General features: G+C 47.6%; 17 protein-coding genes, 2 long non-coding RNA genes and 1 other non-coding gene across 41 annotated transcripts in view; 11 read left to right on the top strand and 9 right to left on the bottom strand.

Moving 5' to 3' along the window:
- The window catches only part of LOC105697953 (ryanodine receptor), a 34172-nt gene extending 27578 nt beyond the window's left edge, over positions 1-6594 (top strand). The window contains exons 42-56 of the mRNA XM_023434759.1: positions 87-180; positions 251-496; positions 1008-1419; positions 1509-1913; positions 1986-2202; positions 2284-3142; positions 3222-3433; positions 3516-3762; positions 3854-4144; positions 4220-4506; positions 4585-4645; positions 4723-5001; positions 5087-5243; positions 5328-5493; positions 5600-6594. Coding sequence (XP_023290527.1) covers positions 87-180; positions 251-496; positions 1008-1419; positions 1509-1913; positions 1986-2202; positions 2284-3142; positions 3222-3433; positions 3516-3762; positions 3854-4144; positions 4220-4506; positions 4585-4645; positions 4723-5001; positions 5087-5243; positions 5328-5493; positions 5600-5762 — 4096 coding nt within the window. The 3' untranslated portion in view covers positions 5763-6594. The remainder of the gene's footprint in view (positions 1-86; positions 181-250; positions 497-1007; positions 1420-1508; positions 1914-1985; positions 2203-2283; positions 3143-3221; positions 3434-3515; positions 3763-3853; positions 4145-4219; positions 4507-4584; positions 4646-4722; positions 5002-5086; positions 5244-5327; positions 5494-5599) is intronic.
- Positions 6595-6689: 95 nt separating this feature from the next.
- LOC105697957 (solute carrier family 35 member F2) lies at positions 6690-10216 on the top strand. Its single transcript, XM_023434760.1, has 9 exons — positions 6690-7321; positions 7631-7740; positions 7867-8060; positions 8154-8316; positions 8387-8543; positions 8628-8838; positions 8926-9053; positions 9115-9325; positions 9501-10216. Exons 1-9 carry the CDS (start codon positions 7203-7205, stop codon positions 9531-9533), a joined length of 1326 nt encoding a protein of 441 aa, XP_023290528.1. The 5' UTR covers positions 6690-7202; the 3' UTR covers positions 9534-10216.
- LOC105697959 lies at positions 8257-9050 on the bottom strand. The gene is made up of 3 exons (XR_002762431.1): positions 8912-9050; positions 8554-8831; positions 8257-8331 (listed from the first exon to the last, which is right to left on the bottom strand). It is a non-coding gene; the product is annotated as an uncharacterized LOC105697959 (long non-coding RNA).
- Positions 9813-11275, bottom strand: LOC105697958. The gene is made up of 2 exons (XR_001103894.1): positions 11183-11275; positions 9813-11054 (listed from the first exon to the last, which is right to left on the bottom strand). It is a non-coding gene; the product is annotated as an uncharacterized LOC105697958 (long non-coding RNA).
- Positions 11276-11292: 17 nt separating this feature from the next.
- On the top strand, positions 11293-15041 carry LOC105697954 (uncharacterized protein B0303.7). Of its 2 annotated transcripts, none has more exons than XM_012421711.2 (6): positions 11293-11387; positions 11842-11920; positions 12037-12166; positions 12277-13047; positions 13137-13400; positions 13529-15041. In XM_012421711.2, exons 1-6 carry the CDS (start codon positions 11366-11368, stop codon positions 13658-13660), a joined length of 1398 nt encoding a protein of 465 aa, XP_012277134.1. In that variant the 5' UTR covers positions 11293-11365; the 3' UTR covers positions 13661-15041. The 2 variants fall into 2 exon arrangements, with proteins under 2 accessions (XP_012277134.1, XP_012277135.1); XM_012421712.2 differs by lacking the exon at positions 11293-11387 and adding an exon at positions 11416-11605.
- On the bottom strand, positions 14977-17739 carry LOC105697955. 4 transcript variants are annotated; one of them, XM_012421715.2, is made up of 8 exons: positions 17603-17739; positions 17070-17477; positions 16767-16945; positions 16506-16678; positions 16182-16398; positions 15910-16092; positions 15628-15811; positions 14977-15558 (listed from the first exon to the last, which is right to left on the bottom strand). In XM_012421715.2, the coding sequence occupies exons 2-8, from the start codon at positions 17168-17170 to the stop codon at positions 15234-15236; spliced, it is 1362 nt and encodes a 453-aa protein (XP_012277138.1). In that variant the 5' UTR covers positions 17171-17477; positions 17603-17739; the 3' UTR covers positions 14977-15233. The 4 variants fall into 4 exon arrangements, with proteins under 4 accessions (XP_012277138.1, XP_012277141.1, XP_012277139.1 ...); XM_012421718.2 differs by having other exon boundaries at positions 16792-16945; positions 17070-17739; XM_012421716.2 differs by having other exon boundaries at positions 15640-15811; positions 17070-17739.
- Positions 17740-17850: 111 nt separating this feature from the next.
- LOC105697956 (cysteine-rich hydrophobic domain-containing protein 2) lies at positions 17851-22081 on the bottom strand. The gene is made up of 4 exons (XM_012421719.2): positions 21651-22081; positions 21085-21295; positions 20741-20857; positions 17851-20653 (listed from the first exon to the last, which is right to left on the bottom strand). Exons 1-4 carry the CDS (start codon positions 21767-21769, stop codon positions 20603-20605), a joined length of 498 nt encoding a protein of 165 aa, XP_012277142.1. The 5' UTR covers positions 21770-22081; the 3' UTR covers positions 17851-20602.
- A 432-nt stretch (positions 22082-22513) lies between these two features.
- On the top strand, positions 22514-27052 carry LOC105698203 (protein C12orf4 homolog). 3 transcript variants are annotated; one of them, XM_012422246.2, is made up of 11 exons: positions 22516-22641; positions 22707-22808; positions 23017-24426; positions 25241-25462; positions 25541-25744; positions 25834-25949; positions 26020-26156; positions 26208-26355; positions 26436-26554; positions 26620-26745; positions 26803-26941. In XM_012422246.2, exons 3-11 carry the CDS (start codon positions 23927-23929, stop codon positions 26914-26916), a joined length of 1686 nt encoding a protein of 561 aa, XP_012277669.1. In that variant the 5' UTR covers positions 22516-22641; positions 22707-22808; positions 23017-23926; the 3' UTR covers positions 26917-26941. The 3 variants fall into 3 exon arrangements, with proteins under 3 accessions (XP_012277670.1, XP_012277671.1, XP_012277669.1); XM_012422247.2 differs by having other exon boundaries at positions 22514-22808; positions 26803-27052; XM_012422248.2 differs by having other exon boundaries at positions 22515-22808; positions 26235-26355.
- Positions 27053-27539: 487 nt separating this feature from the next.
- LOC105698175 (leucine-rich repeat-containing protein 4) lies at positions 27540-31011 on the top strand. Its single transcript, XM_012422196.1, has 4 exons — positions 27540-27981; positions 28316-28672; positions 28798-29399; positions 29880-31011. Exons 1-4 carry the CDS (start codon positions 27922-27924, stop codon positions 30172-30174), a joined length of 1314 nt encoding a protein of 437 aa, XP_012277619.1. The 5' UTR covers positions 27540-27921; the 3' UTR covers positions 30175-31011.
- A 12779-nt stretch (positions 31012-43790) lies between these two features.
- On the top strand, positions 43791-81411 carry LOC105698219 (homeobox protein SIX6). Of its 2 annotated transcripts, none has more exons than XM_012422272.1 (3): positions 43791-44754; positions 78725-79120; positions 79904-81411. In XM_012422272.1, the coding sequence occupies exons 1-3, from the start codon at positions 44108-44110 to the stop codon at positions 80301-80303; spliced, it is 1443 nt and encodes a 480-aa protein (XP_012277695.1). In that variant the 5' UTR covers positions 43791-44107; the 3' UTR covers positions 80304-81411. The 2 variants fall into 2 exon arrangements, with proteins under 2 accessions (XP_012277695.1, XP_012277696.1); XM_012422273.1 differs by having other exon boundaries at positions 79946-81411.
- A 43058-nt stretch (positions 81412-124469) lies between these two features.
- Positions 124470-124551, top strand: Trnal-aag. Its single transcript has one exon. It is a non-coding gene; the product is annotated as a tRNA-Leu (tRNA).
- A 2376-nt stretch (positions 124552-126927) lies between these two features.
- On the top strand, positions 126928-130940 carry LOC105697998 (epoxide hydrolase 4-like). Its single transcript, XM_012421813.2, has 6 exons — positions 126928-128014; positions 128913-129037; positions 129112-129387; positions 129498-129655; positions 129737-129994; positions 130069-130940. The coding sequence occupies exons 1-6, from the start codon at positions 127805-127807 to the stop codon at positions 130245-130247; spliced, it is 1206 nt and encodes a 401-aa protein (XP_012277236.1). The 5' UTR covers positions 126928-127804; the 3' UTR covers positions 130248-130940.
- Positions 130941-130986: 46 nt separating this feature from the next.
- LOC105697997 (organic cation transporter protein) lies at positions 130987-136786 on the bottom strand. 2 transcript variants are annotated; one of them, XM_012421812.2, is made up of 9 exons: positions 136307-136785; positions 133949-134229; positions 133755-133858; positions 133504-133658; positions 133239-133407; positions 132267-132592; positions 131875-132179; positions 131628-131764; positions 130987-131538 (listed from the first exon to the last, which is right to left on the bottom strand). In XM_012421812.2, exons 1-9 carry the CDS (start codon positions 136317-136319, stop codon positions 131505-131507), a joined length of 1524 nt encoding a protein of 507 aa, XP_012277235.1. In that variant the 5' UTR covers positions 136320-136785; the 3' UTR covers positions 130987-131504. The 2 variants fall into 2 exon arrangements, with proteins under 2 accessions (XP_012277235.1, XP_023290498.1); XM_023434730.1 differs by lacking the exon at positions 130987-131538 and having other exon boundaries at positions 131624-131764; positions 136307-136786.
- Positions 136787-137903: 1117 nt separating this feature from the next.
- LOC105697995 (E3 ubiquitin-protein ligase HUWE1) lies at positions 137904-157884 on the top strand. Of its 6 annotated transcripts, none has more exons than XM_012421806.2 (48): positions 137904-138893; positions 139871-139949; positions 140063-140281; positions 140354-140593; positions 140694-140756; positions 140837-141058; positions 141145-141416; positions 141491-141767; positions 141850-142491; positions 142577-142846; positions 142929-143438; positions 143539-143982; positions 144071-144184; positions 144256-144402; positions 144492-144778; positions 144868-145105; positions 145189-145311; positions 145394-145642; positions 145724-148395; positions 148496-148631; positions 148718-148823; positions 148907-149185; positions 149264-149417; positions 149497-149638; positions 149714-149840; positions 149919-150068; positions 150149-150298; positions 150412-150600; positions 150688-150844; positions 150932-151210; positions 151330-151558; positions 151636-151816; positions 151926-152313; positions 152399-152575; positions 152659-153271; positions 153351-153526; positions 153613-153794; positions 153888-153950; positions 154037-154132; positions 154219-154346; positions 154417-154651; positions 154730-155005; positions 155115-155303; positions 155389-155576; positions 155661-155794; positions 155881-156046; positions 156157-156347; positions 156531-156633. In XM_012421806.2, the coding sequence occupies exons 2-48, from the start codon at positions 139902-139904 to the stop codon at positions 156631-156633; spliced, it is 12621 nt and encodes a 4206-aa protein (XP_012277229.1). In that variant the 5' UTR covers positions 137904-138893; positions 139871-139901. The 6 variants fall into 6 exon arrangements, with proteins under 6 accessions (XP_012277229.1, XP_012277231.1, XP_012277228.1 ...); XM_012421808.2 differs by having other exon boundaries at positions 148511-148637; XM_012421805.2 differs by having other exon boundaries at positions 137905-138893; positions 148496-148637; positions 156531-157884.
- Positions 157885-158765: 881 nt separating this feature from the next.
- LOC105697999 lies at positions 158766-160461 on the top strand. The gene is made up of 4 exons (XM_012421814.1): positions 158766-159188; positions 159425-159626; positions 159842-160035; positions 160119-160461. The coding sequence occupies exons 1-3, from the start codon at positions 158853-158855 to the stop codon at positions 160033-160035; spliced, it is 732 nt and encodes a 243-aa protein (XP_012277237.1). The 5' UTR covers positions 158766-158852; the 3' UTR covers positions 160119-160461.
- LOC105697996 (mucosa-associated lymphoid tissue lymphoma translocation protein 1) lies at positions 160055-164416 on the bottom strand. Of its 2 annotated transcripts, XM_012421809.2 has the most exons (12): positions 163818-164416; positions 163457-163665; positions 163162-163334; positions 162898-163084; positions 162483-162747; positions 162250-162342; positions 161947-162172; positions 161678-161861; positions 161391-161605; positions 161228-161326; positions 160852-161120; positions 160055-160711 (listed from the first exon to the last, which is right to left on the bottom strand). In XM_012421809.2, exons 2-12 carry the CDS (start codon positions 163591-163593, stop codon positions 160610-160612), a joined length of 1950 nt encoding a protein of 649 aa, XP_012277232.1. In that variant the 5' UTR covers positions 163594-163665; positions 163818-164416; the 3' UTR covers positions 160055-160609. The 2 variants fall into 2 exon arrangements, with proteins under 2 accessions (XP_012277232.1, XP_012277233.1); XM_012421810.2 differs by lacking the exon at positions 163818-164416 and having other exon boundaries at positions 163162-163318; positions 163457-163578.
- A 216-nt stretch (positions 164417-164632) lies between these two features.
- On the top strand, positions 164633-212131 carry LOC105698033 (CREB-regulated transcription coactivator 1). 8 transcript variants are annotated; one of them, XM_012421878.2, is made up of 11 exons: positions 164634-165166; positions 195488-195749; positions 197281-197386; positions 198120-198264; positions 201283-201330; positions 202273-202425; positions 202553-202729; positions 202962-203123; positions 205000-205074; positions 205153-205306; positions 205376-212131. In XM_012421878.2, the coding sequence occupies exons 1-11, from the start codon at positions 165053-165055 to the stop codon at positions 205594-205596; spliced, it is 1617 nt and encodes a 538-aa protein (XP_012277301.1). In that variant the 5' UTR covers positions 164634-165052; the 3' UTR covers positions 205597-212131. The 8 variants fall into 8 exon arrangements, with proteins under 8 accessions (XP_012277305.1, XP_012277306.1, XP_012277301.1 ...); XM_012421879.2 differs by having other exon boundaries at positions 202276-202425; XM_012421881.2 differs by having other exon boundaries at positions 195488-195743.
- LOC105698034 (pheromone-binding protein-related protein 6) lies at positions 173161-175421 on the bottom strand. The gene is made up of 6 exons (XM_012421886.2): positions 175328-175421; positions 175053-175137; positions 174784-174872; positions 174545-174647; positions 174034-174098; positions 173161-173510 (listed from the first exon to the last, which is right to left on the bottom strand). The coding sequence occupies exons 1-6, from the start codon at positions 175391-175393 to the stop codon at positions 173493-173495; spliced, it is 426 nt and encodes a 141-aa protein (XP_012277309.1). The 5' UTR covers positions 175394-175421; the 3' UTR covers positions 173161-173492.
- Positions 212132-212446: 315 nt separating the features above from the next.
- On the bottom strand, positions 212447-215394 carry LOC105697878 (myosin heavy chain, skeletal muscle-like). Its single transcript, XM_012421608.1, has 3 exons — positions 215291-215394; positions 212999-215225; positions 212447-212659 (listed from the first exon to the last, which is right to left on the bottom strand). The coding sequence occupies exons 1-3, from the start codon at positions 215392-215394 to the stop codon at positions 212447-212449; spliced, it is 2544 nt and encodes an 847-aa protein (XP_012277031.1).
- Positions 215395-216565: 1171 nt separating this feature from the next.
- On the bottom strand, positions 216566-243406 carry LOC105698005 (titin homolog). The gene is made up of 7 exons (XM_023434733.1): positions 238795-243406; positions 234783-235072; positions 234115-234414; positions 226196-226629; positions 225910-226112; positions 225013-225796; positions 216566-224933 (listed from the first exon to the last, which is right to left on the bottom strand). The coding sequence occupies exons 1-7, from the start codon at positions 242971-242973 to the stop codon at positions 217789-217791; spliced, it is 13335 nt and encodes a 4444-aa protein (XP_023290501.1). The 5' UTR covers positions 242974-243406; the 3' UTR covers positions 216566-217788.
- Between the last annotated feature and the right edge of the window lie 6070 nt (positions 243407-249476).

The following is a 249476-nucleotide window of genomic DNA, read 5'->3' on the forward strand; positions in this document are numbered from 1 at the left end:
TTTTGTGCCAGAGAATTGGGGTGTTTGAAGAAAGAAACATTCCAGTTTTCCTAGTTCTACAACAAAGCGATGTTAAATTATTTCAGACACCGGGCGATAAATATCTTCGCAAGAACTTACTACGAGCTCTGGCTGCAAGACGAAAATGTGGGCCAAGAAGTTATGATTGAAGACCTTACGGTAAGTCGCTGGATAAATTGATTCCCATTGTTTATCAGGGATTAAATGTGACCATTTTCGTTTTTTCCAGCAATCTTTTGAGGACGCAGAGCTGAAGAAGATGGACAAAGATGAGGAAGAGGGCAAGCCAGATCCACTGACGCAACTGGTGACGACCTTTTGTCGAGGTGCGATGACGGAACGCTCCGGTGCTCTTCAAGAAGACCCTCTGTACATGAGTTACGCACAAATTATTTCAAAGTCCTGTGGCGAAGAGGAAGAAGAAGGTGAAGACGAAGGCGGAGGGGGCGAAGAGGAGGGCGGTGCCTCGATTCATGTGAGCATGAAGCAATTTCTTAAAGAAAAAAATAACAAAGGAGGGGGAGGAAAATGCGTCTATGACGAAATGACAGATTTTCCGAAATTCTGTCCATGATACAAATTTGAAACTTATTAATGCATGTCCCGTTCTCTTTTTAACTAACGATAGACGTCACCGCGTAAGATACCTATGGTAAGGAACCAGTAGTTAGTGCGAATTTCTCACATTTGATACATCGCCCTCAGTAGACAGATTTCATCTCGGTGGTCAGAAATACCTTCTTTAATTAATAATTACTAAGCCACCTTCGATGTTGCTCTTTACTATTATCCTCTCATCGGAGTCATTGGTCCTGGCGTCCCGCGTTTTAACCAACTAATCTTCCATCCCTGTTCTCGCTTGCCCCATACCCGAAGAGGACGATGAACAAGCTGATGGTAAGAGGTCTTATCCCTCTTCTGAGATTGGTGCAAGAAATTTCCTACGTATGTACGCATGTCTAATATTTCCTGGCACATTTCTTCAGGAGCAAGAAATGGAGAAGCAGAAATTACTGTTCCACCAAGCCCGCCTCGCAAATCGAGGAGTTGCCGAGATGGTACTACTTCACATATCGGCCTGCAAAGGCGTTCCCAGCGAGATGGTGATGAAGACCTTGGAGCTGGGCATCTCGATCCTGCGAGGCGGTAACATCGAGATCCAGAGAGGCATGCTGAACCATCTGAAGGAAAAGAAGGACGTCGGCTTCTTCACCTCCATCGCTGGGCTGATGAACTCCTGCAGTGTCCTGGACTTGGATGCCTTCGAGAGGAACACCAAAGCGGAAGGTCTTGGTGTCGGATCCGAAGGTGCGGCCGGGGAGAAGAACATGCACGATGCCGAATTCACCTGTGCTTTGTTCCGATTCATCCAGCTGACCTGCGAGGGTCACAATCTAGGTCGGTGATAGAACGAAATAAATCAGTGTCATGTTCATTTTCAAGTAATTCTTCGATAAGACCATTAAATAATTAAATGATTATACTAGATTGGCAGAATTATCTGAGGACACAGGCGGGAAACACGACGACGGTGAACGTGGTCATCTGCACAGTCGATTACCTCCTGCGTCTGCAGGAATCCATCATGGATTTCTACTGGCACTATTCTAGCAAAGAATTGATCGACCCTGCCGGAAAAGCGAATTTCTTCAAGGCAATAGGTGTGGCCAGTCAGGTCTTCAACACCCTCACCGAGGTGATCCAGGGACCCTGCGCCCAGAACCAGCAGGCCCTCGCCCATTCCAGGCTCTGGGACGCCGTGGGTGGATTCCTCTTCCTGTTCTCCCACATGCAGGACAAGCTCTCGAAACACTCCAGCCAGGTGGACCTCCTGAAGGAGCTGCTGAACCTGCAAAAGGACATGATCACAATGATGCTCTCTATGCTCGAAGGTGCGCACATAACGAAGTGCTCCTCTTATAGACATTTTAATTACTACTCTTAATAAATAATTAATTTACCAGGAAACGTCGTCAATGGAACCATTGGAAAGCAGATGGTGGATACCCTGGTCGAGTCTGCCAGTAATGTGGAGCTGATTTTAAAGTACTTCGACATGTTCCTGAAGCTGAAGGATCTGGTGTCGTCGCCGAGTTTCCTGGAGGTCGATTTGAACAACGATGGCTGGGTCTATCCGAAGGACTTCAAGGAGAAGATGGAGCAGCAGAAAAGTTACACCAAGTGGGCATTATAATCGTGGATTCGTTTAAAATCCTATCAGATCTGTAGGCTTCCTATAATCCTAACCATTTTTAATTTTAGCGAGGAAATAGAATTCCTCCTGGCCTGCTGCGAGACGAATCACGATGGGAAGATCGACTACGTCGCCTTCATGGACCGCTTCCACGAGCCAGCCAAGGAGATCGGCTTCAATCTCGCTGTCCTGCTGACCAACCTGTCGGAACACATGCCAAATGAACCTAGACTCGCAAGATTCCTTGAGACTGCAGGATCGGTACTGAATTATTTCGAGCCCTTCCTGGGAAGGATCGAGATTCTGGGCGGTAGCAAGAAGATCGAGCGGGTCTACTTCGAGATCAAGGAGTCCAACATCGAGCAATGGGAGAAACCGCAGATCAAGGAGTCGAAGCGCGCGTTCTTTTACAACACCGTGACGGAAGGCGGAGACAAGGAGAAACTGGAGACGTTTATCAATTTCTGCGAGGACGCGATTTTCGAGATGCAGCACGCGAGTGCCCTGATGGCCGTCGAGGACAGCAGCGGCATCGGCAAAGCCAGAGAATCCTCCTACACCTACATGACTGACGACGACGACGAGAAGAACAAGGATCCTATTCGGCGGGCCATCCAGGCTCTCAAGGATGGCTTCTTCTTTTTCTTCTCCATGTTCTCGCCGACGAACATCAAGAACAAATTCGCTGAGATGCAGCAGATGACGGTGCCGGAGCTCTTCCTCGGATTCTTCAAGATCGTGTTCTACGCGTTCTATTATTCCGGGTTTAGCTGCGGAGTTGTCCTGAGGTACTTCATGAAGTTGTTGCTGACCCTGATGAGAGGACCGCACGTGGAGGAGCCCGTTGTCGAAGTGAAGGAGGAGGAGGAGAGGCCTTTGAGGCATCTACCAGCTTTGCCGCCAACGCCGGACGAATCGAATCTACAAGTTGGTATTCGTGTTAATTGGTATACAGAATTTATTCATATTTCTCTTACCTGTAATTATTTATATGGTTGTCTTGTAGGTACAAGCTTTTGGGATGGATATAACGAAGGAAGAGGGGGGTCAAATAAAGCTGGCTGCCCATGAATCTGCCGCGTCGAGTCCGCAATCGAGCATGGAGGAAACCGGCGAGAGTACCCCTGAAGAAGGTATAGGTGAAGAAGGCGCTCGCCCTGCAGGGGAAAGTGCAACTGCCGAGGGCGAAACTCCGGTCACGTTGGCTGATCTACTTGGGTCGGTTTACTCTCCTTGCGCATATTTACACTTTGTTTATGAAATATTCCCGTTCATCTGTATTTTCTTCTTGTGCCTACAGAGGTGAGCAAGCAAGAGCTCAAGCCGCAGCTGCAGCAGAGGCGGCAGCAGCCCAGCAGGCCGCCATGGCTGCCGTTGAAGCCGAAGCCAAACAGGAGATCACTGCCGAACCATCCTCTGGTTCCTCCCTAGATTTGTCGGAATACACTCATCGCGTGGTTTCATTCCTAGCCAGGAACTTCTACAACCTGAAATACGTGGCACTGGTTCTTGCCTTCTGCATCAACTTCATGTTGCTGTTTTACAAGGTGCGACTCCCTCCTCTAGTTACTCAATTCTGAATGATGGTACAAATCAATCAGGCGATGGAAAATAGGTCTTGAATTTAAATCTCTTCAGGTCACCTCATTGGGAGATGATGGAGATGACGGCAGTAGTGGAGACTCGATTGCCGATATTCTGACAGATATATCTGGCGAGGGCGGTTCCGGCGGAAGTGGCAGTGGCAGCGGAAGTGGTGCGGAATTAGGCAGCGGAGGAGAAGGCGAAGGATCCGAAGAAGAAGAAGACTCCTTGGAGTTCGTGGAGGTGTCGGAAGACTTCTATTACATGGCGCACGTAATGAGGCTGATGGCTGCCCTCCACTCCATCGTGTCTCTCGCGATGCTGGTGGCTTATTATCACCTCAAGGTATCGCATCGGCCTCTCTTTATCCCTGGAAATATAAAAGCCGTTAAAAAATCCGTATTACATTTTTTTTATCAGGTCCCGCTGGCGATATTCAAACGGGAGAAGGAAATAGCACGACGCGTGGAATTCGATGGCCTCTACATAGCAGAGACTCCCGAAGAAGATGATATCAAGGCGCACTGGGACAAGATGGTTATATCTGCGAAATCCTTCCCCGTCAACTACTGGGACAAGTTCGTGAAGAAGAAGGTGCGACAGAAATACAGCGAGACGTACGACTTCGACTACATCAGCAACCTCCTCGGCATGGAGAAAACGTCCTTCAGTCAGCAGGAGGAAGAGGGCTCGGGGCTCGTGCACTTGTGAGCGAGATATTTACTCTTCTCTTACCGATAATTATAGTTGAACCTTTGCTTTACTCAATTAACATATCTTTTCAGTATCGTGAACATTGACTGGAGGTACCAGGTGTGGAAGGCCGGGGTCACTATTACCGACAATGTAAGTGGCGACGCTTTCTTCAAGGTCCCACCATGACCTGGAACATTTAGGAAGCATTAAAATTCCGCTTTTTTCAGGCTTTCCTCTACAGCTTGTGGTACTTCACGTTCTCGATACTTGGGAATTATAATAACTTCTTCTTCGCCGCTCATCTGCTGGACGTCGCGGTTGGGTTTAAGACTCTTCGCACCATATTGCAGTCGGTAACGCACAATGGGAAACAATTGGTGTTGACGGTGATGCTTCTCACCATCATCGTCTACATCTACACCGTGATCGCCTTCAACTTCTTTCGGAAGTTCTACATCCAAGAAGAGGACGACGAGGTCGATAAAAAGTGCCACGACATGTTGACGGTGAGCAAAGTATTAATATCTTGACTTTCGAATATTCATTCCGTTTCAAATGTGTCTGGTGGCTTTAATTATTTTTCTTTTCTAGTGCTTCGTATTTCATCTGTACAAAGGTGTGCGCGCCGGTGGAGGTATCGGCGACGAGATCGGGGAGCCCGATGGCGACGATTACGAGGTTTATCGCATCATGTTCGACATCACCTTCTTCTTCTTCGTTATTGTCATTCTACTTGCCATTATTCAGGGTAACTTCATTTGACGGCACTTTGATACTCTAGTCTCTAGTCTATCGGATATAACATCATTTTGCATCGATTGACGTTCCCCAGGTCTCATCATCGACGCCTTCGGCGAACTTCGAGATCAGCTCGAAAGCGTTAAGGAGAATATGGAGAGCAATTGTTTCATATGTGGTCTAGGGAAAGACTATTTCGACACGGTGCCCCACGGGTTTGACACCCACGTCCAGCAGGAGCACAATCTAGCGAATTACATGTGAGTGTTTCGATTCTCGGACTTTTCACGGGATAACACTCCCGATGATCTCCCCAGTCCTGAAAATAATATACAAAATTATTGTAAGAGTTTTTCGAATCGACAGGTTCTTCCTTATGCATCTAATTAATAAGCCGGACACCGAGTACACGGGTCAGGAGACCTACGTGTGGAACATGTACCAACAGCGGTGCTGGGACTTCTTCCCTGTCGGCGACTGCTTCCGGAAGCAGAACGAGGCGGTCGAGGAAGAGGCCAAGAAGAAATAATCCGAGATTTTGTATGATACCGAGTTACACGGAACACGAGGAGACGAGGAAGCCTCGTCCAGTGCGGACAGAGACTCTTCGCTGCTGCGCTCTCGAGCTCGCTGAGCGTCGATCCCCGAAATCGAGTCTAACGACACTTGCCGGCGGAATTCGCATTGAGGCTAAATTTTGGGAACTACGTTTTCTATCACGCAACATGTAATCGACATACGACTGAGGGAATCACTTAAATTTTCGAAACTTTTCTCCCCCGTTCGCGTGTATCGGCACCTCGCCAAGCGAGGCTTTCGTCGTAGGAACGTAGCGGAGAACCCGAAGGTCGAGTACACACATTAATGACCAATCTCTAGATTTTTTAATCGAATGAAGCTTCCGAATAGGGATCCAATTTGATCGTGCTTAGATGGGAGATCAGTAGTGGGACTACGTTTTACGTATTTTTGCAACTTTGTAATGGACGACCGGCCGCTGGAGAACAATCGGACGCGCGTTGTCGCGACTCAGAAGCGTAAGGTGTAGACAATTAACTTCTCTCTCGGTCCCTAGGACGTCACGGACTTGTACATTGACTGCACAAAGTAACTCGTAACGATTTCGTCTGGCTTCCCCTTTGCAGATTGGACGTCGGTCCCGTAGCTCTGAGGCGGCGAGGTGAAAAGGGTTGTGAAACTATAAGTCATAAGTTAAACGTACTTAAGATACTACAATGTGTATACTTTCGATGCCGTGGAAGAGTTTTCGATCGTCATTGATGACTGACAATGAGTTCGTATAACGCATCGCAGAATGTCAATATATTGTAAATAAACCTCCCCGGTGGGGCTGACCGGCACCGAGCTTTCATTGGTAGATTCTCCCCTGCGCGCAATTCCCCGCTTAATCCTGGCTTAATCTGGACTCTCAATGATTCCACGTAATTCCAGTCAGGGAATTCTTATCAATATATAAAAACTTCTTTTTATCTTTAATACATCCATCTAAGTGATTAAACGACCTTTCAATTGATCCACCCAAATTATGCAACCCGAGGAAGCCACTAGCTATCACCTATGTCTATAATAAGAACCCTCTAAAAATGATTATCATTAATAACGTTGATAAAATATTCGGATAAAATTACGTCAGATCAGTCGCACGGGTTCGAGTCCTTCGGCTTGGGAGCAAGTTGCGCAATTAACCGAGGAAAAAATGAAAATAAAGTGGGCGAACCGTGGCAAGGATTAATAGGTGTGAACGATAGCCCCGGTAATCGATAAATGCGTGCAAAAGCGAGACGCCGTACAGCCTCCCGGGGGTGCCGCGCGGATCTCGTCTCGTCTTATCCGCGGATAACGAAAGGCCCCGAGCTCTAGAGCATAATCCTACGTCCTATATCCATACCCGGGAGAAAGGAAAGGGTTGCGCAAGCGCCGAGGCCTCCCTGCGAGCTCCAGGGTGAAAATGCACCATGGCATGGGAGTGTCAACGGCAGGTCGGCTCGGCGATCAAAATCCGAATATGCAGCCGCGGGACGGCATCTGCGACAGAATCGAGAATTACATATCCGAGCTAGGACAATGGTACGTCACTTGCAATAATTAAAGGCTCCAAGAATTATCGGGGCTTTCGCGCGGTTTACCGCGATACCCGGGAGCTTTTCGCGGGTGCCCTCGGCATGTTTACGAGTTTATGCCGCGAGATCGGATCGCTCGAATTTTCCTGACGATCTTTGCCGAGTGGAGGTCCTCCCCTTTAAATCCGATCATCGCCTGTCCGGTCATTGTTAATACGGGGGAATTATTTTAAAAATATCTCACGAGCAGACACGACAATCCCTGCGATCCGAGACGTTGATGTAAAGCAGCACGTTGTGATTCTTCTGTCTTCAGGGCGGTATGGAGGGCGATAATAATGGGACAGTTCTTGTCCATAGTCCTTTGCTTCTTAACGCTGTTCAACCATCACATCAACACGATATATCATCTTGCCGTTCCAACAGGTAAATACATACGAGTTCAGTTTTCTTATAAGGATATTACGTATTTAACTACTGCATTAACTGCATTTTCATTTCTGGTTCTTATCGAGAAGAAATAATCGGTGTCTTACTTTCTTTCCCTCGCAGGACAGAACCTACCCCACTATGCGATGATGTGCCTGGTATATACGACATGGCTTTCGTGCAGGGGCGCCGGAAATGGTCTAATCTCTGTAATAAGGTCCCGGGGATGGAGATATTTACTCTTGGCATTGATCGACGTCGAGGCAAATACTCTGGTAACGTCATCTCACCAGTTTACGAGTCTCGCTAGTATTCAGGTAAGTCATTGTCCATTTTTTTTTTTTTTTCTAAGCTTACCCCTGCAATTCAGACATTCTTTTATGTACCGAGAAACTTATCATTCTTTTCAGTTATTAGACTGCGTGGCGATACCAGTTTCTTTGGCACTATCGTGCTTAGTTCTTGGCGTGAGATATAGAATGGTCCACATCGTTGGAGTGTCCGTCTGCCTGATGGGAGTTGGATGCTTAGTGTGGGCAGGGATCGACGAGAATAAGGATCCTGCATCCACCGGTAAATCAATCGAGCCTAGAAAAATGAACAAACGTTATCCGTGGAGTGAAAAAGAAATATTTTCCCTCAGGTAAAAATCAATTGGTCGGCGACATGCTGTGTCTCGGAGGGGCTATTTTATTCTCTATAATCACAGTTCTTCAGGAACTGGCCGTCAAGACTGTTGATATCATCGAGTATTTGGGAATGATTGGATTTTTCGGCACTATTTTAAGTTGTCTGCAAATGCAAGTTTACCTTCCTTCACGGTTTAACACGTTTTGAAACGATTTATGCTTCGTCTCAATTGCCTCTTTAATTTGATTTTCCAGTACGATTTTAGAGAGGATACAGATTGAAACTTTCCACTGGGACAACGCTCCTGTTATCACTTTTTTGGTTGTCTACTGCATCACACAATTCGTCTTCTTCTCCCTGGTACCTGTGATCCTCTTCGAATCTGGCGCTACGGCCTTGCAGTTGGCTCTTCTAACCGCAGATTTCTTCAACATCTTATTCGGAATGCTGGTACATCGCTATAAGGTATGGTAATTTACGTTAATATAATTTAAGTAAAAAAAATTATGCACTTAAAAACGATGCCTGCGACTCTTACATTTGAATTTCCAGTTCCACACTCTGTACTTCCTTTCGTACACCCTTACGATGACTGGAATTTACATTTATGCGATTAAAAAGACACCCATGTCGTCGAGCTCTCGAAGGCAACAAATAGAGCCACCGGCTCCTGACTATAGGTGAACTTCGGTATTTTTTGAAACCTCGTTCTCCAAAATGTATGATCATTGAAATGAAAAATTGCCTCCCTTTAAGACACATGTCTCATCCCGATGTCGGGGAAGTGGAAATGGCCATGAGCTCCGGGATGTCTGGAGTCAGTGGAACTTTGGATTTACGAGCTTCTACCCTCGGCAGTGAACGGGAAACCGTGGACGCCACAAGTTTGCCACTGAGTGTCAGTTCCGACACCGCTTTTACGTCCTTTTACGGTAGTCAAGCTAACTTGAAGGTAACTACAGCGCCCTAAGCATTAATTAACATTAATTTGAAGAACAGCGCAGGACACTTAAAGCCAGAACTTCCCTGTTTCGGAACGCACGAAACGGAAGTTGCCTGGAACGTGTCATGGATTATTAATTAATCATTCCTCGCAGGGAGAATATTTGCATCTAACTCTTTTTCAGGCTGCTAACGGAAACACCGGTTCCGCCTGTTAATGGGAATCGAGTGACTGTCTATAGATAAATATCACGAATCACTCTATGGAGTCTCATGCGCGCCATTTAACGGAATCCCTTTGAGAACGTTGAGAAAATATTTACATCAACAATAACTGACATTACGTATACAAGGTACTTTTTCTAGGTACTTAAGAAAAGTCGTATATTAGCAGGCTCAGAGCCCCCTTAGGTAGATACGACAGTTTAGAGGGAACCCCCGAAACATGGTTAATACTTCTTATATCGGTAAGGCAAGAAGTTTACAATAAGTATAAATAATGTGCCAAATTCCAAGCTCTTTTACCGTCGTTACGTACATGAGACGGGTGTACAGAAAATATGATATATGCCTACGATGTAATTGAAATTCGTTCGATACTTGTCTAATTCATTGACATTTAACAAACCATAAGACGTAAGGTTTTTCCAGAATTAGTTATCTGCCATAATGACGACTAAACATCACTCTCGCTACAGACTGAATATTTGTACTTCGTTCCCTACACGAGACGTATTTTTCATTGTTTGTACATTGATACAAAATCGCGGATTGTGTGCATGTGCCGACATGCCCGAGGAATCCTGTTGCTCAAAGTTATTCGTGACTTATATTGTGCGTACACATTGGCACAACTTTATTGTAGCTATTATGTATTACTTTTTAATAAAGTACCTAATAGCACTTTCCGTTGTTTACCCTTAACCTCGTAGCTGCGAACTTCTTTCTACATTGTACCAATGAAATATAAATAAACGTGCTCTCCTTGGAGACTTTAATAATTAACGAGGTACACATTCCATCCTAATAAATAAAATATGTAATAAAATTCCGGTCTTTGCCGCGCAGTGCGCGCCATCTGAGGAGAAGTGACGAAACTTGTACAGTGTGAAATTTTCGGCAGGTAATTCAGAGTAGTTACTTTCTCGATGCGTCTTTGTAGCAGAGATGCTCTATAGCGCCAGAGAGATGAGTACGGCACGCTACGCCACGTTACACGTTACGACCGGCTTGAATCAGAGATGGCGCTTTAACCTTCGTCCTATTATTGAAACGGTGCCGCGGGTACTACAGGCATCCGCAGGAATAACGGCGCTCGTGTCGCAAATATTTGATAGCTGTGTCCCCTTCGGCCTGGGTACTCTCATCTTCTCTCTGGTAGCGCTTACAAAGTCCGATTTCTTAAAAAAAAAAATATATGAAAAAGAACACATTGAAATACCTGAAATACAAGTAATTCAATATGCAGGAAAAATGCTAATACGATAAACGTCCCGTGCCCGAAAGCACGGCCCGTGACGTGAGCAGCGGCAAACAATGCCATTTAAGCACGTAATTGAGAGTTTTATCACGTTTCCGCAATACTTTGTAAATTTCGCCGTCCAGCGGTTTAAATCTGAAGTCATGCCGGCGTGACGTTGAAACAGGTTCTCATAAATAGGATCACATCGCAGTCTTCTTTTCCAGCTTTTCAACTTTTTCCCCTCTTTCAAGTATCTCGGATACCATTACTCCGTAACCTGCGAAAAAAAAGCTGCGTAAACCCACCACTCGAGACGTGAAATCCTAGATTAACGTTTTTACCCATAATTCGGAAGTTTCGCGTGGATTAAATTACCGTCGGTTTTTGCTTTCCAAATTGTTTTACCTCTGTCCAGCCCAGGCACCGTGTCTGATGAGAAAGCCGATCGTGGTGAGATTTGCGACATAACGCGAGGCAAGTATATACGTCGCAATTACGTATACGGACGCAGTGGTGTGCGGGGATTCTTTCAAACGCGTCGCCTCCCGTCGCGCCGCACCGCGGAGCGCCGATGGCACCAAATGAAAAATGGCCGCCAATGTGAGAACAGGTGAGTCTTTCGCGAGGATTTAAATACCGCGAAGTCGTTGCGGGAGAATTACGGAAGGATCGAGATTTCGCGTCGTTATCGCGTCTTCGGACGCGGCATTTCGGCGGGCGTTTCGTCTATCGCGTCGTCGCGAACGATCTGTCGCTTCGATCTCGGCTCCCGTCAAGTGACGTGCCTATTGCGATCTATTTGATCCCGCTTCCCTACGGACCTAGAGCGTAGGTGTTTATCGTAGAAATTGGCAGTCATTAGCAGTGTCGTAGTGGGCGTTTCGTCCTTCCGCGTTCTTTCCGTAACGTTCGCTATCCGATGGCACGGACTGCGCCGCACACGATTTCGGAATTATCTCGTTAATGCATGCACATTGAGAGAGAGGTCCAGTGTCAGGGGCGGTGCAAGCTGTGTCAGAGCGATTTCCTCACTCCGTAATTACTCCCCATTCGTTGCTTCTCAGAGATGCGAATGCCTACCAGAGCTGCTCCGAGGCCACCTAACAATCCTGTGGCGCAGAGGAACGCTGTCTGGAGCAAGAAGTAAGTTTTCGTTTACTTAAAAGCATGTGTTTGTAACGTTGACCATTGGCTTCGGCAATATTAGGTTCATTGATTTGTGTAAAAATGCTGGATCACGTAACTCTGATTCTGTTTAGCTCTGATCCGTTTGGTCCAACCTTATTTGCTCAGCCCGTGCAGAAGAAAAAGCCACCGCCTCGCCCACCGCCACCAAAGTTTCGCTCTAATCGAGTGCAGTATCGACAAGAAGAGAAACCAGGGAGACCTGTATGTATATTTCTTATCTATTTGCGGGAAATTGTTTTATTCTTATTGGATTATTTTAGAAAGTATTTTTATATAGAACTGGATATGACGTACCTTTCTATTTGTTTCAGACCAGACCAACGGATCTTTTAACGAATCTCTTTGGGCGTAGTAAACCTACAAAGCAACAATCTATTGTGGCATACTCAAGTAATGTATGTCATCCACCTGGTGCGGTGGATGCTTCGGTCTCTCTGATAGATTTGAGCCCTCCTGGTTCTCCAACGTTCACGACTCGGTCAAACAGCGATGGAGTTAGCGTCGACAGCTTTGGGAGCGATGGGAACTCCAATCCTTCCAATTTTACAAGTAGCGGGAATACCTCTCAGAATGAGAGCGCGTTTGAAGATGATTTTGATTTCTTTGGAGAACTGTCTAAATCCAAGCCTTTTGTGAATGATCCATGGAAGATAACAGCAAACCAAGATCCTTTTGGGCCATTGGAAAGCAATAACTTCCACAATGATAATGTGAAACGTGTTGGAGATACATGCTTCTTTTCATTCAACAGTGAGAGCTCGACTAAAACACAAGTGCCTTTTAATCAGTCAACTAAGACTGTTGTCCAGTCGCGACCAACCATAATACGCGCCAAGCCTCCGAAACCAACTGCCAAACCTGTTCTGAAAACTTCTTCCATATCGTCATATGGTGCAATCAATTTTAGTACAGAAAATTTAACCCTTACGAAGAATACGGTGCCTTTAAATAAACCTGTACTAGTAGATGTAGATAAGATATGGACGAATGATTCTAAGGATGAACCATCACCTCCAATGCCGTCTATTCCACCTCCAGCACCACCTTCGGAATATTTAACAGAGTTAGATGATGGAATTACGGTACGTTAATCCAACGATTTCTTTTCTTAATGATCTTGTTTTAATTATGTAAGAGGACATTAAGATGATAATGAACACTTTCCTTGTAGATGACTTATGAGAAACCGTATGGTATTGCATTGTATGATTTCTCAGCAATGCAACCAGGTGATTTACCTTTAAAAGAAGGAGATTTAGTCCAATTGATAAAAGTCGTTAGTGACGATTGGATGGAAGGATGTGTAGGAGATAATCAAGGAATTTTTCCTATTAATTACGTCGATATCAAAGTACCATTGCCTGGAGTATCAAGGAACGTAGTTAATGCTCTTTACACTTTCAATGGTGAAACTTCTACGGATTTATCCTTCGAGGTAATTTATAAATTATCTGACTAAATCACATGTGATAAGTTAATGCAATGAAATGAATACTTGATATTTAAGCGTGGAAATATTTTCAACAATACAATTTTATATCAGTAAAGGCCTTTTCCATACAGGAGGGTGCAAAGATCACAGTGTTGAGCAGGATATCGTCCGACTGGCTTTATGGTCAATGTGAGGGTAGAGAAGGACAATTTCCTGCGAACTATGTTGACAGAGTACCTAGTAACCTGCAAAATTATTCGTAAAGAAATAGTCACTTTATTGTATGGTCAAAAAAAATTGTCTCCCTTTAGATCATTTCATTAAGGTCCTAGAAAATAATTGTAATAGTTGTTGAATACTTTAACTTCAAACACTTGTCCACCAAATAATATAAGTAATGTCAACTGAGGATCTTTACGCTATAAATTCAAAGAACTTTTAATCTTCTTTACAAAATGTTGTAATGGGTCTTTTTTTTTAATAATTCTTTAAAAAAAAAGTGACCAATGAAGTTCAACTATACCACATTATGTATAGTTCTATGGCGTAGGAAAGTCATTCAGACATAATTTCATATTTTTGACAACATCATGGCCAGATGTACGTATATTTATGAGCCGTAACATTGAATGAAATTTGTCTGCAATGCATGAATATATCAATTACATGAAAGCGTGATAATTTATCAATTGGAGACTGATGTCTGTAATTAGTTTTAATACATTTTCAGTATCAACACGTTTAATGAAAATGTATAAGAAAATTGTACCTTTTCGTACATGAAGCATAAGTTGTTCCAAGTTGAACACGGATAAATACTGTAGATGTTTTAAAATTTTAACTATTTGAGGAAAGTGATTTAAATGTTACCTTCTTTTTTGTACAATTTTATAAATTATAGAAATAAATTCTCATGTAATCACTTCGATACGATCACTCCAAATAGTAATTGTTTATAAACATGGATCGATATTTGTATTTGATGTGGATTAACGCGGCCGATGTGCAGTAGAGTATATACTGTCCATGCTTTTCAATTACAATTTAATATAAGTATCGATACAAAACAGCGAATATTGATAAATCATATGCACTTTTGATGTGGTTTTTAAAGAAGATGTATAATTTCTATTTTTAAGAGTCCTATTTATATGAAAAATCAGTCCAACGCGTAGGGTACAGTAATTATGGTTTTTGTAAATATTGTATAATTAATAGTATTCGACTAGATGTAGGTTTAATCGAGTATTGTGCTTTTTCTCGAACGTTTGATAATTGAATTTGTTATGAATAGGAAATGGGTCATGTATCTTTCATTCGAAAGATCCGTGATGGGTGGAATTGTGACCTGAAAATGGAAAGTGAAGGAATATCGAAAAAGTCAATAATTTTAATCATCCGAAAATATACTCTCTACTTCCAGTATTAGTATTCAATGTCGCAACTAACCTTGGGAATGACAGCGGGACCAAATTTTCAATTTTTGAAATATATTGAGTCTAAATTGTTCAGTGAAAAATCAACATTGTATAAATTACGCACGAAGTTGATACTGGATTTCAAGTGTCTCCTAGGAATGTACAATGTGATATTTTGCTGCTTTAATATGTACAATTTACAAAACAAATAAACTCTTACCAATAATTAGGGCAACCGCAATATTTATTATTCTACGTGCACATGGAGTATACTCTATTTTATATCGTATCATATGAAATTCAACGTCACCTTTCAATTTCATAAACCTAAGGAAAAACAAAGCAGAGTTCATAATTAATAGAATGTAGCCTATCAATGAAAAGGAATTATTCATCTTGAACATTTGCGGAGATCAGTTCATTTAATATCATTGCTGGCTGTACTTTGTGCAACACCGACGTTGCTACTAACAGCTTGTTCCCTGAATGAAATAACTCTCAATAACATTATATTTAAAGGTTTTACCGCTGGCAGTATGGTCGAGCACTTAGGCCACGCAAGACTCCACTTTGGAACGAGCCTCAGAACGGAAAGCTTCATATAATTCTTTAACGCCGCAATTACGCTATTTCTAAACTTCCTTCCGGTGAGGTAGTACAAGAAAAAGTTAATTGCAAAATTCCAGTGGTACAGATGAAAGCATAAACCGCGGCACCACTTAAGCAGCATCTTCTGCTTCAGCCTAGAATAGCATTAACTTTTTTACTCGTTCTCCTTGGAATCTTGGAAAAAGAAAAAGAAATTTAAATACCAGTTCACGTACTGCTCGTGTCCTTCCGGATTCACTTTTGGCTGCTTCACTAAAACTACGTCCCAGTACAATTCCAAAGTCTCCACCATGCCGAGTGGCAGGAGGAGGACTAAGTGAACAATAGAAACTGCTAGCAACATTCTGCTCGTTCGACTGGCTGTATTTGCAATGCCGCCTGACCTTCCTAAAAAGGAAACCCTCCATTGACAATTGTCCAAATCGTGATTAATTTTATACATCAAACCACATTTTTTAATTTTTTTTTTTGCGCCGATACTCAACGGGTTAATTGAGTCCTGATTCTGTCCGATCGTTTCGTGTGGATAATCAGCAATAAATTCCCGACGAATGTAAAAAGCAGCGGCAGCCACGTCGACAGGGCGATGTAAAAATACAGAGCCATTCCCCACGGGGTAACCTTTTCCTGGCAAGGGATGAACTCGAAAACGCTGTCGGACTCGTACCCTGGAATTTCATTTAATTCATATTCTTGCATCTCATCGATAAAGCACCCTAGCGTCTAATTACTTGGCCACGTTTGTACGTCTAATTACCTCCTGAATACAATTTTGTCAAAGACACTATGAAACTCACTAACGTAAGGACAGTGATTGCAATTATTGCAGAATACTCGTGGTGGGAGCTGCGACTTTTCAAGGGGAAAATGACCACGGCCACTCGAGCCCACGTCAACGAGACGACCAACCACGTGGATGTAAATTGGAAAAGCTCCATCGTGACCGAGTTTAAGCAGCACAACAGCGTGCTTTTCTGGGAAGAGGGAAGATTAATAATAATGAATGGAAAGTCATGCCGCGTCGGCGCTTCCGATTACCGCGTATCTCGCGGATCCTTTAGTTTTTCATCTGCCTGCTTACCATAAAAATGTCGTTAAAGGATGCGAAATGACGCTTGGCGATTCCGACCGCATAGTTGAATATTAATGCTCCGTTGTCGGAAATGGCCAGTGCTCGTAGGTAGAGGGACAAATTCGAGTCGCTCGACACGGAGGTACTCAGGACGCTGAACGAGACGACGTTTAGCGTGACACCTGTTGATTGAATTAACCCGTTATAAAACCGGCGGTCTTTCGGAAAACCTGCTGCTGCAATCTAGCCTAGTGATACTGCCTCTCGTACCTATAACGATAATGAGTAACGTAACATATAAAAGTAGAAATCTCACGACGCTGACGAAAGGCTGCAATTTCAACCAGTAGAAACGGACCTCGCAGGGCCAGACCATTTCCAAATCCGGTTGCGTGAAATTTCGAATGAAATCCAGATCGGTCAGGTGTACGGAGCATTTCTCTGGTTCCCTGAGGATAGAACAAAGATTAATCTTGTGAGCCGCCGAAAAAAAAAAGAAAAAAGAAAAAAAATAACATTAGCCTTCATCCATCTCTTAACGCGAATCCTTATGTGAAAGTATGATTTACATACCGAGAAACGTTGACCCTAGCGTACATTCCTTGCACTTGTAAATACAATATCAACAATGCGACCGTCACTTTGCAGTGGCAAATCTCGTCTCGCTTGACCATCTCTCCGAATTAAAAACGCCGCAGCCGTTTTTCGCGCGTTTCATTAAAACTGACTAGAAGAGGAGAAACGACAAATCGTTTGGAAACGTCTCCTTATTTCCGTGGCACTAGGCCGCACTTTCCCGGAAATCCGGACCTCCTCTCCGGAGATTTCGGTACCGAATCTCGGGGGCCGTCACATTTCACCGTGGCAGGGAAACTCACTTTGCTTTTACCCTTTTCCGGAAGTGAAATTATATCGGCTGCAGTTAACGCCGCGTACTTTGACATTTGCATTACCAGCGACGATTCCCCTTCTCGACAGAAGCTGCAAGCACACCTGTCTTCGATTATCGCGGCACAATACTGTTATTGATAATTAATGTTTCAGCGCGGGTAATACATCGGTTAGCTTAGATATACATATATACATATATATAACTGCATTCTTACCAGACGTGCATTCCGAATGCAACAAAGAGACCCCCCTCGGGATAAAGTGAACGCCGAATAGATACGTCGTTTCGTGATAATCTTACAGCCTGGAGCGAAATTACTGAACTCGAGATCGAAGATTTCTCATGGCCGGTTCCATTTAAATTTCGGCTCGAAAATCGCCGCTTTGGAATTCCCTCTTAGAATTATTTAAAACATATCACGAAAAGCCGAGTGAGAATTCGTAATTACGAGAAGCCAAGACGTTAGAGCTTACCAATTCATTTATTCGTGTTACTTTGCTTCGCGAAACGGTGGTGTCAGTTTTTATAATTCGCACACAAGCTTAGACCAGCCAACGACATGCTATACGTTCTATTGTGTAGTGACTACTCGTATCGCGCGACGGCCTTGTTATACAAGAGCGATAGCTTTACATGCGTATATTTACAGGTTTTCTTGTTATATAGGAACCACTCTGTACATGTGTCTTACAAATTCACGGGAAAAAGGCACATGTCGAAACAATGATTGCCTAGCGTTCTCCGAGTCGGTAAAGTCAGAAAAAGATGATGCTCGAGCTTCACATATTTTCTTTTTTTTTCTCGGTTAATTTTTTCATCTCTACTAGCAAGCATCTGGACTTGAAGTTTTACATTTCTCGTTTTCCTTTTTCTTTATGTACACATATATGTACAGTAAACACAGTGTAATATCACGTTTGCATCGCAATTGAGTATTCTTCATCTCGACATTGCTATAGAGGTGTTCGTGAGTGCGTATCACTTTCGTATTACACAATCTGCCCCGTAATGAGTTCGCGGATTCGTGATTCTTCTTTTTACGGTATAGTCTGTGCTCGGTGCCGTTCGTTTTTTTCTTTACAATCGTTTAAATTACAGTAAATCACAGATTCACGACAGGACAGAAGACTAGAGAGATAGGAGAGCTTAACTGTACAGTTTACGGTACATATATTGGGATTTAGTGACATTTTCCTCGTCCGATTGTTACGTACGATGGCGTTGCTTAACGCGCGACCCTTACATTAGATTATCAAAAATATGTTAATCTTAATTTCTGACTTTACGTGTCACAATGATCTCCTTTAACAAACGTGGTACGCTCGTGTTTTATTATTCATAGACGGGCGCAGTTCTAACGCTATAAATCCGTATCCTATTCTCGTTAAACAATCGGGTACAACTGTTTGCGGAATATTCACAGAAATTTAGAACGCTAGCATACATTGGTACTCGTGCACAGTCCTCATAAAAGTGAAAAAAAAAAGAAGAATAAATAAAAATTGTCATTGCCGATTCGCACGATCACTTAAAAATGATAAGAACGCAACAATTACGCAAAGCGTACCTAAGCGTTTTGGAGTTACTCCAGTAATATCATATTGCACCATGGTGGACGAATATTCTAAATTTATGTACACGTTATTATCGACATTAATCGATGTTTCACTTTTGACAGGAATTAAAAGAAATGTACTGTGTAATTTTTTTTCCTGAGCTTAACGTTAACTCAATCAGTGTTCTAGGCAACTGTGGAACATAGCCACCAATGTTAATCCGATACATACAATAGTTTCCTCGCAAAAAAAGTGATACTTCTCAAGAATATTAATAATTATACGATGTAGGCAGCTATTAAGTTACATTGAATTATTAGAACATATTATTTTTTACCCATTTTTGTATTTTGATTTCTTGTAATGTATCTCAAATGATAGAAATAGCTCGATGCTCTTACAGTAAAATAGGCTGAGCAGAAATATTCTGCTATGAAACCAAAAGTTTAACGAACACAGAGAATTGCACAGAAAATTGTGTTACGTAAGTTATGCGTCGCTCTTGTCGTTTATGCCGTTATAAAAATGTTGACTAACTTTTCATCCATTAAGACCTGGTTCTTCAAACCGCATTTATTTTACATGGTGTGAAAAATCGTTAACATCGAACCCTTTCTAATATTATAACTTTTTGTGAAGCCTCAATTCCTTAGGATTCATTCGATTTTATTCCTTTTTTATTTAAGGAATAATGTATATACGTAGTAAAACATTAACTGGTTACTGAAATTCATAAGGACGGTAGTATCCTTCTCAGCTAATGATTGAATTATTCAGCAGAATTATTTAATATTACTTAAGATTTGTGATATTCGTTGTACTGAAAGAACTTCTCATTCGAGCCGTATGCTGTTAACTATTAATTCTAGAATCGATGGAAATCGAATCGATCTTAGATCGTGGCAAAAAACTGAAGGTTGCAAAATGTAAAAGTTAACGCTACTCAAAATAATGCAAAGAATATTTCTTAGAACAATGCGGAGATTTTGTCTCTCATTTGAGTGTATTGCCTATTGTAGAGTAATGGAAAATCACATATTATGCAGTCTTTTCTAAGAACAAAGTTACAGTAAATACTAAAAATGGGGTTCTATGATGCACTATGAGATTTATCGTGGGTGGTACGGTTTCATTTATATGTACCAGTTACGTTTTCAAAACTATATATCAGGTAAACACTGTTATTTCCGTGATAGTAGTTTCATTTAAAAATGATATACATATGAATACGAAACTGTTCATATGACGCAAATCACTGTCCCTGTACAGACATTCAGCTTTGCCATTTCGTCCTAAATAGATCCACAAATGTTCTTTAAAAAAAATTATAAAAAACTTTTTACTTACTAATTTGAAATAATCTTTACATGCTAAGAAATTTAATGCAGACACAACTGAATGCAACGGTAAGATTGATGATAGTATCCCTTAAAACAAAATGAAAAACGTTAATTCTATTTCTACAAGATTATTGTACTGTGCTTTCCTACATATTTACAAAAATATGCATTTCACAAGTGTCCTTGTCACTAAGCATCCACTGACATTTCATATTCATTCCTTTCCCGCAAAAATGAGGTGAGTGATCTTAGGTGACTATTTCTGTATAATATGGACCTCGTTCCTATTGTGAATGACCCAAAATATCAGATTTTACCTTAGTCAGGTCTATATATTGGTATTTTTGGAACAAATTCAATCAAGAGAACCTGAAATGTAAAAAGATACAAAGTGTTAAAATGATACTTTTACAGTCTAACTCTCTTAATAATTATTATCAAGTCAATTATACGTACATATTCCATCATGGAAGAGCTGTCGCATCTTTGCTTCGTAAGCCGCCAATGTAATCCTAGCTTGTGGTATAGTCTACTGTTTTCCCATTCCAGTAATTTGTTTAAAGAATGTTGGGTCTATGGAATATAAAATTGACATCACATTATTTTTTTCTCGTGTAGCGACTAAAAATAGTTATTACTTGTTTTAAATATTACATAAAATATGGAACATAGAATCAAATATAAAATATTGCATTACCATGTAATAGCTATTAACGAAAGTTCAAGATATAGGCAAAGTGTCATTTTAGTAGGCAAGAGTATTGAATTGGAGCGAGCAGAAAGGAAAAGAAATTACTCACTCTTTTACTAAGGCATATCACGGGCCACAACGAGCAACCTAAGGTACAGCAACAGCATACACAGCCGCAAAACAACCACTTAACATTAACAGGAAGAGTTTTTTTCAAGACACTATTTACTCGCATAACTGTTGCTTTGAATTCTTCCGGAGCAACGCGGGATACCAAGCCATTTGGAAACTCAGATTCAAATCGGTTGCTGAGACCAAATCTGAAATCCAGAAACAAAGTTCCATTATATTATCTATTTAAAATAACGTTTACATCGTTATCACTCAACATAAAGTTTGCAATTAAATGACGCCATACATATCCGTTACAATAAAGTTCATTCGGAAAACTTTTAAAATGCAATGTTGGAAATTCAAAAATTTGACATACTACGAGACGGATCATAAACAGAAGTAGGGCACCATAAAAAAAGGAGAAATCCTCAGAAAAACCATCAGGATGGTGAGTAATCGTGTCCAGTCCTTCCTTTGTTCATTGTAGGTCTTCCATGTGAGTCAGTCCAGGGTCTGTGATTTTTTTCCAAGGCAAAAACTAAGAAAGAGAAATCGACTTACACTGTCATATTACCAGCTCCGCGAATAATTATGGGGTCGGGCACCATGGTAACGTGGTGCTCCTCTAAATTTTGCTCATTTTCCTCTTCTTCCTCGTAAATCGCATCGAAATCTGCCATCGCAATATTTATGAATCTACTTCCCTCTGTATACAATACGAAAGTAGAATCGGCAACTACTTATTCGTCTGGGAATACGAATCCTCGGGTTCCTCGGTCACGTTGAACACATCGGAACGCGTTTCGGCGTCTAGCTATGTTTTCCTCTCGGTCATCATTTCGGGTCTACAAACGGCCGTTTTCCCAGAAAATAGAAGACCACCCGCGACGAATCACAACACAGAACATGAAACACGCACTGCAGGTATGTGCTCGCAGTGCATACATTTTTCATTCCATTTCATTCGATGGGACTCTATTCGATTTCGAAGTAGTGAGAGTTGGTAGATCGCTCACGATTCGGTTTGCTTGATCGCGCGTTGGTTTGTGCCGCCCCCGCCTGAAATTTCCTAGCAGCTTACATATTTCCGTAGCGTCGCCTATCGGGAGAATTGGCAACTAAAATAGCGGTCTTCAGTCCTCTTTTCTTTTAAAATGCATGATTTGCAAACTCTGGCGGAAATGCCTAGAGATTTAAATCTATAGTTTATTCTTATCACTAACCTATCGCGTAACAAATTTCGATTTAGTGGCGAGGATCGATGCGTGCGTAAAAAAGTATTTCAAATCAAGACGAGGTGGTTCGTTGATATTTTAAAGAAAACGATCCCAATTCCAACAGTCGTTTCTTTATGTTCGCCATGTTGCTTCAATGTTGCCAGTTGTTTATCGTTGATAGTTTAACGCGTTTAAGTTGGCAACCCTGAAAGGTCGCATTGGAATCAAAATGTCACAGGGGGCGTCAAAGTTTTCGCTATCGTCCTTAGTAGTCGCGCGTTTTTGTGTAGTACACGATAATTGTGTTAACGTGCAACGAACAAAGAAAAGTCATTGTACGATTAAAAAGTGCTCCGACTTTCCGCTATAGAAGGAACGATATCTTTATTTATGGTTCTAGGTTATGCGGTGCAAGTCCAGTGTGTCGATTAACCTCTTTATTTAAGGGTCATGAAAGGTTTGATGATAATGTAGTCGGCGGGGGTTGCAAAATCCGTGCAAAGTAAGTACTTATGCTGTTAATGTTTCTAAGAAGTAATGGGTTCATGTTCTTACGTAAAAAACAAATTTACTTTAAGAATAATAGACTGTTGTCAATGATGTAGGGATCTGGAATTCGTACAAGAAAATTTGCCTTTTCTTAACCTCTAATTGCATTAATATAGTAGATTGTAATTTAAAGATTTTCTGTAATCTATTCATAATTTTAGGTCATGAGGATACTTCTGTTTACATTGTGAGATTACGGAACATGGACTAGCAACTTTATTTCAGAATAATGAAAAATGCCAATGATAACAAAAGTTAGGCATTGCGAGGATGTGCATTTTGAGAATGTAACAGAAATGAAATTCCAGAATTACAGGATTCAGTCGTGTGTGGAACCAATTGTCATTAACAGGGTGAAATTTCACACTTGTTCCTGGTCATCGTTAATTATATGACAGTAGCGCTACCATTAATCAATCACCGAACTTCAATTATCAGCTATAGAATTGGTGAATTAGGAAAGCGCTTCAACTGATTAAGCATATTATTTATATTGGAAGAACATTTTTTTGATAACAATTTAAATATTTACATTGATCGTCAACGATAGTTGTGACCACAATTTTCAGTAACAACTTGTGATCGTTATAAACTTGTAATGTGAAAAATGATGAATGTATGCACCAAAATAATGCAGCATCGATGTAAATTATCTTTGCTCCTTTAACCTATACGTTGTGAAAGTTAACCTTGAAAAAAAAAGACTAGCCAATGTGTAAACAGGCTGTAGATTTTTTGTGGGTAATGTAAGTATATGAGGATATAGATAAGAGTGTGGTTCTCGGAATCGATACGTGCTATCTGTCAACGATTGTGCCCCATTCACATGATGCGCTTTGCCTGCTTAGTTCCAAATTCTGTTGTACATACTTATAAGGAAGTGTACAATATGTGCAATGAAGAATCAAAAAGTGGTACTGAAATAACTTTTGTAACACGCTATATTATGTACCAAAGGGGAATACAGTGGACTCGTTTCGAGTTAGCCACTTAATTATAATAAATAGGTACAACGAAATTATCTATTGATAAAATCAATTGTTTATAGTATTAATATAAAAAGTCGAAAGTATGAGCGACGAAGAGACCATAGTGAAGATGTTTTCATTCCAATTTCCAACATGTACAACTAATCAGCAGTATACCTTGGAAATTCCATTAAAGATTCCATATCATGGATCCATTAGAGAGTTGACACATCGTATCATGACAGCATTCAAACTTCCATGCTACATTGAAACTGACTTGCTAGATTCTCTTCAACATACGGTTAAAAAATTAACTGAACAGTTTCACGATGATAAGGCAGAATTGCTAATAGATGCAGCCAAAAGCGGAAATCTTGACATCGAAGAATTAATTAAAAGTTGGGAAAAAACATATAAACTAAAAACTGTGGAATATGCTGAACCGCGAGGTACAACGGATGAAGAACTCTTTGCAGCGGCATATCATAAATTGGTCCATTCACCATCTTTGGAACCGATTTTACAAGCAGAACATACGTATGGAAAAGCTGTGACTGAAGTGATTCAAATGAGAGATACTGATTACGATCAACTAACACAAAAGTTAATATTCCATATTATTGTCACTCTATATGTAAATGTTTAATCATGATATATGATTATAGAAATTTTACATCGTCTTTTTACTAAATGCTTTTGTTCTTATTTTAAACATGAATGGAACAAAACATCAGATTTAGACACTCATCTTTGAACCACCCTATCAGTTATACATACTGTTGAATTTTTTCTGACGTTCAATGTGGGTTATCAGGCAGACGAACGCTGTGCAGATAATTGCATATGATCAGAATTGCTCTCGTAACTTATTCTAACGATTTGTAAGCCATTTTGTACTAATTAGTGATTTGTCTATCACTTAATGAAGTGAAACAGAACTACATTGTCATTAGTTGATATTTTGAAATTAATCAGATAGCTATATTATACCATTGATCCTGGTTATATTAGTTTGAAAAACAAATTATATGCTCATTAATTAATTAATTCTTTTCATAAATACATGAACGTCTTCCATGTGAACCTTTATGCGCTGTGCACTACATATCTTTAAATTTAGATCAGAAATCTTAAACTTTTAATAACGATGATAATTAAGTTGTGATAAAGAACTTTCCACTTGATTTATATATTCTTTTTGCACGGTGGTTGACCCACATCTTGCTAGTGAGAGTGAGATTAACTCAAAGAAAAGTCAGTGTAAACGATGTAGTATGTTGCATTTATGACCTTGGATGTCTATTACTTTACATTTCAATGATCATTCCAATATCGCAATTGCCTCTTGATTATTTAACTAATGGCTATTTTAAGACTGGATATGAGACAAGAATTTGCAATAAGAATTCTTCTTTAGGCAAACCGAAGAGATGCGTGTAGCAGTAGAGACCCTTGAAACTGGATCAACCGAGAGATCTATAAATGAAATGGCAGGTAGACACTTCGAGGAACAGAGTCTTTTACAGGGTCACTGGGGCTCCAGAGTGGATGCGTTAAAATTAGAACAAAGAAGACAATATCGTAACTGGATTATGAAGTTATTAGAGGAACAACAAACCAGCATGTTACCAACACCTGTGTATGTCTTTACTTGACAGTTTTCATTCTCATATGTAGTTCATTAAACGCAAATATATATTCTATTTTTTTTTTCTAGAGGATCTCCCATGTCATCGATGCCTCCTATTCATCCAGAAATAGATCGTTTTGTAGGTAACGATGACAAGAACACAACGGTTTATCCTCAGCTCGAAGAAAGTTTTACAATACATCTGGGATCTCAGATGAAACAGATGCATAATATACGTATCTTGACCGGAGATGTCCTCGACTTTTGCAGAATAAGACATAATGATTCTGGGTATATTTGCGCATAGCATCAAATAGTAATAATTTCTACGTACTTCGTAGAATTTTGTTGTCATCGTCAAATGATGAATCTAATTTCAGAATGGATCCTACGCCACAAAGACTGCAAACTGCCCTAGGATTATATTCGAACGACTTATGTGGTTTGGTGATTCTGAGTGACAATCACTTAGGCAGTTACTCTGGAATAACGAAGGGTATGATCTGATTCGAGGTATTATCTACGGACTGATTTTTAAATTCTTAATTACGACCACTTTATTTCAGAACTTTGTTCGATATGCCAGTTAACAACGGAATTTCACTTTCCACCGATCGACGAACAGCTGGAAAAGATTCGTGAAGATGTTAAGGAAGCCGTGGCCTGGAGGCAAGCTCACAGTCGCGAGGGAAACGATCCCCAGGTGATTAAACAATTGTTTTAAATCTAATTTAACTAGCTTATGATTGCGAAGGCATTTTGTGCGACTGTCCGTTCTCAGGTGAGAAAGTCGACGTCCAGTAAGAGCTTGCAAACCGGAGACGTGTTTATCACGAGGCACTCAAATTTGGCGCAAATTCATGTAGTGTTCCATATGGTGGTACACGATTCTTTGAGATCAGGCAAGTTCATTCTATAAATTAATAATCTACTACAAGTTCCTTAATTCAATAAGAAACTCTAAACGTGGACCGAACTTCAGGTGACATTAACTCCCGCCACCCAGCAATATTGGGACTGAGAAATATTTTAAAAACTGCATGCACTAACGATGTAACTACCCTTACGATACCGGTACTTCTCGTACATGAGATGTCAGAGGTGAGTGGAGTTTGTTCCGCGAGAATTTAGAAGGAATATTGGCTTATCTTAATTATGCATTCTAGGATATGACGGTAGCGTGGTGCACCAAAAGAGCAGAGTTGGTTTTTAAATGCGTTAAGGGGTTCATGATCGAGATGGCTTCTTGGGGAGGCGCCGAACTGAAGAATTTGCAATTTTTAGTGCCCACGGTAAGTCAACGAAACGCTGGAAAATTCACTCGATGATTAATTCAACACCTTTCCTAGGGGATGTCCGAGGAGGTCTTTGGGACACTAGCCACGATGTTGCCGAGCATATTTCGCGTTTCGAATCCACTGGTCTTCAAAGCCACCAGCACCCCTCAGACTCCTAAAAAGTAAAGCAACCGGACTCGTACGCCACCTCTACTTTGTATAAACGAATACTTGCTCCATTTGGGGAGCATGCCTCCTCGAGCTGTACTCTGTACATTGAGATGCGATATCAATTCGCCAGTAAACAAGAAATTTTAATGAGCTCCGCGTTTATAATATTAATCGAGATGCCCGATTATCCAATGAAAGATTCCGGATGCCATCGCACGCATACCACGCATCGCATCCGCAACATCCGTTACCCATAATTACGTTCCGTCACTAGTTTAACAATTCAGTCCGAGGAAAGCTTTTAACAAGAAAGAAACGTGAAAATCGTGTTTCCATGCTCACTCGAATCACTTCGGCATACGGCTTATCTTCCGAAACGGAAGGTTGCAACGGAACGTAAGTACGGAATGCGAGCGGATAAATAATGCGGTTTGTTAAGGTTTATTCGACGTCGCGTCCGAGGATTGCTTCGAGCCAAGCAGCGTGAAAACGTATCGTCGGGCGGGCGGTACGGCCGATAGTTAAGCTATCGCGGGAGGATAATTTTTTCGCAAACGTCCGCAGATACGTCGGGTTTTCGGACGTCAGTTCCAAGGAGGATCTCGGAGCCGGCCTCCGGCAAAGTCGCACGGAAACCGCGCTCCTCTCCTCGCTAATTATAGTGAACGGTTTCGCAAACCGCGGGCCGATACGAGCCGGCGAATAAATCCTCTTCGACCGGCCTTCGGGCGTAAATTAATTGAAAAAGGAAAAAAGATAAATACGCCCAATCGTGTGCGCCCGATTAACTTTACAAAACAATTCAATTTGCTGGTGGAACGGTGCACGGCCAAGAGCATAATCTGCATTTATCTAAAAGTCGTGCGTTAGCCCCGCGGCTCTGAACTTATGACCCGTCCGAGGCTGACGGATCCGCGACCGCTCGCCGGGTGCTTGTGTGGGGCGCTTAGTTCGAACTAGGCTGACTCGGTGACACGTAAACGCGTAGTTAGCACCGAATTACACGGATAATTAGCGAGGATGTGGCCGGGTGCACTCGCGTTTTTGGCAATCGGCCTCGCCCTTGCGACCTCCAAGACGGTGAGTGACGATAATCCATCTTTTCGGGAAAGTTCAACCCGCGGACCCGCCACCGAATTTCGCACGTAGGTTCCGTTCCGCGTTAACGAAGGAACCCTTACTTCGTTTACATTTTTGAATACATCGGTTAGTGATCGAGGTCCTAGCAGAACGTGAGTATGCGCTTTGCGAAGTTGACTATGTACGGGATTACTCCAAAAGTGGCCTCGCGAGAATTAGCATATGGTACAACGGGTCGCTTCTTTTCTTCGGGAGTGTTCGATCGCCTGATTGACTTTTTCCGAGATATGCGTAATTCTATTATTAGGAATTTTAGATTTCAATCGATCTGCAGGTAGATTTGTCTTGGCGGCGTCTGAAGAAAGAAGAGTTCTTCCTCACGCTGCAGAACAGCTTCAATTTACATGAAGTCACGGAACTGATTCTACGGGGCAACGAGTTCGACAGTTTTCTTGACTGCTCGACTAATCTGGACAATCTGAAGATCCTGGACCTTTCGCAGAACCATCTTCAGAGGTTCTTCTTCCTCTGCAAGGAAGAGTACAATCTGCAAGTCCTGAACGTCAGTCATAACCGACTTGAGTATATCGACGACAATGCGTTAAACGATAGGATCACCAAGCTTCAAGTTTTAGACCTTTCCTGGAACTCCCTCTCCGCGGTGAACAGAACTATGCTGGAACATATGAAGGTATTCATATCTTACGAATAATTTTCTATTATTTCTTATCTTAAGGAAAAAGAATATTCAATCGGATTTGAACACTACTTAGCGATTTTTAAAGTTCCCCGTAACCGGTATTCCCTAATTTCCAGGTATTAGATTTCCTGTCGCTGGCGAACAATCCGATAGTATATGGAATTCACGATGACGCCTTTTTAAACCTGGGCGCGTTAAAGCACCTGGACTTAGCAAATGTCTCGGCCATAGAATTTTCTTCCGAGCTGTTCAAGCCTCTGCGCAACTTGGCGACGTTGAACATTTCCTCAAACCCCATCGAAACGATTCCAACGTTACCGACCGGCCTGAAGTATCTCGACCTCTCGTCCACGAACATTGTCCGTCCGTCCAACTTGTACCTGCCGAAATTACAAGTCCTCCTGATGAATGCTATGCCGAACCTGACGTCGCTGTTGCTAAATGAATTCGAAAATCTTACCAGCCTGGTGAGCTTATCGATGGCCGATTGCACGAGGTTCGCGCAGTTCCGAATATGGCCGCCGAGGGGTGACCTGTTGCCGCGACTACAGCGCCTCGTGGTGAGGAATTGCTCGATCGAAACGTTAAGTGGAGACCTGTGGCCGATAATGCAGAAAACGACGTACCTAGATCTACAGTACAACCCCTGGAATTGCGACTGCCGCATGGAGTGGATTGTTACTCTGAACTTGTCAAGAGACCTCACCCGTGAGATTAGGTGAGAGCATATCGTATTTACGAGAGAGCGCTGATAACTTGATAATCAAATTTTAATGCCACCGCGAGGTGAAGAGGTGAAGATAGAGGTTAGTTCCCAAAGTCCACTAGGGCGTCCGCAGATGGCGCCGGTAGACCAATCTGAAAAATCAATTTTTCACCGTCAATAGTTATAACAGATCTTTCGGGAAGTCCCACCTAAATACTCGACTGGAAAAACTCGTTTTTTTTTGGACAGGATTTTCTGAATAATCTGATTACGCCTTAGTTTACATCGACTTGGTAAGAGTGCTCAAGGTGTACTTTGTGTAAAATTCTTAGTGTAAACGATGATTTGATACAAATTAAGTATTTCTTGTATATCCAGTACGTGTAAGAGGTCTAGTTGCATCAAATCATTGTTTACAGGATAATTGATGATTCGACACGAGGTGTTAATTCATTTTAGAGGAGGTAATTAATAGTAATTTATGTAACGCAGGTGCAGGACACCCGAGCAGCATTGCAACAAACGGCTCATCGATATTCCTCGGTACGAATTACAGTGCGAATACCTGAGCAACACCTTCCACCTGGCACTTTGGATCTGCATTTTAGTATTAATCCTTTCCGGCGCCCTGGCCAGCGTGTTTTTCCTCACCAGAGGAACCATCTGCCAACTGATCGCCCGGAGCAAGAGTCGCGACACAGTCGCATACAAGAACGTCGTGGAGTCCTCGAACGACCTGGTCAGAATACTCTCCGTGGGCGAGAATCCAGAAGCCGCAGAGGAGTGACTAGATCGGGTGCTCGATCCAGAGAGCTACAGAAAAAGAAGGGGACTCGAATGATCGAATCCTAGCTCGCGAATTAGCAGGACGTCGAGACGACATCGCCACGTTCGGAACGCGAGATCGACCGCGTCTCGTCTCCAGCCACCCATCGATCCTCCTCGAGTCTCTGAAAACTAGTTCCAGCGAATTAATTAACGTTTACCCTAATCAGTATCCATGCCTATAAATAACGTCAAGCGGGGGCGCATTTAATCCGGCAGACCTAACAATGTTCAGACGATAGTTTCGATCGCCCGCAAACCCGCTCGCAGGAGACATTGTCAAGTCAAGCCTAATTAAAAGAATTAGCTCGCACTCGGATGTACACTTGGGCCGCGCAAGCTCCGCAAATCAACTTACCCGCAAGACTCTATTCGATTACACTCTGCGTTTCCACCGTACACGATAATGGGCTCGGCTCGCACGAGGAAACATCCGAGATGTTCGCCAAAGCCGGTTAATAACTGGAAATCGGGGAGCACAATTCGGGGACTTCTTTCTCATAATTCTAAAAGCGCACATCGGTCGAGCGATTACTTTGACCGGGACATCCCGTGCATAAAGGCGGCGCCTCTCTCTCTGTACAAGGCAGAGAAATCGGAACGATGCGTCGCGAGTGCAGCAAACCACTCGTAATCTCGGCCGCATGCAAAGTGCCGTTCGCTCGAGCTGCGTCCTTTTCCTCGTGGTCAATTTTTCATTTTCAACAGCTCCGCGAGCCAAGTAGAATTTCGCTCCTTGTCGATGTTCCTCTCGTCCGATGGGCAGACCGTGCCATGAATAAAGGCCATTACAAGCGTCTTCGTCGTGCCCCGATTACATTTAATGCGACCTGTCCTAACGACGCGACAATTCTAAGGCCAGCGCAATATCAGCGTTCCTTCTCGGCGAATGAAGTTTCCCTCGATATAGTTAACTAATAGATCCTAAAATCCCAACTCAGTCGAGCGATGGCTTTGATGAATGCCGCTTTCAGGGCCGATACCACCCGATGGGGTGCAGGGTGCACGATGGACCCTTGTCGTCCATGTGCGTCACGATGCGTCGCGAATACGAGTGCGGCGAACCACCCGAAGGTACCATTCACCGGCGTCCGCGTGTATTTCCATTTCTCTCCGTTGCTGTCTCGGCTCGGAGAGGGAGAGAGAAAAAGAGAGGGAACGGCCGCTAGCATTTTCGGTTTTCCGTCCGCCAAGCGAACCCTTTGGCTCCGCCGCCCGCGGAGATGGAAAAGAGGAGAAACAACAAAAAGGGCGGCCGCGGCACAAAGGGCGCGTCGGCCGATTGCTCCCGAATGCGTCGCCAGGAATGTTTCCCTCCTTCCTCGGCGCATCTTTTTTACCCGGGGAAAATGGCGCCCCGGGCACCGAGAGGGATATACAATGGGAGAGCATCTCGACTCGCGCGGAGATAATGCAACGCGAAACACACGAGCGGATACCCTGGAGAGCATCGGAGCTCCTCGAGGAACGTCGGGCCTAATCGATGCGTGATTCCCGCTTGTTAGCCACGAATTCAATGCTCAAACAGTGGGTTAATGTATGGGCTTTATGATTGTATAATCACAAATCGGTGATCGAGTCAATGGAGCGAGGACGCGGAGCCCACCCTCTTCAGGGTGGGTCCTCGATGGAGGTTCCTCGACTAGCGGAGGGAATTCAAATGTTTCACGTCGGCTCTCGACTCCCCTTTCGTAAGAGGAGGTCCGCGGAGAAAGGTTTTCATGATTGATTGATTATAAGGAAATCTCAGTGCACCGTATATAGTTATAATACAGAGAATTCTAGATCACGCTCGGGGGTGTAAGAACAGGTCGCCAAAGTAGGTTTAGCTTATGACCTAATAGTACTATGAAGATTATTGCTCAAACAGTGTATCAATATATAGCATCTATAATATGATCATGAATCGGTAATCGAATTAGTGAAGAATTTCGAGCCCTCCCGAAAAGGGTGGGTCCTCGATGGAGGTCCCTTCACCGGTAGCGACAGGGAATTTAAACGTTTCACGGCGGTGCTCGACTCTCTCGGATAACTCGCAGTGGAGGATTTTGATGGCTTATTGATTGACAAAAAAAAATTTCAGCAGACCGTGGAATAATTCAATGATACCCATCGACCGAGATAACCCTCGTAGGCGTAAGAACGGGCGGCCAAACTTGCGTTTGGCTTACGACCAAATGGTGCTATGAAGATCGTCAGTTTCTATGACGTGCGCCGTGATCGCGTGCGATGTAGCGATCAGCCTTTGTACCGAAGTATGATCTTCCTACGGGAAGCCTATTGGGTTACGGGGTGTCCGAAGACCGCGCGAGAACCCCCATGTGAGGGATTTTGTGGCGGACTATATACCGATATAGTAAACCGTACGGTGAAATACGCCTTAGCGAACCGTATAGGGAGGCTCTAACTATACGGCGAACTATACGGCGGGCCGGACCGAGTCGCGCCGGTTGGGGGCCCTCGATTATAGCGATCTCGCTCAATGGAATATATTATAGACTCCTTTGGGCATCCGAGTGCGGGCCGCGGTGTCGTGTTCCAGTAATTCGAGATTCCGTGCCGAGCCAATTTCGCCGAGGAGCGATGCGCCGGAAAAATAATACTCGCCTACCGCGAAGCGAGCCCGGCCGGTGCGATCCTGCCGGAGGCTGCCGTTCGTCCGGCAGGGAAAAAAAAAACGATCCATGGATCGCCGAAATACGAGGGCGTCTGCTTTCCCTGAAAAAGGTCCTGCGAGAATCAACCCAAGCACGGTTTGTTGCAAAAAGCGGGACGATAACGATGAATAGAAACAAATCTCCCTCTCTCGTTCCCGGATTTTTCACCCTGGGAAATATTTTGTCATTTCCAGGTTTCTCTCTTTTCTCTTTTTTTTAAATCGCCGGGTTCTTTCCACGCGTTAAAAAAAAAAACTAAAAACGGACTCGCCAGATCATTGCCTCCTTGTATAACCCTGCCGTTACGAGTGCTGGCTATGATCCACACACATGCGACGACCTCTGTGTACGAGCGCCGACTTTAGTCGGTAACAAATTCTGCCATATCTGCAGAGTAATCTTTTGATTGTATTCACCCGTATTGGATTAATTACACTGAAAGTACATTTTGAACACACGTAACACAGTTTGGCCATCGAGACGAGACCAGAAGACGAGCTATTGGGATTAGTTTTAATTTCTTAAAAGTTTAAGGTTAGACTTTCATTTGAATATTTAATAATGGACTAATACGACAAGACAGTTGTTATTTAACACATAGCAATGTGCGTAAAGTTTGTCAAAGTATGAAAAATGTAGGGAATTCTTGTATTTATAAATCATTTTCGGGTTGCAGAAAGAGGCTCTTTTCCCGCTTTGAAATTCTTCAAATCGAGAAAAATTGAGGAGAATCCTGGTTTCATCTTTTTTTTTTTTTTAATAAATGCCAGGCCCACTTTTGTTTAATTTTTCAACGAGCCTGGTCCAATCACGCTTGCGTTTGCGCTAATACTCGGCCGCGCGCGGAAATCGCACGCGGGACGGGCCCGCCGCTCGGCAGATTTTCCTCGGTGGATTTTATCCGATTAAACCGACATGGAAACACGGGGTTATGCGTGTAAGCCTGCGACCGTCCATGGGGAACGGCGAACAAATGAATAATGAAAATAAAACCCGTGATGCTATCGGTAAGCACCACGGGATTACATGCGCATCAGCGCGCCTGCGATGAACTTATAGAGCCCCGAATAAAATATGGGCTCGAGGGAGGGAGCGAGAAAGAGATAAGCGGAGAAACAGAGAGGGAGAGCACTCGTGTAAAATACGGACTTACGTGGCCGCGCGTAATCGCGAGGAAAAGATATTTCTTCGTCGCTCGAGTTGCGCATTGCTGTGACTCTTGTGCATGCTCACCAAACACGATTCCGTAATAATATAACCGTTACAATTTTCATGGGAATATTTACCGTAACATCGTGCTAAGTATCGTAAAACATATTACTATTCCCGGGGCATAACACCTATATGAAATGAATAATGTAACATAAACATAACATTGGTAGCATATTACATGTTATGTTAATAATGTATAACTGCACGCCGAGAGATTTACAAGTGTTACGGAATGATTATAAATCAATATTACGTGGTATCAATGTGTTTTTTTTGTTAATAACTTTATGTACCACTTCATTGTTATTTAACTGTAATATAGTTAGCTCGGTGGGTGAAATTCGGGCGTTGTCGGAAATTTCATCGTGCAGTGCCGCGTGGAGGTTAGGACGTCTTTTGGGTACGCTAACTTCTACACTGGTTGAACTCCTCGGACCTGAAGGTACGTAAATGGTGTAAAGAGAGGTATGAACACGTGCAGGTCGCTCTAGTACGCGCAACGAGAGTAGATAACGCATTGTTAAACCAATATGGCGCATTCTCCGGAGCATTGTTCGTCCTCGAGTGGTGCCCACCTCATTACGTGTCGCGCGGCTACTTATGCACGTGGCCCTGCGCTCCCCGTGAGTGGGAGAGAGACGCCGATACGCGGCGGTCATTAGTGCGAGAGAGACGGAGCTACCACTGGGCACAACGGCCGAACGTGTCGTTCGGTGGACGCGGCGATGGAAGGCGAGGTGCGAGAAACCACGGGGCGTAAATACCGCAGGGCGCACAAAGGTGAGCAAGCCGCTTACGATCAATGCCGATCCGCGATCTTTCGTCCCAGTTGTCGAAAAGTGTACGGATTATGCGACAGCGGCCCCAAGAAGCGCCCCTTAAATATTAGGTTGTTCGACTTGCAGACAAATTTCAGAAGATTCAAAGGTTTATTTTCCAGCGGTATGACCACTCCTCGCCAGCTCCTTGGCAATTTTATTTAACCGTGTAAGTTTATTTGCAAAGGAAGCAGTATTTAAATATCTTTTCTAACAATAATTTGCATCTTGGTTTCAGATGCGACCGTGGGCGGTCCGCAGGTACGACGCCCTGAAGAAGGACCTCGGCGAGTCGCAGAAGAGGAGATCGTATCTTTTCTCCTGCTCGTTGACCTCTCCTGCGGGTCTCTCGCAACCGAGTCCGAAAAGCATACCGCTAATCCCGGTTTCCGAGCGGCCCTCACGTTCACCCCGGGTGAGTGCCTTAACCTTAAAGGTCCGCACCTGAGCCGAAAACCATCGGCACCTCGTGCCGATACCCCACGCCCGCACCAATCCGCACCGGCCTTAATTACTTCCAGATGTGGCGTCGGTTCCGCATTTGCATGGAGTTTATTGTGTCCGCCGGCGCCCAGGACCTGTCGCCGAGGGCTTGCGATTACTCCTCAACCTGCGGGCGCATTTTCCTGCATTTTCCGGCCCGTGTCATTTACGCGGAAGAGTGCCGTTTACACGGGCCCGAGTCCAGCAGGGATCCCACCTCGAATCGATGGCCCCCCTTCGAGCGAGGCCATAAACTCGAAATCCATCCAGGGTCATACCGGAACACGAGTGGCGGCCATTTTGAGAAATAACCGAAACTGCCAGGCGTCGCCGACATCGTCATCCTGGCCGGGAGCGAAATCGATTTATAACTGCAAGTTCTACTATTCAATATAAATCAGTGCCTTCTCCCCCTTATAACGCCCACTGCAATGCAGGAGAAACGTCGGCAATACAATAAATTTACACATGGCTCCCAATTGGTTTACACGGAAGAGTCTCGAGGAAGCCAATTCGTATGGAGCCTTAACGCCTTACTTAAAATCAACTTCGGCGGTTTACATCTTTAACTATATAAGTATACATATATGCATATCTAAGCGTCTAGGAAAGTATTTTGTGGATATTAACGAGTTGCCGTTCTCGTCGCCTCCCTTTTGCGGGAGACGTTCCAGATGGCGTGTCCTCCGAGTGACAAGGGGACGCGCTTTTAAAAGGCCACCCGTTCGAGGAGAGGCGCAACAACAAACATCTTCGAAAGCTCGCCGGACGCGATATATCGAGTTCCCGGCACTTCCTGCGTCTTTCCACCGACTCGGGCCGCCATCTCCCGGTGGCGCCAAGAACCGCCATCCGCGGGTCGTCACGTCGCTTGCCGCGCTTGACGAGCGCCAGCGGGAACGGTCACACCGGCAGTGCATTTGGCCCCGGGATGCGTGCACTTTTTGTGCCGGCGCACCCTTATGTCACCAAGAACCATGCCAAGAAAAAAGAACCCCGGAGTCGGTAAAAGCCCGTTATAATCTGGCGGGGCACCTTCGCTCGAGACGCGAGACAAATTGGACCGTGTCGACGCGGACCATCCGGAGCTGTTTGGAGGTCGCGATGCACTTTGAAGACGACGCGGAACCTAGTCGACTTTCCGTCGCTCTTAGGCTCATTTATGCGTTTCTAAGCCGAGTACACATCTAAACACGAGCGCGTACATTGAATTGAGGAAAAGCGAGGACGTATAACGTTCAAGTGAGGACGTACACTGATAGAAGAAGCATTGTAATTTTATAACACTTTCGTTGGAAGTTTTATTCTGACACGATGAATTAATTTAATAACATATTTTCATTATATCTTACAAATTTAGTACATATGTGTATTATTTACCAGGCGCAATTTCAAAGAAATTATAACGATACGTTGTGAAGTTATAAGTTTATTTAGAATTTTATTATAAATGTATACTAATTCACTATTAAGACGTAGTTTTACCACAACCTTATGTACTAAATGTGTATGGGTTCGAGGCAATCGTTTTTTCTTGTCTCATCTCGTATGTATTCGTGCTTAGATGTGGATTTGGCTTGATATTTATATTTCGCACGATACGGGGAATACAGATCGTCGAACCATGGCCACACGAGCGCACGTCGTAACGTAATTACCCAACCTCGTCCAATGGTTATCGCACCGCATTTAACCGAACGTATATTTCAGTAATACTGCAGCCCACGGCCGTGAATTGGAAAACCACTTTGCCAGCCGCGATTATTTCTGCCGGATACCAACCCCTTTGATGGAGCCAATATCACGGAGCCTCGAAATTTCGGGGCTGCTGAATTTTCCCAGGAAGCGATGAAAAAAAAATATATATATGTCAACGAAAATCAATCTCCAAGCAGCGTTTCGATGACGACAACCGACTTCCAAGCAATATTCATTCGCCACTGTGGTAAAGAAATTCCGTATGTTCGTCTGGTATTTTTTCTTTTTCTTTTTCTATACTACTTCTGGAATTATCCGTATTTTCTCTCCTTCTCGGCCTCACTTTTATCCGCGACGCTCCTTCTCTCTCGCCGGTCGAAATCTCGTATCCGTCCGGAGCGAAATGGCCGCGCGGCCGCGAAATTATGGGGCCGCGGCGCGGATTAAAAGCGCGATAAATTCGGCGCGGCCAACACGGCGTATGATTGCAATAATGCCGGCACAATGCCGCGCGTGGAACGCAGCGGCCGAATTGGATTTCGTTGTCGCGCGGTGATAACAAAAGGCGCCGGGCGCTGTTATCGCGCGAGGGCCGATATTGCCGGCGCGGCTCTGGATCGCACTGATTGGACGGAGCTCGATTTTCGGGGGGAACGATGGTTCAAAAATGAAATTTCCCTCCGGCAGGAAAAACGCGAGAGCCGCTGGGTGACCGTTATCGGCTGCCATTAGTGGTCACGTCGTATCGTCGACATCTAGCCATCCTGCGAAGCGAACCAAAAATGGAGGAAAATTACACAACGTTGGAACACACCTTTGCCTGCATTAAACGCATGGTAGACAATTTATTAATTTTAAGTTGGAGATCGTTAAATTTGTTCGATTTCAGGACTACAACGATCAAGGTCTTTCCGGTGGCTATTAATGATTACATCGTGCCGTCGACATTTAGTCGCCCTGCGAAGCGAACCAAAAATGCAGGAAAATTACACAACGTTGGAACACACCTTTGCCTGCATTAGACGCATGGTAGACAATTTATTAATTTTAAATCGAAAATCGTTGAATTTTTCCCTTTTCAGGACTGCAACGACAGGGTCCTTCCGGCGATAAGGCGAGTCGGACACGGCGCCATCGCGAACGTGCCTCATCATCTAAGTTATATCCCGCTTCCTTCGGTAGCCCCAAGGTAGTTTCTGATTCGAGCTGCCTCGAATTACGCCCCTGTCACTCTCAATTGACCCTAGTTCCTCGAATTCTGGGCTCCCAAGGTGAGACTACCTCTCGGTACGTGGAAAGGTAAGGTAAGTTTTTTGTCACATGTCTCTAGCCAAATATATGGAATGTCTAAAGTCGGGCGTTTAAAAAAATGAATTTAAGTCAGATAACAGAGTCGCTTCGGATAAAGATGCAGGAAACACCTCTGACGTGGCTCTTGATTTTTATAAAAAATATAAACAATGTAAATATCACAGGCACAGCCAGTGCATGGGTGCCTCGAATAGATTGTTCTGTGTATTTGCTCCGTCCTGTGTGAAGCCGTAGGCATAATTGGCAGTGGTTAATTTTTAATTGTTTACTTTTTGTAGGAAGAGCGACCCGGAATTTCTTGGCGAGACCGAATTAGACGCACCCTCGTTACGGGCCTCATTAACCCCGGCTGGGGAGCGACCGGGAGCCGCAAAACGGTGGTTAGAGAGCGGCCCCCTCGAATGTAAAACAAACGGGATATCGACGTGGCGCCATCGCAGATGCGTCTCGTCATTCTCCCGGTGATCCCGGTCCAGAAGTCGGGTGCTCCCGGGTCTACCTCAAATTACACCCTGGTCGAGTTCCGAGCCCCAAAACTCCTGTGTAAACATCTCGAGAGGGATGTTCGAGGCGCCACTCCGATACCCGCGACTGTTCTACGGTCACTCCAAGAAACGAACCTTTCGGGTTTAAGGTGAAGTGAAACACGTCGGGAAATTTTTTCGACGTTGGTAAAAAAGATTCTACTAAATTCCAACGTTCGCATTTATATCGGCAGCCGTGTCGAATTATATTGGGTATCGTACTGAATGGCGTACTCCATATGTCGTTTCCGTACAATAATTATAAAGAAATTTAAGGCGATAAAACTCCAGAAATCTCCTAGACTCGTGATTTTTTATGCCCTAGTTGACTGCGGAGTGCCATTCTGCGCCATCTGTGATTTTACCGTCGACTAAATTTTCTCTTCGAGACCTCGTATTACCTTCGTTTTAGCTTAGAAGCGCGTAAGACACTGTTTTGCCTTTATCCTGTTCAAATGCGAGTTTCTCGATTACTAGAGTGTTCTAAATTGTTGTACAATTGTCCTGACACCTTCGTTTCTCATATCAGAGTCTTCAATACTTGTATATCGATCCACTTCACCTTAATCCCGCAGGCAGGTTGACTTTCCTCCCTCCATAAGGGCTGAAAAATGTCTCACAATCGAATGGACCAATTTTTTGCCGCAGTAGATTCCAGATTCCTCACGGTGGAATCGTTAAGATGATTAATCGGTAAAATTTTCGTTCCATGATTCGCTCGAGGAGCAAAGTAACGAGAAGAACGGTGAACGCAAAGGGGTGAGGATCCGAAGATTTCCGATTCAGGTTATCGTCCCAAAGCATGCCGGCTGAATAACAATTGCCACTGGTGGAGTCTCCCTCCGTGCAACGGTCCCGGGGCACGGAAACACCCCATTAGAAGGCCGTTAAATAATAAAGCCGCCATATTAGGCGCAGACACCCCAGAGTTCGCACAACCAGAAGAGGATTATCCCACAACGATACGACTCGGCCTCCCCTAACGTCGAATATCTCCCGTGTACTCCTATAACCGAGAGATCATTCGATACACGTTGCGCCCCTCTCCCTACCCCGATGAACAATTCGCAAACGACAAGGTTTCCCTCTCTTCCCTTCCAACACCCTCGGCCCCCTTCCAGGAATCTCCATAATCTGGTTGGAGAACAAATTCGTTAGAAAAATTGTAAGAAATTAGTTGATCTTCCCTGTTGGTTACTAGTTGCTCAAAGAAATATTTACTGCAAGAATAAAATCCTGCGATCAAATCCCTCCGAAACGAATGTCGGGTCGAGTACGGAATATAATTGTTTCTTGCAATTATATACGATTCAGGCAACTATACGTGAACGATGTATATATATTTATTCCGGCCTAGTGATATTTTTTCTCAGGGTAGTTTTTAACTAATGGAAGTCTTACGCAAAAATTGCCGGCATTATCGGCAACGGGAAATTTCCCGCGTGTTCTTAATCCTTGTACGGCATTAAACGGGGTAAATTAGCGTTTCTGGGTGACGTAACGTCGGTGTAGGTTAATTATTTCCCGGAGTACCGATAACGCCTCTTCGGACCGGTCTCTCGACAAACGAGCCGTTTGCCTCGTGCAGTTAACCACCTCCGCGGAGTTATCCTCTGTAATGTTGCGAAATGCCCCACGTCAGTTCGCAAAAAGAGAAGTGTCCCTACGTGTCTGTAATCGACGCAGGGGAGAGAGTAATTGATAAAGTACGGTTTCGGCGCGAGGGAAAGCGACGTGGGGGGAAGGAGGGACGCGGAAAGGGGGAAAAGGAAAAAGGAAAATGGCTGACGTGCGAGCCGGTCATTTGTCTCGGGCGGCAAACAAACGACACACGCGATGGATCGATCCGCGTAATCGAGGGCGGATGATGGAACGGTGTGTATTCTCTATGCCTACCTGCCGTTATCGCGGCATTTATCTGCGAGATACCTCGTCCTCGATATATTCTATTATATCCCCCGCCGTAATCCATTATGGAGAGAGCACGATTCGCGACTTCGCGGGCTCTTCGAATGCCGCATCGAATCGACGCAATTATCGGAATATCGGCGAGTAAACGACTCCAAGGACGTTACGTGGGATCAATTGTATCGATTTAAGGAGAATGGATCGGCTACGAGGGATAATGGGTTCATATTCCTCCCCTTCTACTTTTTTACTCTTACTTTGTTGCACGACAAGAGTTCCGACTGATCTAGTCCGGGCCAATAAGTTAACCCAATTTCGACGCGAGATTGACTTGAATTTTCCCTCGCGATTAACGAATTAAACGCATCCCAGATTGTGAGAATTCATTTCATTATGATATTCTTGGACCGAAAATTTCGAGAGGGGGTAAAAGAGAGATCGCAAGTGTTAGTCAACGGTATTTTATATACGGGAGGAAGAGAGATGCACATAGGAAGGCGAGTATTGGGTGTAAGATAAAGAAATGATGCAATCCGGTATTTATCGCCGTAAGATTAATTTTTTCGAAAAATGGACTTACGCCACTTTCAAAATAAACGGCTTATATGTACTAAATTTTCTAATATATGTTATACGATTTAATGTGAAAATATGTTATAAAATTATCATATTCATTTTAACAGTGTAGTTGTTAGGTGTTACGGAGGTCGCCTGGCGAGTCAAAGTCGGAGGATGAGAGACGAGGGAAGAAAAATAATAAGAGGTGGATCTCAAGATGCTAAGAATAGAACCACCGACTGTCGTTGTCGGGCAATTAGCCACCAATAACTATTTACCACCTCTCGGTGTCGGTCCCTGGTCATTGGGCTCTGCAGGGGTTTACTGGTAGTCCATTGTAGCCCTACCTAGAGATCCCTCGAGGATAGGGCCAGGGAATCCCGGAGCTCACTTTTCCGAGCTTTCCCCGGGATTTTCGCCAGTAAGACCGGACATGTGTTTCGGATTGGCCCGGGGTCAGCTCGAGAAGAAGGAGCCACCTGACGTCCCCTGGCCATTTCGGCCATCTCTCGACCGTTTCGACAGTTTCTACCGACAGCCGACTCTCTGTCACAAAAACGAGTATATGGCCCCCTGGACACGAACAAGGCCGTATCGATAGACGAGATTCCTCGAGAATCCATTATTGACGCGGCCATTCGACCCCTGTGTAAATCATTCCCGACAGCATAGAAAATGGAAATGGAAAATCCCTGCCCTCTCCGTCGCCACGTTATCACCGCATTCGGAGATTAATCCATTTCTCCTACTATTTAAAATCCATAACGTAGCATTTAAGACAATTCTTTAATAATCTAACGGACGCCTTGAAGCGCTCGCAGGAGTCGTATGGTCAACGGCGTCCTCCCCGGGGAAATTCCTCGATATTTTCCAGGAACTCCTAATCCCGCCTGTCTTTCCCAGTCCATTGTCCTCAGCAGGGCCGAAAATAGTTCGAAATCACCGAATGCACCTGTATGGCGGGTACCGCGACCCGTCAAGAGTGCTCGCTAATTTCATTTATGTCCTTGAAAGGTTAATTGATACTTACGTGTAGGATTAGGGATCTCTCTTTTCGCATAATACCTCGAGGTTTCCCCGTTTGGGGGTTAAAATTCTCGGGTGGTCCCAGCCCGGACGTATTCTCGAAGTTTCTCACGTTTTCCGCGGGGCGGCGCGGATAGGTAACCTAACCTCCCTCGACGACACCTTCCTCCGAGTAGGTGTACTCGTCTACGTCCCCACGCATCCACATACGGCCGCGATTCCCCGGAAAGCGCCGCGTCTGCGGGAAATCGCGAATCAGAATATCCGGCGAGACTAAAGCCGACGTCGTCGTCGGGGCGCTCGATAACGCGGCCGCGTCGCGACGCCGTGCCATTTCAGCGCCGTCGCGCATCCTCCTCGTCACGTCGAAGGTACCTCTCGCGTGCGAAGTCTCCTGGCGGACGACGAGAACAAAAAAAAAAGAGAGAGAGAGAATTCCCTGTAGTTAAAGTGACCGTTCTCCAGGTTTTCTTCACGATAAAAGATAAAATAATAGAAAATAGAAATTAGACCAGCATGGATTTTCAGGTGGAACGTGAGTTTCGGAAGGAAGGTGTACAGAAAGGTATATGGGAATACGGTCACGTCCGATTACCATTTGCCGATCGATTCGCGTCCCGTGACATAACCTAAAAAATGCGACGTCGCCATGGCGGCGCTCGGAGTCTCGCGATTTCCCGGATCGCTCTCCTTGCGGCGAAGATCGCAGGTAAGCCGCGGCATAAATAACATCGAGTGGCCCATCTAGGGAAAGAATCGATCCGGGCGGAAGGCTGTCAATCTTGGTTGCGCTATTGGTAAAAGAGGCGAGTCCGGCGAAGACGCAACGGAAGAGGAGGTGGCGAGAGCGAGGGAAAAGGAGGACGCCCTTATGCGGGCGAAGGGAGGGGAAGGGAGAGAGAGCGCCTCCGCGGCAGTCGGGAGAGATCGCGCTCGATTCCCCCACTCCTCGGTCGCCGCCCCTCCCGCGGCTCGTCTCTCGGTCTCCGTTGGACTCGCGGCGCGGCGCGTCCTCGCTCTCTCGCGCCGATGGGCGGATGCGGCGCAGGGAGGGGGCGGCCGGGCGGCGCGCGGTGGGGATGCGGGTCACGTGACCGGCGGAGGGGATAATTAAACCCACACAAGGGTGGCGGGCCCGGAGGTGGGGGGGCAAAGAAAGGTCGCCATGGCGACGGGCCGGAGATCCGGCCAATCGGCGCGCGGCGAGGGGGCGTGGCTTGGCGATTGGCTGCCGCGAGCCGGCGAGGTAGGTAGCGGCCCGACTCCCGGTGCAGCGGGCCAGGACAAACGTATCATGCAGGGGAGGGCTGGGGCCGAGATGCCGGGTTGTAAGCGAAACCAGTTTGCTATCCGATACGATCGAGGCAACAGTCCCGCATTCTGTCGCGCGATACCCGCCGTCGCAGCCTCTCACCTTCGCCGAGGACGGGGCCCCGCGCGCTGCGGCGACGGGCCCGGGAAGAGGAGCGCGCGGGCTCTGCCCGTCACTCCGTAGTGGCCGCGCGACCCGCACAGTGCTCCGCGCCGGCCGCCGCAGACCGGAACTCCCAGGAGCCCCGGACCCCGTCGGTAGGGCCCGGAGGGAGCGGGCCGATATGCGAAGCGCCCGGGTGAGTTCGACGCCCGGCCGCGCGGCCTGAGGGGCCGGTACCCGCCAGCCGCCCCAGGAGACGGACCCCCGCGAGCGCAGAGGAGGAGCCATGTCGGCCGTCGCCCCGGCGGGCACCGGGACCACCGGCCCCGGCGCCAACAACGGACCCGTCGTCCCGGCCCCGGTCTTCGCGCTGCCCACCCTGTCCTTCACCGTCGGCCAGGTGGCCACGGTCTGCGAGACCCTCGAGGAGAGCGGCGACATCGAGCGGCTGGCCAGGTTCCTCTGGAGTCTGCCCGTCGCCCACCCCAACATCCAGGAACTGAACCAGAGCGAGGCCGTGCTGCGCGCCAGGGCCATCGTCGCCTTCCACTCGGGACACTACCGCGAGCTCTACGCCATCCTCGAGAGGCACAAGTTCACCAAGGATTCACACGGCAAGCTCCAGGCCATGTGGCTCGAGGCCCACTACCAGGAGGCCGAGAAACTCCGCGGTCGACCCCTCGGGCCCGTCGACAAGTACCGCGTCCGCAAGAAGTTCCCTCTGCCCAGGACCATCTGGGACGGCGAGCAGAAGACCCATTGCTTCAAGGAGCGCACCAGGTCGCTGCTCAGGGAGTGGTACCTCCAGGACCCCTATCCCAACCCTGGCAAGAAGAGGGAACTCGCCGCCGCGACCGGACTCACTCCCACCCAGGTCGGGAACTGGTTCAAAAACCGCAGGCAGAGGGACCGCGCCGCCGCAGCCAAGAACAGGTACGTCGAAATAGAGACCGACCTCCACCGGGGAGGCTCGATGACGATTTCACGCTACGTCGGTCCAACTAGATAATCCCCGGGTATGGAAATTGGCTCGCCGTTTGATGCAAACACTTGGACTCGTACCTCGTTTTTAACGTCAATGGACGTTTCTTATCTGGATAAGGACGTCTTTTAACGTTGACAGGGTACGAGGATGAATTTTGGGTGCTGCGTCGCGACAGAAATTCTGGAGACGTTAAAACGGTGCGTCAACCATGTTCCAATGTCTACGTAAAATACGGTAGAAAGTGCTACGCGTTGGTTGCCATTGACTTAAATCTAACCCGTAAGAATACCTTGTGTGACCTTGTCCGACGGAGATTGGTAACGATGTTAAGTCACCTCGTGCCTTTCAATGGATCCTGTCGATAGCTGTATTCGCAAGTCCCGGAGGATTTCAAGGTCCATTCTTTTCTTTTCTTTTTTTTTTTTTTGTTAATGGAGCACTCCCGTATTCAAGGGACGGGCACAAATCTTGAGACGATGGATCTAGAAGATACCGAACGTTGCCGTTGGGCGTCGCTACGGTTACACCGTACACATCCGTAAATTCTAGGTCACTTTCTGATATCGATTCCCGGAATATTCTGCACTTTAGACGTCCCAATCCAGATAGAATGTACAGGGAACGCGACGCTGATATTCCTAAATTTGAGGTTATGGGATACATAACGGACGAGTCGCTCGATAAATATCAGCGTCACCTTCCGACGCGCGTGTTTCTGCTCGAGCGACGTGAATTCAGCTGTTTATCTTGCGAGGCACTCGAAAACAAAAAAAAAAGGTTTCGATCTACATTCCTTTACCTTTAGACCGACAGTCGCGTCGCGTTCTCGCGTCTTCAAGTCCGGCTTGGGAGTCTCGTTTATTAAGTAGCGTTTAATGGGAGGTAAATCGCGAAACGATTAGCGGTTTTGGGACCCTTTCGACGGGATTGCGCCGTGTTGTTCTCCGGCAAACGAGCCTTTGTGCCGCTCCGACGTCCCGGCGAGGGTCGCGTAATTTCATTTCGACGTCCGACGGAGGGTCGCTGCCTGTCGGGGCCGACGATTTTCAAATTACGACTTCGAAATCGCATTCCGCGAAATTTGTCCCCCTTTCTCCCCCCATGTCGTGAGTTCCGCGATTTTCCAAAATCGAGGCATGATTTTCACGGTACCTCGTATCGCGTGAGAGGGAAATAGAGAGATTGGTCGAATGCCGCCAAAGGATACGCGACTAGGGAGACCGACGACTACGAGGTTTCTTAACCTCGAAATTTATTTATAGTATTTTTTAACGACGAGTAGGAGACGTAAGACAGCGATCCCGAGAGACTTAGTGTTAACGATATCCGCGTTAACAGTATGTACTCGTATCTCACATTTAAGGTCAAGAGATGCCTTTTAGAGATTGAAAAACCGCGGATAAATGGTGTCGTTTTAACGCCGAAGGTGAAGTACGAGGGCGGATCGAAGTGTGTAGACGAACCGACGTTCGACTTTGTGTGAGTAGTTTGTACGACTTTGATAACGAGAGCGTTTCAATGTACACTTGTAAGTAGAAGTTTATCACTTCTTAATTGATACTGACGGAGCGCTTTGAATGTATTTTCTTTTTTTAATGTCATTTGTTATGTCTTCCAAACATCGACGTCTTGCTTCTTTCTGATTTTTGTTTTAATTTGGCAAAGGGTTTTTTCCTTTTTTCTTTATTTTCTTTAAATTCGCACTTTTCTCGGCCGATTTTCGATTCGTTAAGGGGGGGATCCTCGAGCGCGCGATAATTTGTCGCCGGCGCTCCAGTCGGTATTCCGTCCGGCCGTCGCAACATTAATTCTCATTGTCCGGGCGTCATTAAAGGGCACTCTACACACCGTGGCAACCGTGGTAACTGCAGGTCCCACCTGTCGGCCTACCGTTTCGTTTCTTTTGACAGCAGGTAAAATGACTGGTGGTTGCACTGTTCGGCTGCCGGAGGGCGAGGAGGCCCCTCCGGGGCCCTAGACACCGGGCCCGTGCTTGCAGGCGATGGGTTTTCCCGGCCGCCTAGGGATTTTCTCGCGACGGTCCCCCAGGATTTACGATCTCCAGGTTTATGCGGGATTGGGAAACCCAATCCAATTTGTTAGGGCCCGTACGCCGGGTTTCCCCGGGGCTGCGATGACGTCGAGTCCGACCCTGACTTAACAAGTTTCCGGAATTTCCCGAATTATCCAGGAAACTCGCGTCCCTCGTATTCTCTCACTCGCGAGGTTTCCTCCTCCCTTTCGTAATCCCGCCAGAGTCGCGATTCCGAGAAGTTACGAGACGTCAAAGATTCGAGGTGGGCGAACTCGCCTCCTCGGCCGCCATACTTGACGCGAAGGTTGAGCGAGGGTAAAGGACTGCGCGGGCCTTGAGATCTCGTTCTCGTTAACGCCTTATTTCGAATTAAACGTCCGAGTTTGTGATTATTGTAGCTTTCGCGATCGAGAATTTCACCGTAATTCATCTTTCCCGACTCTTCGTCGACTGCCATAACCGAATTCTCCAGGTCGATGGAAATTCTTTTAACCTTCTCCCCCGTCCGCAATCCACATGAAAGCCTCCGGTGGCGCGTCCCCTCCCTACCCCTCTTGTCGAGTCCCTTACCGACAATGGGTGCCGCGCAGTGCACATAACCCCAACATAACCTCTCACGTAACGACATCCCGTTCCTGGAGGCGCGCCACGTCTTCCCCTAATCCGGGAATCTCCGGGGCGATTCCCTCCCTTTCTCCCCTCCCTCTTCCCCTGACTCCGTCGTTCGAGACTCCTCGGCTTTCTCGCTCTCCTCCTTTCCAACTCTTCATTTTCTCTCTCCGTCCCTCTCCATCGACTCATCCTCGCGTGCGCGTTTCTCTTTTCACGGTCGCCCTGCCTCGGGAAGTAACGAGACGGCGAGACGGGTCGCTCCGTCTCTCTTTCTCGCGCACCTTCTACTGTATCTCTGTCTCTTTCGCACGATAGGCACGCAGAGACGGAGAAAGGTTTCCGTTGCTCACTTCCGGGTGGTATCTGCGTATAGGAGGGAAGGAGACGCACCTACCCCTCCATCCTTCGTCCTCCTGCTTACCCTACTGTCCTTTCTTCACCTCCTTCGATCTCTCCGTCCCTCTCGCTCGGGCCTCGCCGGAGAAACGGAGATACCTGGACCCCTTTCTTCGCCTCTCTCTCCCTCTTCCATCCCCTCGGATGCCTCCGTCTCTCTCGCTCTCGTTGGCTAACCCTATTGCGACGCGCCGTCCTCGTCGCACGGACCCGCCCCAAGGACTCCGGGAGGTCCTTTCAGGAACCTCGAACCCGACGTTTGGGATGCTGGTGCAGCCTCGCGGTATATTTTCGCGGTCCAGCGAGCGAGTTATTCAATATGCTCAACCCCAAGAGCCCCGGAGCGGTCCGCGTCGCTCGTGTGTGCGCGCAAGGGCGAGGAGGCGCGCCGGCTCGCCGAGGGAAGGCTGACGGAGAGAGACGCGAGATCGGCGGGAGCCCGCGACCGAGAGAGACGGAGGTAGGCGGAGCGAGACGGGTCAGGTTCGCCGCGGAGACTCCGGGGGAAATCATCCCTCTCGTATTCTGCGGGCTCCGCGAGCACGGGAACGACCTCCCTGCTCTCTCCCCCGACCGAAATCTGAAATCTTTTCGGATCTTTTCCGTTACCAGACCTTAAATTACGATTTTGCGCCGAACCAAATGCACCCTACCCCGATATAACTTTTGAGGTTAGGCACGGTCCTCGTGAAGTTTGCAACTCGCGAGGAAACTTGGGGTTACCTGTTTTACGACACTATCTTCTGTTCTTCAACATCGATGCAGGTAAATCCCGGCTTGTGGCTTCGAGTTAATGGGCTGGGGAGAAAAACGTTTGCATAATAACGAAATATTGACGACCATGTCGAGTTGTATCCAGGGGGGAGAGGGGGTTCTCGTTGGTTTTGGTAAATCGGCGCTCGGGCGACGTGCAGTATTTATTTTCGCGAATTATTCCGCCCGGCCGAAGAGCTCGAAGGCAAACAAAATTCGGTTAACGCGGTGAAATAACTAATTCGAGCCGGGAATTATTTGTCCGGCGGAGCTGTTGCGGTCCCGGGGGTCTCTTTAATCGTAGAAATAACGGGGGGCCCAAAAAATACACCATAAATTGACTAAACCCGAGGGATAATAAACATTCACGGCGTAGAAATTAAATTTACGCCCGATTGGGCCAACTTCCGGGACCCGAGATCGAAGTTGGGGTCGCCGTTATGAAGCAAGGATTGGTCCGTTTCCTGAGGTCCTTTCCCACGAAATATTGTCCCCGCCGTCTCGGGATCCTCGAGTGTCGGTCAAATATGGCCTCGCATTATCTCGATGGCCTTAAACGAGGGAGATACTGGGAGATAAGGTCTTCGCTTGGCGTTGCCATCGCGCGGCACCCAGCGGAACCCCGAGGAGGCCGTCGCCATTTACGTCGCCGGTGTTGACACCGTCGTTCCCGAGGCTCGACTATTCCGGCGCACACGTATGACAGCTGTCAAACGAGCCGGGGATTTTCGTTGACAGGTGCTGCCGACCCGTGACGTAGCGCCTCGAATCGTTGGCTGAGGATCGATGTCTCAGAAACCGATACAAGGGGATTAAGGATCCCAGATGTAGCGCCTAGATATTCTCAAGAATCGAACCCTTTTATAAAAGGAAAACCGCCGCGAAAATCGCCGATTACGATAAATCCATAAAAGTTCGATATTTGAAATCTCATTTCATAATGTCACTCGAGGATCTTCATACCCCGGAGATAGTACACGACTCCTATCGCCGATCGCATAAACCGAGATTAACGTGATATTTCACAAGTCCGATTAGTTAATCTCGGATTAGTAAAATCCATGATGCACCGGCAAAGTTAGACCAACCGCTCGATACCAGGCGATTAACTGGAATCGTAACGTTAGGTCGCGTTAAGTGAGCCCAAATTAAGGTGACGTGAAAGTGAAGTCAGAGGTCTCGTTTAGGAAACTTTTCGCAACAGGGTGTTCCAAATCGTTTGAAAACTTTACCCCGTGAGCGGAGAGGCTATAAGGAAGGTCTCCACACTCACAAGATATCCCTGTTAAAACAATTTATTTCTAGTCGTTTTCGACATATATATATGTTTTTTAAATAAGTGAAATTTCACGCCCATTTTCACGTAGTGAAGTTGGAAACGATTCAGAACGTTCAATTTTGGGGTTTCATGACCGATTGACCCCTCGGATGGCACTTTCACGCCCCCTTAAGGATCTTTTGTCGAATCTTCCCGCAATTGCGTGGTAGCAATTTTTCTCCGGTCTTCCTTTTGAACCCGCGAGCGATCTCGATTAATTAAACCGTGCCGCAAGGAGGCGAGCCGATCCCCGTAACGAGGACCGGAATGGACGGGGTTTCGCGAGCGATCCGAAAACAATCGCGAGGGGGACCTCCCGGTAATCGGGGGGCCGGAGGGGCGCAAGGCCCGCGAAGACAAAGGCAATGATTAATTCCACGTTTGATGCCCGGAATCATTAGCGGGGCACGCCATGACACCTGCCCTCGCACGAGCCGGCCGGTGATGGATTGCCGGCTATGGTGCCGGGCTAACGCGATGCACCACCGCCGCCGGTTTCTAATGATTCCGAAATTTGACGCCCGTACCGCGACACCTCGCCAATAAGAGAACCGGCCACTTTGGAACGAGACGCGGACCTCGTGATAGATTACGGGATATCACGGATCGGTCGGCCCTTCCGATGGCAATTTCGCGATTCGACGCGCCGAGTTTTTCCCGCTTTGCGTGGGAAACCTCGCGATCACTTTTCACCTCGGATATATTCCCTCCTTTATTTATCTCGACGAAAACTTATATTCAATTATCGTATTAAAGGAATTTTTTTGGTCCATATTTGATCAACCTAAAAAACCGCATAAATAAAGTTAGAACACAACTTAAATATGTTATAAGTATAGGAAAAAAGGGCTTTGAAATGGTATATAATACATGAGTAAAAAAAAATTGTTGGATGATTAAAATTTAGTTTACCGAAAAAAAACGCACAAACTTATACACCGAGCCTATATTTCCTTCGATACGTTTGTAGGGCAGAATGGAGGCTAATGCTGGCCTAGCAAGGCGTTTCCGTGGATTCTGGAAATGGAAAGGGGGCTTTTAATTATTCGGGGTCTTTGAAAAATCGACCAAAAATGAGGGTCGGGATGCGGTTTTAGGGGGCCGGAATGAATTTTTCCACGTTTCGATGGCCTGCGGTCTGTCAGGAAATTCGGGGTCTCGGATGGGAAGAGGGGCGCGAGGATTCTCACCTCGGGTGGCCCTGGAATCGCGTAGCAGCTTTTTGTCAAAGCTCCGTGATCGATGAAGGCTCAGGGGTCGTCGCGTGACAGAGTCCGCCATTTTCGAGTTACCGGCCCCAAAATAGCGTCTCCTCGGTAGTCAATCAAGCAAAACGGCCCACACTGGCGAGAACATCGAAAAAGCGGGTCGAAAAGTGAAAAAGTAAATGTGTATCTCAAGATTATCGATCATAAGGTCGAGCAGAGAGACAATGCTGGCGCAGTATTCACGGCCGCCATTTTTAAATCGCCCAGACGCGACTTAATTCAATACCGAATCCCTTGTTTCTGCCAGTACCAGTAATGCCAGCCGTCAGTCATTAATCGAGAAACAAAGAAAAAAAAAAGAGAAGAAATTCAATCGATCAATCGATAACTTTCGAATCGATAGAGCGGGGCATCGACTATATTTCAGCGGGCATAATCTACAGACACGCGTATAACTGAGGTCGACGAATCGGAGTACGAGGACCGGAAGTTGGAACATCGAGTCTCCTTTTATTTCCTCACTTCGAGGTAATCGAACCGATCGATCGGCATTCGAGGGGCGGTTTCCTCGGTCCTCGCGATCCCGAAACAAATGGACTATCGCTCGCCCTGTATAAACAAAAGAGAGGAGTCCTTGGAGGACGGTTCCTCGGTGTGTCCATCAGGTCCTGCCCCATCGAGGACGACTCGTTGAAAGGGATGCGCCTCCGGAAGAGCGCCCCTCCTCCCTTTCCTCCTCGCAAATCCGATAATCGGTCATATTTCTGGGGGCGCGACACAAAAGAGAACCGGGAAAAACAAACGTCGCTCGTTTTTAACCCATCGGGGGAGCGAGCGGAAGTGGTGTCTATTTTCGGAGCGAATCGAGATATCGGGAAGCGCGATCGACTCTCGACGGGGAAATTATTTTTCCTACGGAAGGGCGCCGAGGGGAGGGGAAGAAGTTGGCAGCTGTCACTTGTTTCCGCGACATTCAACTTTTTCTTTCCCCCTGGGCCCCCGGAGCGATGGGTGCCTGTTTTCACGCCGCCCCTGCGGGGGGTCCCCTCTTTAGCGCCGCTGGGGCGAAATATTAGGGCGAGATATTGGACCGCAAGCTACTAATTCGTCTGGTAATATCGATTCGAGGCAATCGGCGTGGACACGAGGCATTTCCGCCCTCCCCCGTTCTAACCTACGAGAAAATCGGGTGATTTTCTCAAGGGCGATTTTCGCTTCCCTTGCCGCACGTCAAGAAACCGGGTAGAGCCTCACCCCAAGTACATTTCCCATCTATTATCGGTGATAGAAAATGTGATCATTTCGTGGAATTAATTTAATAATTAATCCTAACTGTTTAGTGACCAGACAGATTTATGATACATTTCATATGTTTACGCTTACCAAATGAAGTTTAAAAATTCATTTTCGACATCCAAGACCAAGTACATTTCCCATCCACTATCAGTGATAGAAAATGTGATCATTTCGTGGAATTCATTTAATAATTAATCCGAACTATTTAGTGACCAGACAGATTTATGGTAAATTTCATATGTTTATCGCTTATCAAATGAAGTATACAAATTTATTTTTGAAATTCCTCGCAAACTCGACATCACTATATGATTATATACTCCGCAAAGTGGGTGTGAAAATAATTTTGCCGGTGTTTCGGGGGAATTTTGAGTCGGAGTTGATTTTCCGCTGACGCGACGTTGGATTGCGCGAATCGCGGCCTCGGGTAATTCAATGGGGTATCGCCTAAATGAATACCTGTTGGTAAATTTATCCCAGCTCGTTATCGTGGACGGAGGGAAGGCCGCGAACGCGGATTCCCCCCTGTCCACGGATTTTTCTTCCCGGAAAATCGTAGAAATCGATGCGCAGGAGAGGGAACGCCTCCCGGTTCTCGGTCACTCCATCAACTTTGTCCGGCACCGAGCGCGACCGCACTCCGATGGTTACACAAGAGTTATTACCGTGATTTCCGCTCGTCCGCTCGCGTGATAAGTGCCAATCATCATAGGATTGGGTTTATACACGGAAAAAAAAGCAAAAAGAAAAAATATGTTTAAAGAGGAGCGCTTCCTCCATCGTCGTTTCATAACACCCGCGCTATCCGTTGGACGACTTTGAACGGCGCGAAACGTTCAAAAGAGTCTAACGAATTAAAAAAATCAATTCGACATAGAGTCGTAATTTTCCTACACGCAATTCGACGGTCGTAACTCGTCACCACAAGACAAGGGATTAAAAAAATTTAACCCGATGTGACGTAGTACCTATTACGCCGCAGGTATTACGTCAACGGTTGCGCACGTGTTAAGGGTGTACCGAGAGATTTCGAGGGAGTAAGTATTTAGTCCCTGACTCGCATCATGAGGAATTCTCTCACCCCTATACGCGCATTTTGACGATAACGTATTTTATACGATAGTAGAGGACGGAGCTCGCCATCATAAGGGGTTAAAAAGAATTTAACGCGAGTCCAAGGAGCTAAAAAGTCAGCCAGGGGTGATTAATGGGGTGACGGGCCTCAAAAATCACGCTCGCATGTCTTGAGGGTGTAACGGGAGATTTCGAGGGGGTGAGTATTTAAATGGGGGGTCGACGGAGTCCCATGGGCCTCTCGATGCCGGTCCTCCTCTTTTGTCCACGGGAACAAACGAGAGGCAGGTTCGCCGAGGGCGTGCTCGAGGAAAGATCATTGATTGTTACTCGAGGAAGACACAGTAATTGCCGCTCATTAGGGGGGCTAAAGAGCGTATTATGCCCGATGAAAGAACAGCCCGCGGAGCGGAAGGAGACCGTGGAAAAAAGAGTCGGAGGCGCAGGGGCGGGCTGAAGGGGTCGAATGGGAAGGCGTTGAAAAGAGGGCTCGAGAGCCGTACGCCGTATACGCGAAGGGGGTCATAAGGTAACCGATACCTTTGCCGAGGCTTTGTTCCGCCGGTTGGAATGAAATATGACGATAGGATGCGGAAAGGGTGTCGAGAGCTGCCGAGACTGCCGCGGCCAGATTCCGACGCCGGTACTTTAGCCTTTATGGATTCCTCGGTTCCAGTCACGATTACCAGCAAGAGTCGCCTCTAAACACCTCGAACATTATGCCAACGTCCAAAAATCCACGGAGTTGATCTTCGTTCACTAACGGCCCATTAAAGCCGGCCATACTGGATTTCGGCGTCCGAAAGACGTTGGATTCCCAACGGATGTTCCGCTACATATATCACGTTTTCGTCGAACTGTAAATATCGTGGTAATCAATGGACGTGTACAATGTGTCAGTTTGCTTGACATTTACATTATCATCGTCTGCTACTGCCGCGGGAAATTAACTTCAATCACTTTTCTTGCTTCTGCCGGAAAAATCCAATATGGCCGCCCGAGTCTTGAAACGACTTCTCGGGGCACCGGAGACATCGACGCCGGAAATCGCCACAGGCGAGCTCCACCTTCTGCAAATCAAGCGGAGTGGCTCGGAAGCGCTCGAAGAGCTACTTCAGGAGTTCCTCTCGAGGGGAAGACACGCTGTCTTCGCCTCGCTTATCCGGAACAAAGAGCCTCCCGGAGGAGAGTCCTGGACCGTGGACCGGTTCCCTGCGCGCCTCGGCGGAGGGACCTAACCTCCGAGAGAGAGACGCGACGCCACTCGTTATCCGCGATACGGTTAGTCGATACTTAATCGAGCCTCGAACCCGACACTGCGCATTACCCGCGGGATAGATGGGCACCGGCTGAGCTAATCGCCGATGTCGAGGTGTCGGACTCGGAGCCTCCATCGAACACTTCGCAGGTGTGGGTCAGATGAGATCGCGAATCGAGAGCGCGCGAGCAAGCGAAGTATATGGACAAGCAGAAAGAATTAAAAGCGACCTGATCCTGGATAATTGCAAGGATATCTAGTAAAAGGATTCATCGAACACTTAGCAGGTGTGGATCAGAAATGAAGAGCACGCTCGCAAAAAATGAGTACGGACGAACAGAAAGGATCAGAAAGGACGGAATCCTGGATAATTGGACGGATAACTAGCCAAAGGATGCACGATGAGCCCTTGGAAATCCCGAATCGGTCTCGGGTAGGTCCTGGATCGGTGATGACCACTTATCGCCGAGGGAGTCGTGGGTGCTCCAAATGTCCAGGGCCCTGGAAGGATCCACCTGAGCGGAAGGTGGATATCCACGTGACCCGGCGAAAACCGATCCTGGAAAATCATAGGGGAGAGTGAATAATGAGAGGAGCGTCGGTGGCACCGGCACCGGGTCGATATAGAGTTCCAGCGGGTCCGGATCGCGGTGTCCGGTTTCGAGCCAGGTACTACGGTGTTTTCCAAGGACTACCTTACGAAGGGTCCCTTAACCGTGAGGGTGTATCGAATGTCCCATGCGGTTTCGTCTACGGTGTCCAGCTACCCTCGCTTGTTTCACGGTTAATTAGGCAACTGACAATCTGACCACGAGACGGTTAGCGGCCAGGAGGCCTCCCGATCCTTGGCAACGAGTAAACAGAGGAGGAATCCTCTCGAGCATGAATGAAGTGCGCGGAGAAGAGAGCGCACCGCCGATGGATCGGGAGATATCCGCTGGATCGGCCTCGGCGGGATCTTATCTGGCCGATCTCTCTCCTCCATGGCGATCTTTAACGGTCTCTCGAATATTCTAGCGCTCGATAGGTATCCGGATCGGTCGCGCGGTCGCTCTTAATTCCGAGAGTCGGGACACGCGAGACCGGCTCCTCCCGATCTGTCCTCGAGGACTTTCGTCCTCGGCTGAGCTCTCGAAGACCATAGCCGGTGCGAACGGGTCCAGATGTCTGGAAGCCAAGAGTAGACCCCAAAGACCCCGGATCCTCGTCCTGGTACTGGACTCTTTATTGAGATCATCGCTGATCGGACCCACCAAAAGGTCGCTCGACCTTCTCTCTTGGACCCGTAGACGCGGATGGCAAAGGAATTGTTACGTGTCCTGGATGGGACTCCTTTTCCTTCCAGGATCCCTCAGGGACCTTTTCGAGCCTCGACGCCTGCTGGCCCTTTCTGGGGACGAAGAGGGCGAAGAAGGCTGGAGCTCGCTGCACCGGGACCTGTGTAACAAACGAGCCCAACATGATTTGGCACATACTTGCGGGGCACCGCGCGGCCCTCCTTTATTTCCCCGTGGCGCGTGATTGTTTTATAATTAAGCCGTTACCTGGTAACTCGTGGAAGGCGGTGATTAATCGTTCTCAAATTGAGAACCTATCACGAGGCCGTCTTCCTTTCATCGGGGGGCCATTCCGGTCCCTGCCCGGTCCTTCCTCGTTGCCTCGCCTTCCTCTCGACCTGTCCGTTGGTGAACCGCCGAAGACGTTAACATTTACTTCAAAATACCCTAAAACGTAGTTACTTTCTCTTACAATACCGAATGCAATGGGCCCTCCCTCTCCAGTTCTCCATTGACCTCTTCCACTTCCTCAAAGATATCGTGGCTTCTCCACCCAAACTCGAGTTTTCTTTCTTCTTTCATACTTCTTCTCCTCGTTTTCAATTACCTGAATAATAATTATGTAGATATAAATAGACTTAGAGTGGTAATGTTACCTTCACATATCTATTACCATGAGTCCACTTGAACCGGTGGCGGTAAATGATGTGAAAATTTCAATTTAACTTTTCTCTGAAGCGTTTTCAAGGAGACTCGGGCACACTTCCTGGATGGATACGTACGTAGATTCCGCGGAGTCCCCGAGACGCGGAAAATCTGTGCTCAGGGGGAAAAGGGAAACGTTTGGGGGCGCGAGATCGCGCCTCTTTGTCCCCGGGCGGTCCCTCCGCGTGCGGAATTGGGCGCTCCTCGGGAGCGGCGCGCACCGGGTCCGCGTTTAGCGGAGCAAACAGACTTCCCGGGCCAAAGGGTGCCGACTGAAAGGCAAACAGTTTAGCTGGAAACAATTGACTGCAGATTGGAGAGGGGCAGGGGGACGTGTAACGGCGATCGATGTACGCGAGCGCGAAGTTACATCTGGTCGAGTTGAGACGAGCTAGAAAAAAAAACTCAATGTTAACGTTTACCTCGATTTTCCTCTCTCGACTCTACTTTGCCATCGCTTGAGTTTGAATCTCCACCCTTTCTATACAACCATATTTTTCATCAATATGCTTCCGCAGTATGGATACTCAGATTACGAATACAGTGTTACTAGTAACGACTACAAGTTACGACAATTTCACCGGGCTGAAAAAATCTGAAAGTAAAAAAAGTAAGGTTAGAGGATTTTTACCAAGGTTACGAGTCAATGCAAGGTTTCAACGAGGGAGTAATGTCACCCGCAGGGGGCGGCGACCGTGAGATGAGGGGTGAATATAGTCACCACTGGGATACAGTGACGGTGAGATGAGAGGTGACTTTTCTCACTCGTAGTATCGATAGGGTTAAAATTCACGTTTTAGGTTATGTATTTACTTTAAACGCGAGACTTGGCTAGGGTTCTTTGAATCCTAGAATCGGGTAGCGTCTTAGAACGAATGGACGTCGAAGGGTCGACCACCGACACCGGTATCGACCAAGGGACGTCGACTTAGCGAGATACGAGAGAAAGCGGCCGCGACGGGATTTGGGGATTTTGCGGGAAAATTGGATCTCGGCGGAGGGGCCGCGAGCGCCAATATACGCGGTGGCGCCTCCTGCGGGATTCCCAAGAACTTCGGCGCACTCCAATCGCCGCGACTGCGAAATCCGGCACAGAAGTGCCAGACAGCGAGTTCCTAACCTTCCGAAGTTCTCCCCCGAACTGGCGCGAAGTTGCGCGCGGATCGTCCATTTCCATAACGCGATGAGGTTATGTCGAGCCCTTCCCTCCGTCTTTTCGCGGTTTTCCGTCGTTTCTTCTCGCCCTAGACAGCGCAACTACGATGTTTGAATTTTTTTTCTCGAAACGAGACTCGAATAAATCATGACCCATCGCGTTATATATATGATTCGCATATATTGACACTACTTTATATGAATTCTATGACTACAACGCGCGCTCTTGTACGATAGTTTAAATTTGAGACGCATTTATGTGTCTCCTCGAGATATAAAAATCCCTTAGACTTATTAGAAACTGCGATATGAAGTCAAAATGAGGTAAATCTGTCCATCAGGGGACGGTCTTGCGGTTACGCGATGACTCGCGTAGTCCTCCCTCGGTCGCCGGAAGCGAGGCGACGCCGCGCCGCAAAATGGCGGAACTTCCGGTCGACCGAGGCTTCTGTGCATTTATCGGAGCCGACGACCCAGTTTTAGAATAAAAACGGTCATTTTCGCGTATATTATAGTCCCGGTGATTTTTCGTGCTGCTATCATTGGGTCCATTTCGGTATCATTGGCGTCGTTATGCGACGTGACCCGAAATCACCGCGAGTATCGTTATCGTCATTGCGATACCTTTATTTTCTTAAACTGGAGTGTCAATTAGACATGCTACATGTACGCTCGCAGTCAAACTCGGGGAGATATTTCTTTTTTTTTGTGAAGCCTTTTTTACGCTGCGCACACGTAAACTCGGGTATCGTTTCGAATCGTTAAGCCGGGGACCGATCTTATCTCTTCGGCCTTCGTGACTTTTCTCGGCCTACGGATCCCGGCGAAAGCCCGTAAATCTCGAGACCTCTCCTTACCGGTCCTCTCGGTTTTCGTCTCCGAGCGACGCGCCCGAATTGGCTCGATGATTGGCGAGTCGCATAAATTACTTAAGGCCGAACGCGGTTTCCCGATCGGACGCTCGTAAAGGAGGTCGTGAAGTCGCCCCGGACGCAACTTCTGACTCCTTTCACCGGATCAATTTGTCAGGGGTCCCTCGAAACGAATCCGGGGATTTCGCCGAGGCCCGGGAACGAGACGAGACTCAATTTAAGAATCGCTTTTAAAAAATTCCCAATGTCGCAGGACATGGAGAAAATGCTCCAAAGAAAATTTATTTTACATGCTCAATTAACGAATTAACGAATCGACCTGAATTAAAACACGGGAAACTGAAAGACACAGTCCAGAATATCCAAAATGGCGTAAGGAATTCAAGAAAAATGAACATAATTTACAGGTCACAGAATTTACGGCGGAATACCGTCGAAGCTAGTTTGAGGGAAGTTTTATCGCAGCCCTTATATTACTCGGAAAAGCGATTTTCTAATCCAAACTGTTCCACTATCAGCCCCGAAGTGCGCTTTTCGAGCGGACGGAGGTCCTTCGCTCCTTCCTGCCCGGCGGAGTTCTTAAAGGGCAGTAAATCTTGAGGCTTTGTTGCTCCTTTTATCGGCCACTGAGCCGCGTCCCCACTGATTGTGCCATACATAAAATTACGATAAATTCAGCGGGTTTCTCGTGCTGTCATAACCCGCGGCAGTCGATTGTTTCGACAGAGAGGTGGAGAGAGACAGAGAGAGGGAGAGAGAACAAGGGGACCGGTGCTCCTCGAGCTTCGCAGTGGGTGGCGCCACTGATTGTCAACCGGCCGGTTCCCCGAGACCCCCCTTGATATGTTGTCTTACTCCACTTCGATTACCGTTACAATTTTAACGATATATATATTCGTTGGTCTCGATCCGTGGCGAGATGCGAGAAGCGAGAAGCCCTCGACGATCGAGAGCGGACGCGCGAGTGAGCTCCTCCACGAATGGAGGTCTCTATTTTGCGACCTTTTCGACGAGGGTGGGTGCGAGATGAGCATCGTTAGCGCGGCACAATGCTGTTTTGACGGAGCAACAAAAGACGGGCCGCCGGGCCGGGACAAATGACCGCGGACCCGAGAACAAATGACAGTGGCTGTCCAACATGGCGCGGCCCTTTTGTGAACACACCTCATTACGGCCCGGTGAAATTTTTCACATCCGCGCGTCTAGGATGCACGCTCGGAGTTAAAGGAAAATTGATCGCAAAGCCCTCCTCAGGCTTCCCTTTTCGCCGAAATGCGTTCTGGAAATGTATTTAGATAGTGGGAGAAATCGCCGAGATTAAGCTCACCTGTCAACTGATTTACGGTTTTCGACGGTATTCCGGTCGGTGCTGGGATATTCCGAGGAGAAGCGTCGTAGCATGTGATATGTTACGATGAGACAGTTTGTATTGATATGGAAGCGATTCTTAGTTGAAGTTCTGCGTAAATTAATTACAATTTCTTGGGCATTTGTTCCTTCCCATTGATCCAAGATGGCGGCGCCGCGTTTCTTTTTGAGCCCGCGCGCGATTTTATTGAAACGATTCTCAGTTGAAATTCTTCATGGATTAGTTAGAATCTCTTGCGCACTTGTTCCTTCGCGTCGATCCAAGATCGCTCGATTTTATTGAAACGATTCTCAGTTGAAATTCTTCATGGATTAGTTAGAATCTCTTGCGCACTTGTTCCTTCGCGTCGATCCAAGATGGCGGCGCCGCGTTCCCTTTTGAGCCCGCGCGCGATTCCATCGCCGCGAGTGGAAGGAACTCCCGCCGCGCGGCCGAGCGGGCGTGCAAATAAGAGTCAAATGAAGCGAGTCCGGAGATCAAACAAGCAAGCAAACACGAAACAAGTGACAGGCGCGTCGACGCGCGGTCCCCGCTGTAAAAACAGCACCAGTATGTGGCGCCGCGCGTCGCGCCTCGCCTACGGGATTACCATTTGGACTAATCCCCCGTGTACGGGCCCGGACGTTTAAAGAGTACAAACATAACCTAAAATCTAGCCCCGCCGGGCCGCGGGGGGGTGTAAGAGGATCTCTTTAAAAGCTTTAAGTACCGCCGGGGGAATCGTCACGTGCGCCCCGTACTTTCGGAAGTGCCGTCACGCCGGAACTTCCGCAGATGGCCGTGCGGAAAGCGGATGTTCCGCAACGCTTAAAAATCTCAGCCTCTGGAACAATCGACGCGGTGTAAGCCGCGGTTGCGCCTCTCTCTGGAGATCGCCATTCCTCCCAAAATCACCGGTCACTCGGATAAACGACCTCGAATGCAATCTTAACATCATTTGACGGAATTTTCCCAAACTTTGAGCCGCGGCCCTCGAGGTGTCTCCATCGAAGCTCGCCGGAGGTATAATTAATGTTAATCTTATGCCATCGGCGCTGATGATCGCGGCCCTTGGCGGCCAGGCGGCGCTGCTGCCGAGTCATCGAGCAAACATGGCCGCCGGTGCCATATTTGAGAAACAAAGAGGTTAGGTCGCGTGGGGGCATTAACATAAATATGTGCACTTTCTGTGGATTCATCGGGCTCCCATGTCCGTCGATTCCTCGGGGATCGGTCGAGTTCATCCCGCTCCTCCACTGATTGACTCGTCAAAAACGGCCGAGTAACGTTTCGACCTATTCGTTAGCCCGTCCTCGTCAGTGCCGCGTTTCGGCTCCTCGGCGTCCATTGCGATCCCTAGGGTATTTTTTTCCAAACCGCCGTTTCTAGAAGTACAGATCGGAACGTCAACCTAGGAAGAGGTCGGCGGGCTTTCAATTTCTCTCCCGACCTTTTCCTCTTTTTTAGCCACCGGTTGGCGAAGGCCGTTTGGCCGATGGCCGGAGCTCTTCCGCGAAAAAGGAAGAAGCTTGGGAGGAGGAAAGAAGAGGATGGCGTCCGGAAGAGCAAGAAGGGACGCTCCTTAATTGGCCACGGCCTCGTTGCGGGAATCGCGCAAGAAGTCTCGGGAGTCAGGGGGCAAGAAGGAGCACCTCGCGGGGCAGGAAGGAGAAAAAGAGGAGGGGAGAATAAAAAAAAGAAACAATCGGGACGCGCCGCGGCGGACACTTGACAAACGAGACACGACAGTGGCGAGGATCATTCCCGGCCGTTCCTCGTTCCTGTCGCTGGGACGATAAACAATAAACCCTCTGCGCCGCGCCGCGGAATGATAATTTAAACGATGACTCTCCGGTTCTCCGCATTCAATTACTATATAATTGGCAAGGGCGAGGGTGGGACTCGGCCAAAGAAAGGGCAGAGGGAGCCGAGGACATTACTCCCCGGTCCAGGACTTACGCCGGCGGCGGGAAAGGACTCCTGGACCAGCCACAGGGATCCTCGCGATTTCTCCCGGTCGTTTCGCCTCCACTGACGAGCGTGACTTATCTTCCGGGGATTATAATCCAATTTGCGATTATCGTCCGCCGAGCCGGATGCACCTTTCGGGCTGTTAGGGCAAGATGGACGCCCCCACCTTGGGCTAGTTAGCGACCGGCAATTAGAGGACGCACCTGCTGACGATAGAAGGGTCCTCGAGGAACGAATTAAAGAGGGCATGTTCAAAAACGCGAAAAATAAGAACTTCATACTTCCATCGATCTCATTAACGAAGAAGGTTCCTCTTTGGAAACCAACTCTGGTTTCAGGATATCCCCAGTAGAGCGTGGTACCCTATGGACGGGGTTATTAGTCGACATGGTGGAGTCCTAACCGATGACAAAGATTCCATTCACATACGATTCTTCGGGAGGAGAAAATCTTCCAGTCGCAGTGGCAAATCCGCTAAATAGTTAATATTGAAATTTTACTAATTGGAGATCAACTAATGATGGTTTAGAAATTTCGCGGTTGATGCGGCTGGATACGACTTAGACTTCGTCGCCGAGTGTCGATCGAGTCCCACCCCGTGAAACCGCAACGGCGCCGGGTTTCTTTCCGCAACTCGGGATGAAGTCGTCAGGTGAAACAGCGGAATGGTCGTTGACACGTCGGATTTCACGGCGACATTCCTCCGGAGTCCCGTGGGGCGTCCTTTCTAGGGCCGGCGATGTTGCTCGCAAGAAGTAGCGCGCGGAATCGCGGATGACGCGCGGCGTCAAAGCGGGAAGGCCCATAACCAGCTGGGCCAGCAGGTGCTGGAACGTTTCCTGTTCTGGGAGCCCCAGGTCCCCGAGAGAGAGGTCGCGGCTCCTTTCGCACGATCGTCGCCGGGGGGTGACGAAAGAAATCGATGGATGCGCGTTGGGGTCTTGATGGGCATGAATCAACGCCGCCGACACCGGGGATCCGTCATCGCGACCGCTGATGACGCCTCGCGTCGAATCGGGCGATTCCGCGCGCGGAAAAGTTCACGGCGAAGGCCGCAGGAATGCCTTTCGAAGACCGCGGGTCCCGTTCCGCAAGGACAACGGCCATCCTTGGGCATGACATTAGCAACGGTCGTTAGACCCAACGAACCATATTCTGCGAGTCCCGCGTTTCCCCGGCTTAGCGGAATTTTTTTTTCCCTCCGATAAAGCGTAAGCCTTTTCGCGGGAATGTCGCCAGAAGGCGACGGAACAAATCGATGGCTCCCTTGCCGCGGATGACTCTAGAGATATCGGGACGCGTCGCTCTAACATCCATGAATCATCGCCATCTTCGTCCTGGACGAATACCGCGACCGCCGATGACGCCTCGAATCGAGCGATTCCGCACGCGGAACGCTTAATACGAAGACGACCCTTTCGGAATCGCATGTCCTGTTGCGCAAGGATATCGCCATCTTTGAACGCATGACGGCTCGATTCTTACGTTCCTCTTCAATTGTAAGGAAAAAGAAATCGCGCATCTGCGTTTCTCCTGTCGACAGGACGTTCGAGTCCTTTTCCTGGAATCTGGCCAGAAGGTGACGAAGCGACATCGACGGTTTCCTGAATCGGTTGAAAGGTGGAAAATCATCTGGTCGCTCCAGTGCTCATGAATCATCGTCATCTTCGTCGCAGGGGATTCGTCGTTATAGCTGTTGACGACAACTCGTGTCGAATCACTCGGTTCCGCGTCTAGCGATTTTAAGGTTATGCCGGATCTCGCTTCCGATGAGCCGCGACTACTTTCTCGCTCCACGCTCGCGAAATAAAATATCAAAAGCGGAGATTTAACTTTCCAAGTAGTGACTTCGTACCTTTTTACCTTGGAATATTCTCGAATAATTTCTGGATGCGTCGCGATGTCCGGCTCGTCCGGGATAACGACGAGTATTAAGCCTGTCGAGGCAAAAACGACTCGCTCTTCGAGGTGGTGGAACGCCTTACGTCACATCCGGCCTCGGCCAAGGGCCAGGCTCTAATTTACGGCGAAAAACTCGGTTTTTCGTCCAGGCGATCGTCCCGCGGGATAAGCGAGACTCGTGTATAAATTATGATCGCCCTCGATACCATGGCGCATGTATACCGCGTACGTAAGTCCTCGCGTGAAATGCGTAATTTAGCGCGTCACATGACCCAGAGCGGCGCGCGCAGCGCCGCGACGGGGACGATATTAATTACCGCGGAAATGGAAAAATGACGGGTGTCGGCTGAGAAAATCGATCGCCCCGCGTCCAATGGCGGTGCGTTTTCCTATCTGCCGGCTACGTCGCGTTTCCAATCCCACGGTGTCGAGTAAAGCCCCTCTAGGAGGCGACACGTGACCGCGCCGCCATCTTGGTTTTCCAGCGGCGTCCCTAGCCACTGTCGCGACTTTTCATCTTCCTCCTCCTCCGCTTCGCATCCGATATCTTCATTCCAAGTTACTATATTTTTCTCGGATCCACGCGACCAGGCGCGTGCACTTCCGCGTGGAAACGCATTTGAATACGAGATCGGACGTTAAAACGTGAAATTAATCGCGCCGATGGGAGATAGCGAGGTAATTACCACGAGGCGGCTTCTCGGAGCGACTTTTTATCCTCTTTCCTTTTTCTTCCTGTGTAAACGCGTCAACGGCGATAGGATCTGTGTGTACCACGTGACACGCACATTGTTCCAGGAATTTCCCCGAATTGCGAACACGAAGGACGAGAAGGAAAAGGGTCCTTTTTCTTCGGGGGAAAGAAACTACCTCCGTTATTCGGCTGCCTTGAAAGTTGCGGCAATGTGAAGCGCCTTCGTAAAGAAACTCGGACGCCATTTGTCACGGAAATAATAATTCGCCGAGCGGACGCTCGAGACGCACCGCCGAAAGTGGGCTCAATATTAATACCGGAATATAATAACGAGGAGCAGGTGGCGCTAAAGAGAAACGTCCACCATTTCGACCTCTTTTTGCCATTTTGAGCTGAGTTTTTTACACCGAAAACCCATTTGACTCGAGTGCTGCGTTTCTCATAATTTTTTCTCACCTTTCCGCGCATCTATAACGCGATCGGCGTATTGTATCCACGATCCCGGGGTATTATTTTTTTTTTTCGGAGAATTCGATTCATGGAGTATTTTCACGACGAACGTATCCGCGACTCCGAAATGGAATCAAAGAATCCCTGACCGTCTCTGCATTTCTCATAATTTTTTTCTGACTTTCCCGCGCACCTATAATGCGATCGCCGTTGTTGATCCCGACGATCTCGGGGGATCTTCTTCTGAGAATTCGATTCGTCGAGTATTTTCACGGCGAATGTATCCGCGGCTCCGGAGTGAAATTAACGAATCCCTGGCCTCCCTTGGGAGTCGCACACCGACCTCGACAGGATAGCTAGGGGAGCCCCGAGTTGATATAGTCGGTCCCTTTTCAATGTTCCGAGTTCTTGAAGTGTCAAATTTAATAAAGCCACGCTGTTTTCGTAATAAGTCTGCAGGAGGACCCTCGATCCCGCGGGGTGCTTTCCGGGGATGGCGATCCCGTCTTCGGAGTCGATATCGACGCGCTATCGCCTCGTAATTCCCTGTAAAAATAATTTCCTCCCCGTAGTATAAAATAAAGGACGATTCCTCTAGTAAGCTGATCTCATTCGCTATGGTGTAATTATATGGAGTCGCAGTTTCGCTCGGAGCTAAGTCCTTCGGGGCACGCGCTCCGAACTCATTACGCGACCCTCAAAGGATTCGACTTTACGTTCCCTGAAAATCCACTTACGAGGGCCGAACTGCTCCTCGATAGACTTCGAAAGCCGAAGAGGATCTCTAGGACTCCCTCTCGCCAATTCTGCCTTAAATACCGTTTTATTCTACCTTATATCGAATTATCGTGATTAGATCAATCGTGAACCATGAACGACTTACATACATAGATATTAATTCTTATAAATGTACCATATCCAAACAAGTGTGTTTGTATTTGGCGCGAAACTCTGCCGAGTTTTACGATCAGAAGACGCGGCAGCGACTTGGACAAGTTTATGGGATTTTTCATATACATTGAAGGGGTTTTTTTTATTGAACACTTCTTTCCTAAATGTCGAAGGACCTTCTTTCGACTTTTCTTCATCAAAATGCAAGATTTTTGAGAATTTTTTCACGGTATTGACGGAGGGTGCGCCGATTGTCCAGGAATCAGTTAGCCGGGAACGGTGTCACGATTCCTGGAAATCCTGGCCACTCCTGGCGAGAATTCGAACCGATTCCCGGCAAGAATCGCCGGTCGGGGTCTCCTAGAGTGGTATTATCCGGGGCAGCTAGGATTGGAACGGTCCTCCGGAGGTCAATTCATTGTTGAAGAGGCTATTCTTGACGCGAAATTGCCTGAAATTGGTTTACACGGGCCGCGGGACGTCAGAAATTGATTCGGCCTTCCCTCGGGATGGAGAATCGTTTAATTTTTCCACCCTGGCCACCGTTCTCGGCTTCCAGGTTTCCGAAGTGAGACCCCATCCTTCGAAAGTCGACGAGGTGTCCCCTCGAGGTCCTTTTTCGATACTCCCCACGGTGTCCAAACGCCACCCCATCCTGTGACGAAAACGCATTTTATTCCTAAACTATTTAGACTTTCAGGAATTTTCCCCGATGGAGAAAGTGAGCCCGCTTTTTTAAAAGGTTCTTCGCGTAGGGAGGAGTTTCAGGACGAAGGACAGTGGAGCGACTGTTTAATTTCCCCGGGCCGACAAAAACGAGGGTGGCTCCTTCGAGACGCTGGCGATCGGATTATCTCGCGGGGAATGGGGAAAAATTAATAAAATGAATCAACAACCGGCGCCGCGGGGGGCAGTCGCCGTCGATATAAAATTAGCTAAACGAATTCTTTCGCGTCTACTCGATTTCCGCCGCCCCTTTCTGCGTTTTCCTTTCGATTCGATTCCGCGGAGCCGTCTTGCCCACCCTTAATTAACACTACAATCGACTACCCCCGTTCTCGCAATTATCTCCTTAATCAAAATCTCCGATCGAAAATTCGAATTCAGCTCCGCCCATAGAATAAATCTCATTCACGGGCAACGTAAGCTCTATAAGTTCTCGTATCTAAGATTTCCAAGATGGCGTCTGGCCGGCGGAAGGAGTAGAGACAGGGGTGTACTTCAAAGTATGTCGTATTATCATGTTATTTCTTTACCTGTGTCGATTGAAATTCACGATCTCAGCTTGTCACATCTATACCGATATTTACGTATTTTCATTTGTTTTGGCCCTTTCACGAAAATACTTGCGCCAAAAATCGAGAGCGCCGAAAGTCGAGCGCGCTCGGCGTGTGGCCGCGTTATTAGCCGTGGAATTAACCCGTTACCTCGTTCCCCGGCAATCGTTAGGCTAACAACCTGGAATTCGGTCTTGCCGAAGACTAGCGACAATTAACGGGGTATACCATGACGAGGTTTCCGAGGTGGATCGAGCCCGCGAGAGCGAGCGAGACCGCTCCTCTGGGGAGAGAGAGACGACCCGACAGGCTTCATGTCCGGCCCGGCCTCGGAGGACGTATAACGAGAAACCGAGCGGCTTCTGGACCGGCGCAAAAACGCCGCAAAGACCGCGGCGCGGTTTAATTGCTTAATCAGACGTAGTAAATCTTACGGCCGAGGCGTTTACGCGCGATACGCGCCCTCGGGGAACCCGACTCTCCTTTCGGGGGTGTCGATTGCGTGCCCCCGATTATTTATCGTCGCCCGAAAAATTAATATCGATACCAATCCCTTCCTCTACTTCGGCCCCATTTCTCCACGACTCCGAAATGAAAGTTCTAGACACGTAAAAAAATACAGCAGGCAATTTCCTTCGAACTTAAGAAACTCCCTCAAGCCTGTGAAAATCTAATCCGGGATTTTTTAACTTGATGATGGAATTTAACATGAAAATTCCACACTACTTATTGTCAGATGTGGGACATTCTTTTGAGTCTACGATGTTCTTTTAATTTACGATTTCCTTGCACTGGTCGAATTTAAGCATTTTTTCAACGTGTGAAGGGCAGGGCGTGGTTTGGCTTGGTAGTTGATAGTGATACGTAATTATTCATATTTTCGATATAAATTCATAACGGGACCGACTCGTCTTCCTTGGCTCTAAGACACCCCGTAGGTCGACGCATAACCGTAGCTCGTGGTGTAACGCAACACTGCGGTCCCGATCCTGATCCTTGAATGAGATGGTATCTTCATGATCCTGCACGTACGTTTATCCGGTACATACCGGGTATTACCCGGGCACCATGTACTCCTTTAACGGGGTGTCGAATGACTCCGTGCAAAACTCATTCTCGTTAAGCCGCGCTACAACCTGCGCGCGTCGAAGGGCGATTAATGGGATTTCGCTATACTCTCGAAATTTCACCGAGGCTTTTTTACCACGCAATTCCGGAAAATCTTCCCCTTTTTCGAACCGGCCCAATCCCCCTCGTTTCCTCCGCGGTGAGCAGTATCGTAAATGCTGTTAATTGCAAGTTACGATGCCAACGCGACCGCTCTCGCGATAATCACATGGTTAATGAAAGAGCTGTAAATTACGGCGCGGCTCCGATGTATAGTTCATATCTGATTATTTGGCCGAGGAAAAAGAGCCAGTGCGGACTTTGCCGCGGTTTCTGGTTATTATTTATACCCCTGTGACGTAAATGCGGTTACACGACAGTAAAGTAGATAACTACGCTTCGTGGATCGAGAGACGCGGCTGCGTCTCGCACAAGTTCACGGCGCCCTAGCTGGTTGTGAGCGCTGCGGTCTCTTTACTCCAACCATCCCCCCACCGGGCGTTTAATTTCCTTTCAGCGACCAATGCTATGCTTTTAATCGCAATTTCCATGCAGGTATGAAACCCGTGACTCGGCGCGATGCCGACGTTTAGAGGGAAGCTATTGACTCGAGTCTCGAGAAATTTGTCGCCTCGCAAAAAGGGCGCATGATAATTGGGTCGCGCCTTTTCGTGGCCGGCGAGTCGGAAAGCGAGGCCTAGAATTTCTCGTTTAGGCCTCGGAGCGTGCAGATTCGGGGCATGAAACGCTACCCTATCGGGCAATGATATCCCCCAGTAGAATCGCTGGTGCATGACACAGTTAAGCATCGACAATGTAAGCCAATCAAGGGGCGGGTGGGTAAGGGTTGTATCGCGAGGCAGGGGGTACGATAATCGGCCGGAATTGCGTTAAATTTAAATTTTTCGCCCCCGCCTCCTCGGAGCTTGCATCTTGGCCTTTTGATGCCGGCTGCCTCGTAAAGAGGATGTGTTTGTATTCGCTCGTACCGTAAATCCGCGGACAAATTTGTACAGGTTCAGTGATTTCTTTTCCTGGAATTAGGTAATAATTATTAATTAACAATGGGTTCTTCGGTACTGTTAATTGCTTCTCACCACTTTCCTGACAATTTTAGATAAACAAGCAAGTACCCGCAAGGAGAATTCACTGTAAATTCAATTTTACACGAACTTGTAGACTCGGTGTATCAAGTGTACTTGGTTCGAAACTCTTCCGAATTATTTGATTTTGGGCGCGTTTGATGACACTTCTCGACGTCAGCTTTCTATAAGTAGAGAATCGGTATCGGGCGTATTAGCATTTTAAAGAACGGGGCAAGAACGTCTTCAATTTTTGATATCTACCGAAGGGGGAGCTGGAGTAGCCTCGGAGGGTCCAGAGAACAGTTTTGCGGAAATTCAGGGCCAAGTTTGCGCCGCGGCCCGCCATGTTGGCCGGCCGCATTAGCGACGGAAGCTCGTCGGAGTAGCAGCCCCGAAGGTTCCCTTTGGATCGTGCCCGTAAAGCCCTATAGGGGTTTAGAATATTACCGAGCAACAAAATAATAACGGGGCACACCCCGCGAACACAGACGCGGCCTCTAAAAGGCTTAAGGGGTAATTTGCGACGGCTTAAGGCCAGCCAATCTCGTCTCTCGTGTATGAAATCTTACACCGTTCCGTCCTTTTCGCGGAGAACGACCGAAAAAAGGAGGAATCCCTCTGCCCCCGGGAGAGAGGGGGAAAGAAGGAAACGGGACTCTTTGAAAAACGATACAGCGTTCCCTCAATGGCCGGCCTACGGTTTTTCTCCTTTTTCTTCCCCCCCACGTAGTATTTTTCCTTCTTTCTCCTTTTGCCTATCTCGCTGCTCCTCTTCCCTCCTCTCTCGCCTTCACTGTCCTCCGATGTATCCTTCTCCCTTTTTTTCCCATACGCGTATATAAACGCACACGTACGCATTTTGCGTCATTTTTTTAATACACACTCGTATGTGTACATAGGTGGCCCCCGAGGTGAACACGAGCCGCGGACTTCACGGGCTGTCGCGCAGAATTTGGCCGGCGGATTTTTTCCCTGAAAATGGTTAATTGACCGAACCGAGTGTGAACGAAGCATTCCGCCATTCTTCCCCTCAGCGACTTCGCCCGCTGCGACGACGGAGGAGGCCCCTGTGTTTCTACTGGTCGGTTTTCGGACCCAAAAGAGGCATCGCCAGGTGTAGCCTCTTCCGCTACGCGTCGCAAAATTAACCTCTTAATCAACGGTGTGCGAAAAAGAGTTTTATATTATTTTTGGCCACCTTTGTGGTCGCCGGACGTAGGATAAAATTTCCTCAACAAGGGCTAGGTTAGGTCGCGTTTCTGGAGTGAAATTTAATTTGGCCGAAAGTGCGGCACGAGTACCGAATCGATTCGAGTACTCTCGAAGTCGACGAGGCCGCTAAACGACGGCGCGTGTCTCGATCCGAGGACCCATTGAGTCTCCCCATCAACGACTAGGCCGACGCCAAGATCGTAGGGGACGTGGACTGCATTGGCTTCGAATATTTCGTCGCTGTGACCCTTAACCCCTTAAAAAGACCGCAAAAGTCAAAATGGCCTCCATCGGTTACTCTTAATCAACCACTAGCTCATTCATTCGCGCTCATTCAAGGTCCCCACCAGGTCGCCGCGAAAACGCGGTCGAATCGATACGATTCGAAAAGGAGAGAGAGGAAACCCTTCTCATCTCGTCTCAAATCGGATTATGAGAAAGCGAGACGTTGCGTTCACGCTTAGTCGACCATTATGCTGCCGGTCGTGGTTTTCGGCCATTTTGACCGGACTGTCTTGGTACGCTAATTGTTGAAACCTATGCTCGTTAATTTCTCCTCGGGTTTCCTTAAAAGCAGGAAATTCGTTGGAAGTGAGAATTGCAAGGGAGTCAATTCGTCCTCGGTGGCACTTTTTCCGAAACACTTCCCCTCGTAATCTTGGCCAAACGTCCCGCCCTAACATCCCCGGTGGGGTGCCTCCCTCGATATCTCCATGGTTCACCCCATCTAAAGTCTCACGTCGCTTACAAAAGTGAGCCCACGCACCGACGCGGGATCTGCCGAGGAGTGCCTTGACAGTGTTTGCTGACAAACACCCTTGGTCCTTGCGCAGCTTTGGTAGCGCCCCAGGGTCCTCGAGCCGGGCCTCTCGGCTCCCAAACGGAGTCTGATTACACATTAATTATTTACAAACTGATTTCTGAATTCCATTCCGGTCCCTGGCTGGTGCTCTGTTGATGGCAGAGAATGGGCCTACGCAGGAACGCTTTCATCCGATCAGCTGATCCCCTGAAACACCACGTCAGTGGTATCAAACGGTCCTGTCGCTCTTATCGAGGGTCCTTAAATCGCACCTCAACTGATCGCATCCCTGATGAAGTCTCATCTTCTTCATCTTCTTCTTATAGTGGGTTATAGTGGCTTATAGAAGATTGTAATGGTAGAAATCCAAGTCGGCGATCATGATGCACTTTAAAACCTCCTGCACGAAATAAGGACCTTGCACTTTTGTGGCTTGGAATTAAATGTCCATGCTCAGAGGAGGATTAGACGATTCGATTTTACTTCGTCCAGTGGTTGGAGGAAGCTTCTCGCGCCATTAAGCCATCAGCTGATGACGATCCTCCGAAAGGACGTGGAGGGAAGAATTTTTCCTTCTCGTTGCCGAGGGGTCCTCGAACACGCACCTAAAACCGAAATCTAATTATCCCCGTTTATCCCGGTCCGGTGCATAACCGGTGCATAACCGGGCCGACCGAGAGTTTCTGCAAGGATTCCGCGTCCCGCTGGACAAGGAGGAAGGATCTCCAGAAGTGGGACAAGGATGCTGCGAGGCCAATTTTACGGTCGGTGCGACGATTCCGGAGGCAGACAGAGCCTGAGACAACGGGATTAGTCTCCTAGAGGAGATCCTCGAGGTGGTCCTCCCGGTTCCTGGCAAGGATTTAATCTTCCGGAGTTTTCCCACGGCGGGGCCGAGGGCCAAGGTACGCCGCCATCTTAAGGTCGCCCGAGCAAACACTCGAGATGTCTAGCGCTTGTAGAAAAACGTTTGTCTGCCCTCTTCGGCCATGCCACGAGGTCCAGGTCTGATGCCGATGAAGAATCCCGGAGTCTTCAAGGGGCCTTAACAAGGAACCCTGGAAATACCTTGAGCACTAAGAGAAAAGAAAAACGATGCATTAGTCGTTAATAGAAATGCTTAACACCATGGGGAAAGTGGAATATTCCATAGAAACGGAAGAGACACTTATTCTCTTTATTTCTTCTTCTTCTTCTTCTTCCAATCATTCCTCGTCATCGATACTTCTCGATAAATAGTAGATCAAGTGTCTCGTAAGAGTTGCAGGATCAGGTAATACTTATCTCCGTTAATTCTGCGTCATTTACGAGTAGTCATTGTTTAGGCGAGCCAGAAGCGATGATTGGTAGATCCAGCACCGATCGACTCGCTTCCACGCGGAGTTACAGCTTTTTATCAAGGGCGTCGTACCGGGTCTAATGAGAGATGTTAACACACGAGACAAAGGTAGCCATTGTCCCGACTAATCGATCATCGGGGAGACATTAATCCGGCCAAAGTATCCGATCGGTCGAGGTGGCTGATATTGGTCACCACGCCTGGATACTTCAGCCTCCACTCGGCCGACTTTTGCGGTCTTAATTCGAGGCCACTTCTGAAACCAAGACTTTAATCGGTCTTTCCTTCGTTTTTTCCTCGACGAGAACCAGTTCAAGTGCCTGGGGACCGACACTTAGGCTAGTAACTTTTTGCCGAATCGAAAGATCGGTGTCGCGCGGGTGCGATTAAAAGCGTACCCGATTTTTGGTAACGCGATCGTCAAAGCGATAAGACTCTTATATGAACCGCAAACACCGATCAACCATGTAGGTTAGATCCTCCAAGATTTCGAGGTTACTCCAATTAGTTATACCACGATCCAATCCAAACACCGACTTTGAAATCTCATATCCTTAAATCGCCATTCTTTCATACGTCCTTTTCCCGGCAAATCTTAATTATAGCATCTCATTTTCCTACCACTCCTTCGTATCCAAGGAATTTGTCGGTAAACTGTAAGTCTATGAACATTTGAATTTACTAAAGTTTAGAAAAATTCTAAATTTATTACGGGAACGTAGAAAGGTTAATATTTGCGCATTAAGGGTATATTTGTTTTTTGGCTTTAAAAAATATTGAGTTACAGGGGGTTAACCGGGATCGAATCCTAACCTCTCTGGCGACCTTTTATCCGACCTGGCGATCCAGGTCACCGGAATTTCCCGGTGTTCGGATTTCTATCGAAAACCCTCACAGGCCTCCCCTTTAGAATCTCCATTCCGACGTTTCCCGATCTCAAAGTGCACGGCAGCGGCGGTATCGTTTTCCGAGGCCGAGGCACTTAAAATCCTCAAACATATCGAAATTCACGGAGATCCGAGCGGAGACGGCCGATAATGGCGGCTCTCCTTTTTCGCGGTCCCTGGCAAACATTTGCCCGGCGAGGCCGCCGACGCCATATTGCACGCCTTCGAAAACGGCTTCCACCGCGGCGGGGTCGGATAAGATCTTGCAAATCATGGACTACCTGTCGCTCGCGGAGTTCCTTCTCGGCGGACGTTGCCGATTCCTTTAATGCACCAGCGTCCGAGCGGAGAGAGCCCAGGCCTTTGTTTTAAGCCTTATCCCCACGACGCATCGGCACCGATATCCTCTTCCCTTGGAACCGCTAAGACGATCTCTGGATTTTTTCCTACACCGTTAAAAAAACCATTACATAATTTTATAACATATTTTCAAACAAAATATCCAACATATATTATAAATTTAGTGCATACGTGTAATAAATCTATAATATATGTTATCAATTTGGGTTGATGAGTACACATAATAACAACACGGTGTTATAAAATTGTAAATTTACTTCGAATTTTATATTAAATGTATACCAATTCACTATTAAGGCATCAAATTAATAATTTTAAAGCCACCTTGTGTACTAAAAGTGTATGAATTTCATGAATTCTTTTAACGTTGTACAAAGGCATCCTCGTATCTGTAACAAGGGAAATTAGCAGTTTAAATTTACACATCGAAGAGGCACACGGTAAGCACGCAGCAAATGCTTCGAGAAGCACTTTACGCATCTATATATTCGTGTATACCTAGGTACAGGGGAAGTATTTGTTGCATTAAGTGCTTTATGTGGCGGAATAAGTACTTCGGCATGGGTGTTTACTGCGTGCCTTGCCTAGGGAATGCGATTTTCAGGTTAGGTCGCTTGCGAAGCGAGCAAAGAGAGCGCCCTATACGTTTGGGATTTCTAGGTTAGGTTGTTCGCATAACATAACGAGCGCAAGAGTAATTTTTATCGATCGAGCCGAGAGTATCGATGCCAAAAGTGCTTGGTATCGAAATGAAAGTATCGAACATTACTCGTATACACTTTCGTCGATTGATCCCTGTTGGCGTCGGTTTAAGGGAGCCCTCTACGCGCGTGCGATTTCTAGGTTAGGTCGTCGCCTCGTGGAGGCGAACCGAGCATCGGGCAAGTCGCGAGAGGGGCCGTATCGCTTTAACGTCTCTATTAGCGGCTATTAAGAGGAACTGGAAAAAAGGTCGGAATAAGGGCGGCGCGGGGAGAGAGATCCATGAGAGAGAGAAGGCCCGTTTCGAATCGCGCGCCCTGTTCACATGCTGCTCCGGTCGAGTATCGAGTTTCCTTTTGTGGGCCCTGCAAGGGCTCAGATTTTCGGACGATATATACCCCATTGTGCATCGGGTATTTAGCATGGTACGGGGAAGGACCGCGGCCGGGGGCCGGTGGCGCGCCTTACGAAATCTATGGGGGACGAGTACGAGTCTATGGTGTCCCGTGACACGGGGCAGATTCTGTTAAAATGATATCCTTCCACGCCGATCGGGATCTGACGTGGATCGACCGCTGGATCTCGGCAAAGAAAGCAGGGGAAGGATCGAGGGCGAAAGGGATGCCGTGGACCCCCTCGCATTATTTCCTAATTAAACTTCCGAATTATCCCTCGCTTATAAATCCTAGAATCGCAGGATCGAATATCGATCGATCTTCGGTGAACGCGATAGATGATATTCATCCCTGGATCGCCGTATTTGGGGAATTAATTATTTTTTATATTTATTCATTACGAGGGATATCTACGAGTCCGCGCATTCGGCGGCGCTGGTACTGGAATGGTTTTCATTCTTCACGAAAATACGCTCGACGAGGTGGAATATGGCGCCGTGGACGACGAATAAGGCGACGTTACGAAACGATACCACCGGACACGGTGGAAGCCGTGACACGCGCGCCGCGCTCCGCCGAGCGTTTCTTCGCCGCGGGAATCCGAAAGCGATTCGTCATCGCGCGTAAATACACGCCGCTCGTCCTCCCGGGTCCTCCTTTGCACCTGATACTTTCCCGCCACTGATGAATTTTTTTTTAATTACCAGCCCGCCACCTGTGGCCGCTCGTGCAGACTTTCGAGTCCCGAGTTTGCCGTGCGCGGAAAGGATTAAAGTCCTGCCTTTTCCCCCAGGACCCAACGTCTAACATACCCCGAGGAGAAATTGAACCAAAGAAATATTTTGCCAATTCAAAGAGCGCTTTATTAGACTAAAATAAACTCAAATGATTTGGATACAACATTCATTCGGAATTATGACAATTTGTTCGAGTGAAACAATTATTCTTGGAATTAACGAAAGATTTCCTCGGTACTGTTCTAAGAAATATTTTTCTTTGGCTCAATGAATGTTTCTTTTCTCAGTGCAGTAAATTCGTCATCTGGCGTGTTATTTGTCACCGCGTTCCCATGTGGTCGTCCACTGCAATACCAAACGCATGTAACGGTTCTTAATTTCGGTAATCGAGTAAGAACCGTGTTTTGAACGTGGGTCGGTCGTCCGCCATCTTGGTTTACGGTAGCCGTCGCGTCAGAGCGGAGGTTAGGTTGCTCGGGTCCCCGTCTGGTGGAACCGAACCTCAGTGAAGTCGTCGTCCACCGTTCTCTGCACATAATGAGACATTCGGGAGGCCAACGAGCCCGCCACTCGCGTCGCCATCTGCAGGCGAGAAAGGACCAAACAAAGGCAGGACGCGCATAATTAAAACGCGTCGGCCGTCCGGAGGCTGGAGGCGGCTTCGATTACGGCGTCGCCGCTCTCGGTACGGGCGAGCACCGAAAGCCACCGGCCTCGTTATGCTCAGCCTTCTTCTGGCCCGTATTTTCGTTTATCTCGACGTCTTTTTCATTTACCCACATCCATGCGAGCTCTTCCACGCACCTACACTCTAATACACTTCCTCCAAAGACAACTCGGAATTAATATCCCGCGGTTTAGTCCTCTCCAAGATGGCGGACCAGGGGCCGCCATCTTGCTCGCCGCGCGTCGACCTTCGCGCGGCACTTTCGTTTCATCCTTCGCGAGGCTCGCCTTATTTCCTTCGAAACGGAGACAGACGGGTATACACGCGCACGCGCGCGAGTGCACTCGAGGGACCTGTTCGCAGGACTCCGCAAACGCGGTAAGTTATCCCGGTAATGGAGCACTTCGTACACACGTTCCGGCCTACCGGCGCCCGCGAGTCTCCTGCGCCGCCGAAAGGTAAATCGACGGATAAATTCCTTAGGGTGACTACACACTTAACGACGACTCGCAACGATTTACACCGGGTTGTTTAACACAAACCCGTGGGTTTTTGCATGTCTAACAATAAAATCCACAGTTTTGCAATAAACGACCTAATAATATGGAGAATTAAGGCGAGATCTCTCATACCGTTTACACGTTACAGTTAAACCTGTGACAATGTCTAAAATGATTATTCATTGAATTAATAAGAAAAATATTTACAACGAGATGCGACGTAAAGAGACTCGCACCGTGTAAACGATATCCGCCATTTGCGATTCCGGAGAACTCGATCTCGCTTCACGGAGCATGTTCCGAAATAGATCCAGAGTTCCGGGAACCGTCGGCGAGGGGTTGCCCCGGTAACGTGGAGGCGACTCAATTAGCAAGGACAACATATCTCGGCGACGTCTCCGTCTACGTCGCGACGCTCATCGATCCGGGAGAGCTTTTAAGGCCTCCGAGGCGCGGACGGGCGCTCGCGATTTATATCGCTTCCGGTCTGTGTAAACGCTCCGGGCTGCCGGGCTAAACAATGGAAACGGAACCGGCAAATGGGTCCTCGGGCGCGGAACGGTCGTTTCCACGGAAAAGGCGCCGACGGCCCTCTCGACGAGGCGGCTTAGGGGCTCGGACTTTAAGTACGGGGCTTTTAGGGAAGGTGGGGCCCCGCCGGGCTTTTAGCTCGCGTCGAGGTGTAATGACGAATCTTCGGATGTGCCTCCTCTAATCCGCGCCGATCTCGAGGACCTCTTTCCTGGAAAAAGTCCCCTTCCCGCCTCGCGTCTCCTCCTCATCGTATCCCGGACAAGCTCCGTCTCTCTGGACCAAACCCTAAGAAAAGTATTAAACGAGGAAAAATTAAACGGGAATAATTACGGAGATATACATACGAGTGGCTCGTCAGGAACGCGAATACGCGTAATCTCGTGGGAGGATTTACTCCATTTTGTGCGCCGAATGGGAGGCGACTCGACGACGCGCGTCGCGTCCGCTTACTCGCGGTTCTGCGGCCCAACTTGAGAAAACAAGGTGTGTACAGGCCCCGAGTGCGTCTCTTAATGACAGGAAATGACACGATGTCGCGAGCACGCCACTCGTTGCGCAAATGGGAACGGACGCGGAGTCGTGCCCGGGAAGGAGTCCTTAAGGAGGGTCTGCAGGGCCTGAGTCCTTCGGGATGTGGTCCCCTCTTCAGGGTCGACTCGATTAGCCGGGAATTTTCTCTACTTGACTCTTCGCTTCCAGGGCGGAATTAGATTACGGCCGCCACAGTGCGTTGCCTTAATGCCGCCCCGCGATGATACCTGTAATTACTGTACCGACAGCGGTAATGCGCGCCCTGGCGATGGCTGGATGATAAATCGTGGACGCGCTTAAGGTGACGCGAAAGTCGCCCCCTAGGCGTCGAATGGCTTGTACATCTTTTCTCCGAAATGGTTGCACCAAGTGGTTTGAAACTTTGCCACGTGGTTGGGGAAATCCCAAGGAAGGTCCCGACCCTGATGAAATTGCATTAAAAATAACCTTAATATTTATAAGCGCCTATAAGCTGCAATTAATGCACATGGTCGAGTCGGCGGAATTTAGTCATACATTTAACACTTCTTCGTAGCTCGCATAAATAACTAGGTGTTTCGTTTTTCAGAATGCAGCAGCAATCTGGTCCCGGAAACGGAAACACCCGCCGCAATCTGAGTCCTGGACCAGGAGGCAGCGATTCCGAGGACTCGGACATCTCCTTGGGGGGAACGTCCCCCCCATCGCCGAGTTCCTCGCCACCCGCCACCCACCAGCCGTCGCCGGTGCCGTTGGGTCCCCTGGGACCCATTCCTCCACCCACCCTGAACTTCCGATTCGACCCGACCCAGTCGCAGTTCCGGTTCGGGCACGCGACGGCCTTCAAGTTCCCACCGGCTGGGTTTCGGTTCGGGCCTCACAGTCCTCAGCACAACCACCCCAACGTCGCGGGGGGTGGGATCTTCAGGCTGACGGAGACCAGTCCGTTCCAGGCCGTAGGGCCCAGGGGTGATCTGGGATCAAGGTACGTAAGGGCCCTGGAACCCTTTCCAGAGTCGCAAATCCAGGACAAGGGGGTGAAAAGAAAAACGAAATTCATACATAAAATTCTGATAAAATTATATATTCTTAAGGTAATATGAAAGGGCCATTACATATACATGAAACGTCAAAATATTTATAAAACTTTTCTCCAAACAGGGTGCACCGAAGCACATTTGAAATTTTAACACATGATTATGGATAGGCCCTACGAGAGAACGCGCAACTCGTGAAATTTCATTTTTAAGAAAAGAATTTTTTTAATTAACCTAAACTAGAACCAAAATCACATTTTCTTTTTTTTCGTGTAAAATGAAATTTCACGAGCATTGCGTTTCTCATAGGGCCCTCATAATCACATGCCGAGGTTTCAAACGATTCGAGAAAAGTTTTATTTATATTTCGACGTTTTGATATATTGAATGACACTTTCGTATCACCTTAAAAGAGCAATGTTTCACGTGCGTTCCAAATTCCTGAATAGATTTATCACAATTATACAAATTTCATACACTGGAATATTCAAAATCTGTGAAACTGAGTAGAAAAATTGTTACTCATTTCCCCTAAATTTGTATATTTATAAAATATACAGGGTGTAACGGAATGTATGATTTATCACGATTACGTTCCCATCAGCCAGGAATTTTCCTATACCTTGTTATATCGAGCGTTAAAAAAACCAGCACGCGATGTCCGAGTAAAGACTCGAATAATATTTATTTGTCGAAGACTCATAAAGTTCGATTTTCTTTCTTCACCGTAGGAGGGTATGGAGTCCATCTCTAACCCGCGAATGTGGTTCCAGGTTGCCGGATCCGTTGGGGCTGGCCCCGCCGCGGTTGCACCCCCACGAGGGGCTGCTGCATCATCCGCACCCCCAGCACCAGCTTCCCGAGGGAATCTCCAGGATATCCGAAGGTTCGCGACTGTCGGACAGCCTGTCGGACGCGCACAGTCCTCCGCTGGTGGCGACCAACCTCTCGGTGACCGGACCCCTCAGGGTGGCGGTGCCGAGTCCGCACACGCCCTCTTCGAGGGGTAGTCCACCCTCGACCCAGCAGACCCCGCAGGGTCAAAGCCAGAGCCAAGGTCTGATCAGGGTGGCGACGCCTCCGCAGAACCCGAAGCCCCCTCAGATCCACAGGCCCTTTTCACCGGCGTGATACCGAGCCCAGGTCGAGGACCCCGAAGAGGGTCGCGACGGATTCCTCGACGGCCACAGGGCGACCACGAAGGGCCGCTTCGAGGTCTTGTGAGGTCCGATCGACCGATCGAGCCGATAGAGCCAACGGAGACCGCCAATACGTCTTCAGGGTTACCTTGGATCCGAACACCCTTAAGGGTCGTCGCGCTCTTCAGGGGGTGTCGAAGACATCCGACCTCGTTGGCTGTTCCAGTGAATGTGCTCGATTCCTTGCGTTGGCTCTCTGGAAGAATGGACTTTTCCCTCGACTGCTCCCAGCTTTCCTGGTCTTCGAGGTGTTCTTCAGGGTGGCTCGGATCTCCACGCTCTTCGGCTCGCTGGTATCAAGCCGAACCTTCGGCTCGCTGGTATCAAGTCGAACCTTCGGCTCGCTGGTATGAAGTCGAACCTTCGGATAACGCGAATCGGGAACCGTCATTAAGAGCTGTAACGAACTTTCGCCGAGACGGACGTCGGGACGTCTATTACCAGCACGTTTGGTCGCTTTTGGGTCTCCTTAAGTGGGATTGGAGAGGTGTCGGTGGCGAACTAGACGTCAAGCTCTCTGGGAGCCTGCAATATTTTCGAGCGGGGACGCAAGCGATGCATTACGAATTAATTAGGGGTAATACGAGAGGAGGGACCTCCGAAAAGAGGTTAAGTCCGCGCCTCGTCCTCCCCTCTCAAGAGGGGCTCTAAAATGTCGGCCGAGCACGTCGATCGCGCCCTTAGACTAAGTAGAGCTACCGTAGGGATCTCTTCGGAATCCGAGCCTCGAGGTCGGCCAGTCCTCGGGGACGTCGCACTCCGGAAGTGCCGAAGAGCCCGGCGCGGATGCTCGAGGACGAGGAGAGGAGGGAGCGAAGGAAATAAAAGAAACGTTAGGAAACGCCGAGGCGAGAGCTCGAGCCCTCCCTCCCTGTAGATAGACTTGCTAGAACGAGGAACTCTTGTATTTATCAATTAACCGCACCGGAAAAAAAGCTATACATACTATACATATATAAATATAAATATGAACAAATGAATATTATTATTTGCGCCTGTAAATACATTCACGCGAAAATATATTATCAGATTATTATGAAGACTGGTGTACCGGCCGGTGGTGCGTTTATTTCCCGTCCCTGAGACTCCTTCCCGAGACCTCCCGAAATGTTCCTCCGCTGTGTTCGAATGTTCTGGAAAATATGAATTCGGCAGAGAAAACACTTCGAGCTCGCGTTGACGGTGTCCGTTTTTATATCGAGTATCGCGGTATCTCTGGGTTTCCGCGGGTTCCCTTTTTATTCCTATGTTTCGTTTCTGACGGCGGAAAAAGCGGAGGGGGGAGTCGGCGCGGAGGTAGGGGAAACGACGGGAGGGGACGCAAGGAGGGGAGGGGAAGACTCGTTGCGTGATGCCGTTGCGTGGGCGGGTGTCGCTAACAGAATCGACCAATCGGGGAGCAGGCCTCCCTGTAACCGATCTCATAGGTTAACCAGGCATCGACCAAAGCTCGGAAAAGCCTCGGCCGAACCGCGCAAGCTTACGGCCCCCCTAACCTCCAAACCTATCGACTCCACCCTGCAGCCAGACCCGACGCCGCCGAGTCTCGCCGATAGCCCGAGTGCCGAGAAAAAACATATCCGCAATCACGAACTACCTTGAATTACCACCGAATATTAATTCCATCTCTTTTCCAGCTACCCAGGAAACCGGAAAAAGACGAGAAGGAATTAAAAACCCGTAGCGTCCTGCAACTTAACCAGACTCCTGCCCTCATGGACTATCAAGATGGTTCGCGGATATGAAATACCTTACAAATATATGTATAATTTATTAATCCGTGTTATACAAAGTGCATTGACCGCTCATTCGAGATCTCATGAGCCCTTGATAAGTATTCCCGGAGGAGAGAAGAGGGACTTAAATTCTAACCTAAAATTCAGAGCAAAACCGCCGTTTTGGAAAGTGTGAAGTAGTTACTGGGAATAAATTGAGCGAAAATGTGAAAAATGAGTAGCTCACGGTATTACGGAACGTTTTTGGCGGTGAAAATGCGAGACCATTCATATGAATTGGCTCGGCACAAATTTTTAAGGGAAATGGTGAAGCATAGACTCGTGTCCTCTTCTTTACTTTTAACGGCTTTTCATCTTTCCGCCTTTCCTGCTAATAACATACTACCTCTCAACAATTTTCGATTTACATCTACCTTTATTTAACAATATTACTAGACCGGAAATGCTAGTTATCTCGTTCATATAGCGAATACGTAATTCGGCGAATAAACCCACGTGAGATGGAAGTGCGAGAAGTGAGCGCTCTCGTCAGAAATACGTAATAAACCCCCTGGTGGCGATCGTATCGAGTCTCGTAACATTTAAATGTACGTGGGTAGTATTGTTTTCGGGGCAGCTGCGAGATGGACTCTAAATGGAGCCGGCCACGTCACGTTGGCAGAAAAAAGGCCCGGACCGTGGTTGAAAGTTGAAGCGACGATATCGCGATCTCTGATAGACATCGGTGTCGCGTCGTCCCCGGACATCCAACATGGCGTGAAAAGGAGTGCCGGGCGCGTCTCTCCCTCTCTCTCTCTCCCTTCCCCTCCACCCTTCCTCCGTCCTTCTCCGACCGGCCCCGCTACGGGCCTCTCGAAGGGCCCAGCTTTCCGTCTCTCTCCTTCAGCCCAGCCGTGTTTTGACAGTTGCTGCTCTAACACCTCTGCCGCGTTCATTAGAAAGCGGTTCGCATTCATGAAATGTCGGGTACGCGTTTCGGCACAAGAACAAAGCAAGATAAAGCCAAATGTACAAGCAATTACGGTCGCACAATTGAGGTTATTTTATATTAAAGTACGTATTCGAGTCGTAGGTTCCGTGATAACGGTATAACCTGTTAAATATATGTTAATCTAAAAATTACAAATTAATTGTAAAATGTTAAATCCACAAATTTTTCGTATAATTTATATCATCTACGTGTAACATATCGTTATGTATATTTTTATTACGGTAAATTCACGGTGCTCGGTGTTTGATATCTGAATGACGATCGCGTCCGCGTTAAAAATAAAAACTCGAAGTTTCGTATATTTCGAAATAAATGTTGGGAACGGGCGCCGGATGAGAACCCTCGCGATAGCCCAGCTGTCCGGATTTAGATGTTTAGGATAATGCGGTGTGGTCGGGCCTTACAACAAAATAATGTAGTCCACTCTGAATGGCGGAGGCCCGGAATGAAAGCGACCGAGCGATCGGGAGCGAGAGAGAGGGGCGGAGGGGCCGCGCCGCGCGGCAGAGAGAGAGGACCGAGCGCGGAGTAACCATTTCTCTAGTGGTTATTTGCAGACAGATTCGACACCTCGACAATGGCCGCGAATCATAATGGGTCCGTGCAGGCCCTTCTATGGGAGGCCCTAGTAAGATTACGGCGGGTGCAGGTATTTGTTGTAGATCTTAACGTCAGTGGGGAGCCTTGGTGAGAGGTGTGAAACTGACGGTAAATCTTCGGGAGATCTCCTTTAAATCGGTTTTCGCCATTGTTGGGCCTCGAGTTTTGTGGCTCGGGCCCCTGGGCCCCTCCCTTCCGGCTCTGGTGTCGGATCATGGACTCTTGGGTGCTTAAGGGCGCGCGAGCCGAATTTAAGCGAATCTCCTCGATGGGCCCGAACAATATGGCGGCTGCTCGGAGGGCCTTGCGTCCGAAAAGTCGTCGCTTTCCTCCTACGAGGGAAATACGACAATGCCGGTTGTGTCGCGCTCTGGTGTGCCCTAAATAACCGGAGATGGACGATTCGTTAATAAAATCCCTCCCGATGTAACGGGAATGCCGGCCACGTTACAAAGGACCTTCGAAGGACGCGTTCGTTATCGCGATCTGCCGAACCCTGTAATAGAGGCGCACCGTGTAATTTCGAATTTGGAAATCAGCTCTCGAGTTTCTTTTGCGAGGGGAGGTCGGGCCCCGGTTCTCACACGGGGTTAATGAGAGGTTAGGTATAACTTGGCATTCATCGGCATAACGTGACACCGGCGTCCGTTTAATTTAAGTACCTCCCGTACGTGGGATTTCAATGGAGAGGGAGTGGGGCTCTTTACCCTCGCGCGGCCAAGAGCTTTGGGGTGTTTCGGTCATGGGAAAACAAAATGTTTTAGTAGCTGCTACTTCGTCCGACCTTGGGTCCCTACGAGGATGCAAGCATTTGCAAACAGAGGCTAATTCTTGGCGAAATAAACAGGAAAGGACGAAGAAAACAGTCCTGGAGTGCATCCGTAACACCTCCAGAGAGTGCGTCCTCCGAAATTGAGGATTGCCATCCATTACTTTAACCATGAACTCGCCCCCTTATTTTTCTATTCCACATAAACCGACTGTATTATGTGAACAATAATTATCTACGATTTCGTATGTTTTTGCGATTTCTCTTAAAATCAAAATTCCTACGATCTTGGATAGCAACCGTTGGGGAAAATAATGTTTGAAGCTTCGATGGAAATTTTCGAGGGCTTCTGGAATTTCGGAATTCCGGGGAAACGAGCTGGGCTCGGAAAGTCCAAATAAGTAGGAATCATAAGGGACGAAGGGTCGACGGTGTGCGCGGATATGTCAGGCGTCACTGCCCTTGCGAGGTAGTAAGCCGCTTAGCACTATGGGGGTTTATGTTGTGCCGATGGGGTATCTCCTAACTCCGGCGAACTTACGCAGAGACCCGATATCCCGCCCTCTGTGCATTACCTTGTCCCCACCCATATGGTGTCAATACGGTTTTACCAGCCCACGGTTTACCGTGGTCTCGCCATAAGTCTCGCCCCGCAGCCCCAAAATGGCTTATGAGCGCTAATCTACTGGACGGAAAAATTCCCACGTGCTCTCATCGCATTCCATAAACAACCGGGAATTTGTCAAAGACTCCCTGGAACTTCCCGAAAGTTTCTAGTTCTTTAAAGTCTCACCCCGAGCCCAGAATTTACCACGTGGAGGGAAGTGACAGACATCTCGCGAGGAGATGAAAATCGAGAGAGAAATTAAGAACTGGAGGAAATTTGTCATAAATAAAGGTAAAAGGATTACGATGTCGATTTTAATTAATCGTTGAAAAATCCACTTCGGAGGTAAATCCGGGAGGAGGGCAGAGCCAGGTATTAGGCAGAATCGTATCGACGACTTTATTTTGATTTTGAGCCCTGGGATGGAGGGCCAGATACTTAGCTAAGCACTAACAGCGGCTGCGGATTAAGGGGTGAAATGTTATTATTGCAAGGGGTACGTCCGCACCCCGAGTACTAAGTAGCCCGGTTAAGTATGTTGTTTAAGCCAACACTGTAAGTAACCATCCACGAGAAATTGTCGGCCCCGGCCGTAGTGGTCTTGGGTAGGGGTTGGTAGAGTCTAAACTCCAAGTCTGCAGAATACTTTGGGAGGACGGGACAGCGCCAGATGGCTTTTAGGAACTTCCTCCTTGTTCTTCGGAACTACGAGGTTGGGTTATTCCGCGTTAGATTTACCTCCGGAAAACGCGCGGCATATTCGTCCGATCCCTATACCTCACATTGTCGAAAAGAGACCGGTGTCGATTGCATGTACACTGTTAAAAAAAATATTATAATTCTATAACATTTTTCTCGGAAGTTTTATTCATACATGGTATACTAATTTCATAATATATTTTCAAATAAAATGTATAACATATATTATAAATTTAGTGCATACCTGTTACACATTTATAATATACGGTATAAATTTCTGTTGATCAGTACTTGGTATTAAACGGTTTTTCTTCTGCAAGCAAACAAATTTGACTTTCGAACATCAAATTAATAATTTTTCTCCGCAATTTAACAAAATCACACCACAACGTTATAAAATTGTAAATTCACTTAGAATCTTATAATAAATGTACACTAATTCACTATTAAGACATCGAATTTATAATTTCACTGCAACCTTATGTACTAAAAGTGTATGAGTTCTATACATTTTTTTAACAGTGCACATACATCCACGTTTGGCGCGAAACTCAGTCAAGTTCGCGCGAGCTCGGTATAAAAAAACTGTAAAAATCGATGAAAAATAATCCTGCCACTCGCGGGGGTGCGTTTTTTTTTTTTTTCTTACGTAATCTAGACGAACGAAGGCAGCATCTGGCGAGTCGGACCGGAAGCTCGGGTTCTATCGATCAGAAATTAAAACGCATTACGGGTGCTATTAGCGTCAGCCTTAAGTCTCGGCGCGGCAACGGACGTATAATTTTCTGGAAGCTTTGAATCGAACGGGGCCCTCCACCACGGGAGAGTGAGACCAGGGTAACCGGCTTTGAAAGCTCCAAGGGTGAGGAAGCTCATTAACGGGAGCTTTCCGTTCCTTCGTTTCCAGCCGCGTGTCTTCTAGGCCGCCGTCTCTCCTTCGCCCCCGGTCGATGCCGCGTTTCGCAGTAACCAACCCAAATTCCTTATTTACATAAGTACGAGACCCTTAATGGCGGTGAATCGCGACGAAATTGCGGCTCGGAGCGTAAATTGCTTCTCTCTCCCGGGAAAAAGAAACGCTCCGTAGATGCGGACCACAGCAGGCCGCCGTAAAGTTCGAAGTGACCCTCGAGAATCCCTCGAAGACGAGATAGCTCCAAGAGTTACCCGGAAGAATTTTTCCTCATAGAAACCTCATCTTAAATCCTCCTACCGATACGAGAGAGCAGAAAAATAATTCACGGTCATAAGGGTATATTTTACTTGCCCCGGTAAATCTAAATGGGTACTTGAAGGAAAGACTTTAGCGGTACGGGCAATTAGAAGAGGACACAAATGTCTGATTATTACCCTGATGAGAGTGGAATATCATCCGCATCCCTCGAAGACGAGATAGCTCCAAGAGTTACCTGTAAGAATTTTTCCTCATAGAAACCTCATCTTAAATCCTCCTACCGATACTAGAGAGCAGAAAAATAATTCACGGTCATAAGGGTATATTTTACTTGCCCCGGTAAATCTAAATGGGTACTTGAAGGAAAGACTTTAGCGGTACGAGCAATTAGAAGACGACACAAATGTCTGATTATTACCCTGATGAGATAAATATCATCCGCAGTACCGTTCTTTGATAGGGGTGCAACTTGTCTTTTTTCTCGCGCATATCGCCACTCGTTTCTCTAAAAAAGTTACTCGCCGATTATTACCGTGAAGTCGTGAATTTCGGGGATACCTTCGCCCTATCCTCGACACGGCGAAGCTTGATTGATCCCTCGATGCGGAAAACCGGGAAACGAGTACAGCTACTCGGATTTGCCGGAGCGCGAGATGTATCGCTGAAACGCGGGGGCGAAATAAAGGGCGTGGTTTTAGCGCCCGGTCGAGGATTGGCTGCGAACTTGGCATACCCGGGTCGATACCAGCCACCTGTATCTATGCACCTGTACCTGATACTTATCAGGGCCGAGTGCGTCTCTCTCCAGGGATCCGACAAGCTCGAGACTCCGCGCTCCCAAAGATCCCAACGCGGTAAAAAAATTTAAAAAAAAATTAAAAAATAAATATTAAAGTCTTATCAACATAATCGATACCTATTTTCTTCATTCCGTTCCAGACCTCAGGGTAAAGATCCCTCCACCAGGTAAGGTGTATCGCTCCTCGTCCCGAGGTAGCTTCTGAGGTGGATGTCGAAGGCCCTCCTCCACAGGAATTCTTGAGCCAAGCGAGACGAGGAAGTGCTCCTTATCGAAATATCTGTAAAATAAGAAGAATCAGGATGGATTTAAAATAACCACGTGATACGTTGGATGCCAGACAGGGGCTCAAGAGAAGCCTCCTCCAAGGATCTCTCCCCAGGCCGCGATTGGCCGTTCCTCGCGAGCCACTTTGTACCGACAGGTTGGCATCGCCGGGCATCAATTATCCCCAGGCCCCGCCTCGGCCGATTTCTCACTAATATAGACCGATTTCTCCCTAATAACGACACGGGTGCAATCATCTCGTTGATCGCGAGATTGTGGGGTACGGTTGACGAAAAAGTGTGCGCCTCCCCGGGCACCCCTAAGAAGGGCCCCAAAAAAGAAATACCCCCCACCTTCGGATCCACGCTCAACTTTTTCTCTTTCGATCTTCGTTTGCACTTATATTCGGAGGCATTTAATTCGAAATCTTTCTAAGAGCCTCCCGTGAGGAACCACGTTCATCGCTCGCACCGATGACGAACCTCCTCCTCGGGACCATGCGAGAGGTCGAGACCGGTGGAAGTGGCCTCCTCTTGGCGGGGGCCGGAAAATATCCCGCGACACAATGCGCTTATCAGTGTAACAACGCGATACCCGCAATAACGCTCGCGGTGTCCTCTCATTGAGGGCAACAATGCCTCCGGTAGATGAGTTAATCGGTAAGTTCCTCCGAGGGCCGCCAAACCCCGGGGTCCAGGGTGCCCCCGGAGGCAACCGGCTCGTATAAACCCTAGGGGCCCGCCGTTCATAACCACGGTGCACCATAATACACACGGCGGAGCCCGATCCCGAGGAAGGCAGTATCGGGGAACAAAAGGATGAGTGACGTCTCCGGTGATCCCGGACAGTGGCGCGCAATCGGCGGGCCGGAGCGAGGGGCTCAGCCCGCTGCGGTCGACTCGCAGCGCCCCCGATCGGCTGAGAGCCTCTGATCGATCGCTGGACGGAGGAGAGTAATTCATCGGCGAGGAGGATGCCGAGTAACCCGATCCACTCGGCCACGTCCGCCCCTCCGGTTCTCGTCACTCGGCCTCGCGGGTCCATTCGTTCTTATTCTGATTCCTCGATGGCAGCGGGGTCAAGCCGCCTTCGTTCGTTAGCGTTCCTCCCGCTTTTGTCTCGCGACGCCGCCCGGCGGCCCCTCTTTCGTCATTAAGCCCGGTAATGAGCCGATGTCACGGATGGATCTCACCCCAACCGAGGCCCGGCAACTCCTGGAGCGCTCCTCCAGCGGACGAGGCCGCTGCGCGAATTCCTCGGCCCCCGATTAGCGCCCTTCCTCCGGGCAGGGAAAAGACTACCTACGGCTAATGTTAATTTTTACCCTCCAAAGGTGCGACCGTTTAATGGAGCACTTCGTTATGCCAATGAAAGGCGTCCTCCCGAATGCATGTACTTGCAGTGCGGTGACGTGACAGGGTGCATGATTTGCCGGGATGATGGAGTGCGGCTATGTCGGCGTGGATTACACAGGATCGATTCCATTAGTATAACGCGCAGGAATGTCCGATCGTTAGGGCATCGGTGCCGACCGGGTTTCCTTGGCTTCCTCTCGCCCCCTGTGAAGGTGGATTTCAAGTAATTAGTTATATCAGACAAGGGCTCGTTGTAAAATCCCTACTTTTTCCAAAAAATCCCCATAAATCCGTATAAATTTCTATTAATTTCTATGAATTCCTCACTTTTAGACGCGATATCTGTGTTCAATTTCGGCGGCACGCATCCCAAGGCCATGGACCACGTGACGACATGCACCCGCAACATCGGCTGCAGCTGCGACCTGGGAGCAGGGAGCTCTCGAGTTTCTGCAAGTTCGCCGAGCGCATCGCTCACCCTCGCCGACCGGGAGGACTATCGTCTCACGATCCGACCCGTCTCACCAGGGCTTCGATATTAACTCGAGACAATCAGGGGACTTGATGATTTCATTAGGGCAACCGGCCAGGATCATCATACTTTGTAACCGCCCGGGCAAAAAGGGCCCTTGTGCGCCCCGAGACGGAGCGCGACGACGCGGGATACCGCGGGACTCGCCCTGACGCGGCCCACGGCTTGACGTATGATGATAGTGGCCCCGGAATCAAGATGGCCGTAATAATATCATTATCCCCGGCGGTCCGACTCGGCCCGAGTGAGACATTTACCGTAACGACCGGCCATTCGTTACCGGGTCTCTTGCCGCGCGAGTCCTAACCTCGCCGAGGAATCCGCGGCAGCGTTTCATGTGGTCACACCTCGAGGTACACCATGGGGTCCGAACTACACTAACTGCCCTATGCCCCGGAAACGAAGTGGGTCCTTGATCGACAATTAGTCCTAAAATGTATTTCACGAGTATGACTTAATTACATTCCAGATATTAAATGGGTTTACCGTTGCCACTTCGACTCACCACTCGAGGTTACTCCCAAGATGCAGGACCTCCACCTGGCGAGACCTTCGGGAACGATAGGCGAAGAACGATTGGCATCGTTGCCGAGGATAATCATGGCGCAGCCACGGCCTCCGATTACGCCGCGATGGATGCCGCATTGCCTGCGATTACCTTAATGCGATGATCTATTCTTATACGGGCAATATGAGGTTCAGCGGTACCGGTCAACTTACGCAATTATTCTCGGCTTTCGAAGCGGGCCGAAGGTCATCGGGACTCGTCGCCACGGGGCTGCTAGGAGGAGACGAGGATTGAAGGGATCGTTTTCGACGTGTCCATACAAACGCGGGTCCTGAAATCATTCTCTTTTTCAGCCTCACTCACATTTTCGTTACACGATTCTTAGCACAAGAGCGTCGGCGTCGCGTCCTTTCGCAAGGGCTGCCGGTTCCCATCCAAGATGGCTGCCGCGCGCCACTCGCCCTCACCTCGAGACTTTGCGGAGACTTTACTCGCGTGCACTCGCGATTTTGAAGAATCCGTGGATCGAGGGATGCGGAAGAAACGAGAGCGAGGCGAATTCTACCCTCGGGGAACGCCTCGGGCTCGGAAAAACGAGCAACACCGGTCGTTTCCGCGGGGTGCGTCCGCATTCGTCTCGGTCGGGGCGATCCTCGTGCGAGTGGCCTGAACTTGCCTCTAGTCTCGGAACGAGCGCGGGGTACGGCTTCATTAAGGGGACGCCACACCGTTGGTGGCGCTAGTGATGTATATCGGCGATCTATCTCGGGGGCCGCGGGGACGCGCGCGGAAAAAACTAAAAAACTCTCGGAAAGCAAAAAAGCCCCGTAATGACGTCAGCGCCGGGGCAGCTGCCTCGGTTATTAATTAAGGGCACGGATGGACGGACGGTCTCGGCCGGTCGCCGACTGAAATTCGCCCAGGGGACTCCGGGAAATTAATCGAGCCTGATGGATTTTGAGGTTAGGTGCCCGAGGAGAATGGACCGCGGGGACACGGATACCTAGAGGCTCGTGCGCCAGAGTTAATTACCTCGAGCTTGGGCCTTCTGGGCCCTTGGGTCGAGGAAATTCGGAAAAAATTCACGCAATCGAATCCTACAATTTAAATCACTGGATTGGGTCATAAGTCCACACGGTTTTATCTTTCATTTTTAACGAAACGATCGAAGACAAGCGCACGAACATTATATAATCAATACTCCATCGAATTAACCGTATTACTTATTATAACGTCTCACGTGGGACGTGCACGTTAAAAAGGCAAGAGGAGTCCGAGCAAAATCTCGGTATTTCTTTGCCGTATTTTAATAATTCTCTCCATAATGGCGGCGCCTCTGTGTTCGGGGAATTCGTAAGCTTTCGCGCTCTCTGAAAGCACTGCATTATTCGTGCAGTTTTGAAACATCTACCAGCAAGAAAAGGGCGCCGTAGGCTTAACCAGCCTCCGGGTTTTATGCGAGCCGTTTATATCTCAGACCAGAGCAGAGGCTTAGGGTCGAAATCTGGGAAAGTTTAACGGAGGAGCGAGAAAAATTCTGGGAAACTGCGTCCCTCCATATCCACCTTATCTGGAAATCCAGAAAATTCAGACACTGGACGAGTCTCTTGGCGATCATATTTGGCCCAGAAATATCATCTTTCCCTTTTAAAATAACTCCTCAGAGGCATCCTGTACTGCCCTCAAGGTCCCATAGAAATACTCCGCACCTAGAAAATGAAGAGTCATACTTATCACGGGGAGGGAAAAGTACCAATGGCGAAATCAGGGTGTTTTTACCAGCAGCGAACGCAACCCTTGCGGCAGTTCCTCCGAGATTCGCTGTTACGTCGCGAAGGTCGATATTATTCCGCCCTCGGGTCGCCTGGAAGTTGGGCATATTCGAGCCAGGAAGAAGCGGCTGCTTCCCAAGAATTATAATAACGAATGCTTAAATCAGCTTAGCTACTCCAACTTCGCTTTTGCGAGCACCTCCCGTGTAAATATGGAAGCAGCTCTGCGCGGAGTGGAAGAGGAAGAGGGAGGGAGAAAGAGAGAGAGAGAGAGAGCCGCCTAGAAGACCGTCGGCGAAGAGCGGTTGGCTGGCTAAAGCCACGGAAGGGAACCAGAGTGGGATTCATGAATCCCAGATGCAGAGGATTAGACCGTCTCTGGCGCGTTTCTGCTTTCGGAAGGACCAAGGAAGACGCCTAGCTCTGCGGATTATCGCAAAAGTAAGTCCCACGAGTGCACGGTGCACGGGTTGCAGGCTCCAGGAAGGAACATCCTGGCCAGGATGCACCCAGGAATCGACGTCTTGGGTCGAACCCAAAAATTCGGATCGATGATTCGTTTCTGCAGATCCCACGAGCGATATCTGCACTTGGACTTAGAGGATCCAAAGTCAGGAAAGATGGTACACATAGAAGGAGACCCGTGACCAGCCAACTTTAATCGACGTCTGAAGGACCTCAAACTTCCACCCGCAATCCTGGCAGGACGTATTGCTCCAAAGTGAAACTCCGTAGCCGAAGTTCGAGTCGCCGCTCCGGACCTCGAGGTCGGGGATGGACTGCACCTAGAACGGAGGTCGGCGGATTAATTAAAACGGAGTTTAGTCCGACGTTAAGACGGCGGGTGACCCATGGGACGCAATTAGAATAATTCGCCTCGAGTGGGAGATGGGTATCGGAGGTTCAAAAACGGAGCCTGATGCGCAGCTCCGGCCATTATCCACGGCAGGTTGCCTCGGATGAAACTCAAGCGCGTTAAAGCGGGGGCATTCTTACGTGGGACAGGTTCTATGTAGTACACGTCCCTGCATTATACGAGTATACATTAGGTCGGGCCGTTCGGTATCGGACATGTGCCCCTGCAATGTCCGCTCGGGTCATGCATCCGTTATGCGGCACACGAACACAAGTACAGCTTTTCCGGCAGTCGATAACGCCGTCGTTATCGACGTTCTCACCCTCGGGTGTGCGGGGATTCCGCGTGAGCACCACTGATCCCGGTCCAAGTATAGAGAGCTCTAAACCGAATCCAATCCTGATTGACATGGAGGGAAAGAAGAGGGGAAACTATCGCGGGGATTATCTCTGGCGCCACTAACACCATCCTCGGACGCCTACGAGACCTACTCGGTCTCATATTAGGTCGAGGGGCTTCAGGGTGCAGGAGAAGACGAGCCGGGCCAAATATCCGTAGTCATCCACCGGTAAAACAAAAGGTCGACGGAGCTCAAACACCAGATCCCAAACTCGTCGGAAGAGCGTCCAGGGTTCCCAGGAAATCGTCGGAATCCAAGATACCTCTCTTACGACGTGCCCGCCCCATCCTAAAAACGCCGTTGTGGGCTCTTCGGCAACCTCTCCAGAGGCTCCTCCGTCGAAGGTCTCCTCCGTAGCTCGCGAACAAAAGAACGGAAGTCGCGATAACGTCGACGGTCGACGACGATAACGACCACGTCGACAGTGAGGGCTAACTGCGGTATATCCTCTTGGATGACGCAAAATGGAAGACGAAGAGTGCACCTCCCCAGGGATGAAGTTACCAAGTCGCGAGTCACTCCGCCGAGGACGCGAACTCGAACCTCCGCTTACCGGCGGATGCGTTATAAGTAAGTCGTCCAGGTCGGATGGAAGGTTGGCTCCGAGATATCGGATCGCTGGAATGTACTCGGGGTGGCACTCTTCGGGGCGCCTTGCCCTTGTGTGCAAGCCCCGCAGTCTTCCACGTCCGCTGGACCGATGCATCCGATGCAACTCGGGTGTTGGTGCTCGAACGAGACCTGGACAGAGACGTAGAGGGAGACGAAGGTCGCAGAGGCGAAGAGAGGAAGAGAGAGATGCGCGGAGGCCCCGCCACCGGGAGGGAGAGAGAGAGGGGCAGAGAGAACCCATGGGTCGTTCTCCGAACACGACACCTCGATCGATGCAAAGTGCATTAACTCACGATTCCTCCGAGATCGTTACGCACAGTCACGGTCATCAGGCTGGATCAGAGTGCTCTCTTCAGGCCATGGAATGGGGTTTACACGGGGCGTTAATCCGCGTCCGAAGAGCGGGATCCTTCGCAGCGCGCTAGCACGTGCAGCCGAGCGGGTGCACGAGCTCCGCTCTTTTTACGCCCTGGAAGTATCTTCTAACCTCCTCTTATGACCCGAGGAATGGGCGCTGACTTCTCTCTTCGAGCCCAGAAAAAGGAATCGGACCGTTACCTCTTTTTCATTAAAAAGTACCTGTGACTCTTCCGTCGAGTTCCGGATTGCCGGGCTCGCCTTTCATACCCTGGGAGTATCCTTTAACCTCCTCCTATGCCTCCAGGAACCTCCCTCGGTAGGTTATAAAAAAGAACCGCGATTATTCCTTTTACCTTCCAGATTGTCGGACGCCGTTTCCCGGGGGCGATTCGGCCGGCTTGCTCTGCGGGCACTTTTCGTCGGCGTCCTGCACCTCGCGGCAAGAGTTATTCTTCAGGGTGCGGAAAGGCAAACAGCCGCGTGCGAGGACCGGAGCCAGGCCAGAGGACACAGAGGACAGGGATGCACGGTTAGTTAGGGTTCGTGTTTGCCGAGCGAGTTACCCTAACCTAACTCGGCCGGTTGGCGGAATTAAACGTTCGACGGAGGCTCGTTAACGTCATGAATATGTACCCTCCTACTCTTCCTCCCCGGCGCCCCCGCCGTGTACTCCTCCACCTCCGCCACCTCCGCCACCTCCACCGCGCCCACCACCGTTGCTGTTTGCTGGTTAATATTCATCGGACGTGTGGTTACGACCGCAGGAGATCCCGGATGATTTTCCGCGAGTCTGGTTACAGCCGATTTGATCCCGAATCGGCGGCTGCGGGAAAAAGTCGCACCCCTCGCCATGGCGGCCTCCCATTTCGCGATTTCATCCAGGATTTATCCAAATCCCTGAAAACGATTTGTTTTGAAAATCCTATTTCATGTTTTCAGGTGCATAGAAAACCTCGGGAGCCACTAAGGGGCCCGAAGTCGTTCAACGTTGCCGGGGTCGACAGGAAACCGCGAAAGATTGCAATATTAGTTCCGAGCGCTAGCTTATTAATCCTGCGGTTAATTTTATTTTTTAGTTTAATTTTTTTTTCGTACGTTAGTCGTGACGTCTCGTTCTAGCTTCATGTGTATGAGAGCTAGCCGGTCCCCGGCGCTATTTTACGAGTTCTCACCGTGACAAGTTACGGTCCTACCGAGCAGGAAGGCAACTCCTTGAAAACCGTGACGAGTCAACAATGGACACCATAACCGATTCATCCGCCACGTCGTTTACACGTGGAGCCGAGCCTGTGCTTAGCCGTACGTGTAAACGTCCAAAGGAGCCTCATTTAAGGACGAGGCCTCCGTGGACAACGCACTGGTCAGGATCGAGCTCGTTTGCTCGTGACGTGGCAATGGGGAGCTCGCGGATTCGATTGAAAGGCTCGTTACTTGGATGGCGTCTTAATTGCGGGAGCTCGATTGATTCGGAAGCCGAAAGCCGCGACGATCCTCGAGGACACGTTGGAAGACTCGTAGGAAGATCCTTGAAAGCCTCGGGACATTTCTAGCCGGACTGCGAACTCCTTGCGATACCTCGAATGTTTTTAAACCTGCCAAAATTAACGCTAATCCATTTTGCGACATCACGGGACCTTCTGACGTCATCGAGCGTCTCTTACAATCTACGGATGTAGAAAAATGAGAAAAATTCATAAAATCCATACACTTTTAGTACATAAGGTTGCAGTAAAAAAAAATCCTAAGTGAATCTATAATTTTTTAATTACAACACATCGTGTTGTAATTTTGTGAAATTGCGTGGGAAAACATTACATGTACAACATATATTATAAATTTATTACACGTATGTACTGAATTTATGATATATGTTATACATTTTATTTGAAAATATTTTTTACAATTAGTACACCAGGTCTGAAAAAAACTTCCAAGAAAAGTATTATAAAATTATTATATTCTTTTTAACGGTGTGGTATATAATCTAGTATACAGAACCGTATTATGGTTCGAGGTGGGCTGTAAATATATGAATGCAAGGATGCATTTTTATTTCAACTCGCAAACTCCTTCGAATGGCAGGACCTTTTTTGCGGGTTTTCAGGAGCCTCGGAGGAAGAGTCGATGTCGCGCCAGGAGACTATTAAAGCGCGACGTCCCTCGACAAAGTTATTCGCTGGTCATTTATATAAATAAGAACCAGAAGCGATATCTCACTGGCCGGTGCCTCCTCCGTGACTTAACATTTTGCATTATTTCACGCCCCACACCCGCTCGGGAGTCACCCATGGATTATGGTGGAGGCGCGCGCCATGAACGCGAGGGCATTCCGAATGCCTTCGATGCAAGTTTTGTATCGTTAGCGCGTCTTCATTCCATGGCGAGGAAGATACATTTTTAATGGGCAGGCATGTATGGCAAGATTTTAAAACGATGCCCGAAGAAACTTCCATCGGCGATTGGAGTCTAGTCGTAAGTCTTGGAGTTGAAAATCTTCGTGATCCATTTTTGTTAATAATATGGTGATTTCGACGGCCTAGCCGTACGGGAAGATCTTGCGTAAATGGATTCTACACTGTTAAAAAGAATTCATAAAATTCATACAGTCTTAGTACATAAGGTTGCGGTAAAATTATAAATTTGATGTCTTGACAGTGAATTAATATACATTTATTATAAAATTCTAAGTAAATTTATATATAACACCGCGTTGTAATTTCATGAAATTGGGTAATACAATTATAAATTTCATATTCCAAAGTCACTTAGTACACATTGTTTGGAAATTCTTTGGATGAGTTTTAATTTTATGATCGTTTTCATAAGTTTATTCTTAAACAAATTTAACCAAAGGATGACAAGTATCGGTGGTACTGGCGGGGAAGCATCGTACCGAGACTCTTGAGTTCGAGAAATATTTAAATAATATTTTTAAAAATTCTTAAAATCAATAGATCAAAAATATTTTTCGGCGTTTAGGGCAGGGCCGTCTTTAAAATCGTCTTCAAATGTGCGTCCGGAACTTATGCCAAATTTCTCTGTTTGCAGAAAAAAACGTTTAACATCAAGTACGGATCAACCCAAATTTGAATTGATTAGAAAAGTGTTACAAAATTAGAATATTTTTTTTAACAGCGTAGGTTATTGAGTTCCGGTGACCTCCGACCTCGCAATAGTTGGGGAGGCTGAAGAAACCTCATCGAAAGGCACTTCTTCTCTCGCGAGACATGTGCGTCGCACTCGGGCCAGTAACAGGTCGTCATAACACTCGTGTCGGGCCTCAACAAAAGAGCCCCGAGCAAATAAACATTCTAACGAACCAGTTAGCTAACCCGGGATCCGGGCCATCGCGAAAAAGGAAAACACCCTAAGGTCCTTTCGAACTGGTCCACGCGACTCATTACCGGATGCTGCCGCAAGCTGCGGAAACAACCGACCACCAGATGCAAGTCCGGCCTCGAAGATGGGGCTCCAACGAGATAATTCGCGCGACAATTACCGGTCATCTCTGCCCCTGCCGGACACATCGAAGAGTTTAAACGGCGAACCGGTCGACAGGACATGCGTCGATATCCGCCGATGAAATATTCATGCTGTTATTGCAGCCTCCTTCGGGAGCGCGTCGTCAAAGGGAGGGGCAGGAGGTCACCGGGTACTTGTTGCCACTGGTGACAATGCCGTAACTCCGGGATAATGGACGATCGGGCTCGTTATTACCCCTTGCATTTGGGAACTCGTCCTGGCTGAGTTTTGGGATGGAAATCCTGCCAAGGTGCGCCAACTGTCTGGATACCTCTTCGTGTCGTGGAAGTCTTATGGTCCTGGACGGTCCTGATGGACCGTCATCTTTGTGCCTAGAATGTAAGATAAATGAAGAATGACGCAGAGTTTAATGAATAAACTAACGATACCGCGAATACCGGACACGACCAACGGCCTGGATGCCTCTTCGTGCCCGATGAAACATCATCTGTACGTCTAAAATATGAAATAAATTATGAATGCGGTAGAATCCGAAGTATAAAATTAAGATACAAGGAGGTCACCTCGAGTAAGGCGTTCTTCGAGGCAACCGTTCTGGACGGTGCCTTTTAGCCGTAGTTGGGTTCAGCGTGTCGGCAGGCTCCATTTTGCAGGAAAATGGCGTCGACCGTCCAGACTCCGCTCGAAGGCCAGTGGAAGTCCAAAGTGGATCCACTTTCGGAGGCTTCGGACGTGACCCGTGGTGGAAGGTCGACCCGAGCCTCCGCTTCTCGTTCCTCGAACCAAGGACGACGTCTTACGGCCTCTCTTCGGGATCTCTCTTCGGTGGAAGAGAGAAAGAGAGAGAGGGGGAGAAGCGAGGAGAGAGTCCTTTGAATTCAAGAGCTAGACGGCTCTCAATTAACCCATCAGCTACCGAGCGGCTCCCGCGCTTAACTCACCTTCTCTGCCTCGGAAGCGCGAAGGAGCGGGGGAAAAAAGGATAAACAAGCGACAGAAACCAAGTAAAAGGAGTCCCGGGACCCAAAGCGCTTAATTAATTCGGATTTATCCGCTGGATGACGAGTCAGATTTCAATTGAATTCGAATCCCGCTTTCTCGGAGTGCGGCTAAGATCCTACGTTGCTCTCGCCTGGCCAGGACTCGTTCTCCCAGGCTCTTCCCCGGCGTCGAGACGACGAAGGCCGCCATCTTGACGGGCTGCCTCCGTCATTGGAGAACCTCTCGGAGAACGGTTCGGCGTCTTCCTGACAAGTTCATCGCTCTTGTGGCCCCGCTGGGCCCTTGCTGACGGGGCCGAGGGAAAGGCGATTTCCTCCCGGGCTGCGTTTTACGACCTCGAAGCGGCCCTCTGCTGGCCTCTCCTGGCCATCGCGCGACGCCCCTAAGAGAAAGATTTCATTGGGCCCTGGAACTACCCGGTAGCCATTACCTGTCTCGGAGTTCGGGCCTAAGTGGACGTCCCGACGAATATATTGCATCCTTCTTGAATAAAACTTGAAATTACTGTCCTTCGACGCGAGACGAGGTCCAAGTCAGGTGGTCGGCGTTCTTGTTCCTGTTCGGCCGCTCCTTGGCGAGTCACACCTTGCCAGGAAACACTTCTGAGTTAATTGCTTCTCGCGGGCCCATCCTGCGCCTCGTGGAGAGCGAGGCTCGAGAACTGCGGAGGGTCTTCGCCGTTCCTTCGGCTTGCCCGCGAAGGGACGTATCCAAATTTGAAAAGTCTCCGAGCGTGACCTCCTCTTTTCGAGCTTGGCCAGGTTGAAATGGACGTTACCGGCGGGTACCAGTCCTGGTTCCCTCGGTTCGCCCTTACTCGTCGTCGACCCTTAGCTCCCCTACTTCGTGCCCGGAAATATTAGGCCACGTCGCGGGAATTAATCCGCGCAACGGGGAGGTCTCTTCGTGAAAAGTAAGATCTCCGCAGAGGGCGGGCCTCGCTGCAACGGAGCAGCAATCTCCTCGAGTGTTTGCCGCGTGTCCAACAAGCGTCTCTCTTTTCCTCGCCACCCTTATTCGCGGGTTTCCCTTTCTTCCAGGCCCGGATCACCCCCTCCTTCCAGCCCCCGGTGTCCGGAGATTCGGCGAATTTCCAGAAATCGCCGGGGGCGAGCTCTTCGCCGTGTTTGCCACCACGTCAGGGCTGTTGAATCACGGCCAGTCCTGTAACGAGAGCGACGAGGATCAGGAACAGGGACTGCAGAAGTGCCAGAGAGACGGCAAATGCGCGGCAAATAAAGGGTTATATTGTATTTGCACCGATGCCTCCGAGTCGGATATAGACCAGCTATTCGTCAAAGTGGAGCTCATCGACCGGATGGACATTGTGCTTCGGTGCTGCTGTAACGTTCTCGTCTTCCCGTACTTCGGGAAACACGAGCTGGGGGTTATTACCTCGGAAATCCCTCCACGGCAAATAAAATGTTGAATTAACCGAGAGTCGTCGAGGACTGCCCTGGAGATCTCCCAAAGAGGCTCCCTAAAAATATAAGGAGTCATTGTTTCCATGTATGTTCAGAAATTCTCATGGAGAATTGAAATAACTCCCGGAATATTAATTAATAATTATTACTTATTACGTTATATCGTAGCTTTTGACTTTTGGACATTAGCGCCACCTGGCAAGAAAGGGTATTGGATGGGCTGTCAATTTCCATTGTCCCTTAAATATCCTCGAATCCCTTCTTAATGGGGCCTGTCGTAAAGTACCGACTCTTGGCACATTAAGAGATCAACGTATGTCATAGGTTACGGTAATTACAATTTTTCTGGCTGGACGTAGGTATTATGCTCACGGCACGATTGATCGTAAACGCAGCGCATGATATATGGAGCCAGTAAAGAATTCCGTGCAGTAACAAAGAAATACTGCGTACCGGCGCTGGTTAAACCGCGGTGGCGTGATTGAAAAAATTACCGAAAGATATATGATCGCCGCGATCGTAACGCGCCTTTGCTGGGGCATTTCAATTATTGGGCTCGCGCCCGAAATTATTGAGTATCACGCGACAAGCCACCCTTAAGCCTTTCCTCCCCTCGACGACTTTTTCCTATATTTTAACCCTTTGCACTAGAGAGGTGACACTGAATCACCACTTGGTCCGATGCGGCAACCTGATCGGCAACAAGGCATACATATCTTTGAAATAATTTCACGAAGGGTAGAATGATACCCCTTGCCATTTAACTGGAACGATCCTAACAAATAGGATGGAATTGCCATGTCTAATAATAAAAATTCTACTTTGACCTCTAATTTCGACGAAAATCGATCGATTGGAAAGCTACATGTCATTCTAACAGAAGTTAAGAGGGATGCAAGGTTTGCTCTCAACGAAATAACCCTGGCGAAAGACATTAAACAACATTACTGCAATTACCCCGACAAGCCGAGGATGCATCTTGGCGATCGTCCTATGAAATACCATCCAACCAAGAAATTTTCTTCTTTCACATGTAAGGATACATGAAATATTGAAATACAATAGTTTTCCGCGTTAATGTCTATGTTAAATCATTTTAAGTTAGCTGGATGAAATTCACCAAGTATGCGGAAAATCGCCTCGAGTTGCTGGTTCATCCGGGCGAAAAAAAGGCCTCGAGTGCAAGGGTTAAAAATACGAAAACGACTCTTATTACGAATATCTTCGACGGCTGTCCTTGATGGATGAGGGAACATCTCGTTGAGCATGTCCAGCCGCAGGTTCCCCGTCAAGGCATCCTCATTACCAGCTAATCGAGTGAAAATGCACCCAGTCACGGCGCCCATAATTACGAGATCGAGGTCCCAGGATATCCTGCAAAAAGATGAGCTTAGAATCGATCCAGTCTCCTCTTTCTCCACCTATATCTACCAATATCCACCTCACGACCCTCCACTTCCTCTAGCTGGTGCTCGCCGAGTATACCGGACCGTTTACTTCGGCAATGCCGGGGCAATCGTCTTCCTGGAGAATGGGGCGATCCCGACGTTAAAGTTCGCAGCCCCTACCCTGGCGTTAACGTTTTCAGGACGACGCCAGGACCCGGGGAACCGTGGCGGGTGGAAAGGCTGGGGCTCCGGCAAGAACGAGCCATCATGCCTTGTGATTACGCCCTGGAGTGGAGGCATAGCCTCTCATTAGGACTCGCGTGGTGCGCGCAAAATAAGGGTGTATCGCACAGCTGGGAAAATTGTAAGTGTCGCGAGATCAAAGCCCGTGCCAGTAACGCGATAGCGCCCGCGCTTACTCGTCGATAGGCATGGAGAACCACCTCTTCTGCAGGCAAGGCGGCCTCGGGTAGGTACCTTCTTTCGGTACAAAAGAGCCAGGAGAATATTTCCCTAGGAACTGTCAAACGCAGGGACCCACTTCCAAAGAGCCGAGAACTGCAACTAGGAGGCTCATCCGCTGGAATGCTGCAAAAGATATAATTATAAAGAATATGATACAAGTTTTATTAAATATAAATTATTAATTATTCTTAAGGTGCTTCCAAAGTGGCCTCAAAGAGATCTCGTTTATGAAACTCTTCTCCAGACTGTACCGAATAAGTTCAAACTTTGGAATATAAATATGGAGGGTGTAAAGAAGGTCCTGAAACTCATGAAATTTTCGCCTTACAAAATCTTAACGATTTTAAATATATCAGTAACAAGTTGCTTCGGAATGAAAAGATCACGTAAAAATGTGACTATTAAGGTAGCTAACTCGATTTTTTTTACCAATCGACTTACGCGACTTTCAAAATAAACGGCTCATATGTACTCAATTTGTAATATATGTTGTACATTTTATTTGAAAATGTGTTATAAAATTAGTATACCATGTCTGAATGAAACCTAAAGGAGAAATGTTTTAAAATTATCATATTCTTTTTAACGGTGGTGCCAAGGTGTCATGGCGGCGAAGCTTGGCCGAGATCGCATCGTTCCTAGAAAATGGCCGCCCGGCGAGACTCGGGGGCGAATTCCGCGCTCGGAGCTCGGCGGGTAGGTCGTATCAAAAGGAGAATCGATACTCGAGCCGTAGCTCGTGGCTACGTTCACACCGCGAGCCCGTCCCGGACACAAATCAAGCCTTGCCGCCGGTGGAAGGACACGCGGCAATTATTACGCTTGTGTAATAACCGAGCAGGGAGCGTGTAATATATCCAGCCACCCTGAAGTGTGCCCAAGAGTCCGCGGACTGTCCGGTCCTATATCATTGGACAGGGGCTGAAGCGAGTCGCGTCCCGATAGGATCTGGCTGCCGTGCGCTCCGCGGGCTTATTTACGATCGATAATTAGCGGTATCTATCGCTGCCGGCGCCAACTTCACGCCGGATCCCGCCCACCCTGACAATGATATACCATACGCTCCGCACTCGTGTCTCCGCTGCGATTCGCCCGCTCCGAATTATTGCCAGGTTTCTTTTCTTCCTCGCAACGAGGCCGCGGAAACGCGCCGAGGATCGCGGAGTTCGACGAACGCCGTTGCCCGAAGAGGCGGCCATAACGGACCCCGTTTGTCGCGGTTCCACTTTGAGACCTACGCGACATACCGGCTACCCGGTTTACGCGGAAAATGGGAACAGCTGATTCCCTCGCTGGTGAAAACAGCCGAGTACCGCTAAACGGACACCAGAGGGGAGGTCTCTCCGTGTCCGAATTCCGCCGGGTCGTGGCACCGCCTCGCAAATGGTACACCGAATGACAGTGCGGGGTAAACACGTCACGGGCTCCGAAACGGAACGGAGTCAAGAGCGCTCGGCGGAAACGGAAGTGCCCGTCATAGCTGGACGTATAAACACGCCGACCTAATATCCCTGCAACTGGCGCTCTTAGTGATCCTCCGGGGAGTTTTCAACGCATCGCCGAGCCCCATGCTTTTCTCACCTTAAATGTCTGCTATTACCCTGATTAAAAAGAAAATAGTTTTATTCAAACTTGGCATTATAATTTTATAACATACTTTCACCTGATATGTATAACATATATTATAAATTTTTGTTAATTTTTCACTGCAATTTCACAAAATCGCAACACGATGTTATAAAATTATAAATGTACTTAAGATTTCATAATAAATGTATATTAATTCAATATTGAGACATCAGTTTTATAGTTTTACTGTAACCTTATGTACTAAAAGTGTATGAATTTTTTTTTAACAGCGTATGGTTATATACATTTAATGTGAAATATTTCTAATAATTGAAGGAGAAATGTGCAGGGGAATATTTAATTTCCTCCGTTGAATAGCAGGATAGGGAACGTGAGAACGAGTTCGAGATTGATTATCAATTGTAGGAAATGCAAGGCACGGTGTTAAGTTAATGAGACGTTCGAGCCGACCGCGAGGACGACTTTGTCGGGGCCGAAGGAGTCAAGGCGAGCTCGAGAGTCAAAAGAAACGCCGGAACGGCCTCGCGGAATTTGCAACCCCTAATTGACACCCCCTGGCCTTATTTGCATATCCCGGCTCGACAGGTATTGGGTAGGTGCTCCGGTGCACCGGTATCCTTCCATACTCCCAGAGCCGTATCTGTGCCATGTGGCGAGCAGGCTCTTGGTGATATTTATTGGCCGCCGTAACTGTCCGCCCTCCCATAAAGGGTTCCTAAACGCATCAATTTCACGCGGCGGTGCGAAAAGGGCGTGAATATTTGAAACGGATATCCATCTTCGGTTACTTTGTTATTTGGCCGATGCGATCGACCGACCCACTCGGGAGGAGTTCGGCATTCTCGTGGATTTTCCCGAGAATTTTCCCGGACCTCCGGAAGTGCGATACTCGAGCCTTGAAAATCGATCAATCTCGACCTCGACATCGATATAAATTAATCTACTCCACGATCCTTAATCTCGTATAATATCTGTACATCGATTAAAATTACCGCGTCATTGTCTTCGAATTTCAGTTTTCCCTGATTTCATGTAAGCTAAACGAAGGCTCGTTCCTTTAAGGTCCATATTCGTGGGACTATGTTACAGGAATGTGAACCTTACGTGCCGGCGCACTCTCGATTCCGGACTCGAAGCGTGATATAATTCCAGGTAAACTCGCCTGTAGGTCGGAGAATTGTCTTCCGGTCGGAGCGTGGTTTATATTTTTCCGGTGTTCTTTTTCCCGAGGCACTCGCCGGAGAACTCTGCCAAGGCCACGTGTGTGGGTACATATAATCGAGCCGCGATTGGCTTCCGGCCGATTTGTTTTCTATTCACGGACGATTTGACGAGCTTGACGGCGGCTTTGTTCGCAGTTCGGTATAATGTCGCATGTATTTGGATCACGTTCCACGATATGTCAATATAAAGGAGTCCTCGGGGCTCTGCATACCAATTCAGAGGCGGAGCAGCTTGTTATCCTAAATACACGAAATCCTTTGGAGACGCCGGTCCGTCCTCCGACGTAGTCCTTCCTCTCGACGTCCTCCTCGGCTGCCTCCTGCGGGATAATGCTCGACAAATTGACGATTCAATCGAGTCCTAAAGGATATACCGCCGAAGCATCCCAAGGTACAGGGGATCCGTCCAAACTGGTCTAAAACTAATTCCGAAAATCGGTCACTGCGACTCCATGCATCTCTCTCGATATTAATAAATGTCTAAGATAAATTAAAAGACGTCTCTTCCATCGGGAAAAGATTACGGAAAATAATGAAGAAGCTGGTAACGCAACCAGCCTAAAAAATCGCTTACCTCCGAGTGCGGAGAAATCGACCGTACGACCCGTGGGAATCCAAAGGACATACAATTTGACTATTTCGTCCTAACATAAAGGATCTCGATACACTCGAGGCATATCGCCAGGTACTCCAATCTTCCTGAAAACGGAAGAGGACGCAAATGAGAAGTCGGGCCTCGGATGGAGGGTGCGACCAATCCAATTCCTGGCGCGATCGCCTCACCTCGGAATATCGGCCGAGCCCGGGTATAAAACAATCGAGTTGAAAAGTAAATCGGGGAGGCGGCGAAAAGAGAATCCTTTTATTTCCCCGGTCGAGAGCCCTCCCTCCCCCGGTTTCCCTGGCGCGAGTCTCGCCGAGAAAGAGAGAGGAAGAGAGATTGGAGACGGGAAAAAGGAGTCCTGGGGTTTATTTTCATCTTTTTAGATCGCTCCGGCTCCTCGGGCTCTCCTCCGCAGCGACTATAAAATATTTGCTTTGGTAATGAGGCTACGGTTGAACTCCGGGGGCTCCGAGTGAAAGATTCAGAGTGCAAACAGCCGCGCGGAGGACGGCTCCTACGAATTGGAGTAACACCCCGAGTGCGCTCGTTGCGACCCGGAGAGCCTCGGAGAGAGAGGGAGAGATCGAGATACCGTCTCCTTCCGAGCACTCGTGAATCCATTCTGGAGACTGCCGAAATTCGGAAATTCGGAAATTCGGCAATTCGGCGCTCACGGAATCCTAGAACTCGGACGAACTCCGGGAACTATCGGAACTCCTCGTTGCACCCCGACTTCGAATAGGATTTCTCTTTTCTCCCTACCTCTCATCGACATGAAAAATGTAAAAATACCTCGTTTCATAAGTGGATTTGCTTTTTCTTCAGATCATCTCATGGCATCTTAGCTCCTCTTATCGACATAAAAAAATGTGAATCATTTCACCCGTGGATGTAATTTTCCTTGAGATCATCTCTGGCATCTTAACTTATCTTCCACGAGACTGCTCGGACCACATCCAGAGCTAGGTCTCCTCGTTTCGCTGCTCTCCTCGTTATAAAAAATTCCAAGATATCTCGTTCAATCCGAGGACTCAATTTCCACCGTTTCATCCGCGACTTGGTCCTATAAAAATGACGTTACATAATTTTTCCAAGGAGGTTTTCGGTCTGTTTCGAGGAGGCGCCGAGGATCTCGAGGGACGACGCGTCCCACGGTGTAACGCGGCCAGCACAAATATCCGAACGAGCTAATCACGATATCAAATTCTTAAGCTGTCAGCGAGGTATTTCGATGCGAAGATATCCGGGCGCCGAAGCCGCAGGGGGTCCGGCCGAAGAGAAAAAATGTCGGATGACCGATTATGATGAAGCGATTCTACGCGTTCGGACAACGGCTCGTGTCCTCCCCCGTCGCCTCGGCCTCGTCCGAGTACCTCGGACAATTGAAACACGCAATCTCTTACTTAGAGAACGAACCCTCGTCCCCAGGCCCGAAGACACAGAGACGAGCTGGAAATTATTCCGGAGATCGGGCACGCGTAAAGTGCGCGGACCGGCCGGAGGATGGATAATTGGGAAAGTACTCCAGCAGGGCCGACTAATTGTGTCCCCGCGATCGCCGGGAACTCGAGGAGCCTCGGAAGGCCAACTTGGGGAACTCGGTGGCTTGGAGAATCTCTGAGAACGGGAGAACACCTCGAGGCCGAGAACGCCTTCCGGCGCGATTACAGGGCTCGTCGCTCCCGATCGCGGACTCCGAGGGCCTTCCTCCAAGTTGGCCGGTAGATTCCGCGTATGTACAAATAAATACGTTCGAGTACCCGGAGGGACTGGAAGATAATTAAAGAACCCCCGAGAAAGCGCGATATCGCGGATCTCTCGGACACCTCGCACCTCAGGGCGATAATAACAGGCCCGACGACAGACGTGAGCAGATAAACGAAAAGTCCGAGAGAGTCCGTATCGGTCCGAGTCCGAGGTCCGATCGGGCCGATAGGGCTCGTCTCCTGGGCAAGGCCTTCGACTTCCACCCCGATCTCGCCTCCTCGTGCACGTCGGACACGCCGAACACGTCGGATGCGCGGCGAATACGTGAAATACATGGAGGCGAGACCGCGAGGAGGGATATAACGCACGTAAGTGAGTTAAAGGCCGGAGCCTATCGTGTATGACGCACCAAGTTCGAGCGTGTCAGATCGATCATGCTCGAGGGGATGCCCTGCTGCGATACAGGACACTGGCTGCACAATCTGTTCTCTCGTGCTCCGCCACCCTCGTCTCCTCCACGGAGCACCTCCGAGCTCGATATTATAATAAAACGCTATCTGGCATCCCCATCCTAGCAGCGGTGCGATGACTCTACCGGACCTCGTTCGAGTCCTGTTGCCGAAGTCTTCCTTGGGAAAGACACCCAGTCATCCTGGACGACGTCGATGCCAGGCTAGGGACCGGTCGACGATCTCGGATCGGCTCTTCCTCTTGTCTTACGCTCCTGAATCAAGGATAAGGGGATATTCGGTAAGGTGTTAATCCTTACCACGGTATAGCAGTTCTTCCGGGCACTTACCCGGTTAGGAGGGTCATTGGTCGACATTTAGCTTCCCTCTGGCAGGGGTGAAAGTGCCTCCCCAATGATAGGCGATACTACACGTGGTCGAGATTACGTGGGGCACGCACCCTTGTTTCAAGTTCCTGAAGTCTTTCACCGGAGACAATCATCCTGGACGGCGTCAACGGTCTTGGAGCCGGTCTTTCTCTCGTCTTGCGATCCTGAATGAAAAATAAGGGGGTACTTGGTAATAAGTAAATCCTTCTCGTGGTACGGTAGATCTTCCCGGTACTTATCCAGTCGGCGAGAAACGCGTCGATCGGGCTTTCGCATCGAGAGTGCCGTTGGTCGGCGTTTCGCTTCCCTCTGGCAGGAGTCGAGGTGCTTCCCCTACGGTAGGCAATACTGCACGTGGCCGAGATTACAGGGTGCGCGCACCCTTATTTCAAAGTCTGAAAGATTATTTAAATTCGACGCCTCGCCCACCGGGCTGCCCGAAGATTTTCGCAAATGCCTTCCGCCGACATTGAAAATTAGCCCCGGGCTGGCTGTACCTTCTCTCTTTCCCTCTTCCCCTCTCTCCTTCCTGGGGCACTTTGTTTCGCAGATTGGTCTACGTGATGGTAATACTTTCCCGGATCCGGCGCCTCCGCGGCCCCTCTACGTGACTCCTCGGAACGAGCGCAATTAATCCTTCGACACTTCTGGGGGGCACTGCGGACTCGATAATTGCTCGTCGATGCCGGACGATCCGTCAGCCTCGCCCGGGTGAACGTTTCGCCACCAGGACCTGGTCAGAGATCAATTCAAGGTATTACCCGACTGTACGATACGCCTTCCTAGGATTTACTATCAATTACCACCTACGTCTTTAATCTCTGAGGCCGGAATCGTTGCTCGAGAGGGGAACACCGGAGCGTTTCCAGCGATTAATCACGGTCGCGGAACGGACCTTAATGATCGCGTCGCATCACCTCGAGGCATTTCCCATTGGCATGGCCAGGCCCAGGAACACAAAGGCCTACACCGACAGTCCCCGTCTTAATTCCGAAAGCTCATTTACTTTGCGGTCGCCATTCGCGATTGCGTCGAGCCGCGACTGATTCCTCGAGGTTGAGAAAACCCCATCGTCGTGACGGCGGTGTCGCCTTAATGGCACGTGGTATAAACGATTCGTACCCCGTACACAAGAGCGATACATGGAGAAACTTAACGATTTCTATAAATGGCTACAGATTATAGATAATTTGTGTACATTAATACGTAATCTATCTACTGGAGACATTTCCCATAAGCAGGACACAGGTCCAGGACGAAGTCCGCGGCCGAGCGTTCTCTCCCACCTTAATTCCCATAGCCCATTTACTTTGCGGTCGCCGTTCGCAATTGCATCGGCGCGTAAGCGATTCGCGAGGTGCTGCGGTCGAACGCCATCACCGTAGCTCACGCACCCCGACAGACGGGGCTTCTACTCGCGGACCTTCTAATATTCTAAATTGCGCCAGCTGACATGTTTATATGACGTCGGGGCTGCCGAAGCCCACGACGAAGGCTCTCCAATTTGTGGGATGATATTTTTTAGCGACACCTCGAGGTGCCTCCACGCTCGTATACAAGAATTCCGGACGCCGAGAAGGCCTCCACATGGCCTCTGGATTTTTTGCATACAATCAGCGAAATAAAAAAAAAAACTCGTCCATATGAAAGAAAACTGGATCGCCTAGAATTCCAGGTGATCGATTCTACAAGTGCCACCCTAAACGCGTTAATTCAATAGGTCAGCCCCGGGTTGAGAGGAGCATCCCAATCGGTTTAATTCGCTCTCGTTATCAGTCAGCAAAACGGCGCGATCGGCACTACCTTCTCGACGAGCGTTCCATCTCCAACCCATTGAACTTTGTCATGGGCCAGAAATACATACAATCGAGTCCCTAATAATACAACGGGGGGCAGCGTGCCACTTAATTCGCCCTAAACCTTCTTTTTTTTCCTTTGACAGCAACGGAGAGCCTACACTAACCGACCCCTCTCGGGGAACATTAGCTCGCAATTTCCAAGATTTCCCTGCCTCTCCTGATAATCGTTGTTATATCTACACGAGTCGATTAAAGTGCGCCGCTCGCGGGATCGTTACCGCTCCCTGATACCGCGGGCGGTGTGTCATTACCGCCGATTAATATCTCATTTTTTTTCTCCCCTCCCCCCCCTTCCTCCTTTTTTCGAGATCCGCAGATGACCGAGATCAATGTCACGCGAATGTCCACGTGGGCCGCGGTCTTGACATTGGACGAGAGAGGAAGGGTGGACGCACGCGGCGCTCGTTTCGAGATCGGCCTCGGATCTGGCGTCGGTGTACACGATACGTCCGATTAATTGCGCGGGCAACGACACCTTGCGTAATACATTTTGAATTCCGCGCGCTCTCGGTATCGCTGACGGATCTGTGACGGCCCGGGGGGATATCGCATAGGAGCATCTCGGTCGTTAACAAAGCGTGGGCTTTTTGCAAGATGGCGGCGATCGCTATCCGGGACAAATGAGTGCCTTCGCGAGCTAACCCGAACGCGCCTGCCGATACACTCGACGAAATCGAGCCGTTACTTGGCTGGGAGGTTTACTCGACAGATATTACGGCACATTATGTTTAACAATGACGCATCATGCGGCTCGAAGACAGGAGCCGGGACGACTCGTCGCGTGAGAGGCGTTTCACGGAACGATTTATCGCAGGGCTTAATGTCTACAACGGTATCAATAAATAGAACGCGAGCTTGTCTCAACGCGTCGGGGTGTTGATTAGAAGAAATCTAGAGTGAGCGCGAGACAAAGGATAATCGATCGACGAGTGCGGGATGCGTTGCACGGTTTAAGGAGGTGTAGGCCGATACGAGGAACCGAATGATCAGCGCCACTTCGAGAGGTCGACTTCTCCACTCTGGCGAGGTTAGAATCGCTACGAGGAACGGGGACGACCTCCGGCCGGGCGGGCTGCTCCCTGGAACGTGCGCCCGTGCTCCGCGCGGCTGCCAATTTGAGCTCATTAATTCAAATTATCGCTGCTAAGTGGGTGTATAGTACAGGATATTAAAACCTCTGACCTTTCCTGCGGCGACCGGACGAAATGCAACTGCCACCAAGTGTTCCGTTGCACGACGCAACTCCGTCCGATCCCATTTCCCTTGCTCCTCGTTCCCACCTCGTCGGCGGGACAATAGACTTTTCGAGTTCCTCCTTCCCGCTGAAAGGGGGAAAAGAAGAAAAAAAATGAAAAACTACCGTAACGCCGCGACGTCTGGACAAAGAGTCGTTACAAGTGTCCCGCGAAGAGACAGACCTTCCCGATGACCTCTCCATTCCTCGCTGCGAGAGTTTCGAAAAAATCGGAGACAATCGCTGGGAATGCGCTCAATGTCGCATTTACAGCCTGTGACGCCTTCTTATAGATACGAATGTACCGTGGGTGAAGCAAGGATCGCTTACGAATCTTTGGAAAATCTCTTGCAGGACTTCTGGGATTTTCCTTGGAGGTCGATTCGTCGTTCGGCGTCGATCTTCGGAAACAGCGGCCAGAGAAATCGACCGGTCGGTTTCGGGAACTCTCGGCGAACTCGCCGGTGGCGCCATCCCTCGGCGGCCGCGCGAACCCGCTCGCCGAGTTAGGTCCCTTCTTGACCGACGACGACCGCAGGGAGTGGATAATAATAATGCCGCCGACTTGGGGTTCGAATCCCCGCCCAGGAACGCCCTCGAGGAGGCTATTGGCCCGATATCCCTAGCCCGGGAAAAGGCTGCCATGGCCGGCGGGAGCCCACGAACGGTCCAATCAGAATTCGCACCGGCGAAACAAAAGACACGCACCGCGGCTGGGGCTGCATCGCCGCCAAATGAATGCCCGGCCGCGGAGCCCCGGGGGGCCGTGGGGAGGGAATCGCGAGTTTTTGATGTATTAAACCCTGGGCGCTACGTGACACTGAATGCTAAGTAGACCTTTGAAACACCACACGCCGGATTCGAGCGCTACGCCGAGAGAGAGAGGAGGGCCCGCCGGATTTTATTCTTATCATTATTGCTGTCGCCATCGCCGTCGGACGCCGGCATTGTCGTTATTTCCTCTAGAATCGTAGGCAAATTGGACGTCGGACACTCGCGATCACTGTGGATCCTTCCAGCTCGGGATCTACTCCGAGAAACACCACGGTTTTATTTCGGAGATCCGCCGCCATCTTGGAACGGTCGACTCTCCTCCCTTCAGAGATTTAGCCTCTTATCAAGGCATTGACATTCTAAAATTCTCTCGCCACCAGGGTGAATATCTTATTTATTACATATTTTATAAAAATACTCGAGTATTTCGAGAGTTGTAAATGTTCCAATTTTGTTTAACCATGTGCCATTAGTTCCTTCGGTCGTGGGTACCGGCGCTTAAGTTTAATGCGGTTCCGGTTATTAACAGTGACGATACGTTTTTAAGGGGGCGCTCCATTATCGTTTGTTTATGCTCAGAGGCTCCTTTGGGAGCAGCTTCTGTTCTCGGCCCTATAATTTCAGGCCCGATTAACTGTTGGCACCGGTCAATTAGTAGGACCCTGGTTAGAATCGCCAACTGCCGGAGTGCCCGCCGACCGGGGCCATTTTCCTCTCGGAGAGTCTAGAAAATGTTCCGTCATATCCTGCCGGCTGAGTTCCCAGGTTCCAAGTCCTCGACGCGGACGTGTGCCAAGAAAGATTCTCAAATTATAGTAAAACAGGGTATTAAAAGTGAATTTATTTAGATTGAAATACCATTTTTTAAGGCGCAGAGGTTTATTGTACAGAACCTCGGTTACGTAAGTACTATATGTTAGAGCGGAGGGAGGACGAAATTCCGTTCCTTCTATTGACGGGCATGTAATGCGTACGGTTACGTGTGGGACGAAACGCGGGTGTAAGGATACATCAGAACGGGGCGCCGAAATCAATTTGATAGACGAGCGAACGCGTGCCGAATTACCTCTACGTGACGTCGTCCCGTTTTGCCACTTTCCCGTTATTAACGGCGAGACGGGCGTCGCTTCATCCCCGTCGCTCCGCGGCTACACGTTCCGGAATGTTTCCTCTGTTAACGAGTGCAACAGTCACTCTCCAACGACCTCCGAGTCCGGTGAATTTTCTCGTTGCGGACCTCGAAATGTAACGTGGAAAAAATCCCTCCCACGTTTTTGCCCCGAGAAGGGGTTCAGAATTGTTGAAAAGGCCGCGAGCAAAAGCTCTTGTCTTGCGGTCTCGTTGATTCCCAAGTCCACCAGCAGGATGAATTCTTGTTTAACCCTTTCACTGTTACACTGATAAAAATGCCCATGTAAATTTACGTACTCAATTGCTGCTTATTTTGTTTTCAAAATTGTTCCTTCAAGTCAGTTCTCTGCATTGATTCGAGGCTTCAATGCTTATCATGCATAACCACAACAATAAGAATATATTAATTTTAGTAATACATATACATTCAGTTTTAGGGAGCTGGGGGCATTCTTGTCGGTAACATCGCAAATGATTAAGAATTTTACGAGTGCGCGTGCGGGTTAGCGAAAATTAACCGGTTGCTAATTTAAATTCCGTACTTCCGATTTTGCGGGGCCTGGAAATCGAGTAGGAGTTACATATTGTAGGCTTATAAAAAATATCTGAATAAAACATACCATTCAATCAATGCAGCACGCAATTTGATTCTGGAAAATCTGGGTCCTTATCATTGGTGCTCTGCAAGCCACGTTCGAGTTATCGAAAATAACGAAAAAAACGAAAATTAATGGGGTGTTAATTTAAAGGAAATAGCACAGATTTATATATTAAAGGCTCCATAAAATCCTAATCAATCGTCCGTATAATCGAATCGACGTAGGACGCAATTCGATCCTGGAAAATCTGGTCCTTATCAACGGTGCTCTGCAAGCCGCGTTCGAGTTANGGCTCCATAAAATCCTAATCAATCGTCCGTATAATCGAATCGACGTAGGACGCAATTCGATCCTGGAAAATCTGGTCCTTATCAACGGTGCTCTGCAAGCCGCGTTCGAGTTAACGAAAATTAGCGGGTCGTTAACTCCAGCTCGGGGTTCCCTACGTCAAGGCCGGGACCAAGTGCGGAGCCAGCAACCGCGAGTGACTTCGTTAAAACTCCTGTGGCAGCTAAATGAAAACGTTGATTAGTCCTTCGCGCTCGATATAATCCTTGACGGGACAAGTCACTAATCCAGGCTCCTGTCACCCGGCTAGGACCCGGTGTCGAATGACGGGACGGGAAGGATTACAACTCGTACCAAATTGACCTTTGTCTTTGGCTCCTCGGGCGTAGGCCTGACCGTGACAATGCCTCGCCCAGGACTACATGGGAACGCACTTTGTCCTGACGCAAAACCGAGGCCCGACAAATCTTCGAAGAGGCCCAACAGGTGTCCGCCTTCTTGCGGATTCCTCGGACTAATATGACCCTTGGTTTTCCAGATAGGATCCGGGAAGGGATTACCGACTCTCCCGTGACGTCCACTTCGAGAAACGATACCAACGGAATCCTGGAGCAGGACGACAACGTCCTGTGACATCGAAAGTTCCTCGAAGCAGCCTCCCTCTACACGTCCTGGGGAAGAAAAAAAAGAATGGGTAATCGTTAAGAGGGTAAAGGGCGATTAAAGGGAATTTAAAAGGGAATGTAATCAAGCTTCAAATCCGGCTAGTATTTTCGGCGCCTGGAACTCTTTGGGAGAACGTTTCTTGGGCGCAAGGGACGAGTCCAGGACGTGCCATTGGAGGTCTCCTGTACAAAATGGCGCCGACCCCTCCGGGGGTGTTACATATATACATGCCAACCCCCGTGCCCACCCCATCGGTCCTGGTATAACGTTATGTAACCGTATACATGCCTAAGATCCTGGGGTCGTGGGGAATCGGGCTTTGTCGCTTGGCCATGTGTCGCTAATGCGACTCCCATGGGGGGTCGTTTCTATTCTATTTCCCTTTCGCGGGGTGTGTCACGACCCTCCCCTCTCTCATCGCTTATGGTAAACGCATCATGGAGACCCTACAAGGGTGCGGGATTGACGTAAAATCAATGAACGAAGTCAATGGGTTTTGTTACTCCACGGGGGCAATGGCGCCCAAGGGCGGTCCTTGCGAATACCGATTACTTCGTTAAGGGCCCGTTGGCCTCCGCCATTCGTGCAGGGTCCTTTTCGTCCTGCACCCTCCTAGAGTCTTCGCGTCCCCAAAATCGATCCTCGAGATCTCCCTTAATCCTTATCAAATTTACCGACGATTTTCCAGCGTTAAATTGCGCCCGGTTTGCGAGTCTCGCAATTTCGATCCCGGCAGAAGGGCCGAAATTCGACCTCACGGGAAGGAGGTCTTCGGGATTTATGTCTCGCGTGGATCCTGGGAGCTCCTGCGAGCGAGTAATTGTCTCGAAGTGCGATCCACTTGCGCGTTATTTCAAAGGACCTCGTAGCAATCTCCTTTCCAGGAATCTCCTAGCTCATCTCCGAGGGATGAGCATTTACGACGCCGGCAGGCGGTTCTTGCAAGACGCTGTTTTAGGAACACTGGCTCTTCTGGGTCCTCTTCGAGGAGAGTTTCATAATTACCAGCGACGATGAGGGCTGCGAGCTGCCAGGGACCTCCCTTGTCGAGGGAATAAAAACGAAAGGTACAATCACTTCCTCGTTTCATCTTCCCTGAGTCTTAAAAAAAATGAAAAAAAAATCAAGAAAACGATCTTGCATCAACGTTTTAGGAACACTGGCTCTTCTGGGTCCTCTTCAAGGAGAGTTTCATAATTACCAGCGACGATGAGGACTGCGAGCTGCCAGGGACCTCCCTTGTCGAGGGAATAAAAACGAAAGATACCACCGTTTCCTCGTTTCATCTTCTCTGATAGTCTTTAAAAAAAAATTAAAAAAATTAAAAGAAAATCAAAAAAACGATCTCGCATCAACGACCAAGATCCCAGCATTTGGAACGGGTCCTGTTTATTCCCTGGGAGAGGCGTAATCGACACTCGGCTACCGTGAGTCTCGAAAGTGCGACCGGGTTTCGAGAATCGAAAAGTCACGGTCCCTAACCAGAGGACGAGACCCTCGTGGCCGCCATTACGGTCTTGCGGTGGAGGGCGCCATAATCTTCGCGATGTAATAAACCCACGCATAGCGATACGAAATTCATTTGGCTCCTTTTCCGCGCCCTCTCTTTTTGCCCTCCTCGGCAGGGCGATCGATGTCGTCTTTTTACGACCCGATACCCCGCGACGTAAAAGCCCCCTCGAACGGGAGACCCCAAATGGAAAGGGACGGGTATTTTGAATGCGCCTCGAGCTCGGCAGGACTCGATTTTCTACCGAGTCACTAAACCGATTAATTATTCATCCCGACCAGCGACGGGCAGGCTTTTATCCGTCAGCAACGTGAACTTGTATCCGCTATTGCTTTCCCTCCCCGCCAAGAATAGGTGAACGACGAGTACGGTATGATACGCCATGTGACCTCGTCTAAAAAAAAAATAATATTCACCTTAACGACACTTCGAGGCCATTAAAGGCCATAAAATCGCGTACACTGTTAAAAGGAAATTTGATAATTTTATAACATTTTTCTTGGCAGTTTTATTCATACACGGTATACTAATTTTTTTAACATATTTTCAAATAAAAACTATAACATATATTGTAAATTTAGTATGTATGCGGAATAAATTTATAACATATGTTGTAACACTTGTGCTGATCAGTACTTGATTTTAATATAAAATATTTCTCGGACTCAAGAATGTCCCTACAAAGTCCCTATAAATTCACTTAGAAGTATATAATAAATGTATACTAATTCACTGTTAAGACATCAAATTTATAATTTTCCCGCAACCTTGTGTACTAGAAGTGTATGAATTCTATGAATTCTTTTTTTTAACGGTGTAGTTAGATGGCCTCGAAACCCGTGTTTTTCAGTTTCTTGAACTTTATTGGTATAAAATTCTCCTCGGTATTTTGAAATTGGTGCTGGGTGCTGGAAAGAAGTTTTCCAGCTGAGTCTTGACCAGAGCGGCGCAGATGTGGAGTACATGTTGAGAAAAAAAAGGCGTGGAAAAGTGAAGCGCAAGAGCGTTCGCTCGGTAAGTGACGAAGCGTATTCGTCGTCAAGGGGTTGTGTCGAGGGCATTTCCGGCGAGGACATTTCTCTGAAGGGAAGCATATACACCGAAGAAGTGACTCGTGGAACCCGCCGTTGGCTCTCGAGCACCTCTCGGGGCTCTCTTGCAAACCACTTACGATACTTTCGGTCGCGCAACCGATTAAAAAACGAAATCCTTAAGGGGCTGTCACTTGATCGCTCGGAAATCCTCTTTATATACCTTCTCCTCTCCTCGGCCTCCCCGCTAAATGGTATTCTGAACTGCAGATCTAGAAGGTCTTCTGAAACCCTAAACGCCTCGGTTTCTCCGCGCTGGAACTGAAGGAGAAGCAAAACGATGAATAACGATCACCGGAATCGCGACAACCCTAAGCACCGATCGAAGTGATCCGAAACGGAGCCGGGTCGCGTAAAATCTTAAACATTATACGAAATAATCGAGTATTCCAAAGAAAAGATCGATTTCAATGCGAAAACGGTTCCTTTTCAAAGGACAGCCGTCAACTTACGGTCATATACGCAGATTATATTTAATTACCCGTTTGTAACGTCCGCCCTATCTTTCATTAATAAGAATTATTTTATTTAAGCCGTTGGATGACGCGCCTAAATCCCGCAGTTAGGACATACCCAAAATTCCTGTCTTTTCCCTCCTTTATTATAGATTTCCCCAACGTTCCCGTCGGCTCCTCATCTTCTCCTCCCACTTCATTTTTCCTCTCTGCGAAGCAACAACAATTGTTCGGCTCCGAAAAAACAAACAGATTGTCACCAAACACATTCTCGTCCGCTTATTGCTTGTGGATCCATTACACGTTATATAACACGTCACGTGGCCCACCAAGATGGCCGCCGCAAGATGGCGGCGGACTCAAAAACCCGGGCGAGATATGGCCACTCCGTTGCACGGTGGCATTTTCTCGGCGACCTCGGCGACCTGTACCGCCGTTGTATATACCTCTCGAAGTAATCTCTCGTGAGAGCTCGACGCAGCCCTCGAAACTTTTAGTCTCTGGCTAAAAGCGGGATCGATTTTTCCCGCTTTGCGCCGGGCGGTGAAACCGTCTACGGGCGGCCGCACATTGTTCGTCTCCATGACGACGGCCGGCGAACAGAGCCGCTCGTTTGTTTGTCATTTCCTCGGCGACTCGCACTGAACAACGGCGCGGAGCACCGAAGGCACGAAACAAAAAGCAATCCCGGGGGATCGGAGCGCCGGGGGAAGAGACCGGGAGGTTCCGGGATTCGGAGGCGGGTGGGTCGTTGATGGGGCGCCGTTGTTGCCGGGAATTACCTGTTCGGAAGAGCAGCCTCCCGTCCGCCATTTTTATTTCGTTTCCGCGAAACCGGCTGGCCTTGGCTTCCTGCCGGCGGGAAACCTCCCTCTGGAATTCCCTCGGGAGACAGGCCAAAGGGCACACCCACGAGTTACCCGGCCACTAAGGGACGGGCGTCGTAAAAGACATGCGCCAGTTTAAAAAAAGGAAAACATACCTACTGAAATTTTAAATTAAGTAATTCCACTTCTAACGAGGAGTTACAGGTGCCCGTTCTCATCCGAACAGATTTTCGCCGTTGTGTCCGTTCCGCGCCTCCCGGTGGAAGACAATGGCGTCCGACTCTATAATCCAAACCATTCCCTGATGTACCAGGGAATTCTTGTTATTTTCATACGCAGATTGTCCTAGGATCGGTCTCGTGATAAAGCGTTCCACGTTTCTTCGACCGTAGGTTTGCGCCGCCATTTTGGTTGGGGAGCCTTTTCGGAGACTACGGAAAATGGCGGCCGACTCTTCAGGAAATTGCTTCTATTTGGGACGATCTATCAGGGTTTCTTGTTGTCTTTATATTCAGATTGTACTTGGATTCATCTCGTGATAGGGACTTCGTCGTTTCTTCATCCGTAGAACTGCCCCGCCATTCCAGTCGCAGAGCCCTTTCGGAGGCGAAACAAAATGGCGGCCGGCTTTCCACCCCATGGCTTTCATTCGGGATAATGTATCGTAGGAGTGGACCGGGGCTGGCGGAGGGTCGCTCGTATGCCATTCAAAGTCGACGAGGAGGTAAGCCGAGGTGTTTCGCTGGTGGATGTAACTATCGATTGTGTTACAAAGACGATTGTGTTTCTATTATGTAGGAGACGCGAGAGTGTGGGAGCCTCGAGTGGGTGGGAAAGAGAGGGGAGGCGCGGCCCGCGCGGTGGTGCGAGAGAGACGACCGAGAAGGAAGGGCGAGGCCCCTAAAGTACGAGCATTCAATTGACTTCGCCATATTGAGTTTGGTTCTATGGGCTCTCGAATCTATGGGGTTTGCTGGAAGCGAGACACGTTATACACGGAGGTCCGCTCGAACACCTCCTTTCGGGGTAACTTCGTTACGACGTTTCTACGTGACCAAAATTCTCGAGACTCGAGTATCCGCGGGCCTCCTTTCGGTAGGAAACTTCCGAGCCGAGTTCCGCCTTGCTCTCCTCATCCGAGCGCCTTTTCGAGCCGTCAATTTAGTTACAAGAAATATTAGCCATCGTTCCACAAACTACCTTACGCGTTTACGCCGACCGATAGACTGGTAGACAATTTTCTCCGGGCAAAATTCAAGGCGTCATCCCACAATTTTTCCTACACGGGAATTCTAATGGTCTCTTATTCTATCGCGATTTATGAACTGACAGGACACGTCGAGCGACACTTTTGAGATCGGTTTTGTGTAATACCTTTCGAGGGTGCGACCGGAATCCTCGGCGACAAGCGCTATACTTAAGTAGTCTTCGAGCGTCCCTCCGTGCGGTTTCGCCAGCCGACGAATTTTCGGCCCACAAAGGTCCCTTCTCCGCGATATGTATCAAATTATCCTCATAATAGAAAATGGCGGCAACATTACACCTACCAGGTGTTGCACGCGCAGCAGAATGGCTCGCGATGCGGGAATAACACAATGAATTATAATGCGTCCCGGGACAATAATGGCCGCCACAATGGCACGACTCCGTACAAAGGGTGTTGCTTTAATAGGATTCCGGTTACACTTGGAACCGTCCTTACCATTTTCCCCGATTTCCTCGAGATGTCTAAAACCGGAGTTGGCGGATCGATACGCCTGTTTTCGAATCGATTTGGGGTTGAGAAGTGTATTTTTGTCACGCAACGATTCGACACCCGAACATTCCTGACGGATCTAAGAAACGGTAACGCGGGTTCATTTCGAGCGGAGTCGGGAAGTGCATTTTCGGTGCACCCGGAAGAAAAAAAAAAAAGAAATAAACGACCGAACTGGAAAGTTCGTTAATAGCGTACTCGTCAGTTCACGGTTGAACAGTCTTGCACCTTAAGGAAACATATTGAAGCGTGAATCAAAATGCAGCCGCTTCCGGAAGAGTACTCGACAGATTGTAGAGCCCTTCGCTATTACGGTGGAGGACTTTCACAGTACTCGACGAATCACTCACTAATTGCGTTCGTGACATAGTCCAGGATTGCGAACGGTTTGCTCCGCCTTTCTTTTTTTTTTTTCTGTGCCCCTTTCACTCGAAAGTAACGACGTTAAGGTTTACGAGAATTACTTCATGCGTAGATTCATCATGGAGAGTACAAGCTATATTACAAACATGCTAGTTACAATTAATTTAGGGTCATACATTTCAAATAAAAATTTCTTAGATAGGATCGTATAGATGTACGGAGCCTTTGATAAAATGTCCGATCGATAAATAAAACACTGTTACGACCGTTCGAACCAGACAAATTATGCCACTCGTGATAGTCGAATAATTATCCCAATTACTCAAGGATTCTTCATCTTTTCCGAGTCGCTCGAAGGAGTCCCCTCGCGCCTCTGCCGGACCTACCGATATTGCCTATTATTCCCTGCAATCTTAACAATGGGATAATCTCCAGGTTCTCTCCAAGGTCCTCATTATAAATGGAAGAGCTCTTATTGGTTAATTACCGGACAAGACCGACTAATGAGGCTTGAAATATCGACAGGTTCAAGTGCGCGTCTCTGCAAGAAACCCGCTATTGTCCCGGCATTGGAAACACGAGAAAAGGTATAAACTCAACGTCGAGATCTTGAGCGACGGCCGACGCGACTTCGACCCTGGATGAAGCCATGCGTTATGCCAAAAACTCAACACCAACGTTTAGCACGTAAAAAAGCAAAATACAAGTCTATAAGTCTACTACTTTAATTATTTTATATTTTATCTTAATACTCTAAAAGTGCATTTTGCCAGGTATTATCCGGCAGTCCTCCCCTAAAATGATTCCCCAAGCTTCCACTTTTTTCTTCCCGGCTCTGACGGGGGACAGGTATTTTTGCCACGTAATAAAATGTCGTATCCGTCGAAAAATTACGCGCGGGGGCGCGTGTCCTGGTAAAACGCAGTCCCAGGGCCCGTTCACGCGCTGAGGAAACTCCGTCGGAGGTCGTTACAGCCTTCAAGAGGCAAGAGAGTGCAGCCGTCAGGTGCGATCGTTTAATTTCGATTTAACGGGCAGTAAATGTTACAGTACCCTTGCCTACATGACGGATTTCAACAATGGCAGCCGGGGCCGGGTGTGCTCGCGCGCATGTACGTGCTCTACGTACTCGCGCGGCACACTCGCGACACCCCTTTTCCATTCCCCTCGCGGAAACGCGACGTCACCATGGTTACAACATCGAAACTCTCCGAGGGGATGACAACATGGCGAGGCGTAATGCTCCGTCTGACAAAAGCACCAAGTAAAATCGAAACGCGTCTGGTAGAGAGACGCGCATCCAAAAGGACGACTCGAGATCCTCCGGGCGATGCAGCCGGGACGTTGTCACCTTGGGATTACTCGTCGATTTGAATGCCGAGGTCGGAAATCACCTCGCCCGGGATTCCATTACTTTTTCGGATGCCAGGAGGTAGGGGGACAGGTAAAATCTGGAAAAGGGGAAAGATATCAATAACCCGGACGATATCGCCCTACCTGTAACATCGCCAGGAAGATCTCGGTCTGGATACTCGAATACGAATTTCCACCCGTGAACCGTTTCTCCGTCTAAAATTGAAGCTTAGAATAACCGTCAGTCGATTTGCGACGGTGAATTCGTCCGTAAAATTGATCTCGGGAGTTTCTTACCGGTCTCCGGAGAGCTCTCGTCCGGACGGCTGCCAGCTGTCGAATGGTCGTCTCCGGTATTTATTCCAGTGATTCATCTCGCAAAGTAATAAGCGGAGGCGCCCGCTCGGACGGTATCTTCCATCTGAAATCGTTGAGAATCTCGGCGACGGTCCCGCGAACAGGCGGGAGGCCCATTTTCGGTGCCTACTCGGATTATGAGAAGCGATCGTATCGCGGCAAGCGGACGAGTCGGATCCAAGATGGCGGCAGGACGAGACACTCGGGTGCAACTTTAACCGGGAGCCCTCCACCGATGAAAGCACGCGATACGCGTTATCTTCTATCAAAAACGGCCAAGCTCTCCGTCCTTCCGTCTCCTAAAAGTCCCCCGACGGGGATCGGAGGAAACGATTCGGAATACTCGCGAGAAAGATGGAGACACGAGTCACGTGACAGGGGCTACCTCGAACCAATATGGCGTCGCATGACGCAACGCGATCCAAGATGGCGGCGCAAGGGGAGAACAAAGGGAACCTGAAACAAGATGGACCGAAACGAGCTCCTCTCGCCTGAAACGAATAATTAGTCGGCGCGGAATCCGATGGCACGATTAATAGCGAGGTTAACGCGAGCCGTGAGATAACTGGCGAGACGTTAGGCTCGCTCGTTAGCTGGCCAGCGAACCTCCGGCCCTCTGGAAGGATCTCGAATCTCTCGAGTCCGGATGCACGACTCGATCGATCATGATCGCTCGACTTGCTGTTCCTTTTGCTCCTCGGATACGAGAGAGCACCCTGCCGCTAGTAATTGAGATCGCGCTCTCGGGACCGTTCGAATCGCGGCGTTTCGTCTTCCGCACTGCGCGAGATCGGTCGATCACCCGTCACCGGATAGATACTGGGTCAATTAGCGCGCGTCGCGGCGGCGTCTCGAATTAACCGACAAGGCCTAGAAACATCGAATTTCAAATGGCTCTCTCCCCCTTACAGACGACCCGACTCTTCCTTTTAAGATGACATGAAAGTTTCATTCCATACATATAAATCGTCAAAATATTTATAAAAATTTTCTCCAAATTGATTGCACCGAATCATTTGAACCCTCAGCACGTGATTATAAAGGCCCTAAAAAGAACGCGATACTCGTGATATTTAATTTTTCACGAAAAAAAAAAGAAAAGAAAAACAAGAAATGTGATCTTGGTTCTAGTCTAGGTTAAATAAAACTTTTGTTTTTTAATTAAATTTCAGGAACTCTATACCATGTTTTCGAAGCAATTTCGGGAGGGTCTGGTCACACAGGACGTAACATGGGTCGTAAATATTCCGCAGGCCGATAATCGTTCTCCATCTCGACCAACCATCGACGTCGGCCACATGGAAAGGAAGGAGGAACGTCAACGCCGCTGCGTGGTGGCCATATTGGATTAAGCGTCGATTTCCGCGACCACCTGTCACGAGGGTCTCGAATCGTTATTTACCGATCGGTGTCTAATCCCTCTCGGAACGGGAGCGAGGCCGGCCGGGGGCGTAATTCGCAGCTCGCAGCAACTCGCAACTCGCAGCTAACGAGCCTAAACGACTCGATTAGCGCCGCAGCCTCGCGCGGACAAAAGGCCCCCGAGAATTGGACTCGTCGAGAGGCCTCGCGTCTAGGGTTACAAAATTACCGGAGAGCGTTAAGTCGCAACAAAATGGCCGCGGAGGGGCGGGAAAAACAAAGGGGATGCGGCCCCCGTTCCCCGTGCGTGCTCCGATTATGCGACGCGGGTCGAAATTTCCTCGGGCGTGCGCGGGCGGGCCTGCCGAAAGCTCCGCCCGGGACCGGCCTTTGTTTTTAAATCCCCCCTTCGTGACACACGTGGCCTAATCCGATTCCGCCTCTCCATAGCCTCCATTCTAACCTTCACTGCACGCACGAATACATATCCCCACTTTCTTAGAAATATTCGATAAAAACAAGTCGAAGGTATTCCAAACCATGAATGTAATTATCTCCGATATTTAACGTCAGACTGTAAATTACGGCAAATATCGCTGTCGAAAAATTCGGAAAGCCTCGGAGAGTAGTTTTTACATTATATTTCTAATAATTAAGCTATAAATAGAAATTGCGACTTATGAAGAAATTCTTTGGACAAGCTGATACGAATGGTAGCGTGGCCGAGCGGTCTAAGGCGCTGGTTTAAGGCACCAGTCTCTTCGGAGGCGTGGGTTCGAATCCCACCGCTGCCAAAGTTTTTTACCTCTCAAATCCACCTGCTGTAATTTCTATATGTCGGTTTCTTTTTAGCCCTGCTTTTGAATACGTTCTCCGTGAAACTGCGTAGAAAAAACAAAGTTCCTTAGATCGGAGGTGCCTATGGCAGTGCGCTCTGTCGGGACTTTCGCGAACACGAGTGCTGACTTACCAACCGCGGGAACTGCCGTACCGTTCACGCCTCACCTCATATGATATCGTTAGTCGATAGTTCATCCACAGTCGATGGAACCAAGCAAAATATATTTATACATCAATTTAAATAGTTTACTGTACACCGTGACTAACATCGAAAATGTTCGTGGGCGTTAGGAAGGAACATAACCTGAAAAATCTATAGAAAATCCTAATGATTTTACTAGCTTATTTTAAAGTTTCCCCAGAATTCCAAAGTCAATGGGTCCAATATATGAATATCAAGAGCATGAAAGAGTTCCCCGCTCTCCAGGACTAAATTGATCCTGGAATAAAATGCTAGAATAAACCGGTGTATCGGTAATCAATTTTTCCTGGGACATTTCCGCCCTCGCTCGGTCCGAAATGTCATTTCCATGCTCGCCGAGTCTTGAGTTTCGGGGCCCTTGCGTCGGGCATGGACGTTTCCGGACCGTGGTCCATTTCCGCGGACTTCGTTGGGGAATTAAATGCCGGGATCGAAAATGGAAAAAGGGCTCGGCGCGGAGCCTCGGAGAGAGGTCCCGGATCAGCCATGTGGCCCATGTAACGCTCGCGGCACATGTAATCCATGTAACAGACATGCCTGGAGCGTCGGACACGGCAAACGAGCCGACCGAGAAAACGAACGAGGATCCTTCCGAATGGAACAGGCGAAATGAGATTGTAATCGAATCACTCGATACACGGTATCGCCAGTGCACGCGTGTACTTCCCCTTTCGCCCTGCAATCGCTTCTCTCGGGCCATTGGCGAGCCCAGGGGCCCTTCAAAAGAGACCGAGCAAGCACGTCTCGGTGATCGTTTGGCTGCTGCGAATAAATTACTTTCGAAAAAGCCCTCCAGGCTGCTCTTTGAAAGCTATATGGGTCATAATCGCCGTCCTCGAGCCGGGCCCTAAAGGGCTCTAAAAAACGCCATTGTTCCCAAGCACCGAGGACTCTGACAAGGGACAAGATCAATGTATTATTGAGTTCAGGTCATCTCCCTGATCGGTAAAAAAAAATACGGCAACGATTTATCGATTTTTGGGAATACATCCTGTAACAGTGCCTACAGGGATCGATCATTTTTATTTACAGGAGCTTACGTTTTGTTCTGTATTATTAAAATATTACGGTATAATCGGTATAATTGACATGGAGGTTTAGGTTATTTTAGTTCATTGAATTTCTATTGTGAAAATGTAGGAAAACGTCCCAGAAGGACGAAGGGCGCGATGACCGGATCAAAGCGCAAGAATCGCCGCTCGGAGAGAAGCTCCACTTTGAGGCCGATTATGGCTAGAATTGCGGTCGAAAATTAATGCGTCGCTAAAAGGGTGGCTTTCTGGATTCATTACAAGCCGGAGATTGACGTCGTATCAAAGTACGCGCCTAGGCCCCGCTCGACAAGGAAGAATTCCAGTCTAGAGATAACTCGGAGTATCGGCGCAAAGGGTTGGACCATCTCCGCGCGATTATCGCAGTTATCAGTCATTCGATGGAGATACTCCTCGTAACGGCAGTCCACATGTAACCGAGAATCGCGCGAACGGCTGAAAAACGCCTGGCCAAGATAATCCACCGACTTGTGCAACATCTAGCGCGATTTCGCGAGTTTATCGCGGATTCGCGCCTCCTCGGTGGCGGCCATTTTGGAATACTCGCGGGAATATTCTACCGGGATAAATAATACCAGGGATAAAAGCCCTCGCCTCCTCCCCCTTGCAAACCGAGATTGAAACGGAGGAGGAAGAGATAGGGCGACTATAAATATTTATTATCCCGAAGAGGGCATCACCGCGGACGAAGGTTGCACTTCGCTGGAAACGTCGACTGCTCTCGGATAAGTAGGATAAGACTCACTTATTGAGACATCGACGATATGGGATTACCACGGTGTAATACTTCTCGATGATCGATTTAATTCGAATTACTTGAGTCACGCTTCCCTTTAAATTACGGTACGTGAGTACCGAGGTCTTGGAACGATTGACGAACGGATATTAAAAATACCCCTACACGTGGCTTTCGCTGAGCGACGCCCGATAGCGAATCTCGCAGGACTTTGAATTTCGGGAGATAAGCGATAAGGACGTCTACGGGGTGATTACTCACGAGCCAATCACTCGGAAGTGTTTCCTCGAAGAAGAAAAATCGACATTTCGATCCCGTTACGCACGGTCGCGGGTTTAAACCCGAACGCGGTTTCGCATTCGCTCATAAGAGTGCAATTCTTTCACCGAGAAGACGCCAGCTTCAAGGTTCCACGTGACGTCGACCTTCCGTCATGTATCTCAGATTATACTTCGATACTTGTTTAAATATTTATCTCCATACCGCGAGGTGCAGTCTTGGTTTATGTAAAACGTTAAAAAACTAAGCCAAATTGTGTGAAACGCATAAAAATTGAAATCTGCGAGGGCGCCAGGGGCATTTAGTGTTAAAAATTGAGCTAAATTGTGCAAAACTAAATTGTATAAAAATTGAAATCTGTGAGGGCGCCATTCGACGTTAAAAATTACGCTAAATAGTATAAAACTAGATTGTATGGAAAATCTCTGCGAACGCGCCAGGGGCTTCCGACGTTAAAAAGAAATTCAGCTAAATTGTGTGAAACGTATAAAAATGAAGATCTGCAAGGCCGCTGGGGATATCTAAGGTTAAGAAATTAATCTTAATAGTGTAAAACGTATATTAATTTAAATCTGCGAGTGCGCCAGGGACATCCGATTCGGAGCGGCGTATATCGGCGTATATCGGCCGAGTGTGCGAGGTTCCCGACCTTAGCTCGAGAAAAACTCAAAGTAGAGGCAAGCCGCGATATCTACAGTCGTTCCCGAACCGGCCGATGGGAATCTTCAGTCCAGCCCGAAGTCGACGGCGTTTTGGTCTAAGGGGGAAAATAGGCTCCCGCTCCTGAAGGAGAGGGAAAGCGGCCACCTGCTCGAGAGCGAGGAAGAGGAAAACGGAGGAGAGAGGGGATACCGAGCCGTACAATAAGAGACAACGTGGCTTTCGGCTGGTCGACACGAACTGCCTCTTCCGACAAACTATTTCGGCCATCAGTCATCATGAAGGACACCACGGTTGTTCGAGTGTCGATCTGGGAGATGGTCAAAATGCACGCTCTAGCGTTCATTTGCGGACTGTATCTGATAGTTCGGCGATTTCTCAAGTGGGCCTGGGACCCTAAACAGTTCTTCGTCCTACAAGAGAGGGACAAACCTCCTCTTTGTCTCGTCGACAGCAGCCTCGGGAAGCATTCTTACGTCAAACTCAAGGTGAGCTCGTTGCTCGACTCTCGGTAGTGGGCATTGTAAAAACGTGCCATTTCACTTTAACACTAACTCATTTTTCGACTCGAGCCAAGAAAACCTGATATAACGTGAGCAAAATGAAATTGACGCAAATGCAGGAACAGATGATTAATTTTGCATTTTTAGAGTAATTTTGTTACAGAGGAGGGATGCTGTGATAAGGTGCTATGTTCTGTTTCACTGGAAAAATAAGAATACGAGTTCAGAATCGCGTTAGCTTATCGAGGGGTAATTCAAATTCGGACTTAAATGAAAGATTTTATTGGGTCATTTTTGAAAGCCAAGTAGTAGGAATTGGTATTGAAATTTCTTAAGTAACTACGGATTGATACCGACTGACGTAACTGGGAGGGAGGGTGATAGAAGTCTATCGAGTGCGTTGTGTAATTTTAGATGAATTTTCTCATTAGGCGTAATTCGAGTATAAGCTCCTTGGGCAGCTTTTTTGACACTGATTGATAAAATGGAGAGACTTTTGTGAGCGTTGTTAATGGTCTATGTAAAGAGAAAAAGGTAAAGTTCGGAATTCGAGGTACAATCCCATGATAACTCAAGAACGATAATGGTTATATGAGGGTGTGATTAAAATTGTTTTCTCAAGGTATTTTTTATATATTTACCCCGGATTGCATTCGGTAAATGCAACGGTTGAAATGGTCGCACTGACGAAGTCTGTTTGCTTGGAAATCGTAGGTAATTTCGTTGACCTCCCTGATAACACCCAATGCGACGTGATTCGAGCGGCCTCTTTATCTAGTATCATGAGGCTCCAAATGGTTTTTTTTATCGCTGCCTTTTCATTGATAATTAATTGGAGTGACACTCTTTGTGCCATTTAATAGCTCTACTCTCCTTTTTTCAGGGGGTGAAATTTCACTATGTCGAAGCTGGGAGTAAAGACAGACCGCTGTTGTTACTCCTGCATGGATTTCCTGATTGTTGGTTATCATGGAGAGAACAGATTCCAGCTCTTGCCGAACATTACAGGTATTACCAGCTGTGTGTTCGGCTTTATCTCTATCTTCTCAAAAGTCATGATTACATGTATGATTATTTTTCAGGGTCGTGGCAGTAGACCTCAAAGGCTTTGGCGACAGCGACAAGCCATCGAATAGGTGGTCGTATAAAATAGAGATTCTGGTCGATGAGTTGAAGCAATTTATCTTGTCACTCAATGTGAGAAGCTGCAGTATTATAGGCCACGATTTAGGAGGTCTTTTGGGATGGTACATGGCTGCTTTACATAAAGATATGGTTGACAAATTCGTCGCCATATCTAGTCCGCATCCAAATTTTTATTGGAACAACCTTTCGCGAGGTGCTGCTTTCGATAGGAAGCAAGTAACAGTCTTGAAATTTTACCTCTAAAATTCATGCTTAAGATGAAACGGCACTCAAATTATCTGTTAAAAAAAGTACATCATGACCATACTTTTCCTTTTTTCAGATGGATGCACTTCAGCAGACTCCCATTTCTGCCTGAAATCGATGCTCTGAAGGAAGACCTGTCCATCATCAACAACACCTACAAGCATCTTCGTACCGATCACTCGGACGACGAGAAGAATTACATCGAGGCGTACAAATACACATTCAGCAGAAAAGGTGTGGTTAAATATACAGCGGAATTTTTTCTGCATTGATATCCAATATCTAAACTAAACGGAGATTGTTTTCATTTTATAGAGGACTGGACGGGACCCCTAAATTATTTCCGAAACCTCCCCTATTCGAGGCTGAATACGGACGACTCCAGCGAACAGATCACCGCTCGAACATTACTCCTTGTCGGCAACATGGATCCTTCGATATCTCTGGAGAATATGGTCCAGAGCTCGGAATTCGTGGAGAAGTTCAGCGTGAAAGTAATTTCCGGGGCCCAACATTTCCCTCACCAGGAAAAGCCCGACGTGGTTAATCAGGCCATAATTAAATTCTTGATAGGTTCGTAGGTCTCCTTTGTACGTCTCTAGAGGAGGGTCTGAAAAGTTTTAACCTTTATTGCGTTACATTTTCAGGCACATCCGTATCCTTGGAGAAATCAACCTCGAAGAGCCTCGTGTCCACGTGGTTGGACTCTTTGAGCAATACTGTCAAATATGGCAATCATGTTATCGATGCCGTCCACAAAAAGGCAAACGGCGTCGTTACTGGTCTTCCCAGTAAGGTTCTTTACTTAGGTCAAGCTCATGCGTAGAAACGTCTACGGATAAACTTTAATAGTCTGCGGACTATGCAAGGAAAAAATGATCCAGTGATACTTTGCAATTAACTTTCTCTAGGTCTAACATTTTCTATACGGCGGACTGGATTTAGCGTAGTGTTACGTCGTTAATTTAGTGATTTATCGATGATAACTACGTTACCTGAGTATTTGGCCATTGCGAAGTGTGAATAGATACGACTGTGGAATCGGTCTATTCCATGAATTCCAGCGTTAAATGTTACCGAACCGTTCAGAATATTACTATACGTGGGCATGACGGGTGGTAAATTATTCTTAGAGGCTAAGAGATAATTCGCGAGATATTTTATCATTTTACCACGAGCGTGAGTGCAATAATGATGATTGAGTGAAGTAGATCTTACTTGCGTTTTATTTAAAAAGTACAATGATGGTGAGTCGGGTCGCTATTTAAGGTTGTTTTAAGAGTTCATTTTACTCAGAAGTTATGAATTAGGAATATAGTTTGCGAAAGATCTGCTATTTATCACGACAGAGGTTGAACGTTATACTCTTGTTAAGTATATCTGGTGATTAGTTAGATATACAATATTGGTACGACGGTTTATGGAGACCGCCTTTTCATATTTATTCTACGTGATATTGATATTCATTTAGTTCTGGATTACGATCCTTTTTGTAAATAAATTTATGAAATCTGTTCGATTTCCATGTGTCACCTTATTAAAAAAAATGTTCAGGAAGGCAACAGTTAAGCACTTTATGCATCGATTTATTGAAACGGTACAATTATATGCGATACGTTATTATTATCTGCAAGTCATTATTATAATTGACGTTGCATTTACGTCTCAAAACGTGTTCTGTACAAAATCCGTGTATACTGTTAATTAAAATAGTACATTAAATAAAGATTAAATGCATTATTTAATGAGTGAATACGTAAGATGAACCTAGTGAAAGTGCAAATGAGAAACGTAACGAGACGTGCTTATAGACGGTGCATCTTTTCGCAAAATTCATCCTGAATACTTTCTACATCTTATAATAATCTTATTTCTTAAAAAAAATCGAGATGCCTTCATCATTTTATACGGATTACGTTCCGTACTACAGATAAACTTTTGGAATTCATACATGATTCGTATTACCATGTAAGATAAATTTATAATTGAACCCAGTCCATAAAATTGAGTTGCTGAATGTCATATGGTATTTACATATGTCGATACTTTCTTTTTCGTTAAAAGAAAAATAGCTGCTTCAGTATTATGAAGGTACCACAGCCCGTGCATCTTTTTTTCTGAAATCGTAAATAAATCGTCCGTAATTTAATGTACCGCTATTTAATAAGCAATAATTTAATAGGCACATCAACGGTATCCAACTTACTTTCCGAAATTCTCCGCATCCTCTATTGTCTCTGGCAATTCGCAATTCATTGTTTCTGGCAACAATAAGCAAAGACCTGCGCCAACAAGAGGGCCCACGCCGAATAACAGAGGAGGCAACCATGGTTTAATCGAGCCCTGAATTAAAAATTATTTTCACACATGAGACATGTCCACATTTAAATAGATTACTTTTCTAACGATCGAATCAGCCGTGAAGAAATTAATTTAATGTTTTCTTGGATTACCATCGTCGCTATGTACGGTGCAATCATACTGCCGAATCTTGCACAAACGCTCGCCAGTCCAATTCCAGCATTTCTTACAACTGTTGGAAACACTTCTCCACTGTATAAATATACAGTCGGAAAGCTAATAGCCATTCCCGCAAGGCCCATTGTGGCCAAGCAGACTTGGCCAGTTGGATTGTCGATTACGGTTATCAGCAGTAAGCCTAAACCAGACAAGAGGTTCCCTCCCATCAAAATCTTTAACCGAGACACTCGCGAGATCAGCACAAGGACTATCACGGTCCCGGGTAACTCGCTGGCGGCTGAAAATAAATTTAAGGACATCAAGATGGCGGGTGTTGAGACAAAAATTGATAAAATGACTGATAAACAGGGGTACGAAAACCCACCCGAAGCTGCCACATTGATGAAGATGTTTCCATCCAGCTGGCCCATATATTGCGCTAATCCAAAGAAACAGGTACCACAAAGCATCCAATTGGCACATATACATAAAGTCTTGACTCTCAGATTTGGAGTTTTGAACAAATGCGTCAGGTTGTATGTTTCCTGGGTCTTCTCCGGCTTGTGTTCCACATTGTTCTGATGAGACTCTATGGCCGCCTTGACATTTCCCAGAGGCATTTTATTTCTTTTAGCCGCCCTAGTCAGGATTTGCTCTGCCTCGGCGACTCTTCCGACTGCTAATAACCATCTGGGCGATTCTGGGATAATCCTACATGTAGTAATTAAATAAGGTCAATCGTCAACCCGGATTTTCTAGTCGTTTCCATTCCTACGTAACAGGTGTTAGTTTGTCATTTCGCACTAACCCCTATCATTAATAATGCATGGGTACTGATACTTTCAGGTTCTTTTATAGAAGCCGGTTGTATTGATTCGAAGAAATTGAACCTTCACCACGTATCTCAGAAGGACACCTACATTGATCCTGGGACAATCGAAAACCAGTCCTGCAACTCAACAAAGGATAATGTACTTTGTTTCTAAGTATAACCGTCTTAGACACGATGCCTGTATATTTCTCATTCGTGGAATAACTCTGCTGTTAAGGGAATGTTATTATTTTCAGGAAATGTAATTGACCTTTTCGCTGCTGAATCAATTACAAAAGGAAATTCTGGATTCTATTCCGGTCTCTTTTTTAATTGATCTAGTCCTCCTGCAGTGATAAGTGTTAATGGCTCTGATTCTCCGAATCAACAAAGTAGACTACTACAAAAGAAATTGTGCTACACCATCGATAGATAAAGTGCCATTCAATAGAACGAAGTTATGGATTAATTGGGTCTCTCTTTCGTAATGAGAGACTTAATTGAACGTCGTTATTGCTAACTCATCCTCATTCTAATTGGGCTCACCAGTAATAGGACAATAGGAGTATCGGCGGAATTGATATCACAAGTTGAAAGCCGTACCATGTCCGGGTTAGATAGGAGATTAAGGGATTAATCAAATGGCCAAGTAAGAACGGAACATGGAATAGCACGGACAAAATGGAGCGCCATTCCACGCCGACAATTTCCATGACTGAAACATAAAATAATTTTTATTCGCATTTTTTTTTGCAGATATCGAAAATGAAAGAATAAAATGTTACCCGTAAACAATGAATTCACAACTCACGCAGAACAAAACTGACGAGCATGGTGCCACCAGTAGCTACCGCCGAAATAAATTTCAGCAACAGAAATAATTCATACCAAGGAGCAAATGCACTTAGCAGACCACTAACTGACTGCAAAAGTACAGCAAGTAGTAAAGGTATTTTCCTTCCAATCCTGTGAACATGAACAAATTAGCCATAAACTCAAACTTCATAATTTAAAAGAGGATCCGATTGTATCGTAATTTTTAAAAAATTATATTGTAAAGACCTATCAGCCATCACACTGAAAATCATGTTTCCAACCAGGATTCCAAACATCGTGCACGTCTGGGCAAAATTTCCCAATTGCTCCCAGTCGCAAACCAAGTTCCACTGCAAAAAAAAGTGAATGAAAAAAAATTAGATTACATAAAGATATTAGAGTAATGTAAAACGAAACTGAGAAAACATTTCGCAGGCAACCTGGGTGGTTATCGTTTCCTTGAATATACTCCTGTCATAATCGAATCCGGTGCACTTCTCAAAGGTGTCGTTCCCTGCGTTTACGCTACACTTCATTATCGTGTCATTATCCACCGAAGGTGGGGAGATGCATGTGAAATTAGTCGGTGGTGCCAAAAATACAATGGACAATTGATGCCAAGCGACTGCAAATTTGACCAGGGAGAGAGAGATTGCGATAACGGCATGCCAAGGGCCCATGGAGCCCATGGCCTCCTGAATAGGGTCCAGTTGCACATGATCTGGAATAAAATTACAAATATGAATCATAGTGATTATGGTGGCTCTAAGAAAGAACGCGCTGCCCGTGAAATTCCATTTTTCGAAAAGAAAAAAAAAATATCCTTTTTTAGTTCTCGTCCGAGATAAATGCAACATTTTTTTTCGAAATATGAATTTTCACGAGCAGCGTCTTCTTCCTTATAGCCTCCATAATCACGTGTTAAATTTTCAGATAATTCGGTGCACCCAGTTTGGAGAAAAGTTTTGTAAACATTTTGACTTTTTGGTACGTATATATCACACTTTCATATCACCTTAAGGCGCACGTCAGATAGACAATAAAACCAAAGAAATGATAAAGAGTAACCTTCGTCGGACTATTAACCGTAAAAGAACGTGACGAATGGGTGCGCCTTTGCTCTCTGTCCAACTCATACAAGTAAAGAGAGAAAAAGCCATTCCTCGTCCGGTACTTCCCACGTGCTAGCATCGCCGATCCCGTTCGTTGACCACAGGTCGAACATTTTTTAAATACCGTCATACGGTACTCGCAACTCATCAGAAAGAAAGCGAACATCTTTCATCAAAATTCAAACTAATTAAAATTTCCGAAAATTAAGTAAAAAAATAAATAAAGAAAAGAGCGTGGCCTTTGCTCCTTCCGCATCTGGGTAATTCTTGGACATATCTTTCGGCTTTTAATTCCCAGCACCGGCGTAGCTAATTGCCCCTCGTTAGAGTTGTACGAAAGAATGTCTAAATACCATCTGAGACATGTGCGCGTAGTCACGTGACATCATCTCGAAACGATATTCGATTACGCCGATCTAATCGGTCAATTGGCGTCCGTCTACAATAAGGAAAAATCGACGAATCGGATATCATTGAACTGCATTTCTGGGTCAACTCAAGAGCAATATTGCGTATTAAATGTTACCGAGTTGTCTCGTATTATCAAGTGCCTAATTGCATGAACATATATTAAGTACCCCCTGAAGTGTGCATTCTCCTGTCCGCGAAAATTTCACGTTACATAAATATTAAGCACCTCTGCACGCTCGTTTTTTCTTATTTTTTTCTTTCTTCAGCGAAAGGGAAATTCTCGCGTAATTGAACAGGGACAAGGGAAAAGTGAATGCGCAGATTGCTTCTGCACTTTCACCGACACTCGTACACTTCTGGAATTCTGGATATGCTCGTAAATGATGCACACTGGGGCGGTGGCTGTTAAAAAATATTAATCCATGTAAAATAGGCCATACTTAATAATACTAAAAGTTAGAGGACAATTAAATTTTTCTCATCCCGCGTTAAACTTTTTAAGTCACTGATCAATTGTCACCTACCCAGGTATTCCACTTTTTTTTTCTAGACGCATAACCAGCAGCTCGACTTCATTACCCTCGTAAAGGACATTATCCTTTCGCAAAAAATACCCGTTAATTAAGAGTTTTAGTTCTCTTTCAAGAAAACCCATTCAGACCGTGGGTCTTATTACAAGTTTCATTCGAAAGTTAAGGTGACTTTGGCAGGTTTTGCCGATTCCATTACCGGCGCAGTTTTTAAATTGTCCCCTACAAAGTTACGGATTTTACATCTCCCTCAACGATCAAATATATCCACACCTAACAGTCTAATAAATCATTGCACTTGCAACATATCAAAATAATCATTTTCAAAATGATGCACCATCATAAATAAAAACCGTTCACTCCCAATACACTTCGTTTATATACAATGCTTTTTAAACCCTCTAAAAAAAAAAAAGGAAAAAACAATTTTCCAAATGTAACTACAAATTACGCGTAATAAAAATGTTTATCGTGCTTCGGTGACCGTTGATCGCCGCGACATTAATATGTTAAGTGGCAACGGTGACTCAAAACTAGTTCGTGAAAAAATCGCGTGACGGTAGTGAAAGACTGAAAGCCATGTGAGAAAAAATTAATTCGACGAGTAATCCTTGCAAAACGAGAACCCAAAGGGCGCACGTGGCGTTCGACGCCAGGTTTGGATGATGCAAGTGGAGACGCCAAAGATATATTTAGGTCCCCTAAGAGAGGAAACATAAAAATACCTCCGAAATCAGAGACTTACCCTTCCCCGTCATCGCGCCGTTAGTGCGTTGTAACGCAGCGTAAAATGCGCAACTCGGATGTCCCCTTCTGTCTTATACGCGAACCGCGCACCTCATCTCCGATACTCGAAGAACCGAGGTGAACTGAGCCTAACAGAAGGAAGGACTAAAATTGCCACCACCTCGTCCACGAGGCAGAGGGGATGACTCCGAGATGATCGCGTATACTTTGGCGCCCATTCGAATCCCCTGATGTATCATCGGCACGCAATCACGGTCCCCGAATACGGCCCCAGGCATTCTCGCTGATAACAGGGTTTAATAGAATTAAGAGCGCCGAAGAGGTCGATAAGAGACTCCCACCTGTCCTGTCAAAATGGCTGCAATTAATCCCTGTATATTATTCTTTAATCGTGGATGCTTGCGTTAAAGCTGTTCTTGACTTGACGTTCCACTGTCATCTGTATCAGGAATTCGCTGGAATCAAAATAAACTAAAAAACGCGGGTATTTTATGTTATTTTTCCCCTTTACCGTTCAAATGCCAACAAATACCATCGTGTAAGGGGACTCATTTATGACTTGTCCAGTTATTTTCATGTCCCTTGCAACGGTAATTCGGAAGATTCTTCAATTATTAATAAGCTGTTTTCTATTTTATAATTCCTTGAAAATTATATTTTAACCGATGCAGTAGGAGGAGAGAACTAGTTAAAGGAATGGTAAGGTCGACGTAGCTGGTGAACCGATACGAACCCGCAATGATGCGGTATAAAATACGATATTGCAATTCGATCAATCCAGATGTGTTTTCTTCATTGCATCGGTTTTATTTAGCATTACGTGTCGACCGCAGTCGGTCGCGTTGAAGATCATGTGTAAGGGAACCTTTCACCGAGCGAAGTTTCCCGTAAAATCCGTATCACCGTGTATGATATATTTGCATACATATATATAGTCATCGAAACGCTCGTGCCTCCATCTAGTGTACAACGGAAGAACTGCATCGCTTAAGAAAGAAAAATTGCATTAAACCGTATATTCCCAAAGAGACTGTAGATGACGTCACGACCAGAGATGAGTATGAACGTGTCACTGAGGTTTTGCGACCCATGTTACGAATGTGACCAATTATGTGCAATACCCTAAGGATAGCACCGATTCGCGAACTAGCTGTGGACTGAATGCGGCCCATTGTTCTCCCTAGGTTTTTTATGCGGAATGTGTGAGGATACCGGAAACGCATAGAATTTCGTCGAAGCACCATATTTGGATCATTTGCGTGTCGTGACCAATATTCGCAATACAATGTCTCGAATCTACCGCGTAGTAAGGAGCTTAGATGATGCGCTTATAGATGGCAGCATGTTTCCCGAGAGCGAGTGGCCCGTTACAACTTACTCAACCTCGGTCACGATGCGTCTATGGAAGTAAAGAATGTACACACCCAAGGCATCGCCGAACGCACCCCAGCAGTCGACGCTTGGTAATACAGGGTAGCCAATATTCCAGCGGAAGAAGTCCCGTTATCCGCATCTCGCATCGGTTAATCGCGCGACGTTGGCGCCACCGTCGTCCACCAATCAAATGTCAGCATTCCCCACGCTTTATCCACGGGTACTCGGACCGCGCGGAGCGGAGCTCAGTCCAGCTTGTGAATTCGCCTTAAACGAAGTAAATGACACCGATATGGAGTTACGCGTTATTTCGAGAGGATTCATTTGCGACACCCATGGCTAGCCGAGTAAGATGTCCGACGCAGTCTTGCCACCTCTGGAAGGACCGTCCCGCGATTGAGGTGCTGGGCTGCCAGGATCTTCCGGTGCCGTCTCGCGAGCCGTGAAAAGAAGGATACGCGCATCCCAGAGTGTGCCTCCCCGCGTCCCGCGCGTCGCCCGTGTGGGCTGGCAGAGAGAGAAGGAGAGAGCGCGCGCATGCGCGCGCAGACGGTTCCCGCATAGGCGCGCTCGCGAGGTCAGCCCTCTCTGAGCGCGTGTGTGTGCGCGACCCGAGTGGCCGCGCATGTTCCTGTGTGTGTGTACGCGCGACTCGCCAGAGTGCGGAGCGCTCGGCTCGGCTCGGCTCGTTCTCGCGGTGGGACAGTTCTCTGGATAACGGACCACAGGAGCAGCCGCGCAACGGGCCAGCGTTTTCTAGAAGCGGCGGATCCGAGCCGTCGCGCTCGACCTCTCGCGAGGAGTCCCTCCTCGGTGTGTTCCACGGCCAAAATGGCGGCAATCAGCGGTGCGAGTGGCGCCGAGCGGTAGACGAGGATCACGCACCGCGCGTGCCGGACACGTTCGCGTTTGTTTTGATCGCGCCCTGGGCCCTGCACGGACTACCCGAGGCTCAGTGGACCCGCCACGAGGTGCCGTCGTCTCCGAGGCCGTTCCTCGAGCTGACCCGCGTCGCTCGCCGCAGCCGGCCAAGGCTCCCCGAGGACGACCGAGGGTGCCCGACGGGTCGTCCCTAAACCGCCCCTGAACCGCTCGTCGGTCGGCCGCGATGCCTCAGCCAACCTGCGCCTCGCTGACCTAGGCGACACTCGGCGCCCTGCGAGCGCACCTTGCCGAGCAGCGACCTAGTCGTCGTATCGCTCCAAACGTTGGTAAGCGTTTTCTCGTTTAGTCATCTCGTGCGCCTCGTTCTCGTTCCTTCCGTTTATTCCACTTATTCGATTTGTTCTATTTATCGGCCGGTCGAACGGTCGGATACGGCTAGCGCGGACGATAGAATTTGCCAGCGAGTGTCGAGGCCATGCCCTGGTGAGTGTGCCAACGCGAGGCGATCTCTTCGGATCCCTCGGAAACGAGGATCGGCTTCGGTCGGCCCTCTAACGTCATTGTCAATTTTCTCAACGTGGTTCCCCTTCCGCGTTCCGCCGACCGTTTGCGCCCGTTCGAACGAGAATAGGCACTGCTCTTTGTCGGATCTCGAACGCTCTCGAGAACGATAGGTTAGGAGGGTATTGTTCATGACTGTGCAATTTGTACGTTTGAACTGGCACGCGATTTTTCTAAGCGAATCCTGTCTGATTAGCGCGATCAATTTCAACGCGAGAACGGTACTTGGATGATGGTGAGTGACTAATTGGAGAGGAGACTGGAAATTGTGGGATTTGTTGTCCTATGATGCTAGCGAGCTCCTCTTGAAGCTCGTCGAAGGGAAAGTGCTAATAGGTGTAACGGCGGGATTATGAACAATTGCTGAAATGTTTTGGCTAGTATTAATGATGACGAGAGGAGCTGGAATTGAACATGGAATCGTGTGTGTAAACGGTTGCTCTTGTCTTTGTTTTTTTTTATGGGAGCAATCACTGGGAGGACATTGGATACATTGCCGGAAATAGAAACATTGACGATGAAGTTTTGAAGGAGACGTATTGGTCATTAACGTTTGAAAAGTAAACGGTTATTTCTTTTACTCCAAATTTCAGATTTATTGTGCCTGAGGGGGGGGGGGGGGATATAATTTTTGTTTCCATTTTTAATGATTCTAAGATGATTCGTTGTATGACTAAACCTTATAATTATTGTAATCTCTATATGTTCTTACATCAGCTTAGTACTATTTTCTTTATTACAGTTTTACATCTCCAACACATTAATTTGTTACGATGAAGATCGACCGATCAAGTAAATTAAAAAAGTGTACATCCGAAGTGGTAAGTTTGAACTTCTTTGTCGTGCGGTTAGAAATGTTTTGCATGAAATAATTTTTTATTTCCGAGGGGCCTAGGCTTTAATTTATTATTAAATGATGTAAATCTGTCTTTAGCCTGCAGAATGTCAGGCGCTTATCAGCAAACTGCGCTCCTGCTCTCATGCGGAGTTGCTAGAAGAGCTGAAACAAATAGATGCATGGACCTTTGGGAAGTGCGAACTGTTTCACTGGATCGATGTCCTCGATCTCAGCGACAGTATTTTGGAAGAAGCTGCCACGAGAAGCCCGCACAATCCATGGGAACTGGCATGCGATCTTCCACAAAACAGAGACGTATGTATAATATTCTGAACAACCTTTCAACAAAGACTTTTCAAAGTTTAATTTTAATACATTTTTATGCAGGCAAAAGAGCTGTTGCTCTGGGTCCTTCACTTCACGACGCTATTGATTGAGCATTCGTTTTCCCGACACTTGTACAACAGCATGGAACATCTGATTACTTTACTGTCAAGTTGTGACATGCACGTTGTTCTTGGCGTTTTAAGTCTTTTGTACATGTTCAGTAAGCGTAGTAATTTCATCACACGTTTGAACAGTGATAAGCGGCAAGCTTTGCTCAGCCGATTGACTCACTTAGCAGAGGTTAGTAAAGTTGTACTTAGAAAATTTTAACATTAATATCTGTCAATAAGTATACAGTTCGATCAAGTTCATTTTGTATAATTAATATTATCATTTGAAGAGCTGGGGTGGCAAGGAAAATGGCTTTGGCCTAGCAGACTGTTGTAAAGAAAATCCAGATAAGGTAGGAAAGGGATAAGTGGAATCTACTTAATATATGTGCATAATTTAACCATCGTGACTAATACTAATTTATTTTATTAGCCATTTCCTGCCAGTGCCACAACACTGCACTTTGAGTTCTATGTTGAAAATGTAACGACAGAAGCGTCAAACAATGCTGCTGGAACTTCTAGCACAAGAAAGACGGGTCAGACGAACCTTGTAACTTATATACACATCGAAGGAGTGGATAAGCTTAATAAAACCCCTGCTGAGATTATGAATGACTTACTGAAAGTATATAATGTACCCGAGGATCGACAAGTACGTTAAATATTTCGTTACATTTTTTTGTGCTTATTTGGATGAATTTATGTCTAAAGCTTAATGTTAACATCGCTTTTTTTCAGATGGCCCTTCTGACTCACATAAGACTAGCACACAGTTTCTCCGACTACCGTAGACGACTTCAATGCGTGCAAGCTCGTCTTCAAGCACTTTCCATACTTGTATACAGTAATGCGTTGCAAGAAAATGCGCATAATCTTTTGCACGCCGGCATCCTCGAAGAACTGGTAGAACTATTAGAACTTCCACATCCGCACCTCGTTGAGATTCGCGCTGCTGCGCTACGTACCCTCACGAGTATTATTCACCTCGATCGGAATCCACACCTCCCAAAGTAAGTACTGAGAATTGGCCCTACCGATAAGCAACCGATTCGACAGTTCTAAATCATGTGATGTTTGTTTTCAGAAAACCTGGTTCTCGGTTGAACATGATTATTGACGTCACCGGGGCGAGTTCGTACCATGGGTTCCTTCCCGTTCTCGTACGAACTTGTATAACAACTTTAACCTCACCTCAACCGGATGGGCAACCATTCCCGCTACCCCTTGCAACGGCACTCTTCAGTTTTTTATATCACCTAGGCAGCTACGAAGCAGGAGGCGAAGCTCTAGTTAGCTGTGGGATGATGGAAAGTCTTTTGAAAGTGATCAACTGGCCTGGAAGCGAGTTGGAACACATCACGGTACACATTTTGACTTTTGATCGCGGAGGCACATTCACTTTGAGGTGGCAATTTCAATTAATCAATCCTTTCTCTTTTACAGTTTGTCACACGAGCTGTAAGAGTCATAGATTTAATAACGAATATAGATATGCAAGGATTTCAAGCACACGGAGGCTTGAATAGTTTCATAAATAGGCTGGACATGGAAGTGAACGTCTGCAAAAAGGAGCAACCTTACGAGATAGAGCCTAGACAGCTCGCACAACAGGACGTTCCGTTGCCTGGGCGATACAACAAACCCTCGGATGTCGACGACGATTCAGGTTCATCGAAACGCTCTAACGAAGCCTTTGATGAACGAGAAGAGTCCTCGAATCCCATGGAGCTCTCTGAAGACGAGAATATGAGCTCGAAGGCGGACCAACTGCCTGAGTATTCCGCAGCGAAAACGGGAAAGACTTGCTTGCCCCAGCGAGCTGCGTTGCTGAAATCTATGCTGAATTTCTTAAAGAAGGCTATACAGGATCCGACATTTGCGGATACTATACGACACGTCATGGAGGGCACGCTGCCGTCTTCTTTGAAGCATATCATCAGCAACACGAAGTACTACGGGCCGTCTCTCTTCCTTCTCGCTACCGACGTCGTCACGGTCTACGTTTTCCAAGAGCCCTCCTTACTGTCATCGCTTCAGGATAATGGGCTAACCGATGTCGTGTTACATGCTCTGCTCATTAAAGATGTAAGGATCGGTGGACGTTCTAATACGGTGAACTCCGTCCTCGTTATACAATATTTTACAATGTACGATTCTTTACTTTCTTCAGATTCCTGCCACTAGAGAAGTAATAGGATCCTTGCCCAATGTGTTCAGTGCGCTGTGTCTAAACCAACGTGGTTTGGAATCTTTTTCTAAGTGCCGTCCTTTCGCGCGCCTCTTCAAGGTCCTCCTGTCACCTGCCTATCTGTCAGCTATGCGTAGGCGCCGTAGTGCCGACCCGGCCGGTGACACAGCCTCGAATCTAGGAAATTCTATGGACGAGTTGATGAGGCACCAACCTAGCCTGAAAGTCGACGCGATCGTAGCTCTTGTAAAGGTAACGCATACATTTCCAGTGACTGAAATCTCGTCTTATGCGAATTCTTATTTTTTCATACATGGCGGTGTTTTTTCCACAGCTCCTAGAAGAGCTCTGTGTACTGGGCTGCGATCCTCGATACGTGTGCTGGAGAGCCGCCAATAAATCCGAGAATTCACCTTCGAGTTCGAGTTCTAGCAGTCGCCAATCCTCCGGCCAATCCGTGGGTGTAGGTGTCGGAGATACCGGAGGCGGAGGAGGTGGCGGGGGCGGAAGTAGCAGCGACGAGGAGGAAGAGGACGAAGAGGAAACCAGCACAAGCTCCCACCCTCAGCGCGAGGAACAACCTTCTCCTTCCCCGGCCCAACCAGGTCCTCCACCGCAACCTAGGGAGAAAACGCCGATTGCATTGATCGACTACATTCATAACGTCATGAAATTCGTGGACGCGATATTAAGCAACAACTCGACGGACGACCATTGCAGAGAATTTGTCGCACAGAAGGGACTGGTACCTCTGCTGTCGATCTTGGGATTGCCGAACTTGCCGGTTGATTACCCTGTCGCCCAGGCTGCGCAAGCGGTCGCCTCGGTGTGCAAGAGCATCCTGGTAATTTAATGTTCTGAGAGTTTCCGAAACGCTGATGCATTGTGGAGGTTTAATTGTTAATTTATCGTTTTCCTTTTCTTTTTTCTTTTTAATCTTACAGAATCTCGCTCACGAACCTTTAGTCTTGAAGACCGGATTGTCCCAGCTGAACGAAGTTCTCAATTTGCTGAAGCCGCTTCACAGTCACGTAGACTCTCCAGGTGGCTCGGTTTTGTTACACGAGCTTGCTTCTGCACCGAACCTTGAAACCGCTTTCACCAGCGATACGGCAACTCCTTTGTTGCACGCCATGAACGCTGCACACGGTTACGTGGTAATGTTTGTCCACGTTTGCCGTACCAGCCAGAGCGAGATTCGAAATCTCTCCATGAACCACTGGGGATCCGAATTGGGTCTCACGGTTCTAAAAGGCTTGTCCGAATTGTACATGTCTCTTGTTTGGGAAAGCACGCTTTTATTAGCCCTCTGCAGCGATGACATCATACCTGCTGGCTGCGACTTTGGTAAAGAAGATATGGACAAGTTGGTGCCTCCAGAGCTGCGGGTAAGGAGATTGTTTGAGTTACGGATGACTGTCGGGGTTCTTAGGGTCGGGGTTCATTCATTGTTTGACCTCTTAACTTTTCTTTCAGACTGATGGAGAGTCCTCTTCCTGGTCCGGTGCTACTTCCTCGGACATGGGCAGCAACGGCATGACGACAGCTATGGAAGCGCTCAGCACCGATCCTCCTCCTGTATCAATGGAGGTATTAATCTTGATCGAGCTAATAAACCTGAAATTATAATTATGGAAGAAATATTGTTTAATTTCACGAAGTCATCCTTACAGGTGGACGACAAACCGAGTACGAGTACTGGAAGGATATCCCCCAGTGCGCACCAACTGAAGTATATCAAACCTCTTCTTGGGGCCTCATCCAGACTCGGGAGGGCATTGGCGGAGTTGTTTGGTCTACTTGTTAAGGTAATTTTATCAAACTTATCTTCAGAAATAATTTATTAATACAGAAATTTCTGGTATGCTCAATTAATGTTAATATGATTTCTATGTAGCTATGTATGGGATCTCCCATAAGGCAGAGACGCGGGCACCAACTTCATGCTCCACCAACTCTTCCGTCACAAGCTGCTCGTAGTGTGGCAACTGCGCTTAATTGTTTGTTAACGCGTGGCTTATCCTGGGATAAACTTCCACCATCACCAATTCCTAAATTCAAGCTCACATTTTTAATCTGCTCCGTGGGCTTCACCTCGCCCATGCTCTTCGATGAAAAACGACATCCGTATCATTTAATGCTGGAGAAATTCGTTAAGCTAGGAGGTCAAAATGCATTCTTTGCGTAAGTTTTTGCACTCTGGGGAATAACAGTTTCTGTTAATTCTAAATTCTTTCGGTATATTTAATTGAAAATGTAATTACATTTAACAGGACGTTCCGATGGGCATTGTCCGGAGGGGGTCAATTTCCTCTATCGGAGGGGTTAGAGCATCCAAATTTGCCTGATGGAACGGGTGAATTTTTGGACGCTTGGTTGATGCTCCTTGAAAAAATGGTAAATCCCAAAGCTATCTTAGACTCACCGCACGTGGTGCCTTCCAAGTGTATTGGCATATGCAAAGTGTATGAAATCTTCGACCCCATAAAATATCTCACCGATATACATAAGGTATGTACAGATTTATTATTTTTAAATATGTCTAATCAACGACAGTAAGAAACAAGTCACGGTAACCGAATTTAATTTTATAGAAAGCGTTCGAGGCTGTGATGCTCATGTGGGGAAAGAAACCGCTGAAGAACTACGGTGCACGCATGACGGAGTCCATTCTCTCGATTTTACGACACATCCTGCGTGGCGAAAAGATCATTAAAGTTCGTAATTCCGAAATGTCTATTAAGCTGAATTTATCTAAAAAAGAAAAATTTAATTATTTAATTTGCTTTCAACCCTCAGGAACGTTTGGAGAAAGAGGAGAGTACAGAAACAGCAGCTGGAGGAAGTGGAACCACTGCGGTAGCTCGAAGCGGAACGAGCACGGAACGTAGAGAAGATCTGGAAGTTGACGTGAATCCCGAACATCTTCGACAGCTGATGGACATGGGCTTCAGTAGGGCGCATTGCGTAGAAGCTTTAATGCACACACTCACGGTTGAACAAGCTACCGATTACCTGCTTAATAATCCAGCTACGTCACGTCGCTCGGTAAGGATTATCCTAGGTGTCTCGAAAATTCCTAATTTTATTTTACAATTACGGTTTATTTGACGATCTTTCATTTTGTAGGACGCACCTGCAGTTGACATCAGTGTTCAGGGTCTGTTGATGGACCTAGAATGGGGTGACGATGACCAAATAATGCATGCCATCGTGATGTCACTCGGTGACACCGAGGCGCGTAAATTTGCTGGTCCGGAGGAACCTACGAGGGAAATTACCACTACTAAAAGCATAGACGAATTCACGTACAGCGCTTTTAAGCAGTGCCTAAATCTCTTGGATCTCATGCCAGATACGGTGTATCGGATTTGTGATCTGCTCGTCACTATTACCAAGAGGAATGGCGACGAGTGGCGTGACACCATGCTGCGGCTATTGATACGAGAGATCGGAAGTTTAGTGGACTATCTGATCGGCATAGCCAAAAGCGAGGATGAAAATGCCGGCGTCCGATTGGTGGAATGCGAAGAAGCCAGCAAAGTCGCTGGACGCATCTACCTCTACACGCTATTTTTCGAGGGGACGTTCCAGGAGATGCGAGTACCTTGTGCCCAGATCGTCGAAGAGTACGCGATTTTGGACAAGCTCGTACGCTTGCTGGTCGTCAGCGAAGGACCCCTCACGGAAAACAAAAACAAAACAGCCAAGGACGTCAAGGAGAACCCTACAGCCACCAAAACTCCAAAATGGTTGGCCCCGCTCTTGTTACTCATCGACCGCCTGGAGAAGGTGGCAGTACTTACGCAAAGAAAACAATTAATGCACAAAGCTACGAATCGAGTGTGGAAATGGTTCGACTTGAGTACCGGTAAATGGACCCCTTACTCTGTGCCCAACAATCGACTCATCAATGATGCTTACTGGGCAGGAGAGCCGAGTGTTCGGATAATGTGCAGCAGAAGACGGTACTCGGTCACTTTCTCCTGTATGACTCAAGTCAACGAGGACAGCGACAACAGAAGGCCCATCACCATGGGATTTAAGTCCAGTTCCAATGGCAGCGAGGACGGAGGTTCTGGGTCCGATTCCAACATGGACACCGAAGACAGTCCCACGGAAGATAAGCGAAATACTGTGATACAGGGATTGGATCCCAGTATAGCTCCCAGTATTATCAGGGCGTGCGTCAAGCTTCTGGCTATTCCTGTTGATCGGGACGCCTTGCACGCACTTATGAAGGTATGCTTAAGGTTGACCCGTGATTACAAGAACGCCGAAGTTTTCGCAAGGGAAGGCGGCGTTCGGTTATTACTGGACATGACTCAAGCGAGCAGCTTCATCGGTTTCATCAGTCTGAGTACCTTGCTAATTCGGCACACCCTCGAGGAGCCTCGCACCCTTCGGCTTGCCATGGAAAAAGTCGTTCGAACGCGGACGCAGAGTAATATCCCTCCGGCGTATAAAGAAATCCTCTTTATGACGAGACAAATAAGCAGCGCCGTCTGCCGGAACCCAGAGGTCTACAGGGAAGTATGCGAAAACATTCTCCGAGTAGACATCGGTGTACTGAAACGCGACGATGTAGATAACCGACTAGTCGTGAAGGCTCTGCCACCGAATCACTCCTCGGCACTTCCGATGCTGGAGGAGGTATCGATCGGCGTGGTTCACGATCTGCTGAACGCGCTGATAAAACCGATGCCCGTGATACCGGAGGGAAGCTCGACGACACCAACGGGCAGTCCCGAGAAGAAAACCACGCATCCTACCATCCCAGCAAACAACGTTTCCATGTCCTCGACCCCGAGGGGACGCGAGGTTATCAGAAGCAATGCCACCACGTCCAACGAGCAACTAGACGACGATGATCAAGTCTCCCAGATTATACCACTCAAGATGTACACCGACGTTGGCAACAAGGTGGAGCCTGAAGAGGCGAAGAAACCCCTTTTGCCGAAGTCAGCTATTCTGAAGATGCTGGCAGAGGCGGTGCGCTCTTACGGTGCCGTTGCCAATTTAATTACGGAGTGCACTTATCGCGCTGGCCAGAGCGAAATGATCACCGAGGACACCACGGCCTTGACTTTCCTTTTGGACAGACTTCTGCCGATTTTGCCGGAGAACGCGAGCGACCGACAGTGTAGCAGCATGGCTAGGATGTTGATCGCAGCTATAGCCTCCTGTAATCATTCTCCAGACGCCCAGGCTACCTTGGTGACCGAGGTCAAGGCTGCTCTCACGAGGACGCTAGCTCTTCCAGAATCCGCCGAAAAGCACGCCCAGCTGCAGCTGCTCATTGGGCTGATCTCCACGATGATAGACAGCTGCCCGCCGACCTCACACACTCAGATCAGGGCCTCGGTGAAGGTGCACCAGTTCAACAACGTCAACTACATAGTCAGGATAATGCTGAGGAAGGGCATCATCACCGACTTGGCCAAGATCCCGCACAGCCTCGACCTATCCAGTCCACACATGGTCGGGACGGTCAATGCGGCTTTAAAGCCCTTGGAAACTCTCTCTAGGATCATCAACCAACCGATGCCGGGTGCGGTGAACAATAAATTCGCCAAGCCGAAGAGCAGGACCGTTCAAGAGGAGCCAATTGGGGAACAGACCGGGACGACCACTTCGGAGGCGACTCATGCGGTTGGAGAAGAGACCAACGAGGATGCCGAGAACACGGAACACGACATCTCGGTGAACGCCGAAAGTCTGGAGCCGAACTCCGAGAGTCACGTCCACGAAGAGGGCGACGAGGCTGCTCTCGATGACATCATGGATCAGCTTCTTGAGAGGTAACGATGAACTGATCGACGCATACTAGAGTTGATCGCTTTCGATTCATTGCGAGCAATGATTTCGGTGGTTCTATGCTCAGTGTCTATAATCAAGCAGTGCACTCTTTTCTAGGGACCGCTCGACCGTGGCAGAGGAACAGTCTTCTCGTCCACACAGGCCAATGGACATTGACGACGAGAGCCTTGCTTTGCGCGATGCGGAGGGAGATTTTGACCCAGCTCGGGACACCACAGTAAGAGTAACATCGCCTTTCTCCTTATGCTCTCTCCTGGATGTTCCTTCGAGCAGGACACTAAAGACAATGGTTACTCGTTGCAGGAGGACTTGATGAGCTCGGAGTCGGATTCCGACAGCAACCCGTCCGATGACAACGAGGACGAAGTGCAGGATGACGAGGATGAAGAGGAAGAGGAAGAAGACGACGGTGAGGAAATTACGATTGCCTGTTATCATTGATTGTGCAATGCGAGGGGCGCGATGATTTTATGCTGGATATTTTATTCGTAGGGGAGGAAAATGAGGAGGAGGAAGAGGAAGAGGAAGGCTCCTCAAATTACGAGGAAGATGGAATAGACCTCTATGAAGATGTAGAGGAAGGTGTCTATAGAATGCTTCCTTCCAACGACCGTGAAGGTGGTAATGTCGTCATGATACATCACAACCTTGACAACCAGGATAATGCAGCTTCCACTCCTGCATCCACTGGGCCTATTGTTCCTTGGATCACCAGTTTTCCTCTGCCTCTCAGTCTTATCGAAGACTCGACCGCGGTCTCTGAAAATAATGGTTGGTTGACACCAACCACGATTATTTAGGCTCGTCGAGTATCAGAGAAGGGAACTTAATTTCATTATTTACTTACAGCTATAAGCATGCACCCGTTGCTAATGACGAGGAACAACATAGACGCTAGCTCTTTGTCCTTCTCTAGAGGCCAGCGTGCTCTTCGACAACGCAGATACCAGTACCTCCAACTGTCCAATTCACGTAATCCAAATCCGCCGATTATTTTACAAAGGTTAGTGGACGGTACCTAGATAGGTTTATGCCATTACGATCATAATCGACCGGCTAATATTATTAATTTTCTATTTCAGACTTCTAGGCCCAGCTGCACAAACGCTGCCTTTATCTGCGAGCCAGGTTCTTGCTTCCAGTTTTAGGGACACTCGTGTGTTTCTAATGGACAATGGTCATGGAATTTTTACGAACCAGGAAGAGGAACAGATTGATTTTGTCGTGAGTTAACGGTCTTATAATTCTCGACGATGAGTAGCGGGTTTTTAGACTATGCATTTTTTTTTTCCTTCTCAGGATCAGTCTGGATACTTGTTCGGGCCCAGCCTTGCAGCTACCTTGAACAACATCCCAACTGCTCTGCACTGGTGGATCGAGGAAAGTAAATTACTGGATGGAGATTCACAGCCAGACTGCTGCGTCAGTGAGTACACCAGTTTACCACCTTGATGCTTCTTTACTTTTATCCTCAAACCCTAATCGATAACGTTTCCTTTCAAAGGTGTGGTTCATAAGCTGATACCAGGACTCGAGAAGCACAGAAACGCGGAACTTGCCGAAAGGAAAGAGAAACGTAAGAAGCAACATGGGACCGAGAAAGAATCCGATAAGGACACGAAGGAGACGAAAGAGCATACCAACGGTACAGAGGGTAAGTTGGGATTATATCACGCTTTGAAGAGTAACGGGGAAAATGTTTACGAGGTTCATTTTTTAAATTGCTCGTTGCAGCGGTGACTCCCGCCGTGGTCCCCGTTGAAGAGCAAAGACTCCCGGTATCCACTTCGGAAAGGATATTGGCGGCATTATTCCCTTCCACGGAAGCTAGGGTAGAAACGGTGAGAAACAGAATAGAACCAACTACAGACGAGGATATAATAGGTAAGGATTGTTAATATTTAATTTATTGTTAGCGTGGATGGAATGTCAAGTGCACGACGACGCATTTTTAGAATTAACATTCCTAACTTTATTCTCATTTTTTTTTTTTGCAGATGTAACTGGAGAAATGGAAGTTACGGTACAGGACTTTGAGGAACGTCCTCCACCGCCACCACCAGAGGATCAACATAACGAAGCGAGAGATCTTCGTCGAATGACTCGTTGTGCGATTCCAGAACTCGCAGAGAGCATCGTAGATTCCGTCCTTGGGCCTAATGAATCGATCCTTGCCGGGAATAACAGTAAGTCCTTCAATATGTTCTTTTTCAAAGCTAGTGTTATTCTGTGCCTTTATATACCTGAATGTATGCATATTGTTTTTATTGCAGGACGATCTACTCTATCTATTATACGCTCAGACGGGGTACGCCATATCTCCCCAGAAGAGGATTCAGATTTATCAAGGATTGCGGAAAATCGAGCGAATCCAGCGGATTGGCTAAGACGACTGATTTCTGAGGAGATTCGGGTCGACGCGGAACGAAAGTAAGGAAAATTTCCGCTACGTAGTATTTTCTGTAGTGCATCATACGATATTGCAGAAGTATCTAAAACCACTAATTATTCCTTTAGTTCCAGTTTCTTGCATCGAGACCCAAGCTCTTCGTCATCAGAGAGTAACAACCAAGAACCTTTGGAACAACCACAGCAGCCTCAACAGCAACAGCAGCCGCCGGTGCAGCAGCAACAACAACCAGAGCCACAGCAACAGCAACAACCGCCACAACCACCACCGCTGCCTGAACAACCGCAGCAATCTCAGGAACAACAATTGCCAGATGGAGTTGATCCTTCTTTCCTGGCAGCATTGCCAGAAGAAATGCGCGATGAGGTGATCGCTGAGCAGCTGAGGTTTGTTCATAACCATATTAGATATTTCCGTAGTAATGCTGTTTATTTATGATAATGCTATACGATTGCCTGAAGGCCTAGTATCGTTGAATTTATTAATGCATATTATGCTTACGCAGGCTCCAAAGGATCAGGCAGAGAGCACAGGCAACGGTGGTAGAAGAACCTACAGGACCGGTGGAGGTGAACCCTGAATTTTTGGCGGCTCTACCTCCATCCATTCAAGAAGAAGTTCTCGCTCAACAACGGCTGGAACAGCAAAGACATGCAGCTGCTTCGGCAAACCCTGAAGATCCCGTAGATGCGGCGGCGTTCTTCCAAAACCTTCAACCTTCGCTTCGACAAGCGGTATGTATACCATTAGCTTCCTTGTGCTCTCTGATCTTGCAGAGTTCCATGACTAACATCAATTCTTTGATCAACAGATATTGACCGATATGGAGGAGTCACAGATATCCGTCTTACCTCCTGACTTGGCTCAGGAAGCTCAGCTGTTGAGAAGAGAATGGGAGGCTCGAAATCGGCACATGATACAGGAAAGGTTCCTTAGTCATGTCAGTCAGAGCAATACCGCCTTGTCGAGCATACTGAGAAATTCTGGAAGAGGTAAATAGCATTCTCCGCAGCAGTCAATTAGAGTTTATTGTATGGCTATTATATGGAAGTTCAACGTGACGAATCTAACATGTAACGAATTTTTCCTAATTCATTAAAGGATCGCGAACTTCTTCGGGACGAGCCCCTTGTACTCGTTACGCCATTCAAACGGTTCCTCAGAGAGGTCAGTGGAACTCGTGGAATACCCGAAGTGAAAACGGCATAGCTCATCAGGGTGCCGGTCTGAGACTGAGGGGAAGGCAATTGCTCGATCACGAGTCGATGGCTTGTCTGTTGGTTCTACTCTTTGTCGACGAGCCGAAGATTAATACAGTAAGGCTTCACCGAGTCATTAGAAATCTTTGCTACCATGGCAGCACCAGGGAATGGGTGGTCAAAGCTCTGTTGAACATCATGGAGAGGAGTAACGACGAAAACAAGGAGATCGTCATGGATTATACAGGAAAGTTTAAGAAGAAAGGGTCGCACTCTGCCATTGACTACTGGTAAGTGTTGGGCGATTTTTTTTTTTTTTTTGGTTCGATTCACAAAATGAGGGAATTTGTTTTAACTAGAAAAAACTTTTTCCAGTTCACCGAAAGTATTCGAAACCCGAAACAACCTGCAGTCGTGGCTGAATATCAGCATAGACGCCGCCTTAGGTTGCAGAGCGAACGTATTTCACATCCTGCGATACGGTGGCAAGAAATCGGAAAGACAAGGTCCAGTCATTGCCATCCATCCCCAAGCTGCTCCGGCAGTCTGCAGGTTAGTAGACGAAAACCCTTCAAAACGTTTTAGGATACTTTTACAAAGCATCGGGATTCATTATCTCCTTTATCGTTGCATAGGCATACCCTGGAACTATTGATATCCTTAGCGAAGAGTTTCCCCGGATACTTCGTACCTGTAAAGTCGAAGGACGTCGAGGACAGAGAAAAGGATAAAGACACGAGTTCCGGCAAGGAAGAAGCCGGGGCGAAGTCGAAGTCTGCCTCGAAGACGGGGAAGAGCGACGTGCCCGACTTCTGGGACATGTTGCTGAGGCTTGACTCCTGTGCCTCGAAGAAAGGGAAATTCGTAGCAAGGACACATTCTAGCTCAAATTTGGGCAGCGAACCTGAACAGAGCGTCACGTCTTTCGAGGCATCGGCCTTTGGTCAGCTCATTTCCATGTTGAACTGGTCCGTGATCAAACGGAGCAGCCAGCTAACCGACAAGCTCTTGAGACTACTCTCTCTCGTCTCAATTGGCTTGACCGAGGTGAATCCTTACCGTCGACAAGAGGGCAACAAGTCCAAAAAGATCGAGTCGACCAAGGAGCAGAGCGTCACTGCTCCGGAAGGTCATCTTAGGCTCGCCGTGCAAGTACTTACCAGCAAAAGCTGTTCCGAGGAGGGCCTCGAGGATGCGACTGCACTCCTTCTCAATCTCTCCCATTGTCCTGACTCTACGAGGCAATTGGTAAGACATGTGCAATACTGGATATACTTCTACCTATCGTTACATATTTCCCAAGCCTTAATTCTATAATTCTCTTTAGATATTAAAGATTCTTCTCGAGGGAGCGATGGAACTGGCGAATATGGTTTGCGAACACATAAAGGATTTGATGATGGAACTAAAGGTACTGAATCGTGAGCTCAACCGAAGGAACTCCATCGAAGAGCAACCTTCCACAAGCTCAGGTGGATCTGGACGTGGAATTCTTTTGGACAGGTAATGTTTCTTGCCGTCTGGGGAAAGGAGAGTTTTTCACGTGCAGAATGTTTTATGAATTATTACTTGATGCTCCTATTCTTTAGGTTTACTAATGAAAGCGTTGTTGTAACGGCTCCGAGCAAGGTTAAGGCTGGAAGCGATTTGCAACTCCCCTCCATGGGCGCGTTGGTAATCAAGACCTCCAGTCAAGCATTCTTCCTCAGGATACTCAAAGTCATAGTACAGATTAGAGAAGCCGTGCGCATTGCAAACAAGAAGAAGACAGGTAAACCTTCAAATTCGAGTGAACAATTATTACGCGTTCCTTGGGAAAAAAAAAAAAAAGTACAAAATGTAATTCCTTGCCATTTGTATTTAGAAACGAGTCATACTACCGAAACCGCCATGGACACCGGGAACGCGAGTCAACCTCAAAGTTCAGGTGAATATTGATATTTTTTTTTTAACATATGACACCCACGGAATACAAATTACAAGGCGAAACGTGTATTTTATCTTTATCTCCAGGGGGCGATAATAACGAGTCTGACACCGTGGCAATGGATACCACCCAAGCGAATGCATCCAATTCGAACAATGCCAAGACAGCCGAGTCTCGTGCTGGTAAGAGTTGAGGGATAATTAGCGACTACTGAAACTTCCAAAATGAAAGATGAAACTGCATACTTTGTCTTTTTTTTTTTTTTTAGATGAAGATACAACCACGTTACCTTTGCTGAGCGAGAGTTTAGTATTGGACAACTTGTGGGAGACCCTCAGCGCTTGTCTGCTCGAATTGGAACACACTTCCGATCATCACGCCGTCCTAGTCTTACAGGTAATTGTAATTAATTTTTCGCTATCCTCGTGTTAAAAGACATACTAATTTAAAACATCTCGCACCTTAGCCTGCCGTTGAAGCCTTCTTCCTGGTGCACTCGTCATCCAGTACGACGAAAGAACGCAGCGAGACCAACACGGAATCTCGCGACGTACTTCCGGACTTGGCGCCGGTTTCTCCGATATACTCCGACCATGAAGGCACATCTCAAGCCGAACCAACAGTGAACACCTCATGGGACATCGGTCATGCGCCTCAAAGGACTCTGCCGCCTGATCAACTTAAGTTCCTCAAGTTTGCTGGTACGCGTCCTTGCCTTCTTGCGTATCCTCTACACGAGAGTTCCAAGTACTATAGATTTCTTTTCACGTTGATTTCAGAAACGCATAGAACTGTGCTCAATCAAATTCTTCGGCAAACCACCATGCACTTGGCGGATGGGCCATTTTCAGTGCTGGTCGATCACACCAGGGTTCTCGACTTCGACGTCAAGAGAAGGTATTTCAGAACGGAACTAGAACGAATGGACGAGGGGATTCGAAGAGAGGAGTTGGCTGTACACGTGCGCAGAAGCCACGTGTTCGAGGACTCCTTCAGGGAACTCCACCGAAGGAACGCGGACGAATGGAAGAACCGATTCTACATAGTGTTCGAAGGTACCCCTAACGCGACATGAGCAAAATGCGCTCACCGTTAAAATTATTCCGTGATCCCCTAGAAGAGGTCCGATCATTGTCGTTTACCCTTTTCTACGTTTCAATCCAGGCGAGGAAGGTCAAGACGCTGGAGGTCTCTTGAGGGAATGGTATGTCATCATCTCGAGGGAGATCTTCAATCCCATGTACGCACTTTTCACGGTCAGTCCTGGCGATCGCGTCACGTACATGATCAATTCGTCCTCGCATTGCAACCCCAACCACTTGTGTTACTACAAATTCGTGGGGCGAGTCATTGGTAAGAATTTGTACCCAAACGGAGACTTCTAATAGTATTCGAATTGTCGCCGTGCATTTTCCATGTACCGTTAAACTTCTTTCAGCCAAAGCAATCTACGACAACAAACTGCTGGAGTGCTACTTCACGCGAAGCTTTTACAAGCACATACTAGGAATCCTCGTTAAGCACACCGACATGGAGAGTGAAGATTACAGTTTCTACAAAGGCCTCGTGTACCTCACTGAGCACAACATTTCGGAACTCGGATACGAACTCACATTTTCTGCGGAGGTAAAAAATGAATATCCTGATCGTTATCATTACTGTACAACTGGGTGTTGTACGGTTCTGTTTTTAATTTCAATGTATCGCTAGGTTAACGAGTTTGGTGTCAACGACGTGCGAGACCTAATATCAAACGGTCGCAATATTGTCGTCACCGAAGAGACCAAGCTCGAGTACATCAGGCTGGTATGTCAGATGAAGATGACAGGAGCTATTCGCAAGCAGTGAGTACTTCGACTTTTATACCCTTCATTCGGTTAATATAATCAATGTTTCATTTAACCACTTCAAACGTCTTCGTCGACTTCAGGCTGAACGCGTTCCTCGAGGGCTTCTACGACATCATTCCCAAACGATTGATCTCCATCTTCAATGAGCAAGAACTCGAGCTGCTGATCAGCGGACTGCCCAACGTCGACATCGAGGACCTCAAGACCAACACGGAATACCACAAGTACAGCCCGACGTCGTTGCAGGTGAGGGTCGTTGGAATATCTAATGGTGCCCTAAAATGTACCCTCTATAGCCCTGAAATTGTGAATGCATGCATGGTCGTTAAAACGAATCCCGTATTTCCGTTTACCAGATCCAATGGTTCTGGCGTGCCCTACGAGGCTTCGACCAGGCGGACAGGGCGAAGTTCTTGCAGTTCGTGACGGGTACATCGAAGGTCCCTCTTCAAGGATTCGGTGCGCTGGAAGGAATGAACGGCGTGCAGAAGTTCCAAATCCACCGGGACGACAGGTCGACCGACCGACTGCCTTCAGCCCACACCTGGTGAGTAACGAATGGATGAATTTCATTAAATTCAACTCTAACATGGATGCCCCAAACCGCGGGAATATAGCTCGTAAATTCCCTGATGGAACTCGTCCTTCCTGTGCGCAATGTAAGATCCAACGAATGTGAGGGTACTTTGTTGGGACTTGTGTAACAATGGCGCGTCTTGTTCTCCCTCAGCTTTAACCAACTGGACCTGCCAGTTTACGAGACGTACGACAAGTTGCGCAGTAATTTGCTGAAGGCGATACACGAGTGCAGCGAGGGATTCGGATTCGCCTAAGCCCCGTGGTCCAGGGGCAGCTCGGTCGTGCAAATCGCAAACGGACACCGTGGTTGACATAATCCGGTCGTTTTCCTCGAGCCCGGCGACTCGTGAGTACGGCGGCATCTCCCTGACTGTCGAGGTCCTCCGCGTGTCACGGCAATTCGCTCCGAAGGACACGGAGAGAGGAGGCTGCAGAGCAAGGAAACCCGCGGGAGAGATGCGCGACTCGTTGCATGCTCGGTCCTCGCCTCGCCTCGCTTCTAGAGGGTCAGAGAGAGATAGAGAGAACGAAGGATGAAGAGAGAAATCGAGAGAGAGAGACAGAGAGAGAAAGAGAGACACTTTAATATCCATAAGCTACTGAATCAATATATACATATAAATACACGCGCATATGTATATACATATATCTCTAAGTATGGTGTAATTACTAAAGATAACTTTCGAATGCTACCCAACGTTAGAGTTTATTTTGTTGAGAGACCGAGCGAGCAAGGGAGAGAGAAAGAGAGAGAGAGAGAGAGGAGATATCTCGAAGTGGGTGACCGAGCTTAACGATAATTCCCAACAAGGCGCGGAGGATGTGAAAACGAGCGAAGTGAGGAGGCAGTTAATGAAAGCTAAACGCGTAAGGTTACGGATACATTTCATATGTAAGTGTACTCTAGATACGATTTTTAGTATGTTTAAGGGATACGTAAAGCGGCAGCGAATAGACCGGAAGAGGCGGAGAGAGAGGGAGAGCGAAAAACGGGAAGGGAAATTGTAATATACATCACTTCAGACTGGTCAGCTAGAAGTTGCGACCGGTCCGATAATTAATAGCGTCGCGGGAATGCCCGTGGATTTCACACGAGAGAAAGAGAGAGCGAGAGAGAGAGAAAGGAGTTAACGGCGGAGAGAGATACGAAGCGACAGAGAGAACGCGTGTGCCTGTGTGCGTGTCTGTCCGATTTGCGTGAAAGCGCGAGTGTGACGCGAGGCAGAGACGGGGAAGACGTAGAAATCTAGAGCGAGATACAGTGAAATGAGCCTAATTAAATCGATCGCTATGCAAACGGTGTTACCTTGTCCCTCCTCTTTCCTTCCCTCGAGAGATGTGTATGGTTGTATACTATTACGAATAATTTTAACTAATTTTTAATTGCTAGCGGTGATCCTTAATTATTATCATTTTAATATTAATCATTCGAAATGTGATGTTAAAGACGTGTAATTTCTTTGCCCTCTTGAAGTCTAACTAAATAAAGTTTACAGTTGAACCGATGTCACTTTGTGGCCACATGTAGAACAGAGGATCAGGTGCGAAGTCTCTATAGGGCCTTCGTAGTGGGCGGATCCGTGCTCCTTTCGCATTGTTTGGGAATTATTGCTTAGGAATCGCTGGAAATAAATTAAATGTTGTATTTCTTATAAAAAAAAAAAAAGTGAGTTGGACTGCCTTAATTCATTGTACTAATTTTTGTCTACTCCTACGACTTCGTTTACGCTTAGATCGTTTAAATTCATTTTATGGGATACGAATTTGATCGTCGCAGGAAAAATTTGGAAGTAATTACGGTGTATAATTTTTAGCTACGAATTTTAACTCATCGTAAAAGTTGTAACAGGATCCAGTTTTTTTTTTTGCAAGTCATCATGGATTCACCGCCGCAGATGTTGCTGGACTTATTGGTAAGAGATGTTAAAAGATGTTAAACGATACTTGTTATCACAGAAACGAGTTGGGAACAGAGATGATTATATGTATGGTTATATATCAATATTCTTATTTAAGGAAAAGTAAAAATTATACGCGACATGGCTCGGCTTACATCCGCGGCAACACGGAAAAAAAAATTGGTCGCATTTACTGCAGCGACATAGCTAAAACATTGTGGTAATATGAAATACAAAAATACTGAGACGAACTACACGAAATGGTAAATGCAACGTTGGCAATAGGTGTGTACTTGGTATAACTGGCAGATGGCGACGTATCACTTGTCTAATTCGATGTCTCAAGTAACCGGTTTGAATCAGAGATGGCGCTTTAACCTTCGTCCTATTTTTGAAACGGTGCCTCGGGTACCAGAGACATCCGCAGGAATAACGGCGCTCGTGTCGCAAAAATTGTATAGCTGTGTCCCCTTGAGCCTGGCTACACTCATCTTCCCTCTGATACCCGGTTATTTTCTAATCCAAGTGTCGGCGCCATTGTGTTAGGCATCTGGTCGTCTCGGTTATAATTTATAATGTTATTTTTGGGATTGTGTAAACACTTTATTCGTGCCAATGTATTTAATTGGAAACCGTACTTGAATAAAGGCAATGGCCCGTTAAAATGGCAATATTTTAATATAAAAACAAGTATCGCAAATGTAACAGCAAGGTCTGTTTTTGTACAATGTAGAAACTTTACAACTGAACCAGAGCCAAGAACAGAATTGCGGTATCTTGTTGAAGAACCTGCGATTACGCTTCCAAATGTTTTTTACGCTCTTCGGAATTTACTTCTCACTCACTTTATTATCAAACCATTCATGGACAAGGATTTTAACATACAAGACTTCAAGAATGGAGCGATTGAAGTATATAGAAGTATTTTTATTTTTTAACGTGTGGGAGTTCATTTTTGTTGTTGAATTTACTTTATTTATGTTATTAACAGTATATATGTAGCTTGCTTTCAAAAACCTTTGGAAAACTGTTTTGTTACTCTACGTACGTTTATGATATGGTTCTAAAAATAATTATTCAATGTAATCGTTACTTAGTATAAATTAAATAAAAACAATTGCAATATATAAACTAGTACTTATTTTAGGCAGTGTGTATTGTATCCAATGCTTTGGCAAATGGGAATTATGGACAATTACATGGGCTTGTAGAAGAAGGTGTTATTCAAACTTTGAAACCCAAAATTGAATCGTTATCAATGCACCAAAGAAAACAAATCGAAGTGATGAAAGACCATCTTGGTCCTACATTTCTGCATCAAATTGGGATCATATCGAAAGAACGGACAGGTATTTACCTTGGTATTTTATGTGGTCATAATTTGGTACATGAAAGTGTTTTCATAAACATAGACAAGAGGGCGTTTATTTCATTTTAAATTATGCCATTACTAATTTATAATATAATTCTTCATTCTTGTCCATATGGTATGGGCACGATAGATAGGCAACTGGAAAAGAATCATCAAGTGTTGTAAAAGCAAATTGTTTGTCATTGTGTACAGGTACTCCTCAACGATTTATTGAAATCACGATGGTTCACATTTACCTCCCAAGTAGTTTAAAGTTACCATTAATGATCACAGAAATGGTTGAACCGTTTATTGCTAACTATAGATTTATTCGTGAAGTAAAAAAAGATGGTGATTCATATTGGATGATTAATGCTATTAATCACTTCAGAAGTAATGCATTTTAGGTAGGTCTACACTGTGCTATTTCATGATAAAAATAAGGTTCTTTATTATCCAAAACATTAATTAGACTTTTATTTTCTTTCAGGCATTCTATAAAATTCTGTTAAAGAATGTATGTTATACTTGTAAATAAATATTGCAGACTGACCACGTCCATGTCGTACTCCTGAATCCAGTAAATTGCATGTCTCCATCGCATTAATCAATATGCAGATTCAATTCTGAGCATCTCGATCGACACTTAAATTCGGATTTACTGGATTTAGATCCGATAAATCGGATTTTGAGTACAATGAAGATATAGTCATTGTTGACGTTGAAGACTCAAGGTACCAAAATATTAAAGAGGTTCACAGTGGAAGTATTGAAACATAAAAGTTTGAAAATAATTTATAAAGCAATGGTACTAAGTAAAGAAATTAATCCAATGCATGTTACTCTTCAATATTAAGTCCATGAAGTTGTAACAGATTTACTGTCATCTCCTGTTACAGACATAGCAACACTAAATATCCAACTATAAATTAAGTAATCAAAACATCAATGGGTTTTTTTATTATTTTTAACATACTCTTGTCAGTCCAATACTTGTAAAATTGTTGGTACATAATCCATTATTTGAAACAATGAGGCACAAACACGGGACCCATTTCTAGTAAGAGATATCACCAGAGGACCCTGTGGAATAATTATATAATCAGTAAAGTAAGGAATTATTGCATGTTTCATAACTTCCCCAGAACAATTTTTTCTTTTTTATAAAGTTGAGAACATAAAAAGTATATTCAAGGTTCATAATAAATATGTAAAGCTTTTACCTTGCTAATTTGTGGATTAAATATCACGCACTCTTTTTTACGTGAGTTTTCAAATAAATTATTTTGCTTGACAGGAATTGAATTATAAAAATTTGCACTGTAATTTTCTGGGCATGATACAATAAGGCGAATTATATTTAAATATGGAACTATATGAGGACAAATTGTAATTGTACATTGTAATTGTCCTTCACAAAACTTAACAGTGCACGATTTTGTTGGAAATGACATGAATTTATTTAAAGCTTCAACAGCTGGTGGAGGGCTTCCTGCAACATGTTCATAATATTAATGATAATAATCTATAATGTAAAATAAATCGGTAGAGCCCTTTAATTACTGCCATGAAAAATAATAGTGAGAAAATTATATTTACTTTTATATGTTGAGTCTGTAAGTCGATATGGCTTTGTTACCGTTGTTGCAAACATTGGAATTTGGTTACGTTCAACACCCTTTAGCCATGTATCTATTGCTGTAAGTAATACACGTGAAATAAAAGATTGATACCTGTAATAATATGATTATTTACGACTTACATTTTCCCACTTTTTCAAATACTTTTGTCACAGGTATGTTTTTGTCAATGTATTTACTGAGATGCGTTACATACAACCCACAGCCATCACTCATTCGTTCATAGCTGGGTCTATAACTTGACGTAGAATATGCTTGGATCAAATTTCTAAGATTCTGCTGACCTTTATATTCTTTTATAGTTGGTACTTCTTCATAGATTGCAGGATTATATTCCCTACCAAGTTTTTATTCGTTTAGATAAAAATATCATGTTTAAAAATAATAAATAATAGCAATAATAACATACTTTGGTGGTATAGTTTGGCACATGTCTAAAATGACAACTAAAAGAGTGGGATCATTTTGCAAAACTGTTGAAAGAAGCTGGCTCTCGCAAATAGCATTTTTCCTTAAATATGCCTCAGGCGCGTCAATGGCAAGCATATAACTTTCCTGCATCTTAAATCCATGTCCAGCAAAATAAAATAACCCTGGGACATCCACATAATGCATAAAGACACGGTATACACATATAGATTAATAAATTAGTACTACTTTTTTATGTGTTTATCTTACCATACACTCCTTCGGAGAGAGCTTCTGAAAATGTTTTTATGGCATTCTTCATTTGTGTAAATGTTAAATTTAACAAACAAATAACTTTGAAACCTATTTCACTCAAAAGACGAGCAATCTTGGCAACATCATTCTTAGGTGTATGCAGCTTGTCATGGTTTTCATAATCTTCATTTGCAATCAGTAGAGCTATCTTGGCAACTGCTTTATATCGTGGAAGGTCCATCTGCCATAATAATCTTGGGATGATTCATAACAAAGTGCATAATAGATATTATACAAAAAGGCAGTAAAGTGTTTTACCATTACATTGCATCTTTGGGAATAAACTTCACCGATATTATTATATGCATAGCAGTGATAAATTCCTTCATCTGCAGAGCTAAATTTATTTATCTGGAACACAAGTGCAATGTAATAATACAGGCATATATACTTGATTAAAAAAAAAATAGTTAACGTATTTTTGATAATCAATACTAAAATTAGTCATACATGTTGCTGCATGTAAAACAAAGTCAATATCATGTACTCACTTGTAATATATTTGAAGTTTGCTTATCTAATTTTGTATTGTCTCTAAACCACTGATATTGTGGTGGTGGATGACCTTGCACTTCGCAGCTTAGCATAAAATCATCTCCTTCCTTGACTTCTAAAAACGATATCGGTTGCTTTGTAATAGCAACAGGTGTTGACTTCACTTTGACAAACATTGGTTTTGAAAACTGTTGATCTATAATAAGTCCGTCATTGTCGAACTGCGAAACTGCACACTTATATTCTCCTTCTTGATTGACACTTTGCAAGAAATAACACATAATAAAGAACCACTTTACTTTTTCAAAAGTCTCATAATTTGTAAGAATTGAAAAATACAGATGATTTACATAATCATAAAATATGTATTTAGGGCAGAATTTTTCATTCCTTCGTAATAGATGCCCATACCTGTTTATAGAAATTTCCAAGTGATCGCTGCAGCAATTGGCTAATTGAATATTTCCATGATACCAAACATATTTTGGTACTGGAAGGCCAATTGCTTTACAATTTAAGATAAGTTTTTGCCCTAAGGCGATCTCTAACATATTGGTATCATATTCAAAATCGGGATTTCTTGTAATGAATAAATTTTCTGTACAACAGCAAAATTGATTAATAATTTATACACAGAATACAGCTCAGAATAATTAGATATTCGAGTACAATTACCTGATTGAGATAAAATCATAAGTGCGTCAAACAGTGCACAATTTTTAAGTAGAGTACATAGACCTCCCACTGTACACATTTTTATATTCAATTCAAACAATAATTTTTCAACAGGTGTCATATTGTTCCGTAAATCATTGTTCGAGTTTTGCAACATCTGGATCCAAGATTTACTTAATAGAAAATTAATCGTCATCATAAATAGTGAAAATTAGTAGATGACATTTTGCATTAATTTAAACACAAATTGATATCAATTGGTTAAAAGATAATATAATTGATAAGGCTATTATACCTAAAAGAACCCAGTTCCTCGGATACATATTCGGCAAGCTTTAACCAATTACGATCCTTACTCAATTCATCGACCAGTGCCTTGTGGACGCTCGCTGGTAAATTTTCAATTAGTTCATCTTCATTAACAGTCGACATCTTAACCTTCGGGAATATGAAATCGTAACAAAGTGAAAAATTATTCGGTTCTCCTTACTTCGTACATGGCTCCTATTATCAAAATATTTACAATATCAATATCAATTTAACATGGGAAATGAAACATAAGTTATAGATAAATTGCATGATTGTTACGGTAACATATGTACCTATCGTTAGTATAAATACATTGCCCATGAATTATTAGGAACGCTTTTATTTACCTATTTCACGGTACATATACAGTTTTAATATTCACATTCTGTCTCTGTCCAGTATTCCACACACTCTATCATCATGAAATTAAATACATCTTGCTACGTCTTCTCTCCACCAGTCTCCCAAATTGGTCTGTATCTGTATTTTTTAAGGATTTCGGCTTTTTTCTAAAGGCTCAGTACCAATAGTTGCCTCCCAAATTGATGAATCAGGAGAGATAACGATGCACTCATCGGCGAGGAATTCACGCGTATCTTGAAACTCAGCAGGAACAAGGCAAAGTGAGAATTTAGCATAAAACGTCCGATTTCGCAATTTCAAAACCGACCACATCACTTCCCAGATGGCAGGTTTATCAGCGGCAACGTTCTTTGTTTAAACCTCGCCACTCTCGATCGGTACGACAGTCTCGTTCCTAACCTCACTCTCCTCATAATCATAAATCGGCAAACAGGCGAAGCGATGTTTAATTTATTATCCATAGGAGGTTCTACTTACTTAACAGATCCTACCACGTTTTCGATAAACTCGAAAATACATGCATCGGAGCCACCTCGGTTTTCGAACGGCGCGCCAAGAAAGAATCGCCTCGTTCCTTCCGAGAGGGCGCAGGAGTCGAAGTGGAAACGAGCGCGTAGTACGGCCAGAGAGGTCGCGCTCGGAACGGAGGAGCGCCTCGGCCCGCCTGGCCTCGGCAAAGTCAGAAAAGAGGAGGCAAGGCGGGCGCAGCTGGTCGCCCATGGTGTCGTCGGTCCGGAGCGGCGCTGGAGCGGCGCGAGCGCGAGTGAGCGCGAGTGAGCGCGAGTGAGCGCGAGCCAGGCCAGTCGCGGGTGGTGCGGGGACCGCGTCAGTGGCGGACCGTTGGTTCGACGCGCAGCCAGGCTGGCCCGCGGTAGGAAAAACCGCTGGCCTTTCGGAACGCTCGAATCCAGTCGGCGCGTTTTTACTGCGGGGTCACATCCGGCCGGGTGGGGGGTCGCCTTTGGCGGCGACGACCAATGAGCCCGCGAAAAAGGGCTCCTGCGCGATGCGCGTGGCGCGCTGCGCCGCATAATCTTGCGTATCAGTGATCGTCGGTGTTCGTCCGGAAGGCGGAGGGGCACCTTAGTCGGGATTTCCGGAAGGCCCGGGTCGGTGTGCGCTATCTCGGTGCCGAGGACCGCGCGCCTCGAGGGACGCGACCCAGACGGTGGACGGGCTGCCGCGAGCCGCCGATCGCAAGTCCAGCGGCCGAGCCATCATGGCGAGCCCTCGGAAATTCAGTGAAAAGATCGCCCTGCTCAACCAGAAGCAGGCCGAGGAGACGGCCGCCTTTGAGGCGATCATGCGAGAGGTGTCCGATGTCACCAGCAGAGTAAGGATGCCCCCAATCGAATGCTTTTAACCGTCGCTCGAGCTCCCGTCGCCCTCGGGACGGACTCGGCGCGAGCGGCGTCGCTCCCCGCGCCCCGCTGCCCGGACGCGCGCTCGAACGTAAACACGCCGACCGCTCCTCGAGACCTCGGCGTGTGCGGGCGCGTGCTGCCTCCCGGCCGAGCCGCCGAGTCGAGCCGCCGCTGCCGCGGCGCTCGGCCGTGCCTCTCTCGCGCTCCGCCCCTCGCGCCGCGCACCGAGCGCGGCCGAGGTGCACGCACGTGTCGCGGGGCGCACACGTGTCCGAGCGCCACCCGACCCCGCGCCGCGCGGTTCCTTCCCGAGGTTTAGTTTTCCCCTCGAAACCGAGCGCGGGGACCGCGGAAAAATTCCTAAGGAATTCCTGCGCCTCCGACGTCGAGTCGCTTCCACGTCCACCCTCCTGGAGCGACAACGACGCGGGAAGAGACGCGCGCGTAGAATCGAACTCGATGATAACATCGAGTGCTCGAACGGAGTAGGATTTATTTTCCTCGTTTTTCTCCTTCTTTTTTTTCTTTCTTCTGTTTCCCTGCCGTGTAACGCCATGGCGTCCTTAAAGGGGAGGGGGCATTGGACATTTAAAGCGCCGTCCCGGTGTCGGGACTGCGGGTATTTTTAAGCGAGGGGGAAACGATGTCATCCAGTTGAATGGTATTTCGCGAAAATTGCGGGGCAAGTGTCGTCGATGATGCCTTATCGCGCGTCATCTGGCCTGCGTTAACCCGCTGTTTTTATCATCGCTCGGTCCGGCCGCTGCAGGATTCCGCAAGGCTCGTTGTAGATCGGTATTTATTCGCCGCTTTTGTCCGCTGCAGGGCGACCCACGCTCTTGGACCCGGCCTCGGGTATATTTTCGGGCGCGTCTCAAAAACTCCCGTTTTCGGGGTCGACGCTCTTAACACCTCGTTTACCTTCCCGCAGACGGGACGAAGAGACCCCGGACGATAACGGACGAGCGACGTCGCGACGACCGAATTTATTTCCTCGACTCCGTGGGATTAATTTATCCGTCACGGTACCGGAGGCCCTCTTCCTTAGTTTTCCCGCGACAAGACACACTGTAGGCGCCCTGCATCGCGGATGCACTTTCGCATACCCGAGTCGGTGCATTGTCGCGAGGCGTCGACTCTCCACTCCGTTTTCTTTTTCTTTCCCTCTCGGCACCCCTCTTTCGAGCACTCTCGCAATTTCTCTCCTCTCAATCGATCTCGTTCTTTATAAACATTCATAATGCGCAGGCAGTTTCCTTTGGGAATTGTGCGCTCGCCATTATGTAAGCGGTCCCAGTGGACGATCGAAAGTTGTAAATTCGTCCCATGTTTTGCGTTGTCAAAAAAAAAAAAAAAAAAATAGAGAAGGGAACTACGACGAGATGGGTGCACAATTAAACTCTCCGACTGCAAAACACACTTTTCCGGTAGAATTCCGGCGACCGGTTTCGCTTTTCGTTCTCGACGGCCTTCAAAATCTTGTTTCGGTGTTTCATCCTCGCGTTTCGTGTATTACATTGCCGACTTGCAGATGACTTTCGTTGACTTGGGGGGGGGGGTTCCGGTCCCACGGTGTCGGTTCTTCAAATTTTGGGTCCCGGAACCTTGGCTATCGCAAAAAGCAGAGACGATTCGCGGTACGTGGAGAGGCGCCGGCTCGGGGTGGATGTTTAAGCAAGATTCGACTAAACTCGATAAGAACCGGTACACCAAGGGCGGTCTTGTTTGCTTTCTTTGGGCGCCTTAAACCGAGTATCGGTGGATCTTGAAGCGACTATCACTATAGTACGTATCCCCCCCCCCCCCCAGCTGTGCGTACGCCTACGCGATGGTCTGTTTGATTTTCGGAGGTCGTCATGCACATTGTACACGCGTGGAAACTCGAAACGACTCTCGGATCTCGTCTTTGCCGCTGAACGAGCCGGATTCGATCTGCTTAAATTTATCGCGTTGGAATTCTAGAGACGAATGAAGATTTTGGGGCAGAAAATGGAAAGAAGAGGAGGACTTAAAATGGGGATAAAACGAAACGTGGAGTGGAGAAGGGGAGAAATAAGGTTGTAACGTGGAATAAGGAGGATAGGAATGAGAGAGAGGAAGAAAAATGTAATGGAAAGTAAAATAATCGCGGTGTCAATTTGAGTTCGGGAAGACACCTTTGTGGGGGACGCTCCGAACTTTTCGAGGCGGTCAATAGCCTGAACTTGTTCGTCTGTGAGAGAGAAAAAAAAAGAAGTGATGTCGACGATCTGTATTTCTTTGTCCTGGGACATTGTTGCGGGGTTTGTGGTTTTTTTTGGTTCTTTTCTCGATCTTTTTTTTGTGGATGTGTAGTCAGGGCGACCTGTGAGAGAAATGCTTTGACTGCGGTCGGGAGCTTTTGTCGCACCTTCGGTCACCCCGAGGTGCCACGTGGCCGACCTCCTGGAGGCTTTTACCTTTCACATGAGAGAGCTGGACGATGATCCGCCGATCCTCAAGGAGGACCACTTAGGGGACAAAGATGTCGAGGAACTTGCCGATGCGGTTCTCGGTATTTCGTAGCCACCCTTGAATAGCAGCCTCTTCTGCTTTCCGAGGATCATGTTCGGTCCATCTCTCATCCTCGGTCTCCTGGTTATACGTCCACTCGAGGGGCTTATCGGGTGGATCGTTAGGTGTCGGTCCCAGGGTTGAGCTGATTTAAGTCGCTTGATTAAAACGATTCGATTAAAGTCTAGATTAAAATCGACGGTCTTAACTGCTCGAAAGCATTTCTTTCGAAGGAATCATGATTTTTATCAACTCCGGTTGGTCCCATTCATTTTTTTTTTTTTTTCTGGACACTTTACGTGCCGATTTAACTGTTGAACATTTAAGTACAATTTACGGAAGCTCGGACGTTCATGTATTTGTTAATTAACGATATTTCATTCATATTCCCGATATTTCAGGGCCGGGGTGATTCCAGGATTTATCAAATTTGACCACGAGTCGTCAATATTTAGGAGACTTACTTGAATAGTCTCCACGATTTCGTATCACGTCACGGTCCTTCGTTGCGCTTCTTTTTCATTTGTACGGTAGACCGGCGATAAAGAGGCTGGATTTTCCTAGGGGAAAAGGAGAGGCTCCGAAGGAAGGACGCTACGTGATATATTCTATGCTAGACTTCTCGGCTTGTAACGCGATTTGCGGGGAGAAAAGGTCCATGAAGAAATATAGGGGAACCGGTTATTATTGCCTTTCAGACCTCGCACTTTCTTATGGCCGACGGCGGTGTCATCTTTAGAGACTACTCGCCTCGGGTACTAGCCGTGTTTCTTTTTCCTTGTCAAATTCGAAGATATCATTTCCACGACTCGGTTAGAGATACCTACTCCTCGATTTAAGCTTTCGTCGGAGGCGCATCGGTGGCTTACAGTTCCTGTTCTATTTTTCACGTTTTATATCCCCTGACTCATATCTTCTGTCTTACACTTTCCGTGTTTTATCTCTTTTGCCTTATACCTAGTTTACGCTTTGTATTGTATACTTTGCGATTTATACTTCACGCCTTGTATTGCATAACGCATTGGTGCATCCCGTAGGTATGGGAGGGCGTTCTAACTTAATCGGTAATGAAATGATATCAGCGAGTCCGCGCCAGATTAGCCCTCAAAATTGGATCGTTCTCGTCGATCTCTCGAAATGCAATTTGGCGCGAATGTCTCTACCGAGTTTCTTGATTATACCCGCGACTACAATTGCATCATCGCTCGGCGATGTGGCGTGTAATTGCATACGCGATACACGTGGGGAGGGGGGATATTTATTCCCCAGGTGAATCGCAAAAATGGGGGAACTCGTTTCTCGCCGGATAATTAAAATAAATTAACGGACTTGTTTTCAAATCATAAGCCGTTGTCGATCTTAGAGTCGGCTGATCGCGTCATTTATGCGTGTACGTACTACCGAGGGGAATAAAAATTTAACGGGGTCCTCGCTATGCAATTAAACGTTCAAATAGACGCCCTGGAGACGGCCGCGCTATTTGTTGCGGTTAAGTACTCGTTTAATTCGCTCAATTAGCATTTATTTCGCTCAACTGGGCGGATGGGGGAGGTCGACGTTATTTCACCGTTTTACGGAGTGTCCCGCGTTCGTTAAGGATCGCTTTTTTATATCTTTTTTTTTAAGTGAAATTTCTTCTGCCACTTTCGCACGTGTAAATTCCCGCGCCATGAAACCCACTTCAGAACGTGAAAGGTTTTTTTTTTTTTTTAATAACAGTCAAATAACGTTGAAATTCAGCCATCTTTTACCATGAACACAGTTTATCGCTGGTGCGTTATTCTCTCGGTTAATTATCACCGTTTAAAGTCAAATGCAAATGTTATAGTTAAAAAGTATAATTATGCCCGAACCGAGTAGAGTCATTTCGCGAGAGAATAATCGAGAGTAATTAATCATGTCCAATAATTCTCATTAATATCGTGGATTCACTTTGGTGAAACTGCACCGATTTTTATTTTATTTTATTTTTTTTTGTGTATGTATTATTTCTTCCTCTTCTTTCGATATTCATTCCTTTCGTTTCTCCTCCTTTGTTTGCTACTTATTTGGTGCTTTTCGATTTTCATTGTCCCGCACGACAATCAAATTATTTTTTCTCAGGTGTTTCTTTGGATATGTCGGGATAATTCACAGCTCGTCGGGAGTGCCACGTTCCCTCGTAGAACCTGTAAAACGCGAAAGCTGTAAAACCTTGGGCTAGACACGAGGCCTCTCGCATACTTTGTCGGGAATCCTGGGTCGCGTGAACGCACGACACGTGGACCACGCCAACGTTACGCATTCCGAGAGTCGGTCTATTCGTGAATCAGAATGTAGAATTTGGAGGGCCGCGACGGTATTTAGAGTCGAGGCCCGTGACTCTCGCCAAACGGGCTTTCTTCCTCGTTCATAATCGCACGGATAGTTCCCGCCTTCGCGAATTAAACGGTCCATTGTCTCCCGTAAACCGAGAATTCGTGAAGCTAACATTCAGAATTTCACGAGTAGAGATTGGCGAATGTAGACATTCAGGAATGTAGAAATTCGTGAATATAAAAAAAAAAATTCAGGGGTATAGTAACTCGTGAGTGTAGAAATTCCCAAATGTAGACATTCAGGAATGTAGAAATTCGTGAATATAAAAAAAAATTCAGGAGTATAGTAATTCGTGAGTGTAGAAATTCGTGAATATAAAAAAAAAATGCAGAGGTATAGTAACTCGTGAGGGTAGAAATTCGCAAATGTAGACATTCAGGAATGTAAAAATTCGTGAATAAAAAAAAATTCAGGAGTATAGCAATTCGTGAGTGCAGAAGTTCGCGAGTATACGAAATTCAGGAATGTAGAAATTCGTGAATATGCAAACTCGCGGATATAAAAACTCGTAGAGGGAGAACTGCGTGTGCGTTAACGCATCTTTGCCAAGTGTCTCTGGCCGGTTCGTTTTTCACTCGTGTCCGGTCAACGCGGAAGCATTTCGAATTCGCTTGGGTGTAGATACCGAAAATATCTCGCGCGCTCCCTCGAACGTCAAAAGTAGGCTCGATAGGTCGCCCTCGTTAATTTAAATCCCGGGAATAGGCGAGTCGTAATTAAATCGTTAATTAAATCACTCGTCCGGACGGCGCGGCCCGCGTTTCCCGTGGATCGGCTTATAATCTCGCGCAGCTGGTAATAATTGTGACCATGCGGCGAGAAATGTGGAAAATGTAATTCCGTCGGGTGCGTCGATATTAACGCGATCAACGTGATCGTTCGGGATTTGGTATCCGATGGGGAGAAGACTTTGAATGACTCCTCCGTAGGGGATTTTCTTTTCGGCCCTTCGTGCCGATTTTCCGCGGGCCCGGACAATAACTTCTAATTGAGTAGTTCTCGCCGCTTTTCTGCGGCCTCCGCGAGATGAAGTGCCGACGTATTCAAGACAAACGGGCGGACGTTTCGGGCCGCGGAAGAAGTATTAATTCACCCGCGTTGGAGGAATTTCTCCGGGAAAGCGGCCGCGCGCGTTTTACCGGGCCCGGGAAAGGTGCGCGAATCGCGGTAATTTACGGCCCCCGGAGCCGAAAGAGATTACACGAGAAACATATTCGGAACGTACTTTGAATCACGGCTGGCAGCGTGTTTAGTAAGATGAACGTCTCACGACGCACCGTTACCCCTGGGAGACGCAAGGAAATAATGGTTCCCATTAAGGGGAAAAAAAAAAAAAGAGGAAGAGAGAAAACCATTTTCCGGGACCAAACAGCAATTTTTCTTACGAGGTTAGGGTTACCCGAGTACAGCACCGTGACTTATCATTCACCAATTAAAATCCCATATTTCGTCCGAAAGTGTAAACATCGCTCTTATATGTATTCAGATCGTGTACAAAGGAGGCACTTTTCTAAGGGGGTACACAAGTTAGACGCGGTTAATTCTTAATCATGTACATCACGACGAAGACGACACTAAGAAATAAATGTCGAAATCATGTCCACATTAAATCCAAAATAATGACTACGGCGAACTTTCCCTTTTTTTTTCCTTCTAATTTTTATAGCAGCGGTAATAGTGTACAGGTGAAAGTATCTTGCTTGTTCGGTGCGTCCACGGTTCAACGGGAGATATAAAAAAAACATTAAGAACGAATCATGTACCGTGAAATCTGTGTACTACCTGACTTCCTGAATAAATATCGTGGAAACCGCAGCATCCTGCGTCTCTGGATATCTCGCGTTACCCGCACTGAGAGAGAAAACCTTCGCCGAATAATACGAAAGAAAGATTGTATTAATTCAAGGAACAATTATTTCACTCGATCTGAAATAAATCGTCATGATTTCGGGAGTGTTTATCATTTCACGCGTAAAGAGTATTAAGAATGAACCATATGGAAAATCATTGAGAACGGAAATTGCGGGACCCCTGCACCCCTGCATTTCGCATTACCTATGCGAGATCGCCACGGGGGAGGGGAATTAACGTAAACGGTAGACAGTAGATAGAAGGGGTGCGAAGTTACGGGTGGTGTTGAGAGGGTGTCTGATGAACTGCTCAGGTGGCGGGCGTGGCATCGGCGAGCAGCTCCGTGGGCGCGAGTCCCACGGGATCCGGGCTACCGGAGGCCCCCCTGTCCGTCAAGAGTGCCGACGCTAGCCCGCCCCAGTCCACCGGGAAGCACCTGCACATTAACCTGGGCAATCAGTTCAGGGCGGGAGGCTCCTTGCCCAACGTTAACAACAACGCGAACGGCAACAAGGCCAAAGACCCCTCTCCGAGTTCCGCCGCTATACATTCTATCGACCTTAAGGTACTGATCTCTTTCGGCTTCTCCTAGTTTTTCTCGCCTCTCGTTCTCACCTGCCTAGGTCTTTACCTCTCACCCCCCCTCCCCCGTCTCCTGCCTGATACCACCGAGATATCCCATCTTCAGCGCCTGGACCGATGATCGTCCCGCCGCACTTTTCGTTCATGTACTCGTAGTCGATGTTTCACCTCATCTCGTTCACCTGGTCTCCTCAAATGTTACCGTTAATTAACATTCCGGCGAAAATGCGGCCCGAAAGCTTCCCGCTCGCTTGGCGACCCACGAATGCCTCCTCTCCCCTTCTGCATAATTAATGTTAAATGCATTATTAACGAGGACGAAGCCTGGACTTGGACGGCTCCATATCTCACGAATCGCTGAATTTGTCCCTTCCGATGAGACGTCGATTCGCCATTTTTATTTTCCGCTCACGGTAAAAATCACTATTAACCTTGATAATACGATCTTCGGAAGTGCAATTCAGAATTTGGAATTTTGGGGGAGCGGTGGGAAGGTATTCGTGCCCTCGTTCGGTATTCCAGTACTTGGCTGCTTGGTCACGACCATTTGAACATTTGTACATTTGTATATTATGCATAGCATGTCCTCGGTGTAATAATGTCCTCATCGTTCCCTGTGTACGTTAATAAAGGAGAGACGTTACTAACACCTGCATTTATTTCATTGTTTCACACGATCCTTAGATTAATCGTATGTATATGTATCTGCATATCTCTACGTTTGTTCGTACATGGTACTTGTACGCATAGCACGTTAGAGGAGTCAGGTATGTCGCGTTAGTCACACGTATGCACGTTGCTTGCCGTCTGTGCTCGGCTTCCTTTAATCCATTGTTACATTGCATACATTTAGCATCCGAGGTGCTGCGCATTGGGTACGTACATTTTATTCGAGCGAATCATCGCGTTCACCGAGCGCTTTGTTTAGCTAGCGTATTGTCCTGTAGAGCACGATCCGCCATTGCGTCGCAATTATATGATGACCATCAGCTGGAAGCGAAAGTGAAATTACTTACTTTTTGCCTACCGTGGTGTACGTTCGGAGGTGTCTTGCGCGGTGTGGTATGACCCGAGTAATTTGGGCAAATCGTTAAAAGTGCGAATTCAACGACCTCGTTAGCGACGTTCGAGTCGCAGGTACTGCCTCGAGAGAGGAGCCCAGGTTTGTGCAACAGCACCTTTCAGGTGCGCCTTTCCTTTGGATCCCAAAGACGGCCACATATCCCCGGGTTCCTCGAACCGTTTAACGTGCCCCCCCTACCGCTGAATAGAGAGAGATATTTTTCCAAACGATTCTCGTTACGATCGCCGCGCGATTTCCCTCGGAGAATGCTCTAGCCGGTTTACTGCCGCGGTACTCAAAGCTTTCCCGAACTACAAACGCGTGTTTAGAAGCGAACCCGGTGCCTACTGTCGCGGTGGATAAACAATTTAATCGCAGAATGGATTCGCTCCACTTCGGTCCTCCGTGGGACTTTATTTCCAATCCTACCAATGGGAATAAAGGACTTACTTTCGGGTTCGCCTTTCCGATGCACGTGGCTATGTTGTAAACCTTCTCGCACTCGTCAGCGCCATCTGAAATCGGATTAAACATTTATATATAATATAAGTGGAATTTTTATACTCGGGTATAGGTTAGGATCGGAGTCGATCGGATGGGTCTGGACCCTCCTGAAATATATTATGGACGTGGTGCAGATTTTTCTTCTTTTTTTTTTTTTTCGTTATAGATTTTTTTGTACATCTTCAGAAAATCTCGGCGGGGTGGTTTTCGACGTCGATTGTTCGCGGAGGAGCGGAATGAGCTTTCGAAGGGGATGGGAAAGTCGGGAGTCGGTTTGGACTGAGCTAATATGAGCTTTCCCGCGATGCTGACTTGCGGGTGAGACGGTTAGCTTTCCTGGCCGGATATTTGCATAAACTAGTGGCTTGCCTTAGAGTCGAAGGGACGACAAAGTCTCATCCTCGGGATCCACTCTGGCTTGTCTTGGGGATGTTTCCTTAATGTAATAATTGCTCACCTTCTTTGCTGCACTTATCCAGGACATTTCGGGCGTCGTCTTGCATGTTCTCCGGCAACATTCCTGTCATCAGCTCCACCTCCAAGTTGCCGTCCTCGTCGATCTGCAATGGGAAATCTGCAGAGCTTCCGTAATCTACCTCGAAGTCGGTAAATTCGCAAAGCGCGACACCTCGTGTCCTTTCCTTTTCCCGGGAGATTCATTGTGACTTCGTTTATTCAAGGGAGAAGAAAAATTACCATGCTGATGGCCTCGAACAGGCAGTGCATGTAGCATTTCAGGCTCCTTATGTCAGGTACGAAACCGTTGTCCACCTGGTCGATCATGTCTGAAATTCCAGGATGATAGATGCATCAAGTTCTTTACCGAACCCGATGAGCAAATCCGATTTTGGTCATACAGGTGTTAGAAAAAGGCGAAATTGAGATCAATACTCGACTGAACGAGACCAAGAATGCACGATCAAAATCGATTTTACTCATCGCTTTTGACCAACACCTCGAATTACCTTGGGTAGTACTGTGGGTACTCATGCAGGTTTCCTTATCGTCTTTGACCATGGCCAGCATCTCCGGAGTCACCCAGTCAGGTACCTATATCGCGTTCCAAAAATGGGAGAACTGCTAAAACCTAATAGCAAGTAATTCTACACTCCACTCGGCGATGCCGAGTAAATCGAGTTGGTAAAGTGCTCCACTCGTGGCGTCATTGTATGACCCACCTCAACACCGGAATAAATGCCACCTTCGAATCCCTTTTTGAAGGCTGTTTGTCCGGGCTTACCTTGGCACTAACGAGAACGATCTGCAGGAGACTCGCGGCGACGAAGACGGTCCCGAATCCTTTCATGGCGCTGAATCGACGATGCGTTATCAAATGGGCCCGCCTCACCTGTCGAGCATTATAAAGCGGCAGGACGGGATGTGGGCGTGATTGGGACAGCCAAATTAATGACATACTGCCGGTCCCAAAGTACGGTATTTTCCCGCGATTCCTCCGGGTTCTGATTAGAGGTTGCCTGGACCATTCTTCGGCGATGTTCGCATCGCGTGACTTTGCGCCTCCGCTGACGTAACGAGCGACGCCGCGACCGGAAGTGGGAACTCGCCACGTGAAAATCCTCAGGATTTTTCCCGGCGCACACCTAAACGGCCACTGGAAACGAAGATAACGACGAGTTTGCGCTCGAGCCACGCACGTCCTTGTCGGACCTTGTTCTTCCACTTGTTAATTCGCTTTGTAGCGCCCCGTGTATCGTCTCGTTAAGGGGGATCAAAGGCGACCTTTTGCCCCGCTCTGCTCGCCGGCGTCGTGGCTGCTCGCGATTTTTTTCGAGCCTGGAGCAAGGAACTCGACTCGACTCGGACTCTTCGTCATCCCGGGAAGATGGATCAACATCGAACGAGAAGATCCGGTCGAAATCGAGGGAGATTTGCCCGAAATTCGAGGCTTTTCCTCGCTTCTCCCGAAAAACCAAGATGGCGGCCGCCTCGTATCTCGCGCGTCGGTTCGGGTCGAAAATTGCCGCGGGCGTTGTTTTTGTTTTTCCGTTCGTTTCTACGCTCGTTTCCGGGATAACTAGAGTCAAGTTGCGTTTCCATGGGGTTGTGTATGTTGCATTAGAGCCGATTATCGTCCCCGGGAAGCCGTGTTTCGGGTAATAACCGCGACAAACTTTTCGCACATCGCGGTCGCGGGTCCGGGCATTGTTCCCCGTGTATGTACCCTCTGCGGTTGAAAAATTAACCCGCGGCTTCCATGGCGAGGCGCATTTCCGACCGCGGAAAATCGCGGACTCCCCGGGGGTCCTCCGAACGGGTCTCCCATTAGTTAAAACGCGATATTCCCCTCTCGCAGAGGGAGACTCCCGCTTTTGCCCTACTGTGGAAAGTACTTTGCGCCTTGCCGCAACGTGGGGTGTACATATAACCATGCGTGGGCACCTATTCGTTAGCCTGACACCGGCTTTCCACGTATCGGATTAAACTCGTTTCTCCGGAAGCTAGCTTGCGACTCCGGTCCCCGTTTCAGCCTTTTTTTTTTTCTCTACCCTATATATCATAGTCGTCGTTGCGGTTTCGTGACCGACATAGAGATGCACCTGCATCTGGCGTTGCGAATGGGTTCTGACCCCTGGAGAGTCGAGAGACCCTGAAGAGACCCGTTTGGGCCCTTTAAAAATCACCATCCTTGTTTTTATCCATTCAATGTGAACCTTGCGAAGACCTCTTCTCGTCGCCTCTGATATCTCGATTATGCCGGAAATTTTATAAGTCCGGATTGCTATCAGATATCGCCTTATGGTAAAATCCCTAACGTCGCGAGGGATTCCTCGGCTATGATGGCCAGATAAGTTCTATCAGATTCCGTCGATTTGATTCAATCGGCAACGTCCGAGGTCCGTCACGTGCGGCGCCTTTCGTCACCCTGACGGCGCAGTCATTACCGAACCGATTCCTCATCCGATCGATTCGATCGATTCAATCGACCGCATGGTACCATTCATCGCCCTAATAAGAAGAAAGAACAGTAAATTAGCGCCGATACGCTTATTCGGCAAAATTCGAGATGCTCATCGTTTTGCTCCCAACCACGTGGCCCCCGGCGACCTCGACGTCGATATTCAATTATCGATCCGAAGAAAACACGGAATAAAAACTGATTGACGAACGTTCGAGAAAGTCACGAGCAGACTCGGTACGCGGAAATCCCGGGAGCCCACCGACTTTTTCTGATGTTTGGAAAAATTTCACTAATCAGCTGTTGCGACGGCTGGATTATTAATTATTAATAATTTCTCAGATGATCGGTCGTGGACTCGAGGTGGATGTAGATACGAGGATTGTCGATAGCGGCGAGACTTTCAAATTCTACGCAGTTGAAAGATCATATCTCGTCGTGTATTCAAGTGATCTCTTAATTTCCTTGCTCTCTTCCTCGATTTTTTTTCTGCGACACCGATCGATCGATTGTCCAAGAATGCCCGATAAACGGCGAGAGCCGCGGACACGTGGATCCTTAGGGGATCGTGCCATTCCGGAATCCGATTTTTATCTCGTCCCTGCGAATGCGACCCGATCGGCAGCAGATATTCGATATTGGCCGGCTAGATTCGATATGGAGGGATCGGCCGCGCGCGAGGCAAAAAGAAAAAGAAAAAGAAAAAAAAAGAATTCAACAATAAATCACGGCGCCGTTGGTGTGCAAGCGAGATCGCGTCTCGGATTTTGCCGCTCGAACATTCGCCCAGAAATATATTGGAAATGGTTTTACGACCGTCCGGCTTGTGCTCAAAGATTAATGATAATCCGAACTTCGAGCATCACGCCTCTTCCAGACTCGGCGCTTCCCCTCTAGCCCCGCCGAACGTTCGGCTTCGGTTTTTACGGTGCACTCCTGGAAACGACAGTTTCTTAATTCTCTTATTTCATCTCCCACTGTCATCTACGCCCCTTCGTTTACTGGCGAAAATTTCGCTCCCGAAATGTCCAACCTCTGTCTGGATTTTTCGGACGAAAGTCGAGACATTCAACAGGGCAGTTTCTTTTTATTCATATATTATTCAACATGAAGTTGCTAATTTTATCGTTAAAGTATACGGCATTTAGCAGCCAGTCCTCTTCATAGAAGGGCTATGGTTAGATTTACTTTTGATGCAGTTGCAACAATTTTCATCGATGGTGCGTTACTGCACGGATGAAACTGCCAGCAATTAATAAAAATATTCCAGGCGTGCGAATGTCTCCCTTTTTTTTTTTTGGGTGTGTGCGTATGTAAAGGATCTTCTGGTGGAGGTAAATTCATCCAAAGGAGGCTCAGGTGCGCAGGATAAAGCGAGATTAACTAGTCTCTGTTCGGACACAGAGAGAGGCTTCGCGCTCAGGAGCCAAGGTTGGCGTTCGATCCGGCGAAGAAACGTTCCGGATCGGGGTCAAGAGACCGCTCTCTTATTGGTAACTGCCTCCTTCCCGTTAAACGACGGACTTTCCGCTCGTTCCCGAAGATCCTAGTCCAAAACCTACTTTTTCCACCTGGGAAACCGATTCGCGAAGTCGCGGTCGCACCTCGGCATAAGCCAAGGACGTAGAATCAGGAAATCGCGTTTATTTTCGCGAACACCCGAGGTTTAGCCTCGAAGCCACTTCGCCTCCTTTAAAAAGACGCGGGAACGTATTTCGGGAGAGGTGAAAAATTTTTTATTCGGTAATTAAATCCAGGACAGGCCGAGCTTGCAGAAGTGCATCGGCTCGCATGCAATGCCAGGGGCTGTCGGGAAACTCAAGGCCGACCCCGCGGACGTGATATCATTATGTCGGGAATTATATGAAGAATAATCGACGTTTAATTGGCCGGGCTTCTAGAGCCGCGATTTGAGTTCCGCTTCGGGGACTCCATCGGGCTCTTAGGTTTTTATTTTTCCTTTTTTCCTTTATCGCGGTATCAAGAATTGTCCTTGCTTATGATGATGTAAAGTGCGCTCCGTTCTGTCGGGTGCCCTCCTGTATGTCGAAACAAGAAATCTGATTGCCGGTGTCGATGCCGCAATTGCCGTCTTATATAGCCCGTACAGCAAGGGGACTAAGAAAAGGAAGAAATTAGACGGCAAGGATAGGGCAGGAATAATTAGACATTAAATTTCTTTCTCGCGAGGAATGCCATTTTATTCCGATGCAGTTGCGAGGCAGCAGGCTTCGGATCGCGGAGGTCGTATTATGCAGTGCGGGGGCAAAAAGTGCGCTTCGAGTCTGGGTTACGGCGGGGTATCGATTAAGGGTAGTTTTCCAAAGTGTAGGTCTGCCCTCCTTTTAATACTCGGGGGTTATCGAACTTAACCAGTAAACGATCGTGCACGTGCCCGCGACCGGGAATCCTCTCTCCGGCCTCTCGATCGGAATCGATATAATCACGCCGGGCCGTTCTTTAATCCCGGACCTCGAATCGCGTTCAACGATCGTCGATCGAAACGGCCAGTGATAACACTCGAATTTTATATTTCCTATCTGGGGCCATCGACCTACCGGTTTAATACGGTGCACGGTGCAGCCTGTAACGAATTGCACCCGACACGCGTCACCCTTGTAACGAGACCTCTTTACGCCGAAAGGTTTTCGAAAATCGGGAGAAGTCAAGCCGAAAAGCCTATTACAATTCAAAGTCCCCCCCCCCGAAACCGCATTACCGACTTTGCCGCAAATTTTCACCAGAAATCCAGGGCATGTCGCGATTATTAGCCGAATATCGCGGCCGTTTATCGGTACCGCTGGTCGAGCCCTCGAGCTAAACGTACCATTTATCGGTAATTAGACCCAATGACTTTAATTAACATTCCGCCGGAGAGAGACGGCCAACCGTCCGATCGAAAGGGATTTCATTGGGGGAGGTTTGTTAAAGGCTCGTGGAATTTTGTTCACGTCTGCAGAGATATTCGTCCGAACGGCCGCAGTTTTTGCGGATCCAGGGTTTCTCGCCTGGCGATGTTCTTCCCTGATAACGCGCAGACGTGCCGTGTCCGGGCAGTGGCGAGATTACGCGGGAAAATGGGTGCCAAACTCGGCTTCCATTTCACCGACCGGCGGTGTCATTGCGACTCCCGAATGCTATCGGGGCCATCATCGGCGATTTTAATCGATATAGCTTTCGTGACCGCTCATTCGATTCAAGTTATCTCTTAAAAACAGACCCGCCCGCGATTTAACGGGACCTAGCACGAGGAGCACCAACGAGTCGATACTTTTTATTATCGACAGGGTACATCGGGGGTGACAATTTTTTTTCCGGAAAAAAACCGGGGCTCGAGGGCGGCGCCGTCGATCGGTGAAAAAATTCCCAGGCGCAACGCGTGCCTCGAAATAATTGAGGAAGTTCCGGGGAGGCAGAGGGGGATCCAGATCCAATCCCACCCTGGTCGTGAGAACCTGGACGCGCGTGTAACACCTGTCCCCCCCCTTTTTGTTTTTCGCCCGCCTAAAACTGCAGTTTGATGAAATCAATTTCGCGCGGGAAAAGGTCACGCGTTAGGGAGAGGGCTTCAACCGTGGAATAATTATTTATCGAACGATGTCGCGGCCCTTTTTAGGATCTCAAAACCCCCGTGTAATTCGATTCGGATGGACACCCGGAATGCGGCCCACGCGGCGCCGTAAATTCCCGCGGATTAAATTGGCAATTTGCATCCGCTAAAATTGTCCCCCGTGGGGGTCGTAGGGTCAATACCATGCCGGATTTGGGGTACATCCCAAATTCATCCCATCGCCGAATTCTGAGAGTTCCTCGTTTAGGAACACGTTATCAGTGGGTGGGCTCTCTTTCGCCGCGAGTACTCCCTTTCTCTTTCCCTCCCTCCCACGGTTGTGCCTATCAAAGGGAACGAAACGGCGGGAGCACGTGCTCCGACTCGTGTGCTTGCATATGAAGGTATTGATCGCGTCTGCGGGAACTCGTTTGCTCGTACCGCTCGGAGCGCGTCGATGCTCGGCTGCCTCGACTGCACCCTGTTCCACTAACCGTGCCACTGCCCACTGGTGCTACCCACTGTCGGACGGAGCTCCATTGGCTGACCCGGCTGGCTTGCAGCTACTGGCCCGCCGTGAGTGGCTGCGCCCTATAGGCTGCAACTACTGCCCGCTGTCGTTCGCTGCGCCTCGTTCTACGCAGTCATTGGCTGGACCTCTTGGCCGTAACTACTGGCTGCGCTCGATAGGCCGCGCCCTACCTGCCGTAGCTACTGGCCCCTGCCATTGACTCGCCCTACTGACCGAGAGTATCGGGTGCCGTGGTTGATCGAGCCCTGGCTGCAGCTACTGTCTGCGTCCTACCGGCCGCAACTACTCGCTATTCACTCCAGAATCAGTCAAAACGGTTTCCTTCGTTCAGATCCGATTGCCTTTGAATTCATATGATAAACAACATGCGATTCCGTAACAAGTGACAGTCGGCCTTAAAATCGTGGCCGCTGTAGCTACTGGCCTCTGCCTACTGACCGAGCCCTGGCTGCAGCTACTGGGTACTACTGCCTACAACTACTGCCTGCGTCCTTCCGGCCGCAACTACTCGCTATTCACTCCGGAATCAGTCAACGGTTTCCTTCGTTCAGATCCGATTGCCTTTGAATTCATATGATAAACAACATGCGATTCCGTAACAAGTGACAGTCGGCCTTAAAATCGTGGCAATGTTTTAGTGATTTCCAACAATTTCCAGCGATTTCGAGGATTAAAATTCATGACTTCCTGAGTCAGTACCCCCTTGTACTCCAAGGGTGACTCTATCACCGCTCTTGCCTGCCCACTCATCGGTAGCTACCTACTGACCCTCTCGGCAGCATCTACTAGCTGTCGCTACCGCTTCTCCCGCCGCCTTCCGGAATCCTGAAACATCTGCCACGTTATCTCGGATAACCTCACCTAGATAAGGAAGAATGCACGACCGAACGTCACGAGAGAACCGGTCGACCTAGGGCCGCCAACTGAGTAAACACAACTTCTGATATAACGATCCGACGCGTTACTCGTCGTTACGTCGAAACAACGATCTCGGTTCTCCGTCTTCCCGCGATTTCCCGTTGAAGTCTCGTCCCGATCGACGGATCAAAGGGCACCGATCCTCGACCCTCGCTCGGGGAACCGTGGGAAAACGAGTGTTCCGTAAAAAAGCGATCTCTCGGTCCTCGGATCGAGGTCAGTGTCCACACGTGGCCGCGGTCCTCGCGTCGCGACGTCTCTCGAGGAGATGAGACGGCGGAGCCGAGTGGGCGCCGTCGCCGATACAGTTGGGCGATCTATTCGCGAGAGCTCGGTCTTATAAATAGAATCGACTTCTCGTTATTTATTCCACAGGTGGTTGCACACGCCTAGATCGTCGAGAGTCGCCAGTCGGGGAGGTTGCGTCGTAGAGGGGGGTAAGGGCTGCACCCTTTCCGGGCCCGAGAGGGAGGGAGACCGGCCAAGGGTCGCCCGATCGATCCGGAAGCGATTTACCGGCCGCCGGTAATATCCTTTTCAATTACCGCCTTTAATCGAACCACCGAGCTGACGAGGCACGGCCGAGGCCGCGAGTCCGGGGATTCGATCGCCCCTCCTCGACCCTCCCTCTGGACTGCCCGAGGGGGATGGATCCCCAGGGGTAACCTTAAGTCGCCCCGAGGAAGGTAATCCTTCACCGGGCGCTTTCTTCTCGTTGCTATGCGCCCCGGTACACCCCGACAACGGGATCGCATCCCCGAAAGACGAGAAACGTCGCCCCGAGGAATTTATGTCGCCCCTTGAAGAGGGGGCGGACGTGCCGCCGAATTTTTTCGGGGGCACGTTTCGATCCACCCCCCTTCGGCGACGTGACATCGAAACAGATATTCTTAGGTTAATGTATTTATGGTACGTATATGTTGGGAGGCTCGGTGCGCTAGCGAGCACTCGTACGGGGGAAATTAGAAATTCTGGGGTACGAAGAACTCGAGCAAGGGAGAATTTAAATTATGCCTCGCGGCGGGACAAACCCTCCGGTGAATTTTACCGAAGAAACGGACTTTTCAGGGGAGATGTGAACATAAAGGAAGCTGGTAATTATGTTAAAATATTGGGATAGGTGTGTGTGTGTGGGGGGGGTTTATGTGTACGGGATCTCGTTGCTATGCGGCGAGCGCCTCGCCGGTGAAATTGTATTTGCGATTGAGGGATTGCCGAACGATCGGAAACGCGAACTCGGCGAAAATTTCTATCTCGTTCTTCCGCTCTGTCGGGAATATATATCCTGCCGGACTCGCTCGAGGGGAGATTATGGGCTGCCTTTTTATGCCGCTTTAAATCAAATTAGGAAGGAAATAGTAATGTCCACCTTAGAAGACGAAACGTCCTAGGCGAGAAACGGCTCTTGTCTATTATTAGAATCCTGTTATCGTGCTGGGTGCGATACTTGGCAGCGATTAAACGACCGCTCTTACGGGTTGCATTTTGCTTTGCATAATGAATGAGCGGTATGCGCAGCGGGGACGTAAAGAAAGAGGCGGAAAGCTCGCGGGATCGCGGGACTCACGGCGAAACAGGGGCGGTTTCGGGGGGGGATCTCTCGAAAACCTCGAAAAACGCAAAGCGGAATTAACATTCGGCTCGCGGCCCATCGCGAATAAGCGGATAAATACTCGGGACGTTTACTTGCAGCGCTCTGCAAGTGACCCTATTTTCCACATGACCCGAATGCCTGTTACCAACCGAGGCTCGGGCTGTCCATTCACTCATCTAAGTGCCAAAGTTAATCCTCTCGTGTTTAGACAACTCTGCAAACGCTCGCTGCCCCCTTTCCGAACTGTTTCCCCGACCCCCCTCGCATTTTCCCATCTCCACCATGAAGGAGCTACCACGAGTTCCCGTCGAAACCGCGATATGACCCTTGCCGCTTTAAGAATTTCCATCGAATTTCCTTCCTCGGATAAGTGACATATTTAACCTCCACTTATCACAATTCACCCGATTTTGTCGATCCAACCTATCCTCGTCCTTATCGTCGCTCCGGGATTTCTCCCTCGCGTAAATAATGATTTTACCCTCAATTATTGAAATTAACTGGATTGTTTCATCAACATCCCAAGGAGCTCCCGTGAGTTCCCATAAGACCTACCTTTATTCCCGTCTTTGCTCCCGGATTTTCCCATCGAGTCATGCTCCTCGCATAAATGACGGTTCGCCTCCGATTAGCGCGATTAACTCGATTTCCCGGATGCCACGAACAGCCCGCCCTCAAAGGGTTAAATCCCTCTCGGGTCGCGAGTGCATCGCGGAGGCGGTCGTTCCGCCCTTTCCGGATAATGGGACGAGAGCGACCGAAATAACCGTGTCGGCGGTTTCGGCCGTCTCCGTAGGTCGAATCGATACAGCCCGAAGCTACAAATCGATCGCGTCGAGCGTGGGTCAAATCCGCGTGGGTCAGTCCCCCCGATTGGGGGGGTGGCGGGGGGAGGGCCCCTCCCGAGGGCTCCCAGGGACTCCGTCCTTATCTCGCGCTCCCCGTGAATGGCCGGTCGCATTCTAAGTAGGTCGGTCCGAACGACGACGGACGGCGAGGGCGACGCCGGGCGCCGCGACGGCGCGTGGGTGGAGCGAACTCGCCGGGAATCCGGGGAAAGGGAAGTTGTCGATCGGTTCCCGACCTCTCCAACTTGTTCCGTGTTCCTCGCCATTCATCGCGCGGCTTCATTCTACTTCGTGCCCGGCGTCGTCGCCCTCCGTCGTTGGTGTGCGAGCGCCGTGACGTAGGCGCCGCGGCGCGCACGGTCGGTGTCCTACCGGCTTGCCGCGCTCTCCCTCTCTTTCCTGCGCGTCCGGCCTCTCCTCTCTCCGTCTCTCTCCGCGACCCCAAAACCCCGAGCCCTCGGCGTCGCCGCTCCCGGAAGCGTCGCCTCGAGTTTCCCTTTTCCCCGAATGTTTTATTCCGATTTCTCGGATTTCGAAATGTTGGACCCATCGACGGCACGTCAAGGTCCCCCGCGAGACGCTTCGCTCTGTCTTCCATTTTTTAAATATTCTGCTTCGATTTTTGGAATTTCGATCAATCGGATTTACACCCGGGACCTCAAGGCTTGCCGCGGAGGTCACGTTTGGAAGGCGTTGGTCAGCCTTTCCTTTTCTAGGTATTTTACTTCGATTTATGAAATCTGGAAAAATTGGCTTTATGGGGCAGTACATCAAGGTCTGTCGTGGAGGTTATGTTTGGAACGCTTTGGTCAATTCCCCCCCTTTCTAAATATTTTTTTCCAGGTTTAGAGATTCGGAAAAAGATTGAAAATTGCGACGGTATGTCAAGGTCTCCCGTGGAGGTTATGTTTGAGACGCGATCGTAATTCTCGGGCGATATCGGGGATCGATATCTCGGAGAGAACCTAACCTCCCACGGCTGTACTGGCGATTAAGTCGTCACTCGGGGGCCTTGGGACCGAGATTACTTCTCAGTTGCGCCGCTGATAAGGGAAATAAGAGTGTCATAGTGTTACTCCAGAGCGGTCGGATCAGTTCTTTATTAATGAAAACTCGGCCACCGCGCGAAGCCCACCGATTTCGAACTCCAGTATTTCTTCTAAAAAAAAGATATCAAGGGATGAACAGTTCGACTGCAAAAGCGGCGAGAAGTTGCCCTTAAACATCGCAGGTGTGCACAAGCTGTGCTATCACATTTTTCCTCTACATTCTGCTTCCGTTATCAATGAATATTCCTCTGCTCTGCCTTTCCCTGAAAAAGTAGACGCTCGAGTCGCGTCGTATTTTCCTAACGTTTTACATACGATACGCCGACGGATGAATTTTATATCGAGTACCAGCACTATCACGGGGTGTGTAGCGAGATACTGGATGCAGTTATTCCAGGAAATGTGTGAAAAGATGCGACGCGTTCTTCGGCGTTGCATTAGCGAAGGCGCATCGGCCACGCTCGGGCGGCCTTGCCCTCTACTCGTGGCCGGAGCGTCTTTTTTGCGCCCCTCGTACGCGAGGCATGATTTAAATATCCTATGAATAGCTCGCGATAATTTTGCGCAATTTCGCAGAGCAATGGACGATCTGCGAGTGACGGACGGCCGCCATTTACCTCCGGCTCCGGAGGGAAAGGGTGTAATGGGTTCGAGGCGAGGTCGCACCTGTGCTCCCGGGCACGTGGGGTAAAAAGTGGAAAAAGGAAAACACGTCGACGAAAAATAACGTCCGCGCAAATTATCAGGAATTAATCTCCCAGTTTTAGGCCGCGGTTATTTCGAGTCCACGAGCTTCGGGTATCGGGCGGAATTCTAGTCTTTTTTTTCTTTTTTTTTCTTTTTTTTTTTTCCTGAGCCACTGCGTCACGCCTCGAGTGCGTACGTCGCTTTTGCAAAGAGAGATTTACCTTTCCTCTTCTGAGAAGATGCACTTCTCCCGCGCCGTAAATGCAGCTAGGCGTCGGGAGGCGATTTTAAAATAAACCCTCGATTACTTCTTTCTGGACATTCGGACAAACGTCCGGGATTTTGCGGCCATAGAATTCGAAGACCGTGGGAATGTCTCTTGGTTGTTAGCCGGACTGCTCGAAGGGAGGCTTCGACGCCTCCTCGAATCAATTCGAGATTTCCGAGTTCGAACCATTAATCGCCTAAAATCGCAGGAGCCTCGAAAAAGTCGACGGCATTCCTGGGATATTTGACGTATAAAATGCCTGGCTACGAGGCCTATTTACCTTGGGAAAAAAGAATTTCCTAGGATCAAAGAAATAATTCTTTGAATAGTACCGAAGAAATATTTTCTTAATAAAATGAATGAATGATTGGGCCGAGAGAATAATTATTTGACTCGAGTAAATTGTCAAAATTCCGAAGGAACGTTGCATCCAATTTATTCGAGTTCATCCGAGTGAAACAATTATTCTTTGAATTAACGAAATATTTCATTGATTGAATGAATTCTTTTTCTCAGGGTTTAGAATCCGGGTCTCGTTGCCAAAACTTGGTACTCCTTATTTTTACGATCGCGAGGTCATTCCTAAGTGTAAGAGGGGTCGTCGTAAATATAAGCTGGGCGTTTATCTCGGGGTATCTTCGGTCCGAAAATAGTTTCGTTAGGTGTGTCGACAAAGGGTGTCCTTCGACCGCTTATGGACACCGGTTCTCCCTTACCAAAGCTGGTCGTCGTGGACGATTAAGGCGTCGCCATTAAAATACAATTAATCCGACGCACGTGCCTCTTCGTATGAGCCGGGCTTCCCTCCTGAAACCGTCATCGTCTTCGACAATGTCCATCGACATTCCATTCCCCGGATATCGACGAGACGCCTTTTTCTCGGCGGGGTGACACGCGTTCAAAATTCAAGGTTTGCGATCGAGCACGGGAATAGACGTCAGGCATCGATGCACTACGTCGGGATAAGGGGAGAGGATAAAAATTTGCGATATCGAGGTAAGGGAGGAGAATAAAACAAAATCAGGATAAGGGAAGTGGATAAAAGTATTGCAATCTGGAGTTAAGGGAGGGCAAAAAAATGGCCACAGCGATCCTTGGAATATTTCGACGGTCAGAAGGGGTCTCTGGATCAAGGCCCCGTGGGGTAATCTTCGGCGTAGCAACGGAATTAGCGTTTCTAAATACTCAATGAGACCGAAAATTATTCACCAGGCGGTTTTGTCCGCGCGATTTCGCCAAGGCGAGCCACCGCGTCGTAGAGAGGACGTATGTCGTTCAGTCAGTTAATGAAAATCAGTAATGCCCGCGACTAATCGATTCGCCTCGCCTCCAGCACCGTGACATTGGTCGGTACAAAGAAAAATCATTCTCATGCATTACGCATACAGCGTGCCGTGGAAATCCCCGCGAAAGGACCAATGGTCGTATGTGCCGTTCCTCGCCTAGCCCTCTCTCTTTCTTCCTCTTTTTCTCTCCCTATCTCTTCCCTTCCGTTCCCTAAGACTCCGTCAAAGGCCTCTCGTAATTTCGGGATCGACATCGCCATCAGAGGCTTAGAGACCTTCCCTGGCGAGATCGTCATACCTATCATCACCTTACCACGTCCTGGACTCTCCTCCCTTATCAGTCAGAGATCCAACACCGCGATAATCCACCTTGCGTACAATTTCCTCTCCTCCGTCATCGAGATTGAAATTCCGCCTACACGAAAAACCACATCTCGAAGCATTACCTTATCACCTCCTTACCCTCCGCGTTTCCATTTAGCGCATCCTTATCGTTAAAAAAAATCAAACCACACGATCAATCCCACTTGCGTTTAATTTCACATCCTCGAGATAGGAATTGCGCATATACGAGACACTACATCCTGGAGGAGCATTACCTTATCACCTTTCAGGCCGTCTTAGGTACCATTTAACGCGTCCTTATCATTAAAAGAATCTACCAGGGCAATCCCACATTGCATATTACTCCACGTGTTTTATCATTAAGCTGGACTCTCGGAAAGAACCCTGCATCGCATGCCTATGCACTTCCTCCCTTGACGACCTTGACCGTTGCGCCTACACGAGAAACGACATCATCAACGAGCATCGGCATCGATCGGCTCGCTTCCGCGGCCGGAGATCGCTTCGTTACATGTCCCGCTTATGGCGATTACGCAAGTGCCCGAGGGAGCGAGAGGGACCGAGGGAGCCACTGTCGGTGGCGATGCGTACCTTTAATCGTCGCGCATTCTACCCAGGTAATTATAGCCCGATATACGGACTTGAATTAAACGCCACGCGGTGATACCGCCCGATAGAGGAGTCTGCTTTTGCAGGGGATTCCCTCGGCTCCCTCCGGTCCCATTCCGCGTCCGTGATACGGAATTGCCGTTAATCGGATGCACTGTCAACGCGCCGAGAGAGGACTACTTAAGTCTATCAGGGGATCGTACGACCGATTTCCCACTCTTACTTTTTACTACTCCATCCGTCATCGAGTCACTTCGATTGTTTATGGGTGACACAACTTTTTACGCCACGGCCCACGGTGGGATAGAATCTCAAAATCGATAAACCAAGTTCGTTATATTCTGGTGTAATTCACATAGAGTGCGCAACGGTACGAGAATACTCTGATTTGGATTTTTAAAAGTAGCTTTTGTCGTAAAAAATAGTTACTTTCAGACCGCCATTTTTTTTTTAATTTAAAGTACAAATTTGAAATCAGCGACCCAAGAAACCTTAAATTCGTCATAGTTTGACAAATTTTCTGCCTTTCTCGATTTTTCGCGGGATTTTCGGATTCTAGTCCATTGCGGCGTCCTCAGACATTTACAAGTTGCGAAACGGACCTTTCAGAGAGGGAATCGATTTTTTTTACGGTAATTACTATTTATGTTCAGGTTTGTGCTTTAGGGTCTACGCAGTTTGTAGTTGATGGCTGATATTTAGGGAGAAATAAAAATAACACAGATGAAGGGTGTATAAGGATTATTTTTAATTCAGTGGTTTATTTTCAAAGCACGTGGCGGGTATGTACTGATTTTTTTCTTTTTATGGGAATGCGTTGGGGGAATATTTCTTGTTATTATGATGTCTCGGGACGGATCTTGAGCTTGCTGCCGGGCGAAGACGGTTTGTTTAATATGGTCGATGGATGATTTTAATTTCCCACGTTACGAGCAGTGGGAGCTGCTCCAACAGGGAGGAGTACTTAGGTCCACCGGGGGAGCGCGAGATTATTTTGCCAATATCGCTTTTTTATGGGGGCAATAATGTTGTCTGCAGACATCGACACTCGTAAAAGTCCGGCGATACGTTTCATACGGGACCTGTAACTTTATACGAGCCTTTTCGACGTTATCTATCTGGTTTACGCATTCGTACCTGGTGCACGAATGGACAGGTAAGCGAGATTTATCGTTAAAAAACTCCACCGAAAAATGTTACCTCGGGATAGCCGGGGGTCCAGGAGACGTTTGAAAAATCTCGTTTACTCCCGGGATTCCCATCGATTCCTCCACCCTCGTTCCTTCCCCGACTCCTTGGGGACTTTCCTTCGATTTCCACTTTAAAGTTAAACATCGAACGTCCGGGGCATCGGGATTTCGAAAGCCTCTTCGTGTTTCTATTAGCGGACAGCAGTTTTGCCCATCACCGTGCCCATTACGAAGTCAGACCTTACCAAATGGACCGCACCGTTGTTCCTCGTCCATTAATTCCTATTCACCGTTGTTATCAGTGCTTACGCGTTTACGGCGGAGGCTCTAAAACCTATCGCGTGGTAACCTTACCGACGAAAATCATAACGATGACCTCTTCTCGGTTTTAATTATCCGCACTACGTACAATATGTCCAATATTTTCAGGCTTGAAACAGGTCCGATAAATCCTTCCCACCGAAGCAATATTCAATATCAAACGAAGCACCTTAATTCCATGTCGTGTATACGACTCGACTCGCAGAAAGTAATTACGCGACGGCTAATCCTTCTTTTGAATTATTACAATATACGGTAATGCCAAATTGGGCTGTGTTTTTTTTTTTTTAATTATGCGAGTGTTTCTCGGGTGTCGAGCCACCCCAAGGAAATATTAAAACTACGGGGAAAACAATGTTACGCGGCGACCGCTTCGGCTCCGAGAATACATTGCAGACACATGCGCCGAAAAATAGATTTCACGAGTTTTGCACGGCACCGCGGCGAGCATAAACACGGGTAAACGGAGTGTCGTGTAAATGCGAGTGATCTGGATACACAAGACGTGAATTTTTCCGAATTTTAAACGACTGCCTGTAAAAATTGGATTCGTGTGCGCCGAGGAAATCGTTCCGTTCCTTTTTCTTTTCCAAATTAAGCTGATATAAAACATTACAGCTTATCGATTCGCATTCGAGTCATTACAGCGCGTATTCTGGGTGAATGCTTCTCAATCTTTCCGAAGTCATGGAAGATTTTTAATAACGAAAATATGCGGTGTGACGTGGCAATTACACACGGGTCTATCTACCCCTGCCGAGGTCCGCTGCACCTCGGCCTCTTGCGCGCATCACCTTCGCCCGGTCGCTTCAAGCAGGATCGTCCAAGAGGCTGCTTCCCCTGATACCGTGCAACCTCCCGAAGCCTACCGGGACCTTTTGAGAGGTTACCAAAAACTCTAAAACACGAGCCCTCGGAGTCCACCCCCGATTACGGCTTAGAAGCGCCTCGTGTTTGCGGCGCAATCCGGCAATTAAACGGCCCTCGGTCACGCATTGAATCTAACGAGGCACCTGGAAACTGGGATTTCGGACGAACGTTTGAAAAATCTGCAAGCGCCCTTTCAGGGACCGTTTTCAAGGGAAATGGAAACTCGGAAGATGACCGGTGTAATTAATCCATGCATCATTAGCGTATATGTACCCTCAATTTTACTGGCCACTATCATTCACCCTGAAATTTGGTGATAAGGACCCTCTTTTTCATACTTCCTTATGATGCAAACGTTGACAAAAAATTTGATCCAATTGGATCGCGGCTCGGTTTCGCGTCGAGTTGCGTGACCCACGGTTCGGTGATTAAATCATTCGGTTAAACCGTGTGGGTTAAGTCGACTAATTCATGTTAAACGTCATTAGGCCGGCTAAGCGTATTTGGTATCGTCGAATATGCGTGTCGGAGTCGGTCGAGTTATGCGTTGTAATTAAATCCTCCATGTGCATCGACGCTCTCGACCGATCGCTTCGATAGAATCTGCTCGATTACACCTTCGATTGCGCCGATGAAAATTCCCGTTGACTGGATTTATCCGATTCACTTTTATTAACCATCCTAATTCGGCGACGTGCACCGGTGGATCTGCGGTGGAAAAGATGTCGATGCGCGGTCGGAGGCTTCCGACGCGATCCAAGATGGCGGCGCGACGCGCGACCACTTCGTGCTCGAATATGTGTTCGTGGGAGGCACGCGAGCTCTAGAGTACCCTGGATGCACGTTTTGTGACCACCGTGTGGACACGGTGCCGCATGTGCACAAGTGCGTAAGCTCGGTACGAAGTGTGGCCGCGTAAAACTTGCGAAATGGCGTCCGCGTCCGCAACCACGAGGGCGCTCCGCTGTTTACGGCTCCGTCATGGAACGTCGAAACGCGCGCGGAAAGACGAGCCGAGTGTGCGACGTTAAACATGGCCGTACTAGCATTTATAAACACGACTGCGTAGCGAATCAGGTTTTCCTTGAACCTTGCGCCATGGCGCGCGCCACGAGAGCGTATTATAATTAATAATTCGCCGCCATTAAACACCGCGGTCGGAGAGCGCTGGCCGCCATCTTGCTTTCCACGATTTCCGCCTCGGCCGCCCAAACCTGGGAACATGGAATGGAAAATGTTTATACGGCGCGACACGGAAAAAAGCGAGGCGTCAAAGGAAATGCAAATTTACCGTAATTAAGATTCCGCCTGGAAGTGTCGCGGGGCTTCCGAGGCTCTTCGAATCCGCCATTTTTGTCGGGCGTCGAGTCGACTCATTTTTCATGCGCGATGGGCCGGGGGGCCAGTTTTCCCGGAGTACCTCGGGAACCTTGATCTTGGAGAGATGAGTCACAATAGAGCACCGTGGGACGCGAGATGAAAGCTTAGCTCGAGATCGAGTTCCTCGAAGAGTCGGAGTTACGGATTAATTTGTTTAAATCGTAAAAAAGACGCCTGGCGATTTGTTGATTCGAAGTCCGCCTTAAGGTCGCTCTCGTCTTGCAGACGATTTTCCTAGTATGCGGCGTTCAGGGAAATAGCGAAAAATTGTATCGAGCGGTGACTCGGGATTGAAGGGAAACATCGCGTTCATTTTCAACGGCTTCTTGGGTTTAAGGGGAAACAAGGGGATTTTATTTAGAGGTACGACGGAAGGAACTTTTCCTATTTCGGGGTATTTCATGGAATGTCAGTGTCAGGGAAAGCAACTTCGTTACTGGGCGCTTTCAATTGCCGGCTACGATGTATTCCCGGGAAATCAATTACCGCGTGCAGGAACGAATTTGAAAATCTCATCGCTCGGACGAAGTTAATACATGACCGAGTCGAGGGTGGGCGAGGCGCGTGAAAATTCAGTCCGGCGTGTGGAGCGCATTTTTCACGCAACGAGTAAACAGGTAATTCGGGCGAAACAACATTTTCGCTCTCCCAGAAATTGGCTCTCCCAATAATTAATACTCGCCAAAGGTTCCTAGGAGAGTGCGCAGTCGGCCGATTTTATCGTACATTTCCGGTACATATTATCTTCTATAACCACAGCCTATCAAATGGAACAAAAAAATTGAGCTGACCTCAATGACGCCCAGTTAAAACAAAAAAAAATTAATTTTCCCTCGAGGAACACATGCCCAACATTTTTTAAAATATGGAACCGTAGTCCATAATGAGATGTCAGCTTCGATGACTTACCATTTCCTGGTGGATCAGACTAATCCTTGTATCTTGACACGGGGATCGATCGAACGCCTGCATTAAATTCTTTTATGCCAGTCGTGGTATACGACATCGGGCGTAATCGGCCAACGAGAGACGCTCACAAAGCAGATGAGACGTTTTATGAATTGCGATTCATAAAACCCGGAATCTCCTCCGCGCGGTCCCGAGGAAAAAAAAGGAAGAGTCACAGGGTTTGGCGGATAGGTTTCGCTATAAAGCCACGAGTCCTCGGGATATATAGCCGGGTAAAAAAAAGAAAAAAGAATCCTGCGAGACCCTCTGGTCGTGCACATAAATCCACGCATGATCCCGGAGCTAGGAGCGCCTCGATGAGACGCCCGTTAGGAAGGCATCCCGATAATTTCGCGTGCCATCCACGAGCGAGTCGGCCATTACTCTCCTGGAGCGCCGGAAGAGAGGAGATATCGTTTTCACGACCTTACCCGGCCTTAAGGTGCGCCGGCTCCGATATTGGAAGCGGCCGATCCGCAAATTACCGTCCCAATGGGATCTGCGACAAATGATTACTTTACGTCGCCTTAGATCACCGGGAGTAGGTACCAGTTCCATTCACGGAGCCCACTCTCTTTACTACCCCAACGGGGATTTAGGGTCAATAAGCGCGACTTAAACCGCGAAGAGTTACGAGCTTCTCCTGTACAGGGTGTTCCGGAACTCGAGGTGATCCCTAAAACTGGCGGACGTTGGTGAAGCTCGAAGTAGAAATTTCCTCTACCATTTTTTTCCAAAGGTGATTATTTACCGAGTTAATAATTTTTGTCGACCCATTCAAGATGCGGTACTCGGTTTTTGACCTTTATTCTTATTTAACTTAATTTTTTCATTTTCAAGTGAAAATTATCTTTCATTAACAAATTGTTGACCGGTCACGAGTTAACTCGTGCTGGAATGTATTAAAAGTACATAAAATCTAATGGACTCGTTGATTTAATATACGGTTCATTAATTGGCTACAACTGACAATTTTTAATTATTCACGATTTATTGTTTCAATTATACGTATTTCGAAATAATTTCATTGTCGAATGACAATGGAAAAATTAAGTTAAATAAAAACCAGCGCCGTGAATCGAAGGTCAACTTTATCAGTTAATATCTCGGTAAATAATTACTCGAGGGAAAAGTGGTAAAGGAAGTTTCTACTCCAAACTTCGTCAACTTCCACCGGGGGTTTCGGGGATTACTATCAGTATCCCCCAAATATGCTACAGAGAAACCTCGTTATCATGGCCGTAATCAGTTCGAGGGGCCCATGGGGTCGGCTCTTCATTTGTATTCCAACCCGACTCCGCTTCGTGCTCTGTAAACAGCGCTCTGAGAAAGGGGAATATTTCGTCGCATATTCCGTCAATATGCGGAGAAAAATCTTATTCGTTGAGTTTCATCGAGGAGGAGGTATCGCCGACTGCGATCCGCCATGTGAGGTATCTCATAAGACTGCTCGAATTTGTAGATCGGTCTAGGTGCACTCCACCGCCTGCCCATAGACGTGCCGCATGGTGTTTCCCTTGCTAATAGTGTTTCCTACGTGCATGGTACTTTCGTTACGACGTCGTTTGTTATGCAACCCCATTCGTTGCGGAACAACCGAGTAGAGAGGAGGAGCGATGCGCAGCGTAGCCGCCCCGTTAAAGAGAAGAATAATTGGTCCATTTCTGTTGTGGGACCCAAAGTATGCATTCATTTTGTTCCTTTTCATTATTATTGCAAAATTGAATAGAGCAGCGAAGGTAATACTAATATTGAATTTCTCGATCTCCAAAACTCCGAAATTGTGCTGGAAAATAAACGGAAGCAAATGAGGAAATTTGGGTTTCGATGAGAGAAAAATTAATTTTATTGATTATTGAAGCTTCCATATTAAAATGTCGAGCGCCATGTCGATTTGCTTGAAAAACGTATCGATGGCGTCTTTTTGATCTCGAGGTCGGGAATAAACTGCGTCGCAATTTCTGGGAGCCCTTTCAAGGTTTGTGGGGGTGGTTTCCTTGCGCATCCCCTCGAAGACTAGCTGGATGTTCGATGTATAGGCTTGCCGTATTCTCTTTTCGTGTCTGACTGGCTTCTGTCTCTTTTCAGACCGCTCTGAGCAATCTCGAGGAGATGCAGCACAACTCGATCGTGTACCGAGGACCCGAAAGGAGTCGCAACATGGGGGTGGGTCCCATGCGATCTCGGCCCATGGAAAAAAGACACGACACCTCGCCCTACAGTGGCGTCCCTTACTTGTCGCCACCCCCTTCGGACACGTGGAGAAGAACGAATTCCGACTCTGCCCTGCATCAGAGTGCCAACGAGGCTTGTCAGTCGGCATCGGCCATGCCTTATCGTAGAGGTAGCGGTGCGAATCTCTTTTTTTTTCTCTCTATCTCACCAGCCAGGCTACTACGAAACCATCATTGCACCGAAACTACCAGGAATTAATATCTAATGGATTTTTCTTACGACTTAAAGGGGGTACCTTTGACATTTAATTTATCGAAAATTGCTTCCTAGACGACCTCTTAAAAATCGCCGCAAAACCCGGAAGGAATACCAATTCCCCGCAAGAGGCGAAGGGCGGAGAGTAATGGCCGAGTAATTGCGGCGATTTATTGCCTTTATCAATTGCACCAAGGGATGAAAACGGAACCGCGCGTCAATTTTCCCGGAGCCGGAGCTTTCGCAACCGAAAGCCCGGATAGGGTGGCGGAGCTGTTTCCCTTGGTTTTCTTTAAAAATGAATTATTCCGTCAGCGACCCTCGCTTATAATTACGGTAATTATTGTCGAGCTCGGATTCACTCGTTTCTGGAGAAGTTGTGCCGGGACTTTGCGAGCCTGACTCTCGAGGGGCGGATATTACCGCGACACAATGCCAGGTAGTAGGCAAAGTTTATTATTAACAGAGTGCCCTGGTGAAATTTTGAAAACTCTGTGAATGATTGATGCCCACTTCTGCGAGGAGACAGCTCGTTGAAAGGGTGACGCTTCCTGGGAAAGAATATTTCAACATCCCCCGGACGTGATTCTTTCTTCGGGTTTTGCGTCGTGATTACTTGTAACCTTTATTAATGGGCCGATTTCGTGACGGCGACTCTTAGGGTAAAGTAAAAAATGCCATAATTTTTCAGTTATATCGCCATTTCTTAGGGTATGTTCATTAATATCGTAGTGGTACAGTTTGACCGACGGTACGATATCCCCTACTTTAGCCTATTTCACCGTTAAAGACGTCATAATTTCACGGGTCCTCGAATGAACATTTCCCTCGAAAGAGCGCATCTCTAAAGTCGCAGGCATCCGACAACTCCCGGCGTACCTCCAAAGTTCGCACTTGAGGCGGGGCCCGGGGCCGATTATTCAGGTTTTACAGGAGCGTACACTTCGTTAGCGCGAATGGTCAGTTTGCATTGTCGTTACGATACTCCATCGCGGCCGGCAAATTTACTTTTCCACCTAATGAATATGCATTCGCGAAGTCGCGCCGAGGGGATCCCGTCGGCCGTCAAGTTCGCGCCAAGAGTGGAATGGATTTTTCCCTTTATTTCCTACGGCCTCCTTTTTCCGGAACTCGACGATAAAACAGGGAAAAAAGATGGGAGGCAACCAGCTAATCCAGTTTCTTGCCAGCCCGGACCCTGATTTTCATCCCCAGACTTTGGGCACACGGAAATGCAAATGAACAGCGGGTGATTTCAATGCCTGGATTTCGAGGGATTCTCTTTTAATATCGTATCTTTCCATGGCTGTGTTAATAATGCCGCCCCTTGTCGTGGTGGTAATTCTGGATCGGTGATTGCAGAACCGCGTAGAATCGGTAGATCTCGAAGTCATCGTTCCCAGGTTCTTGTAATCTGCTTGTGAACAACGCGCGTTCCGTCCTTGTTTCAGACCAACACGCGATGAGCGGCAACGCGAGCGAGAATCGAGAATCCCATCATGGTTTCATCGAACGACCGAGATCTTCCTGCGAGATGCCGAGAGTGCCAGGGATCAAGTAAGTGCGCCTACATTGTAATATAATACTACAAATATCTCCATAAAATATACTCTACATGTAGGTACATTTTTTTTCCCCAGATACGTTTCGAATTGATTGTAAGAATTTTTTTTTAATATTATTTAAATATTTCTCGGACTCAAGAATGTCGCTACAATGCTTATCCGCCAGTACCACCGGTACTTGTCATCGTTCGATTAAATTTGTTTAAAAATAAACTTAAACGTAAACGATCATAAAATTAGAAACTCATCTAAGAAATTAGCAAACAGTGTGTACTAAATGACTTTCGAATATTAGATTTATAATTTTTCTCGGCAATTTCACAAACTTACGACACGGTGTTATAAAATTCTAAATTAACTTAGAATTTTATAATAAATGTATACTGATTCGCTATTGAGACATCAAAATTATAATTTTACCGCAACCTTACGTACTAAAAGTGTATGAATTTTATGAATTATTTTAACAGTGTATGTATAATGCATTGGCTGCATTGTATGCGAGCATATTGCATTCCTCGTGTCGCCTGCCTCGTATTGCATTTATGCCCCACGATTATCGCGCTGCGACTTTGTGGGTAAGGCGTATAGAACCATGTGCCGGGAATTTCTGCCCTCAAGGGGCGAGTACATACATTTTGTCCAGCGAAATTCCCTGCTCGAGTGCGACAATTTATCCTTCGAATTGTGACGTCAGGAAAGTTAACGCATGGTTTTCCTTCCAGCATATACTCGAGTTCGCAACCGCCGGGGCAACAGATCCCCATAGGCAACAACACCGGGTCGTTGCCCGATCTGAACAACTTTTCCTCGCCCCTGCTCACCCCTCTGGACCAAGAGGAGCATTCGAGCAGCACGCAGCACAGCAACGTAAGTCCTGCAATTAACACTTGGCCCTGTCGACCTCTCCACACCCCCAAACCCCGGCACGTCTCTGAACGGCTGCTTTTTCTCTTTAACCGTCTCGTTTGTTACACTCGCCCCTTTTCTCGGGGCTGCTACGCCTTTCGGTCACTTCTTTTCGGTTCGGGCCTCGGATTTAATCGCCATCCCCGGCGACGACTCGGCATCCTCGGCTTGTGTTCTCCAGCTGTCCGAATTGATGGTTCTCTCATGAATGTATTCAATAATTAGAAAATAAACAATTCGGCACCTGCCCGCGTAACGTCGAAAGTGGAATTTCTCCGTTAAACGGAATTATCGCGAATCGTTCGTAATTACTCTTAATTATTTTTCAACTATCCTGAATTATTCTCCCCCGAACCTTTCTCCTAACGATTACGCGTTAATTCTTTAGAAGTACGTGAAAACTCGGTGATGTTTATTTTTTGGTCGAGTGCCGGTTGTAATCGCAACTGGTACAGGGTATGATTGCTACCCGGAGAAAATATGACGTTACTCGTGTGTGATTAACCGTGGGAAAAAAAAAACAATGTCTCCTTGCTCGATGCACTCGCAACGTGCGAACTTACGTTATCAATGTGAAGTTTGTCTTCAAAAACGCCACTTAGACAACGAATGTCAATTTCATCGAGCACTAACAGGTGCGGAGTTACCGGATGAGGCGTATAGCTAGAATTAAAAATGATCTATATAATTGGAAAACGCATCGCTGCACTCCGCTGTACAGGAGTAAAGTAATAATCGGCGAAACGGTTGGAGAGGACAAACGTACCCCGCGATGTTGAACCTCGTATTTGTCTAACCGAAACGCGGAATCCTGAGGTCGTGTTTGCTCGAAATCCCGAAGTTAAAATTTCGGCGTACGTAAATTCGCGGGTTGATACTACGGCTCTGTAAAGGACTCCGGTAATAAACCGCAAACCCGGGGGCCACGGGACACGAAGAGCCCGATTTTGCGCTTCCCCTCACACATTCGTCGAATCATCGAAAGGGATGTTCTGATGCGATTGCGCGGGTGTATTACAGAGCCCTCAAACGAGCAGTCCTACAAACTTGTCGCCGACCAGCTTACCGCAAGCTGGTAGGCTATCCTTTTCGCAGGATCACAGCCCGCCAAGCGTCCAAGTAAATGCCCTTGCGATCCTCTTAATATACGTACATGTATGAAGCATCGGATATGTACCAAAGCACCGGGGATCCTGCGTTGCCCAACGATTGCTCGCGGCTTTAAATTACTCGTTTCCTGAGATTTTCCATCGATCTTTTTTTTTTTCCTTTTTCTCCGTAATGACTGTCGGCATAATTGCATCGTTGAATATGTACTCGCGTTTCGATGCTTAATCGGCGATCGTCAATGCAGGATCGCTGGCTCGAGAAGTAGCAAACCCACCGTGTGCCGTAAGACGTTTTAGTGCCAAGTTAGCCAGTTTACGTAGACGTGGAACGTATCGGTGATATGTTCATTGAATGCTCACTCGACGTCTACACAAGTTCATGCCGTGAAAGTAACTTCGACAGGGTGACGGATTTAGACCACTTTTCTGTGCCGGGACCGGGTATCACGAAGCTCACGGTAGAGATCTCTTAGAAAAATGGCGATCCTCGAACGAGGGCTCCTTCCCTTCGAAATTGACTTCGGAAGTGTCCGAAGAAGGTCGCGATTTCCCAGGAAAGTTTCCGGCGATTATGATTTCTGTTCGGATTTTACATCGGGTTAATATTGGATCTTGCTTTTTGAATGGATACACTGTTAAAAAAAATTCATAAAATTCATACACTTTTAGTATATGTGGTTGCAGTAAAATAATAAATTTGATATTCGGAAGTCATTTAGCACGCACTGTTTGGACATTTTTTTTTCGTGAGTTTTTAAGTTTATGATCGTTTACGTAAGTTTATTTTTAAACAAATGTAGTCGAAAGATGACAAGTATCGGTGGTACTGGCGGAGAAGCCTTGTAGCGACATTCTTGGGTCGGAGAAATATTTAAATAATATTTAATACAAAATTCTTACGATTAAATCGACCTCGTTCGGGCTCGCCGTTTCCGGAAGTGAGGTGAACCGGCGATTTTCGGGGAAAGGGAGGAATCCACTTCCCGTGTTTGAAGTATGGTGCGAGATGAATCCGCCGAGACGTCGGGAGGCTGCACGCCGATATGTACCGATACGTATCGCTAGGTACCGACAAACGTCGATACGAGGGACGTATGCCGCGGAACTTTCCTTTTCCCCTCTTCGCCGTGCCTCGCTCTCGGGGAGCACTCTTGCTCCGATAGTTCTTCAAGGTAGAGCCTAGGTCCTGTGCGAGCAAGGTAGCGCCACCTCTAGTGCATGTGCCGGAAGACTTGCGCTTTTATATGTGCTTTGCAAGCCGATCTCTTCTTCACCCGCTTAAGGTGACGCGAAAGTGGCGTCAAAGAGGTCGCGTTTATGAAACTTCCCCAAACCGCCTGTACCGAAGCATTTCCAGCTTCAAACTATAAATATGAAGACTACAAAAAAGGTCCTGACATCCATGAAATTTTATATTTTCAATAAATTTATTTCTATACATTTAAAGTATTTCCAATTAGAAATTAAATGTCACAGGTGTCAGGACCTTCCTGATAGCCGTCATATTCACATGTTAAATCTTTAAACGACTCGGTGCACCCAATTCGGTGAAAAGTGTCATTACCGAGCGATCCCTCGGAGGCGACTTTCATGCCGCCTTAAAAAATCGAGGTCTTTGCGAAGACTCGAGCGGGCGAACGAAGAGGGTGGCGTCGCTGGCTCTTCGTCTCATGGTCCATCCTGGGGTGCCGAGGACCCCAGGTTTGAAGAAACCCGTATACGAGGAGTTCGCGAGCTTTCGCAAGTTTTGCCTGCGATACTAAACCGCATCCCTCCCTCGCGTCCCGCTTGGCTAACGGTCTCGACTTCACCCTTTCTCTTTTATTTTCGCCTTTGTTGTAGTGGTTCCTTGTTTTTTGTTATTTTGCAGAACCATTTATCAGTGCCTGTTAACTCTAGGTTGCTTCACACGTGTAAGGTTAGTAGCCACTTCTCTTGTTTGTTTCGGCTCGACTTTTGCGACCCCGTTCGTTAGCCGTGGGCCTGTCGTTGTGAGAATGGGAGATTGCGACGAGTGCGATCCCGCTGCGGTATCGAGTACTGCACGCGTAGTACTATTAATAGTGCGCAGACGTGCGATTTTGCTTTCCACGCCGCGTAGGAACGTACGTATACCCTGGCTTGACCTCGTCGTTTCGCTTGCATCGTCTGCCCCCCCGAGATCCACGGTCATCGACGATGCTCCGATTTTAATCGTCGCGTTCTTGTCGGACTTTCGATACTCTCGGAGATGTCCAAATCCGTCGATAACTGGGGTCTCTGGCTTGCCGACTCGAACCACTTTCCCGTCACTATGACCAAACGGTGATTACCCGAGATAAGTCACGGTGTTTTCCGGTCTGTACGACTAAATCGAGTTCTACGCTGTTAAAATCTATTAAGAATAAGTGAATATATTCGGTTCCCCAAAGCTATAACACATTGATATAAATTTATCTTGTAACATCGTGCTACAGCTTCCTGATATTTTGAAAATTAACGCACACGTACTATATTCATAACATAGGTTCGTGGAGTAGGGAGATAAAATGTTGTAAAATTATAAGGTTTTTTTTTTTTTTTGTTTTAACCATGTTAGACGATAGGACGTCGGCTTAATCCGTACAGATCGGTTCGCACGGATCTATCGCTACGATTTAGTGCTACACGTCTGGTCACCTCGATTCGCAATTTAGAGTAACAAGTACATACGTAGAATTTGTTATCTAGCCTTGTGATATCATTTTTCGTAACACCATGAGTAGTTCAAGTAGAGGTGCACTCGAGTCGGCAGAATTTAGGGATTAGTCGGTACTCATAGCCGTACCATAGCAGACCGTCATACGCGCACTTGCGATCTCTAACGATGATATCCATGAAGCAGGGTGTGGCCTTGGAAAACAGCACAAGCACTTCGCAACAGGATCTTCAGTCTTATCGACAACCTCCACCGCCACCACCGCCTCAGCAATCTCACAGTCCTCGGCATTTCATGTATCCCCAGCCGCACAGTCCTGTACCGCCACAAAGTCCAGTGAGTCCAGGATTACCTAAGCCTAAGAAATGATTTTTCATTCGATCAGATTAAATTAAAAAAAAAAATTGATCTGCTTCCTTACCTCTATAACTATTTAAATTTTTACATTCCCTTCGACTCCCAGAAAACGACACAACCTCAACAACAACAACAGCAGCAGCAGCAACAGCAGCAGCAGCAACAGCAGCAGCAGCAGCAGCAACAACAGCAACAACAGCAGCTCAACTCTTTGGCGTCGTACAGATCTACCCAGCCGGTGAACAGGCCTTCGCCTTTGTCGTCGCCGAGTCTCACGGTTCAGGTATTAATAAAATTATATAAATATTAGTAGCTTTTTTAATATATAAATTAAGTAACAAAGTACCGCGGAATTGATGGACATTTTATAGACTCGATGCGATGGTTCTCTGTGTTTTAACGACGGTAGGCTGGACTGGTTCCTGGAGTCATTTTGCTAGAAGCCGGTTTGTCTTGTTTCAGTTGGTCGTCGTTTGCTATTAATGATTAATTGGCAATTTTTTCGTTGTTTCCAGGGGAGCCCTCTGAGCTACAGCAATAATCCGTCGGCGCCTCCGAGTCCCACGGGACACCCGGGACCGCCGAATTTCACGACGGACAACGTGGATCAAAATAATTATTTCATCACCCAGGCCCAAGCCGCCGCTCTCCAGCAACACTTCGAGCAGTTCAACATGGTTAGTTGATAGTGGGTCGCCGATAAAAAAAAGAAAAAAAGAAAAGAAAAAGAATAGGAGGTGTAAAAGGTTTTACAGGCGGCATGTCGATACTCGACGTCGTGGCGTCCGTTAACGTGCAGGCGCCGTGCCGCACGGTGGATTTATCGAAAAGTCGGAGATTACCGGGGAATGAGGCACGATCGATGGGCGTTGAATATGTCGATTTGGCAATCCCTGCGAGGAGCCTAACCGCGCGTTGGTTTGCATTAAATAAATCGAGCACGGGTGCCGCGTCGGGGCGGGGGCGTAGAGTCAGTGATCTCACTCTTTTCATTCATCCTTCCTAGCAATAAGTCAAGCGAGAGAGACCGACTTTAATCGCGTGTTCAATTTTACGTTCATGCATATCCAGGGACTGGTGAGTACGCCTTTCTTGATAACCGCTCGTATTGCGTAGGGTCCTATTCTCGGACACCTTTGAAAAGACCCCAATACGGGATTTGTTAGCGATCGATCGATTTCATAGGACCCTTATTTAATCCGGAGCGTTTCCACGTAATGCGGTAGGAGCTATTGTCGCCGTTTAAACCGTGAAATCAGCGCGAATGGATATTAATGTAAGCGCGAGGCCAATGTCAATGGCTCCCCTTCTGCCGGCGTCGAAGAAGGCCGGCTTGCGTCGCGGCGTTAACGAGAGCCGCGCGTAAAAAAAACAATTAATGCAGTTAAACGCACGCGTTAAGTGCGCCGCTCACTCGACATGTTAACAATCGCGATAGCGATCGAGCTCGGGTAGCGAGTAGGAAAATGACTTGCGGAAGATTCCAGGGAATTTAACCTAAGGCTCGATTTGCATGACCCTGTTAAGAAATCATTTGCGTTTCGACATCCTGTGAAATCTTTATCGGGGGGCCCGAGTTCGACAATTTGTTGATTATCGGACGAGTTGGTACTCACTCCCGGTGACCCTGGTATATCGAGGGAAAGCCGGGAGCGCAAAAAGAAGCAGTCAATGGAGAGGCGGCGATAAGAAAAAAGAAAATGATTAATAATTCACTCGGCTCGTTTCCAATGCGAATCGGATTAGCGTCGCGGCCATTTTTGCGATCGTTCCCGCGGATCGTTCGGGCGATCAAGAAGAGCAGCGCTTATCCTCGAGCACGAAATTACAGGAAATTAAAGGTCTTACTGTTTATTTGTTGCCTGCCTTCGTTAGGAGTGGGCGCAAATGGTACAGCAGTTCGTGGACTCTGGTTGCACCTGGACCACGCAGCTAGAGGTGATGAGACCCTACCCCGTAAAAGATACACCTTACTTCCTCAGGCTTCGACGGCTTCCTTGCCGGTTGCGAGATACGCCTTGTCGAAAGCCCTTCTTTCGTCGAGCGACGAGATCGAGCGGTGACGAAGCGACGAAAAGAAAGATAGAGTCATTGAAGAACCTTAGACGTTAAATTTGCGTCGAAGTTTGCCGACCGTAGTCGACCGGTATCTCGCCACTCGATCGCCAGGCAGGGCCAGAGATTTTCTTTCTATAGGAGCTTACTTTTATTCCGCGTACACTTTCGTTCGTTCCTTTGGTAAGATTTCATCCGTTCGGCATGCGATTCTCCCCTGATCTCATCCGACGTGCACTCTGCGTCTCGGCGGCGGGTCCGTCGTCGATACTCGGTGGATTTCCCTTGACGACGTTGATGCCAAGGCCGCATCGCGTCTACGTGCCCACTCGCACAGGGCAGGAAGTCGCGGAGGATGAGACCGATCCTTGAGACCCCGTTTCGGTGGCGACCGACCTATCTAATTTGCTCTCACGTTTTTGCAGATGCACGTTATATACACCGTGCCCCGATCGACTCGCTCCACTCGAGCTTAATCCCGACTCTCTTTTGCTCTAGATGGACTCGCCAGTGGCGCCCACCACGATCGGCACCTACATCGGCTCTCCGAATCACACTTCCAATTACACGCAAGTACGTCGTCTCCTAGTCCATTTCCCTACAAAATATCTCTACAAAGTGTCCAGGATTAACATCGTTTTCTATTTACAGAGCGACATGATAAACGTGGGCGGCGAAATGGGAGGCGGCGATGCCGGTTACTTCAGCACGAGCCCGCAGTTGGCGTACCCGCAACCGACGACACCTACGACCACCCAACAATTAACTCCTCAGACACCAAACACGCCTACCATCGTGCTGACCGGTACGTTTGGATACGCTGAGTAGATAAGATGTCGTATGATAGATGGGTTGAGTGAGAATTTTTCGGCAGATTTCTCTTCGGGCACGGACGACCTGACGAATCCGGAGTTTGGGAAGGACCTCAGCTCGGCGATGACGGGCGTCTTCGACACGGACCTTTTCACCTCCGACGACGCCCTGAGGCAGGGTCTGGACCCCATCGACTTCGATGGACTGCAAATACTCACCGACCCCGACATGGTCATATCGGACCCCACCGCCGAGGCCCACTTTAGGTTAGACCGACTCTAAGGCGCCGAGGGGTCCACCTAGACGCTCCTGCGCCGACTGTAGGGTAATCCAATCCTTGTCCTGGTGTCGCGGTCACCCCTGAGACACCTCGACCCGCGAGGACAACTCCTTGGACGTCGACGCGTTTCCAACGTCCAGGTGGCGCCGAGAGGACCCGCTCGCTTCCGATCGTCCGGATCGGGAAAGATGATGACCATCTTCTGGACCATCTGTCCCGCCACTCTGGTTAGTACTTCGGGTCGCAAGCGGTCCCCGGATGACCCTGGGTCGTCGGGGACCCGGTCGCCGGCAACTCGCTCAATCCTCCGTCGAAGTGGCGCCTCTTCGGAGCTGGAGGATCCTTGGGAAGCGCTCGGTCGATCTAGTCGGTGAGGCCACGATCGCTCTAGTCGCACGTTGGGAAGTCAACACTTGGGTACCGCGATCGTCACGTCGGACTCGCCGAGGCTTCTCCGAGACTCGGATAACGGGGAGTCGACGGCGGAAGGAGGACCGAGGTCCAGGATAAGCGGCGATCGCGCTTTCCTCTCGAGCCCTGCGATCCGTCGAGGTCGCGTCGACCTCGCCGATGGGGACTCGTTGGAAATGCCTCCTCGACCCGGGAGGCCCGTTCGTGATAAAACGTTAATTGAAGATTAACACGAATCTTGATTAACCCTTTTTTTATTTTATACTACTTTGTATATTGTATCATGTATGATCTCTAAGAAGCACAAAACAAAACGTCTACTGATTTATACATGCTTTATCGTACGCGGATTCTAGTAACTTAACATACCGGTTAGATCGATGAATTAATCTTATAGACGTGGGTCGGTCGTGCTTTCCCCATTTCTCTCTTTATATATATCTACATATATATATATATATCTTTCTCTCTCTATTTCGCTCCCCGATCGGGAACAATTTTGTCGCGGGATGACGCGGGCAACACTGAGAGGATGGATCGCATCTCGGAAACGTGATGTCTGATTTATCTTCTTTTTTTTTTTTTTCCCCCTCTTCGACAACTGGGATCCAAAGTGCAGGGTTACTTTATGCGTCATTTGTACAGTTTGTTCTAGTTAGAAGGACTTAGTTTTTCATCTCAGGAATGCAATTTGAATACTTGGCGACGCGAAAGGTGGAATCTTTGCCTCTCGGTGCGACGTGTCGTGGACCATCGTGTACTCGAATCGAACCCCGTACTTCCTAGACTCTTCTCGCTCGTCGTATTTCTTAGCAATAGCCAAGGCAATTCCTCGTTCTCCAGCGATTAATCATACGACACTTGTCAGTCCCCATCGATCCAAAGAGAACTCGGGTTCTTCGTCTCCCGGGATGCCGGGAACGAGTCGGTCGCATCGGCGCAACAAAGGGAGGAAGCGGACTCGCATGTACAAATTAACCCCTCGCCAAATTATCGGATCCCGGCACGCGATTTGCCAAGAAAATCGCACGTTTTACCACCACGCAAGTGCGGCTCGACCCAAGGCGAGGGGTTAAAAAATAAGCCATACACTCTGTACACACCCAACCACATACAGACACGCGCGCGTTACCCTCTGCGGTTGTCAATTGTTTTTTGAAAGTAATACGCAGTACTTTGTATAAACATTCGAGTAAGTAACCGAGCGCGGAATTAAGGTAAATCGGTAGAGTGTACGTAAGGCTAAGGAGGAGGAAAAGGTCGCGGCGTGCGATCGTTGCGCCGCGTCCACGTCTATGATCTATCGTTAAGGTTTACTAATCATAAGGAGGAAAGTAGGCAGGATGACACCTTTGGTCGCGGGCTTGAAAGAGACCCCAAGGTGAAGTTGCGTGGAAAGGGGACGAAAAGAAAATCCGAGACCCAGTTTTGGACGAGTCGAGGGCTAACTTCGTGCCTGAGGGCGAGTTCTCGCGAGGAGCGAATCATTTTATCCGAGTCATTGCGCCGAGAAAAAAAGTTTCATTGGGCGAAAGAAATATGTTTTTGAACGGTACAAAATACTTAGTTAATTCAAAGAATAATTATTTGACTGGAATAAGCTCCAATATATCGAATGCAACCTTTATACGGAATTATGACGATTTATTTGAGTCAGATAATTATTCTTTGAATTATCAAAAAATATTTCTTTGACTCTGTTCGAAGAAACATTTCATTGGTTCAATGAATCATTTTTCTCGGGGCAGAAAGAGGCTCACCGGCCCTGATCGATTGATTTTGCTTGCATCATCAGCCTCGCGTTATGTCGAACTAGAGGGAGGATTTGTCGTGCCGTTTCGGACGGCGTTTTTAAATATCAATTTCTATATCACGGCGTCGCGGCCGGCATTGTTGTCTCGCTCGGAAAGAACTACTCAACCTTTGATTGACTCGCGACCTCCGAAACTCTCTCCGCGACCTGCCGATGTTTCCTATAATTAAGGGTGGTTAAACGGTGGTTAGTTGTCTCGTTGTTGAAGTTTATCTCTAGTTATATGCGAGAAGGTCGCGAGGGAATTTCGGAGCCCGAGGGGTGCGACTGCTCGGAGGGAGGGAATAAAATTCGGAAATGGAGAGGACGAACACGGGCGAGTCACTCGAGAGTAGACCAGACCTCTTCCCATCGGTTTTCATTTCTCTTAGGGTTACGTCGTCGCTTCTCTCGTTCATGAGGTAATCAATAAATAACAAAAGGTGCCAAATCCGCTTCTGCCTGTCCGTAAGCCGTAACTCAATCGGAGTCGATGAGTCTGATCGGAATTCGGGACGGGATGTCAATTTGCTGCTCTAACTGACTGAGTCGCAGTGCCCACGTAATTATTTAACGGGGAGTTATTACAAAATAATGGAAATAAATAAAGGAATGCGGGACGCGGGGAAGGAGAGACGTTTTATTAGGATTCTATAAAAGACAATTGATGTAAAGCGAATGGAATTTTTACTAACTGTAGTACTTAAATCTTAGGCGGTACGGTCTCGGCGATGAGACGACCAATCGCGATCGGCACGAGCGTCGAGGACGTCGCGAGGATTGTGCGTCGCGATTGCGTCCTTGCCCTGAAATCTATTTTTCTTTTTTTTTTATTTCCTATCGCGAGGGAACCATTTTACCGTCGGCCCTCGGCCGAATTATATCTCGAAGAAGCGCACTAAGACGCGTCCTCGAATTAAACGAGGAGAAGATCAAATCAAAGGACGCGATTCCTGTCGCTGCTAGGACTTTGGGACGTTCTTTCTTCGTTCTTGCCTTGCTACGGGAAATAATCTAAAGTCGAACTCACCCATCACGGAGAGAAATATTCAGGACGTTTCCAGTCTACATGTCCAGCTTCGTAGCGCATCGATACCCTTAAATTATCGTTATCTCGATTTTAATTAGAGTTTAATGCGATACATCGTATCGAATTAACGTAGTCGACGTAAATTCGCGTTAAGGGCATGCGATGATTTTTCAAACTCGCTCTGTAGAGGATTCCTAAAAATTTCTCTCCGCGAGACGTTTTCACCATTGAGCGAACATTACACTTTTATTCGCCCTAATTTTTCGCGTTTGATTCCCGTTTGCCGATAATAGCCGTTAACGTATATAATTGATTTTCTTGTGGCACCGCTTAAACGGGATCGACTGACGTTCGCGTTGAATCGAGATTCCAGAGCAGAGATGGGTTACACGGTACTTAAAAGTACTAATCAATTATTCCTCCTTTCCGTACATACTCGAAAATCATTTGCAATTGCGAAAGCAACGCGTCCATTACGTCGGATCGTTTGTAAAATTTAAGTGCCCAGCGATTTTACGTCAAATAATTAATTTCTCCGTAATTAATATTATTCAGTGTCTACCGAACTGTCCGTGTACTTGCATTTTTCACATACAAGCAGTCGTTGCGTCCAACAAATTCTTCACGAAGATATTAATTAGAACCGCGTGTATTTAATCTGAGCGACAATGCGGCGACATTAAACAGGCCCTGTTCATACAATTCCGAAGTCACGGGTTCTTGGTACGATTTAAACGAAACATTGTCGAAGTAATTGACGCTCCCATCTCTGTTCGCGAGTAGTAGCTTCGATAGTGTGTTCAAGTCGTGCTAATTAAGCACGGCATATCCCATCTTTGACTCGTTTGCGATTCGCAGTCCAACCGAAACAAAGGGCTGGCCAGGTCGGCACTTGGTCGCGAATTAGACGCTAATATATATATAAATAAAAAAACATATATATATTAATACATTATCGTGGTCGTCGTCGGTAGTTGTCGGATTTTTTACTCTCTTTGATAAAGTTTATCTCGGTGTGTCGGCTCGTCACGAGCGCGCCGCGACATTTTGGAGGAAAAAAATCGGAGAAAACGAAAAAGAAGAAAAAGGTCTCGCAGCCCGGCGAATCGTCGCGCCTCGTCGTACCCTTTATAACGAGTGAACGAAGAGCCCTTTATCGATACCCCCGATCGATAGGGGGTCTACGAGGGAGTTGTAATATTTGTATATAGCCAATGTTATTTGTGGTATATAAATAACTATTATAAATAATTAACGACACACATACGCGAGTACACACACACACACAGAAAGAACACACTGTATGCGTTACGTTGTTGTACCATATTATTGTGAACATTTCTCACCATTTCTCAGACATCGATTTTTTCAATAAAAGAGGAAAGGAGAGAGGATCTCTATCGATATAGACTATTGTAGGCTGACTCGAATCCATTGTACAGGAGCGATCTGGAAACGGCTTTAAAGGGCGCTTCGCGCATTCGTTGCAACGCCACTCCCGGATGCATTTCTCCGTTTTATCGAACTCTCTTTTCTCTCCTAACCGCTGATTTATCTGGCTCTTGATTGTGCCAGGAGTTCCGAGCGTTCCTCGGGCGAGCTTGAAAAAAATTCAAGGCTAGGATTGTTATATATATATATATATATTTTTTTTTTTCCATCCGGATAAATTATCTCCGATCTAATTCCCCCGTGCAACGCTCCGGAGTTCCGAGGCTTGTTTCCCTCGATGGCGAGTTTCTTTTTTTTTTTTCTTTTTCTTGTCTTTGAGAGGAGAATAAGTGACATTGAATCAGCCGCTGCCTGAACGTCGAAGTACAAATCGAGACTCGACGGCGCTTTTCGTTGACTTGCCCTCGAAAGGGACATTTCTTCAGCGTCGCGGCCAACGAAATGCGGAATTCTCGAGACCGTCGAGGGCACCGAGCTAACTCTTGTCTCGTCGGCAACGAATTCCCCGATTTTTCGTTCCCTTATTATGGTCTCTCGAGGTCTCGACGGTTCCGCGAGGTTCTAGCGTGCGGATTTTCGCCTTTTGCGACGGCTCTTAGAGCGTATCCGTCGATAAACGAATTCCCCGACTCTCTGTATGCCACCCACGTGTCCACGAGTTCCATCTCTGTCTCTCTGTCGATCTCTTTCACTCTCGCTTCGCGTTTTTTCTCTGTACTCGAAGACACGTTAGCGTCCAGTCCGCGACACCGTTGTTTCTTATCACCCGATGTCGATGTACATACTTGTCTCATACTAAGTGTACGTGTAAAATAGGATACAGGAGCGAGGATGGAGTACCTTCCGATAATGTAAACGCACAAGATCAACAATTTATGTGTCTTCTTCGTGTTTCGTCGTACCTTCGATTAAAGCTCTTCAGCGTCACCGAGAAAATCTGTCTGTATCGCCTAAATCGTGGCGCCACCCAGAAAACCGTATCTGAAATTCATTTCACCGTAAATACTTTATAAATCGGCCACGAGCGTTCTATTGTCAATTTTTAAGCGTCCCCTTGTCAGAATTCTGAGTTCGTCCGTATTGACTTCTCGTTATTAATTTATAACTCGAGACGTTTGATGTCGGTACTCATTCTCTTTCGCCGTTTCTGGAGCTTTTGTCAATTTTAGCGTTTATGTGATAAGGGACGAGAGTCCACTCACGCGTACGCGTGTAAAGATTTTTAAATGTCGATTCAATTGTGTTTTCATTGACTCGTTCGCCATTCCTCGAGTTTTCTGGGTGACGGTTGCATTTCAAGGATCGTGACGATCGCGCGCGGGATTACACCTCACCTCTTAGAGGCGCCGCTGTAATTAAAAAAAGAAAAAAAAACATATTTGTGAGATAATGTTTGTAAAGGAGCACCGTTACTTACGCTTTGACCACGAAGACCGATTTAGTGTAATTAATTAAATGTAACTCGCGACGCACGCGCCGACACCGAACGCGCGCCCCTCGTTTTCGCTGTAAAAGGTGAAGAAATAATGGATAAGTGTTACATCCTTCCAAGAACGACTCGTATCCTGTGCCAGGGATGCAAATGATGTTGCGATTTGCCGTGATAACGCAAAAGAGAAACGATAAGAGGACGCGCGTTCGGGCGGCCACGTGTCCTGCAAGTCCTGCGCATGCTCGCGTCCTTTGCGCACGACGTACCAAACTAATTAGAGAGAGACACGTTTTATATCCTTCGACGGTACAGCGGATGTAAAGTTCTAGCTCGACTTAGCGAATAGGAATTTAGATATTGACAATTTTTTGTGAAAATTTATAAAAGAAATAGGCTGCATTAAATAACGTTCAATCTCAAGGCGTCGTGTCTCTGTCGAGAGCCCCGTTTCCAAACAGACACCTGACTCTGTCATTGACCGTACCGGGTTGGATTGTTCTTGAAGAGGGTCAGGAAGAGGTCTACAGCGAGTCCTAGGGATTCCTTACCATTCCTGAGTCTTTGAATCGAAGATGTCACTGATAGTGGACCCGGCTTTCAGGAATAGGGCAGCTGGAACGAGTCCAGATGACTAAGCACCGACCTCGGAAGGTACCACCTTGAAAAGTACCACGAGCTGGTACCACTTTGAAGGTGGTGCCCGTCTTCGCGCAGGCGATCAGCTGGTCCCTGGAACTAGGAGACGGGCGCGACTCGCTTGATCCTTTTATACCTAACCAGGGCTCCTCCAGGATCACCCTGAAGACCTCCGAAGGCCTCCTTGTACTCAGTCGCCAATCGAGGACTCAGTTCTACCGAGCTGCCTATGAGCGAAGCCACGGGCTCCAAAGATTTGGCCGCCTCCAAGGAATCAGCGACTTGCCTTTTGCCCCTGGAGTCCCCTGATTCCTGGACAGGGTAGACAGTGTTTACATGGGAAAGGACTTCTAGGTAAATTCCTTGAATTATCCAAATTATAATTTTTATCAGAGCCCAGGGTCCCAGGGAGGTTCACAGAGCCATAGCGAGAAGACGGAGGAGAGGTCAGGTCGAGGACAGCCTTGAAGTCCAGGGTGGATTCCAAGGGTCACAGGAATCGTGATAGAGATATGAAGAGGGGGAATTCAGGTCGAGGATGGCCTTGGAGTGGCCAGAAGGAGGCAAGGAAAATTCAGAGGAAAGGAGACCCGTTCTTCAAGGTCTGAGACCACCTTCGTTGGTTCCTCTGGTCCCACCTCGACGACCGACCCTGGACATTTCCTCCCTCTTGTGTCGCAGCCCCTGGGAACCTCCCTCAACGGGGAAGAGAAAATTTTGATGATCGACCTCTGGCGTCCGCGGGTGCACCATCCGTCTCTGATTTCCACCTCGTAGGTTCGAGGTGCGGTCCTCGAATCCGTCGTCGTCGAATTCGTTCCCGTCGTCGTTCTCGTCCTCGTCGTCCTGAGGTCTGTAGCCTGATATCGAAGACCCCGGTTCTTCGAGGGTCGAGGCGTCCATTCTTCGTCTTCGTCCGAACCTTTGAACGCTCCTGCGACGTCTTACAGGTTTTTGTTCCATTGGCAGATCCAGGCGTAGTTTCGGATCTAAGGTCAGGTCACGTGGGAGCTCGTCCTCGATCTTTGCATGGGCCTGCTCCGGAATCAGGATTCCTCCTGCGACGTGACGTTTCCTTAATTCCCTCCCTGAAGGAGCCTCCACTAAAGTGACCTTCCTGACGACGCTGCGCTTCTTCGCAGGGACCTTAATGGAGGTCTCATCACGAGACTCCGAGTATAAGGGTGCAGACCTCTTGTGGATATTTTCCGGCTTCGAGTTGGACGACCCGGAACCTAGTTCCGGCGCCTTATCGGCCTCGTTTTCTTGCAGGAGGTCGGCATCGAGGTCTCCACCGGTAAGGGCGGCGCGTCTCTTCGACCTCCTCGAAGTCGCCCTCTTGGATGCTCCTGGTCGAACCGATCTCTTCGACACGGCTTGGCGTTCGTTCGGCGCGTCCAGACTCTGGCTGTCCTCGTCCTCGTCCTCCTGGCTCCGCATTTCGTCGTACTTTGCGTTGTTTTCCTCGATCACGCGGATTTTCTGTTTTTTTTCGACCTCGCGCTTGATCTCCTCCTTTATGGAGTCTATTTTCCGCTGGATCTGCTGCTCCACGCGCCTCTCGTAGTCCTCGTCGGACTCGTTCTCCTTGACCTCCATATCGAGGTCTGCCATGTCCTGCGGTAGGTCGTCCTTGGACTCGATGCTTCTGGGGTCGAACTCTGCCTGCTGCGATTTCGACTCCTCGATTTTCGACCTCGAGCCTTCCGAGGATAGCGACCTCCCTTGCTGTAACCTGGAGTTCAAATTTGAGCTCGACCTCGAATTCTCTCCCACCCAATCAGCCAGTTTTCGTTCTTGCTCCGATGCAACCAGGCTGTTTCTTTTTCCTGAAATCTTCGGCATTGCGCCTCTCTTCGCGACCTCACCTCGTTCTTCCTGCTTGTCCGACCTCGAACCAAGATTCTTGCCACTATTTTCTGCCTCTCGTTTTCTCACAACTTTGGCATCTTCGTTTTTCAAATCCTGCTCGCTTATTTCCGCTTTCGCACTGCCGACCTGGTCCTTACTTTCGCCCCCCTGTTCCAGCGACCTCACCGAGTCCGCCTTATTCAAATCCCCTCGCTTTCTCCTTGCTCCATTATTCCTTTCCCTCCTTTCTACGGCCATTTCAGCGGCTCTCTCCGCCCCATTTGAATTTTCCTGAAACCCGGCACTCAAGCCAAATTGTTCCTCCCCATAGTCGTACTCGTCCTCCCTCTCGACCTCTCTTTTTACGACCTCTTTCTCCGCCATCGCGTCCCCGCCTCTCCTTTTATACTCTGCATTCGCTTGTTCTCTATTTGCCTCCTCGGCAGCTTCTTCATCGTACTCCGCGATTTCCTTAGCCAAGTTATTTCCAACGAGAGCACCTTCTTCGTTCTGCTCTCGGCGACTGTCCTCGAAATCATCGGCTTCGCCGTAATCCGCGATTCTCTGCCCGTCAGCTGGATCCGGACTTTCGGCAAGGTCTTTCTTCAGGGTCTCCCTTTTTCCCACGGATCGTTTTTTCTGCCCCTCCTCTGTATCAGATCCAGCTTTTATTTTTTCTACCTCGCTATCCTTGCCGACTTCTCGTTTTCTCCTCGAGCTCTGTTGAGAATCGTTGTCGGCCATCCTGGAATCATCCAGCGCGTTCGTTCTCTCATCCGAGGTCGACCGAGAACCCGAGGAGTCGGCGTCCTCGGTCTTTGCGAATCTTTTAAATCGCCGGTTCATAGGAATGGCCATCATCTTGCTCGAGGTGAGAAATCGCTTTCTTCGGACCAATCGATCACCATCCATCTTGTCGGGAACTTGACGACGCTGAACACTGTAATCCTCTTTCGGGTCTAGAACTTCGGCAGAACCATGGCCTTGTACAACCGCATTTTGTTCGTTCTCGGAAGTCCCTTGATTGCTGGAATCGTCAAGATTCCGCCGTAGTTTCGGAATGAATTGGAAATAGTATTTAATTGGATTTACCTGAGGTGGGCAGCGCTCTCCACGTTGCATCTTGACAGGTCGAGGCTACAAAACATCAGGACAAAGAGGAAGTAGACGTAGCCTAGTTGAAAATGACTTCTCATTATGTCACCAGGATTCCATCACCGTGTTGCGCACTGCGTTCAATCACCTCCGAAGTGCGGTTACTAGGTTAAATTAACGTATAAAAATACTTTCATATTTCCTAGCGATCCTGGGATCAGGAAGTACAAAACAACGCAACGTCGAGGGACCTGTCGATTGAAGTTGGCGCCTTATCGATATACGCCCTTCTCTTCAATTGCGAAGTCTAGCGGAATATATTTTTTTTTTTTTAATAATAACGAAAGTCGGAGAGATTTTAATAATTAAGGTCATTTCAAACGCCACCCACAGGCCGGATTGTTTTATTTATTAGTCTCAACAATATTTACAGTGTCCTTCGTTTGAGATATACAATAGTTCACACGATTGCTTTAGGTAATTCGTCCTCCCTCTATCTACACAATTGATGCATATTATTGCGGAATCGTATTAAAAATAAATATTCTCATACCTACCGATTAAGCAATAATTACCCTTGCATTTGTATTATTTATGGGAATGCGAATCCTCGCCGACAAATCACACTTCGTGAGAGCAACGTATACTTGGTATACGCCCTGAAGTGATGCTCTTACATCCTCCGCAGAATCGTTCACATAATTCGATTTAATGTTTCAGAATTTTTTTTATAACAAGAGTTTTATTATATACACGTTTTCATTCGGTCATTTGGTGTGTCCGATATGCATAACCTGTTACCTTACGCTCGGTGACAAAGGTCGATGATGCTGTCATTATTCATATCATTATGAATAGCTCATGACCTGTGTATTAAACGAGAGATTATTCATAGAAATAATAGTTACATGACAGGAGTCGAGAAAATCTGCTGGATAGTAAATTAATCGTGCCGAAGACTATCTCTAAATGGATCTCATTCGAACATTCATTTCTACACGTCTATCTCGTTGTCTACTTAAAATCATAACTGATATCGATTTTTAATTCCATATTTTACACCGCACTACAATGTACGATAAATTTCGACCCCATTGCTCGAGAGTATCAAAACGAACATAAGAAGGAAAAAATGAGATTACCGAGGAAGATATGAACAAAAAATGCTAGAGAACTCGTGCAACAATTACGGATATGCAAAGTGCATTGATAAGGGATAATGGGTAGGATTCGGCAAAGCGTGATGCGAGAAAAATAACAAAACGTCGGGAATCGCATTGTGCAATTTTTCATTTTTATTTCTCAGGAGTAAGTAACATAAACCAGGTAAATAAACAAAAGCGTGTTAATCGACCTCGGAATTGATAATAATCGACCGTAATATTCACCGCAAGGGTGAAAATAAATATAATAACTAAAGTCTAAGTAAAAAAAAAGGAAAAACAGGTAAGCCACAACAAAATTAATATCGCAGGTAAATACTCGTAACGTAATGGTTAATTGGTTCGACGAGTGGAACCGAGAGCGGAGTACAATGCTGCAAATGTATAATAATTGCAAATGTATAATTGCATAGCGGGTGGCACGATATAATGGTCCTCGAAGATCCTGATCGAAAGCTACAAGGTCTCTCTTAAGCTAGGACTCGGGCCGAAACCTGACACTTTGCCTCAGTTTCGACCTTATCACGGATTTAAGCTCTAGTTATTGCTTTGTAATACACGTGATCTAATACGTAAAACAACGATAACTCCATCTGAAACTCCATTAGTTCAAACACCTATAAACATTACCGACAACCGCGGCGTTTACGTAGCAGCAAATCTGCACCAGGTCGCAAGTACGAAAATGTCCAACCTTGGAATTCCATCGAATACCTAAATGCTTTCTAAATTAATTTCAGCATCCACGTACAACGTCGATATCATAAAAGCGCGGGACAAATGCATCGATAAAAATGCAGTTAACTGAAATTCATCGATCCCTATCGCTGATAGTACGATCGACCCCTACCCTACAAACAATGGACCTCGTGCTAAAAATCAACGTATCTTTCACATAACCCCGTGAAAACAATTCCCAAGGTATGCACGAGACGTATAAAAAGAAAAAGAAACGGAGAAATTAAAACTGGAGTATTACAAATCTGGTTTCGAACCTCTTCAAGTCAGAAGCTGACGAGTTCGAGTCCGTGCATACGTTCATGATAGTCACGAAGAAAACCTACCGACATCGTGTATATCACAGTCGTAGTTACAAGTGAAGTCTGTGTCAAGACAAGCAATTTCTGCACCTGCAGTCATTTCTGGTGCAGAAATTGGACGTAAATGACGGAGGTGAACGTTATTTCCGTCCCTTTCGCGGTCCATCAGCAAGGAGGCATTCTCGTCCGCCATTGTACGTCCTGGCGAACGTGAACGACTTTCCTGCAGACATGGCGTCGTCTCTATGTACCGAGAAGGCGTTCACCTCCACCCCAGGACAATTTAGAAGCTTCAGTTGGAGACAACCGGCATATAGAACTTGTGTTTTGTAGAATCCCTGGTGTGCTTGAAAGGAGCCTGCTTGGTCTCTATCAGCGCCGCAGGGCAAGGTCCCTTGGCCCTGGGAACGAACTCCTTCTTATAAGAGCTGGACGCAACAACGGATTCGTTCCCCAGATTAATATGCGACACATTCCCCTGTCTATGAACCCGTTCGACCCTCTGGGACGTGAAGTTTCCATAATTCTTGGCCTCGCTCTGGGAATAAAACTTCCCACCGACCGTCAAGTTGTCTTGTCTGACGACTCTCTGTGGCCTCTCGTAGGTCGCGGACGCCCAAGGATTCCCATCCTTGCTGTTCCTGTGCAAAGAAGTCAAGCTGCGTCTGTCGACGCTCTGACTGGAGTTGCTGATAAACTGGCCGGATTCGGCGAGATTCGAGATGCTTTTCCTCTGATCGGCAGCCGTCGAGGAGATCGTGTGTAGCGCCTCCGTGGACGTGGTGACTCCTCGTCTGTGGAGAACGGAGTTGTTCACGTCCGCCGAGGACGAGGATATGACGTTCTTCCTGTGATGACTGGTCTTCCCCAGGGACGAGTCCTCGACCCGTTGCTCCGCAGACTGTCCACTGATCGCTTGTCGGAATTCCGCACTGCTGGATTGGGTGCTGTTGTACCTCGCCTGGCTGGATATCGTGTGCCTGGTGAGCTGGGAAGACTGCTTGCTCTGCCTGCTCTCTACGTGCTGGGAGTTCACGTAATCCCTTTTAGTCCCTTCTTGGTATTTCTGCACGTCTTTCGAGTCCTGATAGTCCCGACGATCGTCGATCGATCTGTCGCTCACTTGTCGCACCTGGGAGCTGCTCTGCGACCTGAGATGTTCGCTGTGCGTCCTGTACTGCTGTTCTCGACGCTGGTTCTCCTGAATTGTGGTCGACTTCCTGGAGCTGATCTCCTGTCGCAGCAGATCAGGCTGCTGAAGAGGTCCCGAAGGAGCTGGTTCCCCAGCGTCGATGGGACGTCGATCGGTGGCCACGTGTTGGGCGAAATATTGCTGCTGAGAGGATCGCTGGGCAGCATGGGTAGCCTTGGTGGTCTTTGTGGTGGTCACCTGGGAACCATCCACCACCTTCGATTCCACGCTCCTGTCCGATTGCACGTCGTTGATCCTGGCCACGACTTCCTTCCCAGTGCGCTTTGTGTAGGTGTTGTAGTTGCTCTGGTTGGTGGTCGTCATCTGGGTGGTGTCGCTGCCCAGGGAGATGGACGACTCCATGTGTCGTCTGCGATTCACCGGTTTGTCCGCGGGAGACGGTTCCTTTTTAGTGGGAGTGAAGGAGTCCTTCGAGGTGGTCTTCGACTCCATTGCCTCGGAGCTGATCCTCAGATTGTCCTCGTGCCGTTTGATCTCGGCGCGTTCTCCACGAACGACGGTGTAGGTTGACTTCTGGGAGGTGGTGCTCTGGAAGTCGCCGGTCATCTTCAGGTTGTCTTCCCTACGAACGACCTCGGTCCTGTCCGTCCTCTTGGGAGTGAAATCGTCCCTGGGACGACCCGTGAACTCCCCTTCCGGTTTAAGGTTATCGGGATGACGAATCGGAGAACGACGTTCTCCAGGCGCCACCTTCTCCGGCGTCCTTCCCTGGAAGTCGCCCTCTGGTCTCAGATTATCGGGATGCTTAATCGGAGATCTTCGTTCTCCAGGACCCGCGGGACTCTTCTCGGGCCGCTCAAAGTCTCCCTCTGGACGGAGGTTGTCCTGATGCTTCTTCACCACCGCCCGTTCCCCGGTGACGTGGTTGTAGTCGTCCCTCCTCCTCACGTCGATATATTCACCTTCAATCCTCAGGTTATCCTCGCGCCTCTTGACGTCCACTCGTTCGATCTTCGAGATCCTCGTGTAGTCGTCCCGGGATCTGTGGACGTCCATCTCGCCCTCCATCCTCAGGTTATCCTCTCGTCGTCGAATTTCCACGCGTTCGCCGTTCACGTGTCGGTAGTCGTCCTTCGAGGATGGACTGACCTCCATCTCGCCCTCTGGTCTGAGGTTGTCTCGGGGTTTCTTGATCGGCGCCCTTTCGCCCCTCTTAGGTGTGAAGTCGTCCTTTGGAACCACGTAGAAGTCGCCTTCTGGATGAAGGTTGTCCTCGTGTCGGATTGGCGTGCGTTTTTCGGCAGGCTCAACCTTCGTAGGACTCCTCCTCTCGAAGTCGCCTTCTGGCTTCAAGTTGTCCTGAGGTCTCTTCGGTGTCACCCGCTCGGCAGGACTATATCCTTTTCTTTCGGGCTTGGCAAATTCACCTTCGACCTTCAGATTATCCGGATGGCGAATGGGAGTCCTTCGTTCGCCAGGACCAACCTTGGTCGGAGAGGGTCTCTCGAAGTCGCCCTCTGGCTTCAAGTTATCCTTCGGCTTCTTCACCTCCGCCCTCTCTCCTCTCCTTGGAGCATCTTCCTTGGGCCTGCCCATGAAGTCTCCTTCGGGATGAAGATTATCGGGATGTTTTATAGGCGATCGTCTCTCCACAGGACCCAAAGGATGCTTCTCAGGCCTCTCGAAGTCACCCTCGGGCTTCAGGTTATCCTTCGGCTTCTTCACGTCCGCCCTTTCTCCTCTTCTTGGAGCCTCTTCCTTCGGTCTGCCCGCGAAGTCGCCTTCGGGGTGTAGATTATCAGGATGTTTGATAGGCGTGCGTCTTTCGGCAGGACCTACAGGAGCCTTCTCCGGCCTCTCAAAATCACCTTCCGGCTTCAGGTTGTCTCTTGGCTTCTTCACACTCGCGCGGTCTCCTTTGAGAGGCGTTTGATCCTTTGGACGTTTTGCAAATTCCCCTTCAGGTTTCAAGTTATCCGGATGCTTAATCGGTGATCTCCTCTCAGCTGGTCCCACTGGAACCTTCTCCGGTCTCTCGAAGTCGCCCTCTGGACGAAGGTTGTCTTCATGGCGAACAATCTTCGTGCGCTCTCCACGAGTCACACTATAGTCGTCTCTACGACGGATATCCAGGAATTCGCCTTCGATCCTGAGATTATCCTCTCGTCTTATGACGTCCACTCTTTCCACCTTGGTGGACGTGTAATCATCCCGTGATCGGTGGACCTCGAAGTCGCCCTCCATCTTTAGGTTATCTCGGTGGACGACGATCTCCGTCCTCTCCGCCTTCGTGGGTCTGTAGTCCTCTTTCGGCTTCCCTGTGAACTCTCCTTCCGGTTTTAAATTGTCCTTCGGTTTCTTCTGCACAGGACGATCGGCTCGCTTGGGCGAGTAATCGTCTTTGGGACGACCAACGAAGTCGCCTTCAGGGTGGAGGTTATCAGCGTGCTTGATAGGGCTCCTTCTTTCCGCAGGTCCTACGGGAGACTTCACTGGCCTCTCAAAGTCGCCTTCTGGTTTCAGGTTGTCCGTAGGTCTCTTCACCTCGGCCCTCTCCCCCTTCTTCGGGGTTTGCTCCTTAGGACGACCTATAAAGTCGCCTTCAGGCTTCAGATTATCTTTCGGCTTCTTCACCTCCGCTCTTTCTCCTCTCTTCGGCGCCTCTTCCTTAGGACGACCCGTGAATTCTCCTTCAGGTTTCAAGTTATCCTGCGGTTTCGTCACCTTCGGCCTCTCGGCAGGTCTGAACTCTTCATGGTGTGGCCTCTCGAACTCCCCTTCAGGTTTCAGGTTATCGGCATGCTTAATCGGGGTTCTTCTCTCCGCTGGACCGACAGGTTTCTTTTCTGGCCTCTCGAAGTCTCCTTCTGGTCTTAAATTGTCCTTTGGTTTCTTCACGTCTGCCCTTTCGCCCTTTCTCGGCGTCTCCTCCTTCGGCCTTCTTGCAAATTCACCTTCAGGTTTCAGATTATCGTCGTGCTTAATCGGAGTACGTCTCTCGGCTGGACCAACTGGTTTCGTCTCTGGTCTCTCGAATTCCCCTTCGGGCTTGAGGTTGTCCTCGGGTTTTCTGATCTGGGGTCTGTCCGCCCTCTTCGGGGAGTAGTCATCCTTTGGTCGCCCTTCGAAGGGTCCTTCCGGTCTCAGATTATCAGGATGTCTGATAACCTCCACCCTATCTCCTTTTACAACACTGTAGTCATCGCGAGTCCTCATGTCGATGAATTCACCCTCCATCCTCAGGTTGTCCTGATGCTTGGTGACCTCGACTCGTTCCCTGTGCAAGAACTCGGTATAGTCGTCCCTGGATCGATAGGTCTCGATGTCGCCCTCCATTTTCAAATTATCCGTGCGTTTAACTACATCCACCCTATCCCCTCTCACAGGTTTGTAATCGTCCTTAGGGCGACCCTCGAACGGTCCTTCAGGTTTAAGATTGTCTTCAGGCCTCTTCACATCAGCACGCTCTCCTTTAGTTGGCTTGAAGTCGTCCTTAGGTTTTCCCACGAAATCGCCTTCGGGTTTCAGGTTGTCTGGATGCTTGATGGGCGTTCTTCTTTCAGCAGGTCCGACCTTCTTCGGATGCGGCCTCTCGAACTCGCCTTCTGGCTTCAGGTTGTCCGTAGGTCTCTTCACCTCTGGACGTTCTGCAGGACGGAACTCTTCGTGTTTGGGACGTTCAAATTCGCCCTCTGGCTTCAGGTTGTCCGTGGGTCTCTTCACCTCTGGACGTTCGGCAGGACGGAACTTCTCATGTTTGGGACGCTCAAAATCTCCCTCTGGTTTCAGGTTGTCGGGATGTTTTATGGGCGTGCGTTTTTCTGCCGGGCCCACGGGGCTCTTCTGGGGTACCTCGAAGTCCCCTTCGGGTTTCAAGTTATCCTGCGGTCTCTTCACGTCCGCCCTCTCGCCCTTCTTCGGGGCCTCCTCTTTAGGGCGACCGATGAAGTCTCCTTCTGGCCTCAAATTGTCGGCGTGCTTGATCGGCGTCCTTCTTTCTCCAGGTCCTACAACCGTCTTCTCAGGCCTCTCGAAGTCTCCCTCCGGCTTCAGGTTATCCCTCGGCTTCTTCACCTCCGCTCTTTCTCCTCTCTTCGGCGCCTCTTCCTTTGGACGACCCGTAAATTCTCCCTCAGGCTTCAAGTTGTCCCGCGGTTTCGTCGCCTTCGGTCTCTCAGCAGGTCTGAACACTTCATGGTGTGGCCTCTCAAATTCACCCTCCGGCTTCAAATTATCCTGCGGTTTTGTCACCTTCGGCCTCTCAGCAGGTCTGAACTCTTCATGGTGTGGCCTTTCAAATTCACCCTCCGGCTTCAAGTTATCCTGCGGTTTTGTCACCTTCGGCCTCTCAGCAGGTCTGAACTCTTCATGGTGTGGCCTCTCAAATTCACCCTCAGGCTTCAAGTTGTCCCGCGGTTTTGTCACCTTCGGCCTCTCAGCAGGTCTGAACTCTTCATGGTGTGGTCTTTCAAATTCTCCCTCAGGCTTCAAGTTATCCTGCGGTTTCGTCACCTTCGGCCTCTCAGCAGGTCTGAATTCTTCATGGTGTGGCCTCTCGAACTCCCCTTCAGGTTTCAGGTTATCGGCATGCTTAATCGGAGTTCTTCTCTCCGCTGGACCGACAGGTTTCTTCTCTGGCCTCTCGAAGTCTCCTTCTGGTCTTAAATTGTCCTTTGGCTTCTTCACGTCTGCCCTTTCGCCCATTCTCGGCGCCTCCTCCTTCGGCCTTCTTGCAAATTCACCTTCAGGTTTCAGGTTATCATCGTGCTTAATCGGAGTACGTCTCTCGGCTGGACCAACTGGTTTCGTCTCTGGTCTCTCGAACTCCCCTTCGGGCTTGAGGTTGTCCTCGGGTTTCCTAATTTGAGGTCTGTCCGCCTTCTTCGGGGAGTAGTCATCCTTTGGTCGCCCTTCGAAGGGTCCTTCCGGTCTCAGATTATCAGGATGTTTGATAACCTCCACCCTATCTCCTTTTACAACACGGTAGTCATCGCGAGTCCTCATGTCGATGAATTCACCCTCCATCCTCAGGTTGTCCTGCTGCTTGGTGACCTCGACTCGTTCCCTGTGCAAGAACTCGGTATAGTCGTCTCTAGATCGATAGGTCTCGATGTCGCCCTCCATTCTCAAATTATCCGTGCGTCTAATAACATCAACTCGATCCCCTCTCACAGGTTTGTAATCGTCCTTAGGACGACCCTCGAATGGTCCTTCGGGTTTCAGGTTATCTTCGGGTCTCTTCACGTCGGCACGCTCTCCTTTAGTTGGTCTGTAGTCGTCCTTAGGCTTTCCCACGAAATCACCTTCGGGTTTCAAATTATCAGGGTGCTTGATAGGAGTCCTTTTTTCCGCAGGACGAACAGGTGCCTTCTCGGGTCTCTCGAATTCACCTTCGGGTCTCAGGTTGTCGTCATGCTTTATCGGAGTTCTTCGCTCCGCAGGTTTATAAGGAGTTCTCTCCCTGTCCGCGAATTCTCCTTCGGGGAACAGATTGTCAGGATGTCTCACGATGGATGCCCTGTCACCAGGACCATAGGATTCAGGTGTTGGTCTGTCAAAATCGCCTTCAGGATAAAGGTTGTCCGCATGTTTGATGGGCGTTCGCCGCTCCGCAGGAGTGAATCGTTCCTTCGGACGATCTACAAACTCTCCTTCAGGCTTCAGATTATCCTGCGGTTTCTTCGCCTCAGGACGTTCTCCGCGTTTCGGTGAGAAGTCATCCTTAGGACGGCCCTCGAAGGGTCCTTCGGGCTTCAAGTTGTCCTGCGGTTTTTTCACCTGAGGACGTTCCGCTCGTTTTGGTGAGAAGTCATCCTTGGGACGGCCTTCGAAAGGACCTTCTGGTCTTAGGTTGTCTTCGGGTCTTCGAATATCTGCTCGTTCCCCGCGAGTCGGCTTGAAGTCGTCCTTAGGTCTTCCTTCGAAAGGACCTTCTGGCCGCAGGTTATCTTCTGGTCGTTTCACGTCTGGCCGGTCAGCGCGTTTCGGAAGGAAATCATTTTTAGGCCGCATGTCGATTTCTCCTTCAGGACGTAGATTATCGTCGGGTTTAATAGGTGTCCTTCTTTCAGCAGGTTGGAAGGGGTGGCGTTCCCTGTCTGGAAAATCGCCTTCGGGAAACAAGTTATCAGGATGGCGGATGATGGGTGCCCTGTCGCCAGGACCATAAGGTATCTGCTCGGGTCGCTCAAATTCTCCTTCGGGATAAAGGTTATCACTGTGTCTGATGGGTTGTCGCTTTTCTCCCGGAGTGTATTCATCTCGAGGTCGTCCTTCGAAAGGACCTTCGGGTCTCAAATTATCCTGAGGTCTCTTCATCTCAGGACGTTCAGCGCGTTTCGGCGTATAGTCATCCTTAAGGACCTTCGGGTCTTAAATTATCCTCCGGCTTCCTTACATCCGCTCGATCCCCACGAGTAGGTTTATAGTCGTCCTTAGGTCTACCTTCGAAAAGACCTTCAGGCCTCAAATTGTCCTGAGGTCTCTTCATTTCAGGACGTTCAGCGCGTTTCGGCGTATAGTCATCCTTAGGACGTCCTTCGAAAGGACCTTCGGGTCTTAAATTATCCTCCGGCTTCCTTACATCCGCTCGATCCCCACGAGTAGGTTTATAGTCGTCCTTAGGTCTACCTTCGAAAGGACCTTCAGGCCTCAAATTGTCCTGAGGTCTCTTCATTTCAGGACGTTCAGAGCGTTTCGGCGTATAGTCATCCTTGGGTCTACCTTCGAAAGGACCTTCGGGTCTCAGATTATCCTGCGGTTTCCTGACTTCAGGGCGTTCCGCAAGTTTCGGCATAAAATCGTCCTTGGGTCTCCCTTCGAATGGACCTTCCGGTCGGAGATTATCCTTCGGTCTCTTGGCCTCTGGCCTCTCCGTTATCATGGGCACATAATCTTCCCTCGACTTCGGAGTCCCTTCGAAGATGCCCTCTGGTCTCAGGTTATCATCCTTCCTGATGACCGTCGTGCTCCTATAATCAGTCTGATCAAAGCTTTTGTACTCTTCATGGCTCGTCGTGAGGTTTTCGACAACGTCAGTCCTGCCATAATACCGATCAACGTCATTCGTGGTGGTGACGGGTCGACGTGGATGTTCCTTTGGAACGACATCATAACTATGGAAGTCCTCCTTGATATGGGAGGTGCCCTACAATGGATAGATATTAACATTATCATACAAGTAAGAACGTCCTTAAATCACCCCAAACAAATAAAGAAATAATTAATTAAATATCGATATTCCCAAAAAATAATACTTACCGTAAATTTGCCCTCTCCTACGGTGAGGTTGTCACTTCTCCTGATGATCTCCGCTCTCTGCGTGCTACGATGATCTATAAATTCGGACCTGGAGGTGGTCTCGTCGATGAATTCACCCTCGATCTTCGTGTAGGTATTGCGACGTACAGGACTAGGTCGTTCTCCGGGAACCCCGGTGAAGACCAGCTCCGTCGTGGTCACACCTTGAAGAGAGAAAAACGACTTCATTATACGAGTCCCCTCGAGATACATGAATTATAATCGCAATTTCATTGTTCATACTTACTGTCGAAATCTCCCTCCGGTCTCAAATTGTCCCGAGGCTTCTTCACAGGTGCACGTTCTCCTCTGGTCGGCGCTTCTTCTTTCGGCCTCCCGATGAAGTCTCCCTCAGGTTTTAAGTTATCCTGCGGTCTTTTGACTGGTGCTCTCTCACCCTTTGGTGCCTCTTCCTTCGGCCTTTTGGCGAACTCCCCTTCCGGTTTGAGGTTGTCTTCCGGCTTCCTGACCGGAAGTCGCTCCCCTCGGGTCGCCACATAGTCCGTACGACGCTGCCCGGTGAATTCACCTTCCATATGCAAATGGTCTTCCCGATGGTAGGCGACTTGTCGATCGACATGTTTCTCGTCATACTCTTGTCTGTAAGACGTTACCGCATGCACAGGCTCGTGGGGGATCTCCAAATGCTCCTCCGGGAAATTGTGAGGGCATCGATGGCGCCTGGAAATTTATTCACCTGCATTTAGTACGTTGCATACGTACACATGGCAGACATTTTATTCCCCTATACGCAGAAAAATAATTTACGGTCATAATTTTGCTATTTTCTTCACCAACTTGGGGAATGGGCCCAGAAAAAAAGAAAATTTGAAATTATATGCTAAACAGAAATTATAATCGTGGTATCACTTATTAGCGACAATTGGGACATTGCTTGTTAGATCGTGTATTGACAACATTATTTTTCGGCTCTTGCCTGAAATTTATTCGCTCATTTTTCAAGTGATTGGATCTACGTTTGATGCAGCAGCAAACATTTTCAATGTCGGTGTAATTACTGCCGTGCGAGGAAAATAGTATCACCACCGATGCCCTTTGATAACAACGTACACGGCTTTATTTTTCCGCGCATCTTTACAGACGTTTTCGCTGAATGTGAAGACCTTACCGTCTTTTCAGAATCTCCGATTACGAATGTTTTTTTTTTTCCCTTTTACCAGAGTATATCTCGAAAGTGACGCAATTTCGGTGATCTAATCCCCTGAGTCTAATGTAAGTTTAGAAATGAGCATGGCTGCACTCGGACTCGGTGATTCGTAATCTCCAACTATGGCTCGTACTTTGACACGTCGTAACGCCGATGTCGCATCAACATTGAAAAATATCCAATTCGCGCTTTGCCGACGTTTTCATAATATCCGAGTGACTCAAGTCCGGATGGAACTTTTGACGGAACGACCTACCGAACGCACTCTGCAGTATATCTCCCCCGTGTCATGTATTACAATAACTCATGTATAACTGAATGCATTACCCCCGTTGTTCCCTCTGGAAAATGTCATTTCCTTTCCCTTCTCGCAGGAGAAAAAAAAATCACTCGTCCCACTGAAGTACTCCTCAGAGGGGAAATTATTTTACGACTAAGAAGACCCGATAAGCACGTCCGAGATTGTCGAGTCCAGCCCGATATGAATCGCCGTGATTATTAATAATATCTGGGGCGAAGTCGCCGATCTGTGTACGTTATTTCGTCCGATAAACCTGAGGACATGTGCGACTCAATATTTTTCTCACGTGCGGCAATCGATTGCGCCGGTGCTTCACTAGTTCAAGGTAGGCCAGCAATGGCGGTACACGAAGGCGTCGTTTCATACAAATTGTAACGAGCCAGGCGATGCACGTCAGCGATTGGGAGCCGTGCAAGCTCGGGTGAAATCGCTCGTCGAGTTTACCCAGAACGGAAGGATAATAGATACTGGGTACACGCGAAAGTGGATTCGCTAAGGGGATTTTAACGGGCGTTAAATCAATTAGACGTAAGGCGGGTTAATTCTCGGAAATTAATAAACCGGCGATTATTCGAGCTAATCTCGCCGGGAAGGATTTAATCCCCGATTTAGAATTGATCCAGGTTATCTTCGGCAAATGTTGGGACACGCTCCCGGGCAACACGCGAAATTGAATCTGCCGATGTCACGTGCGCTCGTAAACCTGACTGGAATAGATCGATCCTTTGTGAGTCGGGACAGATTTACATATGTAAAGGCAGAATGTGACCGATTGTATTAAACCATTCGATCGTGACAGTACTGCCCAAGTGGCATCCAGAAGCGCCGTGGTGGATAACAACCGAGGACATTTAATTTCCACCTATTTCCTCGCAGCAAAGTGGCTGCAAAATCGTCGCTCGAATTGCATAAGCGCCGATCCACCGGTCACGTCTATCCTGTTAAAAGTATTCATAAAATTCGCACACTTTTGGTAGACAAGATTGTGGTAAAATTATAAATCTCACACCTCAACAGTGAATATACATTTACGATAAACTTAAAGGTCAATTTGTAATCTTGTAACATGGTATTGGAGGTTTGTGAAATTTGGTAGAAAAATCAGTACACTTATGTCTCAAATTTATATGTTATAAATGTCTGGGAATGTTATTAAATTAGTTGGAATAAAACTTCCAACAAAGATTTTATACAATTTCAATATTTCCTTTTTTTTAACAGTGTACATTTTCCGATTGATTTCTTTTCGCTGCTAATGTTGTTCTTTTTTTTCCCCTTTCGCTTTTAATTCCTCCACGTTAATCCGATTTTCCGGCAGTGTTGGATCACACTTAGGAAGGAACGAAACTGGGGAATGAAAAAGTAGAAAATAAAAAGAGAAGATAAGGCGACACGAGTCGTAAACGGTTTCGCAAGAGGATCGGCGGTCTCGCAAGTCGATCGCATGTATGTCGAAGCTCTCGAGCGAGTCTTCAGTCGCCATAAGGAGTTGATCGGCTGTCGATTTCCAATGCATCAGTCCCTGGCTTATTTGGGGCGCGTTCCTTCAAAGGTAGCCGACCCCGGAGGGAGTCGCATGTTTTTGCATGAGCCCCGATTACGACATCGAAACCCGAAGCCTTTCGCGTATCGGCAAATTTGGTCCTATCTGGAGCTCGCGATCGAAAGCGCTGTCCTCGATATTCTTGAAAAACAGAGGAAAAAAAAAAGGAAGAAGGAAAACCCTTTCGAAAATCAATCGATCCCTCGTTTTCTGCACGAGACCGGCGGATCGATGTGCCATTTCTCTGACATTGTTTGCGGCCTGTGTTTAAAATATTCAAGCGGATGAAACTCCGCTTAAACATTCGCTAAATACATAGATAATATATGATAAATATTTTGTGCTACTAGGGATGTATTTAATTTCATTTCTTTTTTTTCTGAACTCTCGAGCTTAAGTTATCTGGCGGACCTTCGAAAGTAGAATATAAAATTAAACAAATAAGTGACCCAGTGAAATAATTAAATTGACAATTGCCGATAATTGCGGGCTCAGTTTGCGTTCGCGAAATTTCACCAGCCGAAGTGCTCGTGTCAAGCACAGGGCGGGTCGTGGTTCCCATCGGTTGAGGAACTAGGTCCAGAGTTTCATCTAGGTCAAGAGTTTCAATCTACTGAGTTGAGCTCAAATCATATTTATCCATGCTTCCTGGCAGGAGATACCACCAAGATTCTCGATCCACGCGGAGTCCTCTTCGGAGTCGATGCTTGCCGGATAGCGTGATAGAAAATCGATCAAAAATCACGCAGGTGACATTTGGGAATTTTCAAATTTTCAACAATCAATTTTCGTAAGGTGTTACCTGCGACCAAGAACGATTTGAGGAGATATCGACATTAAAGGGGAATGAGATCGATCCTGGCCAAGAATCGTTAATCACGACTCGATCCTCGTATTACGGATCGAGGATGCACGCGGCGTGGGCAATCGGTGTACTTGAATATTGAATTAATCGATTTCCACCGTACGACGAGTCTTCTTCATGCTCAGAACCCATTCACAACGGCGTTCTAATATTGGAACGGTGTTACTGACACTGCATACGACTTGTGTATTCATTTATCGGCTTAACGCGGCCTCGCCTCTCTTCGAGCGGGAGCACTCTCGTCGAACACGCACGGTTAAAGTCTACTTTAATTACGCGCATAATTATTCACAAGTGAATCGGTGAAAGCAAACTCGATCCCACTTGCGGGAGCGATCAAATTAATTCCACATTTTCCGGCCCGATTAATCTCGTGGAAAAAAGAATGGACGGCCGGAAGGAACACCGGGGCCTTTGAAGAGCACTCGTACAGAGGTTTGCGAAATTTCGTTATTGCATATTTTCGCGAAACTATTACAGCGAGTCGAAATTGAAATCGAAAATTCAAAACAGACAGACCCTTAGATCATTTTATCCCTTTTCTAATGAGCTATTAAAACGGCAAATTGGTCAAAAATTACGGAAGTGAGAGTTGGTCTCACAAACCTCTGCACGAGTGGTTCGCAGGTGGAATAGCTACATCCCTTAAGGTGGTACGAAAGAGGCGTCGGAGGGGTCAGTTTTTCTATGAAATTTTTCCTTGAAGCAGGTGCAACGAGTCGTTTTTAATTTTACCACGTGAACGTAGAGGTCCAAAGGAAGGTCCTGGTACTGATAAACTTTTATTTTTTCTAAACTAATTCATAAATATTTAAAATTCTTTTATGATTAATAAAAAATTCATGGGCGTCGGGACCTTCCTTGGGTCTTGCATGTTCACGTGATACGATTTCAAACGATTCGGTACACGCAGTTCAGAGAATAGTGTCGTAAACGATTGACCCCTCGGATGTCACTTTCATATCACCTTAGAAAGCAGCCGGGTCCTTACGAGATGGACAAGAGGTGTCGAGGTGGCGGCGAGAACCCCTTCTTCCATAGTGCGTAGGTCGTGTTACGCATCTCTTATAAGGTCGGAACGGCGTCAAGAGTCGTGCGATTGGCCGAAGTCGGGTTTCCATAAAAGGTGCTGTCTCGCGTCCCACTTAATCGAGGATCGCGAGGCGACCTTCTACCGATCCTCGAAAATCCGATGCTCCAGGGCCGAGCCGAGAATAAATTATTGGAGCGATCGATTTCAATTATTTTTTTCCGCGATAGGCAGCGACCGCACCTGTTCGCTCATCGGATCGATTAATCCTAGGAACGAGCGAAAGTGAACTTCCCAAGGAATTCCAAACCCGTCGTCGAAATCGCAAAAAACTGGCGAAGGTACTCAGTCCTTCATAACGATCCCAAAGCGCTCGAGAAATCGATCGACAGGGTACATCGATCACCTTCCCCATGACTAATCTGCCCGATCCCGAATGATTTCCTCTAAACCACCTTAAATCAAGAAATCCTGATACAAATCGTGCCCTCCCACGTGGTCGCCCAACCGATCTGCATAATAGACCATAATTAGTCACCTCCTTTTATAACGTGGAGTCACTTATGTCGATGGACTCCAGGAATCCCAGAAATCGATCAATGACTCGACATCGATCTCACGTTTCCCCCTTCATTGATCTACTCGATTCTGGAGGGACTATTCGTAATGACGTTGAGTTTAAAAATTTTCAAAAAAAAATGCGCGATCGCCCCACGTGGTCCCACCGATCAGCTGTTCTCGAGGGACCGATGGGCGGTGAATAATTCGTCACATCTTTTTATAACGCGTTATCACTTCGGTAGGCCGATCACTCGAGTGATGCGTCAATCGAACTTCTCTTTCGGAAGGAACTACTTGAATTTACCCTCGGTTCGTGGCACTGCATTGCGGGTGAAGCCGGGGACTGCGTACAGAGTACTGAACTAGTATGTGCTACCACTGGAAGACGCGATATCCGATGCCGTGTGTGTGCACATGTGCAAGGTATGTCTGGTATATCTGGTACATCGCGAAATCCGTGTCCGATGGGAAGGTTTCGATTCCCGAGTTTCAGCTCATCGTCCCTCGCAAATACGGCATAATATAATTGATACCCACGGTTATCCGAACGGCGGGTCCCGCGATTTCCTGCACTTTTTCCACATCGCGAATCCCGCGTCGGCCATTTTCCCAGTGCGCATGCGGCGGTATTCGGAACGGAGTTAATTTTAGACCTACTCCCGGCACACTCGTATAATGTTATGTTTACTCTGGAGGTAAGTACGGGAAGGAGATACATAACTGTGTACGGTGCATTTAATATGCGCATACCTCGCTACTACTTTGCGTATAATGAACGCATCGTAAGGGCATCGGCCGGTCTCTTCGATATTTCTATGACGTCGTTAATGGCGCAAAAAGAGTATCACCGTGAAATTAGACATACTTCGACTAAATATCAGCGGATGATTTTTCTTTTTATTTAACGTACACGGGTCCATTCATTATAGTTTATCTCACGGTCTACTGGATATCTCTTTGACGAGAGTAACCGCGTAAAAGGGGTATCTCAGCGAAATTGTACTTTCACTGAACATCAGCGTAACACTCTTTTTTCTTTTCTTTTTTTTTTTTTTCATTTCGCGTATATGGATCGTCTGTTTATCATCTTTTGCGAGAGGAGCGCAACCGAGATGCGTGTGTAACGCTTCCCTCGTTTACATACGAGCATCTTCCGATTAGTCATGCAAGTTCGGCTTTAATAACAACGAAACGGTGAAATAATAGCGAGGCGAAAGCACGAGGCACTGCGGTACAAACAATTACTTGCAGCTGTAACGATGCCGCTGCACCTGATTCCCACCGTGCGTTCTTCCCCCCACGCAGGTTCCCCGGCGAAGGGAACGTTCAATATTTATGGGAACGCTTGGAGATTGCAATTTCTGATTAATTAGCGCCGTCAAACGAGCGTTTTACGCGGTCATGGTTTTTTATGAGAGCGGCGAGTGAGACAGGTGCAAAGGGAAGCCGTGATAGGACATTATCGCATCTGGGGGACTTTTAACCGGGAGAAAGAAAATTCCCTCTGAGGTCCGACCCTCAATTTCTGTGGTAATTACAGAAACATTCGATATTTATCAAAGTCCACCCGAAAGAGGGGTTGCGGGATGTGTGGACTTTCAATTATCCCGCACATGCGGCTCATAGATATTTGACTTCGGGCGACGTAATAAGAGAGTTTGATAATTGCGAAACAGGTGTAAAAGGAAGCCGTGATACGGCGTTATCGCATCTGAGGACATTTTAACCGGGGGAAAGAAAATTCCCTCGACTTCTGTGCTAATTACAAAAATCCTCGATATTTATCAAAATTCAAACGTTGCCGGATAATCCGGACTTTCAATTATTCCGCACATGCGGCTAATGGGTGATCGACTTCGGGCGACGTAATAAGAGAGTTTGATAATCGCTTCCAATTAAACTTGGGGAAACCGGGTTTGTGGTTTATCCGGGAAGAACACTTGGACGGGGGTACGCACCGGATGCGGAGCGATGATTAAAAAGTCCCAACTCCGAACTCGTTCCAACAATTTCGAAACTGGTCCCGGGAACGCGGCTGATGGCCAAAGTTTGTTACATCGTAATAACGCGCCCTGCGTGCGGGAATGTCACAATTGCACCTGCACGTAGGTGCAGTGGCCCTGCAGGTGCCACCCTGTCACCGGTACTCACACTCCTGCGAGATGTGATTAAAATGCCTTCACAGACATTGCCGTATCGCCGAAACACGCGATCCGATATGATCGATGAGCCGTGCAATTCGCGGAGTGATAATGGACAGAAAGGACCCGACATTTCCGCATTCGGTCTTATTGTTAGGAATATTTACGAGATAATGCTTCCATTGTAAGAAACGGTGAGCCCCTTTTCGCCTGCCAATTTGCAATGCCCCACGTGGAGCGGAGCCAGGGGTATGCTACCTATACAAACGTGGGGGGAAAGAGTAAAAGGGAAACAAATAGCACAGAGCAGACTAAACAATTTTTTTAAAATCAATGAGGAGGGGAAATACACGAAGCAGTGCTCGAGGATAGACGTTTTGCTTAGTGTTGCTCTTGTTAATTTCCCTCGACATTTTCCCGGAAAATTATCATCTCAATTTGCCCATCTTCTGCAGATCGACCGTATTGGACCTATACTTCCGACCTTGCATTTGACGAATCGTTAAATAGGAGTATCAATTTTTAATTTTCTTAAGTTCAACGTGAAAATGACTTACCCGCAGGTGCAGAGCTCGCAGATGCACTGCTCCTTCAGGGGTATCTTTGAGAGGATGTCATCAGGAATGACGGTTCTCGGGCGGATATCCTCGCCATCCAGCGAATCCGGAGACTGGTCACCTCGTTTTGGTTTGTCCATAGGTCGACCAGTTTTCCCGGCAGGTTCCTCCGGTCGACTCGGTTTTCCAGGAGTGAATCTTTCCTCGGGTCGACTAGGCTTCCCTGCGGCAAGCACCGGCTTCGCAGGTGACACGTTGTCGCGAGATTTTCCTGGAGAACCTGGTCTGCCATCGGAGGGTCTGGAAAAAAATGTTCCCGGTTTTTTACCTCTCCAAAGACTTGACGGAAAATTCTGAACCCTGCATTGTCCTGTAAACAAACTCTGAATTCTCTAAAAATATGAACGAAATTTGGTATCCATTAGATTTCGAAATCGAGTACACCTGCCATTTGAAATTCGTATACTCGTGTACCGAAATCCCAAGTACGATTTCATACGAAATGTGGTTTGAAAGAACTTCGGCCAGGTGTGTACCATATGTCGAGTATATTTTTAACAGTGCACCTTCCATGAGGTTTTAATGGAAGAGTAAGTTCCCACTATCTGGAACGGAGGTCGATTAATATTTAAGAGACCGTGACGAGGAAGGTCATTCCCAAGACTAACCTTCTAGGTCCTTGGGTGTCTTCGGGACGGTGCTGGGTGTCCTCGCGTTGTGGAGGACGACTTGGTTTCCCAGCAGCAGGGATAGGCCTCGGTTTGTCGTCCTCTCTGAGGCCGGAGATTCCTTTCGGATATCCAGGCTTGTCCGGGGACACCTTTTTCGGGAAGTCATCAGGTGTCCCCGGGCCAACGGTGATCTTTTCGAACCGGGTGTCGTCGACGACATCCCGTGCCACCATACTAGTCACCTGTTCCCTGTTGATGAACTCCGTCGTCGAGTCATTGACATCTCTCTGTGAACCAAATTACGAGAGACTTCGTTAATCATCATTGAGCAGCTGAGCGCGAACGACTTTCTCGAGTCAACAAAGACACATCGAGTTGTCATCGAAGCTGCATAGTATATTAATTTTTATGTACCCCGCCGCATATCGAATAAATAAAATCGAAAGAAAATTAGGTACGTCTCGAACTACCGTCCACTTCCCTCTACAGACCCTCCTCTTCGGGGCGTATTTTCTTTGTGCCATTTTAATAGGTCCGCTGCAACTGTACCCGAAGAATCTCATCTTTTTGTCATCCCAACACAGCGGTGTTCTACGCGAACTCCGATGCAATCGGAGCTTTTCAAAGCTCGAGATCAGAGCGGGTCATTAAAGGAACTTCCACGGGGTTCTACGTTACACGAAGGGTCGTTATTGAGAGGGAGCTCATTACCGAAGATGATACTGCAGGGCTTGACAATAACACCGGAGGAAGTGAAATCAAAGTATCCGTGGCAGAAAATATATAAAGAAATTTATTAAAAAAAAAAAAACAGAAAGAAAAGCCGGGCGCATTTTATACCGACGTAATTTTCCTAGGCTATTTTCCCCCCTGGATGTTCTTTTTTTAAGGGCTCAGCTCGTTACCGAAGAGTATTGTGCAACCCCCGATATTAACTTCTTCCCTTCGTAAAAGCATTTTGCCCGTGGCTCAAAGAGATTCTCTCGTACTCATACGTTCGGCGCACTCCAGCTAATTACCGGCTTCGTTAAAATACTCTGATGCTAAAGCCGTCCACCCTGGAAAATGTCTCCGCGTCCTGGTCTTTGCTTCCTCGCAGAAACTTTCGTCGTTACACGGTAAACCCATTGCGCCCCATGGGACCTCTTCGAGTGCTCTCAAAGCTGCCCGTTATGCATGCAAGTATTTTTTTAATTCACCCCGTGCACCGTGGTACACAGTTTAATTTCGAGTACGCGCCTAGGAAGCTCGGCTTGCCCAGTACATGAAGACTTATGGGACACTAATCGTGACCAGAGTAATTGCGACGGTAAATAATTTCCCCTAGCGTCTTAAATTAATGTCGATAAATATGTTTACACAGTCTGTTTAAAGGCGTTGATTTGGTTTAAACTCCTGTACTTAATGCAATTAAACGATAATTTCTTACATGAGTGCGTCCCGGTTTCGCGCTCCATCTTTGGCGTCGACCTAAGTCTGACTCACGTTTCAGAGACGCGAGATGAAACGCAGCTTCATCAGCTGCTTGTTTACGGTATAAGGATATAAGTGTTTAAATCGGTCGTTGATGAGAGGCGAGGATTGGATTGCGTGAGGCATTTCTGCGTGAAAATATGCGATGCATGATGGTAATATCGAGGGCCACTCGGAAATCGGTGAAAACGATTGCCTTTCATTTCATACGATTAACAACAATGTCATTCGGTAATAAGTGGCGGTCTAAAATTGCGACAATGGTGATTTTCGCTGATTCTCGATGATTTCCAACGATTTCCGGCTAATTTCCATGCGATTTCGAGAATTAAAATGATTTCAAGAGTGAATAATCCCTCGTTTCGGATCTTGCTCAGATAACGAACCTTTATACGGATATTCCGCGTATATCGAAATCCTGAAATAGAAGATCGCTCGGCAGTTTTGCTCGCAACTCGGATAAAGCTCCGGCACACGTCATCAGGATTATCAATCTGAATGATTAATCCGGCTTTACCCCGCGAAGGTTTACATTCGGGGGATGAAATGCGCACCCTTCATCGGGGGGGCGAATTTCCCTCATTTGGTGCGCATACACGCGATTGCCCGCGCATAATCCAATCGCCCTTGTTACATGAGTGCCCGACTAGTTCGAAATTGTTCCATCGACGTCAAAGCCCATTGAATAGTTCATTAGAGAAGGACGCCGACGAGCGGGCCGCATTTTCCGGCCTTTTAATTGCGAAATGTGCCCCGCTACACTCGCACTTGGAATCGCCGGAAAGCGAACTTGCCGGTCATGTATTATACATCACGTGCTGGCGTAATCGCTATTCACCGACCAGCCAATCACAAAGCTTATTCCATCGGACCGAGTCGATCTATCGGCCATTACCGATATCGCCAAATTCGAGCCGATATTTCATCCGCATTCCAAATCCTGACGTACAGATAATACAATAAGAAATTAAACCCGTAAGAGTGAATATTAAGCCCTGAAAAAATTATAAAATAATAAAACATCCGTCCTGAGAATTCTTACACCCCGCCCACGTGGTTTCCACTTACGCGTCGGCTTCCGACGACTCATCAACGCGCGACGAGCCATTAAAAAGGAACGATGACATAAAGATTCCTCGCGCTTCTTAAATATCAGACTTAAAGGATGTATTTTTGCAGATATTCGCTGTGAACTCTTTTCCCAGAGTAAGGCTCGTGACGATGATGTACTCTATGGGTACAGGCGGTTCGTGTGACTATTACTGCGGCCATTACGCCTCCACGTAACGAAACAAGGAAATTACCGTGATAACCTTTCTTGTTCAGTTTCTCCTACAGAGAAGCACCCGTTATGTCCCGGACTACTTGTCCCATTAATTCGAGCAAGGTTGCACGTAACATTGGCGCAAGTGCCGTTGCAATCAATTCGTCCTGCAGTTAAATAATCGTTCGAACCGGTGATGTCACCGCGCCTAATGTGGACTTTATAAATGTTCCTTGAAAGAGCGAAGAACGTGTCTTCGGTGTGAATACAGCCTCTTTGCGTGGCCTTGCCGAGTCTATGAAAAGAGCGGAACAAGCCTCGTTTGTAACAATAGTAAATATGTCGTATACGTGTGTCTATATACGCGTGTACAACCATGTGTTTCAGCGAGGCCAAAGCGGCGTTTAGTTATATATCGACTGATAGCGAAGATTACTCGAAAAATGTGAAACTTTTCCGCCTAATTCGAAATGTACGGATTCGATAAAAATTGACATTCTAGGAGAAAGTAACGATATAAATGGTAATTATTTTATTAATTATAGAAAGGCCGAACGGAGTTACAGAAGGTGATCCCCCCCCATTATACGGAGAGAGAGTGGGCCCCATAGAACTCGATTTAACTGCAGAGATCACAATCCGCATCGATTTATCGTTACCTGTGCAACTACCTTAAGCCGGGAAAAAAAAATTGAAACTATTGCGACCGTCAGGAGATTATTTACGATTTTACGTATCGAGCTCGCGCGAATATCTCTTCGCTTTTTTGCGCGTCAAGGGGACGTCGGAAAGCCGAGTTTCTTGGAATGTCTTAAGAATGCCTCGTTCGAAAATTCCGCCGACGATGGATTGACGAATTCACACCTTCTGTAAACACCGGATATTTACCGTATTTGGCCGGGCGAGAGACGTACAATTTTCCGGATAAATACATGGAGGGAATTTGAGCGCCTCGTCGGCGAGCGCCTTTTCCTGCGGAATACCGGTCGCGCATTAAATTACCATAATTTCAAGACAATCGACCTTGCCGTATGCCGGACGGAACAAGCAGTTAGGTCATATTTATTTCTGTCGGGGACGACCGAGTCGTATGAGCAATCCTTACGCGGTTTTGGTAGTGAAAGTCCCGAGAGGCTCCGCTTAAGGTTGGGATCCGCCATTGTCCGACTTTCTCGGGGCCGATCCCACTCTTGGCATTGAATAATACTCCAAACTCATCGTACATACGCATAAGCCCGTGAACACGCGTACTCGTACTCGACGACAACTTACCGAGTCATGTCGCGTGTCCTTGTAGTCGTAGAACCGTTCCTCTACGTCGTGGACATCCTTGACGGATGTGAAACTGGCTGAATGGTCGACCACGTACGAAGACTGCACGACCTCAGATGTGTGGGAGACGTCGGTGACGTTGACGACGTTGGTGACGTTGGTGACGTTGGTGACATCAGTTACGTCACGGATGTCCACGACGTCCACCGTGGTTGTCGAAGGAGCCCCAGGGCCGGGTCTCTTTGGAGTTGATGTCCGCAGGTCTGTGACGTCGGGTCGTTTGTCTTGCTTAACGGGTGCTCTTCCGGGCGACGACTTCCTGGGTCCTTCGGGTTTTTTCGGGGTACCTTGAGGTTTCTCGTAAACGAAGGATCCGTCCCACGTGGACGAGCCAGGCTTGTCGGGTCGCGCCGACCTGTCTGTCGGTGACTTTTCCGGACCTGAAGGACCTGAGGAAGGACCCAAAGGACCTCGAGGAGACTCGGCGTCGACGGTCCTTTGAGGCCCCCTAATTGGTAACGTCTTCTCAGAATACGTCTTTGGGACTTTTTCGGTGGGCTTTCTGGAATCCGGAACTTCTTGCAGGATCGTTTTGGAAATACTGGACGAGTCGAACGTCTTCGAACCGGTCGTTGAAGACTGCTCCACGGTGTAGGTGCTGTTCTCCACCTGGGTCGTCTCCGTCGCGCTTTGGGAGATGTCAATGACTTTGGAGGTCTTGACGTCAGTGATATCAATGGCATCGGTTGGAATCTTGTTTGTACCGACTGGTTGACCTTTCCTAACGGTTGGATGTTCGCCGTTCACGGGATGGTCCCTTCCATCTCTAGGTTGCCCTTGGTCTTCGGGTTTCCTCGGTTTACTTTGTTTCTCGTAGACGAACGATCCATCCCAGGTGGAGGACCCGGGTTTCGTGGGGCGAACCGATCTATCAGCCGATGACTTATCTGGACTCTGAGATCGACCATGTGGGGACTCTTCAGGTTTTGGCCTTCCACGAGGTGCCGATTTCTCACTGGGCATCCCAGCTGCTGGGAGATCTACGATTGTGCTGGAGGTACTGGACGAGTCGAAGGTCTTCGAACTGACCATGGAAGACGACTGCTCCACGACGAAAGTGTTCGAAAATTCGGAAGTGTCCACGATGTTCCGGTCCACGACCTCGGTGAACGATGCGTCGCGAACATCGGATATACTTTTGTCTTCAGGGTGTCTGACAATTTTATCAGGCTTTGCATCGGGTTGAGGTTTTTTCTCCCTGGGAGACCTGCCGTCCGCGGGACGTTTCTTGTCATCCGTCGATGGTCCCTTCTCCAGCTCCTTCGTCTTATCGATGAAAGACCCATCCCACGTGGACGCGCCGAGTTTCGCAGGACGAACGTCCTCTGCCTTCCGGGGACTTCTGGCTTCGGGTTTCGAAGACCTATCCAGGTCCTTTGCCACCTTGGTCCCTCCAGTGCTGCTCGGTTGCCCATCTCGGATGATAACCGTCTCCACCGACGTTGTGGAAAAGTCAACGTTACTCGAATCCGAGTAACTCTCCACAGCAGCCGACTGCTCCACGATCAAGGAATCGGTGGTCACCTCGGAAACTTTGGAGACGTTTCCATCATATTCGCGCAGGTCCAGCGTGGTCTCGCTGATGTTCCTTCTGGGACTCCTTCCTGGAGCCGCGGTATCACTAAATTTCCCAGTTTCCTTGTCGGGGAATTTAATATCCAGAGTTTTCTCGGTGACGAACCGTCCATCCCAGGTGGACGATCCCGGTTTGGTGGTCCTGACGTCTTTGTCCTTTGGAACCTTGTCCGGAATTTCCGGTCCTCGCCCTGGGCGATCAGACTGGTTCCCTGGAATTTCATGTCGCCTGATACCACCGTCCTTATCACCATAAGAAATGACCTCAGATGTCACCGACGTGATACTGAGGTCCTTCGCGTCGATGCTCTGCTGGCTGGCAGAGTGCTCGACAACGTACGACGTCGTGACGATATCGGCCTCGTTTATCGAATTATCCTCCGTGACATCCTTGATGTCCACGAAGTCGATCCTCCGTCTGGTCGCAGAGTCGTTCGTTCGTCGACGGTCGCTCGTCGACGTCGTTTGAGGTTTCTCGTAGACGAATTTGCCATCCCACGCCGAGTCGCCCATCTTGTTGATCCTGGTGACCTCGTCCCTGACGGACCTCCCAGGACTCCTAGGTCCTGGTGACGTCCTGTCACCATCTTCCTCCAGGATCGCCTCCGACACCGCGCTAACTTTCTCGACGTTCCTCTTATCGCTACTTCCAGAGTACTCCACGATGTACGACGAAGTGACGGACTCGGACACGTTCTGCTGGTCCTCCGTAATGTCCTGGACCTCGACGCTATCCTGCCTCTTTTGACTGGTCCTGACCACCGTTGCATCGCCCTTGCTCTTCCTCGCTCCCTCTCTAGGCTTCTCTGAAACGAACTGCCCATTCCACGAAGAGTCTCCTAGCCTATGCACCTTTTTATCCGGGGAGGTCCTGCCCGTGCGAGGTTCTTCCTCGGACTTCTTCACGTAACTCTCCCTGTTGACTTCCTGGCGCTCTTCGGCAATGAACGAGGAGGAGTCCGTTGCTCCCTTGGCCGTGCGTGTTACGCTGGAGGACTCCTTCTCATAGGACCCATCCTTGCTTCTCTCCTTGAAATCCGCACGCTGCGTCGACTCCAGGACGTCCTTGTACCCAGGCTGATGGAAGACGGAGTCGGAGACGTTCCTCTTCCGATCCGTGGACTTTTCTACGACGAACCTTCCGTCCCATGTAGAATCCCCTGGCCTCGAAGGACGTGTTTTCGATCCCTCTTGATCCTTTCTCCCTTCATTCTCGCCATGATCTATACGCGTGCGGATGTCCTCCGTACTCGACTCCTCTTGGCTAATCACGGTGGAGGATCTGGTCTCTCGAGTGGAGCCTTGAATCATCGTCGAGGTGCTCGATCTGTGCTCGTCGGTGCTGGACCTCTCCTGTTCGGTTCTCCAGGTCGCCCCTTCATCGCGCCGATCTTTAATCACGCCTCCACGTCCCTCCGGTGAGGAATCTCCACTAGGTCGAGGGTGCGCCTTGGCCTCATTGGATTTTTTATCTCCCGGTGAAGAAGGCATCTCGAAAACGAACTTACCGTCCCAGGTCGACTGACCCAGTTTGACGTTCCTTGTGGAGTCGGTTCTCGCCCTTTCCGTATCGCTCTTCTCCAGGCTCTCCATCGTAGACCTCTTCAGGGTGCTTTCCATCGAGTCTTCCGCCAGGGAAGTTTTACTTTTGGCATCCTGACTCACCCTCGAGTGTCTCAACCGATCATCCTCTGAGCTCGCCGCTTCCTTCCCTGTGACTCCCTTGATTTTATGCCGACCATCACTTGGCGTGACCGTGATCTCTCCGTCTACCGTGCGACCCTGAGAGGTCGTAATCCTTCCGTCGTCGTTCAGCTTCTGCCCGGACTCCTCCACCCTGGTTGTGCTGGTCACCGTTTGGCCATCCTTGGTCTCGCCCTCGCTCATGACGACACTCGAGTGTACGTTCTCGACCGACTTGAACGACGTCTGCACGTCTGGGACGGATTTTCCTGTGATCCGTTCCTGGGAATGGCCACTCCCGGTGACGACGTTGCTGGACGTCTCCATAGTGGAGGAGCTGCTCTCTTCCAGGACGCTCTCCGAGTGGGAAAAGCTCTCCGTCCACGTCTCGCTGGAGGTGCCTTCCTGGGTCGCGATTTTCTTATTTTCTCGCCCTTTGCTGGGAACCCTCGACTTGGCGTCTTCCAGCGTCTCTTTTCTCTCCGTTGACTTCCCATTCTCTATGGCTCTGGAGGCCTTCTTCCCACTTCCGGTCCCGCTTTGCCACAGGGTCTGCGACTGCTCGGCGGCGATCAACTCCTCCGAGGCCTTTCCCATCCTCGAACTTTTCGTCTCGTGCTTCGTCGTCTTCGGGGCGTGCTCGATCACCCTGATGACGTTACCTTTTGCGTCCGTGATCACTTCCCGGGAGCCTCTCGTCACCTCGACGACGCTGCTCTTGCTCTCGCTTTTCTCCACGCTCCTCGCCTCGGCCACGACACTCGACACCGTCTCCGTCGACTCCTGGGTACTCGTCACCGTGGAACTCGTCGTGGCCATCACGCTCTTCGAGGGCGGCGTTTTGCTTTTCCCTTTTGCCATGGTAGTCTTAATTACCTCTCGACGTACTCCTTCGTACACCGCCTATGCCTCGATCGGGTCACTTCACCTCGCCCTCGCGGTCCTATCTCGATATTCCTATCTCTCTTGGCGTATTATTAATTAGAATTAAATATTACTTATATAAATTCTGGGTATCTCACTTTAAGTCAGGAAACCTACTATTTTTAGATGCCGGCCATTCGACTCGCTCTTAGATCGCTCTTAGTTCACTTTTAATTCGCTCTTAATTCGCTCTTAATTCGCTCTTAGCTATTTAATTCACATGGTCAGTTTTATTATCTCTTTTCTCGTTTTCTTATACGAGTCGTCGGTCGGTCGCGGGTCGGGGGGAGATGTGGATGGTCCGGTATCGCGACTCGCAGTGCCACCGCCGGTGCTCGGCAAATCCTACTGACCAGCTTCTCCTTTACCGAGTATATTCGACTCGGTCTCGGCGGAGAACGCTCCTACCGATCTCCCTACTTCCCGGCGGCGCTCGCGTGGGACGTTTCCACGCGCGCCGAGCCGCGTGTTCGCGCGCGCAAAATGGCGCCCGCCTCGGGAGACACGCCGCACTCGTCCGCCTTCGGAGAAACAGGTTCTCCGTGGCCGGCGTGGATGTCGTCGCAAACTGGGCGATGACGTGGTCCCAGACCCGGGTGACGCTATGCCGACTACTCCCCAAAGCGCGAATCGTCGCCGATTTCCGCGGAATTCGCGCCGCCCGGATTAGGGTCGTCATAGGTCAACAAATCCTCTCTACTGATGGACATGATACAGGGATTTAAAGTACTCTCATCGGGATCTATCCGTGAAAAAATATTAAGAATTTCTCGCCAACCTTAAATTATGTCTTTTACTCATTTATCGTAGGACAACAAATTCCCTTTTACCGGTGGACAGGTACTCTCAACGGAATTTATCCACGGCGAAATATTAAAAATTCCTTAAGGACCCTAAATTACACCTTCAAGTCTTTTGCCATATTTTACTAATCCACTCTTATCGATGGATTAGTTCACTAGGGATCAAGAGACTCCATAATAGGGTCTATCCACGTTAGAAATTCAACAATTATATTTTTTTTAACGTGTTATATTTTTCAATTTCAAAATAGAGTAATATTCTTCACGTGGAAAATCGCCGCCACGCGTGGTGGAAGTGAAACGGCTTTCGTTACTTTTGTTTCTATTTAGATGTTGATTATTAATAGGGATTAACGCGACGTTATGATTTCATGAAAATTCATTTGGTCATTAATTGGTCAGTTTTAGCAGTCACGGTGTCTGCTCGCAACGCGTGACACTCCGTAACTTCCGGTATCCAGGTCTTTGTTTGGAGCCGCCAGGCTGCATCCGCGTTTACACCAGTCGGCGTAAAACCGACGTGTAAACGCGACGTCAGCTCTCGACGCGTAAGCGATGCCTAAACACGCCGTATATTTTCATTCTTCGGAGTACGAAAAAAAAAGCAAAGGTGGCCTCGGAAATGTCTTAGACACACCTTCATTTCGCGATTCGACCGGCGCGAAATGATATTCGATCCTAAGAAATGCTGCCTCGCGAAATCGGAGAAGGTGGACTCGAAAAAAAAATAAATAGGAGTATCGATACGAGACCCCCGACATTTTTCTGCCACTGAAATCGCGCGCAATGGCACCGACTCTCGCATCTTCTCGTCGACCTCGTCGAGAAATTAATAAGAGGTGGAAGAAAAGTCGCCGAGTCGACCGTAAAATAATTTTTATGTGCCCTGCGCCTCCTTATGCAACGATAATTTCAGATTAAATGAAACCCTGTTCGACCTTCCAGGCCAAAATGGCGTCCGCCGGGAATTCAAGCGCCATTTCCGGTACCCTCTTCTTCCTCCTCCATGAAAGAGCTTGACCGGATATTCCCCATGTCCTGCGTAAGGATGAATCGAGTACCACGTATGTACCGGAAATGTCAGTTAATTCACGAGTTACATCTCACATGAGACCATTTTTCCCCAACAGCTGCGAGGAATGAATTCCCCCCCTACAACAGCAGCCCATCTTCACATCCTAAATTCCAAAATTGATAATAAATTAAGCCCTCCCCATAAAAATTCACCTTGTTACGTTAACACGTGCCCTGTCATGCCAGTTTTATGCGACCTGATTTCCAGTCCGCGTGAGCGGCTAACCCATTTACAGGTATTGTGATAAACGTCATAATCGTGAAATACTCCCAGATGACATCTGGGAATTTTTCATGATTTCGGTTCTTATTATACCTCAAGGTACGGAGTGGCCTGAAATTCAAGCGTGGCACAGGCCGTCTTAAATCGAGCGTGGAATTGCAAATGTGTAAAATAAAAAGAAAGGGGTAAAAGTGAAATCCAAGGAACAATCGAATGCGTGGTCGGGGCAGCGATGCGATCCCTTTTGAGGCCGGCTTTTAAGTCGTCCCAGTTACTCGAAGGATTTGTTCGCGGCATTATTCGGGGGCCTGGTGTCCTTGCTTTAATCCGTCACACGAAGGACGATATCGCGGTTCCTGGGAATCGAAAAGATGACGCATTCTGCGGAATCGGTCCCATAGGAAGAAGCCGAATCGCCGCACTCGGCGCGATCGGTTGCACCTTAAAGAGTGACGGCGATTATGGCGTAGGCGAGGTAAGACCGGCAACCGCGACTTCGGGATCGGCATCGACTTCTTGCTCCGTATTTGGCGAAGCCCTCGAAATCCGTGGGCGAACCTGATCGGCAAACGCCGCGTCACTCGTTCGGCCGAATGAGAGAGAACGAGGTGGAGTCGCGCTCGCTCACATGACCGACATCGGTTGGTCGATGGACGTCGATGCGCCAGGAGAAAGCAATTATAGACGTGCTAAAAACTAATCGAAATGAAAAATAAAAAAGGAAAAAGGTGAGGGAGAGGAAAACGAGACCTCTCGGCAGCGTCAATCCTGACGATGGAGGTCGGCGTTGCGATTCATTGCGGCCGAACGAGGTCCATTTAAATCGCTTTATTCGCCAGTGATAAATTGGACGTCCAAGTATCGGGAGGACTCCCTGTAGGTGAGCTTAGATGTCGGAGATTAATTGAATGATTCGAGTTTTCGATCTTACGGTACGACTTGGAGGAAGTCTGACGTGGACTTCCTAGGGTTGAGCCATTTCATCTGGACCCTGGTGTAGGCGAGACTCTCGTACTCTCATCCAGGGCATGGAATAATTGGTCTATTTGATTGCGACGGTTAAATCGAATGATCCACGTTTTTAGAACGACCTGGAAGTCCTGGATGGGTTTTCATTTTTAATCATTTCATCGTGGATCATTTTTCATACACTTACTCCCTCTTGTAAGTTCTCTTTAGGGTATTAAAATATTCACTTGACATCGAAGACCAGTAATAATCGGTACGTTTAATTGTGAGCAATGAATCGTATGTTCCACGTTTTTAGGGTGATCTTGGACCACGGTTTGGAGAGAATCCACGTACATAATTTTCCTACAGCGAACATTTCCGATCGGACCATTTAATCTAGACAGACCCTGATGTAAGCCGCCCTCAGGATAGCCAAAGGGAGCGTTACAAGACTCTCGTAACTCTTGTCTAGGGCCTGGAATAATCGGATGGGCAAAGTTTCACGATCGATGCGCGTTCTCGGAGCCTTGCAACACGCAAACGAAGGCTGGGCGGCGAAGATGAAACTTTCGTATGCCAAAGCATACCGTGTAATTAATCACGCGAGTTAGCCGAAAGTACGTGCGCGCGATATTGTAACTGCTCATCCTCGTGGTCGACATGAACGAAAATTCATATATCTGCCCTACACCTGCATCCAGACCGATAATATATTCCGGGCCGTTGTGCGCTCGTTACGTAGGCGTTATAATGAGGGATCATGCCCGATTCGAGCCGCATCAAAGCGACCGATCATTACGACTTCAATAAGCGCTTAACGTGCCCGAGTTTCGCCAATCGAACCAAATGACGTTTAATTAATATTGGCGCTGCGCTTCCACGATCCGTTCCACGAAGAGAGAAGAAATGACTCCGACAAGGATGTCATCGCAGGGTCGCCGGATGATTTATTGCTATTATGTCTGGGCTGTATCCAAGAGCAGAAATATATATATCCTTATCACCTCGAGAAAGCACTCGCTGCGCCCATTTTCCCTCACCAGGTCCCTAAGCAATTTCTTGGCCTCCTGAAAATCGAATAAGCTAATCCATTTCCCAGGCCGCAATGCGTTCCGCAAAAGTCGCGTTGCGTTACTCGCTAATGATCCTCGGACGGCGGTCGACATTTTTATTCCCTCTTATTTTCGATCGGCAAGGACCGCTCTCGAATTCCAAGGGAGCTACCAATGCCTTAATCAGCAGTCTTGGAACGAGAGTACGCCGACTTTTGGAATGTTGCACCTGTTGAATAAAGATCGAAAGTGACGGGGAGCATTCCGACGATTGATATGGGAAATCGGGTTAAATTCGATTCGATTCGAGTACTGCGGGCAAAATGGGATGCAGTGAAATCCGCGAAAGCCAGGACTTATCCTGCTGCTGCATCAGCACGCGGACTCGGTGGTTACACCTTGAGTACCCTAGTTTCTTGATTTTCTCGGTACGATTTTATATATCCCTCCTTTCCGAGAATCAAATGCGTTCTCGTACCTCCGGATTCGTCTTAGGTCTTAGCCGTTTAATCCTTTTTTTTTTCCCCGGGAATAACTCCGCGCGAACTCCGGCGTGCAGACAAAAGTGAGACGAACGATGAACGAGGAATATTATTAGAATTCCTCGCAATATTATTAGAATATCTCGTCGGTTTATGTACGCGTACTCGCAGCGGTGAGTAACCTCGCGGCCGAGGGTGTAATTTCATTCGAGAGAGCCGGTTACTACGGATTACCAGATGCAAGATGTACCTTTGCTGTGAAAGCTACTAGAAAAACCTGAAAGGGGCTTGCTGCACCGAGCCGCCACCTGGGACTCGAAATTGATATAAAAATTGTTAACGATGCAGTTCTTAAAAATAAACTCTCCTCCAAAATCTCCATCTACGAGGGGAGTTTTACCCCCGACGATTGTAATATTCATTATTGAGTTAAATATTTATTCATCTCGGCGTCCTCAGCCGTGCCGCATAGTAAGATGCATATTAGTGCATTTGTGCTGCACGTGGCGGTGAGTAACCTCTTCGAAATTTATTTATCCAAAAATAGTTAACGATGGATCTTTAAAAACTGCGGCATCAACCGAAATGCGCAACGAAATGAATTTCACACCCGGCGATTATAATACTTATGGTCAATTTTAACATTTGGTCATCTCGGCGCCAGCCGGGCTGCACGGCGAGATGCATTTTAGTGCAACTGAGCTGCACGTGGCGGTGAGTAACCTCTTCGCACCGAGGGTGTAATTTCATTCTAGAGAGCCGGTCGGTACGGATTACTCCAAGTGTATCGTAGACGAGCACAAAGGCAAGATGCAGGCGATGGTGGAAGTGCAGCTTATGGCTGGTCGCTTGTGCATCGAGCGCATAGGTCGAAAGTTTTCAAGTGCATTTGCAGCCCATGATGTCACGGACTGTTTCGTGCGGTTCGCCGCCGCGAATCGAGAGTCGAGAGGGAAGAGAGTGTCGGAGTTACTTATAATTCGTGTCTTCGCGTTAACAAGGCGGTCTCGGTGTTCTTCGTGTCGCACCCAAGATTTCACGTATGACGCACATCGCGATCGCCACGTGACGTTCGCGACTGCGGACACCAGCCATATATGACCGTGACACTAAAATACGGCTCACAGGGACTGCCGAGCAAGGACAATTTTCTCGCCTCTCTTAAGTACGCGCGGAATCGATCCCTCTCGGGTGTACTCAAAAATTACGCTATCGCTATTACCAGCGCAAGGCGAAACGCACACCTGTAATTTAAAAGGACTTTCGAGTGAAAGTTCGGATAACGCTTCCGCGACAAAACCAGACGGATATAAGTAGACCTATTTTTAAGACGAATTCATTCAACGGGTTTGGTAGCTCCGAGGGGTTATTAACTCAGGAAATCATGGATTTTAATACTCGAAATAAGCTGGAAATCGTGCAAAATCACCGACTGTCCCTCGTTACCAAATATCAGTTGCCGTTTATCATATCCCCAGTAGCATAGAATAATTTCTAAATATCTCTTTATAATATTTACTAAATATCGCAGGCGACAGATTTCTTTAAGATGTCTTGTAGATTTCATTCGCAGATATCTGAAATATTTGTTGAAAATCTCAATGACATATTTAGTTTCAATAATTTATAGACATATATAGGAATTATATTTTTTTAATTTATGAACATATGATAAAAATACATTTTTTACTTCACGATTATTATCGGACACTTCATTTGGTATCGAGAAACACGACAGATTTTTCTAATATTTTCGTTCCGCTATTTCCTTACGATTTGATATGATTATACAGATTTGAATAAATCACTTCGGTCTAGTCGTTATTATGTTATGAACTATTGAACAGACTTGGAT

Source organism: Orussus abietinus, unplaced genomic scaffold (assembly GCF_000612105.2).
Source record: "Orussus abietinus isolate OABI.00-Male unplaced genomic scaffold, Oabi_2.0 scaffold1, whole genome shotgun sequence".
Taxonomy (NCBI): domain Eukaryota; kingdom Metazoa; phylum Arthropoda; class Insecta; order Hymenoptera; family Orussidae; genus Orussus; species Orussus abietinus.

Bases quoted from the DNA above. Each gene is read 5' to 3' on its own strand.
- LOC105697957 (XM_023434760.1), top strand. From the start codon at position 7,203: ATGCACCATGGCATGGGAGTGTCAACGGCAGGTCGGCTCGGCGATCAA. The intron at 8,061-8,153 runs GTAAGTCATTGT...CATTCTTTTCAG, and splicing joins CGAGTCTCGCTAGTATTCAG to TTATTAGACTGCGTGGCGAT. The intron at 9,054-9,114 runs GTGAACTTCGGT...TGAAATGAAAAA, and splicing joins CCACCGGCTCCTGACTATAG to TTGCCTCCCTTTAAGACACA.
- LOC105697954 (XM_012421711.2), top strand. From the start codon at position 11,366: ATGGCCGCCAATGTGAGAACAG. The intron at 11,388-11,841 runs GTGAGTCTTTCG...GTTGCTTCTCAG, and splicing joins GGCCGCCAATGTGAGAACAG to AGATGCGAATGCCTACCAGA. The intron at 13,401-13,528 runs GTAATTTATAAA...TTTTCCATACAG, and splicing joins CTACGGATTTATCCTTCGAG to GAGGGTGCAAAGATCACAGT.
- LOC105697955 (XM_012421715.2), bottom strand. From the start codon at position 17,170: ATGGTCAAGCGAGACGAGATTTGCCACTGCAAAGTGACGGTCGCATTG. The intron at 16,679-16,766 runs GTACGAGAGGCA...TTCAATCAACAG, and splicing joins GTTACTCATTATCGTTATAG to GTGTCACGCTAAACGTCGTC. The intron at 16,093-16,181 runs GTAATTAGACGT...ATGAAATTCCAG, and splicing joins GACAAAATTGTATTCAGGAG to GGTACGAGTCCGACAGCGTT.
- LOC105697956 (XM_012421719.2), bottom strand. From the start codon at position 21,769: ATGGCAGATTTCGATGCGATTTACGAGGAAGAAGAGGAAAATGAGCAA. The intron at 21,296-21,650 runs GTAAGTCGATTT...TCTGGATTTCAG, and splicing joins GGAGCTGGTAATATGACAGT to ATTTGGTCTCAGCAACCGAT. The intron at 20,654-20,740 runs GTACGTATAATT...TTTACATTTCAG, and splicing joins GCTCTTCCATGATGGAATAT to GTTCTCTTGATTGAATTTGT.
- LOC105698203 (XM_012422247.2), top strand. From the start codon at position 23,927: ATGAGCGACGAAGAGACCATAGTGAAGATGTTTTCATTCCAATTTCCA. The intron at 24,427-25,240 runs GTTAATATTCCA...ATTCTTCTTTAG, and splicing joins TACGATCAACTAACACAAAA to GCAAACCGAAGAGATGCGTG. The intron at 26,157-26,207 runs GTGATTAAACAA...ATGATTGCGAAG, and splicing joins GCGAGGGAAACGATCCCCAG to GCATTTTGTGCGACTGTCCG.
- LOC105698175 (XM_012422196.1), top strand. From the start codon at position 27,922: ATGTGGCCGGGTGCACTCGCGTTTTTGGCAATCGGCCTCGCCCTTGCG. The intron at 27,982-28,315 runs GTGAGTGACGAT...ATCGATCTGCAG, and splicing joins CCCTTGCGACCTCCAAGACG to GTAGATTTGTCTTGGCGGCG. The intron at 29,400-29,879 runs GTGAGAGCATAT...TATGTAACGCAG, and splicing joins GACCTCACCCGTGAGATTAG to GTGCAGGACACCCGAGCAGC.
- LOC105698219 (XM_012422272.1), top strand. From the start codon at position 44,108: ATGTCGGCCGTCGCCCCGGCGGGCACCGGGACCACCGGCCCCGGCGCC. The intron at 44,755-78,724 runs GTACGTCGAAAT...TTCGTTTTTCAG, and splicing joins GCCGCCGCAGCCAAGAACAG to AATGCAGCAGCAATCTGGTC. The intron at 79,121-79,903 runs GTACGTAAGGGC...TCTTCACCGTAG, and splicing joins AGGGGTGATCTGGGATCAAG to GAGGGTATGGAGTCCATCTC.
- LOC105697998 (XM_012421813.2), top strand. From the start codon at position 127,805: ATGAAGGACACCACGGTTGTTCGAGTGTCGATCTGGGAGATGGTCAAA. The intron at 128,015-128,912 runs GTGAGCTCGTTG...TCCTTTTTTCAG, and splicing joins ATTCTTACGTCAAACTCAAG to GGGGTGAAATTTCACTATGT. The intron at 129,038-129,111 runs GTATTACCAGCT...ATTATTTTTCAG, and splicing joins GCTCTTGCCGAACATTACAG to GGTCGTGGCAGTAGACCTCA.
- LOC105697997 (XM_012421812.2), bottom strand. The intron at 133,659-133,754 runs GTCTTTACAATA...TCATGTTCACAG, and splicing joins TTCAGTGTGATGGCTGATAG to GATTGGAAGGAAAATACCTT. The intron at 132,593-133,238 runs GTGAGCCCAATT...TACTACATGTAG, and splicing joins CTCCTATTGTCCTATTACTG to GATTATCCCAGAATCGCCCA.
- LOC105697995 (XM_012421805.2), top strand. From the start codon at position 139,902: ATGAAGATCGACCGATCAAGTAAATTAAAAAAGTGTACATCCGAAGTG. The intron at 140,594-140,693 runs GTTAGTAAAGTT...TATCATTTGAAG, and splicing joins GATTGACTCACTTAGCAGAG to AGCTGGGGTGGCAAGGAAAA. The intron at 145,643-145,723 runs GTAAGGATTATC...TTCATTTTGTAG, and splicing joins CAGCTACGTCACGTCGCTCG to GACGCACCTGCAGTTGACAT.
- LOC105697999 (XM_012421814.1), top strand. From the start codon at position 158,853: ATGTTATTTTTGGGATTGTGTAAACACTTTATTCGTGCCAATGTATTT. The intron at 159,189-159,424 runs GTATATAGAAGT...TACTTATTTTAG, and splicing joins TCAAGAATGGAGCGATTGAA to GCAGTGTGTATTGTATCCAA. The intron at 159,627-159,841 runs GTATTTACCTTG...CATTGTGTACAG, and splicing joins CATATCGAAAGAACGGACAG to GTACTCCTCAACGATTTATT.
- LOC105697996 (XM_012421809.2), bottom strand. From the start codon at position 163,593: ATGTCGACTGTTAATGAAGATGAACTAATTGAAAATTTACCAGCGAGC. The intron at 163,085-163,161 runs GTAATTGTACTC...GCTGTTGTACAG, and splicing joins TATGATTTTATCTCAATCAG to AAAATTTATTCATTACAAGA. The intron at 162,343-162,482 runs GTGAGTACATGA...CTTGTGTTCCAG, and splicing joins AAACTTCAAATATATTACAA to ATAAATAAATTTAGCTCTGC.
- LOC105698033 (XM_012421878.2), top strand. From the start codon at position 165,053: ATGGCGAGCCCTCGGAAATTCAGTGAAAAGATCGCCCTGCTCAACCAG. The intron at 198,265-201,282 runs GTAAGTCCTGCA...GTTATTTTGCAG, and splicing joins GCAGCACGCAGCACAGCAAC to AACCATTTATCAGTGCCTGT. The intron at 205,307-205,375 runs GTACGTTTGGAT...ATTTTTCGGCAG, and splicing joins GCCTACCATCGTGCTGACCG to ATTTCTCTTCGGGCACGGAC.
- LOC105698034 (XM_012421886.2), bottom strand. From the start codon at position 175,393: ATGAAAGGATTCGGGACCGTCTTCGTCGCCGCGAGTCTCCTGCAGATC. The intron at 174,873-175,052 runs GTAATTCGAGGT...CTGGAATTTCAG, and splicing joins TACCCACAGTACTACCCAAG to ACATGATCGACCAGGTGGAC. The intron at 174,648-174,783 runs GTAATTTTTCTT...TTCCCATTGCAG, and splicing joins TGTTCGAGGCCATCAGCATG to ATCGACGAGGACGGCAACTT.
- LOC105697878 (XM_012421608.1), bottom strand. From the start codon at position 215,394: ATGAGAAGTCATTTTCAACTAGGCTACGTCTACTTCCTCTTTGTCCTG. The intron at 215,226-215,290 runs GTAAATCCAATT...TGACGATTCCAG, and splicing joins GAGAGCGCTGCCCACCTCAG to CAATCAAGGGACTTCCGAGA. The intron at 212,660-212,998 runs GTCGGTCGTCGA...TACCCTGTCCAG, and splicing joins AGAGGGAGGAAATGTCCAGG to GAATCAGGGGACTCCAGGGG.
- LOC105698005 (XM_023434733.1), bottom strand. From the start codon at position 242,973: ATGGCAAAAGGGAAAAGCAAAACGCCGCCCTCGAAGAGCGTGATGGCC. The intron at 226,113-226,195 runs GTAAGTATGAAC...TCTCTCTTCAAG, and splicing joins ACCGGAGGGAGATTTCGACA to GTGTGACCACGACGGAGCTG. The intron at 225,797-225,909 runs GTAAGTATTATT...TATCCATTGTAG, and splicing joins TAGGAGAGGGCAAATTTACG to GGCACCTCCCATATCAAGGA.